General features: G+C 44.2%; 2 protein-coding genes and 1 non-coding gene across 3 annotated transcripts; 2 read left to right on the top strand and 1 right to left on the bottom strand.

Annotated features, from left to right (window-relative positions):
• Positions 1-56878: 56878 nt before the first annotated feature.
• On the top strand, positions 56879-66912 carry RPL30 (ribosomal protein L30). The gene is made up of 5 exons (XM_073632019.1): positions 56879-56984; positions 57109-57153; positions 60444-60589; positions 62444-62574; positions 66822-66912. The coding sequence occupies exons 2-5, from the start codon at positions 57133-57135 to the stop codon at positions 66872-66874; spliced, it is 351 nt and encodes a 116-aa protein (XP_073488120.1). The 5' UTR covers positions 56879-56984; positions 57109-57132; the 3' UTR covers positions 66875-66912.
• Positions 62627-62759, top strand: LOC141146528 (small nucleolar RNA SNORA72). The gene has a single exon (XR_012244921.1). It is a non-coding gene; the product is annotated as a small nucleolar RNA SNORA72 (small nucleolar RNA).
• A 13594-nt stretch (positions 66913-80506) lies between the features above and the next one.
• MATN2 (matrilin 2) lies at positions 80507-258908 on the bottom strand. The gene is made up of 18 exons (XM_073632018.1): positions 258780-258908; positions 208261-208377; positions 201585-202154; positions 191645-191767; positions 187631-187753; positions 183909-184031; positions 175080-175202; positions 172060-172182; positions 137344-137466; positions 133049-133171; positions 131389-131511; positions 124701-124823; positions 116720-117133; positions 104772-104924; positions 97249-97290; positions 94137-94220; positions 88161-88247; positions 80507-80878 (listed from the first exon to the last, which is right to left on the bottom strand). Exons 2-18 carry the CDS (start codon positions 208373-208375, stop codon positions 80823-80825), a joined length of 2628 nt encoding a protein of 875 aa, XP_073488119.1. The 5' UTR covers positions 208376-208377; positions 258780-258908; the 3' UTR covers positions 80507-80822.
• Between the last annotated feature and the right edge of the window lie 29450 nt (positions 258909-288358).

Raw genomic sequence — 288358 nt, 5'->3', positions numbered from 1 at the left:
ACTCTTCAAATGCTTGCAATGGTATGTAAGTATTCACTAATATTATGGTGTGAATCTTCAAACACCACACACTAGCTAACAAGCCGTTTACATTTGATAAACTTTATTGTATAGTATATAACACATCAAACACTAGTAAAAGTATTTTGTATGTATACTTGTGCTCAGCCCAATAGGCTAGCAGTTAGCACCTCTACCCTCAAACATTCAGGTATTGAAAGACTCATGGGTTCAAATCCCACAGAAAAATCCTAAAAGATTGCATTGGTGGGAAAAGGAGAATGCCAGTTAGCCAATTAGCCAAAGCAACACAAATATATATATACACTGAGAATAGGTGATTGCCAAATAGCCAATACACTTTAATGTGAATGATTTTATTGTATTAACTCTTTAAATGCATGCAATGGTATGTAAGTATTCAATTATATTATGATGTGACATTCCAAACACCACACACTAGCTAAAGGGCAGTTTACATTTCTGTGTTTGTTTATTTTATTTTCACTTGTGCTCTGAAAAAAATAAACACAGCTGGTGGATGGTAGGTTGGCTGTTGTTTGAACTCATACCATGAGTGGTGTGGAGATATCCAAGCAGACCACTAAGCCATTGTGCTTAGTACAAGACCTGCATAATAGTGTAGTATTATTAAAGAATGAACATAAATAATTACTGCTTTATAGTCAACTAAATTAATAAATAATAAATCAAAAACATGAAAAAAACAACATACAACAAATAGGTAACCTAAATGATTAACCACTTGAGCCCCGGACCATTATGCTGCCTAAGGACCAGAGGTCTTTTTCCAATTTGGCACTGCGTCGCTTTAACTGCTAATTGCGCGGTCATGCAATGCTGTACCTAAACGAAATTTGCGTCCTTTTCTTCCCACAAATAGAGCTTTCTTTTGATGGTATTTGATCACCTCTGCAGTTTTTATTTTTTGCGCTATAAACGGAAAAAGACCGAAAATTTTGAAAAAAAATGATATTTTCTACTTTTTGTTATAAAAAAAATCCAATAAACTAAATTTTAGTCATACATTTAGGCCAAAATGTATTCAGCCACATGTCTTTGGTAAAAAAAATGTCAATAAGCATATATTTATTGGTTTGCGCAAAAGTTATAGCGTCTACAAACTAGGGTACATTTTCTGTAATTTACACAGCCTTTAATTTATGACTGCCTATGTCATTTCTTGAGGTGCTAAAATGGCAGGGCAGTACAAACCCCCCCCCAAATGACCCCATTTTGGAAAGTAGACACCCCAAGGAAATTGCTGAGAGGCATGTTGAACCCATTGAATATTTATTTTTTTTGTCCCAAGTGATTGAATAATGACAAAAAAAAAAAAAAAAAAAAATATTTACAAAAAGTTGTCACTAAATGATATATTGCTCACACAGGCCATGGGCCTATGTGGAATTGCACCCCAAAATACATTCAGCTGCTTCTCCTGAGTATGGGGATACCACATGTGTGGGACTTTTTGGGAGCTTAGCCGCGTACGGGGCCCCGAAAACCAAGCACCGCCTTCAGGATTTCTAAGGGTGTAAATTTTTGATTTCACTCTTCACTGCCTATCACAGTTTTAGAGGCCATGGAATGCCCAGGTGGCACAAACCCCCCCCCCAAATGACCCCATTTTGGAAAGTAGACACCCCAAGCTATTTGCTGAGAGGCATATTGAGTCCATGGAATATTTTATATTTTGACACAAGTTGCGGGAAAGTGACACTTTTTTTTTTTTTTTTTTTTTTTGCACAAAGTTGTCACTAAATGATATATTGCTCACACAGGGCATGGGCATATGTGGAATTGCACCCCAAAATACATTTAGCTGCTTCTCCTGAGTATGGGGATACCACATGTGTGGGACTTTTTGGGAGCCTAGCCGCGTACGGGGCCCCGAAAACCAAGCACCGCCTTCAGGATTTCCAAGGGTGAAAATTTTTGATTTCACTCTTCACTGCCTATCACAGTTTCGGAGGCCATGGAATGCCCAGGTGGCACAAACCCCCCCCCCAAATGACCCCATTTTGGAAAGTAGACACCCCAAGCTATTTGCTGAGAGGCATGGTGAGTATTTTGCAGCTCTCATTTGTTTTTGAAAATGAAGAAAGACAAGAAAAAACTTTTTTTTTTTTCTTTTTTCAATTTTCAAAACTTTGTGACAAAAAGTGAGGTCTGCAAAATACTCACTATACCTCTCAGCAAATAGCTTTGGGTGTCTACTTTCCAAAATTGGGTCATTTGGGGGGGTTTTGTGCCACCTGGGCTTTCCATGGCCTTCGAAACTGTGATAGGCAGTGAAGAGTGAAATCAAAAATTCACGCCCTTAGAAAGCCTGAAGGCGGTGCTTGGTTTTCGGGGTCCCGTACGCGGCTAGGCTCCCAAAAAGTCTCACACATGTGGTATCCCCGTACTCAGGAGAAGCAGCAGAATGTATTTTGGGGTGTAATTTCACATATTCCCATGGCATGTTTGAGCAATATATCATTTAGTGACAACTTTGTGCAAAAAAAAAAAAAAAAAAATTTGTCTCTTTCCCGCAACTTGTGTCGCAATATAAAATATTCCATGGACTCGACATGCCTCTCAGCAAATAGCTTGGGGTGTCTACTTTCCAAAATGGGGTCATTTGGGGGGGTTTTGAACTGTCCTGGCATTTTATGCACAACATTTAGAAGCTTATGTCACACATCACCAACTCTTCTAACCACTTGAAGACAAAGCCCTTTCTGACACTCATTGTTTACATGAAAAAGTTATTTTTTTTTGCAAAAAAATTACTTTGAACCCCCAAACATTATATATTTTTTTAAAGCAAATGCCCTACAGATTAAAATGGTGGGTGTTTCATTTTTTTTTTTCACACAGTATTTGCGCAGCGATTTTTCAAACGCATTTTTTGGGGAAAAAACACACTTTTTTAAATTTTAATGCACTAAAACACACTATATTGCCCAAATGTTTGATGAAATAAAAAAGATGATCTTAGGCCGAGTACATGGATACCAAACATGACATGCTTTAAAATTGCGCACAAACGTGCAGTGGCAACAAAATAAATGCATTTTTAAAAGCCTTTAAAAGCCTTTACAGGTTACCACTTTAGATTTACAGAGGAGGTCTACTGCAAAAATTACTGCCCTCGATCTGACCTTCGCGGCGATACCTCACATGCATGGTGCAATTGCTGTTTACGTTTGACGACAGACCGCCGTTTGCGTTCGCCTTAGCCGGAGAGCAGGGGGCGACAGGGGTGCTTTTTTTTTTTTTTTTTTTTCTTTATTATTTTTTTGCTTTTTTATCTTATTTTTAAACTGTTCCTTTCATTTTTTTTTTTTTTTAATCATTTTTATTGTTATCTCGGGGAATGCAAATATCCCCTATGATAGCAATAGGTAGTGACAGGTACTCTTTTTTGAAAAAATTGGGGTCTATTAGACCCTAGATCTCTCCTCTGCCCTCAAAGCATCTGATGACACCAAGATCGGTGTGATAAAATGCTTCCCCAATTTCCCAATGGCGCTATTTACATCCGGCGAAATCTAAGTCATAAAATGATCGTAGCTTCCGGTTTCTTAGGCCATAGAGATGTTTGGAGCCACTCTGGTCTCTGATCAGCTCTATGGTCAGCTGGCTGAATCACCGGCTGCATTCTCAGGTTCCCTGTTGAGACAGGAGAGCCAGAGAAAAACACGGAAGACGGTGTGGGGGGGGCATTCCCTCCCACGGCTTGTAAAAGCAGTCTAGAGGCTAATTAGCCACTAGGATTGCTTTTACATGAAAGCCGACCGCTGGCTGAAAAGAATGATACCAAGATGATACCTAAACCTGCAGGCATCATTCTGGTATAACCATTCAAAGTCGTGAATGGCGTACCTGAAGACAAAAAAATGGTTAACAATGGTTAACAATAAAGCACAGTAAACAGTAAAGTATAAATAATTACATACCTGAAAAACAAACATGATAAAACATAATAACAATAACAATAACAATAAAACATTGCAGAATAGAATACAGTAAAAAAAGAGCAGAACAATAGAGAGAGAGAATAGAGAGAGAGAACAATAAAACGACAACTATTTTTTTTTATTTTATATATATATATATTTTTTTTACACTTTTTTTGTAACTAACTTTTATAACTGTAACCGGTTCCAGGTTCGGGTCTCTCAAAATGCGATGACATCTTGGGAGACCCTGTGAAAGTGTGCCTAGTCTGTGCAATGCTGTACCCTACGCTAATAACTAGTGCATTCACCAATGCAAAGACCAGGATTGTCAGGACAGGAGGGACAATAATAGAGGGTGTCACGCCTATATCCGCGCTTGCTGCAGACACGACATCTTTTTTGGGGGGGTTCGTTGGGTAGGGGTACTCGGGAGGACATAAAAATGCCTCTCATGCAGCCGACTGCATTTGGTTGGGGATGTGAATGGGGGAAGTACGGGCGCTGCAGAAGCGGTGTGTTCCCAATTAGGATTGGCGAATGCAGCAGGAAGGGCACTATGGGCATGACGGGCCTGTGTTTGTCTTTTTGGTGGCAGCGGGACACTACTTGTGCTTGCCACCTCACCAGCTTGAACTGCACTTATGGGACTCGCCACGTCACCAAGTGTTACTGCAGCGCTGGTTTGACTACGACCGGAGTGTACTAGGCCGCTGGTGCTTGCCAGTTCAATAAAAAGCTTCCAAAAAAACTGTTAGCGATCGCAGGGATCAGGCCTGACTCTGCAAACGCTGCAGTTATGCGTTTAGTGTTTTGTAAGTGACAGTGATCGATCGATACTGCACTTGGGTGGGCTGGGCTGGGCCGGGCGGAGGGGCAAAACGCAGGTGCTAGCAGGTATCTGGGCTGATCCCGCTAACACTGCGTTTTTGGGAACCCTAAACTGCTGGGGACGCTAGTATAGATCTGATCGGATCAGATATTGATCCGTTCAGATACTATACCACTAAAGGAGGCGTATGCTGTGTGCGTGGGTGTTAGCGGTACTGGCGCTAACCTGACACTGCCTGGGGCCGGTGCTTGCTAGTTCACCAAAATGCTACCAAAAAAACTGTTAGCGATCGCAGGGATCAGGCCTGACTCTGCGAACGCTGCAGTTATGCGTTTAGTGCCTTGTAAGTGACAGTGATCGATCGATACTGCACTTGGGTGGACTGGGCTGGGCTGGGCCGGGCGGAGGGGCACAACGCAGGTGCTAGCAGGTATCTGGGCTGATCCCGCTAACACTGCGTTTGTGGGAACCCTAAACTGCTGGGGACGCTAGTATAGATCTGATCGGACCAGATATTGATCTGTTCAGATACTATACCACTAAGGGAGGTGTATGGTACGTGCGTGGGTGTCAGTGGTACTGGCGCTAATCTGGCGCAGCCTGGGGCTGGTGCTTGCCAGCTCACCAAAATGCTACCAAAAAAACTGTTAGCGATCGCAGGGATCAGGCCTGACTCTGCGAACGCTGCAGTTATGCGTTTAGTGTTTTGTAAGTGACAGTGATCGATCGATACTGCACTTGGGTGGGCCGGGCGGAGGGACAAAACGCAGGTGCTAGCAGGTATCTGGGCTGATCCCACTAACACTGCGTTTTTGGGAACCCTAAACTGCTGGGGACGCTAGTATAGATCTGATCAGATCAGATATTGATCCGATCAGATACTATACCACTAAGGGAGGCGTATGCTGCGTGCGTGGGTGTTAGTGGTACTGGCGCTAATCTGACGCTGCCTGGGGCGACGCATATCACCGCCGGGCGACCGGGGGGCTAAACCTTTATTCGGTAATAAACGGCGGGTGCCCTGACACTATAAAAAATAAACAAACTAACCAGCGTCACCCGTAACAGTTATACGGTGATCAGTGGTGAAAGGGTTAACTAGGGGGCAATCAAGGGGTTAAAACATTTATTAGATAGTATATGGGGGTCCCTGTCGCTATAAAACGCTGATGGCGAACCTAAATATTTACCTCACTAACTAGCGTCACCAGCGACACTAATACAGCGATCAGAAAAATGATCGCTTAGTGACACTGGTGACAGGGGGTGATCAAGGGGTTAAAACTTTATTAGGGGGGGTTAGGGGGGTATCCTAGACCTAAAGGGGGGTAACAGTAACTGTCCCAACACTGTAACTGTCACAAACTGACACCAATACAGTAATCAGAAAAAAAAAAAAAAAAAAACAAAAAAAACTGCTGGTGTCAGTTTGTGACGGGGGGGGGGGTGATTGGGGGGGATCGGGGGGGGATCGGGGTGTTTTGTGTGCCTGGCATGTTCTACTGTGTGTGTGTGTGTTGTGCACTCACTCACTTGTCTTCTCTCCTCGGGCCGGAACGGAAATTACCGAGCCGAGGAGAGATGACATCATTTCCTTTGCTGCTGTTTAGCATACAGCAGCAAAGGAATGTTCTCATTGGCCGGCGGCGATCGCGAGGGGGGGGCCACGAACGGATGGCCTCCCCCTCATCTCCGATCGCCATGGGAGAAAAGACGACCGCCTCGGGCACCGGGGGGGGTCCGATCGGACCCCCCACCCGCGGAAGGCAAATCACGTACATGTACGTGATTTTGCCTGTCCGTGCCACCTTGCTGACGTAAATCGGCGTGAGGCGGTCGTCAAGTGGTTAATACATGTAACTTTACAGAATAGCAGACATTACTATGTAATAATCATTCAGAACTGCATTCGTTAGCAAAAGAAGGAAAAAAAACTAGGAATACTAATTGCAATATAAATCAATAGATGCAAGGGAACTAGAGCACATCTCTGATAAAAATGTTTCTTTCACATACATGGATCATGGCTACAGTACAGTGCTATATAACAACTTGATAAGAATTGGCATTTGTATATACGCGGAAGCGCTAATTAGCGGCAACTTAGAATTTGCAAACGGTCAGGGGCGGGCTGGGCCGGGGGGAAGAGATGCAATTGCCCCCTGGGCTGCTCTCATATGCTCTATAAAGGCCGCTGTGTCGCCAGCTCAGAACCGCACATGCGCAGTTTTTGAGCTGGCTGAGTGCAGCATCTCCATCCAGTACTGTGAGCCAGCAATGTCTCAGGGCTGACAGTCTGAGTTACAGAGCACAGAACAGCCCGCCCCAGCCCCTCCCTCCTCCACAAGAATGGCTGGCAGAGGCTGGACCTGCTCTCTCTTTCCCCGCCCACACTCCGGGCAGCCCGTGTGCTGTCTGTAAAGAGGATGTGTGGGCGGGAAAGTTAAATCTGAGCAGTCGGCTCAAATCCAGTGAGTCTCCTAGGAGGCTGGGACCGTCCAAGTAAGTGAACTCCTCCTCCCTCCCCCTCTCTGCAGCTAAAGAGTTTTTTTTTTCCTAGCAGCCACACTACCTTGCCCTCCTAAGTGTTATGATGTGGGCTCACACTGGCATGCTGCGGGTTGTCTGCAGTGCTGTGTACTGGCAGTCTTCCTGCATGTTCCCCCTGGTCCCATAGAGGTTGCACATTTTTACTGCATGTTCTGAAAGTGCACAAAACGTCCTGAATGCTGCATCTTTGGTGCACTTCCAGAAAATGCAGCAAAAATGTGCAAAATAAAAGAAGTCTGAGGGACTGTGGCTATGGAATCCCACCAGTACACCAGTGTGAGCCCAAAGGCTTGTATTCACTTGCAGCAGGCACTGCCACTCCACTGAAAAGTGACAGACAGAGGAGGTGATATCACATTTCCTCCCTGCCTGTTTTAACCCCCTAAATGCCAGTCCCTGCGGGTAATGGCACGGTTCACTTTGAACTCCACCTCATATCCATTACTCTCTGTAGGTATTCGATCTGCTCTCACCTTATTGTTTGCACATCTAATACATAATGAGAGTTATGGAAATAAGGTGGAGTTCAAAGTGAATTTCTACACCTAAGTGGAGCACCCCTTTCAGAAGATTTGAGGATATTATTAAACCCAGAGACTGGTGAACTTAAGCCACCATAGACAGATTTAATTTTCTGCTGAACCAGCAGAATTTGGATCTATCTATGCGCAGACTGGTTGTACAGAATTCAATCTATCAACTGACTTCAGTACAGCCAGCATGTCTTTCTTTTTTTTTTTGGGGATCACTGCTGGCAGCTATAGCTGCCAGCAGTGATCACTGTAGTCTGATGGCTGGGAAACTTTCACCCCCACAGAGAGTGACCGCTTTGCACTGCCCCCACAGAGAGTAACCGCTTCGCACTGCCCCCACAGAGAGTGACCTCTTCGTACTGCCCCCACAGAAAGTGACTCCTTCGCACTGCCCTCACAGAGAGTGACCCCTTCGCACTGCCCACACAGAGAGTGACCCCTTCGCACTGCCCCCCACAGAGAGTGATCCCTTCGCACTGCCCCCACAGAGAGTGACCCCTTCGCACTGCCCCCACAGAGAGTGTCCCCTTCGCACTGCCCCCACAGAGAGGGACCCCTTCGCACTGCCCACAAAGAAAGTGACCCCTTCGCACTGCCCACACAGAGAGTGACCCCTTTGCACTGCCCCCACAGAGAGTGACCCCTTTGCACTGCCCACACAGAGAGTGACCCCTTCACACTGCCCACACAGAGAGTGACCCCTTCGCACTGCCCCCACAGAGAGTGACCCCTTCGCACTGCCCACACAGAGAGTGACCCCTTTGCACTGCTCACACAGAGAGTGACCACTTCACACTGCCCCCACAGAGTGTGACTCCTTCGCACTGCCCCCACAGAGAGTGACCCCTTCGCACTGCCCCCACAGAGAGTGACCCCTTCACACTGCCCCCACAGAGAGTGACCCCTTCGCACTGCCCACACAGAGAGTGACCCCTTTGCACTGCCCACACAGAGAGTGACCCCTTCGCACTGCCCCCACAGAGAGTGACCCCTTCGCACTGCCCACACAGAGAGTGACCCCTTTGCACTGCTCACACAGAGAGTGACCACTTCACACTGCCCCCACAGAGTGTGACTCCTTCGCACTGCCCCCACAGAGAGTGACCCCTTCGCACTGCCCCCACAGAGAGTGACCCCTTCGCACTGCCCACACAGAGAGTGACCCCTTTGCACTGCCCACACAGAGAGTGACCCCTTTGCACTGCCCACACAGAGAGTGACCCCTTCGCACTGCCCCCACAGAGAGTGACCCCTTCGCACTGCCCCCACAGAGAGTGACCCCTTCGCACTGCCCCCACAGAGAGTGACCCCTTCGCACTGCCCCCACAGAGAGTGACCTCTTCGCACTGCCCACAAAGAAAGTGACCCCTTCGCACTGCCCACACAGAGAGTGACCCCTTCGCACTGTGGGCAATGTGAAGCAGTCTCTCTCTCTGTGCAGGCAGTGTTAAGTGCTCTCTCTCTCTCTCTGTGCAGGCAGTGTTAAGTGCTCTCTCTCTCTCTCTCTCTCTCTCTCTGTGCAGGCAGTGTCAAGCGGTCTCTCTCTCTCTGTGCAGGCAGTGTCAAGCGGTCTCTCTCGCTCTGTGCAGGCAGTGTCAAGCGGTCTCTCTCTCTCTCTGTGCAGGCAGTGTCAAGCGGTCTCTCTCTCTCTGTGCAGGCAGTGTCAAGCGGTCTCTCTCTCTGCAGGCAGTGTCAAGCGGTCTCTCTCTGTGCAGGCAGTGTCAAGCGGTCTCTCTCTCTGCAGGCAGTGTCAAGCGGTCTCTCTCTCTGCAGGCAGTGTCAATCGGTCTCTCTCTGTGCAGGCAGTGTCAAGCGGTCTCTCTCTCTCTGTGCAGGCAGTGTCAAGCGGTCTCTCTCTCTGCAGGCAGTGTCAAGCGGTCTCTCTCTCTGCAGGCAGTGTCAAGCGGTCTCTCTCTGTGCAGGCAGTGTCAAGCGGTCTCTCTCTCTCTGTGCAGGCAGTGTCAAGCGGTCTCTCTCTCTGCAGGCAGTGTCAAGCGGTCTCTCTCTCTGCAGGCAGTGTCAAGCGGTCTCTCTCTCTGCAGGCAGTGTCAAGCGGTCTCTCTCTCTGCAGGCAGTGTCAAGCGGTCTCTCTCTGTGCAGGCAGTGTCAAGCGGTCTCTCTCTGTGCAGGCAGTGTCAAGCGGTCTATCTCTCTGTGCAGGCAGTGTCAAGCGGTCTCTCTCTGTGCAGGCAGTGTCAAGCGGTCTCTCTCTCTGTGCAGGCAGTGTCAAGCGGTCTCTCTCTCTGTGCAGGCAGTGTCAAGCGGTCTCTCTCTCTGCAGGCAGTGTCAAGCGGTCTCTCTCTCTCTCTGCAGGCAGTGTCAAGCGGTCTCTCTCTGTTACGTGCAGTGTCAAGCTGTCTCTCTCTCTGCAAGCAGTGTCAAGCGGTCTCTCTCTCTCTCTGCAGGCAGTGTCAAGCGGTCTCTCTCTCTCTGCAGGCAGTGTCAAGCGGTCTCTCTCTGTGCAGGCAGTGTCAAGCGGTCTCTCTCTGTGCAGGCAGTGTCAAGCGGTCTCTCTCTCTGTGCAGGCAGTGTCAAGCGGTCTCTCTCTCTCTGCAGGCAGAGTCAAGCGGTCTCTCTCTCTGCAGGCAGTGTCAAGCAGTCTCTCTCTCTCTGCAGGCAGTGTCAAGCGGTCTCTCTTTCTCTGTGCAGGCAGTGTCAAGTGGTCTCTCTCTCTCTGTGCAGGCAATGTCATATGGTCTCTCTCTCTCTGGGGCAATATGGAGCAGTCTTCCCCTCTCTCTCTCTCTGTGCGGAGAATGTGGTGTAGATGGATTGTGAGCTTATTCGGTGGTTCAATGGGCCACTTGACTGGACTTGCCCCCCAGGCCTAAGGCTGCCAGCCCTCCCCCGCAAACGGTTGTTCCTCACTTATATCGATAATTTTCATGCGCAAATTCGCCGGTTTTCCCCCCATTTGGCTAAAATGGGAGCTATTATTTGCCATAGTGCCCAGTACTTCCTGGAGTTATAGTAAATGACCCCCAAAGTGTCTCTCTTCGTATCTTTCATACAGTATATACTTCTCCCTGCCTATCAGCGATTTTTTTTGAGTGTTATATACCAACGCAGTCAGTCAAGATGCCCAAAGATTCCAACCCTCGAAGAAGACCAGGTAAAAGTGGAAGCGTTGGCGATGGAGGCCAGCGCAGGCAGCAAAGTGCTGCAGAGGATCGCTTTGCTAAGTAAGTGTACCATATGCTGTGCATGACAACACACGCATGGGAATTCCATTTTATGCAAATTTAATCAAAGTTGAAAATATGTCACAGAGGCGCTAATATCATTGAAAAGTGAAATCAGTAAATCTGCATTAAAATAATTTTCACCGCAATCATTTGTCTCATCCCTAACCAGCAGGGATCTAATGCAGTTACATCACATGAGTGGTTACATACAATTCTGGCTGAGCCTGGGAATAGAGGGTTTGCATCCAATGTGTATGTGCCCATAGACCAGAGTTGTGCCCCATCGAGATCCATAAGATATACATATCTGGTCACAGCACCACAAAAGCCGGCATGAATAAAGCTTCAGTCATTATTTTCTTGATAAAGGGGACCCAACCTTTGATTTGTCACACAGGCTCACTGCATTCAGAAAATGCCCCTGACCCCAGAGGAGGGGAAGCAAATTCCTGGAGAAAAGTGAGCTACAGAGGGGACCAGGGCAGAAAAAAGATGGGCTGCTAAAAGAGGGTGAGGTAAGGGGCTGCAAAATAATATCTTCATCATTAACATACTTGTAAGCAGGTGTTAGTACCCCTTATATGGAGATCCCTCTCCTAGAGGTGTAGCTGTGGGTGTAGTTTGCGCACATTTATAATCTTGGGTGGGCAGAAGGGACATGAGAACAGGCCATCCCTGACTTATGCCATGTAGGTTTGTGGTCCGATTGTGGCTCAGTGAGAAAGACCAGAGGTGAGGACCCACAGATGGGGGACTCACGGTGGAGAGAGAAAGGGAGAGATAACTGGACTCTGAGCTTAAAGTTATTTGCACTGAATTGGACTGTACTGATGGCTTGAAGTGTGAACTTGGAGAAGCGACTGTACAGCGTGTTATCCTGTTATTTTACAGTAAAAACACTGAAAGGCTATCCATGTGGACAATCTTGATTCAAGGATGTAGGCTTCATGCCTGGAGTATGTGAGACACAATATGGCAGAGTTTTTTTCCTTGGGTATGTATGTGTGCATCCTATTCCAAGAAGAAGCTTGGCGGTGCACTTAAAGTAGAACTATATGCAAAAGATATTTTTTTCATTTGGATAGAGCAAGGGAGGGTTATAAACCCTGTCAGATTTTTTTTTCGCCATCTGTGTCCCATTGCAGAGATTTTCTCTTCACTTCCTGTCCCATAGCCAAACAGAAAGTGAGAGGAAATCCCTGAAAAGTAAGGGAATTTCTTGGGGACCCCCAGGTCACCAGAACTAGTGTCCCCGTTGGAAGATTTTTCAACTATTACTTTTCTGGGGACAACCCAAAATTTGGGATTTTCTTTTACTTTCACTTTCAATGATAATGGTAAACAGAGCAAATAGAGAGGGAGAATCTCCCTAACAGATTATATGCAAGTTATTGGCCATACATAGGGTATGGGGGCCCTGCTACTGCCCTGGGGGACATGTACCAATGCAAAAAAACTACTTTTAATTTTAAAGGTGATTTTAATGATGACATTTAAATTGATTTTCCCTGCAAGCTTTCTTTATTTGGACAAGCTGGAATTTAGATACTGGGCATGTGGATGGCAAAGAGTGTATTTTTTTTTAGATCCAGCAGCTGGGGCACAGAAATGTGCCTTCTATACTCTATAGCTGATGGTGTGCTGCCTGTAGACATGTTGCAAGGACCTGTAACACCCTTTGCTATACCATCATCCCTGTCAGTGGAGGCTGCTAAGAGGTCATGAGATATAGCAGGGGTAGGTATGAAAGGTGAGGAGTGAGGGGGAGAAGAATTTTATCCCTTGTGTGTGGCTTTCAGGTGCTCTTGTCAACGGGCTGAGTGGTGGCATCCAAATGGCTGGTGTTTTTGCCACGCTTGATCTGCTAGTGGCAGAGATTGCAAATTGCAACAGTGTGATCAGCTGCACATGTGCTAAAAAGGCCCACACAGCTGAGCTGTGGGAAGTGGGTCGAGAGATAACAGCTCCACATTGTGATGGAATAGGGTGGCTGCTCTCTACTCTTCCATGATGGCTGCCTCTGGAGGACATCCTGCCTTGTTAGGGTTGTTTCTCCCCCTCACTTTCCTCCTCTGCTCTATCCTCTGGCACCCAAGTTGCGAGTGACCATCATCATCCCCTCCATCTTCATCATCATTGGAGCCAACTTGGCAATGCGCTGTGGCTTGGGGGAACATGACTGGCAATTTGTTTGTTTATCAGTGTTCTCCCCTCTCTGTAGGCTCATGTTACTCCCTTACTCTACCTCAGAACCGACATAAGAAGCAAGTAATGTCTGTGCATCCTCAAGAAGCAAGTGGCAGACACTGGGGATCACAGTCTCACCCCCTGTGACGAAGTTGGAAGGGACGAAACGTACGTTGGGGTGTAACTGGATGCCAACTGGAATAATCGCATTAACATTGTGAGAGTGATTGGCGTTTCCCTGGATAGGCGTCAGCCAGCTTGTAGGTGGTGAGACTGAAGGGGATTGCTTGATTATGTCATGAGCTATACAATGTTTGATACAAGATGTTTTACATTTGAGTGGACTGGTTCTTATGGCTTACTAGCTCAACCATAGGAGTGGTAGGCAAATAAATTTGGTGAGTTTCCATCTGATGGGAGGGGGTCTGATGCAACACATACAGTGATGGATACCTTACAGTGTTTTTTCTTAATTAGGACATCACTGGGAATTATCATCACATTTTTTTAGTGGTTTAAAGAGGAATGCGATTGGACTCTTGTTATGCTTTTCTTTTTATGACATTTTAATTTTATTATCTTTTATTTTTTTTTGCACTTGGAATATTATATATATTCAATCATTACATTTTTGTATTGAACACTGAATTAGTTAGGTGTTATTGTTGCACTACTGTGAATTTTGCTATATATGCACTTTAGTATATATATTTCATTTTCACTGGTTTTGATTTAAATTTTTTATTATTATTATAGGCTGTTCATTAGAGAGGCTACCTTTAACCACTTCCCGCCCGGCCCATAGCAGATGACGGCCGAGCGGTGGTTCAGTTATCCTGACTGGGCGTCATATGACGTCCAGCAGGATAACATGCCGCCACGCGCCCGCGGGGGCACGCATCGCGGCAATCGGTGGATCGGTGTGTCAGTCTGACACACCGCTACACCGATCTTGGTAAAGAGCCTCTGGCGGAGGCTCTTTACCACGTGATCAGCCGTGTCACGGCTGATCACGCTGTCAATAGGAAGAGCCGTTGATCGGCTCTTCCTCACTCGCGTCTGACAGACGCGAGTAGAGGAGAGCCGATCGGCGGCTCTCCTGGCAGGGGGGGGGGCTGTGCTGATTTTATCAGCGCAGTCCCCCCTCAGATCACCACACTGGACCACCAGGGATCACCACTAGGACCACCAGGGAAGGGGCAATATGTGGATGGCCAGGTATGTATCCCATGGCCATCCACATGTGCCCAGTGTGCCCAATCTGTGCCAATCAGTGCCCACAAATGGGCACTGATTGGCACCATTATGTTGCAGTGATGCCCAGCAATGCCACTCTTAGGGGCATCACTGCAAACAATCAGTGTCCATCGGTGCCACCTGTCAGTGTCCAACCGTGCCCATCAGTGCCCACCTATCAGTGCCCATCCGTGCCCATCTGTGCCAACTATCAGTGCCACCCATAAGTACCCATCAATGCCACCTACAAGTGCCCATCAATGCCACCTATGAGTGCCCATCAGTGCCACCTATGAGTGCCCATCAGTGCCGCATACCAGTGCCACCTATCAGTGCCCATCAGTGCCACCTATCAGTGCCCATCAGTGCCGCCTATCAGTGCCCATCATCAGTGCCGTCAGTGCCACCTCATCGGTGCCCATCAGTGCCGCCGTATCAGTGCCTGTCAGTGCAGCCATATCAGTGCCCGTCATTGAAGAAGAAAACGTACTTATTTACAAAAATTTTTAACAGAAACAAAGAAAAACGTGTTTTTTTTCAAAATTTTCGGTCTTTTTTTATTTGTTGCGCAAAAATTAAAAACCGCAGAGGTGATCAAATACCACCAAAAGAAAGCTCTGTTTGTGAGAACAAAATGATAAAAAATTTGTTTGGGTACAGTGTAGCATGACCGCGCAATAGTCATACAAATTGCGACAGCGCTGAAAGCTGAAAATTGGCCTGGGCGGGAAGGTGTCTAAGTGCCTGGTATTGAAGTGGTTAAGATGCAGCTTAGAGAGCAACAGGGCCTTTTAATAGAATTCTACAGTCACAGTATATACTTCCATTTTATAACATCAGCATTGTAATAGTAATACAAACAATAGTTATATTTGACAATCTAATATAAGCTTACTTGAAAAATCTCCTTTCATGTTGTGTTGCCTGTCTGTTGGTCATCTCTTTCCACAACTTCCTGCATTCCTTGCATGTATTGCAGCTTCTCCTCTGCTATTTTCCATTTCTAAGGACTACATATCCCATGGTACCTTGCTGCCTGCAAGCAGTGATTCCTGTACTTACTCCACTTCCTGAAACTCTTCCTCTCATCACCTCTGTAGTGCAGTCTCTGTGAAATGTGTGACACGGCAGTGCCTGCACACAGGGCATAGTGAATACGTGTCACAGACCTCAAGGAAGCAAATGTGTGGGGAAATTCACAAAGTAAGTTTACAAACTTCAGGATCATTCAGATTCATAGGAGTAACTAAAAATAATTAAATTTCAATGTGGAAATGCTGTGGGCCCTGTAAGTTGTATTAATATATGAAAGATATATGAAACTTCCTTGGGCCAGTTTTAGTTGAGAGTAGGTTTGTATACATCTATCAGTAAAATGCAACAGAAATATAAACTTGAATATGCAAAAACAACCCAGATATTTAGAAAAGAATTAGTAGCAAAGCCAAATATGCATGGATACATACCTTCCATGCAAACATATTTTATTAAAGTGCGGTAAACAAGTCCACAATTTTGCACATGGAATCTAAAATATAAGGATTTATGATTTGTGATGTTAAAAACATTCCAATCATATGCATTCCTAGACAGGAAAATATTTTTTGCACTGATTCAGCAAATTCTAAGCAACGATTTGTGTATAGTTGGAAAATAAATACTGCTTTGTAATAGGTTTGGACTTTTAAGTGCTTTTAAGTTACAGAATAAAGAGGTCAGTCTGTGGCTCTTATTGTCCCCTATGTTTTCTAGTATCATGCAGAGCCATCTAGTGGTTAAATTCTATCCTCTCGCCACTCTATCCAAAAGTAAAAAAAAAAATAGGTTCTGCCCTTTAGTTATGCTTTAAAATGGACATTCACCTTAATTGACCAATTGTGTTGCCCTGCCTCCTCCCCCTCTCCCTTTCTTACAAATGGACTTTATTTTTATTTTTTTGAACAAAGTACTTTATTTCCAGAGAGAGTCCTGCGGCACATCTGCGTATTCACCAGCTTCCTCAACCATCTGTGCATGCACAGGGTTTCCCATTCACGTGCGAAGACTGCTACCAAGGAAGTCCTAAACCTTCCCTGTCTTTGCGCATGCGTGGAAAATCTCCAATGCGCGTGGAGATGTGCAAACAGGCACTGCCAGGCAGGGCCGCTGATAGGCCAATACAACTGGCCCTATTGTACCGGGCCCGGGCAGCAGGGGGGCCCGGGCAACCTGAACAGATAAGTAATTAATGTAAAAAAAAATAAAAAATCCTCCAATCCTCCTAAATACCGCCAACCCCCAGCCCACAACCCCCCCACCCCCGCCGTTTACTTTTACTTACTTTTTACGTTTTTTTTTTTGTTTTTTTTTATACTGATGGCTATGTGGAGAAAAGGTGGCGGCAGGGGAGGGACTATTTTTTCTATTTTGGGCGCGGAAGAATGCTTCTACCGCGCCCGCTCCTCATCTCCTCATGCTGGCTCAGTTAGCTTGTGCCGTCCTCCTGGCGCCGCGGAGTGGTTCCTCTCTCTGCGTGAGAGAAGAAGCAGTGAGGTGGCGACTCAGGCAAGCAGCGGCGGCAGAAGACAAAAAAGAAGCAGCTTACATCGGCATCCCATCTGACTGGAATCGTTTGTGGACACTCCGTTTCAGGCAGCAGTAGGATCAGGGAAGAAGTGACTCCTTGGGCCCAGCTAACAATGACGCAGATGTATGCTTGCTTGGGGGGGAGGGGCTTCAAGATCTACTACTACTGCAGAAGCATCTATACATTACAGCATTGGCGGCATGGGTGGCACTGTCTGCAGGTAGCATATGCGTTATGGGCTGCCTACAGAGACAGTGCCACCCATGCTGCCAATGCCGTAATGTGCTGCAGACAGTGCCACCCATGACATTAATGCATGTGCTGCCTGCAGAGACAGTGCCACCCATGCTGCCAATGCATAGTTGCCAACATTGAAAAAAAAATATGTGGGACACTTTTTTGGCTGTAGGCGGAGCCGTAAAATAATTAGGGGGTGGGGCATTCGTTTGTAAGCGTGGCTTAGCCAAAAAACTCATAAGTGCGGCGCGCGAAGCGCGGCGAAAAGTGGGCGTGGCTTACGTGAAAAGTGGATGTGGCTTACGTGAAAAGTGGGCGTGGTTTGCGTGAAAGTGGGCGTGGCTTAAATGGGCGTGGCTCAAGAGGGTGTGGTTAGAGTCTGAGATGAATGAGGGATGGAGAGGGAAAGGGGGAGAAGGAAAGGGGGAGAGGGAAATGACGGGACAGCAGCCCCAGATCCTACACAATAGAAATATGTGTATTCTAGAAAGTTTAACAATCAGCAGATAAAGATACTCCAAACACCTGGTGTTAACGCTTCAATCATCCCGGCACCATGGTTGTTATGGTGTCAGGATGATTGAAGCGCATTATTTCTATTATTACATTGTAATATAAAATTAAATCATTCAACTCACCATAATGCAGAATCAGTGGTATCCCTGAGCGTGTCACTAGCCACGTCGCCTGCCACCAGCAGAGTCTGTCTTTGCATCAGGTGCCCCCGGCAGAGTCTGTCCTTGCATCAGGTGCCACCTGCAGAGCCTGTCCTTGCATCAGGTGCCACCAGCAGAGTCTGTCCTTGCATCAGATGCCACCAGCAGAGTCTGTCCTTGCATCAGGTGCCCCCGCCAGAGTCTGTCCTTGCATCAGGTGCCACCGCCAGAGTCTGTATAGACCCCCTCAGTGCAGACCCCCTCCATCAGTGCAGACCCCCTCCATCAGTGCAGACCCCCTCCATCAGTGCAGACCCCCCTCTATTAGTGCAGCCCCCCTCAGTGCAGCCCCCCTCTATTAGTGCAGCCCCCCTCAGTTAGTGCAGCCCCCCTCAGTTAGTGCAGCCCCCCTCAGTTAGTGCAGCCCCCCCTCAGTTAGTGCAGCCTCCCCTCAGTTAGTGCAGCCCCCCCTCAGTGCAGCCCCCCCTTAGTTAGTGCACCCCCCCTCAGTTAGTGCAGCCCCCCTCAGTGCAGCCCCCCCCCCTCAGTTAGTGCAGCCCCCCCCTGTTAGTGCAGCCCGGCCCCCGCTCAGTGCAGGAGCGGCCGGTGTTCTGCCAAGAAAGTTCCACTCGGCAATGGAGGACCCCCTGTACTGCGCAGGCGCAGCGCTTGCGCAGTACGGGGCTGGGAGCTTTCAGCAAGACACGGCGACAACGCCGTGTCTTCTGCTCGCTTCAGTGGAGAGGGGAGGGGCCGTGCAGCTAATGAAGGCGCTTCATTGGCTGCACGGATCGAGCCCCCTTCCCCTCTCCACTGAACACTAGAGGAAGATAGAGCGGCGGCGCCGGTCGCCATTTTGCTGGAGCCTGCTGCTCCAAAAAAACAAAAAAAACAACATTCCCGATTTTCCTTATGGAAAATCCCGATTCGGGACACTCTCCAATCGGGACGAGGGTCCCAAAATCGGGATTGTCCTGGGAAAATCGGGACTGTTGGCAACTATGCAGTCACAGTGACCCCTGTGGTGGGATGACTATTGCACAACATAATTGAACCAGAACTTGCAGCAGACTTGCAGAATGTTTGCAAAGAAAGTTGATCTGGAATCATGCAATGCAGACTTGCTGAAATTGTGCAACAAACTTGTGAAGCCTGGCAAGTCTAGCAAGAGCTTAGCAAGTCATTATCAAACTTTGCAGCTCAATTACTTGCTATCTGGGAGGTGGTGACAGGTACTCTTTATGAAGGGATCGGGGGTCTAAAAGACCCCCAATCCTTCCTTTGCAATTCAAAGTATTCAGATCGCCAAAAACGGCGATTCTGAACACTGTATTTTTTTTAAAATCGGCACCATTGGCAGCCGAGTAAACCGGAAGTGACGTTGTTTTTACGTAGGAGATTAGAACAAAGCCGTTTCCAGCTTCGTTCCAGTCTTAGCCTAGCTGGGGGAAGTGGTGGATCATGGATCGGGTCTCTCGGTGGGACGGGAGGCCCGGGAAGAGCGCCGGAAGGTGGCGAGAGAGGGGGTTGTCCCCTCCTGCTCCTTTAGAAAACCAGCTGAGCAGCTTTTAGCCGCATCGGTTGTTATCCCTAAAGAGCCGACCGCCCACTCTGAAAAACGGTACCGGGTGATGCCAGCAGCTGCAGGCATTACCCTGGTTTAACCCCTTCAAGCCAAGGCCGCATATGTGCATACAGCGCTAAGGGGTTAAGATGCCTACTGCACTACATCCGGCAGCAACATTGGCATGCACGTCAGTACCACATGACTCCTTGATAACGTCCCATTGGACGAAAAGCATCGGGGTGAAGATTTTGGTGCTGACGTCATGCCGCTGCACTATTCCGGGTTGGCAGCAACTTTTTATGTGATTTTATCGATTCACCTACTTATATTTGTTACATGTTACTTTTAACATTAAATACTTCACCATTGGAATCTTTCTCCGGCTCGTGGTGAGCTTTATTCATTCATAGTTGGAGGCTTTCTAAAGGAGAAGTCTTCAGGGTCCCGATGCTGCAATGTTCCTTTTTTGATCATCATGTTGTTTTGGGTGTTTATGCTGCTGTGATGGCAGCTACTTGTTTTGGAGAGTTTGCAATTCACTTCTCTCATCGGTGGTGGGAGATAACTGAAGCACTCCTAAGAAGAACTGCCTCATGAGCACTGGTGCTATTGTTTTACATTTTTCACATAATGGACACTATATTGGGATTTCACCCTTATATTGTGGACTTTAATTGTCATTCCTGCCTGTCTTTTCCCCCAAAAAAAGTGCATGCACCTTTTCAAGAATGTGACCGCAGGGAAATCACATGGTCTTTTTCACCATGCAATTTCTCTGCTGTTCCCGCACCCGCTCTGCAATTTTACATGAGTAGGGGGTGCCGTTCTGAATGAATGGCAGCCCACCCCTGTGCGTTTCCGCTGAGCAGTGGGTTTTCGGGTGTTGGGGAATCCCTGCACACAGAAGTGTGAACCTAGGGTATATTTACAGGTACCTAGTCTGCTAGCCTAGTATACTCCAAATTGCTCTTTTCATTTGAAGGGAATAGAACTCTTTGGCATGTATTTCCCTATGGTGGGAGGATTCTTGAAAACAAGATCCCGCACATGAGGGAATGGAGCTATCTATTTAAAAGGGGAATACCAGATGCAGAACAATCTTTGATAGCGAATGGGCAAAGCTGATAGTTTCTGGCGGCCACAAAGAAATACAACCTTTCATCAATGTTCATGATTTTTTGTGTAACTGTCACAAAGCAGCCCTTATACAGTAGTACCGATGGAACCGTTGGCCCTACCTGTGCTACAAATACCGTAGCTGCTGACTTTAAATAAAAGGGCACTTACCTGCCCAGGGATCCAGCGTTGTCTTTACCCGGGTTGGTTCTTCAGTCTTAGGGTCCCCGGCATTGCTATATGCAGTGGGAAGCCGACTGTGAAGCCAGAAGCAGTCACAATCGGCTTCCCACTGCGCATGCATGAGTTACGCTGCGTTGTGTGAATGTTCCCACAGTCTTCTTGGACCTGTGACATGTCCCAAAACACCATGGGCAGGGAGGAGGGAGCTGAACTTCTGCTAGGCAATCCAGGAGGAAATGTGAGCAGGTTACCCGTCAAAAGCAGCTCCCAAAAAAATAAAATATCCAAAAGTTGAAAAGGAGGGCGGTAGGAAGTACAAAAGCGGAACTTCCCCTTTTGGGTGAAGTTCCACTTTAACCAGAAGAATCCCACCTCAAAGTTTATTATACACCGATGGAAATTCAGCCAGTCCCACTTCTGGCAGCCTGTCACAATCTATGAGAGGCTGACAGCTGCTGTGTCTGGATGGGGCTGGACGGTGCACCCAGCAGTATTTACACTAATGCCACGTACACACGGTCGGACTTTTCAGCTACAAAATTCCGACAGCCCGTCCGACAGACTTTTGACTGACTTTCGACAGACTTTTGGTGGATTTTCAACAGACTTTCTAACGACCGGACTTGCCTACACACGATCACACAAAAGTCCGACGGATTCGTACGTGATGACGTACACCGGACTAAAATAAGGAAGTTGATAGCCAGTAGCCAATAGCTGCCCTAGCGTGGGTTTTTGTCCGTCGGACTAGCATACAGACGAGTGGATTTCTGGGTCCGGCGGAGTTACGACGTAAAGATTTGAAGCAAGTTCCAAATCTAAAATCCGTCAGATTTGCGACTGGAAAAGTCCGCTGAAGGTCCGGTGAAGCCCACACACGATCAGATTGTCTGCCGGATTTGGTTCGTTGGCGTCTGTCGGACAAGTCCGGTCGAAAAGTCCAACCGTGTGTACGCGGCATAAGAGCCGCTTCCCACTGCCAGCACCCGGGCATCGGCCGCAAAGCGCCGCTATTTTTAGCGACGCTTTACCGTCATTTTTGCTGAGCTTTTCAGGTGCTAGCGGGGTGAATTTAACCCCTGCTAACGGCCAAATAAAAGGGTTAAAAGCTTCGGCGGCGCTGCCCATTGATTTCAATGGGCAGGGGCGCTTAGGAGCGGTGTATACACCGCTCCTAAAGCGCCTTAAAGAAGCTGCTTGCAGGACTTTTTTTGCCATCCTGCCAGCGCAGCGCCCCAGCGTGGAAGCACTCGGGCTTTTGTACTGGGATTGCAGATGAGGCTTTTTTCAGGCGCTATTTTTAGCGCTAAAGTGCCAGTGTGAAAGTGCCCTAAGGGCAGTATGCGCTCAGGGATGAATGCTCAGAATGCAGACAGTTTGTATTCTGAGCATCCGTCTCTAAGTATCACTGGATGCTCCATCCAGTCCCAGCAGCTGTCAGCATCCCATAGAGTTTGATAGGCAGAGGGGTTGTGCTGCATTAACACGCGCACGTTATGTCGCATAGTAACAACTCCCCCTCTTCCATTCATTTCTATGGGCTGCCAAAGCACCAAAAGAATCCAATAATCGGACATGCCCCAGTGTTTCCAGTGTAGCACACCACTACACCCAGTACTGTACATGGAAAGGTGCATTGTCCTGCCATTGAAAATGAATGCATGTAAGTTGGTAAACACTGGTTTATACTATTTATCCCAAGATACATAACTTATACATTGCCTGTAACTTCACATATCTCCCTCTTATGCAACCCTGGTTTTTGGCACGACTGAAATATTCAATGTTTTATTCTATAATTCAAAATGAAAAAGATTCAATTACAAAAAAATCATTAACCACCTCAATACAGGGCACGTACACCCCCTTCCTGCCCAAGCCATTTTTCAGTTTTCAGCGCTGTCGCACTTTGAATGACAATTGCGCGGTCATGTTACACTGCACCTTAATTAAATTTTTATCATTTTTTTCCCCACAAATAGAGCTTTCTTTTGGTGGTATTTGATCACCTCTGCGGTTTATATTTATTGCGCTATAAACAAAAGAAGGGGGACAATTTTGAAAAAACACAATATTTTTTACTTTTTGCTATAATAAATATCCAATTTTTTTTTTTTTTTTTTTAACAAATTTTTTCCTCAGTTTAGGCCGATACGTATTCTTCTACATATTTTTGGTAAAAAAAAAATTGCGATAAGCGTATATTGATTGGTTTGCGCAAAAGTTATAGCGTCTACAAAATAGGGGATAGATTTATAGCATTTTTATTATTTATTTATTTTTTACTAGTAATGGCGGCGATCTGCAATTTTTATTGTGACTACGATATTGCGGCGGACACATTGGACACTTTTGACACATTTTTGGGACCATTCACATTTATACAGCGATCAATGCTATAAAATTGCATTGATTACTGTGTAAATGTGACTGGCAGGGAAGGGGTTAACACTAGGGGGGCGCTCGAGGGGTTAATGTATGACCTAAGGAGGTGATTCTAACTGTGGGGGGAGGGGACTGACTGGGGGAGGTGACCGATCGCTGTCCCTATGTACAAGGGACACGCCATCGGTCTCCTCTCCTCTCTGACAGGACGTGGATCTGTGTTTACATGCACAGATCCACGCTCCTGCTCTGTTACCCGGCAATCGCGGGTGCCCGGCGGACATCGCGGCTGCCTGGCACGCGCACTGGGTCCCGAGTGACGCAGCGGGCACGCGCGCGCGCCGCCGGCGGCGCGCGCGCCCCCTAGTGGCTCGGGAGGGCGAGGACGTCATATGACGTCCTCCCAGAACAACAGAAGCCTCGTCCAGCTGTCATATGACGGTGGGCGGTGGCTTAGCAGTTAAGGGCCACACTGATGCACTTAAAAAAGCAGTGTGTGTGTTTGCAACATGTTTTTTCATGTGTTTTCTGGATTTATGACTCCCAGCATGCACCCGAAACATGGACATGTGACTCAAAAAACGCAGGTGTGTTTTTGGTGGGTTCCCATTGAAATACAGTGGAAGGTGCCCTATTTGTGGGCTTTTCAAAAGCACACCAAAGATGCTACACACTGATGTGAAGAGTTACTTGGGGTTTAAAAGGGATTACTTTCCATGCGTTTTTGTCAGGCTGGAAGCCAGGGTGTGTTTAAGCCCAGAAGTGTAAAAGGACCCTAAGGGCTTGCGCCTATATCGTTAATGTGTGTTGCTAAGTGAGTTGATAAGCATTTAATGAGCATTAAAAATGCTCCCCCAAACGCCTTATGCATATTTGCAGCGTGGTTGACAAGTGTTTTTGTCATGGTAAAACCGTACCACAAAAGCCTAAAATAGCTGGTTGTTAAGGAGCGGGCCGGAAAGCTGGCCACTGTGTCCTTAACAACCAATGAGTCTTCAGCTGTCAGCAAGGTTCCCCACTGACAGCTGAATGTAAAAAAAAAAAAATTTGCCACCAGCAATAAAAAAATGGGGGGGGGGGGGGTGGAATGGCGTGGGGTTCCCCCCATGCCAAATTTGTTTTTAAATGCCATGGGGGTCCCCCCAAAATCCATACCAGACCCTTATCTGAGGCTCAGGAGAGAGAGGGGATGAGAGAGCACCCCCCCAAACCATACCAGGCCACACGCCCTCAAAATGAGGGTCCTTTGGGGCAGGGGGCCCCACCCCAAAGCACCTTGTCTCCATGTTGATAGGGACAAGGGCCTCTTCCCCACAACCCTGGCTGGTGTTTGTGGGGATCTGCAGGCTTATCGGAATCTGGAAGCCCCCTTTAAAAAGGTGATCCTGGTCCCCCACCCATATGAATGAGTACTCATTCACCAAAAGATATTCACCTTGCATGCAGCCGCTGACGTCAGAGGTGCATGCGCAGTGAAGGTCCGGTGAAGGTCTGCAGACATCTCAAATCTCCCGCGAGTCGCGGGAGTCTCCCGCATTTGGGTGAGGGAGCGCCAGGCGATCTCACGGCTGAGCCTGTTACTCAGCCACAGACAGAGCAGCCCGAGCGGCTGAATGAAGTACGGCTGCTCGGGATGCTCTGTCTGTGGTTGAGTGACAGGAGGACAGAGCCGAGAGGAGGGGTGGGCGGGGTCTTGTCAGGAGGAGGAGGGGGGGTGTTGGGCCCTATACTCATTACATGCTGAAGATCTGGCTGTCACACCACTCCATGCCCGACACTCTGCTACAGCCCGCACGCTGGGCTGAGGTTGTGTCTGTGCCCACTGTGCCACTCCTCTCTGCAGCTATGCCAGTGTCCAGACAAGAGAAGAAGGATCCTTCCCAGGTTGGTTAAAGTGTGTCTGGCTGGATTGAGGCTTGCACGGTCTGAGCAGCAGTAGGGATGGGCGGAGCTGGCAGAGAAAGTTCATCACTCTGCACACAGCAGCACCGATCACTGTCCAGCCCATCAGGAACCAGAACTCTCCCCAGGCCAGCTCAAATGCTCTTGATTCAAGCCATGGCAGCTGCCATTAAAGTGAATTGCTAAAATGTATTTGTAGAACAAGCTGGATTAGTGCCAGCAATACTAGATTTGTGAAACTTCCTGTCTGTGTCAGACTGTCCAGCAACTCTGATGAGAGCGCAGACCACAATGACTTCTCTGGTTTCCAGGATCATTAGAAATTTGTATTGGACATTTACTGAGGGCTAGGTGTTTGCTTGCCTGTGAGGTTAGGGTTTGCTTGAATTCATTTCAAAGCCTTTGATCAGTTGCACTTATTCTTTAAAGTGGATGTAAACCCAATGTCATCCTTTCTAAACTACTGCCATAGGGGTTATCTATAAGGATATACATGCCTTCTGCATGTATCTTTACCTGTCAAATGTCTCCCCTCTGTCTGTTATTAGACCCGAAAAACTGCAGATTCTGTGGGTGGGTCTGTTGTCTGGAGCTCGGTGGGTGGAGTCATGATGTCAGACTCCCCGCCCACCTCTACACTCCCCTTGTCAATATGCATTTTCTCCTGTGTATTTCTAACTTCTGCTATGATCTCTAACATCCAGTGAAAAGACAGGAAAGTAACCACATGACTTCAGCATGCCAAATCATGCTGAGGTGTGGAACAGCCAATCCTTGCAGAGCTGCTGAAGAAAGGAGTGGGGGAGGGAATTAATAAATAATGCATGTCTTAGGCTAGTGCACGAGATATGTAAATCACCTGTCACTCACAGCAAGGGGGAGGATTTGACAAAGTTTTTCTCTGTTTGTCAAGTTTTATCTCACTGAACAATAAAAGAGGATTGCACAGAGCTGGATTAACTCTGTGTGTCAAGACTGGGCTCAAATGATAGGAAATCTTATACTCTACAGTATGACATAAAAAAAAATTTGGGTTTACATCCACTTTAATGTCAATTAGGAATCTCTGCAGTGACTCAGTATAAACATGTTTTTAGATATCTCTTTGTAGCTGCTAATATGTTACAAGAAATCTGTATTTTAGGCTGGCTATGAAACAAACTTTAGCCCCAGAGCGGCCCTCTTCCTCTCATAGTAACCATTCCTCCTTCAAAGCCCCTTATTATTTTTATGTATTACTTATATAGTGCTGTCAATTTACACAGCACTTTACATATACGGCCCCTGTCCTCAAGGAGCTTACAATCTAATGCCCCTAACTCCAATACTAGATAAAGCAAAAAACCCCTGGAGGATGGGACTTTAAGAAGTGACTGAAAACATGAAAATATAATAATACACCCTGCGCTCCCTGAGCAGGGGATCGTTGTTTGCGCATGCTCGGTTATTGCCTTCTACTTCAAGACCTTATCACAACGTTACGATGCCATTGCGCATGCACGTGCGTGATTACGGTCTTTATTCATTCACCCCTTTGGTCGCCGTGACGTCAGCGCTGTGCTTTCACACGTGCGCGAACGCCTTCCTACACACTATATAAAGCCACTTCTGCATCAGCCTATCACAGCTGTTGTGGCTCTGGATCTACAAGGGATATGAACGGCCGGTTCGGCCATCTTTATTGACAGGTAGCTAACATGTTTATTGTGGGATATGCTCCTATTTTATTTCTCCCTTTCTGTTTAATCCTTTTTATCACCCCCAGTATGTGAGACTAATTTGTCTTCATGCCTCTACCTGCTATTTACATAGGCATACTTCTTGGATTAGCGGACCTAATTTGGCCCCCCTCTTCCTAACAGCAGTTTTGTGCACTACACCCCTTGAGTCATCCATATCCCCTCCTACCCCCCCGCTTGGTAGGTGTTTATACGTGTTCCTATTTTCCTTTACTTCATAAGTAGATATCCCTTCATGCACATTTATGCAGATATTCCTCTAACCACACCTTTTTATAAATTTGTATATCTAGACTGTAGAGTCTCCTCTGAGAGTGTGATTCAGTGGGATCCTCGCTGGTGACATCGGTGAGTGGGGCTCAGAGAAATTTCTATTACATCTGCTCAGCTGTACAGCTGTACAATTTTTTTCTCTGTGGTCATGTGAAGTGGCAAGTTGGATTTCTATCATGTAAGATGCTTTATATGTATGCTTTTTCACTGTGGTGATAATTTTTCAAATATAACCTAATATGTATTTACTAAACTATACATTAACCGCTTGCCGCCCGCCGGCTGTCATATCACGGCCAGGCGGCAGGGCTGTCGTTCTGGGAGGGCTTCATATGACGACCTCGCCTTCCTTGCCCACCAGGGGGCGCGCACCGCCGGCGGCAATCACGCCCGCCATGTCACTGGGCACACGATGCGTGTGCCCGGCGGCCGCGATGGCGGCCGCGATGTCCGTGATGGCGGCCGTGATGTCCGCCGGGCACCCGCGATTGCCTGGTAACACGGCAGGACCGTGGATCTGTGTGTGTCAACACACAGATCCACGTCCTGTCAGAGAGGAGAGGAGATGTGTGTGTTCTCAGTACAGAGCAACACCAATCGGTCTCCTCCCCTTGTGAGTCCCCTCCCCCTTCAGTTAGAAACACTCCCTAGCAACATAATTAACCCCTCAATCACCCCCTAGTGTTAACCCCTTCCCTGCCAGTCACATACATATATACAATATATATACAATAATCAGTGCATTTTTATAGCACGGATCGCTGTATAAATGTGAATGGTCCCAAAAATGTGTCAAAAGTGTCCGATTTGTCCGCTAGTAAAAAAAAATAAAAATAAAAAATAAAAATGCTATACATCTATCCCCTATTTTGTAGACGCTATACCTTTTGCGCAAACCAATCAATATAAGGTTATTGAGATTTTTTTTTAACAAAAATATGTAGAAGAATACATATCAGCCTAAACTGAGGAAAACATTTGTTTAAAATATATATATATATATATATATATATATATATATATATATATATATATATTTATTATAGCAACAGGTAAAAAATATTGTGTTTTTTTCAAAATTGTTGCTCTTCTTTTGTTTATAGCGCAAAAAATAAAAACCGCAGAGGTGATCAAATACCACTAAAAGAAAGCTCTATTTGTGGGGAAAAAAATAATTTGGGTACAGTGTTGTATGACTGGACAATTGTCATTCAAAGTGCGACAGCGCTGAAAGCTGAAAAATGGCCTGGGCAGGAAGGGGGTGAAAGTGCACTGTATTGAGATGGTTAATATTTATAACACATGTTTTTTAGATATATGACTCTATATGCTTAAGCCCGGGTTCACACTATAACGGGCTGCGGATCGCACAGGAGCGCTGTTCGTCTCTGTTCCCCGTTTCAGGGACGAATCAGGGCCGATTCTATGCCTGAATTCGGCCCTGAAACGGAGCCAAAGACGCACAGCGTTTTTGTGCAGTGTGATCCGCAGCCGCCCCGGAGATATGTGAACCGGCTCCATAGGGAGCCGGTCACATTCTCCTACTATGGGAATTAGATGTGGGGAAACGCACATCTAATTCGCATAGGTGTGAACCCGGGCTGAATAAACCCCTGAAGAAGGGCATTCAGCCAGAAACGTTGGGTCAAGTTAAGAGTGTACCAACATATATCTACATTCAGTAACTTTTTATGGATTTGTATACCTACATGACCTTTTTAATTCTTTTTCATATTTTTGTTTGCTAATATGTAATAAAGTTCTGTATTTTTATACTTTCATGTTTTCAGTCACTTCTTAAAGTCCCATCCTCCAGGGTTTTTTTTGCTTTATCTACCAGGGATGTGGTGACTGTTAAACTATTTTTCTCTGCTTATGAGGGATTTCTCCTATAACTCCAATACTAGGTCCAATTTAGACAGAAGACAATTAACCTTCCAGCATGTCTTTGGAGTGTGTGCGAGGAACCCGGAGTAACCGGAGGAAACCCATGCAGGTACAGGGAGAACATGCAAACTCCAAGCAGGTAGTGCTAGTTGGGGTTGGGATGTCTGACATGCGTACAGATGTAAAACTCAGAACGCAGTCCATATTTGGGGGTTTTAGGTTTGTATGAATGTGCAGGTTTACACAGTTACCGGTGTACATCCTGCAGCTGTATGCAGCACCTGTGGCTCCCGGGTGGGGAAATACACCCAAACGTTCCATTCTATGGCCCTAGGTGATGGGGTGCTTGAGCCCTCAGTCAACAGAAAGGCAAAACAAACAATTAGAAAAGATCAGTTTGATGTTTGTAATGTCGTCAGAGTTGTGTTAATGCTTTATAAACATTTTTTTTTATTATTTATTTATTTTAAAGGTGGAGTTGGGCTATAAGAAGCAAAGTAGAATGATTGTGAATGGACTGTTTGCTTCCTCTAATGGTTAATCTACAAACAGCTATATTTAAAGTGGTTCTAACAGCAGGAGGTTTTTTTATTACCACTTGCCTACAGGGCACTTTTACCCCCTTCCTGCCCAGGCCAATTTTAGCTTCCAGCGCTGTCACTCTTTGAATGACAATTGCGTGGTCATGCAACACTGTACCCAAATGAAATTTTTATCTTTTTTTTCTCACAAATAGAGCTTTCTTTTGGTGATATTTAATTACTACTGGGTATTTTTTTTTCTGCTAAAAAAAGAAAACGAAAAAAGACAGAAAATTGTGAAAAAAACACCATTTCATAGCTTGTTATAAAATTTTGCAAAAGGGTAATTCTCCTTCATTGATGTGCGCTGATGAGGCTGCATTGATGAGAGGGCGCTGATGGGCACTGATAGGTGGCACTGATGAGCACTGATGAGGTGGCACTGGTGGGCACTGATGGGTGGTACTGATAGGTAGCACTCAAGGGCACTGATAGGTAGCACTGGTGGACACTGATAGGCACTGGTATGTGACACTGATAGGCAGCACTGATAGGTGGCACTGATGATGAGGCACTGATTGGCACTGGTAGGTGACACTGATAGGCAGAACTGATAGGTGGCACTGATGATGAGGCACTGATTGGCAGCGCTGATGGGCATTGATAGGTGGCACTGGTGGGCACTGATAGGCAGCACTTATATGCACTGGTAGGTGGCACTGGTGGGCTCTGTTTTGCAGCAGTGGGTGTCCGTTTTGTGGAACTGATGTTCCTCTGACAGAAGCCGGTAATCAGCTTTTTTTTTCTCCATACACTGTCAGAGTGAGGAAAAAAGAAAGCAATTCTACGACCTTCTGTTTACATCATGTGATCAGCTGTCATTGGCTGACAGCTGATCACATGGTAAGGGGCCAGGATCGGCCCCTTACTCCGATCTGTGATCAGCCGAGTCTCATTGACTCGCTGATCACAGGGCGCGCAGGCAGCTCATGCACAGGAGGATGTCCATGGACACACTTCCGGCAATTTAGGCCCACGCTGTAGCCGTCTTTCGGCTATAGCGCGGGCAGGAAGAGGTTAAAGTGGTTGTAAAGGCTCCAGTTTTTTACCTTCATGCATTATATGCATGAAGGTAAAAAACCTTCTCTGTGCAGCAGCACCCCCCTAATACCTGAGCCCCATTGCGAATCCAATGATGTGCACGAGAGCCTTGGTTGTCTGGGGACTCTCCCTCATTGGCTGAGACAGCAACAGGAGCCATTGGCCAATGAGGAGAGAGAGAGGGGGTGGGGCTGTGCCTCCTTGGGTGCCTCCATTCGAAGCTGCTTGCTCAGGGGGCATTTGGCAGGAGGGAGGGGCCAGGAGTGCTGGCGGGGGACCCTAGAAGAGGAGGATCTAGGCTGCTCTATGTAAAACCATTACACAGAGCAGGTAAGTATAACATGTTTGTTAAGTTTCTTAAAATGTTTCTTAAAATGCCTTTAATATCACTTTAATGCATTCTCATTAAAGTAAAAACCTTCTGTGCGTAGCCTCCCTGCATACCTACCTGAGCCCGATTATGCATGTCCCGTTTAGGATAGCCTATTCATTTCAACGGGCTGCCCTATGCGCAAAAAGGATGTGCATGACCTTTCTTTTTTTTAAAGTGGTTGTAATGACTGAAGGTTTTTTACCTTCATGCATTCTAGGCATGAAGGTAAAAAAAAACTTCAGTGTGCAGTGCCGCCCCCCCCCCCCCCCCCCCAATACTTACCTAACCCCAATCTCGATCCAGTGATATGCACAAGACCCGAGGCTCTGCCGGGTCTCTCCTGCCTAATTGGCTGAGATGCAGCAGCAAGAGCCAATGCACCCACTGCTGTCAATCACAGCCAGTGAGGCGAGAGCGGGGGGCGGGGCTGAGTCGTGCTCTCTGTGTCTTATGGACTCAGAGAGCTGGGAGCGAGCACGCAGAGTTCCCCCACAACAAGCACCTTACTATGGGGGCACTCGTCAGGGGAAGCGCCCAGACAGCCGGTGGGGGGCGCGGAGAAGAGTAGGATCTGGGCTACTCTGTGCAAAAGTATAACATGTTTGTTATTTTTTTAACCTTTTCTATACAGGGCACTTATACCCCCTTTCTGCCCAGACCAATTTTCTGCTTTCAGTGCTCTCACACTCTGAATGCCAATTACTCAGTCATGCAGCACTGTACCCAAACAAAAATGTATTTATTTTTTTCACACTAATAGAGCTGGGTTTTTTATTTGTTGCGATATAAGTGAAAAAAGAGCGAACATTTAAAAAAAAAAACACACTTTTTTTTAGTTTCTATTATAAAACTTTGCAAATAAATAATTTTTGTTCATAAATTTGGGCCAAAATGTATACTGCTACATATCTTTGGTAAAAATAACCCAAATTAGTGGATATTATTTAGTCTGTGTGAAAGTTATAAAGTCTACAAGCTATGGTGCCAGTCATTGAAAATTGATCACACCTGATGCACTGACGGCCTATCTCATTTCTCGAGGCCCTGAAATGTCAGGAAAGTACAAATACCCTTCAAATCACCCCTTTTTGGAAAGTAGACAGTCCAAGGTATTTAGTAAGAGACATGGTGACTTTTTTGAAGTTGTAATTTTTTTTCCACAATTCTTGGGAAGATTAGGAAATTCATTTTCATTCCTTTTACACAAAATTGCCATAATAACAAGTTATTTATCACACACAGCATATGCATACTTCAAATGACACCACAAAATACATTTTGATACTCCTACCGAGTATGGCAATACCTCATGTGTGAGACTTTTTAACAGCCTGGCCACATATAGAGGCCCAACATGCAGGGAGCACCGTCAGGTGTTTTGGGAGCATAAATACACATATAATTTCCTAACGACCTATCACAGTTTTGAAGGCCCTGAAGCACCAGGACAATGAAAACGCCCACAAAATGACCCAATTTTGGAAAGCAAACACCCCGACGTATATTCTATGAGGCATAACGAGTCTTTTGAACGTATTATTTTTTTTCACAAGTTTTTGGAAAATGTGGAAAGAAAATGAAAACTTATTTTTTTTTTACACAAAGTTGTCAATTAATAAGATATTTCTAACACATAGCATGTATATAGCAAAAATTACACCCCAAAATACATTCTGTTACTCATCCCAAGTATGGCGATACCTCATGTGTGTGACTTTTACACATCCTGGCCACATACAGAGGTCCAACATGCAGGGAGTACCATCAGGTGTTCTAGGAGCAGAAATTACATATCTAATTTCCTGACAACCTATCACACTTTTGAAGGTCCTGGAGCACCAGGACAGTGAAATTACCCCATTTTGGAACTCAAACACCCCAACTTATATTCTATGAGGCATGGGCTGTACTTGGTTACTCAGATGGGCTGGTGACAGGTACCCTGATGGGCTGGTGACAGGTCCTCTTTACTACTGGGAGAAATCAGTGTGTATTGGTATGTACTGTAGGCGGTAACTAGCTGTTACCACAACCTCCTCCTCACACATGATCGGTGTGCGAGAAGGAGGACCCGGTAACAGCTAGTTACTGTGGCTTGTTTACATTCTGTGACCGGCTGTGATTGGACACATCTGGTCACATGGTAAAGAGACAATTTCATTGGCTATTTACCCTGATCGGGGATGGGCTGTGTCAGCGTCACACGCCTTATCCCCGATTGCTGCTCTGCATGCCCCTGGGAGCGCACACGAGCGGCGTGCATGAAGACAGTGCATGTGACCGGCTGTGATTGGACACAGCCGGTCATGTGGTAAAGAGCCATTATTACTTGCTCTTTACACTGATCAGGGATGGGCTATGTCCAGAGGGACACGCCTCATCCCCGATCGCCGCACTGCACGGCCCCCGGTGGCGTGCGAGAGCGGGCGAACGTCATATGACGCCTGTCCAGGTGTTCCTGCCGGCGTCATTTTACTATGACCCAGTAAGTAGGTGGTTAAATAAAAAAAGTTTCCTTTAGAATCATTTTGACTTTGTTACCATGCATTGTGGTACATGAAAACCAGGTATGTTAGCAAGGTATGTTAGGGTGTAATTAAGATTTAATGACACTGCCGTGTGCAGATATGTTTTTTGTGCGTTGCAGGAACATGCGTGATTTTGTACACATTCTCACAAATGGGAACCCAGCTTTGGACAACTTCACTGCTTCTATAGAAAACCCTATAGTAAGGATGAGTTGCTCCACATTAGCTGGTAACTACATCGTTCAGTGGGAAGTTATTTACTGCTTGTTAGGAATATTAAAGCTTATCTAAACCCAAAAGCAAACATTTTATATTTTGCAACTTAAAGTGGTTATAAAGGCAGAAGGTTTTATACCTTAATGCATTCTCTGCATTATGGTGAATAACCTTCAGTGTTCAGGGCCCCTCCCCCAATCTCAATCCAGTGCCGTGCACGAGAGCAGCGCCTCTCTCCTTCCTCAGAACATGGAGGCAGCTCCTGCTGCTGACAGTCAAAACCTGGTAGGAGAAAGCAGGGGATGGGTCTGAGCCGCACTGTGTGTGTCAATGGACACACAGAGCCCAGCTCTGGGTCAAGCCTGCATGAGTTCCCCCTATAGCAAGTGGCTTGCTATGAGGACACTTGGAAGGGGGCAAAATAACCAGGCACGTCATGGGGGTCCCCAGAAGTAGAGGATCGGGGCTACTCTGTGCAATACCATTGTACAGAGCAGGTAAGTATGACATGTTTGTTTACAATCACTTTAACAGTTCTTAGATGTGGTGGCTGCACAGGGCCTGTGCAGAGATTTTTGTCTACACCGGTAAAGGAGCATTTTGCATGTTCCATCAGCCACTTCCCTGGACACTAATCTCGGAGAATGACAGCGCCGGTCCAGGAATGACAGCACTGGTGACGTGTCATACATGTCACTTCCTGGTCTGGGCACAGGAGGGGGTCTCAGTGGACGGATGTTTGTTGAGCTTCCGCCGCCCTTGCCAGCGACATCTTCCCGGTGCCTGCAGGTGGAACAGCGGAACACAGCGATGTGCGTCAGTCCGTTCCTCCCCCTCACTTGACGTGGGGGCGGGGTCCGGCCTCCTGCGCCACTGACGTCTACGACGCTCTATTTCCATCTGTGGCTGTGGGCGGGACAGGTGAGAGCACGCTGTATGGCGGCTCCGCCGTGTGCAGTGGGGTTCTCTCTTCCTGCCTCCCTCGTGCTGTATGGCCAATCAGGTATGACGTTGATGGGGCCCCGCCTCGGACGGGGAGTACAAGGTGACCTGGGATGTTTGGTGGTTCATTTGCTTGCTTCATCACATGTACATCACATGACAGCACATGTAGACCTGAGCCGGCTTACACATAACATGTTTAGAACCACAGTGGGACTATTTCTTCTTCCATTTACATTCTACCATGAGTTCTGTTTTTTGGCACATTTTATTTCGGTTTCATCACACATTCACTCTCATGTTATCCCCCTGTGGGAATACATAGAGACATTTTTACACTCTTATACTTCCACACCTTCACTAACCAACACCTTATCATTGATATTCTCCCACTTATTTCTCACAGATCACGATGCATGTTACCTGCACACACACCACATTGGATCATGCTATGACCACCTTGTGGTCCCTTGTCTGCTTTCCCTGGTCCTTGGGGGGTTCCATGTCTCAGCCCCAGGGGAGATATCCCACCCAATATCCCCACTCTCCTGTGCAGACATCGGGTCCAGCCTTGCGGCTGTGCAGTAAGTTATTAACTTATTCTATTGTCCCTATTTCATTGAAATATATATTGCTGAAATCTTCTTTTTCCAGAGGACATCTTTAACTATCAATATCTATGTTTCTTTATAGTATATTACATCATTACACTCCTGATGAATGGCTGAAATGCCAAGAAACGCGTTGAGTGCTACCAGATGTCAAGCGATATTTGGTTATATTATTCATATTAATATTTTTTTCATGTATATTGTTTATACCTGTATGTTATGAGCAGTATTTTTTAGTGTAAAGCATGCCATACACGGTCGAATTTCAAACAAATTTTCCTTTTCGAAATCAGAAAGTTTTTTTGTGATCCGATGATGCCACCATTGATTTTCGAAATTCGGCCGACCAAGCCTTCAATTTCACCTCATGTTGCTACAGAAAAGAATTTTCGTGGCTGGGAATCTTCTTTTCTCTTCATAAATTTTCTTTGCTTATTACATTTCTCGCACGATTCTCCCATCATTGATTAGAAAATCGTTAGTTTTTCTAAAAATTTCCAACATGTCCGATTCCTCAAATTTGATTGCTGCACAAAAATCGGCCGTTGCTGCAGCCCACTAATGGTGCGAAATTCGTACGAAAATTCTTTGATACGATTTTCCAAAGAAAATTCTTTAGAAATTCGAACCGTGTATGGCCGGCATAAGTCATGGCGTGCCTCATATAAAGTCCCAGCTTGCTTTCCTTTCCCACATGACGAGGGAGCGGCAGATTGGCAGTTGTGGAAACGATCGGCGGCTTCAAAGTCGCTTGTATCACTTCCACATTGAAAGCTGACAGTTGGCTTTACAAAAGTACACACACTTCCGGCCAGGAGTGTGTTAAAAAACACATGTCTGCAGCACAGTTAAAAATCTGAATTCCAAGAAAAATGTACTGCCCCCCCTTTCCCTATCATTGTGTCCTGAGGTGGCTGCCTAAGAGGCCCTATGGTGGTGCTGGCCCTGGATGTAGGAGAGCTTACAGGTTCAGGTCTGGTCACTGGCCTGCGCTATTCAATGGGAATAAGATAAACCTGTGGTTAAATCCAAATGGCATATATATAGATAGATAGATAGATAAATAGATAGATAGATAGATAGATAGATAGATAGATAGATAGATAGATAGATAGATCTCAGGTGATAAAGGGGTGTGACCACATGTTAACACTGAAAATTCTGAATGAACACTCTGCACACTGCTATACACCCTTTCTAATACACTTTGCATAAGAACAGGGATTTTTAGTTCACACACACATTGCAATGTATGTTTAAGCTGGCCAACTGCGTCAAAGTAATCCCTCTCTGGCCAGTCCCTACTCTAATCATTCACCACACCTTTTAAACATGTCTTTGGGTGTAGGAAGAAACCGGAGTGCCCGGCGAAAAACCCCCTCAGGCACAGGGAGAACATGCAAACTCCATGCAGGTAATATCCTGGTTGGAATAGGAAACCAAGGACCCAGTGCTGCAAGGCATGAGTGCTAACCACTATGCCACTGTGCTGCCCGTACCAAACACACACACACCGCAAACACACACACACCGCAAACACAACAAGCACACTATCTATGAAATCTGTCCTCAGTTCAGCAGTTGTATCTGTGGGGAGAGAAGAAACATGTATTAAGGAGTTCATAAAAGAAGTATAAATAACCAGCAAAAGAAATGTTCTAAATAATTATACCAGCTAACAAAACAATCACTGTCACCCAACAGTGGTCAAGGAGGCAGTTTTGGGAGAAAAGACACAAATCGGAATTAGCCAAGTAACCCTCTGCCATCACAGTGGACAGGTTCTTGTCTCTTGCATTCATATCCTGATTCAGCCACAGCAGCTAATGAATCATCCAATAAAATATCTTCTTTTTTTGTTTTCCATAGAGCAGAGAAAGCTTAGAACCTCTGTTAGGTTTTATTGCTTCCTGGGAAACGAGCTTCACTCGTACCTCCACCGTACCTCCACCATTTACCAACAATTGAGGTATCAATATTAGTGAATTAGCCCTGTAAGAGCTTTATAGCCTTTGGCAGCTAAGCAGACAATCCAAATCAGTTGGTGGACATGATTCTGAGCAAATACAAAGCTAATGTTCATTTTGTAACTACCCAAACTTCCTTCACAGAGTAGAAGGCTTTATTTATGTGATTCACCAATTTATTGATAGATTCTATCCATCTAATCACTCTGTAACAAGGACCTGCATTATAGCAAACCTCATAGATTACATTCACTATAATGGGATTCGGTGTCATTAGGCTCTATTCACAAAGCTATTACACAAGGATAAGGATCCCTATTTTTCAATAAGTGATCATTTAGTTAGTCGTAAAGAAAACTATTGTAATGGGGGAAATCTATCCTTCTATCAGGCATGGCTTACCTACTGCTGCTGAAATTGTTCCCTTATTCATCTCTGGTGGGTGTATGAATTCGTAAAGTTAGTGCTTCACGATCAAAGTCCATCCTAACTGGTGGCTGTAGAGATGATAATAGTCCAGGGATGATAACCGCCATCCGTCCATAATTTGGTAGATCAAACGTGGACTGTAGGTGAGAGAAGAAAAGTTAGATTTATCAAAGGGCTTCGTAAAGAAAATGCTCTTAATGAACAAAATCATTTCTAAATGTTTTTGCCAGATATTAAAAAACAATCACTTGTACTCAGAAATAGTATAAGTGATAGAAGAGATTAACCGATGTAGGACACTTACCCATATATGATGATTGACCCCGTCCCGGCAGAGTGGACATGTTCTGCTCTGTTCCATCCACCTGGTGATGCAGTCATTGTGGAATTGGTGGGAACAGGGTAGTCTAGAAGATTTGTCTTCCTCTTCTATTTCCAGTAAACAGACGCTGCATTCAGGTAGCTCATCGCTGTGCTGGTTACAAGGAGGTGGAGTCTGGGCACTCCCCGGTTCTGCCTGGTTCTGGTCCACCGTAGAGCCGTTTCTGTCAGTGTTCTGGACGCTTCCGGAACTCTGGAGCTCTTGTTCTTCAGGCCAACGGGCCCATATTAAAGTTTTGGATTCTCTGATATGATGTATGGGAGAATCTTGGCCTGCAAAAACAATTATGTTTAGTAAATTGGAGATGCTTCCCTCCTGTCTAATGCTAAAGACACATTCCAAATCTTATTTCTTTACTTTTAACCTTTTTTTCATTTGTGTAAAGTCACAACGGTGACCTTAGGACATTATCCTCAGTAGCAGGAGAATGTCCAGGCAGAATGTCCTTCTATTATTTTCTGTATGTTATTAAAGCGGGGGTCCACCCACACCGCCAAAAAAAAAAAAATATTAAAAGCCAGCAGCTACAAATACTGCAGCTGCTGACTTTTAATACATGGCCACTTACCTGTCCCAGGGTCCAGCGATGTCGGCAGGCGACGCCGAGAACCCGCTCGGTTCTCGGCAGCTGCCTCCGCCATCCTGGGTGAGGGAATCAGGAAGTGAAGCCTTGCGGCTTCACTTCCCGGTTCCCTACTGCGCATGCTCGAGTCACGCTGCGCGTCCCAAGTGGTCCCCGCTCTCTCCTGGGAGCTGTGTGTTTCCCAGGAGACAGCGCGGTGGGGACGGGAAGAGGCGTAGACTCCCATGGGAGTCTATGCCGGAAGTGGGTGCAAATACCTGTCTTAGACAGGTATCTGCACCCCCCTCCCCCCTGAAAGGTGCCAAATGTGACACCGGAGGGGGGAGGGTTCCGAAAAGCGGAAGTTCCATTTTTGTGTGGAACACCGCTTTAAATATATTTTGTATCCAATATAGAGAATATACCCCCCTCTGTAACTGCTGCTACAGATGTTTAGAGCAAGGAACTCCAGGGCAGGACAAACACAGGACAATTATCTGCAATTCTAACCTAATTTTCATAATAAATATGTTCATCAGCAGATGATATACTCATTTTTATATCTATATAGAGGATGCATTGATCCCCATGTGTGTGGCATTTTATTTCTCCTTGGGGAACCAGTAGTGAGAATTCTACTCACTCCTTTTCACTTAGATATCAATTTTGTGTGGACTAGCCCTTTAACAGCTGCATGTTGTCTGGCAGCTAAGTAGACAATTTGAATAAAGTAGCAGACATGATTCTTATGCCCTGGTACTACAATTTTTTTTTTTCATTCAACCCAGCAGGTTGAGTAAAAAATAAAAAAAAACCTGACAGATTGCCGTACCAACACAAGCGACATTGGTGAGGCGACCTCCCCCGCTGTGCTATTGTATTCTGACATGGGGACTCCACCTCCCCCACCGGCAGAATACACTAATCAGCTGATTGGCTGTGAGGGCTATTGGATGCTGATTTTCCAGAATGTCCCTTCGACAAAAGCCAGTCTAATGATCTGTAGGACAGACTGCTGTACACACTGACCAAATGTCGGCCGGTTCCTGCTGAATGATTACAAAGCTATTCCTCATTTTGTAACCAACCCAAGCTTCCTTCACACAGCAGAAGGCTTTTTTTTCCCGCTAACCCAACAAAAATTGTATTAATATTTTACCTGGCAGTCCTTGTATAGTTGGCTCTCTGTTGTCAAATCCAATGGAAAATGAGGCCCGGCTGGCCCAGAGTGAGCCAGGGATCATCAACTTCAGGGTTCCATAATCCTCTATGACAATTGTACGCTGTATGTGAAAAGAGAGAAATTACATTTATTAAGAGTTTCCCAAAGGTAAAATTCTGAATCAACTAAATAAGTTTATATCATTTTATCCAGCTAATAAAAAAAAATCACCTTTAAAATGTGGGAGAAAAAAAAAACAGATGTAAGACACTTACCGTCATATACCAAGGCAACTTCTCTTGGCAGATGGGACAGGTGGAATCCCTCTCTTGTGCCCATCTGAAGATGCAAAGGGCATGAAACTGGTGGGAACAGGATAGTCTGCGGATCTCTGCTCCCTCTTCCAATTGCTGTTGGCAGATTCTGCAAGTAGGATGCTCCTCCCTCTGCTGATCATGAAGATGGGGGCTCTGGATGCTCCCCGGATCTGGCTGGTTCCGATCGACCTCAGGCGGCGTATATTCCATTGGAACGTCAGGGTCCTGATATCTCTGGCGCAGCTGATCTTCAGTCATGTTCGATGACTGCATTCTGTATCTCTGGATGATGCGATTGTGACATCTCCGGTGAAACCGATTTTCAGTCTCTCTGTCCCGCAGTGGGGATCTTGATCTTCTCCTTTGAGGTATTGGAGAATATTCCCCTGCAATAACAATAAACAAGATAATAACAATTAAAAGACAAATTCCAAATAATGTTCTTTAAACTTCTTTTTTTTCAATCCTGTTGCAAGGTAAAGCAGTGCTAAACAGGAGCAGTAAGATGAATCATGAAAGAGATTTATTACAAGGTTAGAGCCTAAGGCCCCTTTCACACGATTGGACCGTTCAGGTCCGCCTGTCAGTTTTCACAGCGGACCTGAATGGGCGCTCCATGTTAGTCTATGGAGCATCGGATGTCAGCGGAGACATGTCCGCTGACAACCGACCCGGTCCGATCCACTAAAAGCAGACGGATGGCCCTACGTCCAGGTCCTTCGCTGGCGGATCGATTCGGGTGAGAGCTGATGAAAACGGACATGATGTCCGTTTTCATCCGATCCCTCCATAGGCGGCAGCGGCGCCTGACAAGCCCCTCCCCACTCAGTGAGCAGAGAGGGACCTGTCATCCGCCGGCTCAGCGGAGATCAACGGACAGATCTCCCGCTGAGCCGGCGGACCGAGGCGGGCTCTGTAGAAACGGAGTCCGCCTCGTGTGAAAGGGGCCTAAATCCTAAACTCCTTCTTTGGCTGCACTTGCGACTTCAGTAATCCTGACCCTGATCACTTCTTAATTCTGTGTCTGTTTTTAGTGAAAATCTGTCTTATCTTCAGTAATAAATCTATCCGTGAACTTTGCAAACTGTTGCACTTGGCTGCCCAGGAATATAGTCACACAAGTCAGTACATCAGTCACAGAGACTTTGCTGAAAGAGATGTAGCCTGATTTGTGACTAATTGTGTTCCTAATTTATTTGATAAATGTCCCCCAATGTATTTAATATCCAAAACAGAGAATAACCCCCCCCCCTCCCCCCGCCCCAATAAACACCCCTCTGTAACTGCTGCTATAGAAATGTGAAAGGAGGAGCTCCAGTGTAGGGACAATCCTGCAGAATCCCTAATACAGGACACACATGTGCCAATCTTCTATAATTCTAACCAGATTTCCATCATAAATACGATCACCAGTAATATGTATATATATGAATCTCTACCTATATGAGAGGTATGTTAGGAGGATGTGTTTATCTGTATTGTTAGCAGAGGTTCCTTGAGATCTAAATGTTATTTCAAGGCTTCCTCTGGGGCAAAAATGTTGAGAATCGCAGATTTTAAATATGAAATAATTATTTTACCTATGTGATTGCTCTGTAATGAGGATCTGCATATCTTATATGAAAGATTACATCCATAATACGTGGCTCCATTAGCCATAGGCTCCATTCACAAAGCTAACACACCAGGATGTTTTCCAAGGATTGGCAGTTATTTTCTGCTGAGCCATCCAGTGAGATTTGAAAATAAAAACCGTTACTTGTCTAAAAATAGATCGCCTTCTGCTTGTGTTAAAACCGAGTGAAATGAGCCTCTGAAGAAATCCATTCTTCCCACTAGTTTTACAGATATAAACTCCTATTTCCTATAAATTAGATCTGATTGAAAACTCATTACTGACTTTCTCTTTCATGAGAATAACTATTTTCATTTTGGGAATCATCAAATCTAAAAACTACTATTAGAAAATGAATTAAAAGTACATTTTGATAAGTGAAAATGATAATATTAAAATGGATCACATGACTTACCATATGGATATGGGTATCTCTGCCTTTCTAATGGCCTTTCACGGTTGTAGCGTCGTGAATAGCTTCTATTTTCTCTTGACATCTTGGTAATATTAGATGTCGATGCCTATTTGATGTTAATGTATATATATATGTGAATAATTTCACTAAAGACAATAACAATCTGAAAATCGCAGGACAAACACCTCAGCAATGCTTTCAGTGTGGCTCCTACTAGGCATCTGATGAGCACTGCACTGGCTGGCTTTTTTATTCCTGCAGGTGATGACATCACAGAGGACTTTCCAACTGACAGTTTTTTTTTTTTTTTCAATAAACTTTATGAAACTGTAAAAATGAACATTTTTTTCTAGTTTAACAGAGATTTTTCAAATATAAATTTTAAATAGGCTCAGTTCACACAACTAACATTATTATTGCAAAAAAAATCTATTTTTTTTTTTTAATGGCACCAGTTTTTTTTTTTTTATGGCAACAGTTTGCGCAGAGCCTTACAAAATAAAAAGGAGACAGTTACAGTTGCAATACAATTAGGGATAAGAGGGTTACATGAAAGGATTATTATTTTCTAAAAAAATAACCGTTATTTGCATTTTAGATTTGAAAATGGCAGTCTACAAATAGAGAGTCTTATCTTTGTGCTAAAACTGTGTGAATTGAGGCTCATCAATGACCTGTAAAGATATTTTGACCACTAGATGAAGGGCCTGTGTCCATGGGATTTTGTTTGTTTGAGGTGTATTCCTTTACAAGTCTATTAGAATACAAAACATGCCTAACGGCTGTTCACACTTGTGAGAATACAAAATGCAAGAAAAACTCATATGGAAGCACTTGCATTTACCTGCATATTTATGGCCGTTTTTTTAAACTCATATTGCATTTAGCTGCTTTTTTTCCTGTGAATATTCTGACTATTTTGTCATAATTTCCTTTTCCAAAAAGAAATAAAAATTACAATAAAATTGTTACTAGTGGACACAAACACAACATAACTTACAAAATCCCTGCTAAATCTGAAAGATAAAGCCGCTTTGAGTTAAATAAAACTGCGTATGTGAGTGAGGTCATGGGGCTCATTCACATGGGTGCTGTAGCCTAATGGCAGCATTCACAGAATGCCTTTTTTTTTTTTTTTTTTTTAATGAATACAAGGTGATCTCTGATTGGAGGAGGTGGAAAGGAAGGTTGGTTAGAAAAATACAAGACGTTCTGTAAATGTATGCATTAGGCAGTTGCTCAACACAGGACCCAGAAGATTGTGACTATCACTGCAATCGTGCCAGATACTATAAAGATTGTCAGCTTCCACAGCAGTCTGTCAGGTATGAAATATGCATACTTTAATTGGTCCAAGATGGACCTATATAAATATGCAATTAAGATCATACCTGTATTTTAGTTTTAATACATGTATTGCTGCCAAAAACATCAAAATATAAATATCATAAAACTACCAAAATAGTGGCAGAACTAAAGAGAAGAGTTTCTCAATGAAATTGCTTGGTCTCAGTGTGATGTGGTACACACAGGTGTCTATGGGAATCATGACGTTTCTGCAATCATGTGATTGCAGCTGGGAAGCTTGATTGTCTTCCTTTAGCATTTCCTCAGGGTACAGAGCCGTGTGCCCCAACACTCCCACTATACAATTATTCTTTGTGATTGGCGGAGCCATGGAGGACATAGTGCGGTGCTTTTAGCTGAACAGCTTCACTTCCGGTCTCACTGGTCAACTTTTCCCGGTCCCATGGTGGTGGAACACAAGAATTCAGCATCTCTGAGTCAGCTGGCCGGCCATCAGACACTCCTGTACACCTCCCCGCCTGCTGCTATCTAGCCCATAGAACACAGGATTGGTCAGTGGAGTGCCCAGGGCAATCGTTGCCCAGCCTGCATACAGGTAAGTGGCCAACTGGCCATCCACCCAGTGCTCTATCCAGGGCTGCTGATAAGGGGGGACACTTGGGCTGGGGGGGGCATAAAGTTCATCGGGAGAGCCGGGGAGACTATAACTGGAGGGACTATTTTTTCTATTTCGGCTCCTATGCGGATTTACACTGGCTGCATTTGCCAATAGTAAGTTTAAAGTCCCGGCTCTCTCAGTCCCTGTGCTGCTGGCGGAGGAGTGAATCGGCTCACACACTGCCTGCCTCCTTCAGCAAGTAAGTGCTGAGGGAATCGGCAGGAGAAGAAGAACGGTGGCAGGCTCAGATCCGTGCAGCAGTCCATGTCCTCCATCCATCTCCCTGTGACAGACTCGGCAGCCAGCAGTGCACACAGACGGATCCCTGGAAACACACAGAGAAGGTACCGTACATGCAGGGCCAGAACTGGGGGGAGGAAGGGGCACCTGCTATGCTATTGTCACTGTCCTCTAACTTTACTTCCCCCTCTCTCCATGTAATGGAAGTCTGTACACCTTCCCAATCACACCGATCATCCCCTCTCCCCACTCCTTCACTTTCTGCCGTTTGCTCTCCCCTCACATACAGACATCTCAAGTCTCCCGCAATTCGCAGGATACTCCCGCATTTGACGGCAGGCTCACGGACACCCGCGAGTGTGGCACGATCTCCCGGCTAAGCCTGCACTGCCACTCTGCCTGGAGCAGGGCCGGGTACCACAGGATATGGACTATATCAGCTACCTGTCATCATACAGGACTTAGCACCATGTCACAGCTCAGAAAGAAAACTAATATGGACTCAAACAGGCTTCCATCCACCAGAAACCTCCTAGAGATGGTAACCAGGCAGTAGAAAGCGCCGCATTGGTCCAAAGTCAGACCAGAGGACCGGCCTGAACGCTGATTGGGTGAGCGGGAGGCATTGGCTTTGCCCCTGTACCCAGAAATCGCCGTCAGTCGCTGAGCCGCTCTCGGGTTGTTGGTGTGGAGGAGAAAGGTACAGGGGGCGGGACATGTGACATCATGTATTTATACTCATGGCTTGTGTGCGACACACTAATTCACAGGAGCTGTGTCTGTGAATGAATATTTGTACCCACATGTGTGGGCTCTGGGTGTATACATGGATTGATCACTATTATATATAAGACTCATTAAATAATTGTTTTATTATTAGATTAGTAGGAGTGTGCCCAGCCATTGGATGAATTTCTTCAATTGTCCTGGTGGTGTGAATGTGTACACAGTGTACAGGGTCAGCAGTGTGGGGGATATGAGGCGAGTAGTGGTGTGCATGGTACAACACTGTGTGCTACAATACATTGTGTGCAATGAGATTGGTGGTGGGGGCAGTGAGGCTGCATTGATGGCTCAGTGAGGCTGCATTGATGGCACAGTGAGGCTGCAGATGGGCACAGTGTAGGGTGACCACATTTCCAAACAGCCATTCAGGTATACACCGCTCCTAAACCGCTCCTGCCCATTGATCTGAATGGGAACCGCCGGCAAAGTGCCGCTGAGGCACTCAGTCGGGCGGCTACCCAGGCGTGTCCATTGGCTGGTGGCTCCCTGTCCAGAAGACATTTGTCTGTCTAAATTACCATTCCCCTCCACAAAACTAAAATCATGTTACGGTGCACTGTGCAGTGCTCTGACAGGCAAGCAATAATATGTAGAGAGCATTATTCCATAGCAACCAATCAGGAACCATCTTCCCCTCCCCTGACTCTGGTATTGAGTAATCTAGTTGCTATGGGTGACCCCACATCACCATGGTATCAGAACAGGAAGTAATGTTGTCACTGACAGCTACCAGGCAACTTTCATCTCCATGAAAGTGAGGCCATGACACATGTTGCTATGGATACTGTTGACACTCTGTGTCTCAGTTTTTAGAAGTGAACGGTGGTGAGTGTGACACCTACAACGCCAACCTGGTAAGGGCCCCTGCAGCTGACTGCTCCCCCAGAGAGGGTAAAGAGGACCTGTACTGTGATCATGGCAGCCACCTAGCTGGTACTGTACTGGTCTGGCTGGTATATATGGGACCTGTTGGCCATGTTACTAATAGGATAGAGATCTCAAGAGTGGGATTTTTTTGCCTGCAAAGAGACACACAGGGGCCACCATTGGTAAAAATACCAGTTCCCTGGTTGTTTTTGGCTTCAATACTCAGTCACTGCCCTAGAACAAGCATGCAGCAAGTGAAGTCAAAAATAATGTTTGTATGTGTATAAAATATACAAATATAAATATATAAGGGGGCTCACTGTCGCTGGTGTTCCTGTTCACGGCCCGGTAGACGTTACCAGAGCTTCTCTAGCAGGACGTCCGCTTCGGATTGGTCGCCTCTAGCGGACCCTCCAGCCATTGGAATAAGGGGGCCCCGGCGAAGCTGTACAGCACCAGGCAGGTGATCAGGCAGAGGTGAGGGAAGAGGGTCCAGAAGAGGTGGTCACATCTCTGCTGGCAGCGGCTCTTCTGGGACATGATGCAGCGGAGAGGATCAAGAGAGGAATGACAGTTAGGATAAGAGGAGATCATCAGCAGGAACCCCCCCCCCCCTCCGCTGCTCATCCAATCTGCACAGTGTAGCTCCGAGTGGAAACACACCAGCGTTAATGGCTCCATTACTGTCTACTGATCGGGTTGCGGCCCTCGTGGGCGGGAGGAGGCTCAGGAGGAGAGAAGACAGGCTGCTGGCAATGGCAATGCGCTGCAGGCAGCGGGAGTAGTCGGCCCCGGGAATGGCACTGGGCACAGGCTGCTGTGGATTCTGGCTTACCAGCACTGCAGAATGGACTGTCAGGACTCAAGAGGAGGAGATAACAGAAGACGCTCTGGCTGCTCTCTCCCTCTGCTGCTGCGGCCGGAGGCGGAGAAGGAGAGGAGGTGGGTGGACTCCGAGCGCTGCTCAGCGCAGGGCAACTCTGGGTAAGCCTCGCTCAGCCAATGTCACTGGTTGCTAGACGCGAGGCGGGGCGGCCCTAGCAACCAGTTCGGCAATGTTTATCAGGGTGGCGGTGTGGTTTTTTTTTTTCATTTCATACACACTGTATTGTCCCGGAATGAAGGTGCCCGGGACACAAATATAAATGAAGGGATAATCCCGGGCAATCCGGGACACGTGGGCACTCTAGCACAGTGAGGCTGCAGTGTTGGCACTGATGAGGCTGCAAATGGGCACAGTGAGGCTGCATTGTTGTCACTGATGAGGCTGCATTGATGGGCACTGACCAGGCTGCAGATGGGCACAGTGTGACACAACATTATCTTTTAAAGTATTATTTTATTATGGCATTATATTATTAATTATCTTTAAAGTATTATTTTATTATAGTATTTTACTATGAATGGGAGAGGGGGGGGGGGTTGTCAGCACTAAGTGTGACCTTCCTTAGAGCTTCGTTCTAAGGTAAGTATTTCATAATCAGGTAGTATGTGGTGCATTCTAGCTCATTATTGCCTTTGCCTTACAGGGTTTTTTTGGGCATACAACCACTTTAACAACCAGCTAAAATTCACACTGGACATAATGTACTAATGCGCTGCAACCGCTGGCATTATGCCATTGGTGGCATGGGTGGCACTGTCTGCAGCACAATATGGCATTGGCGGCATGGGTGGCAATGTCTGCAGGTAGCACATGCGTTATGGCCCATAACTCATGTGCTGCCTGCAGAGACAGTGCCACCCATGCCGCCAATGCCATAATGTGCTGCAGACAATGCCACCCATGCCGCCAATGCCATAATGTGCTGCAGACAGTGCCACCCATGCTGCCAATGGCATTATGGAGGGGCCAGGGGCGGGGCCAGGGGTGGGGCTGAAGAAGGGACCAGGGGTGGAGCTGAAGGGGGCCCCGTCAGCTAGGCTGCACGGGGCCCCATGATTTCTATCAGCGGCCCTGCTGCCAGGACCCGGAGGCAGAGCAGAGCCCATCAGGTTATCTGTGCATGCGTTATAATGATGCTGCCCAGGGAGAGGTGGAGCCACCTAGGAGGCGCACTGACGTTTCACTTTAAAATTAAACTTCAAGTTTAAAGTGGAACTTCAGTCATTTTTCCATCTTTCCATCTATTAAATCTTCTGCCCTTGTTGTTTTATCTTTGGATAGCAAAACATTTTTTTCTGCCTGTAAATACCTTATACAGCCCACTTCCTCTTTCTTATCTGGAAATAGCCTAGGCGTATGACATCATGCACAGCTCTCTCTAACTCTCGTGAGAGTTTGCCAGGAAGGGGGGGTGAGTCATAAGAGGGCCCATGAGAGCTGCAGAGCTGGAGGTGTGCCTCAGTTTGTCTGTGTAAATCCAGGAAGTGAACAGGCAGCAGCTTCAGCTGCCCACAGTTAAAATGGCTGCAGCCAGACTCAGTGGAGGGAGATTTCTGCAGCATATTTGGCAAGTACAGAATCACAGTATATATATAAAATAATATGCAAAGTGATTGGAGGGAAGCTTCAGAATGGCAAAGATGTTTTTATTACATATTATGTAAGCAGACTGCAGTTCTGCTTTAATTTATTCTTCATGTATGGTCCCCTCCCCCCTTTCCCTCCAGATTATTTTTTTTTTTCCCCCCAAGAGTTACACATACCTCCCAACTTTTTGAGATGGGAATGAGGGACACCTATCAGCAAAAGTATGCAGGCATAGGACACACCCCTTGCCACGCCCCCTTAAAGGAGAATTTTACAAAAAAACAAGATTGATTAAACACACAAAATAAAATTAAACACGCTAAATAAACGAAAAAAGACAGAAAATTTTAAAATAAAAACAAGTTTCTGTTATAAAATGTTGTGCTGATTGGCAGCACTGGTGAGCACTGATTGGCAGCTCTATTGGGCACAGATCGCTGCACGCCTCCGCGGGCGCGCATGCACAGCAAGGGTGGGAGGACTTCATATGATGCCCGTCTGTCGTTTCACTATACGGAAGGTGGGAAGCAGTTAAATTCTAATGAAATCACTTACTAAGCATAATGTTGCACACTTTGCTTTTCTTTCGGAACCAAATATCCTGGTCCTGACATCCTGATTTCGGGTGGCTCCTTCTCCTTGCAGGGTCCTATGGAGCCACCCTTAGGTGTGCGCTTATGGCCTTAAGCTGTGTCACTTTTTCCTGATGAAGGGATCCACAGAGGTTCTGAAACGTTGCACTATGTTTATTATACACTAAAAGATGGAATTTATTTAAGAAGACAAAGGTGTGCTGGTGACATATTTCGCTCTGCATTTCTATAACGCCATCCTCTGGTTGTTTCAGTATGGGCAGATCTCGGCATAATGTGCGATAAGGATAAGGCACAAAGCCTAGGCCTGCAAGCCTTTCCCCTCCTCCTCCTCCCTCCTCCAAGTGAGTGATTGACAGCAGCTGGAACCAACGCTGTCTGTGGACCGGAAGTTCAGGGAAGCGGCACTGTGCAACCTAGAGTCGGTGCTGGTGTATAGTAAATAAAGTTTTTTTTTAAAACCCTATCCGTATCTTGTTTTCTGTGGACCTTTAGCCAGTACGGTGACATCAGAGAATCTCTTTTTTCCCAGTGGGGAAGAGGGGGGCTAGCCTTCATAAACTAATAGTAACAGTAAAGCCCCGTCAGTGAGCCACATTTTTATTGCCCCCCCAAACGCTCTTCCTTTAGCTGTAGGGGCAGTGGGTGGGGTGTACACATGCCGCAGCCACAATGCATCCAGAACTATACCCCCCCATCACGGCAGAGGACCAGCGGCACTGGACTGAGGACTGAGGATGAAACCGAGGACAACCCTGGATTGTAGAGAGGGTATGTAATCATAGCTCTCAACTGTCCCTGATTTAGAGGGACTGTCCCTGATTTGAATCAATGTCCCTCTGTCCCTCATTCGTCCCTCATTTTGGTCTGATCCATATAAATAGATAAAAAGTGCATTTTATATACATCGAAAAGTGTTTTCAACCTGTCATCTGATTTCTAAATTGCTGCACTTGTAAATTTCAAAAGCCAATATAAAGGAATAGCAGTGGTAAAAAAAGCAATTGTGTGTTTAACCAATCTTGTTTTTTTGTAAAATTCTCCTTTAAGGGGGCGTGGCAAGGGGTGTGTCCTATGCCTGCATACATTTGCTGATAGGTGTCCCTCATTTCCATCTCAAAAAAGTGGGAGGTACGTGGTTTGTATTTATGTACAGGCACCCCTCACTTAGGCAGTTATTTTGGTAAAGATGAACTAAACCTTTAAGGTATAATTCTTTTTTTTAGTTGTGGAGAGGGGTAAAAGCCTGACAGGTTTTATTGCTGTATCCTGTTAGGGAGATTCACCCTCTCCTGCTTACTGTTGTCACCAAAAGTGAAAGAACATCCCAAATTCTTGGTTGTCGGTGTCACCAGCACAGGAACATATGGGAAATCTTCCAATAGGGACACTAGTTCTGGTGACAACCAGGGTTTTTCCTCACTTTAGAGGGATTTCCTCTCACTTCCTGTTTTGGCTATGGGACAGGAAGTGAAGGGAAAGCTCCCCAATGGCACACAGATGGCAAAAAATAAAACTGACTGGTGGTCATAACCCTCCTATACTATATCCTAAAAAAGTTTTGCCTTCACTTTTGTAAGTGTAATGTGTGAGCAGTTACATCCCAAAACTGTATTGAGAATGCATTGATTTTCGCTCATACACTCACCGGCCACTTTTTTTTTTTTTTTTTTTCCAAATATAAATTTTTATTGTTTTTCAAGAAAATACAAAGAATGAGAGCCAAGAGAACAAAACAAAACAAAAAAATAAATAAACAAAAGGGGGGAAACGACAGATAGTACAGTACAGTGCCAGCCTTAACAACTGGTGTTCACAGGTAGTGACATGCAACAATGATAACCACAATATCGGTACCAGCCATATTCGCGGTGGTACAGTCATCTTCCATACTTTCCATCTACAAAATAAAACGGTGTACTGGTCAGTGAATCTCACCACGTCTTCGTAGTAAATCTGGTTCTACTGCCCATTCCTTGAGTGAAAAATACATAAAACCCGTAGAGGAGAGAGAGATTAAGTGAGAGACAAGGCGAACTGAAGCATGGTGACTAAAAAGAAAAGAACGTAAAGGTTCCAGTGAGGTAGGAGAAAAAGGGGAGAAAGGGGGGGGGGGGGGGGTTGGAGAGAGGGGAAGGAGTAGGGAGAGAGGGGGGGGAAATTTTTGGCCCGGGCGACAGGGCACACTATCTTCAGATCTGTGGGGTTTTATTATTCATGTGGCAAGCAGCGCCATCCCCTCAACAGAGAATATAAAACATCGTCCAGAGCCTCCATGCCTTGGAATGTTGTTCTTGTTTGTTATGTGCCGTCAGGACTAAGTCCTCCAACTTCCTGATCTCCTCCACTCTGTGTAGCCATAACCCAACAGTCGGTGGTGAGCATTTCTTCCACATAAGTGGGATGCAATATTTAGCCGCATTCAGTAAGTGTCTTATTATTGACTTTTTGTAGCTCCGTGCGGGTATTGTGGTGGCGTGGAGCAGGATGAAAGCTGGGTCATCGCTTATCATGTGATCCGTAAATTTTTGAATGATCGTCCAGGCTGTTGTCCAGAAATGCTGAAGCAGAGGGCAAGACCAGAAAATGTGGAGGACATCTCCAACATCTGTCTGTAGTATTAGGGAAGTATGTGTGTAGCCTTTGAGGTGTGTAGTACCATCTGGTCAGGATCTTATAGTTGAGTTCTTGTATCTTTGTACAGATAGATGTTTTTAGGGAGAATCTGATAATCGTTTGAATTTGGGTGTTAGTAAACTTGCATTGTAAATCTGTTTCCCATTGCTGTATGAATGTCAGGTCAGGTTGTTCAATAGGGGAATTAAGTAATTCATATGTTTTAGATAGTACCCGTGGCAATGTTCCCTCGTCTGCACAATAATCTTCAAAAGTCTTCAAGTCGCAGTTAAACTGTGCTGGGTTAGGGATCGAGTGTAGGAAGTGGTGTATTCAAATTGCTTTCCAGAATGGCAGTTGGAATTGTCCCTCAACATCGGTCAGGTCTGAGATTGAGAGCCATTGGTTTTCAACCAAGAAATGTGATGCCCGGTCCCTGCCGGATGATGTAAGTGTCTTGTACCCTGATTGTTCTAAACCAGGGGGAAAAGAAGGATTTCCCTATATCGGGTAAAGAGGGGAGTCTCTAGAGGAGAGGGAGGTAGTGAATAGAGTAGATGCGCCTATTCTAAGGGTCGTGCCTATTACCGGGTGTAACTTTAATGCTGACGGTAGCTGGCCAAAGCACCACACCACTCCCTTCAGGGGGACCGCGGACTGAGCCTGTTCCAGTTGTATACAGAGCTTGTTTTGGCCATGTCTGTTCCAGTCTATTGTTCTACCCAGGTGAACTGCCCGGTAGTAGTTCCGTAGGTTTGGAAGAGCTAGTCCTCCAAATTGCTTGGGTAATGTCAAATAGCGCCTGCGCAGCCTAGGTTTCGAATTCGCCTAGACAAATTTAACAAAAAGGGAATGCACTTGCTTAAGGTATTGGGGTGGAATCCTGAGTGGCAGTGCCTGAAATAAATATAAAAATTTCGGGAGTATAGACATTTTTAGAAGGTTACACTTGCCGAACCAGGAGTGCAGACCCTTGTTCCACTCCTCCAGAAGTAAGCGGGTCTTAGTTAGTAATCGTGGGAAGTTAAGTCCGAAGGCGTGCTTTAGGTCATTAGGGATCTGGGTTCCTAGGTATTTGAGGGAAGCATCACCGGCCACTTTTTTAGGTACATCTTGCTAGTACCGAGTTGGACCCCTTTTGCCTTCAGAACGGTCTTAATTCTTGGTTGCATAGATTCAACAGGGTGGAAACATTTCTCAGAGATTTTGGTCCATATTGACACGATATCATCACGCAGTTTCTGCAGATTTGTCACCTGCACATCCATAATGCAAATCTCCTGTTCCACCACATCCCAAAGGTGTTCTATTGGATGAGATCTGGTGACTGTGGAGGCCATTGGAGTACAGTGACCTCATTGTCATGTTCAAGAAACCAGTGGTGAGATGATTTGATCTTTGTGACATGGTGCATTATCCTGCTGGAAGGAGCCATCAAAAGATGGGTACACCGTAGTCATAAAGAGATGGACATGGTCAGCAACAATACTGGGGTAGGACGTGGTGTTTAAATGATGCTCAATTGGTACTAAATATCCCCCCACCATTACACCACCAGCCTGAACCGTTGATACAAGACAGGATGGATCCATGCTTTCATGTTGTTTATGTCAAATTCTGATCCTACCATCTGAATGTTGCAGCTGAAATCAAGACTTATCAGACCAGGCAACGTTTTTCCAATTTTCTATTGTACAGTTTTGGTAAACCTATGCGAATTGTAGTCTCAGTTTCCTGTTCTTAGCTGACAAGAGTGGCACCCGGTGTGGTCTTCTGCTGCTGTAGCCCATATGCTTCAAGGTTCGATGTGTTGTGTGTTCAGAGATGGTATTCTGCATACCTTGGTTGTAACTAGTGGTTGAGTTACTGTTGTCTTTGTATCATCTTGAACCAGTCTGCCCATTCTCCTCTGACATCAACAAGGCATTTCCTCCACACAACTGCCACTCACTGGATATTTTCTCTTTTTCGGACCATTCTCTGTAAACCCTAGAGATGGTTGTGTGTGAAAATCCCAGTAGATCAGCAGTTTTTAAAATACTCAGACCAGCCCGTCTGGCACCAACAACCATGTCACGTAGAGCCTAGGTTCACATGGGTCCGATTTGGCATGCGATTTGACATGTCAACTCGCCGGCAATGGCACCGTCCAAATCAGTGCGGTGCTGACTTTGCGGCGCCGCACTGATTCCCAAAATGAGTTCCTGTACTACTTTTGGCGACTTTGGGAGGTGATTTGTATAGACATCTGTGCAGGAAGGCAGGAAAATGGAAACAGGACGGCCGCACTCTAAAGTAATGCCTGTATTGAATGAAGTTTGGTCCATACATCAATCGGAGACACAGGTCCAGATGATAGCTGATGCGTTTCGCACCGTTAATGGTGTTTAATCATAGCGCCTTTAACGGCGTGAAACGCATCAGCTATCATCTGGACCTGTGTCTCTGATTGATGTATGGATCAAGCTTTATTCAATAAAGGCATTATTTTAGAGTGCGGACGTCCTTTTTCCATTTTTTCTGCCATTTGACTTTGCTGAGCCGGCACTCTTCATCTCCTATATACTCGGACGGTGTGAACACAAGCGATACCACCTAGAGTGGTAATTACCTTGATCTGTGCAGGAACCCGCACAGATGTCTGTCAAATCACCCCCAAAGTCGGACTGCATTGCCGGGTTGAAATTGTGCGAGTTCAGCTGAACTCGCACCATTTCTAATCCACAGCAATGTGAACCTAGGCTCAAAATCACTTAAATCCCCTTTCTTCCCCATTCTAATGCTCAGTTTGAACTTCAACAAGTTGTCTTCACCACGTCTAGATGCCTAAATGCATTGAGTTAACTAACCACTAACTAAGTTAACTAACCACTAACCAATCCGTGACTGCTGCTCCTCTCTGCCAATCCCATCACTGGCTTCCCCTACCCCACCGTATAAAATTCAAAATGCTAACCACAACATACAAGGCCTTTACAACATCGCCCCCCCCCCCCCCCCCAGCTACATCACCAACCTCATCTGCAGATATCGCCCCCTCCGCTCCTCCCAGGACCTCCTGCTCTCTAGCTCCCTTGTTACCTCCTCTCATGCTCACCTTCAGGACTTCTCCAAAGCCTCTCCCATCCTCTGGAACTCCTTATATCCGATCAGCCCCTAACCTCTCCGCCTTTAGGAGGTCCATGAAAACTCACTTATTTAGGGAAGCCTATCCCACACCCACCTAACAACTGTGCCCGAGCCACCCCCCATCAAATCATTCCCCTCATCTATTACCTTTTATACCACCACACCCTACCTTTATAATGTAAGCTCTACGAGCAGGGCCCTCCTGTCCCTTCTGTATTGAACTGTACTGTAATGCCCCGTACACACGGTCGGATTTTCCGATGGAAAATGTCCGATCGGAGCGTGTTGTCGGAAATTCCAACCGTGTGTGGGCTCCATCGGACATTTTCCATTGGATTTTCCGACACACATAGTTTGAGAGCAGGCTATAAAATTTTCCGACAACAAAATCCGTTGTCGGAAATTCCGATCATGTGTATACAAATCCGACGCACAAAGTGCCACGCATGCTCAGAATAAATAAGGAGATGAAAGCTATTGGCTACTGCCCCGTTTATAGTCCCGACGTACGTGTTTTACGTCACCGCGTTCAGAATGATCGGATTTTCCGACAACTTTGTGTGACCGTGTGTATGCAAGACAAGTTTGAGCCAACATCCGTCGGAAAAAATCCTAGGATTTTGTTGTCGGAATGTCCGATCAATGTCCGACCGTGTGTACGGGGCATAATTGTGCTGTCCCCCCTCTACATTGTGTAAACTGTTGGCGCTAAATAAATTATGTATAGTAATAATAATAATAATAATAATAATTGAGTTGCTGCCATGTGATTAGCTGATTAGCCATTTCATACCTCCCAACTTTCTGAGATTGGAATGAGGGACACCTTTTAGCAAAAGTATGTAGGCATAGGACACACCCCCTGCCACACCTCCCTTAAAGGAGAATTGTACAAAAAAAAGATTGGTTAAACCCACAAGTGCTTTTTTACCCCTTCTATTCCTTTAGACCCCTTTCACACTGGGGCACTTTGCAGGCGCTACAGCGCTAAAAATAGCGCCTGCTAAGGCGCCTTGAAAGAGCCGCTCCTGTGTCTCCAATGTGAAAGCTCTGGGGGCTTTCACACTGGAGCGGTGCGCTGGCAGGACAGAAAAAAGTCCTGCAAGCAGCATCTTTGGAGCGGTGAAGGAGCGGAGTATACACCGCTCCTCCACCACTCCTGCCCATTGAAATCAATGGCAGCGCGGCTATACCGCCGGCAAAGCACTGCTGCAGCAGCGCTTTGCGGTGGTTTGAACTCTTTCTCGTCCGCTAGCAGGGGGGTAAAACCGCGCCCGCTAGCGGCGAATACCGCCACTAAAACGATGGTAAAGCAGTGCTATTCACCGTTTTACCCCCGACGCCGCCCCCGCCCCAGTGTGAAGGGAGCCTTATACTGGCCTTTGGAATTTACAAATGCAGCAATTTAGAAATTGGATGGAAGGTTGAGCACTGGGAAACACTTTTTGAAAGATAAGTAGTGCATTTTATAAACAACTATATAGTTAAGACCAAAATGAGGGACAAATGAGGAGGAAACAGGGACAGAGGGACATTGTTCCGAATGAGGGGCAGCCCCTTGAAATCAGGGACCGTTGGGAGCTATGACATTTACCAATCAATTGAACAGGTGTACCTAATAAAGCGGCCAGTGAGTATATATATATATATATATATATATATATATACACACGCAATGCTATAACAAGAAAGCAGTACAGGTAGAGGCAATAAGAGCACACCAGTTGTTATGGAACTACAAGTCCCATGAGGCATTGCACTATGCTGCTATTCAGGGGAATGATGGGGTTTGTAGTTTTAGCATAGCTGGAGGGGGCTCAAGTGGTCTTCTCCTGTAGTAGTGCATTTTTTTATTTTTATGTGGAGAAAGAACAACCAGACAGAGAATTCTCAGGGCAACTACATCACCCTGACAACCATCCATCCGTCCTCCAGGGTAGCAGACTGCTAGTTTAGCCATGTCCTGAACTCCGCCCACTAACGCTGCGTTCCGTCTCAGCGTGCGCTTCACCCATCCGTAGCTGCGCCCAGTAACGCTGCGTTTCATCTCAGCGTGCGTTCAAGCAGGTCCCGCCCCCGGCCCTTAGAGCATGCGGCGTGTGGCAGAAGAGCGGTGCATTGTGGGAGCTTCTTCCTTTCTCGGTCCCCGGCCATCTTAAGCTGCACCTCTGGTGAGTGGGGCTCCGGCTGTCGGGTGGTTTATCCAGGCGGGCAGCCCCAGGGAGGGTCTCGGTGTTCTCGGGGAGGTAGAGCAGAGTGAGCTCCGTGTGACGGTGTGTTGTTGTGTCTCCTCAGGTCCGGCATATCCGCGCTGCGAACATGGTGGCCGCCAAGAAGACGGTGAGTGAGGCCTGCGCTCTCACGTGGAGTTGAGCGGAGGGTGTGCGGGGTGTACGGGGCTCATCGGACCGGATTATTGTCTGTCAGGGGACAGGACTAGGAGGACCTGGGCCGGCTAGAGCTGTCACTGAGGACCCCCTGTGATAAGAACGTCCCCTCCCCCGTCCCCCCCTCTGATCACATTCATCTATCAGACATCTTCCCCCCACCCTGACCTATTCATATCTCCTCCCCCATGGGGGCTCATTCACATTTAGGGTGGCCCTCGCTTCCCCCTTGGAAAAGTCACCAGCAGTGGATTGATCTTCAGAGGACAATTGACAGAAAGCGGAGTGCTGATCTCCCCACCACCTGTGTTACCGGGAGGTGCCACACCGCCATGCCGCGACCCGGACATTACAGCCTGGCCATATTGGCTTTAATGGGGGCCACTTCTGCTGGCCGGAGGCACCTGGCAGTGTATAGTATTTGCAACAACAAGTGTGAGAGAGATGAGTCCCGGACCACTTAGGGCTCTCATACACTTGCTTCGGCTTCAACACACATTAAAGTGCAGTTCCACCCAAAAGTGGAACTTCTGCTCATTTGTCTCCTCTCCCCCTCCGGTGCCACAATTGGCACCTTCCGGGGGAAGGGGGGACAGGATATTTGTCTTTGCCAGGTATCCTGTTCCCACTTCCAGGAGTCTGGGCTGCGGCCTGTGACACCACCGCGGGGCTCCTTCCTTCTCCCTCCTCCTCCCTGTCACCAAGCCAGGAGGAGAGAGGAGCAGGGCCTTGCGCATGCGCAGTAGGGTTCCCGGCGTGAAGCCGTAAGGCTACTCTGCCGGGTTCCCTTACCCGTAATGGCAGCGGCAGCACCCGACAGCTGATGGAAACATCAACTGCGGTGCCGACATCGCTGGACTCCAGGACAGGTAAGTGTCCTATTAAAAGCCAGCAGCTGCAGTATGTGTACCTACTGGCTTTTAATTTTTTTTTTTGGCTGGAACACCGCTTTAACGTCTAGTTTAGACTCCCTGCAAAACAAGACTTCAGACACGCTTTGTTAAAGCTCCTGTCACTAAATAAAATGGTTAGCTTACAGTCCTGTTTACACCTTGCTTTTGCTTCAGTTCAAAAAGTATACCCTGTGTAGGTGGTGCTTCAAAGCCTCTATAGAGATCTGGCAAAGCTCCCACGAAGCCTCACCAAAGCCTCATCGAAGCACCAAGCAAAAGCAAGGTGTAAGCAGGACTGTAAGCTGACCGTTTTAGTGACAGGAGCTTTCACTGGCATTCAGAGAGCTTTAACAAAGCCTGTCCGAAGCCATGTTTTGCAGCAAGTGTAAACTAGTCCTTACCTACCAAGTACCATCGCCCCTTTCCTGCCTAGGACAAACTTCATCTTCCAGTGTTCTCACACTTTGATAATTGCGTGGTCATGTTACATTGTACCCAAACTAGATTTTTAGCTTTTTTTTTTTTTTTTTTTTTTTTTTTTTTTTTTTGAGATAAGCTTTCTTTTGGTGGTATTTAATCGCCACTGTGTTTAATTTTTTTGCTATATAAACAAACAACTTTTTTTTTTTTTTTCTCCACTGATGTGTGCTGATTGTCAGCACTGGTGGACATTTTTTGGTTCCCCCGATTTACCAGTGTGGATTTGCCGGTTATTGACTCTCCTCACTCGCTGTCAGCATGAGGAGAGGAGTGCTGTTAACTGGAAAATCCTGTTTACACTCTGATCAGACACAGCTGATCATGTGGAAAAGAGCTTCTGTGATTGGCTCTTTATCCCGAATCTGAGATTATCTGGGACCAAAGGACACAGCAATCACAGATCTCTGCCAATGCATTTTGCAGGCGAGTGGCACAATCACGGGAGGACATCCATAGACACCCTCCTGGCAATGTGAGCCCGCTCTGTAGCTGTCCATCAGCTATAGCGTGATCGTGAAGAGGTTAAAGTGGAGCTTTGCTCAAAAAGTAAATTCATACCTGCATGTTTGGGGAATGCAGTGGCATTAATTACACAAAAATACAGCTGGGAAATGTCTTGTTGCATAATGATGCATGTTTAAAAAAAATAAAATACGCATAAGCCAGAATGTGGCTGAATACTCCATTAGGTACTTTGGTAAGGAAGTCTCCTAAAGTGGTTGTAAAGGGAGAAGGTTTTTTAATTTTTTTTCTTAATGCTTTTATGCATTAGGATTTAAAAGCTTTCTGTGTGCAGCAGCCCCCATAATACTTACCTGAGGCCCACCTAGATCCAGTGATGTTGCACAAGAGACTTGCCTGCCTGGGGCTCTCCCTCCTCATTGGTTGAGACAGCAGCGAAACGCCATTGGCTCCCTCTGCTGTCAGTCAATGAGGAGAGAGAGAGAGAGGTGGCAGGCCGTGGCTCTGCCTGGTCACAGGGAACCTCGGTTTGGTTGCCCCCATAGCAAGCTGCTGTGAGGGCACTCAACAGGAGAGAGGGGACAGGAAGCATGGCCCAAAGCCCTTTTTTTTTTTTTTTTCCCCTTCTGGATGGTGTACACCTCTTCTGTGTGTAAAGATCGTGAGATGAAAGCTTTCTCACATATTGGTAATAAAGCCTTGTACAAACTAATAGTGTGTTTTTCATTCAACCCAGCGGGCTGAATGGAAAAAAAAACTTGACGGCTCCGGTCAGAGCCGCTGTACTAACTTAACTATCCAATGTTAGTACAGCGATCTCCCACCACTGAGCTGTTTTGTTCTGACGGGGACAGCCCACCCACCAGAACCTCTGGCAATTGGTTGAGAGCTTTGATTGTGAGCTGATTGGCAGACCTTTTTCAGTTGTGCTTCTTCAACAGAGGGTGGCCTGACTCCAGTACACACGGGCTGAATATTGGATGGTTTCTTTTGATATCGCCGATGCCAACCGACATTTGGCCTGTGTGTACTAGGCTTAACTGTTGGCCAGTAATTACCAAGACAGTTGTCCCTATTAAAATATTTCCCCTCACTTTCTGTTCAGGTGACAACAATCTTCTGTCCCTCCAATCTTTTGATCTCTCACAGCCATCACTTTGTGCCCCCTCTGACAGTGGTCTCCAGGACAGATAGGTGAATCTTTCAACAGCAGACAGTTAGCAATAAAAAAATACGTGTCTGGTTGGTGGTTCTAACCTCCAAGTTTTTTCATTTGACTTACTGATTATATGTGAATTGGTGGTAACAGCTGCCACTCTCTGAAGGTGTAGTTTCTCAGGCTTCTTTGAAATGATCAGAAATCCAATATTTTTGTTTTAGAATTAATTTTTTTTTTTCTGCATTATAGAAAAAGTCCCTGGAGTCTATTAACTCAAGGCTTCAGCTTGTAATGAAAAGTGGCAAATATGTCCTGGGTTACAAGCAGACTTTGAAAAGAATCCGCGAGGGCAAGGCCAAGCTCGTCATTCTCGCTAACAACTGCCCAGCTCTGAGGTGAGTGGACTCTCTTCTTTCTCTGTATATGGATAGGCTTATAATAGAGCATGGTGGCAGTTGGCGGTTCTCTCCCTATTAAACAGCATGGCTGGAGTGTGCAGGGGAAGAGAGGAAGCCGCACGCTTGAAGGGGCTGAACTTGTGCGTTCCAAGCTGGCCCACAGGGAGTACCCGGCAGGGTCACTTCTGGGGTGTGTGATATCAGCAGGCATTGGAGACGCTAGTTCCTCTCTCTAAAACTGCGCAAACAGAGAGCCTGGTGTTTATAAAGCAGCCTTTTTTTTGTTTTTGCAGTGTGCTTTGAGCCTTAACTTCAGCTTGTTAAGCTTTGACAAAAAACCTGGAAGCTGATTGGAAAATCTGGTGCAGATTTGCATGGTAGCCACACTCCAGTTTTAGTACATCAACCCCAGTGACTTCCTAAGACTGAAGTAGTATTAAACAGGAGGAGAGGACGGGGGAGGGGGGAATGCCTGTATTTTATTGTATTATAACTGTATTGTCTTCCTTTTTATATTGTCAAGCGCTGCGTAAACTGTTGGCGCTATATAAATCCTGTATAATAATGCCAAATCACATAAGTAAAGCATAAAACAAGTATCTGCATACAGCAACAGACATGATGCACATGAGGGATGGAACAGGATGTCTCTAGAAACCTATTTAGTAATTTGGGGGCGAATATCTACAGAATGTGCTTCTCATTGGTTATGTGAATTATGTTGTCTGTCTGTAATCCATATGGCGTTGTAGGAACCAGGAGGCCAGTGAACTTCCCTTCTGATGCAATGGATTGGTCAGCCTGGCTTTGAATGCAGCAAATTGTCCTTTTTTGAATTTTGCTGTCTTATAGGAAAAAAAATAATGAAGAAAATTTGTAATTTTAGCCAAGTTGACTTGTACAGTACCCCCCCCCCCCCCCCCCCCGAAAAGTTCATTCAGCATACGTAATGTCCGCTATTACGATTATTGGCAAAAAGCCTTCCATATGACCATAAAGGGATCTGATGTTCGCTTGGCATCACTGGGCATTATTTTCATTGGGCATTGAAGTGCTGAAAGGGTTTAGTCATGGGAGGTGGGGAGTCTGGCTCCATGTGGAAGGGCTTTTCTGACAAAAGGTGATGTCTGGAGTTTACAAGAACTTCTACTTGAGGGTCAATATACACTAAAGTATCCAATGCAGTGTGATAATTTGTGTTAAGGTGGCTCATTTGTTATACGTAGGCTGCCAACACACTACAATTTTCAAAACCTAACACACCACACTGTGCAGTATGCACTCTTTACATTAAACTTGACAGTGAACACTAATCTTGAAATGGAAGAATCAGGTTTTGATGCTTTTCTATTTTTTTGCACAATGCCTGTAGTAAGTACTTCTAACTTCAGAAATGTTGGCTATAAGGAATGTTCCATCCTATAGTACAGGGTGCTTTACAGTAGGTTGTCGTGGCCCTGCTTTGTGTTACAGGTGGTGGTCTTTTTCATACGTCTTGGTGCTCCCAAGGCAGTTTGGTGTGTGGGATCCTAGTCACTGATCAGTTGGGGAAGTCTACTGCTATTTCTAAATTTGAGGGATGGTCCTTTTATAAAGAAATCCTGCCTGCTGCATCTTCTGGTGCAGTTTCCAGCAAAACCTACTCCATAGGGATGAAAGGCAGTGTGTGTAATGCATGTCTAAAGAGTACTGAAGTGTAACTGCACTGAATGCAACATAATACAGAATAAATCTTTTTTCCTTATTGCATATAAAGTGTGTGTGTGTGTGTGTGTGTGTGTGTGTTTTTTTTTGTTTTGTTTTTTTTTTCCCAAATGAAAGATTTTAATGTACAGTGTTCCTCCTCCACAGGAAATCAGAGATTGAATACTATGCAATGTTGGCAAAGACCGGAGTCCACCACTACAGCGGCAACAACATTGAACTGGGTACAGCCTGCGGTAAATACTACAGAGTGTGCACACTGGCTATAATTGATCCAGGTATGTACTGGTCACTTAACTCCCTGGCCTCTGCATGTAGGCTGCTTCCTGTATGCGAATATATTCTCGCTGGATTGATCTGCCGGTGATCATTTCAGGCTAGACGTTCGCTAGAATAAAACTAGTCTTGTGTCCTCAGCACTGGTTATCCCTACAGTTCTGATGCTTAAAAGCTAGTTACATGTGAGACCTTAGTTCATACTAGCTGAAAAATAGAGCACAAAAACCCTTAGACCCCTTTCACACTGGGGTGTTTTTCGAGCGCTTTTTTTAATGCTAAAGCGCCAGGAAGAAGCCTCATCTGCAATCCCAATGTGAAAGCCCGAGCCCTTTCACACTGCCAGCACCCAAAAAAACGCTGGTAAAGCGCCGCTTGAGACCCTTTTACACTGGGGCGTATTTCGGGCGCTGGCAGTGTGAAAGGGCTCGGGCCATCGGCACACCCAGCCCGGTGGCAAAAACACGAAAGCGCTAGAAGCTGCTTGCAGGACTTTTTTTGATGCCCTGCGAGCATAGCGCCCCAGTGTGAAAGCACTCGGGCTTTCACATTGGGATTGCAGATGAGGCTTCTTTCAGGCGCTTTACATGCGCTTTTTTTAACGCTAAAACGCCTGAAAAACGCCCCAGTGTGAAAGGGGTCTCAGTGTGAAAGCACTCGGGCTTTTACATTGGGATTGCAGATCAGGCTTCTTTCAGGCACTTTACAGGTGCTTTTTTTTTTAACACTAAAGCACCTGAAAAACGCCCCAGTGTGAAAGGGGTTTTAGCCTAGATTCAGACTGGATGCAGTGTGATAGTGGTGTGGTGTTTTTGTTCTTTCAATGCAGTTTGGAGTGCGAATTTGTACTTGACCACTGCAATTGTAATGTGATTTTACTAGTCCATAGAGCTTAAAATGGCACCGCACTAAATACATACTGGACCCTTTTCTTTAACGGCATCAGAATTGCACTGCATAGATGTGAAATGGTCTTCATAGAAAACAATGTTCTTTCACTTGACATGCAAATTTATGTGTTTTGGAACGCATCTGAACCACATCAGATTCGCATCAATGTGAACCAGGGCTTAAACAGGGCATATTCACACCTATGTGTGAACTTTGTTTTGTCACTTTAGTTGATGCTGTAATTGACATGCCTCATTGGTGATTTGCATGCAGTTTTTTGCTGTTTTGTCAGCAGAGGGGATTGACAGACAGCAGGGCTGCGGATGACGGAATCGCCTAAACAGACCAGTGTCAGAGCTCAGCAGCCATGATAAACTGGTCAGTTTGCAGAGAGGAGGGTATAGCCAGGCAGGATCAGCCAGGTTTTTTTTTTTTTTTAGGTGTTACAGGGGGCCACATTACACAGCACAAGCGCTGTGCTGTATAACATGCTTTAACCACTTTAGCACCGGAAGGATTTGCCCCCTTAATGACCAGGCCATTTTTTGTGATACGGCACTGCGTCGCTTTGACAATTGCGCGGTCGTGCGATACTGTACCCAAACAAAATTGATCCCCCCCCCCCCACAAATAGAGCTTTCTTTTGGTGGTATTTGACGACAGTTTTGTAGAAAGACTATATTTTACTTTTTTTGCTATAATAAATATCCTCAAATTAAAAAAAAAAAAAAAAAAAAATCAGCTTAGGCCAATATGTATTCTACATTTTTTTTTTTTTTTTTTGGTAAAAAAGAAATCGCAACAGGCGTATATTGACTGGTTTTGCGCAAAAGTTATTGCGTCTATAAAATAGGGGATAGATTTATGTATGGGTTTTTTATTTATTTTTATTTTTTTTACTAGTAATGGCGGCAATCTGCGATTTCTAGCGGGACTGCGACATTGTGGTGGACAGATCGGACACTTCTGACATTTTGGGACCAGTGACAAATTTTACAGCGATCAGTGCTATAAAAATGATTACTGTCTAAATCACTGGCAGGGAAGGGGTTAATTGTGTTCCCTCGCGTGTGTTTCTAACTGTGGGGGCAGTGTACTGATTGAGGAGAGAGATCGCTGTTCCCAATTACTAGGAATAGCAGATCTCTCTCCTGTCAGAACGGGGATTTGTGTGTTTACACACACAAATCCCCATTTTGGCTCTCATGGTAACGGGTGCCAAGCGCATCGGGTCCCCCCGCTGTGCAGCGTATGGGCGTGTGCCTGCTATGGCTCTTAAAGGAGCCGACGTACAGATGCGGCGATTCGCACAGGGGAGCCAACCTTCCACCGTAAATGGACGTGAGCTGGTTGGAAAGTGGTTAAGGAAATAGGATCTGGGATTTTTTAAAAAAAATAAAAAAGCTTTAATGGATAGGCTTACAATGTAGCCGCACACAGAGCTGTTAGTTGCGGTTAGACAGATGTCTGAGCCTGGTACAGCTGCAACTGCTGTCAGCCCGCCATTGTTTAAATGGGCTGAGTGGCTGCTTCTGATCACATGACCCAGGCATTCCAGCAGCATTAATCCGCCAGTTCTTGCCACAGCAAGGAGGTCTTAATGGTTTTTGTTTTTCCTGAAATGTTTTGCGTTGCGCCTATGATCAGTGGATCATGGGTGCAATGCCAGCCTCTTGCACACTTTCTCCAGCTCTATGTTCGTATCTCTGTAGAAAGTGTCAATGGGACAAGTGTTCTGATTACTGCATTCGTTCATGACAAAAGAAAGGGTTTCACCATGTCAGGTCCAAGAAGTGTAGTTGCCACATCCCTAATATATGATTAAGAAAACGAGAGATCCCCCTTCATTGGGACTTTTAAGGCAACATACACTTGGGTGATGCAAAAAAATCAAATTTATTAAATGTACATAAAAGTATTCGATCATAGAAATGATCAATGGTTAAACATCAACGTTTGTACAGAAAATACATATAAGAAAAACAAAAACCAACAATTTACATGAACAGTATGGCAACAAGGTAATACAATCCGGTGTATATAGTAATCCCCGGTACCCGACGTGTTTCTGGTTAAACACCTTCGTCAGGGGTATAGGATAGGAGTAAGTATAGTCACAATTTGTTTTTACATGCTTCACCCTCTTCCTTTTTTGGAATTATTTTGCAACTATGCATGAGGGGGCGTGGATGGGCGCCAACCAAAGAGCAGTGAGGTCATAGAACACAATAGGTTCCGGGTTTAATATTTGCCTGATGGGTAGCAAAGAATGGGTTCTAGTGACTTGACAAGACGGAGTCCGTTATCAAATAAAGATGGCTGGTCAGAGCTTTAAATAAAGCTCCTAGTCAATCGGTGACACCAGAAGGTCCTTAGTCTTATAGGTATGTGCCTTCCTATAAGAGTCTGTACAGGTCCCAGAAAAATTGGCGTCTCCCTGCACTGCATGTACCGGGGATTACTATATACCGGAGAGTATTATCTTGTCATACTGTTCATGTAAATTGTTTTTTGTTTTTATTATGTATTTTCTGTGCAAACTTTGTTTTTTTTTAACCATCGATCATTTCTATGATCGAATACGTTTTATGTACATGCAATAAATTCGTTTTTTTTTTTTTTTTTTTTTGCATTACCCAAGTGTATGTTGCCTTTAAGTCCCAATGAAGGGGGATCTCTTGTTTTATTAAGCATTCGCCCGTGAAAACTAGAAGTCTGCTGCAATGGCAGACAGGACTTGTAGTTCATTCATTCATTGAACGATGAGCTTGTTAAAAAAAACTGGAAAAAATGAAAACCCCATTTGTTCATAACCAGATTGCCATTTCTTAAAGCATAACTAAAGGCAAAACTTTTTTCTCTGATTGTTTTGCACAGCGTGGAGAGGGATTAGAAAATCTGTTCAAAATTTAATTTATACCTGTGCCAATGTTAAGGACATTTGTCCTGTTTTACCATTTGAAGGTTGTCCCCAGAAACTTTAGAAGGGAAATCTTCCAATGGAGACATTAGTTCTGGTGATCTGGGGGTCCCCAAGAAATTCCCTTTGCAGGGGTTTCCTCTCACTTCCTGTTTGGCTATGGGACAGGTAATAAAGGGAAATCTCTGCAGTGGGAAGCAGATGGCCAAAAAAATCTGACTGGTTATAACCCTCTTACTCTAGGCAAATCTTTTTTCCATTTTGAATATAGATCTACTTTAAGCTGAACTATGACTGGACAAGCAGTTGATGGGTGTAATAGCAAGGCTTTCAGTTGTGCAGTATATGCAATTATCGTATTTTAATGGATCGGTTTGGCATGCAATGTATGAGAATTGCCGTCTGAATTCTGTACTTAAACATCTTTTTGTCTTGCAGGTGATTCCGATATCATTAGAAGCATGCCAGAACAGCAGCCCATTGAGAAGTAAATTTTCTGCATCAAATTGTTAATAAATGGTTTCTCAGATGTGTCTTGTGGTGTTTTTTGTTTTTTTTTTTTGTTTTTTTATTTTCTTCCTGTGTAGGTGTATGAATACTTGCAGTGTGAAACTTCTGTAATATGAATTGACTATTCTGTCATTTGTGTGGGCTGGATACAACTTTTAAAACCTCATGATAAAAAGATAACTTGTGATGTAATTATAATTGCATGTTGTGGGAAATGACGTATGCATTTAATTACAGCAGGGCATGGCAACTAGAAATTGCGTCCTGGAGCCTGGGCTTTTGTCAGCCCATTCCCAGTTGTGAGCAATTCCTATTGCCTGACGCCCTGGACACAGGCAGTTCCAAGGGCCTGGTGGCTGGTTGCCGACCACATGGTCAGCTAGTTCTAAGAGCGCGTCTATTGATGTCCTCCCACATCCCTGCCCCTGGGGTGCATATCAGGTGCTCCTATGTAATATCTGTGTCCTTCGGACACAGCTGATCCCATATCGAGGTAAAGGGCCAATCATAGTGGCTCTTTACCCTGTAATTGTACACAGCTAAACAGACTTGCCGGTTATGGGCAGTACTTTCCTCGCATGTTTTCACAGCGTGAGGAAAGGTGAGCCAATAACTGACAATTCTGACAGGCACATTTACACTGATGATCAGTACTTCCTCATCAGTGGAGAAGAAAAATGACTGATTCATAATTTTCTAACAAATTACAAACAAAAATGTGTTACTTTTTTTTTTTATTTAGCAAAACATAAAAAGCCCAGTGCTGGTTAAATACTACCAAAAGAAAGCTTTACATTTGGGGGAAAAAAAATGTCTTGTGGTTAGTGTTGCATGACCGCTCAATTGGTATTCAAAGTGTGAGTGCTAAAAGCTAAAAATTGGCTTGGGCAAGGAAGGTGGTAAAAGTGGCCTGTAGGCAAGTGGTTAACACTAGGGTTGTCCCGATACCACTTTTTTAGGACCGAGTACAAGTACTGATACTTTTTTTTTTTTTTTTTTTTTTATAGAGAGAGATATAGAGAACGGTGTCTGTGGTTTTTTTTTTTTTTTTTTTTTTTTTACACAATATTTTTATTTATTGCAATATGGTTTTGTTTTTTTTTTGTTTGTGTATTTAATCAGCTCTGTTGGGGGGGCTTTGAGATATTAGGGGTCTTAACAGACCCCTGATATCTCCTCCTTGAGACAGAGAAAGAGACCGAGGATAGAGATTCCCCAGTCCCTTTCTCTGCAGCCTCAGCTACACTGAGAATGAATGGAGAGAAGACAGCGGCTCCTCTCCATTCATAAACTGAGACATCGTAATTACAGGAGATTACAATGTTTCAGTTATGTGAATGGACAGTCAGCTGACTCTGTCCATTCACAACGGAGGACATGAAGGGAGGGGGACAGCGGAACGGAGGGGGCATGGAGGATGCGGTGACAGTCAGCGGTGATCGCGTGTGGGGGAGTTACAAGCACTGACCACCGCTGTATGTCACTAAGCAGCTGAAAGCCGCCGGGGGAGCTTGTAACTCCCCCACGCGCCGATCACCGCTGACTGTCCAGTTATCGGCGGAAGCATTTGCCCGAGTACAAGTACTTGGGCAAATGCTCGGTATCGGTGCCAATACTGATACTAGTATGGGGACAACACTAGTTAACACTGCTAATGGTATGGGGGTGTATTAATGTGTATGAAATGGGCATCTTGCACATGTGGAAAGGCCCCATCAGTGTTGAAAGCAGTGTATTCTCTTATCCGAATGCCTTTTTCAGGGAAGGCTTGCATATTTCAGCAGGACAACAATAAAACCACATACTTGCTGCACCTATAACAGCATGGCTTTGTTGTAGAAGAGTATGGGTGCCTGCCTCGAGTCCAGACCTTTGACCAATTAAAAATATTTGGCACATCTTGAAGGGGGGGGGGGGGGGGAATGACAAGGGGCTGGATGGGGATGAAAGTAGGCAAGTGGTTAACATGTAAAAAAAAAAAAAAAAACTTATCGTACATCACGGACACAGAGCCATAGTTGTTACTTTGTGGGTTATAGGCCACCTTCAGGTGATGGACGCTGGCACACCCCAAGACAAAAAGTGCACTCCCTATATAAGCCCTCCCACTACTGGGAGTACCTCTGTTTTTCGCCAGTGTCTAAGGTGTTGGTCACGAGTAAAGATGTGCTGTGCTGAAGCTCCACTGGAGAAATCCTTGCTGGGGCTAGCGATGCAGCCGGATCCTTCAAAGTGTCTTTTAGGCTGAATTGAATGGTACCCGGGCCTCGTGTCTGAAGAAATGAGGTTTTGCCTGTAAACGCTTCAGAGCTGGACCCCGGGATCCAGTACTTTTGGTATTAAGGCCATAAACTTTTACTGGCGAGATGCTATTACAGGTCCAGGATTGTGGGTTCCCGGCTCCTGAAGGTTTGTTAATGGAACCCACCATTAAGGGTGAAGATTAGGTTTGTTGGTTTTTACCACAGAAAACCCTGTGGGGTGGTAAAGGTAAGTGGAGTTTTCTAAGAAACTTTTGAATTTTCTTATGAAATGTCTCCTTTGTTTAGTAAATGTTGTCATGCCTATGTGGAGCACATACCTTCTCATGCTTCCTCAAGAGATCACGCTGTGTCCAGAGCAGCAGGCTTCTTTTTTTTTTTTTTTCTCCAGCCAGCAGCAGACCTCCGGTAAGTCGGGGGGGGGGGGGTTTCACCAGACACCCCCACCTGTGCTGTATTCTCCCCCTCTTCACGAGAAAGAGCATCAGGAGAAAACAAACAAAAAAAAAAGATCAGCATGCCGCCCTACTCGGTGGCTTCCAGGCTCTCTCCTCGCCATTTTTTCCCCTCACAGAACGATCCCATAAAATCGGAGGCTGCACTCGTGCGAGAAAGCTCTTTTACAAAATGGAGGGGGCCCAAAGGAGATGGAGGAGGGCGGGGCTTAGCGTATCGTTGGCGTCCTCCAACGTCCAGCGCGGGAATGTGTTTTTTAAAAGCACATTTATGGCTGCTGCAAACTGAAAGAGGGGCATAAAAGAGGTTTGGGGAAACGGGCATTCCTTTTGACACATTTACCACTGCATCAGGCTGAGCAACAATAGCAGCGGCAGGGCTGGGCTATTGCTCAAGCAGTGGATGCGTTCCTTCTGGTAGTACCTCTGCTTTGTGCATCGGGCTATAGTTGGAAGAGGGGGTAAAAACCTCAAAAAAGGGCTATAGAAAGACTTCTGCAGCCGCAAGGAAACCTAGAACTATCTAAAAAAAGATGGCATCCTTCCCTGAGAGTGATATGGCTGGTCAGAGTGAGCCATCGGGGACATTGGGTGTTACAGCTACTCTTAACACTGCAGCCCCTGTATATATTACTGAAGAGGTTTTTTCCTCAACCATTTAAGGCTTGGAACAAAAGATTGATACCTTAAACGCAACCCAGAGTGGGACTAAGCGTAACAGGTCCCCGTCCATTACCCAGGACCCTCAAAGTGAGGAACGGGGCGAGAGATGACGAATTTCTCTCAGGGGACCAGGAAGAGGCTGAGGACTCCTCTTCTGAAGAATCTACTATGGAAGGATCAGGTTCACAAGAAAGGTTGTTGGTATAATCTCTCACTGAATTGGTCCGCTACACATTTTTGCTGCAAGTAGCGTAGTCAGTCGATGAGCCCACTTCTTGTGTGGGTTCGCTAAAGTCTCCCCAAGCTATTCATGCTTTTCTTATCCATTCATTACTAAAAAAGCTTATGTATTCTGAGTGGGAGCACCCAGATAAACAGTTTTTTACCTCCAAAAAAGTTTTCAACACTTTTTCTTATGGAGGAAGAGTTTAATAAGAAATGGGGGATTCCAGCAATTGGCGCTGCTATATCCTCTGTGAATAAGAACTTGACTTGTCCGGTAGACAATGCTCAAATGCTGAAGGATCCAACAGATAAGTTGGAATTCCTATTTAAAAACAATATTTCTCTGGCAAGTTCAGTGGTTCAGCCTGCGCTGGCAGCGATCTGAGTATGTCAGTCCTTAAAAGACCAGTTTTAAAGAGGTACTCAAGATTGTTTCTGATCAGCAGGCCCAAGATTTGGCCGAGATATCAGAGGCGTTATGTTTTAGAGTAGACGCTAAAAGAGAGATTCTATTCTCCAGGCCTCACAGCTTATGCTCGGGCTGGTGCACGTGTGTAGAATTCTGTGGTTGAAAAATTGGTCAGCCGAAGCGCCATGCAAAAAGCTCTTGGCTAGTTTTCCATTTCACAGTGAACGGTTGTTTGGGGACCATCTGGATAAATACATCCAAAGAATTTCTAATGGAAAAAGTTCCCTTTTTACCAGTTAAGAAGTTTAAGCATTTTTCTTTTAAACAAGCTTCTTCTCCAGTGCCAGGAGCATCAGCCTCCAGGCAGTCACGACAGCCTCCACTGTCAAGTTCAAGAGGGAAACCTCAGGGTCAAAAAAGGCCCTGGGGGAGGAAACCCACAAAACAAAATACTAAAATCTCCTTATGAAGGGGCCCCCCTGCTCGCTCGAGTTGGGAGAACACTTCTGCAGTTCTCAAGGGTCTGGCAGGAAGAGTGTCGAGACAGATGGGTGGCTTCCTCAATATCTCTAGGTTAAAAAAACAGAGTTCCGAGAGTTCCTGTCTCTTCGTTTTCTCAAATCAAACGTTCCCAGAGATCCAGAAAAAAAGAAGTCTCTCTTTCTGGCTTTGGATCATCTCTTGTCTCAAAAGGTGATATCGGTGGTCCACATGGAAGAGCGAGGGTTAGGGTTTTATTCAAACCTTTTCACGGTACCAAAACCAAACTGGGATGTCAGACCAATTTTAGATCTCAAAGATCTAAACCGTTTTTTGAATATCCGCTCTTTTTGCATGGAGTCAATCCGATCAGTGGTCTCCATTCTACAAGGTGGAGAACTGCTAGCGTCAATCGACATCAAGGATGCTTATCTCCATGTACCTATTTTTCCCTCTCACCAGAAATATCTACGCTTTGAGACAGAAAATCTTCATTTTCAGTTTGTAGCTCTGCCTTTCAGTCTAGCTACTGCACCTCGAGTGTTTTACAAAGGTTCTGGCTCCCCCTTTAGCCAGATTAAGGGCTCAGGGTGTAACTATTCTAGCTTACTTAGACGATCTACTCTTGATAGATCAGTCGGTAGCCCGCTTAAACCAAAGTTTGGTCACCACAGTCGGCTACCTGGAATAAATAGGTTGGATTCTCAACCTAGAGAAATCCTCCTTAAAACTATCAAGGAGATTGCAGTACTTGGGTCTGATCATAGATACAGCTCAGAAGAGGGTGTTCTTGCCCCAGGCAAAGAATCATTTCCATAAGGGAACTGATTCAGGTGGTCAAAGCAAAGAAGAATCCTTCTATTTGACTTTGCGTTTATCCCCCAAAGTGCGTCAAAGCCTCAGCTGGTGGTTGATATGCAAGCATCTCCAAAAAGGAAAATCCTTCCTACCAGTTACCTGGAAGGTGGTAACAGATGCGAGCCTTCTGGGCTGGGGAGCAGTCCCTGGAAGAAGCGTCTGTCCAAGGAAAATGGTCCAAATCAGAAATGACCTTGCCCATCAATATTCTAGAGATTCGGGCAGCACGCCTGGCCGCTCAGATTACGGAATTGTCCTGTCAGGACCCAATCCGACAATGCCACAACAGTGGCCTATATCAATCACCAAGGGGGCACGAGAAGTCGTGCGGCCCAAAGAGAGGTGAATCATATCCTATCTTGGGCAGAAGACACCATTCCTTGCCTTGGACATGGATCTGTTTGCGTCCAGGTTCAACAAAAAGTGCGACAACTTTGTGTCAAGGACAAAGGATGCGCTGGCATGTGGAACAGATGCCTTTTTTTTTCATTGGGATCAGTTTTCACTGATCTATGCGTTCCCTCCTGTTCTGCTTCCATGCCTTCTTCGCAAGATCAAGCAGGAAGGGAAGGAGGTGATTCTTGTGGCCCAGAAGAGCTTGGTATGCAGAGATCGTAAAGATGGCTATTGAGACCCACATCTGAAAGACTGTGGGCTGTCAGGTTCAGTAGTTTCTACTTTGGTTAATGCTAGGAAGCCGGCCTCCAGAGTCATATATTATAGAGTCTGGAAGGCATATGTCTCCTGATGTGAATCCAGGGGTTGGCACCCCAGGAAATATGTCATAGGTAGGATCCTTGGATTTCTACAGATGGTATTAGAAATGAAGCTAGCCTTGAGTACTATCAAAGGCCAGGTATCGGCCTTATCCATATTTTTTCAACGACCACTTGCTTCACACTCTCTGGTTCGTAGCTTTATTCAGGGGGTAACGCGGATTAATCCTCCAGTTAGGTCACCCCTGAACCCTTGGGACTTGAATTTAGTCCTGTTGGCATTACAGAAACAGCCTTTTGAGCCGATACAAGATATTCCCTTGGTCCTTTTGACAAGGAAATTAGTTTTTCTGGTTGCCATATCTTCTGCAAGAAGAGTATCAGAGTTGGCTGCTCTTTCCTGTAAAGAGCCATATTTGATTATTCATAAGGATTATGTTGTATTACGTCCTCATCCTAATTTCCTACCGAAGGTAGTGTCGGGTTTTCATTTAAACCAGGATATTGTTCTGCCTTTTTTTTTCCAGAACCTTGTTCTGCGGAAGAAAGGTCACTACAGTCTCTTGATGTGGTGAGAGCAGTCAAGGTCTATTTGAAGGTGACTTCTCAGATTCGTAAAACAGATGTTTTGTTTGTGTTGCCAGAAGGTCCTAAGAGAGGACAGGCAGAGTCAAAATCTACTATTTCTAAATGGATTCATCAAGTGATTGTTCAAGCTTATGGTTTAAAGAGGAAAATTCCACCTTTTCATATTAAAGTGCACTCCACCAGGGCTGTTAGTACTTCCTGGACAGTGCATCACCAAGCCTCCATCGCTCAAATCTGCAAGGCCGCAACTTGATCTTCAGTATATACATTTACCAGATTCTAAGTAGATGTAAAAGGTCATGAGGATATTGCCTTTGGGCGCAGTGTACTGTAGGCAGCAGTATAACTCCTCTAGTCTCTTAGTGCCCTACTTTTGTTGTGTCTCCCTCCCTTCAGTTGGCATTGCTATGGGACATCCCACATAGTAACTACTATGGCTCTGTGTCCCGTTATGTACGATAAGTAAATAGGATTTTTAAAACAAATTACCTGTAAAATCCTTTTCTTTGAAGTACATCATGGGACACAGAGGTCCCTCCCTTCATTTTGGTATACACGTGTATTGCTTTGCTATAAAACTGAGGTACTCCCAGTAATGGGAGGGGTTATATAGGGAGTGGACTTCCTGTCTTAGACCCCTTTCACACGAGGCGGACTCTGTTTCTACAGAGCCCGCCTTGGTCTGCCGGCTCAGCGGGAGATCTGTCCGTTGATCTCCGCTGAGCCGGCGGATGACAGGTCCCTCTCTGCTCACTGAGCGGGGAGGGGCTTGTCAGGCGCTGCTGCCGCCTATGGAGGGATCGGATGAAAACGGACAGCATGTCCTTTTTCATCAGATCTCATCCGATCCACCAGCGACGGACCTGGACGTAGGGCCATCCGTTTGCTTTTAGCGGATCGGACGGGGTCGGATGTCAGCGGACATGTCTCCGCTGACATCCGACACTCCATAGACTAACATGGAGCGCCCGTTCAGGTCCGCCGTCAAAACTGACAGGCGGACCTGAACGGTCCGATCGTGTGAAAGGGGCCTTAGGGTGTGTCAGTGTCCAAGTAAATGACAAGTGTTGGTATAGGAGTCTTACATATTATTAAGCCCTCATTCACATTGAATGCAGCTTTAAAATTGTGCATCTTCATCTGAAATCACACAATTTCAAAGCTGCATCTTGGCACAACTTCAGGTGTGACTTTGAAGACATCTGTGTATGAAGCCGCACAGATGTCTATTCAAGTCGCACTTGAAATCGCCAAAAGTAGTGCATGTACTACTTTTTTAAATCAACGCGGCACTGCAAAGTCAGTGTTGCATCACTTTGAACAGTGCTATCGCTGACAATAGGATGCGACTTGTCATGCAAGGTGACCTGTAAAATCACATGACAAGTCGCTCCAATGTGAACGAGGGCTTACTGTACAATGTTTATTTAATTGTGGTAAACTGAAAAGTACTGAGGGTGTAAATACTACTTTAAGGATATATAATATATATTTTGCTTGATACATCAGATTATGCGGTGCATATGTTATTTTCTATTCTGATTTTAGCTACTTTACTGTAAGTCATATCAAAAACACTGTACTCTTAACAATAGGCAGAGAGAACCTTTCATAGGTCTGAATCCAGCTGTGGCCTCTTTTAGACAAAGCATTTTGTTCACAGTCAAGCCAAGATGTTTTCAACTTGCTAATAGATGTACACTCATAAACAGCATGGATGGAAGAATCTTCCCTGCTAGCTATGGGATTCAGACAGCTGCATTGACACTACTGAGCATGTCCATGCCCAACTTAAAGGGGTTGTAAAGGTTTGTGTTTTTTCACCTTAATGCATCCTATGCATTAAGGTGAAAAAACATCCAACAATACTGCCCCCCCCCCCCAGCCCCCCCTGTTTTACTTACCTAAGCCCGTTCACCTGTTGCGCTCGCCCCCGATGTCCTCTTCGCCGCTCAGCCTGGCTGTTTATTGGCTAGAGTGGATGGATTGAAAGCAGCGCAGCCATTGGCTCACGCTGCTGTCAATCGCACCCAATGACGCGCAGGGCCAAGTGATACAGTGAGCGGCTATAGCCACCGGCTGTATCACGAGAGCACGCCCACAAGAACTAACCACCATGTGAGAGAGCTCGCATGAAGGTGTTTAGTTCTGCCGGGGAGGAGCTGAGACAGCTGCCGAGGGACCCCAGAAGACCAGGTTCCAAACGAGCTGCACAGTGGAGGTATTACATGTTTGTTATTTTTATTTTAAATTGCCTTTACAATCCCTTTAAGCCATTTTTTTTAATAGAATAGGGAAAGTGTTATAACATCTGCCAGTTTTAATGCTGTTTCTGCTATGGGGATGTTCCCTTCATGTCTCCATGGTAATGCAGTAATGCAGACACCCAGGGTATCAACAGGACTGGATGTAAACCCCAAGTTCCAAAAATATCAGCACGCTGTGTAAAATTACATAAAAACCGAATGCAATGATTTGCAAATCTCATAAACCCATATTTTATTCACACTAGAAATGAGAAAACATATCAAATGTACAATTCTTGCCTGATATAGGATTCTAACTGCTCAACAGTCCTGGGTTTTCTTTTTCATATTTTTTTTCCTTTCAAGATGTGCCAAATATTTTCAATTGGTGAAAGGTCTGGACTGCAGACAGACCCCCAGACTCTTCTACTACAAAGCCATGCTGTTGTCATAGGATAAGACATCATCAGGATAGAAGAATACGCTGCTCTAAAACCTGGATATATCTTTTATCATTGATGGGGCCTTTTCCAGATGTGCAAGGTGCCCATTCCATATGCACTAATGCCCCCTTATACCATCAGCACTGTTAGCTACTGGCCACTTTTACCCCCTTCCTCCCCAGGACAATCTTCAGCTTTCAGCGCTGTTGCACTTTGAATGACAATTGTGTGGTCTTGTCTACACTACCCATATCGCATTTTTATCATTTTTTAACACAAATAGATCTTTCTTTTGGTGGTATGTAATCACCACTGGGTTTTTTTTCTTTTTTGCTAAAAAAAGGAAAATTTTGCAAACAGGTAAATTGTTCTCCTTCGCTGATGTGCGCTGAAGAGGCGGTACTGGTGGGCACTGATTGGCAGCACTGGTAATCAGTGCCCTGATTATCAGTGTAGATGTCTTTTTCACACAAGCCGTTTACCAGCTCTCCGAATGCCGATAACCGGTTTGTGTTTACATTGTGATCAGCTGTGATTGGACACAGCTGATCATTTGCTAAATGGCCGCTGTGATTGGCCCTTTACCCCAATCTGTGATCAGCTTTGTCTGAAGGACACATCGATCACAGCTCGCTGTGGCAGCCACAATCAGGGGAGGACATCAAATGACGCCCTCCCAGAATTGGCCGATTGTGCTGTAGCCGTTATACGGCTATAGTGCGGTCGGGAAGTGGTTCATTTTGATGTCATATTTTGATTCAGTTTTAGTCATAGTCTTTTGACTAAAATGCTGTTTTAGTCATCTGGATTGTTATAGCTTTATTTATATTTTAGTCTACTAAAATCTCCAGTTCATTTTAGTCGAGTAAAATCGAATGGGTTTAGTTAAATTGCAATGCATTATTTAATCATTTCTCTAGTACTTGTTAAACTCCTTATATACTCCTGTAATACAAATAAATCTAAAAACATGTTATATATGGTATTAAGGTTTGTACAAATTACAGAGACACAGATTTGGCCATTTTATAACATCTTTATAAGTAATATGTCTCTCCCTCACACTTTAGTTTTGTTTTAATTCGTTGACGAAAATTGGAATTGATTTTTGTCATAGTCTTCATCAATTGACAAAAATTCTGAGTAATTTTCGTTTCGTCTGGAAAAATGCTGCTGACGAAAGTTATGAAAAAATATTTTCGTTGACTAAATTATCAGAGATGCAGGATTTTGAACTGAGCGCTGATAACCATCTGAAAGGGCCCTTTACTCTTTAGCCTGGATGATGTGGCGCCCGTGGTTGCCAAAAACAACGTCAAATTTCAATTCGTCTGACCACAGAACATTTTTTCCCTTTGTAACAGACCATTTTAAATGAGCTTTGTCCCAGAGAAGATGGCAGTGTTTCTGGGTCAGTTTCAGATCTGGTTTCTTTGCATGATGACAGAGCCTTACATTGCTTTTTTGGATGGCATGGTGAACTGTGTTCACAGACATTGTTTTTTGGAAGTATTCCTGAGCCCATCCAATGTCCATCATAGAATCATGACTGTTTTTAATACAGTGCCGTCTGAGGTCCCAAAGATCATGGGCATCATATTGCATTTTGGCCTTGTCCCTTGCACACAGAGATTTATTTTGATGATATTATATATCTCATATATGTAGATCAAGGGTCCCCAACCCCCGGGCCACGAAGGCTTCACTGTCTGACTTGCAGCGGCGAGCAAGCAGAGATATGACATCATCTCTCACCGCCCGCGTCATCGCCCCCACAGCGGGGCTGCAATACCGCTGGAGGTGAGGCGGGGGAGCAGAGAGATGAGATCATCTCTCACCACCCGCCTGCTCCATCACTGCTCTTCCACCCACACAGCGGGGCCACTACACTGCTGGAGGTGAGGCAAGGGAGCAGAGAGATGAGATCATCTGTCACCACCCGCCCCCCATCACCGCTGTTCTTCCTCACTTGCAACCCACCACTCCAGGTCTGCCTCTGAACTAATGCGCATGCCTGTGCTGCCACCACTGCAGTGACAATCTGCATCTAGTGGTAGGTGACAATCCACATCTGGTTGCAGGCGATGTGGCAAGTGATAATCCGCATCTGTGGCAGACAATGTGGCAAGTGACAATCCACATCTCGTGGCAGGAAACGTGGTAATTCACAGATTGGTGAACCTCAATCTTTACTTCTGAGACACTGGAACTCTCTAAGATGGTCTTTTTATACCCAATCATGTTACTGACCTGTTGGCATTTAACCTAATTGGTTGCAAATGTTCTTCCAGCTCTTCCTTGTTTAGACATGTCCAAAACGAAAAAAATTGTTTTGTTACAATGTTTACATAAATTTGTTTAGTTAAATTAGTTTACTTCATTTTCAGAATTTGTTAAGTTTATTCGAATTTTTACTTGAATCCCATTCAAAATCAAATTTATTCTATTCAAAATTCAAATTTTGGAAGATGGTTATATTCTTTCTATTCCATTCTATTGTTATTTTCTATTCTATTCTTTTCCTTTCTATTCAAATTTGAATTTATTCTATTCGAATTTCGGAAAACGGTTATACGGTTATATTTTTTATATTCTTTGTTCTATTCTTTTCTATTGTTCTATTCTATTCAAATTTTATTCTATTCAAAAATTTCAGAAGCTGGTTATATTCTATTCTATTTTATTCCTTTATTTTCTATTCTATTTTATTCTGTTCTTTAATTTTCTATTCTATTTTGTTCTGATTTACTCTACTCCTTTTATTTTCTACTTTTTTTTAATTCTTTTTTTTGTATTTTGTTCTGTTTTACTCTACTCTTATTTTCTATTTTTCACTTTTTTTTAAATTTATTTTATTTATTTATTTTTTTTTGTATTTTGTTCTGTTTTACTCTATTATATTCTATTTTTTTCTATTCTATTTTGTCTATTTTATTCCTTTATTTTCTGTTCTGTTTTATTCTCTTCGGATACTCTATTATATTCTATTTTTTTCTATTCTATTTTGTCTATTTTATTCCTTTATTTTCTGTTCTGTTTTATTCTCTTCGGAAATCCGATTTGAAAACTTTGACTGCCGTCAATTTTAACCTAAACCACTTCAGCCCCAGAAGGATTTACCCCCTTAATGACCAGGTCATTTTTTGCGATTCGGCACTGCGGCAATTTAACTGACAATTGCGCGGTCGTGCAACGTTGTACCCAAACAAAATTGATGTCCTTTTTTTCCTCCACAAATAGAGCTTTCTTTTGGTGGTATTTGATCACCTCTGCAGTTTTCATTTTTTGTGCTATAAACAAAAAAAGACCTGACAATTTTGAAAAAAAAAACAATATTTACTTTCTGCCATAATACATATCCCAAAAAATATATAAAAAAACTAATTTATTCATCAGTTTAGGCCAATATGTGTTCTGCTACATATTTTTTGGGAAAAAACATCCCAATAAGTGTATATTGATTGATTTGCGCAAAAGTAATAGCGTCTATAAAATAGGGGACAGGTTTACGGACTTTTATTTTTTTTAATGTTTTTACTGGTAATGGATTTTTAGTGACACTTTTTGGGGACCAGTGACATTACATTGATCAGTGCTAAAAAAAAAATGCACTGATCAATGTATAAATGACACTGGCAGGGAAGGGGTTAACACCAGGGGGCGATCAAGGGGTTAACTGTGTTCCCTGGGTGTGTTCTAACTGTGTGGGGGATGGGCTCACTGGGGCAACACAGAGATCGCTGTTACTGATCACTCGGAACAGCAGATCTCCGTTTTGTTGTCCCCTGTCAGAACGGTGATCCGCCTTGTTTACATAGGCAGATCCCACCATTCTGCCTCTCTATTCAGCGATCGCAGGTGGCCTGCGGATTTCGAGACCGCCGAACCCGCGCGGGCCCACAGTATCTATTGCATGAAACGACGTACAGGTATGTTGTTTCGCGCAATAGAGCCGCCCTGCTGCAGTATATTTGCGGTCTTAAAGTGGTTACAATTGTACTTTTTCTCAGTTTAAACATTTGATATGTTTTTTTTTTTAATTTTCTGTTGTGAATAAAATATGGGTTTATGAGATTTGCAAATAATTGCATTCTGTTTTTATGTATTTTTTCCAACTGTTTTAGAATTGGGGTTGTAAGAGGAAATCCCCCCAATCTGGATACAGGCAGTGACAATAAATGTGACCCTTTAGCCACTAGCAAAAAAGTTTTGGGTTTTAATATCTCAGCTTACAACAAGCATAGTTAAATGATTTATACACAGACACAGTTTAACAAACATTACACAATTTAATATTTATATTTTATAAAAGGAGGTGACGAGCTTGAAAATTTTAAATGACAAAACTAGACTTGGTCCATAAAAATGTTTTGTGTGTGTCCCTCTTGTGTCCCATAGAAATTCACATAGAAAATTCTCATTTATAGAATTGGCACAAAATACTTTTTCTGTATATTCTTTGTAGACTGAAACAAAAAAAAAATATAAATAAAATAAATTTTTGATTGTTCAGAGCGTGGCATTTCTTCTTTATGAAGATTCCTTGTGCTACGTTTTCAGTGAGCTCAGGGGAAATCCAAGTCTGTTATCTTTCCCCCACGCGGTTCTCCAAAATCTCCATTCGCCTTGTCATCTGCTCTAGTAAGTTTATGTCAAGGGAGCAAATAATACATACAGGAATAAATCTACATTTGTGTGGGTTAAAGGGCCAGTCCACCTAAAATTGACAATTCAGTTTTTGGTGGATGCTGTAGAATTACACCAACTCACAATGTCTTTCTTATGTGGACTCTACTGGTTAGATCTCTGCACCTTAGTTCCTGGGTTTGTGCACCTGCTGTGCCATTATGAGAGGTTCCCAATCTCCATAACGAATGTGATAGGTTGAATGGAAAATTCAACAGAAAATCTCCTTAACCCTTTCATGACTAAGCCTATTTTTGATTTGGTGTTTACCAAGTTAAAATCCGTATTTTTTGCTAGAAAATTTACTTAGAACCCCCAAACATTATATATATATATATATATATATATTTATATATAATTTTAGCGGAGAATCTAGAGAATAAAATGGCGATTGTTGCAATATTTTATGTCACACGGTATTTATGCAGCGGTGTTTTAAACGCAACTTTTTGGGAAAAAGGACACTTTCATGGATTTAAAAAAAAAAAAACAGTAAAGTTAGCCCAATTTTTTTTGTATAATGTGAAAGATGATGTTACGCCGAGTAAATAGATACCAAACATGTCACGCTTTATAATTGCACGCACTCATGGAATGGCGACAAACTACGGTACCTTAAAATCTCCATAGGCGACGCTTTAAATTTTTTTATGGTTACCAGGTAAGAGTTACAGAGGAGGTCTAGTGCTAGAATTATTGCTCTCACTCTGACGATCGCGGCGATATCTCACATGTGTGATTTAAACACTGTTTACATATGCGGGCGCGACTTCTGTATACGTTTTCTTTGCTGCGCGAGCTCGCGGGGACAGGGGCACTTTACCCACTTGCCGACCGCCTCACGCCGATATACATCAGTAGAATGGCATGGGCAGGCAGAATCACGTACCTGCACGTGATCTGTCTCCAGCGGGCGGGGGGTCCCCCCCCCGGTGCCCGAGGCGGTCGGCTTCTGTCCAGGAGCGATGAGAGGTGAGGGGGAGGCCATCCATTCGTGGCCCCCCCCCTCGCGATCGCTCTCCCGGCCAATCAGATTCTTCCTCTGCCTCTGCATAGTAAATAGAGGCAGAGGAAATGATGTCATCTCTCCTCGGCTCTGTATTTTCTGTTCCGGCGCCGAGGAGAGAAGACTTCAATGTGAGTGCACAACACTACACATCACAGTAGAACATGCCAGGCACACAAAACACCCCCCATCACCCCCCCCCTGATCACCCCCTAATCACCCCCCCGTCACACTGACATCAAGCAGTTTTTTTTTTTTCTGATTACTGCATTGGTGTCAGTTTGTGACAGTTAGTGTGGTAGGGCAGTTAGTATTAGCCCCCTTTAGGTCTAGGGTACCCCCCTAACCCCCCCTAATAAAGTTTTAACCCCTTGATCACCCCCCGTCGCCAGTGTCGCTAAGCGATAATTTTTCTGATCACTGTGTTAGTGTCACTGGTGACGATAGTTAGGGAGGTAAATATTTAGGTTCGCCGTCAGCGTTTTATAGCCACAGGGACCCCCATATACTACCTAATAAAGGTTTTAACCCCTTGATTGCCCCTTGTTAACCCTTTCACCACTGATCACCATATAACTTTTACGGGTGACGCTGGTTAGTTAATTTTTTATAGTGTCAGGGCACCCGCCGTTTATTACCGAATAAAGATTTAGTACCCTGATCGCCCGGCGGTGATATGCGTCGCCCCAGGCAGCGTCAGGTTAGCGCCAGTACCGCTAACACCCACGCACGCAGCATACGCCTCCCTTAGTGGTATAGTATCTGAACGGATCAATATCTGAACAAAACACTAAACGCATAACTGCAGCGTTCGCAGAGTCAGTCCTGATCCCTGCGATCGCTAACAGTTTTTTTTTGTAGCGTTTTGGTGAACTGGCAAGCACCAGCCCCAAGCAGCGTCAGGTTAGTGCCAGTAGCGCTAACACCCACGCACGCACCGTACACCTCCCTTAGTGGTATAGTTTCTGAACAGATCAATATCTGATCCGATCAGATCTATACTAGCATCCCCAGCAGTTTAGGGTTCCCAAAAACGCAGTGTTAGCGGGATCAGCCCAGATACCTGCTAGCACCTGCGTTTTGCCCCTCTGCCCAGCCCAGCCCTCCCAAGTGCAGTATCGATCGATCACTGTCACTTACAAAACACTAAACGCATAACTGCAGCGTTCGCAGAGTCAGGCCTGATCCCTGCGATCGCTAACAGTTTTTTTGGTAGCGTTTTGGTGAAGTGGCAAGCACCAGCGGCCTAGTACACCCCGGTCGTAGTCAAACCAGCACTGCAGTAACACTTGGTGACGTGGCGAGTCCCATAAGTGCAGTTCAAGCTGGTGAGGTGGCAAGCACAAGTAGTGTCCTGCTGCCACCAAGAAAAAGACAAACACAGGCCCGTCGTGCCCATAGTGCCCTTCCTGCTGCATTCCCCAATCCTAATAATTGGGAACCCACCACTTCTGCAGCGCCCGTACTTCCCCATTCACATCCCCAACCAAATGCAGTCAGCTGCATGAGAGGCATTTTCTTTATGTCCTCCCGAGTACCCCTACCCAACGAACCCCCCCAAAAAAGATGTCGTGTCTGCAGCAAGCGCGAATATAGGCATGACACCCTCTATTATTGTCCCTCCTGTCCTGACAATCCTGGTCTTTGCATTGGTGAACGTTTTGAACGCTACCATTCATTAGTTGAGTATTAGCGTAGGGTACAGCATTGCACAGACTAGGCGCACTTTCACAGGGTCTCCCAAGATGCCATCGCATTTTGAGAGACCCGAACCTGGAACCGGTTACAGTTATAAAAGTTACAGTTACAAAAAAAAGTGTAAAAAAAAAAACAAAAAAACAAAAAAAAAATAGTTGTCGTTTTATTGTTCTCTCTCTCTCTATTGTTCTGCTCTTTTTTACTGTATTCTATTCTGCAATGTTTTATTGTTATTATGTTTTATCATGTTTGCTTTTCAGGTATGCAATTTTTTATACTTTACCGTTAAGGCCCCTTTCACACATGCGGACAGTATGTCCGTATTTCATCCATCCGTTTTCGGATGAAATACGGACATACATGCATCCCTATGGGATAGCGGGTGTCAGCGGATGTGTATCCGCTAACACCCGATGTCGTCCGCCTCCGCTCTCGTCCGATTCTGCGGACGGAAGAAAATCCTATTTTTCTATCCGTCTGCAGAGCGGATCGGAGGAACACGGACAGACGGTCCGTGTTCCTCCGATCCCCCATAGGGGAGAGCGGAGATCTGACAGGGCGGTCCCTGCACAGTGTGCGGGTCCCGTCCTGTCATCTGCCTGCTCAGCTGGGGAAAGCGGAGCGATCCCCGCTGAGCAGCGGATAAACACGGGGCGGATCAAAACGGATCCGTCCCGTGTGTGTTTTATTGTTAACCATTTTTTTGTCTTCAGGTATGCAATTCACGACTTTGAGTGGTTATTCCAGAATGATGCCTGCAGGTTTAGGTATCATTCTTTTCAGCCAGCGGTCGGCTTTCATGTAAAAGCAATCCTAGCGGCTAATTAGCCTTTAGACTGCTTTTACAAACAGTGGGAGGGAATGCCCCCCCCCCCACCGTCTTCCGTGTTTTTCTCTGGCTCTCCTGTCTCAACAGGGAACCTGAGAATGCAGCCGGTGATTCAGCCAGCTGACCATAGAGCTGATCAGAGACCAGAGTGGCTCCAAACATCTCTATGGCCTAAGAAACCGGAAGCTACGAGCATTTTATGACTTAGATTTCGCCGGATGTAAACAGCGCCATTGGGAAATTGGGAAAGCATTTTATCACACCGATCTTGGTGTGGTCAGAAGCTTTGAGGGCAGAGGAGAGATCTAGGGTCTAATAGACCCCAATTTTTTCAAAAAAGAGTACCTGTCACTACCTATTGCTATCATAGGGGATATTTACATTCCCTGAGATAACAATAAAAATGATTAAAAAAAAAAATGAAAGGAACAGTTTAAAAATAAGACAAAAAAGCAAAAAAATAATAAAGAAAAAAAAAAAAAAAAGAAAAAGCACCCCTGTCCCCCCCTGCTCTCGTGCTAAGGCGAACGCAAGCGTTGGTCTGGCGTCAAATGTAAACAGCAATTGCACCATGCATGTGAGGTATCACCGCGAAGGTCAGATCGAGGGTAGTAATTTTAGCAGTAGACCTCCTCTGTAAATCTAAAGTGGTAACCTGTAAAGGCTTTTAAAGGCTTTTAAAAATGTATTTAGTTTGTCGCCACTGCACGTTTGTGCGCAATTTTAAAGCATGTCATGTTTGGTGTCCATGTACTCGGCCTAAGATCATCTTTTTTATTTCATCAAACATTTGGGCAATATAGTGTGTTTTAGTGCATTAAAATTTAAAAAAAGTGTGTTTTTTCCCAAAAAAATGCGTTTGAAAAATCGCTGCGCAAATAATGTGTGAAAAAAAAAATGAAACACCCACCATTTTAATCTGTAGGGCATTTGCTTTAAAAAATATATAATGTTTGGGGGTTCAAAGTAATTTTCTTGCAAAAAAAAATTATTTTTTCATGTAAACAAAAAGTGTCAGAAAGGGCTTTGTCTTCAAGTGGTTAGAAGAGTGAGTGATGTGTGACATAAGCTTCTAAATGTTGTGCATAAAATGCCAGGACAGTTCAAACCCCCCCCAATGACCCCATTTTGGAAAGTAGACACCCCAAGCTATTTGCTGAGAGGCATGTCGAGTCCATGGAATATTTTATATTGTGACACAAGTTGTGGGAAAAAGACAAATTTTTTTTTTTCTTTGCACAAAGTTGTCACTAAATGATATATTGCTCAAACATGCCACGGGAATATGTGAAATTACACCCCAAAATACATTCTGTTGCTTCTCCTGAGTACGGGGATACCACGTGTGAGACTTTTTGGGAGCCTAGCCACGTACGGGACCCCGAAAACCAAGCACCGCCTTCAGGATTTCTAAGGGCGTAAATTTTTGATTTCACTCTTCACTGCCTATCACAGTTTCGGAGGCCATGGAATGCCCAGGTGGCACAAACCCCCCCCAAATGACCCTATTGTGGAAAGTAGACACCCCAAGCTATTTGCTGAGAGGTATAGTGAGTATTTTTCCCTTGTGACAGTAATAGGTGGTGACAGGTACTCTTTATGGAGGGATCGGGGGTCTAAAAGACCCCCGATCCCTCCTTTGCACTTCAAAGTATTCAGATCGCCGTTTTCGGCGATTGTGAATACTGTATATTTTTTAAAACCGGCGCCATTGGCAGCCGAGTAAACGGGAAGTGACGTCATGCCGTTGCTTCTGTGTTTACATTCAGGAGTCTGTGGCTAGCCGCCGGAGGCGGCGGATTGTTGATCGGGTCTCCCGGTGGATGGGGAGGCCCGTTGAGAGCGGCGGGAGGGGGGAACGTCCCCTCCTGCTCCTCCGGTATAACAGCCGAGCGGCTTTGAGAAAGCTGATCGGCGGCTCTAAAAAACAGTACCGGGATGAGGCCTGAGGCCGCACATCTGCGTACGGTCGGCGGGAATGGGTTAACCACTTCAGCCCCGGAAAATTTGGCTGCTCAAAGACCAGAGCATTTTTTGCGACACGCTCTGCGTCGATTTAACTGACAATTGTACAGTCGTGCGACATTGCACCCAAACAAAATTGACGTCCTTTTTTCCCACAAATAGAGCTTCCTTTTGTTGGTATTTGATCACCTCTGCGTTTTTTTATTTTTTGTGCTATAAACAAAAAAAGAGCGACAATTTTGAAAAAAACAATATATTTTACTTCTTGCTATAATAAATATCCCAAAAATTTTTAAAAAAAAACTTATTTCTTCATTAGTTTAGGCCAATATGTATTCTTCTACACGTTTTTGGTAAAAAAAAAAAAAATCGCAATAAGCGTATATTGATTGGTTTGCACAAACGTTTTTTTGCTATAAAAATGCACTGATTACTGTGTAAATGTCACTGGCAGGGAAGGGTTTAACGCTAGGGGGGCGATCAAGGGGTTAAATGTGTTCCCTCGTGTGTTTCTAACTGTAGGGGGGATGTGACTGACTGGAGGAGGAGGCAGATCGCTGTTCCTAATTACTAGGAACAGCAGATCTGTCTCTTCTCCCGTCAGAACGGGGATTTGTATGTGTGGCTTTCGTGCCCGTGAACGCGAGTGGCCGGCGGACATCACAGCCACCGACCTTGCGCATCGGGTCCCCCGCCGTGCAGCTGGCGCATGCGCGCCTGCTATGGCTCCTAAAGCCGACGTACAGATGCGGTGATTCATGGGAACTAGCCTTCCTGCCACCGTATAATGAAGACTGCTGGTCAGCAAGTGGTTAAGCTGCATACAGCCAGATGGGGTTGTACACATGCCGTGGCAAAAATGATACCTCCTGTTGCAATCAGCGGGCAGGACCGCCGCCAAACATGACCCACTCAAATTAATGGGGTTGGCACACTGTTGTGGAGGGGTGCTGCTGGCTTTACAGGGTTAAAACAGTTGGTGTGAAGGCAATACCATTGCAGGTCTTCTGAAGGCAAGGTCTGCCTAAACTGTAAACTTAGTCTTAAAGTGTTTGTTGCCCCAACACTTCCTGATATGCGCATTCTGTACCAGGTACTTGTATGAGAAAGTATCCTGCTCTTTTTGTATTGCTTTCTTTATGGGAAATCCTTGGTGTTCCTGTCAGTCCCTCTGCTTTTCTATTAAAAACTGACCACACTAAGCAGAAAAGTACACCCTGGTCAGTTTCTCTAGCTATGCTGAGAACTCAGCCTGCTGTCCTCCAATGATCAGACTTGTCCTGACACGCCCCCGCTGCACAGCCATTCACTGGGAAGATCAGTGTGTTGCTGCTTCTCCTCCTCCTTCAGCTCTTATGCAGCAGAGAACAGAGAGAATGTGATCACTTATAAAAAAGGGGAAAAAAAAAGGTATTTATAATGTTTTTTATATCTATACAAAAAATGTTTTGGCTTTTATTTCTATTTTAAACTGAATGGGTTTTATTTTACAAGGTGATCGTTTACAATCACCTTAGGCAAACGTGCTCGTGGGGCAGGGCAACAGGCATGTGTTTTTGCACTGTAATGCACTCCTGTGCTTTGTGGTGCAGTGTACCAGAAGAAAAGCTACGCGTACATTTTGTGGTCCACTCCTGTGCACAGAATGAATGGGCTGCTCGGAGGCAATGTACATTAGTGCGTATTAACACAATACATGGGAACAAACAAGTGCGAATGGGCCCTTTGTGAAAGGATATATTGATGACTTAGCCGCTTGAGTTCTTCGTTTGCGTTGTTTTGAAATTCCATTATATTCTTACACTGGCACTGCTCCTCAGATATATCTAGGACAATAAAAGGTAAAAGACAACATATATAAAATTGAATTCATCAACATAAAATCTGCAAAATGTACAGTAGGGTGCTGTGCCAGAACAATTAATTGGCCCCTATTCAATCACATGCCCGCTCATTTACAATAGATAAAGTCAGTATAGAAAACAATCACCCCCTTTAACCACTTCAGCCCCGGACCATTTGGCTGCCCAAAGACCATAGTGTTTTTTGCGATTCGGCACTGCGTCACTTTAACTGACAATAACGCGGTCGTGCGGCGTTGTACCCAAACAAAATCCATGTCCTTTTTTCCCACAAATAGACCTTTCTTTTGGTGGTATTTGATCACCTCTGCAGTTTTTATGTTTTGCGCTATAAACAAAAAAAAAAAAGAGCGTCAGTATTTTTTACTTTTTGCTATAATAAATATCCCCAAAAATAAATATAAAAAAAAATTTTTTTTCCTCAGTTTAGGCCGATATGTATTCTTCTACATATCTTTGGTAAAAAAAAAAATCGCAAACAGCGTATATTGATTGGTTTGCGCAAAATTTATAGCGTCTACAAAATAGGGGATAGTTTTATGGCATTTTTATTTTTAATTTGTTTTTTATTAGTAATGGCGGTGATCTGCGATTTTTATCGGGACTGCGACATTATGGCGGACACATCGGAAATTTTTGACACATTTTTGGGACCATTGTCATTTATACAGCGATCAATGTGATTAAAAATGCATTGATTACTGTGTAAATGACACTGGCAGTGAAGGGGTTCAGTGTGTCCTAGGGAGTGATTCTAACTGTGGGGGGGAGGGGCTTCAACACACAGGACAGTGATCACTGCTCTCGATCACAGAGAGCAGTAGATCACTGTCCTGTCACTAGGCAGAACGGGGAATGCTTTGTTTACATAATCATCTCCCCGTTCTTCCTCTCACGAAGACCGCGGCGGAAGCACGTGCTCGCGACACCTCTTCTTAAAGGGGATGTACCCGTTCGCTCTTTTGCCTGCCAGTGCCATTTTGCAGGCGTACATCAGCGTGCACTGGTCAGCAAGCGGTTAAAATAGTCACATTTTGTTGCTTTGCAGCCTGAAATGAAAACAGCCACGGTTTTTTTTTTTTATCCAGCAGTATTTACTCAGAGCAAATTATAACATCCAAGTGAAAGCTATATAACACAAACATGTCAGAAAAAAAAAATCAAAAACAGAATCACTGAATTGGAAAAAGGATCACCCCCCCTCCTAAAAATGACTTACCGTATATACTCGAGTATAAGTCGTTCCGAGTATAAGTCGAGGCCCTAATTTACCACAAAAAAATGGGAAAAACTTAGTGACCCGAGTATAAGACGAGGGTGAGAAATGCACAGCTACTGTAAGTGGAAAAGAGGGTCAACAATGCCCATTTGCAGCCTCACTGTGCCCATTTGCATGCCTCACTGTGCCCATTTGCAGCCATAGGTCCCCCGAACTTCAAACTCGGTAGTTAAGGGTTCCTTGATGCCCCCTAGCTGCAGCCAAAATTTGGGGTCTCTGAACCCAAATGGTCCCGAAATGACATTGCTGCAGATGGACACAGTTGACCGACTTTGGGGCCCCGTATCTCGGGGCCACTTAGTGCTAGGAACCCCAAATTTGGTGTGCAAACTCAGTGGAACTAGCACCATAAAATAAAGCTGGGGTTTCTAGCACCGAGTGTCCCCGAGATATAGGGCCCCAAAAATCGGTTCAGAAAATGTCAAGCACTTTTCTGCAGCAGAGAATGACATTTTCCGAACTGGCTTTGGGGCCCCGTATTTCGGGGCCACTTGGTCCTAGGAACCTCAGCTTTGGATATGTTATGGTACCAGTTCCACTGGGTTTGCACACCAAATTTGGGGTTCCTAGCACCTAGTGGCCCCAAAGTCGGTTCAGAAAATGTCAAGCACTTTTCTGCAGCAGAGAATGACATTTTCCGAACCGAGATACGGGGCCCCAAAGTCGGTTCGGAAAATGAAATTTTTTGCTGCAGAAAAGTGCTTGTCTAGGGGGGCACTTTAAGCACAAAAAAATATATATACTCGAGTATATACGGTATAAACTCTATCAGGTGTAACTAATCACCTTCTAAATGGCGTACAAAGCCATTTGACTTTCAACTGTGATCAGCTTTGATTAGCTCAGCATGAAAAGAGCTTTCCTGGAGCCTTTTAGTCCCTGGTAGTGCAACTGAAGCAAACAATCAACTATGGGTGGTAAGGCACTGTCAAAAGATCTCTGGGATGAAGTTGTGGACAGGCACAAATCAGGAGGCAGATACAAAAACGTTTTAAAGGCTTTATCAATGCCTAGAAGCACACTGAGGTCTATTATTTGGAAGTGGAAGGTATTTGGTACAACCCAGACCCTCCCTGGATCAGGACTTTGCTCCAAACTGGATGAAAGAGCAAGAAGGAAACTGGTCAGAGAGGCTACCAAGAAGCCTACAGCAACTCCTGAAGCAGTTGCAGGAATTTATGGCAAAGAGTGGTCATTGTGTGCTTGTATGGGAAGGTTGTATGAAACAAGCCACTCAAGAAAGGCCACATGCAGTCATCAGTGAACTTTGCCAAAACGCACCTTGAAGACTCTGAGGTCACATGGAAAAAGGTGTTATGGTCAGATGAGACTAAAATTGAATTATTTGGCCTTAAGCCCAAACATCCCACTGGGAGACCCAATCGACCAACCGACACGTCCGACGGCTGGCCCGGAGACTGGAACAAAGCCAAAATCAGCTTTGATTAGGGGTGCAACGGATCGTCATCGATCCGTGACCCGTACGGATCAACCTCCGCGGATCGGGACACCCGTGATCCACGGAGCGCTCTGTGGCCTCGGCCATAGGAAAGGCCGCAGCTTCGGCCTAGCTCCGGAGCGGCGGCCATCTTGGTACACCCGGCGGCCGTTTAGCACGTGATCGCTCCGTCAAATGACGGAGCGATCACTTGTAACAAACCGGCGTCATGTCATGACGCCGGTTCCTCTCTCCCCTCTGTGTACTGATCTGTACAGTGGAGGGGAGAGATCGGATGGCAGCAATGCCCTGCCAATACTCTGCAATGCCCTGCCAATACTCTACAATGCCCAGCTGCAATACTCTGCAATGCCCTGTTGCAATACTCTGCAATGCCCTGCTGCAATACTCTGCAATGCCCTGCTGCAATACTCTGCAATAGTCTGCCATACCATGCCAATACTCTGCCAATACCCTGCCAATACTCTGCCAATACTCTGCCAATACCCTGCCAATACTCTGCCAATACCCTGCCAATATACCCGCCAATACCCTGCCAATATACCCCGCCAATATACCCTGCCAATATACCTGCCAATACTCTGCCACACTCTGCCAATAGGGAGATTGTGTATATTACAGTGGGGGAGATTTTTTCTTTTTGTTGATCCCAAAAAGATCCGAACCGTGACTCCTGATCCGAGGAACGATCCGAACCGTGAGTTTTTTGATCTGTTGCACCCCTAGCTTTGATCGGGTCTCAGATGTCACAACGTCACTTTCAGTTTACTCAGGAGCTGACGGCGCCAGTTTTCAAAAATCGAAAGTATTCAAAAACACAGATCTTGGCGTTTGGAATACCTTCAGGAGAGGAGACTGCCTATTACTGTCACAAGGGATGTTTATATTCCTTGTGACAGCAATAAAAGTGATCAAAAAAAAAAATGTAAAGGGACAATGTAAAATAAATACAAATAATAATAATAAAAAAATTATTTTTAAGTACCGTAGTTTGGCGTCATTCCACGGGTGTGCGCAATTTAAAGCATGACATGTTAGGTATCTATTTACTCGGCGTAACATCATCTTTCACATTGTACAAAAAAATTTGTTCTAACTGTAACGCAGGGGTTTACCAGCATCCTTGTACTGGATGGTATGTATTCCTCAAATTATTCCTTAAGGGGATGGCTTCCTCTAGTGGCCGCAACTACTATGTATTATACTGTGAAGCCTAGAGGAAGTGACTCATCTGTTTAACTAGGCTGGAAGCTACTTACCCACGATGCCCTGTTCACCTACCCATAATGCCAGGGACAGAACAGCCTGCTGGGTAGGCCTACAAAAGGGATAGCACGGCCATGCTTCGCTCTCTTCTTCCCGGGACGTGAGACCTGCCTGCAGGGATCTGCGCGAGTGTGATCGGAAGAGCTGCGGCCTGCTTGCTGCGGAGCGGAGTTGAAGCCCGAGATTTATATATTACTTTGCCACTTTGCAGACCAGTCCGGAGGACTTGTAGTTCTACAGAGTGATCTCACTGTTATAGACTGTGTCCTACCAGGCCTCAAAGTTTATTATTCACATAATATAGTGTGTTCGGTTGCACTTTTCATAGAAGAAGAAGTTTGCACGTGTTTCACACAACCAAGTTCATAGTTCACTTACCACCCTTATCTTCTTTTAACATTTGGTTATTCACTGGATTAGAAATACTGCAGTATAATAAGGCTAGCTGAAGAAAGAAGATCAAAGACTTTACCATTCGCTATAAAGCGCTTATTACTTCTCTTACACACGCTTGAGGACTGCAGTGCAATCTAGGGGGTGCCCTTGAGTATATGTACTGTATTGTCCCGTTATCTAGTACAGTGGAAACTCGATTTGCGAGTAACGCGGTTAACGAGTGTTGTCTCGCAAAACGAGCAGAATTCAGGCCAAAACCGGTGTGCAGTACCGCTTTTGGCCTGAGATTGGGGGCGCCGGAGCCAAGCAGAGCCGCTCGGCGCCGTTTGAAAATGCACGGAAAGGCCCAAGGACAGTTCGGCTGACCTCGGCAAACCTCGGAAAGGCCCGTGAACGGAGCCTTTCCGAGGATTGCCGAGGTCCGCCGAAGTGTCCCTTGGGCCTTTTCGGCCGTTTCCGAGGCTCTCTGGCGCCCCCCGCCTCTGGCCGCATGCGGTATTGCATCCCATTGAAGTCAATGCGGAACAAATTATTTTTGTTTCCATTGACTACAATGGGAAAAACTCGCTTTGATATGCGAGTACATTGGATTACGAGCATACTCCTGGAACAGATTATGCTCGTAATCTGAGGTTCCACTGTACTGGATAGTGTACTGCAGGTTAGGAGTGTGTTTGTGTGGCTGCATTGGGAAGTGGGAAAGCGCCCAGTGTCAAGGTTTTACCACCCTGAGCATCAGTCCCACTTTGAGAGACACCCGCATGCGTTATTCAGGTGATCTTTGAGTCTGAACATTTACATGCACCTTGATTATTATTGTTTTAACTTCGTGTATCAGAATCAATATTGTATTTTATATCTTAAACCAGTTTACAGTAAAATTACTGTGTGTTAAAATACAAATGGTGTGAGACATCTATTTATATATAGCAGGCGGAGTGACGGATAACCAGGTAACGGTAAAGGTACAATATATATTACTATTGCTGGGTTGTTCTGCTGTTTTTGTGTATCACACTACATAACTATACAGTTATGCCTAAGGGGTCAAGGCAAATTTCCTGGGGTTGAGAGGCAGAGTGCAGGCCCAATTACCGGTAATTACCACCAGCCCCTTAGGGGGTCAGTGCTACATAACTTTACTCTTTTTTTTTTTTTTTTAATTCATTAAAGTGTATTTTTTCGTTTGAAAGACCACTGTGCAAATACAGTGTGACATAAAATATTGCAAGGACCGCCATTTTATTCTGGGGTCTTTGCTAAATATATATATATATATATATATAATGTTTGGGGGTTCCAAGTAATTTTCTAGCAAAAAATACAGATTTTATCTTGTAAGCAACAAATGTCAGAAAAGGGCCCGGTCTTCAAGTGGTTAAGCTGCATCCACCATACTGATAAATAAAATACGGACTACAATAAAATAAAATACAAGTACATGGAATCTTACCTTCTGCTTGTGTAGTGAATTTTAAGGCAGACATGGAGCAGGAGACTGTGATTTCACCATTCTCTTTGAACTCAGAAGTTAATTCTGAAAGATAAAAGGTAAGTGTGTACCTCTGCGCTGTGATAATATAATGCTCCAAATAAATGAATCCTCGTGAAAATAAAAAATAGGTATCAAATAAAACCACAATAAACATAAAACATAGTATAAGCGAGTTTCTGCAACCTCTTATGCCCCGTACACACGGTCGGACTTTGTTCGGACATTCCAACAACAAAATCCTAGGATTTTTTCCGACGGATGTTGGCTCAAACTTGTCTTGCATACACACGGTCACACAAAGTTGTCGGAAAATCCGATTGTTCTAAACGCGGTGACGTAAAACACGTACGTCGGGACTATAAACGGGGCAGTGGCCAATAGCTTTCATCTCTTTATTTATTCTGAGCATGCGTGGCACTTTGTCCGTCGGATTTGTGTACACACGATCGGAATTTCCGACAACGGATTTTGTTGTCGGAAAATTTTATATCCTGCTCTCAAACTTTGTGTGTCCGAAAATCCGATGAAAAATGTGTGATGGAGCCTACACACGGTCGGAATTTCCGACAACAAGGTCCTATCACACATTTTCCGTCGGAAAATCCGATCGTGTGTAAGGGGCATAACTGTGTTCCCACCAGTATAGACAATGTTGTAGTAAAGAATGAAGTAGCGCAAACTCTGTATTGTGTGTATCATAAAATCATATACAATTCATACACTGTGCTGTAAACATTTAAAGTGCATATAGTGCAGTCCATCTAAAAGGTGCAAATGAATAGCTTTCAAAATATGTGACAGTTTATAATCCAGCGGTGATGTGTCTGAGTAATCACTTATTCCCAAATACAGAGCTTGTTAAGTGAACAAACAAGTGCCTTGAAAAAGTATTCATACCCTTTGACATTTTCCACATTTTGTCATGTTACAACCAAAAACATAAATGTATTGTATTGGGATTTTATCTGATAGACTCACACAAAGTGGCACATAATTGTGAAGTCGAAGGAAAATGATAAATGGTTTTCAATTTTCTTTACAAATAAATATGTGAAAAGTGTGGCGTGCATTTGTATTCAGCCCCCTTTACTCTGATACCCCTAACTAAAATCAAGTGGAACCAATTGCCTTTAGAAGTCACCTAATTAGTAAAGAGTCCACCTGTTCTGTGAAGCTCTCAGAGGTTTGTTAGAGAACCTTAGTGAACAAACAGCATCATGAAGGCCAAGGAACACACCAGACAGGTCAGGGATAAAGGTGTGGAGAAGTTTAAAGCAAGGTTAGGTTATAAAAAAAATACCCCAAGCTTTGAACATCTCATGAAGCACTGTTCAATCCATCATCTGGAAATGGAAAGAGTATGGCACAACTACAAACCTACCAAGACATGGCCGTCCACCAAGCAGCCAAGAGGCCCATGGTAACTCTGGAGGAGCTGCAGAGATCCACAACTCAGGTGTTAGAATCTGTCCACAGGACAATTATTAGTCGTGTACTCCACAAATCTGGCCTTTATGAAAGAGTGGCAAGAAGAAAGCTATTGTTGAAAGAAAGCCATAACAAGTCTTGTTTGTAGTTTGCGAGAATCCATGTGGGAGACACAGCAAACATGTGGAAGAAGGTGCTCTGGTCAGATGAGACCAAAATTTAACTTTTTGGCCTAAAAGCAAAACGCTATGTGTGGTGGAATACCAACACTGCACATCACCCTGAACACACCATCCCCACCGTGAAACATGGTGGTGGCAGCATCATGTTGTGGGGATACTTTTTTTCAGCAGGGACAGGGAAGCTGGTCAGAGTTGATGGAAAGATGAAAAGAGCCAAATACAGGGCAATCTTAGAAGAATCTGCAAAAGGCTTGAGACTGGGGCGAAAGTTCACCTTCCAGCAGAACAACGCCCCTAAACATACAGCCAGAGCTACAATGGAATGGTTTAGATCAAAGCATATTCATGTGTTGGCCCAGCCAAAGTCCAGACCTGAATCCAATTGAGAATCTGTGGAAAGACTTTAAAATTGCTGTTCACAGATGCTCTCCATCCAATCTGACAGAGCTTGAGCTATTTTGCAAAGAAGAATGGGCACAAATTTCACTCTGTAGATGTGAAAATCTGGTAGAGACATCCCCAAAAAGACTTGCAGCTGTAATTGCAGAGAAACGTGGTTCTACGAAGTATTGACCTAGGGGGGCTGAATACAAATGTACGCCACACTTTTCACATATTTGTAAAAAAAATTAAAACCATTTATCATTTTCCTTCCATTTTACAATGATGTGCCACTTTGTATTGGTCTATCACATAAAATACATTTAAGTTTTTGGTTGTAACATGACAAAATGTGGAAAATCTCAAGGGGTATGAATATTTTTTCAAGGCACTGTAGATAAACTTAGTGGCAGTAGCTTGAACTATGTCTCCTTTAAGGATATGTGGACAGCAAGGACAACCATTCTGTCCGCATCCAAACATACCCTTAAACTGTAACCAATGTTTACAAGGACGTTTACTACTGTATAAACTTGGTGATAGAGTACCTCCCACTGTCGGACACAGTCTTCACCCCATTAGCAAGGATCTTGGCATAAATTGGATCATTAAATAACACCAGTAAATGTTTAGCAACAATGTTCTTAATTTTGTAAAATTCCGTACTGAACGGAGTGGAAAAAATTGGTATAGAAGAAAATGAATGAATGTTGGGTGTATCAACACCCCTGTTAGTCTTCTTCCTATCAGGGTTTTCTTGTAGCAGCTTTTCTCTTGGGGTTTTATTAGCAATGTTAACCGCTCTATTAGGCATGGATTTGGGATAACCTCTTTCTTTGATGTGACATAACATTATCTTTGACTCCCCTATGAATTCTTTACTGTCACTACAAATGCGTTTAAGACGCAAAAATTGACCTGTGCAAGTGGGTTGTGTCTAAAGAATAAACTTTTTATTGAACTTTTGGATATAGTGAGGAAGGCTTAGAACCTCTGCCAAGATTGTATTGCTGGCTGAGTCTGTGTGGCAGTGTGGTCTTGAAAGATTTGGCCTTACATACACATACCATAGCACTCACCTTCATTAGATATTTCCGTATTGGCCTTCCAGTTGGTCCACCCTGAAAAAAAAATACATGTGTGTCTCACTTATTATTTGTCCAATTGTTTTCAGATTTTCTGATATCTGAACAATTCAAATTGGCCCCTGGATGGCTCGCCAATAACGGGAAGTTCTGTCTGATATCAATGTCAGTCATTGTATGACATCTTCTGATCCACAGGGAACCTATAAGGTTAGGCAGATGATTGCTGTCTTTTGTAGTTTTTAAAGCCCACCTCCAGGCACACCTTTTGTAATACAGTAGGTAGAGTAAGTGTTAGATCCTCTTTTAGGTTTTTATTGTGGTCTGTGTCAGGGAGATTTCCCTTCACTTCCTGTCCCAGTGTCAGGGAGTCTGAAGAACAGGAAGTGATGGGAAATCTCTGAATGATGATAAAAGCGTCAACATCTTTTCGTCACGTGATTTACGTGGCTTAGTTACAGGTCAGTCATTCACAGGCACATGAAGCCCAGAAGCATGCACTTTCATGGCACCTTATTTCTACCCTGGAGGTTAAACACCTCTATAATTGATGAGAAAAAAGAAAACATTGTACTTCATAGATTTGGAAATTATTAATAAATTAGTGAATTACTTTGACTAATAAGAACCTCTCTGACCAAAGCATTGGTCATGTCAGGTCAATAATAGAAACTCTGCATTTAAAAGAGAAATATGGGCAAAGTGTTGTTGGCTGTGCTTCTCTCATGGGTCACAGGAGTATGTTTACTTTTGCTCTCTTGTGACCCACAGTCAGCTGATATAGGAATTTTGCCCACTACCAGCTAATGTCACAAAGCCGCTCCAGGCTTAGGAAGGATCTGGATAATGTTGTCGGGATACACCCTGGTGCCTGATTGACAGCTAGCTCCGCCTTTCAGTGCACAGGTGAGAGCCTGGGGCAACCGATCCCACACCCTGCCCAACCTGGCACTCAAGTGAACGCTTGAGGGGCAGAGCAGAGAGCTGGTACTGACAGTCACTGCTTAAAGCAGACTGAGGGCTGAGCAATTAGTGGTCGTGTGATCAATCAGTTCTTGGTTTTAGAGCCAACATGGGACCAGCTGCATCTCGATATGAATGATGGAACATGGAAGGGAGTATGAAGTTTTGTTTTTTACATATCCCATACTTACCCTTTAAAGTGGTTGTAAACTCAGAAAAAAAAAAAAAACAACCTACAAGACAAAGACATAATGAGCCTAGTATGCATTGCTTACTAGGCTCATTATGAAATACTTACCTTAGAATGAAGCTGTTGCAGCGGTCCCTATACACCGCTGTGGCCGGTGACATGTCTCCCGGAGTTATTTCCAGGTTCGTGGGCTCCAGCGCTGTGATTGGCTGAAGCCGTGATGACATATGCATGCGGCACAGCTACTGAAGAGATAGCACGAGCGAGCCGTTTCTTTAGTGCACATGTGCCGATGACGAATACATTGACTCTCCTAAATGGTGCAAGTTTAGGAAATATTCACGGTACCTACAGGTAAGCCTTATCTTACCTGTAGGTAAAAGTGGTAGTACAGGGTGTACAACCACATAAAGCCCTGCTATTCTTGGGAGCTTTCCTTCCACAGTCATGACAGGCTGATGACAGTTTCTCCCAGCATGCCTGGATCTCATTTTTTACAGATTTATTGATGCTGTTCCACACTGTATTCTACAGCACACCTAATCCAAATAACTTAAATGTAATATATTGCAGAATACCAGCACTTAGATGGGGTGGCTGCATTTATTTTCTTTTTCTGGCTTTTGTTTCTTTATTTCCACCAGGTGATCCTATTCACACTTCCTGTCCTAGTATGAAAACACTTGCAGTACTGTTTCTATGGAGGAGCAGCATTGTCATCCTAGGACAAAAAATATGTTGGGACTACAGAACAGCTCTCCCTCTTCTCTATAACATAGTGTGTGTGTGTGTGTGTGTGTGTGTGTGTGTGTGTGTGTGTGTGTGGTGGTGGTGGGGGGGGGTGGGGGTGGGTGGGTGTTCTGTAGTTCTAATACACTTCCTGATTAACAATGCATTGTTGAGAAAGAAATCCTCTCTTGGTGTTTGTCATTGCATAAATTTTAACTTTTCTGCAGAATCCTACCTTTTTTCTGTTTGTTTCACTATGTCAGGCCAGAAAGTGATGACAAATCTCTTCAAGGGGGGCACAGATAAAAAACAAAATAGAGCGCAGAAGGGGTTAGAATAAAATGTTTGATTGCTGTGCTGTGTCTTGTTGTGCCCCTCTCTATCCATGGTGTCACGGGGACAGGATATAAAAAAACATCTGTCCAATGGGGTCACAGACAGAAATAAAAACCTGACATACTTTGACTCGTCCCCTCTCTATCCAAAAAAACAAAACAAAATAAAAACTAAAAAAAAAACTACCGTAATTAAAACTCACCAAGCATGTTACAACCTGACCCTACAATCTCCTTTGTATCTAACAACTATTTAGTACAAGAGCATGCCTTACTGGATACAAATTGATTGGCTAATTAAGGTCAGTCCCCATATTACACAGTTTTGTTAAATCTACAGGAGATTGTATAGAGATTGTGACATGTTTGGTTAGCTTTTGACTCAGTTAGGTTCAAGTGCAAAGGCTGATATCAGATGGGTGATTGCAGCCAATGGCCAGCAGCAGGATCGCTGATGGAAGGGTCACCTGTCTGAAGTCAGCCTAATTGCGATGATAGGTCCACTTTAACATTTGCAAACTTGGGATTGTGGTTGGTGGATAAGTCCACTCAAAACCGATTATTTGGTTGAAGCTGAATTCCAGAATTGAATATTTTTGCATTGATACATAGGTCCAGCATGTTCCATAACTGGACCAGTTCTAAAATCACCAGGACCAGATGGCTTACACCTGAGAGTCCTTAAGGAACTCAGTCAGGTGATAGCCAGACCATTGTTCCTTATTTTTGGACAGTTTACTGACTGGAATGGTACCAGCTGATTGGAGGAAAGCCAACGTGGTACCCAACGTGGTACCAAGATTAAAAAAGGGGCAGAGATATATCCCTGGAACTATAGACCAGTCTGTCTAACATCAATAGTTTGTAAGCTAATGGAGGGGATGATAATGGATTAAATCCAAGAATTTGCTGATGAAAACAGTATCATTAGTAGTAATCAGCATGGATTCATGAAGGATCATTCTTGCCAGACCAATCTATAATTGTTCTAAGATGAAGTGAGCTGCTATTTAGATAAAGGAAGGCCCGTAGATGTGGTATATCTGGATTTTGCAAAGGCTTTCTATACAGATCCCCACAAACATTTACTTTACAGAGTGAGGTCTGTCAGCATGGACCAAAGGATGACTACAGGGGCGTTTCCAAAGGGTGGTGATAAATAGTGAGTACCCGGAATGGTGTGATGTGGAAAGTCCCCCAAGGATCTGTCCTGGGACCAATTCTGTTCAATTTATTCTTAAAGATGTAGAGGCTGGGATAAACAGCTCAATCTCAATATTTGCAGCTGATACAATGCTAAGCAGGGCAATAAATTCACAGCAAGATGTGGAAACCTTACAAGAAGACCTAAATAAAATAATAGGGTGGGCAAATACATGGCAAAAGAGGTTTTTTGTTGAAAAATGTAAAGTAATGCATTTGGGTGCTAAAAATATGAATGCAATTTACTTGCTAGGGGGAGAACCTCTGGACGACTCTAGGATGAAAAACCTGGGGGTTCTAGTGGATGACAGGCTCAGTAATGACATGGAATGCCAAGCTGCTGCAAGCAAAGCCAACAGAATATTAGCATGCATCAAAAAGGAGATTCACTCCAGAGATAAAACAATAATTCTCCCACTCTACAAGACTCTTGAGGCATCTGGAGTATTCTGTCTAGTTCTGGCCACCAGTCCTCAGAAAGGAACTGGAAAGAGTTCAGAGAAGGGCAAGAAAGCTAATAAAGGGAATGGAGGACCTCAGTTATGGGGAGAGACTTCAAGCATTAAAGTGATTGTAAAGTCTTCTTTTTTTAAGTTAAAAATAACAAACATGTTATACTTACCTGCTCTGTGCAGTTGGTTTTGCACAGAGCAGCCCGGATCCTCCTCTTCTGGGGTCCCTCTTTGGTGCTCCTGGCCCCTCCCTCCTGTTAAGTGTCCCCACAGCAAGCAGCTTGCTATGGGGGCACCCGAGCCGAGTCACAGCTCCCTGTGTTCATTCAGACACGGAGCCGTGGCCTGGCCCGCCCTTTTTCTCTCCCCATTGGCTGACTGAGTGACTTTGATTGACAACAGCGGGAGCCAATGGTTCCACGCTGCTGTCTCAGCCAATGAGGAGCTGAAACAATCCTACAACATCGCTGGATCTAGATGGGGCTCTGGTAAGTATTAGGGGGGCTGCTTCACACAGAAGGCTTTTTATCTAAATGTATAGAATGCATTTAAGATAAAAAAACCATCTGACTTTACAATCACTTTAACCCCTTCCCGCCGACCGAACGCATATATGCGTCCTCGGCTTTCCGGGGTTATACCGGGATGATGCCCGCAGCTGCAGGCATCATCCCGGTACCGTTGTTTTCAGCGGGCGATCGGCTACCCGAATATAACAACCGATGCGGCTAAAAGCCGCTCGGTTGTTATACCGGAGGAGCGGGAGGGGACATCCCCCCCCTCCCGCCGCCTCCCGCCGCTGTTACCGGGCCTCCCGTGCGATCGGGAGGCCCGGTGTCCGGTCCGCTGCCTTCGGCGGCTGGGGGCAGACTGGAACGAAGCTGCGAGCGGCTTCGTTCCAGCCTTCTTCTTGTAAATGCGGAAGCGACGTCATGACGTCACTTCCCGTTTACTCGGCTGCCAATGGCGCCGAATTTAAAAAAGTACACAGTATTCAGAATCGCCGTTTTCGGCGATCTGAATACTTTGAAGTGTAAAGGAGGGATGGGGGGTCTTTTAGACCCCCCATCCCTCCATAAAGAGTACCTGTCACCACCTATTACTGTCACAAGGGATGTTTACATTGCTTGTGACAGCAATAAAAGTAAAAAAAAAAAAAAAAAAATTTAAACACAATTTATAAAGTACAAAAATAAATAAATTAAATAAAAAAAAAAAAAAAAAATTTTTTTAAAGTGCCCCTGTCCCCGCGAGCTCGCGCAGCGAAGAAAACGCATACGGAAGTCGCGCCCGCATATGTAAACGGTGTTCAAACCACACATGTGAGGTATCGCCGCGATCGTCAGAGCGAGAGCAATAATTCTAGCCCTAGACCTCCTCTGTAGCTCAAACCTGGTAACCGTAAAATTTTTTTAAAGCGTCGCCTATGGAAATTCAAAGGTACCGTAGTTCGTCGCCATTCCACGAGTGCGTGCAATTATAAAGGGTGACATGTTTGGTATCTATTTACTCGGCGTAACATCATCTTTCACATTATACAAAAAAATTGGGGTAACTTTACTGTTTGGATTTTTTAAAATTCATGAAAGTGTCACTTTTCCAAAAATTTGCGTTTAAAACACCGCTGCACAAATACCGTGTGATAAAAAATATTGCAACAATCGTCATTTTATTCTCTAGATTCTTTGCTAAAAAAATATATATAATGTTTGGGGGTTCTAAGTAATTTTCTAGCAAAAAATATGGATTTTAACTTGTAAACACCAAATTTCAAAAATAGGCTTAGTCATGAAAGGGTTAAACGTATTCTCTCTGGAGAAGAGACGCTTGAGAGGAGATATGATATCGATGTACAAATACCTTACTGGTGACCCTAGCATAGGTAAAAAACTTTTCAGTGGGAGAGAGTTTAAAAAGACATGGTCATTCACTGAAATTGGAAGAGAAGCGGTTTAACCCTAAACTGCATAGGGGGTTATTTACTGTCAGAGCGGTAGGGATGTGGAATTCTTTCCACAAGCAGTGATATCAGCAGGCAGTATTGATAGTTTAAGATGGTGTCTTATGAGACGAAACACGTCGGGATGCTCTGCTGAAGTCACTGCTTTCCATTTTAAGTGCATTTTTATCTACTAAAATGTGAGTGTATTTCCTCTTTCTTAAAAAAATAAATATTTTTCGATTTCAAAACGGAATTACACTATGTGCCTACCTTCTTTTCTTCTCTGCTAATGTATTACATTGGAGAAACCATCTATCTGGTTTCTGTCTAATACCCACCCCATTGAGGTTCATTGTTGGAGTTGGTCTTCTGGTTGGAGATCATGTCTGCCGAGACAGTTTCTCCTGGGTGTGTTGCCCCATAAGCCTGATTGACCCACCAGGTGTACACCTATTTGGGTTCAATCTCTCCGGTAAGCCTTTTGACTCTCTGGTGGTGGACCACATATCAGCAAGTTTGAGCACATTTTTCATATTGATGTTCAGTTTACTCTTCAATCACTTCAAATCACGTTTTAGATATTTTTATCTCTATATTGTTTGGCTCACCTTCACTGTTTGTTTCAAGCATTAGTGATTTGTTTCCTTTGGACATTATTTTTGGACACTACTTATATTTCTGCACATTTTTTATTATCATAATTGGTTTATCATTTTCCTTTTAAAGGTATATCATATATGTGCACTGTGATTTATACATATATGCATTGATAGTTATATATGTACACTGTGAATTATATTTTTATTTTTTCTCAGTTCGTTCTGAGATTATTAGCGCTGCACTTACTTCCCACAAGCATCAATAGTTTAAAAAAAACGATTAGATGGGCACCTTAATGATCACATCATACAGGGATGTACTATTGACATAAATACATACACCTACACACACCACAGGTTGAACTGGATGGACGGGTGTTTTTATTCAACCTTTCCAACTATGTAACTATGTAACTGGGGGTTACCCCTGGAAGCTGGAAATCATTGTAGTAGGCACTGCTATCTAGCTGCTTAGTGAACACAGAAGGTCGCTCCCTTGGCGTGGGTGCAATTTAAAGAACACATTTTCTCGATGAATGCAAAGTGTCTTCTGATTGGATGAGGTGGAGACTGTAACCTCACTATCTGCCTCTTCACCTCATCCATGCAGAGGATGCTTTGCATTCACTGAGAAAATATGTTCTCTGAGTGGTGCCTGTGCTAATCGAGTGACCTGGATACTGGCAGCGATCACTGTAGTAGCAGTGCCTAGTAGCATGTGTAGCAGTGTCTTAGCTTCCTCTGGGACCCCACAGGTATAATATGTACATACTTACATTGAGCCACCTGGTCCAATGCAACTATACAAAAATATCCATACCTGCAATTTTCGCTTTAAGAATGGACATAAAAAAAAAAAACGAATGATTTTAAGGCTTGTTTTAAGTCCTGCCTGCCCTAAACAGCCCTGACTCCTGATGACGGTGTCACATCCCCTACTGTCATTATATAACACAGCGGTGTCCCACACAACATAAAGCACCTCTACAACAAGGAGCTGCTGGAATCCATCAAACTCTCATCAATGTCATCCCTTTGACAGGTTCACATTGGTGCGTTGTAAACTACAAAGCAATGTGGAACATCCATAATGTATGACAGTACCTTCGCAGATGCTGGATTTCAATTTTTCAGTGATATATCCCATGGAGCTGAAGTCATCAGCATGAATCACATGTTTGTCATGGGGAGCTGAAGCAATTTCCCGTAACTCCTCATCAATGGCCTTGCCCACACCGACAGCATAGATGGTTATGCCTGAGAAGGAGACAAAAAAAAAGAATACTGCATAATGACATCATGGACATTAAATCTACAACAACCTCCGAGTGACCTGAGCCGACCACAGCTGTCAATGTACGACAACAGAACGATTCCACCATGATCAGCGCAGCTATGAGGAACAAGATGTCATCTCAGAGTTGGGGCAGCTCATACAGGTGAGGGAAGGTGGTCCACATTATTAGACACGGGACCCTTAATGGATCACAGCGGGGTTTTATCTTCTGAGATGTGTCATGCACAGACAACTTTTCTCTCTTGTAGTCTGTCCCAAAATGTATTACAGATATTAATGTAGCAACAATAATTTAAACAGTGCTTTACATATTGTACATTCAAATCAGTCCCCGCTCTCAAGGTGCTTACAATCTAAGGTCACTATCTCCCATACTGGGGCTAATTTGGATAGGAGTCATTTAAACTACCAGCATGTTAGCATGGAGTGTGAGAGAAAAGCAGAGTACCTGGAGCAAACCTACACAAGTCCAGGGAGACATGCAAACTCCATGCAGGTAGTGTCCTTGCTGCAATTCAAATTAAAGTGGTTCTAAAGGTAAAAGGAGCATTCTCTGCATTAAAGTGGAGCTTTACCAAAAATGGGAAGTTCTGCTTTAAGGCCAACTCCGCCACTCTTTAACAAATGGTACTTTGTTTGAGGGGGAGGAAGCGGGGAGGGTTGGAGCAGGATACTTGGTTTTGACAGGTACCTGCTCCCACTTCTGCCAGATAGCCTGTAAATGTTCTCCTCTTCCCCGCTGTCTTCTGGGACACGTCGCAGGTCCCAGAGGACTGAGGGACCATTCACAAAGCGCAACGCAGTTTAGGCATGTGCAGTGGGCGGCAAGCTGTCACAGCGGGGGGCCCCCCACTTAAGATGCCGCCACTGTGGATTGGAGACAGGTGTAAAAAAACAACTCGGGTGAGCACAGCGCTGGATCGTGGGACAGGTGAGTGTCTGTTTATTAAAAGTCATCAGCTACAGTTTTTATAGCTGCTGACTTGAAATTTTTAGAAATATGACTGGAGCTCCACTTTGAGGTAAAAAAAATTCTCTGTGCAGCTTCCCCCCCAGTCCCCCCTTATACTTACCTGAGCCCGATCTCGATCCAGTGATGTGCATGAGAGCAGCGGCTCTCTCTCTCCTCACTGGACAGAGAGGCAGCAACGGGAGCCAATCACAGCCAGTAAGGAGAAAGCGTGTGTGTTTGGGGGGGGGGGCAAGCAGTGCTCCATGTGTCAATAGACACACAGAATGTGGCTTAGGAGAGAGCATGCACGAGTGCCCCTATAGCAAGCCACTTGCTGTGGGGGCACTCAGCAGGGGGGGGGGCGACCAGGAGCACTGGCAGGGGACCTGGGAAGAGGAGCGTAAGGGCTGCTCTGTCCAAAACCACATGTTAAACTAATGTTTAACATGTTTGAAAAAATACTTTAAGAACCCCAGTGCTGGAATGCAGAAGTGCTTTCCCCACTATTTCAATGCAGCTTCTGGGGCGAAACATGTTGGGAGCAGCATAGGCAAGTGAATCCTCTACTTATATTAAATCTAGTTTTACATCCGTGATGACATTAGTGTGCATTTTGTTCATTCCTACTCTCCGTGCAGATTTGAACCAGGAACCCCAGTGCTGCAATGCAGAAGTGCTAACCACTAAGCCACTGTACTGCCTCACTCACAGGCACAGCTGCCATTGAATATTTTATAGTACATCTGCTGACATCCGCCTGTTTATTATTATAACAGAGCGAATGTGCACATGAAGAACGTGACAGCCAATAAACAGTTGGCGAATGTCGCATTTACAGTAGGTTGTAAAAATAGCTTTTTGTGTGTGGTGTCTGGAACCCTCCATAACGCTGAGGCTGTGTTTTTACAGCTTCAGAACTGAGAAGGTTCATTTTATTTATTTTTAGTTAAAACTGATAGTCATTGGGTTCCTCTCACATAGCCCAAGTGCCAGTAAGCCTCCATCTACACCTGAGCATGTTCCTTGCTTGTTGTCCTGCGCCTGACTACACCTAACTACACACAACCCCAATATTTCTACTAGTCCCTGTTCTTACCTGTACACTCAGTCACTGTATGCTCTTTGCCCTACGTTTGGGAAAAAGTACATGAGCTTTATTTTGAGCATAGTCAGGCGTTTTTGGAGATGGCTGTAAAAGCACGATATGGGTGTTTTTACTCCTGAAACTTAATACACGTGAAGCGCATATAATAGGCCTAAAAAAATGCTTTAATATCAACAGAAATCTGCTCTGCTCAAGTGTGAATGCAGGATAAAGAAGGGCTTGTGGGCTACCCATCTCCAAGGGGTTGTAAAGTCTCCAGGATTTTCACCTTAATGCATTCTGTGCATTAAGGTGAAAAACCTTCTGTGCTGCAGCCCCCCCCCAGACCCCCCCCCTTTTTCTTACCTGAGCCCATCCGTTCCAGTGACGAGCACGAGCCCAGCAACTCCAGCCACTGTCTCCGTCCTCATTGGATAGATTGATAGCAGCAGGAGCCATTGGCTGTTGTCAATCAAATCCAGTGACACGGGGGGGGGCAGGGCCAAGTCCTGCTGTCTGTGTCAATGGACGCAGCAGCAGGACTTGTGAGTACGCCCACACATGTGCCCCCATGGAAAGCATCTCTCTGTGGGGGCACCCGATGAAGAGGAGGAGCCAGGAGCACCGCAGAGGCAACCCGGAAGAGGAGGATCATGGCTGCTCTGTGTAAAACCCTTGCACAGAGCAGGTAAGTATAACATGTTTTTTAACCACTTAAGGACCAGAAGGATTTGCCCCCTTAATGACCAGGGCATTTTTTGCGTCGCTTTAACTGACAATTGCGTGGTCGTGCGACGCTGTACAAAACAAAACTGACGTCCTTTTTTCCCCACAAATAGAGCTTTCTTTTATTTGATCACCTCTGCGGTTTTTATTTTTTGCGCTGTAAATAAACAGAGCGACAATTTTGAAAAAAAAACATGTATTCATCAGTTTAGGCCGATATATATTCTTCTACATATTTTTGTTAAAAAAAAATCGCAATAGGCGTATATTGATTGGTTTGCGCAAAAGTTATCGCGTCTCCATACTATGGGATAGATTTAGGGACTTTTATTTATTTTTATTGTTTGTACTGGTAATGAATGAATGAGTGACTTGTATAGCGCTACCTATGCGAACTGAATCGCCTCAGGGCACGTTTTGCCACTGGTGTCCATCTGCGGTATAGCGCGGTCCTTTACTCCATGGGGTTCCAATGCGCTTACAAACACATACACATACAACATACACATATTTGCCCAATTTTTCGACAGGATCTAATTAACCTACCAGCATGTCTTTGGCATGGTAATGGCAGCAATCTGCAATTTGTAGAGGGACTGAGACATTGTGGCGGACAAATCTGACCCCAAATTACACTTTTTGGGGACCAGTGACATTATTACATTGATAAGTGCTATAAAAAAGCACTGATCAATGTAAAAATGACACTGACAGGGAAGGGGTTAACACTAGGGGGTGATCAAGGGGTTAACTGTATTCCCTAGGTGTGTTCTAACTATAGGGGGGTGGGCTGCCGGGACATGACAGAGATCACTGTTCCCAATGACTGGGAGCATGTTATCTGTCAGAATGGGGATCCACCTTCTTTACAAAGGCAGATCCCCATTACAATCACTTTAAAGGGTTAGTTCACCTTTGCTGATTTTTTCAAAAAACATCAAGCATTGCAGTGTCCTCAGTACATTACTATGCAATGCTCTTTTGTTTAAAAGAATGATTACTCTTCCAGGTACTAATTGCTCTCCCCGTGAAGCTTCAGATGCGCGGCCCCAGAAACTCAAGAAGGCTGAGCTACGAGAGAGAGAGCAGACTGCACATGTGTAGGTAGGGAATGAAACCGAGTGATCTTCTGTGAGTTTCTGGTGCTCTGCATCCAACGATCTGTACGACCATCTGCAGGATGGGGAGGACTATGTAGTAATGCTTGGGGATGTTTTTGGGAAAAGTCAGTAAAGGTGAACTAATCCTTTAACCAGTTTATCAGAAAAAAACACAAAACAGTTAAAAAATACAAAAACATAATTAAAGCCCATCTCCACTTTTATAAATGTCCCATAATAGGTTAGAATAATCCAGTTGATATTAGTCCTAATATTGGTAGGGATATGGCATTTCAGGGCATCCTGTGAGTCTCTGAATCCAGGGTGAATGCACTACTATACTAATACATCATTTACATGCGGTAGTATAAATACACTATATTGTCAAAAGTATTGGGACACCTGCCTTTACACACATAAACTTTAATGGCATCCCAGTCTTGGTCTGTAAGGTTGAATATGGAGTTGGCCCACCCTTTGCAGCAATAACAGCTTCAACTCTTCTGGGAAGGCTGTCCACAAGGTTTAGGAGTGTGTCTATGGGAATGTTTGTCCATTCTTCTAGAAGCGCATTTGTGAGGTCAGGCACTGATGTTGGATGTGAAAGCATGGTTCACAGTCTCCGCTCTAATTCATCGCAAAGGTGTTCTATTGGGTTGAGGTCAGGACTCTGTGGAGGTCAGTTAAGTTCCTCCACCCCAAATTCGTTCATCCATGTCTTTATGGACCTTGCTTTGTTCACTGGTGCACAGTCATGTTGGAACAGGAAGGGGCCATCCCCAAACTGTTCCCACAAAGTTGGGAGCTTGAAATTGTTCAAAATGTCTTGGTATGCTGACACCTTAAGAGTTCCCTTCACTGGAACTAAGGGGCCAAGCCCAACCCCTGAAAAATAACCCCACACCATAATTCCCCCTCCACCAAATGATTTTGACCAGTGCACAAAGCAAGGTCCATAAAGACATGGATGAACGAGTTTGGGGTGGAGAAACTTGACTGGCCTGCACAGAGTCCTGACTTTAACCCGATAGAACACCTCACAAATGCGCTTCTGGAAGAATGGTCAAACATTCCTATAGACACACTCCTAAACCTTGTGGACAGCCTCCCCTGGGATGCCATTAAAGTTCATGTGCATGTAAAGGCAGGCATCCCAATACTTTTGTCAATATAGTGTAGAAACCGTGGCTGCTAATTAGTTTGTTGACTGGCAGCAAAATTCTAAAGGAAGCGCCTGCACTTGTCAAGCACCCCAGGAGTTCTGAGAACTGAGGAATCTATAAGCAAATGCTGATTTTTCCAGCTTTCCTATCAGCAACTCATGCCTTCCTAGTTACTACAAGGATTGAGTAAAAGGCACCGCAAGCTTGAAATTTGACTGAATTATGTCATCCAAAAGGATGTGGTAAATAATGAGAATATGAATATTGGGCTGGCAGCTTCTGCACACTGAATGATTCCCACAACTTCCTTGGGTTGTGGATGAGACTGGTAAATCTAGAACAAAAACATCATAATATTCCAGTCCAAAAAGATAGCTTTACTCCAAACTGTATATAAAAGCCAACAAATTTCGGGCCATACTTTGCAAGAACCCGTTGCTGACTGTTGCTGGGCCAATCCACTCACTGTAAAAATAATCCTCACCATTCTTTGACTCCACATATTCTTTTTCTTTCTTTTTTCTTTTTTTAAGTCCTGATGAAGGGGTGGAATATAACCCCCAAAACACATGGGCTTTTATAAATGCTGACATCTTCGCCTGGTATTCTTCCTGCAGGTTCTGGATCTTTGGCAATCTTGATTGGCTGGCCTGAGGTGATGCAACTCCCATTTTAATTTATCCTGGCACCCAGCACATGCCCGGGTGGTACACTAAGATGCGCATGCTGGCAGGTAGGTAAGACATTGCTTTTGGAAAATTGGGGTTGATTTACTAAAACTGGAGAGTGCAAAATCTGGTGCAGCTCTGAATAGAAACCAATCTGCTTCCAGGTTCTATTGCCAAAGCTTAATTGAACAAGCTGAAGTTAGATGCTGATTGGCTATCATGCACAGCTCTAAGTGCTCCAGTTTTAGTAAATCTCCCCAACAGAGTCTCTTCGCCAAATGAACTTTTGCCTGCCAGCACTGGTTTATAAATTTGAGTTTAGTTCCACTTTAAATGCATGTTTTGGATCTATAACTTGAAAAGTATCAGAGAAATAAAAAGCCAGGCAGCCAGCATTTTCAGGAGCAGATCAGCAGTGGCCGAGTGCATACTTTGCTCAATACAGGTCTCCTTTTAAGCAGCCGAAATACCTCTAAAAATAAATGGAACTGCAATTCAAACACACTGGAAGAAATGCACAGGCATGGCTATGACTGGCTGGAAAACGCCCAGGACTATGTCCTAGTAGATGATTGTGCCTGGGTTACCGTCTAGTATATCTGAATGACAGTTCTGTTCATCTACAGAGATAAACGGAAGCTGTCACATCTACTTACCAACAGAGTGAAGGTAGGACACTGAGTATTGTGTACAATCACCAGCTCAATGAAGCCTAAAGGTCCTACATGGAACCTCTGCTGATCTGATTCTAGATGGCCTCATCCTTCCTTCGCTACCCGATGAATCACTGACATGGCCCACACGTGTCTATTAGCTGTTATCACACACATGTTCCAGGGCAGTGACACTAAGTATAGAGAAGCAAAGATTAGGATGACATTTCTATAGTATCCTTGACATATGGATAACCAGCAAAGGGTGACTTTGCACTGACTCTATGGTACCTGAAAACAATTACAATATGGAAGAGCATACAGGTGAAATGTGGGAGTCACATCAAAACGTACATTTAGACAATTACTACAATTACAAATGTAGTTTCTGAAAACACACTAAAGTTTCCCTTAAACAGATATCCTTTTTGTACTTTCTACCACCCGTCACAAAAATGTTTTTTGCTTTACAAGTTCACTTTCACAGAGCAGCCAAGTGAGATGATGAACACGATCATTTTCCATCCCAGGTGGCAGGCAGTGAGGCGAGACTACTGTATGTCATCATTAATCTACTGTTGCCCTTGTGGGGAAAAAATCCTTATTTAAATAGCTTGGCTGTCATCTTACAGGATCCTCATGAGTTTTGTGCTTTGAGTAGGCTTGAAGTAGGAGTGGAGGTCAGATTTTTCAGAGGTCATAGGCTGCATCCTTGTTCTAGGTCAGTAACTCACTAGGTAGTGAGGATCAAGCATGGCAGCCCTGGAGCTTGCACCCTTTAAAAACAAGTTAGCAATGATGGCTCCCACTTGTCTATATTCAGTATTTTTGTGATCACCAGTTGTAAAAGGATTATGTGGCGCTCTGGTGCCTAACCTGCGACCTGGGGGGCCAAATGTGTCCCTTTGACACTTATTGTGCGGCCCTCTGCACCACTGTATAACATATTTATTGATTTTATTAGCTAGTAAGTCCTTAGAAAGCCACCGCTCCAAGTCTTCACTGCTGCAAATCTGTTGGGTGCTGGTCTTGGAAACCACCCACATTTCATGAGAATGTACTGACAATGAAAGGGAGGCTGCATACTGATGACATCACTCAGCTCAATAAGGTTATTGGGCCATACCAACAATGAAAAGTCCCTCTCTGATATGTTTTATAGAGATGATGATTACATAGTAAGTGAGGTTGAAAAAATACAAGTCCATCAAGTCCAACCTATGTGTGTGATTATATGTCACTATTACATTGTATATCCCTGTATGTTGTGGTCATTCAGGTGCTTATCTAATAGTTTTTTGAAACTATCGATGCTCCCCGCTGAGACCACCGCCTGTGGAAAGGAATTCCACATCCTTGCTGCTCTTACAGTAAAGAACCCTCTATGTATTTTAAGGTTAAACCTCTTTTCTTCTAATTTTAATGAGTGGCCACGTGTCTTGTTAAACTCTCTTCTGCGAAAAAGTTTTATCCCTATTGTGGGGTCACCAGTACGGTATTTATAGATTGAAATCATATCTCCTCTCAAGTGTCTCTTCTCCAGAGAGAATAAGTTCAGTGCGCAAAACCTTTCCTCATAACTAATATCCTCCAGACCCTTTATTATCTAATTTGCCCTTCTTTGTACTCGCTCCATTTCCAGTTCATCCTTCCTGAGGACTGGTGCCCAGAACTGGACAGCATACTCCAGGTGCGGCCGGACCAGAGTCTTGTAGAGCGGGAGAATTATCTTTTTATCTCTGGAGTTGATCCCTTTTTTAATGCATGCCAATATTCTATTTGCTTTGTAAGCAGCAGCTTGGCATTGCATGCCATTGCAGAGCCTATCATCTACTATGACCCCCAGGTCCTTTTCCATCCTAGATTCCCCCAGAGCCCCCCCCCCCCTCCCCCAGTGTATAGAATGCATTCATATTTATGCCACCCGAATACATTATTTGAAATTTTTCTACATTAAACCTAATTTGCCATGTAGTTGGCCACCCCATTAATTTGTTCAGATCTTTTTTGCAAGGTTTCCACATCCTGCGCAGAAGTTATCGCCCTGCTTAGCTTAGTATCGTCCGCAAATACAGAGATTGAACTGTTTACCCCATCATCCTCCAGGTCGTTTATGAACAAAATAAATAGGATTGGTCCCAGCACAGAACCATGGGGGACCCCACTACCCACCCCTGACCATTCCGAGTACTCCCCATTTATCACAACCCTCTGAACTCGCCCTTGTAGCCAGTTTTCAATCCATGTACTCACCCTATGGTTCATGCCAACGGACCCTATTTTGTACAGTAAACGTTTATGGGGAACTGTGTCAAATGCTTTTGCAAAATCCAGATACACCACGTCTACGGGCATTCCTTTATCTAGATGGCAACTCACCTCCTCATAGAAGGTTAATAGATTGGTTTGGCAAGAACGATCCTTCATGAATCCATGCTGATTACTGCTAATGTGATACCGTTCTCGTTACTAAAATCTTGTATATAGTCCCTTATCATCCCCTCCAAGAGTTTACATACTATTGATGTTAGGCTAACTGGTCTGTAATTCCCAGGGAGGTATTTTGGGCCCTTTTTAAATATTGGTGCTACATTGGCTTTTCTCCAATCACCTGGTACCATTCCAGTCAGTAGATTGTCAGTAAAAATTAGGAACAATGGTCTGGCAATTACTTGACTGAGTTCCCTAAGTACCCTCGGGTGCAAGCCATCTGGTCCCGGTGATTTATTAATGTTAAGTTTCCCAAGTCTAATTTTAATTCTGTCCTCTGTTAACCATGGAGGTGCTTCCTGTGATGTGTCATGAGGATAAACACTGCAGTTTTGGTTACTGAAGCCCCCCGATTCCCTTGTGAAGACTGAGGAGAAGAATAAATTCAATACCCCCATACGAGTGAAACATGTCGGAGAGGGATGGTCCCCAGGCAGGGACTAGTTGTATTGTGGGTATGACCAAATATACCTTATTGAGCTGAGTGACATCATTGGTGTGTGGATTCTCTTTCTTTATCTTTTTCCCTATGTTCTTACTCAGGCCAGTAAAGGAAAGATATTCTTTTTTTATATCTTTGTATACGTCTTTGACACCATGTTACTTTTTTCTGTACTCTCTAACGTTTCCTTTTTTTTTCCTCTGATCCCTTTTACTGGTCCTTGCTAAGAGAAATAATAAACATGACACAAGTAATTTTTAAATTAATTGTAAAGTCAAATCTTTTTATTTTCCTAAAATAAAAATGAAGTTATACTTACCTTCTCTGTGACAAGGGTATTGTACAGAGCAGCCCCTAAACCCCTCTACTGGGGGGTCCCCCACCAGGGCTCTGCTCTGCCTCTTCTCTGTGTGCCCCCATAGAAAGCTGCTTCCAAAGGTGGCACATGTGAAGGCTCGCTCCCTAGTCAGTGTGGCTTGGCCCCACCCCAAGCTCCCTCCTCACAGGATTTGACTGAGAGTGGCTGGAGCCTATGGCTTCTGCTGCTCCCAGACAAGCCTGAGAGACAGGGGAGAGACGAGCAGCAGACAAGCACAGCGCTGGATCAATACAGGAGTTGTTGGGAACACACATGTGGAAGCATTGATTTGTAAAGGGGCTGCGATCTCTAGCAGTCTCATGTAATGTGTCTCCAGAAGCATGTCCTCAACCACCAACAACTCCAATAACATGTCCGTAGTCTCTGATCATCTCTTGTGGCTTGCTTTGCCATCTTATGTAGTATGTCTGTATATGTGCGATTCTTCAGTGATGTCATGGACTGCCCCCATATCAAGAAAGTTGACCACCACCACTGATGTAGAGACCATGCTGTTCTTGGCACACTAGAGAAAACATGCCATGCCTTTGTTGAAACAATGTTACGTTAATGTTGTCACCAAAATAAAATCACAGTATGATGTATGAAGAACCAGCATGCTGTCTGCTTTTTAGGTAAAGATACCATTGGAATTTGGAATCCACCAATCAGATAAGCAACTATCTGCTCCTTAGAGAGAGCTATGTAGCCCCACATTCTTAAGTTCTGACTCTACTAATAACCAAAAGAAGGCAAAATTAAAAATATATGTAATATATAGTATTTCACAAAAGTGAGTACACTTTTTAGACATTAATGTGTTGAGTTATTTTGAGGGAACAGCAAATTTACACTGTTATTCAAGCTGTACACTCACTACTTTACATTGTATGCAAAGTGTCATTTCTTCAGTGTTGTCACATGAAAAGATATAATAAAATATTTACAAAAATACGAGGGGTGTACTCACTTTTGTGAGATATTATAAATGACAAATATTGCAATTTGGATCCTGTTCCCCCTCCTACTCTGTTGACCTGGACGCTTGCCCATTGGTGCCTCATAACCACTTTGGAAGATTTACCCTCACTTCATAACCAGGCCATTTTTTGCTATACGGTACTGCGTTACTTTAGCTGACAATTGCACGGTCATGCAATGCTGTACACAAATCAAATTTATATAATTTTTTTCCCCATAAATTGAGCTTTGTTTTGGTGTTATTTGGTCACTGCGCTATAAATGAAAAAAAGACAGAAAATGTGGAAAAAAAAAATTTTTTACTTTCTGCTATAAACATATCCAATAAAAAATAAATAAAAAAATGTCTTCATAAATTTAGGCCAATATGTATTCTGCTTCATATTTTTGGTAAAAAAATCCCAATAAGATTGATTGGTTTACGCAAACGTTATAGTGCTTACAAAAACTATGGTATATATACTGGAACTTATATTTATTTATTTTTATACTAGTAGTGGTGGCGATCAGCGACTTGTAGCAGGAATGTAATAGTAAAGCGGGCAGTCTGACACTAATTGACACTTTGTGGGAACCAGTGACACTAATTCGGTGATCAATGCTAAAAATGAGCACTGTCACTGTACTAATGACACTGGCTGGAAAGGGGTTAAGCATCTAGGGTGATCAAAGGGTTGAATGTGCTTAGTGTGTTTACAGTGAGGTGCTTTTACTAAGGGATGTGCTGGTTTTTATTACCTGCTTTGCAGGGAAACAAAAACCAGCACATCCCCATTGACAAGACAGAGCTCTGTATTGTGTACCTCGACAGAGCTCTGTCCTGTCTTCCTGCTCACCGATCACCAGTGTGCCGGTGGTCATCCATTGGTCGACACCTGCTGATCGGCTTGTGCTGTGTCTAATCACAGCACAGCGGGCACGCTGGCGGGGAGCTCCCCCTACCCAGAAGTGCTGGATTATGTACTAGGTACGTGATCCGGCACAGGAGAGCTACTCTGCCTCAGTAGTGATACGTGAGGCGGTCAGCAAGCATGTACAGCCCTGACTGTAGCTACATCAGCAAAATGTGGAAAAATAAATAAAAATATTAAATCATACAAAAAAAACATATGCATTGATGAAAGAAAAGCTATATTACCACTCTGTTTTGCTCTGTTTGCCCAGTCGGCTACTTCATCCTGTGCTCGCCCATCGGTAAACACAATGGCCACTCTGGGCACACCCAAGGAGCGTCGCCTGGCACCTTGAACCTCTGTGAAGCTTTTCTCGTACATTAGTTTCAGGGCCAGTCCCGTCATGGAGCCTCTGCCCATATATTTCATCTGGGAGATGGCTTTCTTCATCTCTTTGGCTGAGCTATACTGAGCCATGGTGAACTCTGTGCGGACATGGGTGGAATATTGTACTAAACCCACACGGGCAGCTTTCTGTGAGATCTCTAGTGCGTCTATTATCCCATTTACAAACTGTTTTACAATTTCAAAATTGTCTTCACCAAGGCTCTTCGATCCGTCAATGACAAATACTAAGTCCACAGGTCCTTCTCCACATCCTGGAAAAATCAGAAGACAAATTATTGGTCTATTTTTGATTTGTACATTTGAAGCCTTCTAAATACATGCTTGTTCACAGTATTTGCTTTAACTTTTTTTAACGATGTTTGCTACTATATGTGGTTATTGTTTAATGAGTAAGTGCAATATCATAACCTCCCCCTAGAGTGTGCTGCTGAGACACGTATCAAGCCAGAGATCCTTTATTGTGCATCTAAACTCAAAGATCTGAGCACATTTTTTGTATTCTGATAAATGCGTGTGGTTAACATACATTAGTAATATAATTTTTTTTTTTCATTTCACAAGCCATTATTTATGTTTTTCACATTTACACACAGACCAAGCTGTCCAGCAAAGGTGACAATGAGAGGGGTTTGGACAAACCAACACTACCAGAGGTGATTTATTACACACACACACACACACACACACACACACACACGTATATCAAAGTGAATTTCCCCAATGGAAACTCAAATGATTCATTCCACAACCATTTATTCATAGGTCCTTCAGTTTATAGTCCATATAAAAAGATATTAGTCCATAAAAAAATATATTAATAAAAATCCCGGTATATATCCCACAGTTTGTAGACGCTATAACTTTTGCCCAAACCAAACAATATACGCCTATTGAGATTTTTCTACCAATAATATGTAGCAGAATACATATTGGTCTAAATTTTTGAAGACATTTGATTTTTTACATTTTGTTTATGGGTATGTTTTATAGCAGAAAGTAAAAAATATTGTTTTTTTTCCATTATTGTCGGTCTTTTTTTGTTTATAGTGCAAAAAATCCAATGCTGATCAAATACCACCAAAATAAAGCTCTATTTGTGGGAAAATAATGACATCAATTTTATTTGGGTACAGTGTTGCACGACTACACAATTGTCAGGTAAAGTAACGCAGTGCTGTATCCCAAAAATGGCCTGGTCATGAAGGGGGGTAAATATTCCGGAGGTCAAGTGATTACAGCTGATCTCCAGGCAGATAAAACATACACACATTAGGGCAACTCTCTTTATTCATTAATACAGTAAAACCTTGCATTGCGAGCATAATTTGTTCCAGAAGTATGCTTGTAATCCAAAGCACTTGTATATCAAAGTGTATTTCCCCATAAGAAATAATGGAAACTCAAATGATCCACAACCATTTATTCATAAGTCCTTCAGTTTATAGTCCATATAAAAAAAGATTATAGCAAAGTGATAGGTTGTGTAACCATAAAATGTCCATCCACAAATGGAAGCCTCCGCAAGGGGGTTAGAAGCAAAATTCAGCAGGAGCTCCAGAGTATAAAAGAGAAGAGAGGCACCTCTAAGACCCCTTTCACACTGAGGAATTTTTCAGGCGCTAAAGGGTTAAAAATAGCGCCTGTAAAGTGCCTGAAAAATGCCTCCCCTGCAGCCCCAGTGTGAAAGCCCGAGTGCCTTCACACTGGAGCCGAGCGCTTGCAGGACGTTAGAAAAAGTCCTGCAAGCAGCATCTTTGGAGTGGTTTAGGAGTGGTCTATACACCACTTCTCCCCCGCCCCTGACCATTGAATTTAATGGGCAGTGCTGCCAAAGCGCTTCGGCATGGGCGCTTTTAACCCCTTCTAGGAATAGCAGCGCCAAAGTGCCGCTATAACAGCAGTAAAGCGCTGCCGCTAAAACTAGCGGCGTTTACCGCTACCGCCAACTCCGCCCCAGTGTGAAAGGTCTCTAAGTATAGCAATATGGTTACATTTAATGAAGGTAAAACATTTGGCAACTCACATGGTTGATGATTAAAAGAGGCACATCTAAGTATGCAGGCATCCGGGGTAAAGCGGGCTGCAATTGTGACCGGGAAGACTACTCCTGCAGTAGAGCGATCCAAAAGGGAGGCTTGAACCGCTCGTGGAGCGCAGTGTGGAAGGGACGACATCAATGGTGCGGTGCGGAGGACGGTCTATGTGGACAGCTTTACCCCGGATGCCTCCATACTTAGATGTGCCTGTTTTAATCATCAGCCATGTGAGTTGCTAAATGTTGTACCTTCATTAAATGTAACCATATTGTTACACTTAGAGGCGCCTCTCTTCTCTTTTATACTCAGTTGTGACATGACGCTACTCTTATATCAAGACATCGCTTGTATATCAAGTCAAAATTTATTAAAAAATGTTGCTTGTCTTGCAAAACGCTCTCAAATCAAGTTACTCTCAAAGCAAGGTTTTATTGTACATCATTAAATATATTTGTTCTTAAATGCATGCAGTGCAATATCTGGATTCAGTCTCTTGTAGTCTCTGTACAGCGAAGCTCAGACAGGGAGAGGGAAAAGCAGTACAGGGAGCCAATCAGTGGTGTCGCGGTGCTTATATGCTAACAAGGAGCATGCTAATAGGAATGGAGAGCAGAGTGATAGAGAGGTCAGCTCATCAGTCTGCTGCTTTTCCTTTATGTCCAATCACAAGGTGGGGAGGGACAAGACTTGTATTAGTTAACTAATACAGGGAAAATCCGGAGTTCCCCAGCCAGGCAAGGCTGATTGGTGTTTCCGAGCCATGGACAGAAATCCAATCCTTTGGCAGGTAACACAGCTCCCTTGTGTGCTTTTTATTTGTATATTCAGCTGGTTTCCTGACAGCCTTGCTGGGATGGATAAAGAGTAACAGAAGGGCTGATATACTGTGCACCAGAAGATGCTGCTCCAGGCGTTCTCTCTCTCTGTACAGGACCACTCCTCAATTTCTCTGCACTGTAAAGCACTCATTTTCTCCTCTCTCTGCATAATTGTTTTTTTTTCCTACTCACTGCACTTGTAAATACAGAAGACTGAATGCAGATAAAGCCTGAGTGGTCCATCTAAAATAATAGTTATTGTCAAGTTAACCGATGCACACTGAGGCTCCTAAGTTTGATGTGGACATCTAGGTTTCAATAACCTCTGGTCATGAAAGGGTTAAGGGAAAAACCAACCTGCTCATGTGCTTGTGTTTGTAGATCTATTATATCACTATGTGTGAAACATTTGTTAAAAAATAGACGTGCCGCTTGGCAATGTAACAGATGGTGCACCTAACATCATCACCCTAAATGAGACGGCCTCATCCGCCGAAGAATTCCAAGTTATGTCCCCAGCTGTGAGAGTGACAAATCCAGCAGACGCCTTCTTTCTCAACGGAGTGAACTGTACTGAGTGTCACCGCTCATCCCCCTCTCTGGGCCAGACTCATAATGAACGATCCCTCCCGGCCCCAATGTAATCACCGCCAATGCTTGCCAAGCTTTATTCAATCATATAGATTCCTTGGTTCGCCAGAGCATTAAGCTGGACACAGAAAACGGATTATGCCTCTGAAATTTCTCACCAACTGTTCCGGCCTGATTTGTATTCTTTGTGTCGGCTGATTTGCTAGCGCAGACAAATCCTATTGTGCAATTTGTGGTTAATCATTTCCTGGGCTTTAACTCCTTCTGTTCTTCAAGTAAAGGTCATGTTCATGAATACTGATGGAAGTGCGGAATCTGGGAACCCCAGAAATTGGAGCACGTGGAGAAGTCCCCTGTTCCCCAAAGCTGGATGATCAGACATTACATCTTCTTGCTCATCCAACCTTGGGGAACAGAGAAAAATTCAAATACAATCCCCTGTGATATATTGACAGCACGTTCCTATGAAGACCATTTCTAGAACCTAGAGTAGTCATCACTACATGGTGGACCACAGTCCAGCTGAATAATTTCAGTGACGAAAACTAAACGAAAATAAAATCAGAATTAAAGCGGAATTCCACCCAAAAATGGAACTTCCGCTTTAAGGGAAGGTGACCCCCTGACATGCCACATTTGGCATGTCATTTTTTTTTGGGGGGGGGGGGGGGGGAGTGGATACCCTCTTTTAAGAGGTTTCCAGCTCCCACCGGAAGGGAGATCACCATTCATCCGACTTTAAAGCCCGTCCCGCCTGGAAGTGATGTAAACAGTTTCCCCAGTGTCTCTGAGTTCTCCAAGTTCTCCAGGAAGCGCTGGGAGCCACCAGCACCACCGGACCCCTGGACACGGATACAACAGCGGCTTTACACCCCGGGAGCAAGGCAGATGAGCACCATATTCCTTAATGCTGGATATTGCTTTTAACATTGTGAGCGGTATTCCACTTTTTTCACATTAAAATATGATCATACTGCACTTAGATGGCGCTGCTCTTTTTGTTCTTTTGTCTCCAGAGTCCCCCCTTTCTAGCTCTCATCTGAGCTGGCAGCCATTGAACGTGTTCGTTTTTTATCCATCTAAAGACTTTCTCATCACGGACTTATGGACTGTATTGGTGGTTACATCACATCTTATTTTAGTCATCTGAATTGTTTTAGTTCTAGACGTATATTAGTCGACTAAAATCTCCAGTACGTTTTAGTCTACTAAAATCGAATGGGTTTAATTAAATTGTAATGCATTATTTAAGTATTTCTCTAGAATTATCAAACTCATTATATACTCCTGGAGTAAAAATCTAACAACATGTTGTTATTTCTGGTTTTAAGGTTTGAACATGCACTACAGGCACAGATATAGCCGTTGTGATATATAATGTCTTGCTAAATAAAACCAAGTTTCATAAACAAATAAAAATATTGCTTTTTGACAAAGAGACGTGCAACTTTAAAATATATAAAAAAAAAAAAAAACCCGTTTGCACATATTATCTGAATATATTACCAACATTAAATAATAAGAAAAAATAATAAGAAAAGCCCTTTTCTTAATTTTTTTTCTTTCAGCAGCTAAGTAGATGTCCCCTACTTATTCTAATGCCGGGTGTGCTGTGTGTCACTACTTATATTAGCATGGGGCAGGGTCACTGGAGGCCCGCCCCTTATGATGTCACTGCCTCATCATGTCCTGGGCGGTAACATCATAGGGGCGGGCTTCGGATGACGTCAACTGGTGACCCAACCCCATGCCAATATAAGTAGTGGCACACCACGCACCCGGCATTAGAGCGGGAGAGAGCGTCAAGTCAACATTGGAAGAAGAACAGAGGGAGAAGACAGCGGAGAAGACCGGGCAAAAGAGCGAGCAAAAGAGCGAGAATATAGCAGAGGAGACCCAGCAGAAGACAGCGGACAGAGGGAGAAGAACTGGAGAGGGGAGAAGAACCAACAGAGGCAGAAGACGTCAGTGGAGAACACAGAAGAGCCAGAGAGGGTAGAACAGATCGGAAGAGACGCCGGAGCTGCCTAATAAATTACTTTAAAAACATGTGTAATGTGTTTTATTTTTGACACTTTTTTTTTTTTTAGGTGAATGGGTAGGGGTATGTACCCCATACTCATTTACATAGGGTGGGGAGCCGGGATCTGGGGGCTTCCAGATTCCGATAAGCCACCCCGCCCGCAGACCCCGACAACCAACGGCCAGGGTTTTTGGGAGGAGGCCCTTGTCCTCATCAACATGGGGACAAGGTGCTTTGGGGCCCCCCTGCCCCAAAGCACCCACCCCCCATGTTGAGGGCATGTGGCCTGGTATGGTTCAGGAGGGGGGGGCCCGCTAGCTTGTCCCCGCCCCTTTCCTGACCTGCCAGGTTGTGTGCTCGGATAAGGGTCTGTTATGGATTTTGGGGGAGAAGGGGAACTCCACGCTGAATTTAAAAAAAACGGCATGGGTTCCCCCTCCAAGAGCATACCAGGCCCTTCAGTCTGGTATGGATTTTAAGGGGAACCCCCACGCCGAAATAAAATGGCGTGGGGGTTCCCCTTACAATCCATACCAGACTGAAGGGCCTGGTATGCTCTTGGAGGGGGAACCCATGCCGTTTTTTTAAAATTCAGCGTGGAGTTCCCCTTCAAGATCATCAGAGCGCAAGTCGCATGCCAAAGTCAGATCAGTCAAGACAGCGATCCAACTACAGTGATATTCAAAGGGCTGAAGTAGGATCAAAGTCAGACCAAAGTAGTGCGAGGAGCATTTTCAAAGTTGGACCGACTTGTGTTGGACCAATTAAGATGGCTCCCATAGGGAAACATTGATTTTCACACGGCATGCGACATGAGCTCCCAATGTCGGAGCTTTTGTCGTACCAGTGTGAACCCAGCCTAAAACTAAAATGACATTTTAGTCAAAAGACTATGGGGTAGACTTAATAAAACTGGTGCACTCAGTATCTGGTGCAGCTGTGTATGGTGGTTAATCAGCTTCTATTTTTTAGCTTGCACAATTAAGCTTTGGCAGAAAAACCTGGAAGCTGATTGGTTTCTATGCAGAGTTGCACCGGATTTTTCACTTTCCAGGTTTAGTAAATTACCCCATGACTAAAACTAAATCAAAATTTGACATCAAAATTAACACTGGTCTGGAGCCGAACTGAGTGAAAGACTTATCTGGACCTCCTGCCAACCAGTCCCCAGTGCAGGTTCTTCCCCCCCACTCTCTCTGTTTTTCAAGTAAAGGGCATAATAATGCATACTGATGGAGGTGCTGAATCTGGGAACCCCAGAAATTAGAACACATGGAAAGGAAAGAAGCTGTCCCCTACTCTCCAAAGCTTATTGGGGATTACTTCCTGATCATCCAACTTTGAGGAATAGAGGACCATGTAAGTACAACTAACTTACAACGTCCCAATCCTCCATTACATATTGGTTGAAAGTTCCTATAAGAACCATTTCTAGAACTTACAGTAGCCACCACTAATTAGTGGACCACAGTCCGGACCCAAACTAACTGCCAGTCCTATCCAGACCACTAGCCAGCCAGTCCCCAGTGCAGATTCCCACCACTCTTCCAAAGTCATTGGTTGTTAGGACCACCGTCACTCTATTAACTAGTGATATCATGTGCGTGCCCCACCCACAGCATCACACAAAGGCGGAAGTGGAACTTACTTCGTCTAGACCTGCAACCTGCTCCACCTCTTGACTCCCTCCCTCTGCCTGACTGGTACTAATGGGGCATTGTGATGAGGCACAATTTATGTAAGGGGGCACTGATGAGGGTCTATTTCTTGGTAGACATACAATGACTTATATCTTATCTGAGTCATAACACAAACATGAGATTTGGACCTCTGCTGGAAGAACATTCTACTGATCAAAACTCTTTGAATTTCAGTTCAGTACCTTGACTTTTAGCAATGGACAGCAACTCTTCAGCTGTTGCAGAAATACACATAGTTCTACAGGGTATTAAAGAACAAAGGAAAAGCTATCTGTGGGTCATGGACTTGCACAGCCATAGATCTGAAGGAAGGCCACACAGGCTGCGTACTTAGTCTGTATCTGTTTATTACTATATTTTATCTCATTTATCACTGGCAAAAGCATTCACCGTTTTGTTTTATCGCTTTGGCATTGTCTCAGTGCCATCTGATATCATCAACATGAAAAAGAAGTGTAAGAGCAATGTAGCTTTTATTGTCAAGGACCATGCACATGGAAGTTTTTAGGCAGTCATAAAAGGGAGGAATAAAGATGGAGAGATAATGACCATTTTTAATTCTTCTTTAGTCCACAACCCAACGTTCCTCAATATTGCTTTAGGAGTAATACATACATCAAAACCAAACCTCCAGCATTTTCTGTACTCACGTCTACATCGCTTTCCATCTTCCACTAAATTGTATCCTTCAAAGCATTTGCAGACATAGGAATTCTCATTATTGACACACAGATGCTCACAGCCATGCTCAGAGGTTTTGCAGGGGTCTTTACCTATGGGATAGAGTGTATGATCCATATTAAAATATTGGATGACCAACAAAGACATACAATATGTAATGGACTTCCTATTTGTAGAAGTTATCAGGACTCAAATACATGGGCTGCGCCAGTGGCGTAGCATGGGTTTTCAGCACCCGGGGCAAGGCAAGAAATTTGCGCCCTCTAACCCGTGGACTTTTAGCACTCCCTGAGTCCCTTCCACTAGTACAGGAGTACTTACTAGCCTGATTCCTACACTAACCTACCTGATTCCTACACTGACCTACATGACCCCTATACTAACCTACCTGATCGCTACACTGACCTACCTGATTCCTATACTGACCACTACACTGACCTACCTGATTCCTATACTGACCACTACACTAACCTGAAAAATATAATGATATGCAACGCTATAAATGTAGTATTACAAATAAAAAGTTCATAGTGTTTGAAATAAAATCCTTGTTCAGGAGAAAACGCTGGAATCACCCACAGTGTAGACAGAAATACAAATTAGGTGAATACGGACTTATTCTCCACTGAACATCAACACACCAGGCCTCTTACCAAATAGAATGGACCACATAATCACAGGTGGTCAAACAGGCATGATAAATCCACAGAGCCACAAAACCATTAATGGAGATCACAGATGGCTGTGTCTTGTAGTTCCACCAAATAATCAGAGGTGCATGCATAAAATATAAAAGAAGGAACTCCTCATGGTGTAGTATTATAAACCAGAGTCATATTTATTCAAAGAAATCCAGGGTACTCACATTTCATCAGATAAAAACGAGCATGTAAAAAACAGAAGTCTGTATAAGCAGCATTTGTTTCCAACCACAAAGATGGCCACAGTCGACACGTTGCAGTGTCGTGACGTCAGAACTCCTCCCAACGCGGCGTTTCGTCCAATTGAACATCGTCAGGGGCGTGACCTACCTGACCACTACACCGACCCACCTGATTCCTATACTGACCACTACACTGACCTATCTGCCCACTACACCAACCTACATGACTTCTACACTGACCTACCTGATTTCTACACTGTCCACTACACTGACCTACCTGACCACTACACTGACCAACCTGATTCCTATACTGACCACTATACTACCTGATTCCTACACTGTCCACTACACACATTATTATTGCTCACTGATTGGTTGCTAGAGGTTACTGTACATAATTACCACTTACCCATTGGTTGCTAGAGGTTACTGCAAATTATTATTGCTCACGGACTGCTTGCTAGAGATTATAGCAGATCATTACTGTTCACTGATTAATTTCCTGAAGTTTACTGCACATCATTACCACTCACTGGTTGCTAGAGGTTACTGCACATTATTAATGACCCCCTAATTGGTTGCTAAAGGTTACAGCACATCATCACAGCTCACCGATTGGTTGCTAGAGGTTATGGCACATCATTACATCTCACCGATTGGTTGCTAGAGGTTACAGCACATCATTATAACACACTTATTGGTTGCCTAAGGTTACAGCACATCATGTCACTGCCTGCACACCACACTGCGGAGGTGATGGGACCAACCAATGGACACAAAATTCTAGAACTAATTATTAGCAATGAGGGTTGAGGGGTGCTCTGTGTATGGCGTGCAGGGTTGAGGGGTGCGCTGTGTACGGAGTGCAGTTTTTACAGTATTTGGAAGACCACCCAGTCTGAGGAGGGCTGCACTGATGAACCCATTGCCCACCAAAATTCTCTTTTGGGGAATTCTTTGGATTGAGCGCTGGATGTTTTTTTATCGGTTTGTTTTGACACATCCTAGCAACCAGTGACGTAATTGCACTGCCCCCAGCATTTACAGGAAGAGCGGACTATCTCTGTCCAGACCTGCTCTGCCTCCGGATGTAAGGGGGCTATAATGGGAACTCTTAGAATTAAGGGGGGACTCTGCTGTGCACTTCTATATCTAAGAGGGACTCTGCTATGCACACCTAGATGTAAGGAGGGACTGCTGGGTCTCTGTGGATGTACTCTGTGGATGTAAAAGTGACTCAACTGGGCGCTCCTAGATGTAAGGGGGACCATACCATAGTAATGATGGAGAAGAATAACGGGAAGACAATTATCACCCCATAACAGGAGGGTCCTTATTAATGACCTTAATGTCAGGATCATCGGGCATTCTATTATTATTAAGCTGAAGATTTTAAAAGACTGAAAACTACTTAAAAAAAATGTTAAAGTTTATAGAAGATTTTAGTCATTGGGTTTAGATCTTTTTTTTTCTTAATCAAGAAGTAATTTTTTATTAAAAATGTTTTCTCTTTTGTACACACAAAACACAAACCACATTTTGCCATACCAGGTGTCTATTTGATGTACCACCCTATTAACCATCACATTTTGCAATTTCTCACAATTTTCCATAAATAAAAATCATTCATTCTATTTATTATTACAATACAATAAATTAACATATAATTTGTATTTCCTTTCTTCACACCAGTGTATATTTCAATCTACATATTCTACCTTCAATGATAACCTGACTTAGATCTACTTTAAACTTGCACTCCAGCCTTATCTTTGGCTTGCACAGTTGTACAGGCTCCTCTCTTACACTAAGAATGACTTACACCGATTTCACTGCACGCCATGAACTTCTCACTGCATGCATTAGAAGTTGCAGCAAGTCAGATAGAGCTCACCTCATTTCCTGGTTGGAGGATGTTCAGCATTATCTAGGCCTTTCCTCCCTATCATTACTGTCCTTGATCCACCCCCTTCATTCATTGGACTCCAGTTCTTTCATTCATGGAGGCTCAGCAGCACATGTGGCTTTACTTAAAGCAGAGCTCCACCCAAAAGGAGAAGCTCTGCTTGTATGCACCCTCCCCCCCTCCACTGCTACATTTGGCACTTTTTTTTTGGGGGGGGGGGGGGCAGTTACCTGATTTTGACAGGTACCTGCTCCCACTTCTGGGTAAGATCGCCGCAATCTCTGAGCATTTCCAGTCCCTCCTTCTCCCGCACCCCCCCCTCCCCGCTGCCTTCTTGGATAAACACAGGTCCCAGAGGAGGACGGGACCATTCAGAAAGAGCAGCGCAGTAGGAAACCGGCAATGAAGGCTTCACTGCCTTAGTGAAGATGCCGATGCCTACACCTAAAGACGATTGACAAATCGGCTAAGGGTGCCAACATCGCTGGATCCCTGGACAGGTGAGTGTCCTTATATTTAAAAAGTCAGAAGCTACAGCATTTGTAGCTGCTGGCTTTGGATTTTTTTCCCCCAGACTGGATCTCCTCTTTAAGGTAACCTGCTGTTTTCAGGAAGCTATGTACAGCTCCTCCCATCAGCTATGATCTGCCTGCACTGCATAGCGAATCACAGAGGCCCACTGGGTTTGACACAAGTGGGTTTGATGTAATCAAAATAGAACGGTTTCATTTACAAATGTCAATAGCATGTGAATTGGGGGGGGGGAACCAAGGAAGGCAAAATATAAGCAGATTAAATTTCAGCTTCAAGTCCAAATTATCCGCCAACCAGATCAGACTAAATATCTATTTTTGTGCAGTTTCTTGTGCCGTCATGAGAATTTTACATCCACATATTCTAGATCTTTTTATTTCTAATATAGAAAAAATGAAGTAAACAAAGAGGAATGTGCAGCCCAGAGCTACTATTTCCAGCACAGCAGAGGGTAATAACATGTCCCTGCTATTTCCAAGTGCAGAATAAGTCAGTATTGGGTAAAAACCAAAACCTCATTGAACTGGCACTAGACCTTTATAGAGGACCACGCATGGCTGTAAAGGGCACACTTATCTTTAAAGCCAGACCATATAATTATGGAAAGTATGCTGTCATTTGCCCAATGGGGTCCATAAGACAGGGTTATATTCACACAATACTGCTATATAGGGATTACAACAGAGCCATGGGGAAATGTGAAACTTCCCTTTAGTATAGACTTTCTTCTCTCTAAATGACATAATGATCTGTAATTCTTCTTTATATTTAATTACAATTATCCTTTGCACACTAGCTAAAATTTCAGATTATACTGACATAGGCAGAGTTCGCATTTTCCGCTAATTGGGAAAGAAGGGTGACGGTGTTGTGACAAATGACCAGCCTGGCAGAATGTGCAACCCGCGTCACTTCCTGTGACGTGGAATCAGCTGGAGCTCCAAACCGCGCGCTCTGCGCAGGCGCAGCGCGTCACACTTCCCTTCAGTAGCTGACATCAGTGCACCGAGGAATTTGCCTGACAAAATGCTCGACCCACTACTGCGCATGCACATGGCAAAAATCAACTAACACTTAAGAAATATACGTTCTTAAGGCCATCTTGGTACACCTTACATTCAATCTCATCACACCTACAGTAAGCAGGCGGAGCAGCGGACATCTTGCTACACCAAACCCTGTTTTGAATTTGCAAACTAATTTCAGAAATCGAGTGAGCTTATCTACATAGATATATATATTAGTTGATTTCCACCGTGTGCATGCGCAGTAGTCGGTGGAGCATTTTGTCAGGCAAATTTCTTCGTGCACTGACGTCAGCCACTGAAGGGATTCATGACGCGTTGCGCCTGCGCAGTTTGGAGCTCCAGCTAATTCCACGTCACAGGAAGTGACACAGGTTGCACATTCTGCCAGGTTGCTCATTTTGTCAGAACAAGTGTAGCATGTGCTGGAGAAGGATGGGCCCACACACATAACAGATCAGGCCGTGTTCAGACATGTGCCAGGAGGCAGAATTAAAACGTTGGAAAAGTTGTTTCAGTCGGCAGGGTAAAGTAGACTTATCACATTGACAAAACCATGCTGCACAAAAAAAAGCCTCTACTGACAGGCAATGGTAATAATAACTTAAAAAAAATATGTTTCATGCACTGTTGTCTGTCATGGGATAAATATCTGCAGTGCTGAACCAAGGGTAGGGTGGTTAGAGCAATCCACCCTGGCTACAAGAAGTCATTGACCTATGTAGCTGAGCTCCCAGTGTCCACTAATATAAAGGGGACACTTTATCACCGAAAACCTATGTAGGGGGAATTTTTTCACTGACCACCAATGTAAGGGGGCAGTTCTTTACCAGCTGCCAATTTAGGTGGACATTTCTCCATTGACCAAAAATGTAAAGGAGCACTTTTCTCCTGCACTCCGATCCAGTCTTCCATAACTACTAATGTAAGGGAGCACTTATACACTGACCACTAATGTAAGGAAGCACTTCTCCACTATGCACCAATGTAATTTGGAACTTCCCCACTACCAATATAAGGGAGCACTTCTCTACTGACCACCAATATAAGGGTATATTTCTCTAGTAACCACTAATATAAGGGTACATTTCTCTACTGACCATCAATGTAATGGATCATTTCTTCACTATGCACCAATGTAATTAGGAACTTTTCCACTACCAATATAAGGGAGCACTTCTCTACTGACCACCAATATCAGGATACACTTCTCTAGTAACCATAAATATAAGGGTATAATTCTCTAATAACCACCAATATAAGGGCATACTTCTCTACTAACCATCATTATAAGGGTACACTTCTCTACTAACCATCATTATAAGGGTACACTTCTCTACTAACCACCAATATAAGGGTACACTTCTCTACTAACCATCATTATAAGGGTACACTTCTCCATTGACCTCCAATGTAAGGGGGCACTTCTCCACTATGCACCAATGTAATTGGAAACTTCTCCACTACCAATATAAGGGAGCGCGTCTCTTCTGACCACCAAGGGTACACTTTTCTACTGACCACCAATATAAGGGTACACTTCTCTACTGACCACCAATAAAAGGGTACACTTCTCTACTGACCACCAATTTAAGGGAGCACTTCTCCACTATGCACCAATGCAATTGGGAACTTCTCCACTACCAATATAAGGAAGCACTTCTCTACTGACCACCAGTATAAGAGTACAATTTTCTACTGACCATCAATGTAAAGGAGAACTTCTCCACTATGCACCAATGTAATTGGGAACTTCTTCACTACCAATATAAGGGAGCACTTCTCTACTGACCTCCAATATAAGTGTACACTTCTCTACTGACCACCAATATAAGGGTACACTTCTCTACTGACCACCAATATAAGGGTACACTTCTCTACTGACCACCAATATAAGGGTACACTTCTCTACTGACCACCAATACAAGGGTACACTTCTCTACTGACCACCAATGTAAGGGAGCACTTCTCCACTATGCACCAATGTAATTGGGAATTTCTCCACTACCAATATAAGGAAGCACTTCTCTACTGACCACCAATATAAGGGTACACTTCTCTACTGATCAACAATAAAAGGTTTCACTTCTCTACTGACCACCAATATAAGGGTACACGTATCTACTGACCTCCAACTAGAAGGGTACACTAATATGCACATAGGTGTAAATCAGCAGAAATAAGAGGAATAAAGACGGAAAGAAAATGCAGATTTCCATTTTTTTATTCTAAAAAAATGTTCCTTGAAATCTAAGTAGTCAAAAACCTCTTTATTAGTAAATCAGAAAATCTGCATTTCTCATACTTACTTCTACAGCTTTTTCCATCTTCAGCTAAACTGTATCCTTCAAAGCATTTGCACATATATGAATTCTCATTATTGACACACAGATGCTCACAGCCATGCTCAGAGGTTTTACAGGGGTCTTTACCTGTGAGATAGAATGCATGTACCATATAAGCCATAATAAAATATCAGTTTAGAAACAAGGACATACTTAATTAGCTTCATATTTGTGGTACTAGGAACTTGTCATGAGATAAACACATAAGCTGTCCTTACTGATTTTATGAGAATGGTAATTAGTTACACGGATCACCAAAGTAAGTGGCAACTTTTTACTGACCACTAATTTAAGGGAGCACTACACTGGCCACCAATATATGGTGACATCTCTTCACTGAGCACAAATGTATGGGGGCACTTTACTGAACAATGTACGTAGGTATGTTAGCATAGACCTCCAATGAAGAGCTCTATACCTAAGGCCACCATTGTAATATAAGGGGGGAACTAAACTGACCACCAATGTATGGTGACAACTCTTCACTGAACATAAATGTATGAGAGCACTATACTGGCCATTGTAAGGGGACATATAATCATAGACCACCACAGAGAATTATACCAAAGGCCACCAATATAATATAAGGGGGCATTCTTTTGACCACCAATGTAAAAGCGACACTATACTGACCAGCAAGATAAAGGGGGCACTACACTGACCATCAATACAAGGGGGCTCTACAATGACTACCAATGTAAAGAGGGCACTACAATGACCACCAATGTAAGAGAGCACTACACTGGCCACCAATATAAGGGGGCACTATTCTGACAATCAATGTCAGAATAGTGACCTTACTCACCAAAATGTAATGGGAGCACTACACTGACCACCAATGTAACAGGGTACTAGGATGACGACCAATGTGATGGGGGCTCTATACTGACAAACAATGTAAAGGGGAGCTACCAGTGTAAAAGGGGGGCACCTCACTGACTACCTATGTAAGAGCACTACACTGATGACTCTGCATAGTGCACATCCTAAATAAACTCAGGAATGCTGTACTCTATAAGCCATGTTGTGCAGTACTTTCTCCTGACCACTGCACCAACTGTGTTAATTTTCTGGTCATTATTATATTATTACACAAATTATCTTGTCTTATAAAGGGGGGGGGAGAGTTAAAAATTACCTTCTGCAGATGATATATATATATATATATATATATATATATATATATATATATATATATATATATATATACAATCAATTACCTGTGCTGCCATTCCCTGCTTGGATCATCTGTTGCCTCTGCTTACTGTAATGTTGGACTCTACCAGCTGCATACTTGTTAAAGGTCCCTCATCAACTTATTTTATGCTACATGTCCTGATTTTTAAAAATGTGGACAACCTGGTATAGAAGTGAGATAGACTCATAGTACTAAATGAGATTTGTACATGAAAGTCATTTTAAAGGGGAACGTGGAAAGACGTTTATTTTAGACTCTACCTGCCCGAAGCTGGAAACGATGGTTGAGAAAATAACTGTCAAACTGTCGTTATCACTGTGAAAAGCATATGCTGGCACAATTGTTGACATATCTGTTTGGACATCACACATCCTATCACAGTCTGCAATGATCTCCCAATGTATATAAAGCATAAAAGTCACTCACTTTGACATGTCTTCTTATCATCACGAAGAAAATATCCCTCGGAGCATTGGCATTTAAAGGATCCATCAGCATTCACACACAAGTGCTCGCAGCCATGTTCATTCAGGGCGCAGTGATCAACCGCTAAAATACAAAGTCATTTTTAAAAAAAGTACACTAAATGAAGCTTGGATCTGAAGCTCTGATGGTTTGGGTCAGCCAAAAGGGCTGCCGGACTCACACAAGGCAAATCATCCTATAAACAAAGAAACCTACATTTTTTGTTCCAACCAACTAAACTATATTACTGTATTAAAATATATTACTATGGAATATAAAAAGAAAAGTGATTTAGCGCAGAACACTAAAGACAATACCACTTCACAGTAATTTAATAAAAAATAAACGGATCTGAATCCGAATTCATGCTAGCCGGTAGTCATTACCCTTTGACCCGGTAGTTTTTATCGCGGACTGGAAGTTTCATACTAGATGACGGTGGTACACCGTCTTGTACTGTGCTATGCTCCATGCAATGCTCTGTACAGTACATTTTATTCAATAAATTTGGATTTTTATACTACACCATTGGAGGCCCTTCTCTTTCCCCTTTCCCTATTTATATGGATATTCGGATCGTGATGCAAGACTGACGCGGCCCCACAACGGACATCCATCCACCTGAGGCTATCCATGGACCCCACTGCCATCCAGCATCATCTACTACTGCCATCCCCACTGCCATCCAGCATTATCTACTACTAAGGCCTTTATCTAAGTCCTTTGAGGTAAGGGCATTGTGAGCACATTTGTACACAGATACCATCCACTTCTGCCCACATCACCTACTTCACCTATTGAGAAAACTCATGAACAATGTTCACCATGGGTGCGGACCGATTGATGCATTAATTGATTTATCCCATCACCTTTCTTTAAATGAACTTTTTTTGTCATTTGCACGTTTGTGTTTACTGCACATGTCATCATTATTTTTATTATCTTTGATATTGACACAGTCTTTTATCATTATCACTCCCTTGGGATCACTTGGATCCTTCACGGAGAACTTCACATTAGCAACTTAGTTAATGTTTGCACATGTTGTTTATTTTTGATTATATTACTGTGAAGTGGTATTGTCTTTAGTGTTCTGCGCAAAATCACTTTGCTATTTACTTTGTGGCTGAATTGTGTACACCAATAGATTTTGCAGCATTACACATACCGTATTTACACCTTTTAGTAGCGCAGAGGTCTTCACACTTTTTTGTTACTATGGAATATATATAAAATTCATGGCAATTTCACCCACAGAGTAGTTTAGTCGACAGTCTGCTTTCTGGATCCCTAAAAAATCCAATGTTGCCATTCCCTACAGTAGTTTGTTTAGGCTTAGGAACAAGGGAGAAAGAAAACAGAGAAGGGAAACAGGAAGAGGGGTGGAAGTAAAATAGATCAGGGGCACAGGAAGAGGGGTGAAGGAAAACAGAGCAGGGGCACAGGAAGAGGGGGGAAGGAAAACAGAGCAGGGGCACAGGAAGAGGGGGGAAGGAAAACAGAGCAGGGGCACAGGAAGAGGGGGGAAGGAAAACAGAACAGGGGCACAGGAAGAGGGGGGAAGGAAAACAGAGCAGGGGCAAAGGAAGAAGGGGAAGGAAAAAAGCAGGGACACAGGAAGAAGGGGAAGGAAAACAGAGCAGGGGCACAGGAAGACGGGGGAAGAAAAACAGAGCAGGGGCACAGGAAGAGGTGGGGGTGGGGGGGATTGAAACAGAGCAAGGGCAGAGGAAGGAGGGGGGCGGAAAACAGAGCAAGGGCACAGGAAGAGGGGGAAGAAAAACAGAGCAGGGGCACAGGAAGAGGGGGGGGGAATGAAAACAGAGCAGCAGCACAGGAAGAGGGGGAAAGGAAAACAGAGCAGGGGCACAGGAAGAGGGGGGAAGGAAAACAGAGCAGGGGCACAGGAAGAGGGGGGAAGGAAAACAGAGCAGGAGCACATGAAGACGTGGGGGGGGTGAAACAGGGCAGAGGAAGTGGGGAGAAGGAAAACAGAGCAGGGGCACAGGAAGAGGGGGAGGAAAACAGAGCAGGGTCACAGGAAGGGGCGGGGGTGGAAAACAGAGCAGGGGCCCAAGAAAGGGGGGGGGGACAGAGCAGGGTCACAGGGAGAGGGGGGAAGGGAAAACAGAGCAGGGGTACAGGAAGAGAGGAGAAGGAAAACAGAGAAGGGGCACAGTAGGAGGGTGGAAGGGAAAATAGAGCAAGCACATAGGAAGAGAGAAGGAAAACAGAGCAGGGGCATAGGAAGAGGGGAGAAGAAAAAACAAAGCAGTGGCAGAGGAAGAGGGTAGAAGGGAAAACAGAGCAGGGGCACATGAAGAGGGTGCAAGGGAAACAGAGCAGGGACACAGGAAGAGGGTGCAAGGGAAACAGAGCAGGGGCAGAGGGTGAAAGGGAAAACAGAGCAGGGGCAAGGAAAACAGAGTAGGGGCAGAGGAAGAGGGGAGAAGGAAAACAGAGCAGGGGAACAGGAACAGGGTGGAAGGGAAAACACAGCAGGGGCACAGGAAAAGGGGAGAAGAACAGAACAGTTACACAGAAAGATGGGAGGGGGGCAAACCGAACACGGACAGGAAGAGGAAAGAGAGAACAGAGAAGGTGCACAGGAAAAAGGGGGGGGGGAACAGAGCAGGTGCACAGGAAGAGGGGGGAGAAAACAAAGCAAGGGCACAGAAAGAGGAGAGAGAGAGAGAAAACAGAGAAGCAGCACAGGAAGAGGGGAGAGTGAAATCAGAGCAGGTGCACAGGGAGAAGTGAGAGAGAAAACAGAGCAGATGCATAGGAAAAAGGAAGGGAAAAAAAACGCAAAAGAAAGGGAAAAGAGAAAACATAACAGGTGCACAGGATTAGAGGAGAAAAATTAGCACAGGTGCGCAGGAAGAGGTGAGACAAAAAAGTGCTGAGACCTTTAGCAATTCCTGCTTGTATTGTAAAATTTGAGGATGAAATGCTACACAATGGCTGTACCTACAGAGGTTAGTGAGAGCTTATTTTAAAGTGTATTTGTTACTTGTAAAAAACATAGTATGTAAATATTTTGTTGTTCACAACCTGGCCATAGTTTTACTATAAATTAAGGCAAGGCAGCGCTTTCATTTTGAATAAACACTAAATGGACCTGTGACTTGATTCAGCACAGCGTGTCACATCCCACAGATGGATCAAATGTGTGTGTTGTGGTGCACTAAAACCCAGGGCTTTATGACATGTTAGGGATGTGCATTGGGAGCCATTCAAAATGAATGATACTTTACCATAGTTCCAGCATTACCGCAGGTTTTGGTTACACATGGTAAACCATGTGTGTTACTGAACCTTACTACAAAATAGATATGAATCCATTTGAACTAATAGAACAAATGACTCTCTATAGTGTAAGCTACACAGTAGCAGTGAATTGCAGATAATCGCAACATGCTGCAACTGCATGTGGTTGTATATAGGATTCGCTTGGTTCCATCAGATAATGTTTGCTGCTCTTCTACGCATAACTTAACAAATTAAAATCACCAATCAGATCAGTGGATCACAGTATGATATCTAATGATACCTTAGATTGTAAGCTCCTTGAGGGTAGGGACCGATGTGAATGTACAATGTATATGTAAAGCGCTATATAAGTACCTTAAATAATAATAATAATAATAATAATAATAATAATAATAATAATAATAATGATCACGTCGTCTAAACCTGTTTATACCTAATCATTGGTAATTTTTGAATTGTGCATTTTTTTGCTTTCTAAAATTTTACCGAAATGATAAAATAGTGGCGAACATATATGACTGAGCATTCCTATCTTTTCCAGCCTCTTATAAATGGAATGGCAATATTTTCAGGACTGCACAGAATTATGACTCCAGTACTTTCATATGTGAAGGACTCTGAATGCGCATTCAGTGTGGTGTCACAGGACACCTCTGAGGCACCCAAATATCAGCTCAGCTACCTCAGTTTTATCACTGTCTTTATTTTCTAGTGAATGGACAGAATATTTTGGGTCCGCGTGCTGAAATGTTTAATCCACAGCAACCAATCAGGTGTCCATGATTAAAAGTGTGAACCAAAATCTAGCTAAATAATATAATAAATATAGTAAATTTTGCAAATTTTTCTTATTTTATTACGAAGTTGGTCAAATTTTCCAATGCTAGCCCACAAAATGGCCTCCAAAAGCATATGTAGGAGGTAAGTGCTCTTGGAGGACATATTTTTCATATTACTCTATTGTTATGACATCAGGCACTTACGACTGCAGGTCTTCTTATCTCTGTTTAGCTTAAACCCTTCATAGCACTGGCACTCATACGATTCTTCTGTGTTCGTACAGATTTGCTGACATCCGTGACTGCTCTCAGCACAGTGGTCCACTTCTGTAACAAACACATCAAAAAAAAATATAACATAAGAACCACTCTTAGATATAACTACTTACACTACAACAATGTTTTTTTTAAAAATAGGTAGAATTGCAGCTAAAATGTTTTTGTTTTGTTTTTGTAGCCAGTAGAGCTGAATTGATTACTTTGATCTATTCTGGGCTCTGCAGCTGCAGGCTTGCCTGTCTCCCCCTGTCTTTCCAGAAAGCTCTGGAACATAGTGGGTGGAGAGGGTAGAGACTGGGCTCACCTTGTATGCAGCCTCAGCCAATCCCTGGTCAGAAGAGTGAGCAGCAGGAGGATGACAGGTGAATATAAGGTAATGAGCAGAGAATAGCAGGGTCCTTTGCCTGCTGGCGAGTGACCCAGCTTGGAAGTACTGTTAAACCTTCCAAGGCTTTAGGAACCTGAAAGGGGTTCTGGATGACTCTGGCTCACCAAAGAGCTGAAGGATCATCCCCAAGTCGCAGGAACAACCAGGCAACGTCCAAGAAGGATCTTATCAGGAGACTGTTGGTGCAGTGTCAGCTGAAACTGGAAGTAGGCATCCAGATAGTCAGTGACGCAGTGAGTAGGCCCTAGAGAAAACCTGGGAAAGAGACGGTTGCCATTGTGCCCCTTTGCTAGGGGGACTGTTCCTGACCTATGGGCCAGGGTTGTTTCCATGGTGGGAGACCCCTGTGCTGAATTGTTTGCTATTTCCTTCATAGAAGACTCTTCTTTTTCAGGTAACCGTTTGCTAGATAGTGTCCTCCATCCAGTTGTTAGTTCTGGGTAATCCAAGGCTTTTCCCAACCCCTATCCCAGTTCTATAAAATAAAATAAAAACCACAGAAAGACACTATCTGCCACTATGTGCCTGTGTGAAGGACTGAGTGAAACAATACCTTTAAACTGGCTGTTTGCACCAAATTGGGATCAGAACCTAGGTTGAACAGTAGGACCAGTAAAGACTGCGCTACAAACAAATGACCTTGCGCGTTTACCTGTTAAAACTTTATTGCTTAAGAACAGCTGATGGCGAGGCACTGGACACACATTTTCACAGGTTCTTAGAGGGTGGACAAAGTCATTACTTGAGCCCAATGGCAGCTTGTCACAAAACAGAGACACCTTAGGGGAGGAGTTTCAACTGAATTGAGAAATCCAAGGGTAGTAGGTCAAATAAAAAATGCCTTGCCATTTTGCTGTGAACACTGATTGTCCTCCCTAATATCCTCTGCCTGCAGACAATCTGTAAAGGAACACTTTCAAGTTTATATAATATTCTGTTGTTCCACCCAACCCTGATAAAGGGTTTTGTGGTCCCCGAAAAGCATTGGTTGTCCTTTCCTTTACTTTTTACCGGTTGAGCAATTAAAGATTTTGGATTCTCAAGATTTTCCTTTGGGGCTTTAATTGACGTACTGCCCTAAAATGTAAAATTCCATACGTGAAATTTTCTAACTCTCTTAGTTTAGCTAGGTAGTATTAAACAAATACATGTGGCCCAGTGGCGGACGTTCCCCGTATCGCCCCCGTAATCCATGCACCCGTCCCCTAATTTACATGCAGGATGCTGGACGCATAGATTTTAATGTTTTTTCTTTTTTTTTTTTAAGCAAGTGATTAGAGCCTGAGGCTCTAATTGGCTTCAAAAAAAGGTGCGCCCTGAGCCCACCCAGTTGTGCGACAATAGCAAATTAATATTTGTTTTTCTGCTTCTCCTCCTGGCCAATCAGGAAGTGGATCTTAAGACCTGATAGGCCGAGAGGAGAAGCGACCATATTGGCCATTGGCCGGGAGCAGGGGGGGGGGAAGAAAAGACGCAGAGGAGGAGACGCAGGGAAGACACCGAAGCCTGGATGGGGTAAGTGTGGGGCTCATGGACGGACGATCGATCGACGATGGGGGTTTGAGCAAATGACCAATCAAATCATCGAAAAAGAAGAGAGCACCAGCCGCCACTGATGTGGCCCATAGGGATTGTTTACACATACCTTTTAATATACATGTTAATGCATGTGTAAGTGTGAGCAAGGTGCAGCATGGTGTGACGGGCAGTAAACATACAGAGTCCAAGTTAGGCAATAGCAATATATTGTTGAAAAGTCCAACACAATACAACTAGGCCTAGCGGTCCAGAGCCACCTTACAAAAAACAGCACTCTGTAGAATTGAAAGATACTGACAGTGTCTGAGCAGAATGCGGCCTGGCTGGTCCACATTCAAAGGGGTGGCTTTCTGAGGAGAGGTAGATGTGGCTCTTGCATGGTCCCTACTCCTCTGAAACCTTTCTCTACCTCTAAGCACTGTCCCTGCCAGACGAGGAAACTGTCCCCATACTAGCCACTCACATAAAGCGTGCCAAACCCAGGAGCTAGAGTCCTAAATAGACTCTGCCTGACCCAAGACGGCAATTGAAGTTACATGGAGCACCAACATCCAATTGGACAGCTCCCTGCTTGTGACCACAGGAAGTCACAGAGAAACCAAGTTCCTCACAACTTCCTTCCTCTTCTGTATTGCAGCTTCGGTTGGGTGGCACCTGCAGTGAGGAGTACAGACTGCACCACCTACACACAGGTTAGCCATGATGCTAGTTCTTATCTGGACATTGAGCATTAGTCAAAAGCATGTTTTTGGATGTGTTGGTGCACATTAAAAGGCTCATTGACAACCACAGTGGTACATGATAATGCACTGAAAATTTGCCACCTTTTGTGGGGGGGATCGGGTACCTGGTTTTGAAAGATGCCAGGTCCCACTTACGACTAAGTTGGCCACAGTGAACTGAGCCAAATGTTTGGCCCCCCTCCTTCCCTTGCAGCCTTCAGGGAGTCTTCACAGGTCCCAGAAGACTGCGGCCCACTCACAAAGCGCAGCGCACTTCGAGTATGCGCATTTGAAAACCTGCCGGTTTCCCTTTGTCAAGATAGTGGCGCCAGCACCCGATAGCCGTTTGAAGAATTGGTTTGGGTGAGGACACCACTGAATGCCTGAACAGGTAAGTGCCAACATATTAAAAGTCAGCAGCAACAGTATTTGTAGCTGCTGACTTTAATTTTTTTTTGGGGGGGGGGAGGGGGGGAGCTCTGCTTTAACTATTTTTAATCCTTGTGCAACTAGCCTAAGAAGGTCTATTATATTTATTTGTTTTAAACTTTTTTTTTTTTTTTTTACATTTCTTTAGTTGCTTTCTGGCTTCTGGCCTAGGCCAAACGGATGTCATACATGGGCATTTTTGTTTCTTTCATCTGGAAGAGGGGAGGAGGGTCTTTCTCGGCTAAACACACCTTCCTGCCTTGATGTCTTAGCTAAGGGCAGATGGATTCCAGGAAGAAAATGCTACATGAATCATCTTCCATTACTCAATATGGCCATGGCTAGAAATGCTAGGGTTTTTTTTTTCAAAGTGATTTTCTAACTAAATGAAGCATGAATGAATTTGCTTTGAATATTAAAATGAATTAAAGAGCATTTTTAGTTTGTGGTGCTCAGATACAGTTTATACCTCTTTAAACACATTGACAACGCACACAAAAAATTCATGAACATCAGCCTCATAACAAAATCTGAGCTGTCATGTATGTCAGGGTTTCTTCTTTGGCTGGTCTGGCTTAATTTCCTATTACAGGCCAAAATATTTGAAGAAGATGACCTTCCTTCCAAACAAAGTAATTTGCAGTAAATGACTCAGGTAAATACCTGGCCTCATTACATATTTATTAGCCAATCGTGACTTTTGCCTAGAGTGCTCGTTTCTAGCATTTGTCCGGGTCACACTTCTGAAATAAATAGCTGCTGAGAGTCAAAGACAAAGTGCTTCTCTTTATTCTGACTAAATGATACTTTAATAATTCATGCATGAGATCATCCTGCGTATAAATTACAAAAATCTCCTGATTCTACTAATGAATAGTCATTTTCAAATGCTGAATAAAGTAATGCCATTAATTCCGGAAATGTTTGGGCTCTCTAAATGATTAGGTCCCAAGACCAGTCCATCCGAATGAGAAGGATCAAGAAGCAGCTTCGGAAAGCATGCCTGGGGCATCCTGGATATATATTCCCACCTTTCAGATGCCAGAGGGAGCAATGGAACTGAAGGCGATGGCACAGTCAGGCATGGCCCATGCACCATAGGCAGCGCTCTGGAGAGTGTGGTATACCGCAAAACAAAGCAAAGCTAAAAAAACTATTTTTTCATTTTAATCAAAAGCTCAACTCCGGGCAAAAAAAAAAGTTGTGCCGCACTGCAAGGGTTAACTGCTCATTTTTGTCTAGGGGATTGAAGAACAAAGATATACTTACCTAATCCTTCGATCCTCCCTGCTGAAGACCAGTCCCTGCAGATCCTGCACCCCCCCACGGTCTAGCAGTCTTGTGCAGAGGGTTGTTCCTGACATCATCAAGCCCACAGAACTGCTCTGGACATGAGGATGTCAGGAACAGTCCACCACTGGATCGTGGGGGTGCATCATTTCCCGCTGGAGCAGAGGATTGTGTGAGTATATAGTTTCAGGTCGCCCCTGGACACAGAGGCAGCTCTAGTCTTTGTGAGGCCTTAGGCAAATCTGAGATATGAGGCCCCACTCACGCCCATAATGGGAAAAAGAATTCAAGCAATAAAAATAACTGTATAAATTGCATATATTAAGTGTTTTAAATTCTATGAACTATGAATTCACCGTTTAAAGTAGAATTGGTTAGAGCAAATTCTACAATCAAATATATATATTACATATATATTATATATTACACACATATTTCGCCATTTACATGAAGGTCAGGTTAATATAACCCAGCCAGCACAGAGTACCCCCATATATCAGAGTCTGCAGGATTCCCCCTTACAGTGCAAGGGGAATTCTATTGTAAAAGGGAATGCTGCAGATCATGATCTAAGGGAAAATTTGCAGATTTTAGAGGGGGACTCTAATGTAAAGGGGGGAGGGGCTCTGATGACCAGAGATTACCTTATATCAGAGTCCACTGCATTCCCCTTTACATCAGAGTTCCACTTTACATCACTGTCCACAGAGTTCCAACTTGCATTTAAAATGGGAACTCTAATGTGGAGGGGGCTCTGGAGCACCTTCTGCAGAGTGAGAGAGTTGCAGACATGATACAGAAGATGGTCAGAGACTGCAGACATGATACAAGAGATGATCAGAGACTGCAGACATGATACAAGAGATGATCAGTGACTGCAGACATGATACAAGAGATGATCAGAGACTGCAGAAATGATACAGAAGATGGTCAGAGACTGCAGACATGATACAATAGATGGTCAAAGACTTCAGACATGATACAAGAGATGGTCAGAGACTGCAGACATGATACAAGAGATAGTCAGAGACTGCAGACATGATACAGGAGATTGTCAGAGACTGCGGACATGATACAAGAGATGGTCAGAGACTGCGGACATGATACAAGAGATGGTTAGAGACTGCTGACATGAATGGGCTGAAATTGCACTGCACCTGGGTCACATGTGAATTGCATAGAATGCACAGTGCGTTCCTGTGCGATTCATGGTGTGAACCTGCCCTGTGACTTGGAACCCACACTTTGCTCCACTTACCACTAACTTGCCTGGAAGGGGGATACTAGTTTGGGCAATGGGAGAATTTATCCGCATCTCTTGTGGGGTGCCTAGAGCCCCCCCCCCCCTTTGTGGCAGACAGCATATGTTTGATTGGGGGGGGGGATATGTGGTAGGGGGCACTTTGGGAGAGAAGAAGACGTGCTGGGGGGATTGATTTCATATCCAAGCCCCCTTAGGGCACAAGTTCTAAAGTGCCCCCTTAGCACATATCCTCTCCCCCAAATCACTCCAAATGAATTCTTGCAAGACTCAGTTTTAGATTACACAGACCTCAGACTAGCACGCTCCCGGTACAGTGGTGAGCCTCCGCCCCTCCTCGTTCTCTGCGCACAGGAAAATATCACAACAGGCGGAGGAGGGGCAGGTTCAGTTCGCTCAGCTCCGCAGTGCACTGTGTGTGTCAAGCAGCTGGGGAGAGATGCCGGCTGCTATACACAGTGGAGCTTGCGACGGGCAGGAATGGAGACACCCCGCACAAGCCGCGGGCATTGCGGGACTCTGATTGACGGTCACGGTGAATCATTGAGGTTGTGGTATGGGCAAATTAGGCGACCGCGTGGCCCCTGGGAGCGCGAGGCCTAAGGCGACAGCCTAATTAGAGAGCCGCCTCTGCCTGGACAAAATAAGCAGTTAAAGCGGAGTTCCACCCACTTTTTAATCTTCTCATCATTAGCCTCTAAACTGACTGTAATAACTGCATTGAGGATTTTTTATTTTTGTTTTCCTCTTTGTTTACCTTGTTTCCAAGGCTCTCTCTCTTCCTGTTTCTCCCCTCTGTGGTGATGTACAAAGTTTCCTGTGGCGCACTGGCTCCTGGGAGATGTGTGTCATGATTCCCGGAGGTCAGTGGGCATCGTCGCCTCTCAGCATCGCGAGATTTAAATGTGATTGTGATGACAACCAGAGATGTATCCTGCGCTGTAACCTGTGTTTAATGCGCATGAACGAGATCGGGAGGTGCATACTGGGTATCCAGAAGCACCATATCCCAGAATAGTATCCTAGTGGGCTTCACATGCCCACAAGCAAGATGGAAGCACGCAACACAGCCAAAACAAAGGTTAGTTTTAATTCTTTTTTTTTTTTAATTCTTTATTTGCAAAGAGGCAGGAAAACCGCAATATACAAACATCGATAGGACAGGCATAACAATTTTCCACATTTTATAGACATTTCTACTGATTAATCCTTACTAGACTAGCAATACCGCCTGATAGCGTGTATATTCCTATACAGTCTTATCCTAGTTAGCCGGTCTACAATTTAAGGAGGCCTGCTGTGCCATGCTTAGTATTATGTATTACCTCTTAATGTATTTTCTTTGCTTAATTTTCTGTGTTCCTCCTCCTTTTCCCTTATCTGTGCACCGTAACATGTGAACAGAAAAACACCAAAAACGGAAAAGAAGGAGAGAATTAAGGTATAGAAAGCGAGGGGGAGAGAAATAAGAAGGAAAGAAGAGAGAGAGAGAGAGAGAGAGAAAAAAAAAAAAAAAAGGGGGGGGGGGGGGAGGGAGGGGGGAAGTGGAAAAACCACCCCTCTCTGGCCACACCTACAGTGTCTCCATTTTCCTATTATCTAGGCCACCAGCTCTGCGTACTCTTCTGGGTAGAAAAATTGGAGCCAATAATACCACTTTTTAGAGAACTGTTCTCCACGCCCCTGGTCCATGGCCACGAGGTCTTCCATTTTGTGAATGTCAACTATTTTTTTCAACCATACTGCGATACCCGGGGGCTCTGTCCTCTTCCAGCTCAGGGGGATGCAGCTTTTCGCTGCTGTAACCAATGAGGGCAGGATTGATTTCCTGTATGCCTTGCTTGGTATTTCATGATGGTGTAGTAAAAAGAACTCAGGGGTCTTGGGCAGCTCCCTATCTGTAAACTTCTGTGTGATCCGGTGTACCTCTGACCAGAAAGGTGCTAGAAGCCTACAAGACCAGAATATGTGAAGGAGAGTGCCCTCTTCCTCTCCACACCTCCAGCAAACATTCGTGCTCTGAGGAAACATCCGATGTAATCTGTCTGGCGTGTAATACCAATGTGATAGGATCTTAAACCCTGCCTCCTGTTGGGCCGCACAGATCGAGGTCTTGTAGGTAAAGAGAAATATTCTTTCTGCCTGTCTCTCGCTTAACTTTATTCCCAGGATTCGTTCCCACTTGGCTAGATAAGGAGGTCTGAATCCCTTGGGGGGTGAGATAAGGAGCTGGTAGGTTAATGAAATGGCATGGCGCAACGGCTCCTGCTCCGAACAAATAAGTTCAAATGCTGTTAGTTCTCGCAAGAAAGGTGCCGGCGGGGGCTGAGCTCTAAGAAAATGCGCTAATTGGACTTTTTGCCAAAAAGAAAGGCTCGCCAGATGGGGATCATCCATGATTTCCTCCCTGGTCATCCATTTCCCATTCCCAATGAAATGACGGAGCTGAGACCTATTACTCCCCTTAAGAGCTTGGAATCTGGGTTCGTTTACTCCTGGGCTAAAGGCAGGGTTACCAATTATTGAGGTTAATGGCGAAGGAGCGGGCACAATCGAATGATCTCTAAATATTTTTTGGGCCATTCGCCACGTCTCACCCACTGTAGGATGATTCGTTATGCGGGTTGGCAAATTCTGCTGACACCATGGCAAACCCTCTAATTCCACACCCGTCAAACACCTTTCAATTTTAATCCATTGTTTTAGTGTCCCATGGCGACACCAGTCAATTATTCTTGTCAAATGACAAGCTGAATGATAGAGGGCCACATCTGGAAGGGCCATTCCACCAAGCATTTTTGGTAACCGTAGGATTGATTGGGCGAGCCTCGGGGGCTTCCTAGCCCAAATGAACAGGGTCAATTCCCAGTTTGCTGCTCTTAGAAATGCCTTGGGGATCCTGACGGGTAGGGTTTGGAGATAGTATAGAATCATGACATTCATTTTTACTATACTACATCTTCCAAACCAGGAAAACAAGCCTGTTTGCCACTTCTGCAGGTCTTTTTTAATGTCTCTCAGCATGGGAGGGAAATTAAAAGTGAATACGTCTTCCACCTTCTTTGGTAGACGGATGCCCAAGTATTTAATACAGGAATCCGCCCACTTAAAGGGGAAATCCGCTTGCAGCAGTTTAGCCAATGAATTCGGCATAGATATATTTAGGGCTTCCGATTTTTGGAAGTTAACCTTAAAATTGGATAATTTACCGTATTCCCTGAGCTCTGACATCAAGTTAGGTGTGGAGACTAGGGGATTAGATATAAAGAAGAGCAGGTCGTCCGCGAAGGCTGCTATTTTGGGAGTCAAGGAGTCCTTTAGGTGTATCCCCGATATGTTAGGGTTATCTCTCACAATACGGAGAAAGGGCTCCAGTGCTAAAATAAATATTAAAGGGGATAAGGGACACCCCTGTCTTGTCCCGTTGGCAATAGCAAAGGGGGAGGATAGTAGGCCATTTACTTTCACCTGAGCCGATGGCTCAGAATATATAGCAAGCATCCAGTTCATCATCCTCTGTCCTAATCCTATGTGAGATAAGGTCTCGATCAAGAAGGGCCAGTTCACCCTATCGAACGCCTTTTCGGCGTCGGTAGAGAGAAGTAGCATCGGAATTCCCTTCATGTGAGCTGCGTGGATAAGGTTGATTGCTTTCGTGGTGTTATCCCTCGCCTCTCTGGAGGGCACAAAACCAACCTGATCTGAGTGGATAATGGACGGGATCCAATCCGATAGTCTCAAGGACAGAATCTTGGTGAAGCTCTTCAGATCCACATTAAGGAGGGATATGGGCCTATAGTTCTGACAATACAACGGGTCTTTCTCCTCCTTTGGTATCACAGTAATGAACGCCCGTAGTGAGTCTTGAGGGAGACTCGCCCCCTCTCCTGTGCCATTAAAAGCAGCAAGAAAGTGTGATGTTAGGATACCCCCAAATGTCTTATAGTATGTCAGCGAGTACCCGTCTGGGCCCGGGGCTTTACCTTTTTGCATGCTGGCGATGGCCCGGGCTACCTCCTCCCTCGTTAGTGGTTCCTCCATAGTCGCTAATGCCTCATCAGGCAGCTGGGGGAGACCCGATTTCTGAATATACTCTCGTATGGCCTCCCTTTCTCTTAATTTATCACTAGCCGATGAATGTCGAGGAAGGTTATATAGAGAGGTATAATACTTGCGGAACTGTTCCGCAATGTCCTCCGTATTATGTACTTTGTGGCCCTGTTCTCCCATGAGCTCAGGGATGAACGTTTGTGCTCTCTGGGCTCTCAAGGCCTTCGCTAGCAATTTACCACATTTGTTGCTGTGCTCATAGAAAGTGCGTTTGCATTTCGTGATCACCGCCTTAGCTCTGAACATCGCCAGGGATCTCAATTGATTTCTCAGAGTTGTGAGCTCCAAAAGTGTTTGGGGTGCAAGGGATTGTTTATGTATGGATTCCAGTACCCTAATTTTATCTAAGAGGTCAAGGATTTGCTGAGCCCTTGCCTTCTTGAGGCGAGTACCTATTTTTATTAGCATTCCTCTGATAGTGCACTTGTGTGCCTCCCAGATCATCTGGGTGTACTATCCGGGCCCGCATTGTCCGAAAATAAGTTTCTAAGTTCCCTAGCCACTTCCTCCACTACTTCAGGATCTTGAAGTAGTGAGTCATTAAGCTTCCATTGCCATTGTTTAGGCACATGTGGTAAAAGGTCTATGTCAACAAAGACTGGCGCATGGTCTGAGAAAGTAATGGACCCTATGGAGGCTGATCGCACCCTAGACAGCATGGATTGGGGTAGCATAAAAAGATCGATTCTCGTATAAGAATCATGAGGATGAGAGTAGAAGGTGTAGTCCCTCTGTGTAGGGTTCAGCACCCTCCATACGTCCACCAGGTGGAAGGCATGAAAGTTCCTTTTTAGACGCTTGAGTGCTGCATAGGAAATTTGGGAAGTTTGCCTAGACGCGTCTAGGTGTGGGTCCATAGTAAAATTGAGGTCTCCCCCCAGAATCACCGCCCCCTCAGCAAAATCTTGTAATTTCGTCAGAACAGACTCAAGGAATCTAATCTGACCAGTGTTGGGGAGGTACAAGTTCACTAGAGTTACCAAGGAGCTGCCCAAGGTTCCCTTTATTAACAGTGCCCGTCCCTCATTATCATTCCACTGGTCCTTCAGTGTTCATGGCGTTGCGGCACGTCTTAAAATGCTAACCCCCTTTGACTTGGATTCGGACGAGCACCCATGATATGCAGTTGGGAAAAAGCGATCTCGAAGTCTTGGCATTACATCTGCTCGAAAATGAGTTTCTTGTAAAAAGCATGTATGGGCCTTTGCTTGTTTCAAATTAGCTAAGACAATAGATCTTTTCTCAGGGGTATTAAGTCCCTTGACGTTGATAGACATTAATCTGATAGTATCCCTGGAGTCCATGGTGTAGGCTAGGCTCAGGAAAGGGGTACAAAAAAAACAAAACAAAAAAAAAAAAGGGAAAACTAAGACGCTTATAGCGTTTGGGAGACTTAGTCTCAAAACACCCTTGGGACTACTAAACCAAATCCCAGCGGGATGTTATCCTATTTGGGGTAGTGGCTGAACACAACCGAGGTCGGGAGCTCCCCAACCAGACCCATAACCATTATACAATCAAAGGAAACTTAAGCAGGATACCGAATGGCTCTGCGGAAAAATACAAATTGAGATGCATGACCCATTTGGAGGCCCTACGTCGCCCGACACACACCACTTCCTGTATCCGGATCCCAGTATGCTAATAGCCTACCTATAGGATGCCGTCATGTCTGTCTAGTATCCCGGGTGTGGATCGGGCGAGGATCTGAACCTTTGGAGCAATAATGAGGCACAACCCTTTAGCATAATAATAACAGTGTCAACTACATGCTTGTCCATGCTATACATACCGTAGCATTATGTCAGCAATAACCCCACATCTTCACAGGTATTGATCCCGCCACTAACTCCGCCAGGAACCCAGGCCACCCCCCCCCCAGTTCCCGAAAACATTCTGGAGCCCCCTACACCTCCCCCCAGGTTCTTCCCCCATCAGAACATAACTGCTGCAGTTCTATCACTAGAGTACTTATTGATGAACGATGTCATGTGGGATCAGAGAACTCCAGATTAAGATGTTAAAATAGAGTACATTCCAGGGTGTCACAGATCCATCTAGTTGTTCCTTGCTGTGGTTACCCCAACTCTGCAGGCTTTAACTTTCCATTGGGTGGTGTGGGTCAGGTGGGGTCATCTGTATCATGTCCTGGGACAGGGGGAAAGCAGGTATCCTTATATGGCCCTTCTGCGGCCTCCTGGAGAGGAAGGGGTGCTCCACCTGGCTATTCTCGTAGCCTTTGGGCCTTTAAGAACTGCTCATACTGTGATACGGGTGGGGGGGACATCTCTGGAGACCCAGCAGAACCATGTGGGGTACCAAACATAAAAACAACAGAAACAAAAATAGGAGCGAAAAGAGAAGTCGGCGGGGTATCAGTACCGCCATCACAGAGCCAGTCAGTTATGCTGTAAATATGGTATGATCCCCAGAACACCCATCTCATGTTGCATGTCACTTACATTAAAGGTGAGCTCGGGTCTTACGGTTCCGGTTCTCCTCTACCTATTGGCGTGGGTTCCCAGTGTCTGCGCCTAGTTGATCGGCGAGGAAGGCCCACCTGAGTGCTCTGCGGAGCCGGACGTAATTCTCTGCTTGGTAGGGGACCTAACCAGTCTCTCAGTGCCACCGGTTCCATCCCTAGGAAGGAGAATGGTTCTGGGAGCTCAGCATGTCTGCATAGTGTGAACGATTCGCTGCCCTTACGGATTGTCAACTGGAGAGGGAATCCCCATCCGTATGTTAGCTCTGCATGGTATAATCGCTCCAGCAGCGGCTTCAGCATAGCCCTCCTCATGAGGGTTGCACGGGACACGTCCGGATAGACAGAGATATGCGCCCTATCAAAGTTCACTGGGCCCTTGATGCGTGCTGCACGCATGATCTGCTCCTTATGGCTGTATCTGTGCACGCGGCATAGTACATCCCGGGGCCATTCAGCGTCATTGTGTTTAGGGCCAAGAGCCCTGTGTACTCTATCAAATTCTAGTGTGGCTGGAATGTCCCCATCCAAGATTGTACGTATCAGCTCCCGTACTGTCGCCAACAGATCCTCCGGGATGGTAGCTTCTGGTATGCCTCTGAACCGAATGTTCTGACGGCGGCTACGGTTCTCTAAGTCCTCGGCATGTAGCTGCACCTCAGCAAGCTGTTCTTGGTAACGCTGCTGTGTTCTCTCCAGCTGTGCTACTCGGATTTCCATTGCACCCATCGAGGCTTCCTCTCTGGTCAACCGCTCGTCAATCTCCCGGACCTCCGTACGGACCTCCTGCAGGTCTCGGCGGTGCTGTTCCTCCACTCTGAGGACAAGTGCCTCCATGTCTGCCTTAGTAGGGAGGGCCTCCAGATCTGCTTTAGTAGGTAGGGCCCGAAGCAGTTCTCTGATGTCGGAATCATCTCTGGTATGGTGCACAGATAGACTTGCTACTGACTGGCTGCTCCCCAGGGGGTTTAGTAAGTTCGGGATCCCTGTCAAAGATTGTGATCCCGAGTACTGTGAATTCGCCATGCCGTCAGAAGACGAAGAGGGTACACAGGCCGCGCCACGTGTAGATTCAGTACGGGCCTCCGGACTAGTTCTGTGCTTTTCCTTCAGATATCGGTTGATTTGGGCTGCCGGATTCGGCTTGGGAGTACCCTTGTACTTGCCTCTCTTGCGATAGCTCATGACCGGGTGAAAAAATGCTGATTTAGCGGCATAACAGCCTTGATTGCTGGGTCTGGATGCGGGAGCTCAAGCACCAAGCGACTTCACCCCGCCATGTCCAGGCCACGCCCCCTGGTTAGTTTTATTTTAAAAATTTGGAAATACAGCGGCAGTTTTACTAAAAATAGCGATTACAACCTGAGATTAAATAAAAACAGTTACCTTTGAAAAAAATAAAAAATATGTAAGTGGAACTCCACTTTAGCTTATGCAGTGTGGGCACAGCTCAATTGCATGGGAAAACTTTTTTTTTTTGCAGGGAGCTGAGCTTGACGTTTTATCTGCCTATATTTTGCCTTCCCTTATTCTTCCTCATCTACATGCTAATTACTACTTGAAATAAAACCTTTCAGTTTTCATTACATACCTTATTTTAGACCCAGTGATGTTATTACTAGGCCGTTGTGCTTCTCTATGCAATGCAGGCAGATCATGGTTTGTGAATGGCGCAAGCAGAATGCTCACCCCTGATACAAGCAGTAGGCTGGCTCGTGGGAGGCGTTGTGCAAATATCAAAATGCCCTTATGGATGAATGTTAGTCTGGAGGAGTGGGTGTTCTAAGGCAGACTGCAAGCAGATCACCCTAGGTAATGTAAAGCCTCCATGATTGAAAGAACTGAAAGCTGATGAATGATAGGGACGGGCAGGGGCAGTTTGTCTGGAAAGGAAAGGGCTAAATGATGCTGGAAGTCGTCCAGCCAGGAAATGAGGCAGGCTCTATCTAACTTTCTGCAGCTTCTAATGCACACTGTGAGAAGCTCACAGAAATTTCAGTACAAGAGAGGATCCCGTAGAACTGTGCAAGACTGAAGGCAAGGCTAGAGTTCAGCTTTAAATTATTTTGCTCAACAAACTTTTTGAGGCCTTGAATTTAGGAAGGTACAGAATTCTCTGCTTTAACACATGTGAATACATAGCCTTAGGAGGGTGATTATCAAAATGAATTTTCCAGGTTGTGTGCATAACTATAGCCACAGCACACCATGCATGGGACCTGGGGGCATAGTTGGCCTGACACCGCTCCACTCCTTCCTGGGACCTTTTCTCTGCACTGGTGTCTTCAATTTCCAAATTATAGACCTCTCCGTAATCTACACACCACCTCTAACCTTAAAAGTGGAAGTAAATCCATCCATAAAACAGTTTAATTTCCGGCACGTGCCAGAAATGTAACTTTCACATTGGTTGTGCTCTCAACCAAACTGCCAAACCATCCAATGGCTGGTGTCATAACTGATCACATGTGCAGCATCATGGCAGTTGCAGATTAAACAGAGGCAAAGATGGCAGCTTCCTTGGCTGAAAACGATAGGGGGGTTTACTTACACTTTAGTGACCCCAGGCAGTTCAGAAGGCAGGCAGCTCTGCACTTTGCCCAGTTAGGTTCACACCCGACGGCACTTGAGCTGGTGGTTGCAAGTGCGGGAATCACAGCCAAATCACACTGTTCAGTGGGGACGCTTGGGGCTGCCATTCATTCTTAATGGCCCCCCCACGCATCTCAACTTGCAGCGCGTTTGCGGATGTAGGAATTGCAGGGAAATTGCATTGTTTAAAAGCACCATGAGATTTCCCTGCAGTCGTGTTTTTAAAAAGGCCCAAGCACCTTTTTTTTGCAAGAAACGCAGGCAGGGCAACCCGTTCAAATGAATAGGCTGCCGTGCCTGTGCAAACCCGTACAGGTGTGAACCAAGAACATACCGTATTTAACTTACTGTTATGTTGTTTGACTTGCATTCTGTATACACTGTCTAGTTTTACCCCTTTCTCTCCTTTATCCCCCTCTGAACACCTCCCCCCTTCCCAAATATCTTGACAAGGGCTTATCTGCACATTTAGAGTATAATGTACAAAAAGAAAAAATAGCCTAGCTGTTTGTCCATTGAAACTACATGTAAATTTGTTCTGTGCGAATGGCGAAAATGGAATGTTCTTAGGCTTTATTCTTTGCAGATTGAAAATGTAAACTGAGAAAATACCGCATTAAGGCCACTAGATGGAACTGTGGAGTATATTTACTTCCTATATTAGCCACCACTATCTAGTGGCCATAATGTGGAAATTACCCCCTCAACTTTTCTTATTTCTTTTCCTTACCTCCGACCCCTTCCCTTTGTTTCCCAGTTTTCCTGAGACCTGTGGGCCTGCCCTAGAGTGCTCCCTACAACCTTCAAATGACTCTAACTGGCTCTTTATAAATGTTCCTCGGTCTAAACTTTCCCCAATAACAAGTCAACATCTTTCACTATTTGCAGAAGCTTGGAATATATAGCCAGCTTGCAGGAAAAACATACTTTGGCGACCATTGTTCCCACATATTACAAGCCAATGCTACTACAAAATAAAAATTAATAGCGTTTCATAAAGATCCCTCTTTTTGGGTAAAAATCAAATAACTAACCCAGAGGCTAGATACATGCTTCTTCAAGGCACTCAGATGCATGTATGCTCACCCTTGGCACACCCTCAAGTCGGGACCCTCCTACTCCTGAGATTAGAGGAATTTAGGCACCATCTTTTTATATATTCTACCTCCCCATCTCGACATCGATATCTCTGATTTCCTGCAAGGGCTTTCACTTTCTAACCTCACCCTCACCCAGAGATATTCAATAGATGCAGACATTTCAGAAACAAAAGTATTATCTACTATCAAACACCTCAAACCCAGCAAATGGCCTGGACCAGATAGATCCCTCACCCTCTTTTGTAAGAAAATCCAATGAAAAGGAAGATGTGAGTAGCTGAACTGATTTTTTTCCCCCCGTTAAACAAAGGGTAGTGGAGCAATAGAAAAACCTCAGAAGCCCAACAGGGCAGGGGGATTCCCAAAAAGCTCATTGTCCAAGCCCTGAAGAAGGAGGATATTTTGGTCCCTGAAACATGTTGGCTATGAGTTATCATCCTACTACTCACTGTTATCAGCAATAAAGGATTATGGACTCTTAAGATGAAAGTTTGTCCATTGGTCTTCTGATTCCATGTGGATGTTAAAAAAAAGTCTGATGTAATTTCTCCATGCTTAACTCAACTATTTAACTGAATTAAACAAGGGGAATCCTTTTCATTCATCATGCTTACAACAATTATCACTATGGTCCCCAAACCAAACAAGGGACCTCACAATTGGTGGAATTATCAACCAAAATCGTTGCTGAATGTTGACACAAAGATGCTCAAGAAAATCTTAACCTTTAGACTTAACAAGAAGAACCAGGTTGGATTCATTCCTAGGTGACAAAAGGGAGCCAGCATTTGAAGAGTACTGTACTTCATCGTAATCACTTGGCCTGCTCTCGTTTGCAAGAACTTTTATTGCTAATCTTAGATATCTCCAAAGTTTTCGATATTTTGCCATGACCTTATCCAACATCTGTATTACAACATCTAGGTTTTGGCTCACACTTCAAGGAACTGCAGTCTGCTCACATAATTTGTAATAAAAACATCTTTGCCATTCTGAAGCTTCCCTCCAACCACTTTGCATATTATTTTATATATACTGTGATTCTGTACTTGCCAAATATGCTGCAGAAATCTACTTCCACCGAGTCTGGTTGAAACTATTTTAACTGTGGGCAGCTAAAGTTGCTGCCTGTTCACTTCCTAGATTTACACAGACACACAGAGGCACACCTCCAGCTCTGCAGCTCTCATTGGCCCTTTTATGACTCATCCCCCCTCCCTTCCTGGCAAACTCTCACGAGAGTTAGAGAGAGTTGTGCATGATGTCATAAGCCTAAGCTTTTTACTAGACAAGAAAGAGGAAGTGGGCTGTATAAAATATTTACTGGCAGAAAAAATATGTTTTACTATCCAAAGTTAAAACAACAAGGGCAGAAGATTTAATAGATGGAAAGTTGAAAAAAATGACTGAAGGTCCGCTTTAATGTCCTGGATAGCAGCTTTCTATAGTTCCCTACAGGCTAAACTTAAGTGCTATGGATTGAATTTGACCCCTTTTCGGAAAAATACCAGACAAGGCTTTCCACTTTTACCCATTTTGCTAAAAAGTTTAAGTTTTAGCAGAAGCTATAAGAATGATGGTCCACACTAAGGGAGTTAAAATGGCTGGTGCTGACTGTAAACTTACACTGTTTACAGAATACATCTCTATTCCTAACCCCCTAACCATCTTGGGTAAGTTTGCCACTCTCTTGGGTCTTCATGTAAACCAATCTAAATTGAAAACTATGTCTGGTTCCCTTCTGCTCCAGACGATTGCATCCCTTCAATCTTCATACTACTTTCAATGAATGGGTTCACTTCCCAAGTAGACATTACCTTAAAGTTCCACTTACAGATGGCTTTATGAGCTAATTCCCCTTATTAGACTCCTAAACTCCCTTCTTATCTCCTGGCAATACTTCCCTATTTTCAGGTTTGGTAGTAAAAATGGCATATTGGTAATATGGAAATAGTGAGGCTCAGAGTGTAGAAATGAGGTATGGCATCTCAAATAAAAGAAAGTTCGCTGCTACAGCCTCCGAAGAATGATAACCCCAAGTGGTTGCAGCACAGTCCTATTGACATAACTGGGTGAGTTTGACATCCAGTACTATCTTGTATGGAGGGAGAAACACAGGAGAAATTACCTGCCAATAGTCTGTAGAGTTCTGCAGACTCACAGCTCCCCAGTGTCTTTTGTCTAGACTAGAGCTTATACTGCACAAAGACTAGTCAGTTGTAATGGTCTATGTGTCAACCCAATAGTGAACTCATGTACTGGTAGCCATTCATATGCGTCTATGTGCCCATTAGGAAGAAGGCAGGTAAAGCCAAAATGCTGCCGGTCTGCCAGCTGCTAGAATTAAATATAAGATGTGAGGTCTGCAGTTCTTTGAGGGGAGGCGAGAAGACCTTGGAAGGTCCACTTTAACACGTTTATGAACCCTCAGGATCTGTGAGCCTGTGGGCATATATAAGAGCATATTTATTATAACAATCACTGATTTCTGTTATGCTCGTCTCTAATCATGATCCTTTTTTTGCTTTGCATCATTACCATAACTTCTGAGATGAGAACCAACATTTATTTGATAGATCTTGCTATTTATAAAGCACCAAAGTGTTCTTTACTTGTTCTTCAGCACTGCGGCAGCATCTGCAGCATGATATATTTGAAGGCATTGGGGATTAATGTAGTAATGTCTTGCAGCTTAAGTGTTCTGTTAAAATGAATATAAAATTAATTTGCCATCACTTATATAAACTGTCCGCAGCTCCCTTTGGTCCCAGCTCCATCTGTCAAGGCTTCCGCTCCTGCTCACCCATTAATTAGATAAGCTCTCCATTAGCATCGCAGTAGATAAAAATTAGACTAGTGCTGGATTTTCCAAGAAACACACCTGAAAATGACATTAATCTCTGCTATTCATTCCTTGGGCTTATGTTGATGACATCCATTCAAGACACTTCTGAGATCATTCAGAATTCGTTGACAGATGCATTTGACCACCGTCTGACTTGCTTCAAGCAGGAATTGCATTCTAATAGACTAGTAAGGGAATGCAAAACCTGTTTAAAAATGACAAAGCCATGTGCCACAGGACCTATAAAGTGGTTTAAATACCAAAACTTCAGTTTAGCTTGTAGGAGCTTCATAAATACCCTGTGGTTTTACAAGCCAAGGTCTACAGAATGCAATCAAATGTGGCAGTGGTTCTGTTTATCCATAACAATACATATCTTTGCAGGAAAATTTAAATCTGAACTCCAGACAAACATCTAAATACACCATTAAAATACATTTATGGGAGCTGCCAAATGATTTGTATGTACAGTATGCCCACCCAGCCCTGAGATTTCCACAGCTCTACCACTCAGCACAGCCACGTTGTTGACCTGATTTTTGTTAAGGAAAACAACTAGATCACCTCCCCACCCCTAGTATGTTATTGGACAATAAAGGTAATCAAGTGACTGATGAAGTTATCCCTCTGCTCTTTCATCCTGTTACCATGTTCCTTGTTTGTACATGGAAATGCAAAACACCTGGTTGACTACTAATGCACCCCATCCCTCTCCCAATGCCACTGGCCATTGTACAGGGGGTTACAAGATGCTAAAATTAAGTCAAATTCTGGGATTCATACTGATTGCATTTTAAATGCATTAAATTATGTTTTATTCAATTGATGCCAGCATAAACACATATATGTGGCAGCAAGGAGGTGGGCCTTCTTCTGAGGCATCGCATATACAGTATCTCACAAATGTGAGTACACCCCTCACATTTTTGTAAATATTTCATTATATCTTTCATGTGACAACACTGAAGAAATTACACTTTTCTACAATGTGAAGTAGTGAGTGTACAGCTAATATAACAATGTAAATTTGCAGTCCCCTCACAATAACTCAACACACAGCCATTAATGTCTAAACTGCTGGCAACAAAAGTGAGTACACCCCTATGTGAAAATGTCCAAATTGGGCCCAATTAGCCATTTTCCCTCCCCGGGGTCATGTGACTTGTTAGTGTTACAAGGTGTGAATGGGGAGCAGGTGTGTTAAATTTGGTGTTATCGCTCTCACTCTCTCATACTGGTCACTGAAAGTTCAACATGGCACTTCGTGGCAAAGAACTCTCTGAGAATCAGAAAAAAATAACTGTTGCTCTACATAAAGATGGCCTAGCCTATAAGAAGATTGCCAAGACTCTGAAACTGAGCTGCAGTATGGTGGCCACGACCATACAGCGGTTTAACAGGACAGCTTCCACTCAAAACAGGCCTCGCCATGGTCGACCAAAGAAGTTAAGTGCACGTGCTCAGCATCATTTCCAGAGGTTGTCTTTGGGAAATAGACATATGAGTGCTGCCAGCATTGCTACAGAGGTTGAAGGGGTGGGGGCCAGCCTGTCAGTGCTCAGACCATCCGCCCCACACTGCATCAAATTGGTCTACATGGCTGTCATCCCAGAAGGAAGCCTCTTCTAAAGATGATGCATAAGAAAGCCTGCAAACAGCTTGCTGAAGACAAACAGACTAAGGATATGGATTACTGGAACCATGTCCTGTGGTCTGATGAGACCAAGATAAACGTATTTGGTTCAGATGGTGTCAAGTGTGTGTGGCGGCAACCAGGTGAGGAGTACAAAGACAAGTGTATCTTGCCTACAGTCAAGCATGGTGGTGGGAGTGTCATGGTTTGGGGCTGCATAAGTGCTGCCGACACTGGGGAGCTAAAGTTCATTGAGGGAACCATGAATGCCAACATGTACTGTGACATACTGAGGCAGAGCATGATCATCTCCCTTCAGAGACTGGGCCGCAGGGCAGTATTCCAACATGATAACGACCCCAAACACACCTCAAAGATGACCACTGCCTTTCTAAAGAAGTTGACGGTAAGGGTGATGGACTGGCCAAGCATGTCTCCAGACCTAAACCCTATTGAGCATCTGTGGGGCATCCTCAAACAGAAGGTGGAGGAGCGCAAGGTCTCCAACATCCACCAGCTCTGTGATGTCGTCATGGAGGAGTGGAAGAGGACTCCAGTGGAAACCTGTGAAGTTCTGGTGAACTCCATGCCCAGGAGGGTTAAGGCAGTGCTGGAAAATAATGGCGGCCACATAAAATATTGACACTTTGGGCCCAATTTGGCCTTTTTTTACTTAGGGATGTACTCACTTTTGTTGCCAACGGTTTAGACATTAATGGCTGTGTGTTGAGTTATTTTGAGGGGACAACAAATTTACACTGTCATACAAGCTGTACACTCACTACTTTACATTGTAGCAAAGTGTCATTTCTTCAGTGTTGTCACATGAAAAGATATAATAAAATATTTACAAAAATGTGGAGGGTGTACCCACTTTTGTGAGATAATGTATGTGCCCTGGTGTCTGTGTTGACACCATCTTCCCAGAACAGAGGCCAAGCTGTATGTTTAAAATAAGGTCTGTGTAAAAAATAAATATAAAATAAGTAGATTGGCGCTTGAGCTAGGATAGTGTCAGAGTCAAGGTCAGTGCGTTTTAGGTTTGGTTAAAAATAGTTTTGCCTTTTTTATTGTCAGTGTGTTTAGATAAAAAAACAAAAAACAAAATGTGCACTATAGTTTCAAATTGGTCCTACAATGGGTACTACAAACCACAAATAATGTACACATGGTGTATGTAGTATTGCTGCAAATGTCAGGGACAGGAGAATGACAAAAAAGTATACAGCTAAAAAAAAAAGAATTAAAAAAATGTATTTTTTTGCCAGTTTTTTTATTTATTATAATAAAAAAAAAATCAGGAGCTATCTATTGACATTTACCACCAAATGAAATCCCAATTTATTCTAAAAAAAAAAGTTATGATTCACCTGGAGACCCAGGTAGCTGATGATATGTACAAATTTACTACTAACACATATCAAAGTTGCAAAACTGCGTTGAGGCATTCAATTTTGTTTATCCTTCATGCAATAAAGAGTTAATAAATACATAACTGAATTAATTTGTTGGTGTTTTTTTTTTTTTAATATCTGCCTGGAGTTCAACTTTAATCCAAGTCACTTACATTCCTTTGTAGAATAAAACATCACAATCATTAACTAAACTAACAGGAGCTTTTCAGCTCTACAAATATTCTTGCTTATTCTCTTGTGTTTAATCTTTGTCCTTAGGCACAAACTAGAACAACAGTAAAAATAATTAGCCTAAACACATGTAAATATCTATTTAATATAGTTATTTTCTAAAAAATAAAATTAAGAGATTTTATATATCTGTATAACTATATCTATATATTTTTGTAAATATTTTATTATATCTTTTCATGTGACAACAATGAAGAAATGACACTTTGCTACAATATAAAGTAGTGAGTGTACATCTTCTATAAGAGTGTAAATTTGCTGTCCCTTCAAAATAACTCAACACATTAATGCCTAAACCGCTGGCAACAAAAGTGAGTACACCACTAAGGCTCCACCTACACTGGAGCGGGAGCGCGTTGACGGTAAAACTGCGCTATTTTTAGCAGCGCTTTACCGTTGTTTTTGTAGAGATTTCCACCCGCTAGCAATTTTAACCCCCGCTAGTCAGCTACTCAGAAAGCACTGAAGCCTCTGAAATAACGGCCAGGGAATGCATTTTTTTAGATAGGGAGGGTTGCGATGACAGCCTCCATACTTCCTCATTGCAGGTTTCCTTTTCTCCTTTAATCAAAGCACTTTAACATGCACTAGAATTCTTTTGCCAAACAGATTTCCTTTCAAGGAATTCCAGCAGAACAATGGAACTACTTGCTTGATTTCTACGTACATAGTACCAGGCCTGAACTCTCTGAGGGACATGAGAGATTATTTGTGGGACAGGGAACTTGCTATGTGAAGTAAACTATGAATTAAGGTTGTCACTGCGCTCTGCACTTCATACACCGCTATGGAGGAGTAGAGGGGCCCTGTAATACACTAGAGCCCAGTATGACAGCTCTCTATGGGGGGAGTACAGCAGGCCACTAATTACAGCATACAATCACTCTACAGGTTAACAGCTGGGATGGATGATTTCCAGATTCCACTGCATCAACAAGCCTTTAAACTGAACATGAAAAACCCAAAGTGACAACCTTTTCTTGGTTCTTTTTATTTAAAGTAGGAACTAAATTGTATCTGAGCACCACAAACTGAAAATGCTATTAAATTTATTTTTAATATTCACAGATATCTCCCCCATCCATCCAGGTCTCCATGCTTTATTTTGTTGAGAAATCACTTTGAAAAACACCCCCTATCATTTCTAGCCATGGCCATCTTGAGTTAGGCCAGATGATTCATGTAGCATCTACTTACTGGAATCCATCTGGCCTTAGCTTAGACATATAGGTGTTTTGTCAGATTAGGCGCCCGGTCAGATTTTGTAATGGAAGTGATGTTCCGTCGCCGCCATCTTGCTACACCCAGCACTCGTCCACAGTAAAGATACAGTGAGAAGGCGGCAAGCAAACATCTTGTTACACCCACCGGAGTCATGCACTTCACACTTACTTTTAACAGTAAACTCAGCTTATATAGTGAAGTACAGCATTTCCCGTCTGATTGTTTAGATGTTGATTTTTCAAAGCAGCGGTGTTCTGTCATATTAACAAACCTGTCAGATTAGCAGGCTTGCCACTGCTTTTAAAATTCAAACATCTAAACAGTCAGACGGATTTCTAAATACTGTATTTCACTATATAAGCTGAGTTTACTGTTAAAAATAAGGGTGTAACAAGATGTCCGCTTGCCACCTTCTCACTGTATCCTTACTGTGGACGAGTGTGGGGTGTAGCAAGATGGCAGCGACAGAACGTCACTTCCGTTTTAGATTCTGACAGGTTGCCTAATCGGATGAAACACCAGCAGGAAGGTGAGCTTAGCTGAGAAACCCCCTCCCGTCCTCCTCCTGATGACAGAAAAAAATAGCCATGAAGACTCCTGGGATGTCTGACTTCATTATGGCCTAGGCCAGAAACCAGGAAGCAACTGAATAAACGTAAAAAAAAAGTTAAAACAAGTACATATAATATACTTTCCTATCTATTTACTATTGCTAGCAGCATAAGGATTAAAAAAAAGTTCATCTTGACTGAAAGAGTTTGCTTCCACTTTAAAGGTTCAGCCAGTCCATCCAAAGTTGATATTTTAGTTTTGAAGAGAACTGAAAACCTCTTCAAATTGGCACTATGGCAGAGTTTCAAGTTTCCTTTGCAGCAGGTAATATCTGCAAAGTGTATCTGAACTCCAAAATAAAGATCTCCTGTCATAGAAATGATAATTGTGCTCAAAGTGTTACAAAACCCACAACAGTAAAATCAGCCTGTATATGTAGTAAAGCATGCTTGTTAGGCCTCTTTCACACGGGGCAGATCAGTCATGATCCGCCCCGTGAACATCCGCTTGCTCAGCGGGGATAGCTCCGCCGATCCCCGCTGAGCAGGAAGATGACAGGTGCATCGCTGCACACTGTGCAGCGACGGACCTGTCAGAGCGCCGCTCTCCCCTATGGGGGGATCGGATGATGACGGTCCGTAGTGTCCGTCGTCATCCGATCCGATCCGAAAACGGAGGAAAAAGTAGGTTTTTCCTCCGTTACACTTTTCGGATCGGAGCGGGTCGGATGTCAGCGGACATGTCACCGCTGACATCCGACGCTCCATAGGGATGACTGTATGTCCGTTTTTCATCCGAAAACGGATGGATGAAAAACGGACATACGGATCATCCGTGTGAAAGAGGCCTTATACTCACTGTGGAACCTAAGGGGTTAATCCTCTGCATTGTGTATAAAGGCTGTTTGAGCCTGTCTCTCTGATCCTCCTCTTCTTTCACTGTCTCCAAAAAATAACCTGATATTTACAGAGCCAGGGGACGGGCTGCACATGCTCAGTTTGGTGTGTATTGCTAGAGAGTTTTTCTTTTTTTCTTGGGAGGGTGCATGTGATCAGCACAGGGCCAATCAGCACTGTTTAGTCATGTCCAAACAGAGGATCAGGGGAGAATGGAAACTCTGACTACAAGCTTTACTAGGAACTGATAGAAGTCACAAGACTGCTACATTTGTGCTCATAAGTTTACATACCCTGGCAGAATTTATGATTTCTTGGCCATTTTTCAGAGATTATGAATGATAACACAAAAACTTTTCTTTCACTCATGATTAGTGTTTGGCTGAAACCATTTATTATCAATCAACTGTGTTTACTCTTTTTAAATCATAATGACAACAGAAACTACCCAAATGACCCTGATCAAAAGTTTACATACCCTGGTGATTTTGGCCTGATAACATGCACACAAGTTGACACAAAGGGGTTTGCATGGCTATTAAAGGTAACCATCCTCACCTGTGATCTGTTTCCTTGTAATTAGTGTGTGTATAAAAATTCAACAAGTTTCTGGACTCCTGACAGACCCTTGCATCTTTCATCCAGGGCTGCACTGACGTTTCTGGATTCTAAGTCATGGGGAAAGCAAAAGAATTGTCAAAGGATCTGCGGGAAAAGGTAGTTGAACTGTATAAACAGGAAAGGGATATAAAAAGATATCCAAGGAATTGAGAATGCCAGTCAGCAGTGTTCAAACTCTAATTAAGAATTTGAAATTGAGGGGTTCTTTTGAAACCAAACCACTAAACTAAAATTTCAGCCACAACTGCCAGGAAAATTGTTCGGGGTGCAAAGAAAAACCCACAAATAACTTCAGGTGAAATACAAGACTCTCTGAAAACATGTGCTCCTCTCCCCGTCCTCTCCACGGCGTCGGCATTCTAACTGTGGGTGCCTGGCTGTGGCCTCACAGCTGGGCGCGCACTGTGCATGCACAAGCCGCGCTGCACGCTGTGAATGGCCGGGCAAACTTCTAGGACCTGTGACGTGTCCCAGAAGATTGCAGGGAGGGAGGGGGGAGAGGTGATCTTCCTTTTGGCGCCGTGGCACCAGGGAAGCAAATGGGAGCTGGGTGCCTCTAAAAACAGGGTACCCGCTCCCCCCCCCCCAAAAAAAATTACATGCCAAATGTGGCATTTCAGGGGGTAACCAGCACTTAAGTTCCATTTTTGGGCTTTAAGAACTGGTTTATGTAAACTTTTGATCAGGGTCATTTGGGTGGTTTCTGTGCTCATTATGATTTAAAAAGAGTAAACACAGTTCATTGATAATAAATGGCTTCAGCCAAACACTACTGATGAGAAAAGATATGTGTCAGTTTATATTTACTAAAATAATTGTATTTCCATGTTCTGTGCAGTACCCTAAGCCCGGGTTCACACCACAACGGGCTGCGGATCGCACAGGAGCGCTGTGCGTCCCTGTTCACCGTTTCAGGGACGAATCAGGGACGATTCTATGCCTGAATTCGGCCCTGAAACGCAGCCAAAGACGCACAGCGTTTTTGTGCAGTGCGCACCGCAGCCGCCCCGGAGATATGTGAACTGGCTCCATAGGGAGCCAGTCACATTCTCCTGCTATGCGAATTAGAGGTGCGGAAACGCACCTCTAATTCGCATAGGTGTGAACCCGGGCTTAAAGATTTACTTTTTTTTTTTACACTAAACTCCTGCTGAAAAAACAGAAGTGCGCTTCCTGGTATGTGAGTGTGCCTAGGCACTCCTGTACCTACAGCCTCAGAGCTATACATCTGCAGTTTGGCATCTAAGACACTGCTGACTCTAACTGCACATTTCAGAAGATTTAAAGTATGTTTTGGTGAAGTCAGTACTGTGCTGCTCACTGATCTCTTTGCTGGAAGCTCTGACATTTGGAAGGAAAGCCCTGGCTTTATCAGAAAGGCCACAACCATCAGCGGACACAAGAAGAGGCAGAACAAGGCATGGTAAATCAGTGATGGGGAAAGGGTACGGCAGGGAGATCACAGCCAATACTAATGACTAGTCCTTTGTCCTCTGCCTCCAAAGTACAGTTCCTCTTTAAAGGCCTCTTCACACTTTGTTTTGTGTGTGTTATATTGTCCTCAAGCAAAAAATATACCCTTGCAGTGGTGCCCCTCTGCACATTGCAAGGGTTAAATGCTTGTTAAAGCGGAGTTCCGCCAAAAAAAAAAGAATTAAAAGTCAGCAGCTACAAATACTGCAGCTGCTGACTTTTAAAATAAGGACACTTACCTCTCCAGGGCGCCCGCGATTTCCTCACCCAAAGCTGACTCGTCCCTCAGCTCCTGGGTGGAGGCATCGGCATCTTCAGTAAGGGAATCAGGAAGTGAAACCTTGCGGCTACACAGCCTGGTTCCCTACTGCGCATGCGCGAGTCGCGTTGCTCATCCTGACTGATCCCTGTGTGATAGCCAGGGCCTGGAAAAAAAGTCTGTTTCGTTGGTGGAGGTGAAGAGCATCCTGAGGACTCTCATGATCAATGCGAAGATGAGTGGTATCCTCCACAACTCTCACACTAAATTTCTCAAGGTGTGGGCCCCGTGGTGGACTTACACTCTCCCTACTCTGCACCCGACCGGCCTGGGCCTGTTTAATTGACCCCACTCATCTCCCAGCCTGGGGGAGCTTTCTTCTCCTGTCTCTCTCTCTCTCCTCTCCTTCGATCATCTTCCTCTTCTTCCCCTGGACCCCCCCCCCTCCCCTCCCCTCTCTTTCTTGTTTATTATTATTATTATTTTTTTATCTCCCTTTCTTCACTAAATGGCTTTGTTTCTATATAATTATGTGGATTGTTCCACACTCCAGCCCCTGTACCCTAAGGTTCAGGCAGCCTGTGTTGACCCCCGGCCTAGGCCGATGGGTTCCTGTTGATCAGCAGTTTATTCTTTAAAAATATATTCCATATGTGTACTTAGTCACGCTGTTTTGTCTTGAGCCTACTCGAGTTCCCCTGCGTGGGAATGTGCATTTATATCCTTTTCACAGTTCAATAAAAATATTGTACCAGAAAAACAGAGGGTTTTGTTTGCGCATATTTGCAAATATATGCATAAGCCGCAGTGCCCACGCCAAGGGACCTCTGTATATACTGAGGTCCTAACTATAAATTTCCAGTCTCCATAATAGGAGTACTTACTGTATACTGATGGATAGATTATCTATCCCTAATCTATCCATGCTTATATGTGATCCTACTATGGAGACTCTGGAAAGTAAGAGTTAGGACCGCAGTGGTCCTTGGTGTGGGCACTGCAGCTTATGCATATATTTGCAATTATGCGCAAACAAAACCCTCTGTTTTTAGCATATAGTGTTAGGTTGTTTTGCAGGCTGGCTGGTAAGTGTGCTGGGAAATCTTTTGTTTGTGATGTGCATTGCCCTTCCATGCGCACCTTGCTGCAAAAGCCAGTTATAGGTTGACGTGGTTGCCACTTTTTTGTACAATTTTTGTCCTCTCTAAATGGTGCTCCCAGCCATGGTTGCATGCTTTCCTCCTCTATATACAGTATATGATAATGCAGAGGAACCGCTCACAGCCCATGAAAGTCGGGGAGAAGAGGAGAGTTTCAGAGCAAGAGGTAAGATAAGTAGAATTGCTTCCTCTTCTATATCCACCCAGACAATTAAGCTTTGCAGCATCGGAGGCCCTCCTGCAAGTGTATTTTTTTTCATCCCGGAATTATGCTTTATTTCACATGTAGCACTGTCCCCGTAGGGCTTGCTGAATGTTGACCTCATAAGGCCTCTCTCTGGTTAGCAGCTGGTTGCTAATAGTTCCCACTTAGTTGCTAAGGGTTCCCACTTTGTTGCTAGGGGTTCCCGTTTGGTTGCTAGGGGTTCCCGCTTGGTTGCTAGGGGTTCCCGCTTGTCCCACCCTTACTCCCTTTTGCTCGTTACTCAATAACCAGTCCATTATATTTTTGTATTTTATTTTGGAACTTGGATGGTAGAAGGGATGAGTGGGATACTCCAACTGGAACTATTCACAAAGGATAAGGACAACTCTCACTTGACCTCACCAGATTGGTAGTAGAAGCAGTCTCACTGACCATACAGCCACATGTATGAAAGGGTTAGGTCTTCTTGCTCTCAATAGCAGCAGACTTAATACTAAATTATCTTTAGAACACTCTCTAGCATACCCTTTACTGACACCCGTCCACTGTTACACTTCTAGCTAAAGGGAGCTCGACAGGCTCCAAAGACACAGATCTGTACTCACAGTAGGCAGAATCAGATCCTTCCTGGTTTCTCCCTTCCAGTCAGCTCTGCAGGACCCCTAGGTTCAGCTTCTCTCTCTCTTCAGGCCCCTGGGTCGACCACCCAGGGCCGCATGGCCTCCTCTTCCCTCCTGGACTCTGTTTCCCAGCTCAGCTAACTCTGAGCACATGTACTCTGGCTTTATATACAGTATCCCAACATGCAGTGCAGCACTCTTCCTCTGCCAATTGCGAGGGCTGTAACAAAGCCTGTGCACTCACTTGTCAGGTCCCCTCCCACTGTCCAATATGCCTCCCTATTGGACCAGCGAGGGACAGTCAGAACAAGCTGAGCTGCACCTGACTACAATGAGCAGACCTATCCAATAGATCCTGCTCCCTGGTAGGTAGAGAGCACTCATCTTCCTGGTAATCAGAAAGATCAAAAACTATACTCTCTTCTAGCACCTACCTAGGAGGGTGCTACACACAATACAACAAAATGTTGTGTATGTGTGCTGTCAATTATTTTCAATAGCACCCCATTGCGCAGACAAGGCTAAGACCAGTGAACCTGCCTCCCATTCTCTGCCTTTTCTACACTGGAAAATAATTCTGTAGGATAAATTTTGGGCCCATTGGTGCATTTTAGAAACCTTTTTCAAAAGGAATAGGGAAAGCGTCAATATACTCACTCAAAAGCAAATCTAAGTGTAAAGGGACCATATAGGAAACCTGTATGGTGAGAAATAGTTGCTGCCTTTGCTAATCCCCTTCTGAAAATTATAGTTACATTGCGGCTGATCCACCAATTTTTACAAGGCAATGATCCAGAGCAAGCATGCAGATTAGGACAATTAGGCCTAGTTCACACCATACATGCAAAAAAACTGATGGAAATGACATGCAGATTTCGCTTGCAGAGACACCAGTTTACATCTGTTTTCATGCGCGTTTCAATGTTTTTTTATACACATTGCAGATTCCTGCGCAGAGAAAAATCTGCACATGATACCAGTGTTGTGGTGTGAACAGGGCACATAGAGAACAATTGTTTTCTATGCGCCCTTGCAGAACGCATGCAAAAAAACTCTGCACGTGGTGTGAACAAGGCCTTATGCCACGTACAGACGATCGTAATTTCCGACAACAAATGTTTGATGTGAGCTTGTTGTCGGAAATTCCGACCGTGTGTATGCTCCATTGGACATTTGCTGTTGAACAACTATTTGAGAGCAGGTTCTCAAATTTTAGGAACAAGAAGTCTTCTTGTCGGAAATTCCGAGCGTGTGTACACAATTCCGACAGATAAAAGTCCACGCATGCTCGGAATCAAGCAGAAGAGCCGCACTGGCTATTAAACTTCATTTTTCTTGGCTCGTTGTACGTGTTGTACGTCACCGCGTTCTTGATGTTCGGAATTTACCACAACATTTGTGTGACCGTGTGTATGCAAGACAAGTTTGAGCCAACATCCAAGGAAAAAAAAAACACGTTTTTTTATGTTGGAATGTCCGAGCGTCTGTACGCGGTATTAGAGTGTACAGTGAAGGAAAAATGTATTTGATACCCTGCTGATTTTGAACGTTTGCCGACTAACAAAGAAATAATCAGTCTATAATTTTAATGGTAGGTTTATTTTAACAGTGAAAGACAGAATAACAAAAATATCCAGAAAAACGCATTTCAAAAAAGTTATAAATTGATTTGCATTTTAATGAATGAAATAAGTATTTGATTCCCTATCAATCAGCAAGATTTCTGGATCCCAGGTGTCTTCTATACAGGTAACTAGCTGAGATTAGGAACACTCTCTTAAAGGGAGTACTCCTAATCTCAGCTTGTTACCTGTATAAAAGACACCTCTCCACAGAAGCAATCAATAAATCAGATTCCAATCTCTCCACAATGGTCAAGACCAAAGAGCTGTCCAAGGATGTCAGGGACAAGATTGTAGACCTACGCAGAGCTGGAATGGGCTACAAGACCATGGCCAAGCAGCTTGGTGAGAAACGGAAGAAACACAAAATAACTGTCAATCTCCCTCGGTCTGGGGCTCCATGCAAGTTCTCACCTCATGGAGTTTCAATGATCATGAGAACGGTGAGGAATCAGCCCAGAACTACACGAGAGACTCTTGTCAATGATCTCAAGGCAGCTGGGACCATAGTCACCAAGAAAACAAATGGTAACACACTACGCTGTAAAGGACTGAAATCCTGAAGCACCCGCAAGGCCCCCCTGCTCAAGAAAGCACATGTACAGGCCTGTCTGAAGTTTGCTAATGAACATCTGAATGGTTCAGAGGAGAACTGGGTGAAAGTGTTGTGGTCAGATGAGACCAAAATCGTGCTCATTGGCATCAACTCAACTCGCCGTGTTTGGAGGAGGAGGGATGCTGCCTGTGACCCCAAGAACACCATCCCCACCGTCAAACATGGAGGTGGAAACATTATGCTTTGGGGGTGTTTTTCCGCTAAGGGGACAGGACAACTTCACTGCATCAAAAGGACGATGGACAGGGCCATGTACCGTCAAATCTTGGGTGAGAACCTCCTTCCCTCAGCCAGGGCATTTAAAATGGGTCGTGGATGGGTATTCCAGCATGACAATGACCCAAAACACGCGGTCAAGGCAACAAAGGAGTGGCTCAGGAAGAAGCACATTAAGGTCCTGGAGTGGTCTAGCCAGTTTCCAGACCTTAATCCCATAGAAAATATGTGGAGGGAGCTGAAAATTCGAGTTACCAAACGTCGGCCTCGAAACCTTAATGACTTGAAGAGGATCTGCAAAGAGGAGTGGGACAAAATCCCCCTGAGATGTGTGCAAACCTGGTGGCCAACTGCAAGAAACGTCTGACCTCTGATTGCCAACAAGGGTTTTTCCACCAAGTACTAAGTCATGTTTTGGATCAAAGGGATCAAATACTTATTTCACTCATTAAAATGCAAACCAATCTATAACTTTTTTGAAATGCGTTTTTTTGGATATATTTGTTCTTATTTTGTCTCTCACTGTTAAAAAACCTACCATTAAAATTATAGACTGATCATTTCTTTATCAGTGGGCAAACATACAAAATCAGCAGGGGATCAAATACTTTTTCCCTCACTGTAATAACTCCTTAACAGCATAGTTACCTTGAGTGAGTGCTAAAGCCCCTGGATCACCATGTTAGCCAGGCAACTAGCATTTTCAGAATACACAGTTAACAATTGGCATTTCCATGTCCTCTAAATAATAAAAAACCCTTAACCAGACTGACATGAGACTTGTTAACGTAGCCAGCTGCTAGCAGTTAAAGTTTGTTTTGTACAAAATGTGCACTGGCTGCCTGACAACGTTCTTAGCACATGTTTATCTGTATTCTGTATCAGGCTGAGCTGTGCATGAGCACTTTACAATAACCCAATCATGCATTGTTAAACATTAAGCGGCAGCAGGTACGGGTTCATACTGTGTTCCCTTGGAAACATTTGTTAATAGTAAAATCTGGGCTCAACAACTGTTTTCTGAAAACTGTTCGGCATCTGTTTATCCCACAATCACCCTTTGCAGTTCTGGCTTACAGTTCTGTTTGGTCCCATGAAATTGACTGCAGATTAAAGAACCACTCAGTGTTATGACACCATATTGATCGCAGTAAATTCACTGGAGACACAATATTAAAGTGAGCCAGCTGCAATAAATTTGCATTTCTAATGTAAAAATCCCAAAACACTAGACTCAGTATAAACACACAGTACAGCTACTTCATCCTATTAGGGCCTCATTTACACAGGATTTCAATGCCAGCCAGGAAAAGAATCCAGCGCATTTCTGTGGCTGAATGTGCAGCTGGATGTGGACAAATCAATAACAGGCCGATGAGGGCACAGCTGTCCCCCTGTGTTTGGAGATAATTCACATGGATCAATTACCTGTGATTAGGGGCAAGTGATCATCCCTGGGCACAAACAGCTTGCTTCAAGGGGAGATCATCTCTCCCAAATCACAGGTAATTGCTTCATGTGCGATTACAGGCAAATACCTACAGGCATCTGGATTGGCACGGAATTCCACCTGACAGTAAAACTGCCTCCTTAGATGTGTGACATGAACATCCCACGAGGTAGTGAGGGGGCTACGTCATTCTTGTCTAGGCAGGAAAGCAGGAAGTGCTGGGCTACAGCACTAACAAATATTAAGACCCATCCTAAAAATGGGCTTATCCAATTGTGGAGGAGGGAGGTGGGAGGCACCAGAAGCAAAATATGTTGTAATGGGTGAGGGTTAAAAAAATATCAAGTGGATTTTTAAAGTGCATGTATAGCAAAAATATTTTATTTAATAAGTAGGGAAGGGTTAAAGATCCTGCCAGGTTATTTTTAGCTATCTAGGTGTCATTGGGGAAATTTCCCTTCACTTCCTATCACAGAGATGTAATATGAAGTTAGAAGAAATATCTTAACGTGAGGGGAATTTCCCTAAGGGCTTGTTCAAATGAGCAGTCAGAGGGTGGTAAAATCAGGTAGTTTAGCCATGTATCTATCCATTCCCCCACCAACTGCCTCCCCTTCTCCCAAAACAAGGACATGCAGTCACTCAAGGCTGTGGCTACAACACCAAATAGTAAACAGCATGATGCTTTCCCACCATTGAACATGACCCGTTCAAGAGAATGGACCTTGCGGCAACGACCCTGCACGAAAAAAAAATCTATGTATGTATGGCCAGCATTAGTATCTGATATCAGTATTCTGTAATCTCCTCCATAGCAGGGAGGGCCAGCACTGGGAGCCAATGAGGCTCTGCTCCAATACACATGTGCTGCCCACAGAGAATATGCTGACAGGAGGAAAATAAACAGAGAAATGACTCATCATTTCACTGCTGCTCCTTAATTGTCCAATCAGCAGGCTGGATGATTTGTACTTGAGTTGCTGCAACAGAGGAGGTGCAGAAGGAGTGACTGAATCACTTGGCAGATAAAACAATTCCTATATAAGTATTTCAAATGTGTATATAGCAGTCTGCCAAGGGATCATCTTTAAATAGGCGGAATGCTTTGGCACTAGACATGGCCCTCGGCAGTTGTAAGATATACAGGAACTGGGCCCAATGATGTCACTGGTATTACTTTCCATATATGCTGCCACAGCGTTAGGCAACAAAGATTTATATTTGCCAAAAAGATTAAGCCTACGCTGCTCATGTCAGTGGTCATGTAGCCATAAATGCCACGCTAAATTAGAACATAGCCAAATTATTTTCTTGTGCTATAATCTGCGAGCATTTACTAACATCAGCTTGGGATTCTTTTTCCTGTTAAATGTCGTACTTATTCCCATAGGCAATGGTAAATTAATTCTAATGACATGGATAAAGAACAAGGTTAAAATGTTAGAACATAAGAGAAAAAAGTGCTGTACTTCTGGGAGTATGGGCGGCTCACAGCACTCCATTATATGCGCCTCACCCATCATCTAATGTACTACAGAAAGGCAGCTGCAACATATCAGCAGCAGAATGTTTATATACTGTATACATCGGAGCTCAACTGTTGTGACTACACTTGTAGAACTGCAATAATCACTTTTCTTGGCCCTGTACCTCACCCTTCAAGTGATATGACTTTCTTCTAGTAACTTACTTCTGCACGTTTTTCCATTGCGGTTCAGAGCATAGCCTTTCCGACATTTACATATGAAGGAGCTGTCCGTAGTCACACATTCGTGTTCACATCCGTGGTTGCCCCGTGCACAGTAGTCAATCTCTGGAATAAGAACACATAAAGAAGATGTAAACCCCAACTGGATTACATTTAGTTTCCTAAACATCTATGCATCACAATCAATTCCTGAATGCCATTGTTTAATTTTTTTTTATATTGGTTTTCATTTTTTACCACCCTTTGTTGCATCTCCAGCAACCACTACAAAGCCCTTTCTTGCCTACATACATGCAATGGCATTTCTCAGGGTGGGTTTCCTGATGGTGGCAACACTTGGTGGGCCTGCCTGATGTGCATTGAAAATGGCCACTTGTGGTCTTCAAGGTAACAACATAGGAGTACAACTGGGAGACAGAGACAACAGAGTATTGTTACCCTAGAACAGTGATGGTGAACCTTGGCACCCCAGATGTTTTGGAACTACATTTCCCATGATGCTCAACTACACTGCAGAGTGCATAAGCATCATGGGAAATGTATTTCCAAAACATCTGGGTGCCAAGGTTCGCCATCACTGCCCTAGAACAAGAAGTGTATGATGTCCTTCTCATCAGTCCTCTTAATGAGCCACAGCTCCACAGCATTGGTAAACAGGCTTTAAAGATTAAATACCCATATGAGAATACAGTGAAACTGTGGCTGAGGATTAATGAGAAAGGGTTGGCCATTCCCTCTGCCAAAGTGTATATGACCTACTTGATCTGGAAGGTCAATTGCTGGGTGAGTATGGCTGTTAAGGGAGAGAAGTGAAATGAGCAGTTTTGCAGTTTTTTTCACAATCATAAGTTATTCTGTATTCTATTTGAAAGTGGGGGGTGATCGCCGCCGCCACTGCCTGTGTCCCGTGGGGGGGGGGGAGTGATCGCCACCATTTTATTCTCCCGCGGGGGTGGTAGATGATCCACCATCCGTCATAAGTTCATAAGTTATTCTGTATTCTATTTGAAAGTGGGGGGTGATCGCCGCCGCCACTGCCTGTGTCCCGTGAGGGGGGGTGAGTGATCGCCACCGTTTTATTCTCCCGCGGGGGGGGGGTAGATGATCCACCATCCGTCTCCCACGGGGCTGATGGATGACCCGACATCCATCTCCTGCGTGGGGGGAGGTGATCGCCGTCGTCTGTGTCTCCCGTGGGGGATGGGGTGTTGGTTCTGCAGCCCCCCCCAAAATAGTCTGCACCAGCCACCACTGGTGCCATCGCTGTGTTCTGCATGCCCAGAGAGCCAGAGGACTGAGCCACTGGAAGGTTTTTTCCTGTGCTGGGACCAGAGATGGGGGGACTTGTTACTGTTTGTGCCTCCAGCCAGAGAGAAACCATTAGAGTCTTCATGCTGGCGATTGAGCCTTGTAAGGACCCAATTGTGAGGATCGATCTACCGGGGACCAAATATTTGAGGACAGCATGCTGCCAAACGCTCTGGATGAGATGTGCTGTATTCCAGGATTAAATAGTGATATAAAGAATGCAGCACAACCCTCCAGTAACATCCTAACAGGTGCAAGTGAACAAGTGAAAGGAAGCCTGGTAGTTCCGCTTGTCAAGTGTAAATGTGTAAGTATATCACATAATGAATAGTGGTGAAAACTTCCTCAACTTCTCAATGGTAGCAAAAACCTCCTCAACTCACAATCTTATCCCATACCTAAAATGTTATATATTATGCATAAATACAAACTCAAACAACAGTGTATGAGTGAATATCATTAAGTGAATAGGTGAGTGGTGGTAGAACCCCCTCACTCACCCACTAACTTGTACTGATTTGCAAAAAAAACAAAAAAGATATATATTTAGTGGATAGTGGTGGTGGTCGCTTGGTGTGGGAATACATGTCAATGCTGGCAGCAACCAATAATTTTTTTTACAAACTGTTGGTCTTGTTTTTTCACTGTCAGGGCTGGGCTCAGCCCTTCCTTCTCTGAGTTGGCCGCTCACCTGTCGGATAATTGCCAGCTCCTATCTCTCCACAGTTACTCAGCTGTTGATGATATCCTGCTCGTCAGTCCTGCCTACTTAAGCCGTCCAGCCCAGAGAATCTCTGCCTTCGCCTTAGTCACATCACAGAGCACTCTCCTGCATTCTTGTTAAAAGACTTGCTTGGCCAACATCCCTTCTGGCTCCAGATCCTGCTTGCTGTTTTACCACGCTCATCTACGGCTCCCTGACATTTGGCTTGTCTGACTATTTGTTCCGGTTCCTGAACTCTGGCTATGTTTGACTACATTTGTCCTATTTAATTTATTATTAAACAAGTGTGATTTAACTGTACTTCTGTCTAGGTCTGATTAATGGTTTCTGACATTCACATTGGTAGCGCTGTGTTTTTAATATTTAATTTTGTACTCCAGGAATGGTGAGTGAAATTGATTGTGCTTATCCCAACACGGTTAACAGTTATTGCTCATAGAGGCTACCCATTACTTAGCAGCCCAACAGTCATACATTGCTGGCAGTCTTAAAGAGACAGCAACAGGTAGACAAAGCGGTTTGCAGCGGTTGTGGCAGAACAGAGAACCCATGACACCAAGCGCTACGGTGGCACACCTGCAGGCTCGATCCTGAGACGGGCTGTGTGCGTCTAGTTACACACACAGAGTGGCTCAGCCCTGCTCCCAGCATTTGATTGACAGCAGCAGGAGCCAATGGCTCCCACTGCTGCCTCTGTGTCCTGTGAGGAGAGGAACAGAGATCAGCACCGCTGCAGACAGGCACAATGCTGGATCGAGATAAGACTCAGGTAAATATACAGGGGGGTGAGGGGGTATTGCAGACACTGGGACTGGGAATGCAGGGAATACATTAAGGTAAAAATGTCCAGGCTTTAGAACCACTTTAAGCACAGAGCATTTTCAACAGATAATAATTTGAACATAAGATATTTATCTTTTTTTGGTTTTCACACTAAAAATAAAACCATTATATGAAGAACAGAGCTTACTTGTACACTTTTTTTTGTCTGGATTCAGGGTAAACCCTTGCCGACATCTGCAGTAATATGAATCGTCTGTATTAACACATTCGTGTTGACATCCATGATTAGCCAAGGCGCAATAATCTGGTCCTGGGAAAAATGGACATGTATATATCAGGGATATACTGGGCGTAGAGCATAAGTAGATATATTTGGTACTAGTCATACTCAACAAGAATCAATAGGACATGTGCCAGCATTACCAAATCACATTACACGTTTCAGTAAGAAAATACATACTTGCTTTCTCATAAAATTGCTACTTTGTGCTCCGTCACAGCACCTACAGCCTAGACAAAGATAACACAGACTCAGGCTACCATGTACATTGCGGATAAATAGTTGCCCCCCCAGACCTGTATCAGTCAGATCAGTATGCGGATAGACTGGTGCAAGACAAACAGGATCGGCTTGTCAGGCTCTAGTAGGCTTCAACAAAATGGTGGCCGTCCCCACATAGACACCGACTCCCTGTTGCATGAATGTGAATAAGGTGAGTAAAAGATGGCTTCAGCTCCTACTCTCCACCTGTAGAGAACTCCTTAGACGCGTTTTGCCCTTTTTGGGTCCTAATCATATAGGCCTCTACTATTAAGCCCCAAAAAAGGTCAAAACGCATCTGAGTTTCACCCTTTTTTCCCACTGAATGTTTTTACTGTGACTGCTGTCGCAGTTTTTGCAACAAAACGCTGCTTTTTTACAAACTCTGTGCTTGTCTGGTAGGTGGTGTCTATCTCACAAACTGTTAAACTGTGGCGGCCTGTAAGGAAAGTGCTGCCTACCAAGGTAGGCTCACAGTTTGTAAACAGTACAACGCTACAGAGACGGTGATAGTAGTAGCTATCATGCTGGAGCTCGGCAAGAGGAAGTCAACGATCAGTGTCAGCACATAGGGCCTAAGGGAATTGTTAGGCAGGAGGTGTGGTGTTTATATGTGGATGGGGTGCTGCTTTATTTATGCCCTGCATTTGATACTTAGTGGAGCCATACTTCACTGCTACATTGATTGCAGCCTCCCCTCCTCACAATTCTCTGGCCAGAACTCTCTCCTTGATGAGGGTGTTGCTTCCACCCCCAAGCCCACCTCTATGTGTTTTCTCTTGACAGGAAGCAGCTAACTATAAAGTGCTATGCCTTCTCTGGTAAGTACAAAGTGAGCAGTTCTCTCCATCCTCCCAGTGCAGTCTTTACTAAAACTAAACCATAACCTGCCTTAGGGTATGGTGGCACACTGTCCACCAGTGTTAGTGGACATACTTTCCATTAGTGTAAGGGGTCACACTGAATGCCAGGATAAGGGGGCACATTGACCACCAGTGTAGAGGGGAACACTGACCACCAGTGTAAGGAAGCAGAATCTCACCACCAGAGTAAGAGGACATACTCTCCACCAGTGTAAAGGGGTACATTGACCAACAGTGTAAGGTGGCACACTGACCACCAGTGTAAGGGGGAACACTGTTCAGCAGTGCTCACTAACCACTAGTGTAAGGGGACACACCATCTACCACTATATGGAGCACACCATCCACCACTATATGGAGCACACTTTCCCCCACTGCTCACTAACCAACAGTGTAAGGGAGCACACGGTCCACCCATTGAAAAAGGCAAACTGACCACCAATATAAGGGGGCACACTGACCACCAGTGCAATAGGATAAACTGTCAGATTTGTATTTCTGTTGGTATCCCTGTTGCACATTTTCCCTTAATTGTCTATTTTGTGATGCTGTTGCCAGCAGGACAAGAAGTGAGATAAATCTCTCCAACGCAGCACTGGATAGCAGTAAAATCCCAACGAGAGTTAAAAACCTAACCCGCTGTATTCAAAGATAGAAAAAGGCGTTTGGCTTAAAAAAAACTTTAATACACATAGGTAACACAATTTGAAATAAAATAAATAAATAGTTAGTAAAAAGGCAACATACAGTAAGTTCATAAAACACTTCACTGCCCGAAGCCAGTGACGTTTGAAATTGCAGGAGTAAATATATGAAACCGAGGACTAGTCCTGGAAACAGAAGTGAGAAGATAACTAGAGGTTTCTATATGTGCCTGGGGTTCTTGAACCACTTATTATCTATCCCACATGGAGAGATCCCTATCTCTTGTAGAAGTCATGTTGGCTTCTCTAGAAGTCAGTCCATCAGATACTTATGCCGCGTACAGACAATCGGATTTTCCGACAACAAAAGCCGTGAATTTTTTTCCGACGGATGTTGGCTCAAACTTGTTTTGCGTACACACGGTCACACAAATAGCCAGTGCGGCTCTGCTTGATTCCGAGCATGTGTGGAATTTTGTGCGTCGGAATTGTCTACACACGCTCGGAACTTACAGGTTTTGTTGTCGGAAAATTTGAGATCCGGCTCTCAAACATCTGTTGTCGGAAATTCCGACAGCAAATGTCCGATGGAGCCTACACACGGTCGGAATTTCCGACAACAAGCTCACATCCAACATTTGTTGTCGGAAATTCCGATCGTGTGTACGCGGCATAAGAGTGCAAGCTACTAATAGAGTGAGACCATGCAGGGACAGACTCCTATCTACAACTTTGTATCCAACTAGGGGTTAAAATAAAATGTAAAATAAATAAATAATTACAAAGCTTAGACTGATAATAAAAAATAAATAAATAATTTGATAGCTGCTGCAGACCATAAAATTATACCCCTATGAATCATATAAATAATTAAGGATACTCTGAATAAAAGCCGGCTATGGTCACTGTAGATATAGAATTTGATGTTTTCAAAAAGAGGAAACAAAGTATGTGACTAGAATCTTTCAGTAGGTCCTAGTTAGGGACACAATCAAACCAACTTTAACTACTTTAATTACCGCCATGTTTTATTTAGCTGTTAAATATAGTATTTATTTGTACATCAATATATTTACAGTAAAATATATAAAAATTGTTTATACACTGCCAGCCCCTTTAAGGGGGATAACCCAGACCAGTGCCACCCCCAACCATATAAAAACAGTAGTGTTGCGCATACTATAAGATGTTGATGACTGTGTATGATTTTACATGCTATCAATATTACAGCGGAGACAGAAAGTATTCAGACCCCCTTAAATTTTTCACTCTTTGTTATATTGCAGCCATTTGCTAAAATCATTTGAGTTCATTTTTTTCCTCATTAATGTACACACAACACCCCATATTGACAGAAAAACACAGAATTGTTAACATTTTTGCAGATTTATTAAAAAGTAAAAACTGAAATATCACATGGTCCTATGTATTCAGACCCTTAGCTGTGACACTCATATATTTAACTCAGGTGCTGTCCATTTCTTCTGATCATCATTGAGATGGTTCTACACCTTCATTTGAGTCCAGCTGTGTTTTATTATACTGATTGGACTTGATTAGGAAAGCCACACACCTGTCTATATAAGACCTTACAGCTCACAGTGCATGTCAGAGCAAATGAGAATCATGAGGTCAAAAGGAACTGCCTGAAGAGCTCAGAGACAGAATTGTGGCAAGGCACAGATCTGGCCAGGGTTACAAAAAAAATTCTGCTGCACTTAATGTTCCTAAGAGCACAGTGGCCTCCATAATCCTTAAATGGAAGACGTTTGGGACGACCAGAACCATTCCTAGAGCTGGTCGTCTGGCCAAACTGAGCTATCAGAGGAGAAGAGCCTTGGTGAGAGAGGTAAAGAAGAACCCAAAGATCACTGTGGCTGAGCTCCAGACATGCAGTCGGGAGATGGGAGAAAGTTGTAGAAAGTCAACCATCACTGCAGCCCTCCACCAGTCGGGGCTTTATGGCAGAGTGGCCCGACGGAAGCCTCTCCTCAGTGCAAGACACATGAAAGCCTGCATGGAGTTTGCTAAAAAACACCTGAAGGACTCCAAGATGGTAAGAAATAACATTCTTTGGTCCGATGAGACCAAGATAGAACTTTTTGGCCTTAATTCTAAGCGGTATGTGTGGAGAAAACCAGGCACTGCTCATCACCTGTCCAATACAGTCCCAACAGTGAAGCATGGTGGTGGCAGCATCATGCTGTGGGGGTGTTTTTCAACTGCAGGGACAGGACGACTGGTTGCGATCGAGGGAAAGATGAATGCGGCCAAGTACAGGGATATCCTGGATGAAAATCTTCTCCAGAGTGCTCAGGACCTCAGACTGGACCGAAGGTTTACCTTCCAACAAGACAATGACCCTAAACACACAGCTAAAATAACGAAGGAGTGGCTTCACAACAACTCTGTGACTGTTCTTGAATGGCCCAGCCAGAGCCCTGACTTAAACCCAATTGAGCATCTCTGGAGAGACCTAAAAATGGCTGTCCACCAACGTTTACCATCCAACCTGGCAGAACTGTAGTGGATCTGCAAGGAAGAATGGCAGAGGATCCCCAAATCCAGGTGTGAAAAACTTGTTGCATCTTTCCCAAAAAGACTCATGGCTGTATTAGATCAAAAGGGTGCTTCTACTAAATACTGAGCAAAGGGTCTGAATACTTAGGACCATGTGATATTTCAGTTTTTCTTTTTTAATAAATCTGCAAAAATGTCAACAATTCTGTGTTTTTCTGTCAATATGGGGTGCTGTGTGTACATTAATGAGGAACAAAATGAACTTAAATGATTTTAGCAAATGGCTGCAATATAACAAAGAGTGACAAATTTAAGGGGGTCTGAATACTTTCCGTCCCCACTGTATATATCAATGGGTTAATGATTAGTGGGACAAGTGATGTGGTACTAGGTTATAACCTTAAAGAGGCAAGCATTGTAGAAACATAAACATTTTTAAGGATTTTAAATATATTTTAGTACAAATTAAAAAAAAAATGTTAATGGCTAAATTAATCATTATGGTAATTATATGTGGACTTTGATACCAATAAAGTCCTGGTCTAGTTCTAATAGTTAAGGACCCATGCAAAACATAGTTACATAGTAGGTGAGGTTGAAAAAAGACCATCAAGTCCAACCTATGTGTGTGATTTTATGTCAGTATTACATTTTATATCCCTGTATGTGGTCATTCAGGTGCTTATCTAATCGTTTTTTGAAACTATCGATGCTCCCCGCTGAGACCACCGCCTGTCAAGGGAATTCCACATCCTTGCCGCTCTTACAGTAAAGAACCCTCTATGTAGTTTAAGGTGAAACCTCTTTTCTTCTAATTTTAATGAGTGGCCACGTGTCTTATTAAACTCCCTTCCACGGAAAAGTTTTATCCCTATTGTGGGGTCACCAGTATGGTATTTGTAAATTGAAATCATATCCCCTCTCAAGCGTCTCTTCTCCAGTGAGAATAAGTTCAGTGCTCACAACCTTTCTTCATAACTAAGATCCTCCAGACCCTTTATTAGCATTGTTGCCCTTCTTTGTACTCGCTCCATTTCCAGTACATCCTTCCTGAGGACTGGTGCCCAGATCTGGACAGCATACTCCAGGTGCGGCCGGACCAGAGTCTTGTATAGCGGGAGAATTATCGTTTTATCTCTGGAGTTGATCCCCTTTATAATGCATGCCAATATTCTGTTTGCTTTGTTCGCAGCAACTTGGCATTGCATGCCATTGCTGAGCCTATCATCTACTAGGACCCCCAGGTCCTTTTCCATCCTAGATTCCCCCAGAGGTTCACCCCCCCAGGGAGTAGATTGCATTCATATTTTTGCCACCCAAATGCATTATTTTACATTTGGGTGGCAAAACAGTTGCAACCAAAGTAACTGCGAGGCTGCTGACACCCCAGCTTGTTACCTGTCAGTCACTGTGTTATTCCTTCCAAGAATATCACTCTCTCCTGGAAACTGCTGATCTGCTGGGTAGTTTTTAGAATGCCTTTGTCATGTCATGTATCTGGTAATGTCTGTAATGGAGATAGGGAGGATCCTTGTTCAGGGACGTCACGCATTCATGGCCAGGGAGGTAGCAGTGTGCCAAAGAAGCCAGGCAAGCAATTTTTCCAGGATAGAGCTTCCCAGTTGTCACTCAACACATTTTGGGGAAAAGGCGCTCCCCCTTCCTCAAAATCAAACATGCAGGGATCTCTTTATTTAGTAGATCCACCATAGTAGATCTGCTTGTGTACCTAACTAGCGTTTAAAGCTTTGTTCATACCATGCAGATATTGTGAAACTCACATGCATTTCTGTACGTTTCTGCAGAACACGTATACGCAGCCCATTTATTTCAATGGGCTGCCCTTTGCGCGAGAAAAACACAAAAGAAGTCCCTGGGCCTTTTGCTAAGTCACGCTACAACGAACTGCATGGTGTTGCGGCACCATGCATTTTGGTGCGTACAAAAACGCGCCTGTTAGCAGATGCATGCAAGTAATGTCGCCCGTCTGCTAAAGTGCAGCACGTTTCTGTGCTATTCAGAAAAGCATGTGATTTTCCATGTGCCCAAAGTGTGAACCTACGATACTATTTAGATTTTTTTTTTTCCACTTTTTGAAAACATGGAGTTCTATAACTATGGTGAGCACAGCAGTCTTTGTTTCCAACTAGGTGAAAGATGTGCGATTTTTCAGGCTGTCAAGGTCCGATGAGTTGGATGCTGCTGGTTAGTGAGAGTGCAGTCTGAGGAAAGGTCCGTCCAGACCAAAAGCATACTGCAAAAATATGCAAAATAAGAGCGCAGCGCCTCATAAGCATACAAAACAAGAAAACCATCAACAAATAATGCATTAAAGTCCATGCAATAAAACTGAGATCCCAGTATAAAGTCCAATAAAGTGACAAATGTAATGACACCAGTGTTGATAAAGTAATTCTTCTTAGGAGTGCTTCACTGATCTCTCACCACCAACAAGTGAAATGCAAACTCACCCAAGCGAGTAGCTGTCATCACAGCAGCATAAACGATCAAGCAAGGAACATTGCAGCATAGGGACTCCAAGGACTTATCCTTTAGAAAGCCTCCAACTTTGAATGAATAAAGCTCGCCAAGAGCCAGAAAAAGATTCCAATAGTGTAGTATTTTAATGTTAAAAACATGTATACAGCAGATAAAGAACAGTGAATTGATAAATCGATTATCTCCCCGGGACGGAGATTTTGGCGCTGACGTCACGCTGCTGTTCGATTCCTGGGTTGACAGCGGATTTTAGATGTGAGTTCATCAATTCAATGCCCTTTATCTGCTGTATACATGTTTTTAACATTAAAATACTACACTATTGGAATCTTTTTCTGGCTCTTGGCGAGCTTTATTCATTCGTAGTTGGAGGCTTTCTAAAGGAGAAGTCATTGGAGTCCCTATGCTGCAATGTTCCTTGCTTGATCAACATGCTGTTTTGGGCGTTTATGCTGCTGTAATGGTAGCTACTCACTTTGGTGAATTTGCAATTCACTTTTTGGTGGTGGGAGATCACTGAAGCACTTCTAAGAAGATTTGCTGCATCAACACTGGTGTCATTGCTTTACATTTGTCACTTTATTGGACTTTATACTGGGATCTCAGTTTTATTGCCTGGACTTTAATGCATCATTTATTGATTTATTTTTGTTTTGTATGCTTATGAGGCACTGCACTCTTAATTTGCACATTTCCACGAAAGCACAGATATGCTGCTTTTTGGTGTAAGCAGCAATATTAAAAATTATTATTATTAATATTGTTTCACAGCGCAGATATCACTTTTTATAATACTTCAAAAATAGCGTAAGATAGCCTGGCCACCGCACACCTCACCTGGCCCGAGTGGTTAGCAGGTAAGAGCAGCCTCAGCTCGATTTATCCAGACCACAACTCCAACATGTTTCGCCCCGCCCCCAGGGCTTAGTCATGGAGATAGGGATCAGGGACACTGACTGGTGACAGTATGTAAAAAACAATGTAATCATTTCTTACACTTTTTTTCTCTGTTTACAAATTTTTTTTTTTTACATACTGTGGCCAAAGCAACACAGCGGGGGATATTTACTAAAGGCAAATCCACTTTGCACTACAAGTGCACTGAAAGTGCACTTGAAAGTGCACTTGGAAGTGCAGTCGCTGTAGATCCAAGGGGGACATGCAAGGAAAATAAAAAGCAGCCTTTTTAGCTTGCACGTGATTGACTGATAAAATCAGCAGCGCTTCCCCTCATTTCAGATTTACCCCTCAGATTTACAGTGACTGCACATCCAAGTGCAATAGCAGTGCACTTGTAGTGCAAAGTGGAATTGCCTTTCATAAATAACCCCCAGTGTCACCATAGTGACACTGTACTACTCTGGGAAGGTAATCAGGATTTCTTTTTCACACTCTTATTGCTTATTACAGTGATGATCACTGTAATAATCAATCGAACACTGTTCAAAGGTTTCATTCATGAAAGTCTGCTTACTACTGTGATGATGTGATTGGCCACAGCTATCACATGGTACAGCTGTGCTGTGATTGGCCCCTGTACAATGTGATCACTGTGACCAATCACATAGATCACAATAGTATATGCAATGGCTATGAATGAAAGCCAATGTTGACCACTGACATGTGATCACTCTGATTGGTCAAACAGCGGCCTGGTACAATAATCTGTATTCCACCAGACATAGTGGGTCATAGATCGTGCCGCTGGGTGCCCCCTAGGGCACGCACTAACCGTGTAAATAGGAGGATGTCATATGACCTCCTCCCGAGATAACAGTATTCCCGCCAGGAATAGGCCAGGCGGGAAGTGGATGAAAAACAAATTAAGCAATAACAATATAATGTCAGGACTGTTACAAATTTTAGGCTGACATTAAATATCTGACAGAAGAAGGAGAAAGAGTAGAAAAGAGTGCAGTATAAACAGAGGAAGGTGAGATTATGCTTACTGCTACAAGTTTTCTTATCTGGATTCAAGATAAACCCAGGACGACACTGACAGACGTACGAGTCGTTAGCGTTCACACACTCATGCTGACAGCCATGAGTACCCAAGGCACAATAGTTCACAACTACAAAGAGAAATAAAAGTAACATTTCAGAAACATTAAATTCATGTGAAAGAATTGTAAAATAAAACAGCTAAATAGACAATTAAAATACTTAAATGCGAACTTTTATTTTTCCAAATCTTAGTTCTTTTATGTGAAAGTTGAACTTGGCATGTTCTGATTCTCCCTATGGCTCCAGAATGCTGCTAATTACATTGAAGGAGATGGGCCAAAGCAAGACCTGCAAGTAACTTTAGATGCTGGTACCGCTGAATCTACTAATCATTCTGAAGGTAACCTCAGCTTAAGAACAAATATTTGAATTGCCCAATTCTTATGCCGCGTACAATTTCCGTCGGAAAAATTTTGGATGGTTTTTCCAACAGAATTCCGCTCAAGCTTGCCTTGCACACACACGGTCACACAAAAGTTCGCTGAACTTTCGACCATCAAGAACGCGGTGACGTACAACACTACGACGAGCCGAGAAAATTAAGTTCAATGCTTACGAGCATGCATCGAATTGTTTCTGAGCATGCGTAGGAATTTTGCGCGTTGAAATTGCTACAGATGATCGGAATTTCCGACCGGAACTTTTTTCCGACCGAAAAATAGAGAACCTGCTCCCAATCTTTTGCTGGCTGTAATTCAGCCAGCAAAAGTCCTGTGGAGCATACACACGGTCGCATTTTCCGACCAAAAGCTCTCATCGGTCCTTTGCTGGCCAAATTTCCGATCATGTGTACGCGGCATTAGAGTTTATTCCGAGATAAGCAAAAATTGTCTAAATACAAGAGTCATGTGTATTCTGACTGGAACCTTGGTGTGCTTTGTGTACTTCTTACAGATCTGTGCAGCAATCCAATATGAAATTTTGCCTCTGGGCAGGAGCTTCCTGTAATAAAGACTGGTCACTGCTGCTCTCTTGCATTGTGCAGGGTGACTGGTCTTGTCTCCGCCCCCTTCTGTATTTTCTGCAGGCAATCTGTAGTGGTTGGGCCTATCTAGTCCCTCCCACAGCTCTGCTCTCTGTACAGGCTATGTGGAGCCCAGTAATGATGTAACTGCTACTTTTACAAAGTAATATTTGGCATTATAAAGGCATTTGTTGCACACAAAGTCAATTTGTTTCCTTTGTGGTTATTGAAGAATATATTAAAGTTTTTGTGCCCAAAGTTCAGCTTTAAGATGCGTGATGCAACATGAAGTCTTTGAAGAAAAAAAAGCTCTTACTAGCATAGCCTACAGCCCCTGATTGGCAAAAGTTTTTCAACATGTCCCTTCCTTTGAAAGAAGTTAATGATATGATCAACTTCTATTGAGCAGGGATGGCCAGACACTGATCAAAATCATTCCCTGCAGAAGTGGCCAAATTTCGATTGGTGTATGGCCAACTTTAGGGAGGGTGATAGCACCTGTCAGGGTTTGATCTCTTTGTCCAATCATGGTAAATCCTCTATACTCTAACAGCATAAAATGGTTGCAGCTGCCCCACTTTCTGTCACCTTCTCCAAAGTAGATAAAACTCTTTTTTAAACAGCCGTGCCTTAGCAACCAGGATTCCTTAAAGTAGATGGATTAGAACCCCTGTCAGTTTTTTTTATCACAGCATGTGTCCCCCGTTAGAGAGATCCACCCTCTCTGTTTGTAATGTTTACAATTATCATTGAAAGTGAAAGCAAAAGAAAATCCCAAATTTTGGGTTGTCCCCCAGAAAAGTAATAGAGGGGAAACCTTCCAGTGGGTACATTAGCTCTGGTGACCTGGGGGTCCGCAAGGAATTCCCTTAATTTGCAGGGATTTCATCTCGCTTCCTGTTTTGGCTAGAGAATCCTTTCTAATGGGACAAAGAGGGCAAAAATAAACCTTACCTTACTCTATCCAAAATGAAAAAAAGGTTTTGCCTATAGTTTTACTTTAACATATCATTGGGATGGCACTCACAAGTCCTCACCAGCTGCACACTGCCGTTCATCTAGATTCTCCTCATCCCTGGCTACCTGGAGTCCTTTACTTTACAGTGGAACCTCGGATTACGAGCATAATCCATTCCAGGAGAATGCTCGTAATCCAAATTACTCGCATATCAAAGCGAGTTTCCCCATAGAAGTCAATGGAAATGAAAATAATTTGTTCCGCATTGACTTCAATGGCATGTAATACCGCATGTGGCCTGAGGTGGGGGGGCGCCGGAGAGCCTCAGAAATGGCCGGAAAAGCCCGAGGACACCACCCTCGGCAAACATTGGAAAGACTCCATTCCCGAGGTTTGCCAAGGTCTGCCGAGCTGTCCTCGGGCCTTTTCGCGCATTTACGAACGGCGCTGATCGGCTGCGATCGGCTCTGCCCCCCCCCCACCTCAGGCCAAACGCAGTACTGCACACGCTTTAGCCTGAATCGTGCTCGTTTTGAGAGACAACACTCGCAAACTGAGTTAAGATTTTTAAATATACAAGTGCTCGTATTGCGAAATGCTCGTTAACCGCATTACTCGCAATCCGAGGTTCCACTGTATATTAAAAGGGGAACATGCAACTCACATCTCCAAATGGAGAAAAAAAATGCTTTATCAGAGACTGTCAGCTGGCTTCAGAATCTCCTTTTTAACCACATTTCCTTAAAAATAGAATTCCAGCATACTGTAAACCTAACTAGTTTTAAAACTGTCCCTTCCCCTCCTCTGAACACCTATACTGTACTGACTAACCTGTATAAAAAAGAGGAGTATACTTACCCTTTTTCAGTCTGCTCCGGTCTGGCCAAGTGATCTGGGCCCCATGTATCAGCCCTTGGAGGATGCAGGGGAGAGGAGAAAGCACCAACAGCAACTGGGACATAGGAGCCTACGGGTGACATCACCACTCTTGAATTTCCCACCCATTGTCGAGTGCTCTAACTTCTTTTCAGCCCATTCTGGTCTGGTATGGTCTTGTGATCCCATGTCAGACAGCAGCATCTGCAGGGGAGAGGAGAGAGCGCTCGACAATGGCTGGGAAATCTGGGAGTGGTGATGTCACCCATAGGCTTCCATGTCCCAGCCGTTGATGGTGATCCCTCCTCTTCTCTGCAGCCGCCGCTGGCTGACATGGGATAACGTGACCATACAGGACTAGAATGGGCAGAAAATAGGTAAGTATATACATCTGTTTTACACAGGCTAGTCAGAATAGGTGTTTGGGGGGGGGGGGGGACATTTTAGGACTAGTCAGGTTTAGGCTGGAATTCTACTTTAACAGTCCATTTCATTATTCCTTACATTGCTTATCTCCTAGCAGCCATATCTGAATTAAGGTGACCATACACTACACAATCTGTAAGGCCCCCGGATGGGCTTGGGTGAGAGAAATATGTCTGCATGGTGATATGGAGCTGATAACTTGTGAACTGGTGCCTGGAAGTTGATCCACAAAACAGTTTTGGACTTACCCCAGGGTGGTCAGGCAGTTCTGGTGAGGGTGTCTTTGCTAATGATCTGTCAAGGAATCCTGGCTGCTATGGAACATTTGTTTAAAAAAGTTTTGACTTTGATCTGTGTTTCCATGTGAAAGATTTCTCCTCACCTCCTGTCCCCCTGGCACCAGAGATGGGCTTCAAGGTGAATGAACACAGAAGACAACTTACTTTTACAAGACTTTTTATCTTTGGCCAGCTCATAGGCCTCGTAGCACTGGCACATGTAGGACCCTGGTGTGTTCACACAGATCTGCTGACAGCCATGGGACTCTGAAGCACACAGGTCCTGAACTACACAAGAGACACAATTAATAAATGCATTCAGATGCCATTCTGTTGCTACTGATCTCTTCCTTCTTGCATTATCCAGGCACATTGCAGAGATAGTTACATAGTACATAGTAGGTGAGGTCGAAAAAAGACACAAGTCCATCAAGTCCAACCTATGTGTGTGATTATGTGTCAGTATTGCATTGTATATCCCTGTATGTTGTGGTCATTCAGGTGCTTATCTAATAGTTTCTTGAAGCTATCAATGCTCCCCGCTGAGACCACCGCCTGTGGAAGGGAATTCCACATCCTTGCCGCTCTTACAGTAAAGAACCCTCTACGTAGTTTAAGGTTAAACCTCTTTTCTTCTAATTTTAATGAGTGGCCACGAGTCTTGTTAATTGATTGATCAATCATGTTTAAAGGTAAAGCATGGTGTATTTCATTGAGTCCATATTTTGAGTTGACATTGCTGTGTTAAAGGGTAAGTTCACCTTTGTACACTTTTTTTTCTAAATTCCTATGCACCAATATAGTATTCATGTACTTTTTTTTGCAAAAATATAAAAGATTTCCATCAAATCTAGAGTCACTTACTTTTCTTGTCTAAATCCACGTTTCCAGACATTTCCATTAGTAATGTCTTCTTCCTGATCATACCGTAAGTCATGACACAGGAAGGTGTTGACCAGCTGACCTCATTAGCACACACCCTGCTTCATCCACTCTCCCATTTCCAGGTGCACGTTTTTTTAAATGAAATGCAATCAATCAGTGATCACCCTTCTCACTAAATACACAATATACAATCAGATTGCATAGTGTATGGCCATGTTTATACACCTAAAATTACTAGTTGCGCTTCCAGTGCCAATATTGTTAACGGCACACCAAACACAGAAGCAAACCCATTTTGCCATGTGAAAAAACGAAAGGGCAAATGCTGTAGAACGAACAGTAAGAAACACACAACCCACAAAACGCAAAACTTTCCCACTGTAACCACATGTAGTGCAGCCAATTTAAATCAACAGGCTGCCCTATGTGTGTCACAGGAAAAAGGAGACACAAAATGTGCGCTCCCACTATGCTAGATGTAAATGGGGCAAGAAAGTGAAATTGGTGTGAAAGCACAAGAACAAGGCTCCATTCACATCTGTGCGTTTCCTTGAATTTCAAAAATGCGCTGCACCAAATATCACAGTAAAAAACACACCAAGCTCCACTCTAAAAATAAGTTCTGAAGCTTCTTTGGGGCGATTGCTGTGTGTAGGGCAGCCCATCAGGTGGATAGTCTGCCCTATGTGTGATGAGTAAAAATGCTCCAAAACGCCCCCCCCCCCTACTTAAAAAAATAAATAAATGCATGTGGGAATGCGAGTTCCCACTATGCAGAGTTGTGATCAGGGCTTGACAGCTGAGTGTTTCTGTCCACTCCCTCCTGTGTACTTGTATAAAGATGGCCATACACTATGCAATCTGATTGTATATTGTGTATTTAGTGAGAAGGGTGAACACTGATTGGTTGCATTTCATTTTAAAAACATGCACCTGGGAATGGGAGGGTGGATGAAGCAGGGTGTGTGCTAATGAGGTCAGCTGGTCAACTCCTTCCTGTGTCATGACCTACAGCCTGTAAGGAAGTAAGACATTACTAATGGAAACGTCTGGAAACGTGGATTTAGACAAGAAAAGTAAGTGTCTCTAGATTTAATGGAAAGCTTTGATATTATTGCAAAAAAAGTGCATGAATGCTATATTGGTGCATAGGGAAGCTGGAATAAAAAAAAAAAGTGTACAAAGGTGAACTTACCCTTTAACTTTAAAGAGAACCTGTGCTCACTCCATTCAAGGCAACAAGTTCACCTAAATTCCTCCCCCCATCCCCATAGCAGCACATGCTCACCTTTCATTTGCTATCCTGCTGCTCCACTCAGGCACCAGAAGGTAGAAAAGAAAGCCCTGTATTAGCTCCATGTCTCTTCAGTTGGAGCTTACACAGAGCTAAGTACTCTGCACACCCACTTGTGACAGCACTAAGCCAATCACCAAGCACCAATGCTGTCACTTCGTGTAGTAGGTGTGACAAACCCAACCGTGACAGGGGCTTTTGGAGGGGACTGTACGCTAGCCTCTTGCATACTGACTATGGGCTCTGGCATTTGAGGGGGCTCTATTCTTGTAGTAGTTTTACTTTCGGTTCAAGTCATTGTCTCCCATGACATAAAACACACAGACCCGGAGGACCCGGATGCAGATTTGGGGCCCTGTGTTTTAACATTGACTGCTTCCACCCTCTCCTAGACCCAGAGACTCAAAACAGATGATTATAATCTGCTCAAAACAACCTGATGCTGGGGTCTCCTGCTGTTATGTATAATCTGTTTATTAAGGTGTTATGTGTTTACTGTTAAGTGTCTTTTCCCCACTGTGTGCCCCTAGGTGTGCATTCCTATTATTATTTGAGTTGAGTCACCTATTGTTTCTGTCTATTTGCTAATGCTACATAATGTGATTCGTCTTGTGGCAATGTGTAATATTTGTATTTCTGTTCAAGAAAGTGATTCTTTTGGTTTTTACCTCAACATCTTGTCTGTGTACTATGCTTGAGGTAAAGGGCTGGTATTAGCTATTGGTCAGCTGGAAGGGTTTGGTGAGCAGGAGGCACTGTTTGGTGGAGACACCTAGGCGGGGTTCCAGGCGGTCCATCACAGTAGATCACATGCTTTTTCATATCTGGAAGCCTTGTATAAGCTCCATGTTGCTCCATCTGGAGCTTACACAAAGCTGAGGACTCTGTCAAACCCCATTTGACAGCGCTGAGCCAATTATCAAGTGCTTAAATATGGAGTGGTCACATGCTTCTTCATGCCCAGGTTAACGGAGTGTCAGGGGAGCAAAGGAAAGTTGAGTGTGTGCTGCTGAGGAGGGCATTAAAGGATAAATGCACTTTTATACTATAGGGTTCATATACTAAAACTGGAGAGAGCAAAATCTGGTGCAGCTGTGCATGGTAGCCAATCAATTTCTAACTTCAGCTTGTTTAATAAAGTTTTAGCAAATAAAACCTGGAAGCTGATTGGTTTCTATGCAGAGCTGCACCAGATTTTGCACTCTCCAGTTTTAGTAGATTAACCCCAATGTCTCCCAGAGGTTCAAATATCTACAAAGATAGACTGCGGGACATGGGATGTCAACATTGCCCCAGCTGTGAGAATATGGTGGGATTGCATCTTGAACAGGGTAGGGTGGACTAATTTAGACCAGAATGGTTAGACAGGATCGAAAAGTACAATTTATGTAAAAATGCACTGCAATAAGGAGGACAGATTGCATGGCATGGGCAAAGGAAAGATTTGCTTTCAAGAGTGAAGAGAAACCCTTAAGGGCTCCTTCACATGGGGCGGATCAGTGATGATCCGCCCCGTGAATATCAGCTTGCTCAGCGGGGATCGCTCCGTCGATCCCCGCTGAGCAGGAAGATGACAGGTCCATCGCTGCACACTGTGCAGCGACGGACCTGTCAGAGCGCCGCTCTCCCCTATGGGGGATCGGGTGATGACGGACCGTAGAGTCTGTCGTCACCCGATCCGAAAACGAATGGAAAGCTAGGTTTTTCCTCCGTTACACTTTTTCGGATCGGAGCGGGTCGGATGTCAGCGGACGTTCATCTGCTGACATCCGCTATTCCATAGGGATACATGTATGTCCGTTTTTCATCCGAAAACGGAAGGATGAAAAACGGACATACGGATCGTCCGTGTGAAAGAGCCCTTAGGATATAGGAGATGGGGTCATCTCAATGGTGTCATGGCCCTCTGGAGACAGCCCCATTTCCTCCTATATTTTTGCTATTACAGAAGTGCAGATTTGTCATTGCAAAATGCAGACATAGAGAAATAGCTGACTTACCTCTGCAGGTCTTCTCATCAGGGTTCAGGATATATCCTTGCTTGCATCTACAAATGTATGAGAATGGAGTATTGATACAGAAGTGATCACAGCCATGTTCAGAAGTAGAGCATAAATGAGGAGCTATAAGGAAATAAGAGAAGACCGAGGTCACAAAAGATCAAAAATTCACCAAAAATGCATCACTAAGCCATCCAGGATTTATCAGCAGAGCAATAATGAGCACTTCCAAAAGTAGGAAACACTTGTTATTTCACAATGCAATGTTCCAATCTTTTGGAAAATCTACACAACAATGATAGTAAAGGAAACAAATCCTCAATGAAAGAATGTTACATCAATTTGTCAGCGTGAAGGAGATTGTGTCTGGTTCTGGCAGTGCATTACTGAGGACCTGCAGGTTCCTCCCCATCCCTCCTGTCAGCACCCCATCAGTCTTCCTTCCCATTCTGGGCTTGCTGTGCAGCCTATTGTTGTGTGTTACCTGCTGTTTAAGACGATGAACACAACACTGGCTGCACAGAAATTCTTTGGATGCTAATAGTTTTTCTGGGACCTTACATTTTTAGGGGAAGTTCCACTTTATGCCCTCCTCCCTTCCCTCTACTAGTTTGGGGAGTGGAGAACAGGTACCTGGTTTTGGCAGGTGCCCACTCCTACTTCCAGTTGAATGAGCGTGGCGCAGAAGGCTGCAGGACCATTCACAATGTGCAGCGCGGCTTGCGCATGTGAAGCTGGCTGTGAAGCTGCCCGCAATAAACATGCCAATGCTGGGGACCCTAAGACCGGTGAAGAACCGGTTCAGGTGAGGACAGCTCTGGACCCCTGCAAAGGTGAGTGTTCTTTTTTTTTTAATTCAGCACCTACAGTATTTGTGGCTGCTGACTTTTTTTATTTTTTCAAACAGGGTGAAGAACAGCGGAGGAGTTTCAGGAGGCGGAGTCAGTACATTGATCACTTTTTCCAGGTAGCAAGGTACCCTGGGATGTGTAGTCCTTAGAAATGGAAAGTAAGCAGCAGAGGAGAAGCTGCAAAGCAAAGCATACAGGGAATCCAGGAAGGTGTGGAAAGAGATGGCCAGCATGTAGGTGGGCCTCTGCCAAAGGACCCAGTCTGGGAGAAAATTACACACAGTCTGATATTACTCTGAATTATACTGTATTATTCCATACAGGTTAACCCTAATGACAGTCTGAAGGCACTGATATAAAGCAATGCAGGAATTGTGTTACCGGAGGACGGCTTCTGCTAGAGGAGTGGAGGTTTGCAATCCATAAATGTGGTGCTGTATTGCTGACTAATCTGACCTCATGTTCCTATTCTGGTCACTGAGTAATACCCACAATGCAGGAGATGTCCCTGTTCTGACCCCTGTGACTGACAGTCACCAGCTCTCTGCTCAAGAAGCTCTGAGAACCAAGCGATCAGCAGTGTTTGATCGCTCTGTTCTCAGCCTTAGAGCCCACGGGGGGGGGGACAGATGCATCCACCTAGTGTAAGTATGATTAAAAAAAAAAACAATTCGCATACTTCTCTTATAAGATCATATGTATTGTACACAGATTAGCAAATAAAAAACACGATGGCTCATTCTCAAAATCAGTAGAAAAAGATATGTTTATTTGTCCAGTATGAATATTAAAGCAGAGTTCCACCCAAAAGGGGAAGTTCCACTTTAAGGCCTCCTCTCCAGCTCCTGTTTGTGAAATGGAGCTTTTGGGGAGGAGGGGCTAGCGGGTACCTGATTTCAACAGGTACCTGCTCCCATTTTGTTCACCTTGGCGTAACTTCTCCTTCCCCTCCTCCCTCCCGAACTCGTCTGCGTATGCACAGTGGGCACCTGGCTGTGAAGCCGCAAGCTGTCACAGCCCATAGAGAAGATGCCGGTGAGGGAGGACACCGGGGGGGAGTGCGATTAGGTGAGCACACCACTGGATTGTGGGACAGGTGAGTGGCTGTTTATTACAAGTCAGCAGCTACAGTTTTTGTAGCACATCAACACTATACAAGATCTCCTGACTATGACAGCTAACTCACGTTAAAGTGCAATAAAAAAGTTGCGTGCAGGATGAGTTCCAACATGTTTTGTGGACGTCTGCTATTTTGGGACCAAGTATTCAGGGTTCTGTATACAGTTACATACCTCCCAACTTTTTGACATGGGAACTAGGGACACCTATTAGTAAAAGTATGTAGGCATAGCACACACCCTCTGTCACGCCCCCTTAAAGGAGAATTATACAAAAAAATGATTAGTTAAACCCACAAGTGCTTTTTTCTAGCATTACTATTCCTTTATACCGGCTTCTGAAATTTACAAATGCAGCAATTTAGAAATTGGACAAAAGGTTTAGGCCTGGGAAATACTTTTTGAAAGATAAATAATGCATTTAATATACAACGATATAGATCAGACCAAAATGAGGGACAAAATGGGGAGGAAAGAGGGACAGAGGGAGTTTGTTCCAAATCAGGGACAGTCGCTCAGAATCAGGGACAGTTGGGAGCTGTGCAGTTACAGTCAGTTGGGTTTATAATAATCTATATAGTCAATTAACATTTACACAGTAAGCATATGTACAATATCGCAATGCATATGTTTATATAGATAAGAAGCACTTCCTATGTTGTAACGCCTTTTATTGCAATGAACTCAAAAATCCCCCCCCCTCCAAAAAATCCATCTCATTGCCCACCCCAGAGTGCGCAGTGCCAGAGTCATGGATTAGGCTGCAAATGAAGCAAAAAGGGGAGTCAGAGGGGTCAGGTAAGTCTCCAAAAAAGTAACGGCCTAGGTCAAAACATATCCCCTCCAACCTGGTGGGCTTTAGAGAAAAGCTTAGCGATGGCCCAAAGTCTTTTCCTCCCTTAATCATGAACTGTGCAGTCATCTTTGCACAAATGGGCGATTTGGGCTGGGTTTGTCCTTACGTTAAATTTTTCAGTCTGGCTGTAGGGGACATGTTTGGGTCTGGGCTGTCCCTTTTTTAGGCATTTTATCTCTGGTGACCCCTTTTTGCTTTTTCTGCAGCCTGATCTACAAATGTGCTAATCTGAGCATCGTGCCAAGGTGGGCTAAGAGACAGAGAAGTTTTGGTCTCATTGCACTATTGTAAAGTAGGCCATAGACAGTGCGAATCTCTTTCCTGCAACGACAGTGCTGACAGGGGAATCCCTCCTGCTGAGACATTGTATACACAGAAGACGGTGATTATTGCTAGTGGCCATAGCAGCCGCTGGTGATAAACCCAAGTAGAATCCGGCAGGCTGGTTGTACCCAAGTTGATCGTTCGATCAACTTGGTACATTCAGCATGTCCATACACGGTTTGAATCTCAGCCGGTTCAGCAGGAATGCTGACCGTCTATGGCTGGCCTTAATAACAGAAGACAATACAACATAAGATGTTCTTCTTATTTGTATACAAATCTGCATTTTGATATTGTACATATGCTCACTATGCAGATGTTTATTAACTATTATGGAATCTATAATAGTCAATAAACAATTACACAGTGAGCATATGTACAATATCAAAATGCAGATTTGTATACAGATAAGAAGAACATCTTATAAGGCATCTTATGATCTATAAGGCAACTTATTGTATGTGTATGGAGACATCTGACTTCTTTGTCCTGAAGAAGAGGACACTGTCCTCGAAACATGTTGACCTCAATCCTACACACAACTTGAACGGTTTACATATGTTTTACTAATGATTTTGTTATTGTTAAAGTTACACCAATATTTATTGTGTCTGATACATATCAACTTAAAGTGGAGTTCTACCCAAAAGTGGAAGTTCCACTTTAAGCGCTCCTCACCACGGTCCATAAGGGGCACAGGGGTGCCGCCCCCCTAATCTTCATGCGGGGCGCTGGACGCATAGAGTTCTACGAGGTTTATATAATTTATTTGAAGCACGTGATAAGAGCTGGAGGCTCTAATTGGCCTCAAAAAGGTTGGGGAGCCCTCCCACTTGTGACACTAGCGAATCAACATTCGCTATTGTCTTCCTATTTCTCCTCCCGGCCAATCAGGACAGAAAGTGGGTCCTCAGGCCGGATTGCCCAGACGGAGAAGCGACCGGATTGGCCGGGAGGTGAAGCTGGGGAAGTTGCTGAAGCCGCCCGCGACCTGGATGGGGTAAGTCCGGGGCTGGCGAGCAGGAATGGCGAGTGGGCAGGGGGGTGGGTTTTGTTTGCCGCCACCCCCAAAAAATGGAGCACCAGCCGCCACTACTCCTCACTCCCTTCTATGCCACATTTGGCATGTCATTTTTTTTGGGGGGGGGGGGAGCAGGTACCTAGTTTTGACAGGTACCCCGCTCCCATTTCCTAGGATAAAATATACAGAAAAAGCATTTTAAAAGGTTTTGAACATGGAAAACTATATTGTTTTGCTCAGCGTGGCTTAGTGGTTAGCACTTATGCCTTTCAGCACTGGGTTTCTTGGTTTGAATCTCATCCAGGGTACTATCTGCATGGAGTTTGCATGTTGTCTCTGTGCTTGGGTGGATTTCCTCCCACACTTCAAAAATATTCTGGTAGGTTAACTGACTCCTGTCTAAATTGATCCTTGTATAGTATGTGTGTACAAATTGGCTATGTATATGTGTTATCACATTCTGCATGTTGGTCCCAAGCCAAGCAAATGGGGAGGAGACCTAAAGAGGGAGTGAGGGGTGGGGGCAGAGCCACACTATGTGTGTCAACAGACACACACAGCTCGGCTCGGGATCAAGCCCGCATGTGTGCCACCATAGGAAGGAGCAGGAGGAACCCAGAGCACCAATGGGCGACCCCATAAGAAGATGATCGGGCCGCTCTGTGCAAAACCATTGCGCAGAGCGGGTAAGTTTAACATGTCTGGTGAGAAAAAATATTTTTTACAATCACTTTAAATAATGCACTTGTTATAGGTGTAGGCCATTTATGTACCTCCTGAAGCCTGGCTGAAAAACTCTCAGAGATGGCATCATCCTATCCTGCCTTGTTGCTAGGACATTGCTAAGAGACCTCCAATCTATTCAAACCCCTATCACAGTAGCTCTGAGCTTAGCGATGTTGTGTCAGAGGAGACAGTGGACTGCATACATGTGGGGGTTTGAGAGCTTGCTCCTGTGAGGGTGGGGATGAGCAGAAACAGCTGGGATTGTCTTAGCAACGTCCTAGCAACAAGGCAGGATGGGATGATACTATCTGTAAGAGTTTTTAGCCAGGATTTGGGAGGTACATAAATGGCCTACACCAGGGTTCTCCAAACTTTCTAAACAAAGGGCCAGTTTACTGTTCTTCAGACTTTAGAGGGGTCAGACTGTGGCCATTGGGAGTACATAGAAAAGGTCCTTACAGCAGTGGGAAAAAATAATGCCCCATCTTTGGTGTCAGGAACTGTGCCCCATAGTTGTTGTCAGTGGGAGGAACTGTGCCCCATCATTGGTGTGAGTGGCAGGAATTGTGTCCCATAATTGAAGTCATTAGGCCTCATTGTTGGTGTCATTGTGAGGAATTGTGCCCCATCATTGGTCTCATTGGAAGAAATTTTGCCCCATCATTGGTGTCATTGGGATGAATTGTGTTCCATCATTGGTGTCATTAGGAGGAATTGTGTCCCATCATTGAAGTCATTGGGCCCCATTGTTGGTGTCATTGGGAGAAATTGTACCCCATGATTGGTGTCATTGGGAGGAATTGTGCCCCATAATTGAAGTCATTAGGCCTCATTGTTGGTGTCATTGTGAGGAATTGTGCCCCATCATTGGTCTCATTGGAAGAAATGTTGCCCCATCATTGGTGTCATTGGGATGAATTGTGTTCCATCATTGGTCTCATTGGAAGAAATTTTGCCCCATCATTGGTGTCATTAGGAGGAATTGTGTCCCATCATTGAAGTCATTGGGCCCCATCATTGGTGTCATTAGGAGAAATTGTGCCCCATCATTGGTATCATTGGGAGGAACCGTGCCCCATCATTGGTGTCATTGGGAGGAATTGTGCCCCATCGTTGGTGTGACTGGGAAGAATCATGCCCCATCGTTGGTGTGATTGGGAGGAATCCTGCCCCATCATTGGTGTCAGTGAGAGGAATCCTGCCCCATCGTTTAATTCATTGGGAGGGTCATTTATGCCCCATTGTTGGTATCAGTGGATGAAATAGTTCCCCAAGGGGCGGATAAAAGCAAGTAAAGGGCTGCATCTTGCCCCTGGGACACAGTTTGGAGACCACTAGCCTACACCTATAGTTATAGCATTATCCAACTATCCAGTCAAAGCTGCAGTTTATTTTTTTCTATATGCCCCCTCATCTGCATAGGCAGTATTTTGGTAAAAGTGAACTAACCCTTTAAGTAGCTAGACAACGCACCTGTGTTCCAATAAATGGCCACAAACGCTGCGTTTTTTTTCGCCTGTGGGCAAGAGACTTTACATTTTTCACTGGTAATTGGATTCTGAAAGCTTGAAACTGATTGATGTCAACAGTGCAGTACTGACAGTTCCACTTAAGACACTTTTCCGAGGCCCTTTGTATGTTACGTTGAGTGATCCTTAGGGAGTTATGATTCAGCAGTATACAGTATTTCCTTCGTAAGATCATCTATCCATCTGTGCACTACAAAAGACTCGGCACATGAACCGCCGCTGAAAATGTCAATAAACAAAGAGTCCCATTGCTAATATTATAGTAATTAATTTTACATGTCTAGAGTACACACAAATCAGTTGGCACAAACTCAAAGTACTGTCTTCTACGTTATAGCCTGTTTATTATTTTATGTTACAGTAGCTGCTTTACTGCATTAGATGTTTATTCTAGTTGAAGTGCATGTCTTGTTGTCAGTGCTTGGAGCGGTGCCACTGGGGGAAGTTAACAGTAAATCAATATGTAACTCCACCACAAGTCCCCTGAGCCCAATTCCCATTTACTTATTTTGCAGCCGTCTTTGCAGCAACACAAAAGGGATTCTTGTGGTTTTGGTGCTGCTGATCTGAATGTCTTTCCAAGGCTGGGCCTCTTGTTCCATTATTGGGCCTGTGGTCTACCCATAACCACGAGATTCTGATAGACCTCACACACTCAGTGAAGGGTTAGTGTATGTCAGAAACCCAAAGCAATCTCATGGCTAGGAAACAATATACAAGTGGAATTAATATCTTTAAATATTAACTGCATTGTTTCTGAGCCAAGAGACTTTTTACCTCCTAAACAATCAACTACCATTAAAACTTTAAATGGTTGAGCAGATGTTTCGAGGAAGAAATTGGACCAAACACAAGCTCACAGTCAAAGTAGTTCTGTAGTTTTTGATTTGTTGTGGTTGTTTGTGTCCCTGTTGGTGAGCTTTTCTCTATTTTCCTGTTTTGGTGATCTTGACACTCAGTCCATTACATGAGCAGGAAGTGTGGGAAACGATCTCAATGGGGACGTGGAGACCAGAAGAAACCTGGAAGAGGTCCTAACTCTCATTTATTCTACTCCAGGGGTCTCCAAACTGTGGCCCATGGGCCAGATGTGGCCCTTTGCTTGCCCTCTTCTAGTCTTTAGGGCACTATTCCCTCCACCGATGCCAAAGATAGGGCACTATTCCTCCCACTGACACCAACAATGGGGTACTATTCCGTCCACTGACACTAGGGTTGGGAAACTAATTATCCCACTGACAGCAATGATGGGGAACTAATTCTCCCAATTTCTCCCTATTTGCTGCGTTTTCATTGCATTTCAAGGTGTGTTTTTGGTGGCTTTTTTTAACTGACCAAAAATGCAGCAAGCAATGGAAGCGCAACGGACCAGTGAGAAAACATGCACAGAATTTAAAGGGATGCATTTTTCTTGAGCTTTTCTTGCGCTAAAGGTGCTGATAATGGCCAACAATAAATTCATATTTATTTAAATTCATGATATTAATTAAAAAGTCAAATATAATACAATTATATATAAAAATATATATATTTTTAAAAAACTGTCATTTTCGGTTTTGGCCAAGTGCATCCCACTGACACCAATGATGGGGCACTATTCCTCCCAATGATGGAACACTGTTCCTTCCACAGACACCAATGATGGGGCACTATTCCTCCTATTGACACCAATGATGGGGTACTATTGCTTCCAATGACACCAAAAATGGGGCACTGTTTCTCCCACTGACACCAATGATGGGGCACTATTCCTCCTACTGACACCAATTATGTCCTTTTTTGTTTTAAACTCCCAATGTGAAAGGATTGAGATACCAACATTATAGGAGCAATCCTGTCATGTTATACCTACCCAGCATATACAATGCCTGGAAATGGTCCTCTACCACCCAAGATGAAGATGCCAAAGAGTGCCCCCTTGCCCATCCACCAGACCCAGACAGATCATGCTTGCGTGTAAAACTTTACAATGGATGGCCTAACTCAGTGTGCAGAAATGATGGCTGCTGTTCATTGGCCCTAGGGTTACTACCTTTTGGTCTTTGGATAGCCAAACAGGATGATGGGGGTTGCATCCTGGTTAAACTAGCGTGATTTACTCATAATGAGTACAGCAAAAGATGATTAGATTTTCATTAAACTTATTGTAACCACAATGTGTTCTTCTATCTGGGAACTATGGTTAGTTCTACAGTAATGCCGTGTACACACGGGCGGACTTTTCGACCGGACTAGTCCGACGGACTTTCTGACGGACTTTCTGACGGACTTTCGACTGACTTTTGAACGAACGGACTTGTCTACACACGATCACACCAAAGTCCGACGGATTCATACGTGATGACGTACACTGGACTAAAATAAGGAAGTTGATAGCCGGTAGCCAATAGCTGCCCTAGCGTGGGTTTTTGTCTGTCGGACTAGCATACAGATGAGCGGATTTTTCAACCGGACTCGAGTCCGTCGGACAAATTTAAAACATGTTCCAAATCTAAATTCAGTCAGATTTTTGACCGAAACAGTCCGCTGCAGGTTTGATGGAGCCTAGAGCTGCACGATTCTGGCTAAAATGAGAATCACGATTTTTTTGCTTAGAAGATAGATCACGATTCTCACGGTGTAACATCATCTTTAAAACAAAAAAAAATGGGCTAACTTTACTGTTTTTTTTTTATTCATTGAAGTGTATTTTTTCCCAAAAAATTGTGTTTGAAAGACCGCTGGGCAAATACAGTGTGACAAAATATTGTAGCAATTGACATTTTATTCCCTAGGGTCTCTGCTAAAATATATATAATGTGTGGGGGTTCCAAGTAATTTTCTAGCAAAAAATATTGATTTTAACTTAAGAAACACGTGTCAGAAAAAGATTTAGACTTTAAGTGGTTAAACTTCCTGCATTTAAACATTGTTAAAAACTTGGCAGACTGCCTGGATTTTTTTTTTCACACAGAAGTTTATCCCTTTGATCTAAGAAGGAAGAGTTAGTTACAATGTTTCATGTTAAAAACTTGGCAGACTGCCTGGATGTTTTCTTTTGACAGCTGAGAGAGCAGATAAGTCTCTCCACTTGTTATATGAAAGAATCGGCAAACTCTGCAATAGAGATCGTCAGGGGGGTTGAATCGAGATCGTCAGGGGGGTTGAATCGAGATCGTCAGGGGGGTTGAATCGAGATCACGATTTTTTTAACGAGTAATTGTGCAGCTCTAATGGAGCCCACACACGGTTGGATTGTCCGCCGGATTTGGTCCATCAGACCAGTCTGGTCGAAAAGTCCGCTCGTGTGTACACGGCTTTACGTATCAAAAGAACAACTTTTATTCTGGAATTTGTCCCTTTCTGATACAAAACATGGTAATGCTATTTATTAATGAAATAAAGGCTTTTTAATTAATAAAAAAAAAATGGAAAAGTTTACAAAAGGAAAAAAAATAACTTAGGGAAGTGGGGAAGAATTTGCTTTGATATCTGAAAAGAAATAAATAAAAGAGTGGCTGAATACATGCACTTACCACAAAGCTTATTCTGGAAGACAGATGTCAATGTTTCAATCTGACTAAAATTGGCTACTAAGAAGACATGTTCCTCATGTGGCTCACTTCCAATGGATTTCAAAGTGTCCATATCTACCCGACCTACCCCAACGGCAAATATTAGGATCCCAGAGTTTCTTGCCTTTGCTGAGATTTCAGCTACAGGATCCTGTGGCCTGCCATCAGTTACTATCATAATAATCCTCGGCACAAATTGATGGGATGGGCGGGCCCCCTCAGATTCAGAAAAGGCAATGTTCATGGCATACTGAATGGCCAGTCCCGTCATGGTTCCGGTGGCAAGGTGCATCATCCTCTTCACTGCTCGTTCAATATCAGATTTCTTTTTGTAAGTCTTCAGGGAAAACTCATTTTTTACGGTGCTGCCATATTGTAACAGACCCACCCTGGTGGTATCTGGGCCAATGTCCAGGAACTTTAGCATAGTGATTAGAAATTCTTTCACCTTTTCAAAATCATACGGGCGTACACTTCGGGAACTGTCGATGACGAAGACAAGATCCAATGGTTTGTTATGACAGGCTTCCTCTGAAAAAGAATACACAGTAGGAAATTAAATACTTTGATAATACATGCAAAACTATAAAAAAAAAAAACTTTTAAGTGGCTACAAAACATAAGCAGAATAACTGATATGACTGGTTTGAACTAAGATTTTTTTTGTGTTTAGGCAAAAATATGCACAAGCTCCACAGTAGTGCAATAGCCCCGCAAAATATATATAAAGGAAAAGAAAAAAGTCCTGGACGGCCGCACACCACTAAAGGCATCTTTATTGCAAAAATTAAAATCCAATGCAGTCACTTCACGTACAAAAGAAACAGGGAAACACAGCTGACCCGTTTTACACCATGTAGTGGTGCTTAATCATAGCTCACATGCCTTTAGTGGTGTGCGGCCGTCCAGGACTTTTTTCTTGTCCTCTGACTTGTGCAGAGCCAGCACCTGCAAGTTCATACTAGGGCGGGTGTTTTTCAAAGGTCTGGAGCTTCTGGAGCAGTTGTTTTCTCTCAAAAGATATTTAAAACTGAAGTTTAAAGTGGTTGTAAACCTCAAACATGAAATATGAACAAAGCATATCCCTCTATATTGTGTCTACTTGTCTCAATTAAGACCACTAAGTGTCATTTCTGTCAACTGCTCTGTTCCTCTGCTATCAGCATGAGTGACTTCTGACAAGTTTCCCTGACACCAAGAGAAAAAAGGTAACAGGGGAGGACCTCCAGCAGATTGACAGCCTCAGCTCTGTTCATGTGTACTGTGTGGAGGTGGGTATGTCCCTTCCCTCCAATCAGCTTTCAGAGTTCTCCTCACTTAGCTCTGCAGAGCGTAACTTCAGCTACCCATCCCCTTTTTTTGACAGCTTCAGACAAGCCTTATAAATTCTGGACTTTGAACAGATGTAGAGAAGAGAAGACTGCAGATAAACAGGTACAACTTATGTAGATGGATTTGTTTCATCTCTGTGTATCACTTAGGGCCAGTCACTTCACTAGGTATCTGTAAGGATTTACCAAGCACTATAATCATCTTTATGTTTAGCCTTCCCTGGTTCCTCCCCAAGTTAATGAAAAACACCAGGAATTTATATATACTATATTCCGGTGTTCACTGGGTCTTCTCTGTGCAATGCAGGCAGATCATGTGTGCTGGGTGGGGCTGGCAGAGAGCTGTATATGGCTTCCTAAAATGCCTTGTTGGGTGGATGTCAGTCTACAGGAGTAAACAGTGCCTCAGGTTTGGTAGTCAGTGAAAGGAAAAAAAATTACATAGCACTGTGGTCAATAGGAGGAGGAATAGTGCCCCCCTCATTGGTATTGAGGGGCGGAATAGTGCCCCATCATTGGTGTCAGTGGGATGAATACTGCCCCATCATTGCTATTGATAGGAGGAATAGTGCTCCATCATTGGTAATAGTGGGTGGAATAGTGCCCCATCATTGGTATTGATAGGAGGAATAGTGCCCCAACATTGGTGTCAGTGGGAGGAAAAGTACCCCATTGCTGGTGTCAGTGGAAGGAATAGTGCCCCATCATTGGTATTAGTGGGAAGAATGGTGCCCCATTGCTGGTGTCAGTGGAAGGAATACTTCCCCATCTTTGGCGTCGGTAGGAGGAATGGAGCTCCATTACTGGTGTTAGAAATAGTGTCCCATCATTGGTGTCAGTAGGAGGAATAGTGTTCCATCATTGGTGTCAGTAGGAGGAATAGTGTTCCATCATTGGTGTCAGTGGGAGGAATAGTACCCCATCATTGGTGTCAGTGAAAGAATAGTGTCCCATCATTGGTTTAGTGTCAGTGGGAGAAATACTGCCCTATCATTGGTGTAAGTGGGAGAAAAAGGCCTCATTTTTTTATGTCAATGGGAGGAATAGTGCCCCGTCATTGATGTCAATAGGAGGAATAGTGCCCCATCATTGTTGTCAGTAGGAGAAATAGTGCCCCATATTTGGTGTCAGTAGGAGAAATAGTGCCCCATCTTTGGAGTCAGTGGGGGAAATAGTGCCACAAGAGAGAGGCAAGCAAAGGGTAACATCCGGTCTGTGGGCCAAGTTCGGAGACCACTGATTTAACTCATCTATTATCTTTGTTGATTCTACACACTCTCAGTTCATTTGAAAAGGGTTTGATTTACAGTGTTTTTAAACAAGGTTTACTGTTGATATATTTTTAGAGCATTAAATGTCTAATAAAATGTTCATTAGCTATTTTTCCTCTTCATAAGCCACTTTTCTGCTTTTTTTTATAAGTCTTTGTGAATGTTGGTTTAAACACATCCCAAGTTCCATAGTATATTATATGTATATTTTTCTTCAGTACTGTTTTAAGTTTGAGGTTACAGTATTAGTTAGTGCCCCGCATTTTTTTCCCCAAATATGGGGAATCTTCTGACGCATGCCATGCTGCTATCAATTCAATGGCTTCTATATGAAGGAGTAGAATGGAGAACCAGCAACTTGTTCTTCCAAATGAATTACTTTATTAAGACAGGTAGAGTGTACAAGTTACAGTAGCCTATGTGTTTCGGCAATAAGCCTTAAATTTTTACATATATAAATGCTGTGTCTTGAGATGTTTTTATGGCTACGATTAAGACTTATTGCTGAAACGCGTAAACTACTGTAACTACTCTGCCCATTTTAATAAAGTCATTCATTCAGGAAAAACGAGTTGCCGGCTCTCCATTCTACCCTTTTAAGTTATGACTCTGACTCATGGCGCTAGGAAGACACCATGAGTCTGAGCACCATTTTGTCTACCTTCAAGGGGACTTCATCTGGGCATTGCTTTCTTTTCTTCCATGGCTTCAATATGAAGTCTTCAGAAAAACAGACCACAGGAAAAAGTCTCATCCCCAACTTAAGGATTAAAAGCTCTCATGAGCAGGGCCCTCGTGTCTTCAGGGCCCTCTTGTCTTGAAATGTGCTGTAACTATATTGTCTACCTTTTATTTTGTAAAGTGCTCTGCAAACTGTTAGTTTCATATAAATCCTGTACAATTATAATTATAATAATAGTAATAACCCCTATGTTCCTTGGGCTTCTTTGCTCTACACAAGATGCCTCCATATCTGCCCCTAGGCATGGAAGCACGGTGAGCAAGGTTTCATGGACAGTCACATTCAGTAAACCAGTCCAAGCAGCGAACCCTAGAGCCCAATCACCTTCCATAGCATACAGCTAAAAACTTACCAAGGATCCGGAGTGAATTAATGTATCTAAATGTATTTTCTATCCCGCCAGTTGAGGCGGAAACCATCTGTGCCACATTATAACTAATTACATTGCATATAATCTCTGGAACATTTTTTGTCCAGATAAAGATCTAAACTCCCAAGATTTGGCTTGTATCACACATAAAAAATCTAAACAGAAATACTCAAATGTTAGAACTCAGTAGTATAGAGATTATTGGGAGTTAGAGGGCTTTATGGGAAATTATTATGCTTTACAGATCAAGCTCTGTGGGAAAAGAAGCATTGATTTTTATGTTGGTCTCCATTTCACAATGGCAGCAGTAAAATATTTAGATCAGTCTTTCTCAAGTATCCTCCAAGGTGTTTATATCCTGAAAAGGGTTTCTATTTGCTATTATTACTCTGAACAATCCCTTATCCTTTTTTATTAACTAAAATATAATTTTAAAAAACTGTAATTTATTGTAAAACAGAAGTTAAAACTGCCGACTCTGACTCTGAACAGTTCCACTTTACAATTATCGATTAAAAAAATTACTTTTTGTTATATCAAACTTTTTAAATGTTATTTATGTGTCTATTTTTTATGATAGCTGTTTTCTGTAGAAAGCAACTATCATAAAAAAATAGACACATACATAACAGTTGAAAAGTTTTCTATAATAAAAGGTATTTTTAAAAAATCGATAATTGTTAATTGTACCTGATCTAATATCTTGACTGGTATAATTCGATCTTAGAGCTGCTACATTTTCTTCTACTATCAATATTTGAATTCATATTTTAATGATCATTTCCTGTTTTATAATATTCTAATTTAAATTTTTAGTCAATCTTACAACTGTTTTGTTGGACTATGTTGAAAATTATTTTACTCTATCTTTTATATATTTTTTTTCCAGCATAGTGAGTGATTTTTTTTTGCATATACTGACCGGTCACATATGTTGACCAGTAATCTCACTTCTAGATTGAATGCCAATCATATCTTCTATGTCTTTTCTTCTGAGCCCTTATAAAGGGGGTCTAGAGCACCATAAACACAATCGAATGTGATTTCTAAGAAAAACTGCTTCTGGACTTTACATTTAGACACCCTGGTCTCCCTGTAACTGGGCAGTCCCGGGATGGTCTCTCTCTGTAACCAAGCAGAATCTTTATATAACAGAACAGAGCAGTTACTCTCTATAACTGAACAGTGTAGACCTGAACATTCTCTCTCTTTAACTAGGCAGTCTCTCTCTCCGTGACTGGGAAATTGGATGGCAATTTCTCTCAATAACTAGGCAGGCTCCTTCTCTATAATTGGGTGCGTGATGGGCAGTCTCTCTCTATAACTGGGAAGTTGCTGGTCAATTTCAATAACTAGGCAGTCTCTCTCCATATCAAGGTAGGTGATGGTCAATCTCTCTTTAACTAGGCAGTCTCTCTCTCTTTGTAACTGGGAAGTTGCTGGTCAATTGCTCTCAATAACTAGTCAGTCTCTCTCTCCATATCTGGGTAGGTGATGGTCAATCTCTCTATAACTAGGCAGTCTCTCGCTCTTTGTAGCTGAGAAGTTGCTGGGCAGTCTCTCTCTCTCCTCAACTTGGTAGGTGATAGGCAGTCTCTTGCTCTCTGTATCTGGGAAGTTGCTGGGCAATTTCTCTCAATAACTAAGCAGTCTCACTTTTCATAACTGGGTCGGTGCTGGGCAGTCTCTCTATAACTAGTCAGTCTCTCTCTCTGTAACTGGAAAGTTGCTGGATAGACTTTCTCCCTCTACAATCTACACCTTTAACTCAGCAGTTGCTGGGCTATTTCTCTCAATGACTAGGCAGCCTCTGTCTCTCTGTAACTGGGCAAGTTGCTGGGCATTCTCCCACTCTTTACATATGCATTCTCTCTCTCTCTCTTTGTAACTGAGCACTCTACACCTGTAACTAGACATTATGCCTTTTTGTAACTAGGCAGTCGCTGAGCAGTCTCTCTCTGTCTCCAACTAGGCAGTCTCTCTCAGTTGGGCAGTCTCTCTCTGTTGTTGGGCAGCCTCTCTTCATAAATGGGCAGATGCTGGGCAGTCTGACTACAGGTATGCAGTCTCTCTTTCATTTTCTCTGTAACTGAGCAATTGCTGGAGAGTCTCTCTCTCTGCTCAGTTACAGTCAACACCTGTAACTGAGCAGTCTCCCTCTCCCTCTAACTAGGCAGTCTCTCTTTCTGTATCTAGGCAGTTGTTGGGCAGTCTAGGTATGTAATGGTGGAGTATCTCTCTCTCTCTCTCTCTCTTTTGTAACTGGGCAGTCTCTCTCTCTCTCTGTAATTGAGCAGACTCTTTCTGTACCTGAGCAGTCTCAGCAACCTTAGTGTCACTGGGCAGTGTAAATCTGTAACCATGCAATCTCTGGAAATTCTGGTTCATCAACCAGGCAGTCTATTTCTGTAATGCAACAGTCTGGACAGTCACTCAAAAACTCTGAAGTTGTGTAAATGACAGCTGTGCCTGTTATATGGCAACTGTCATATGAACCATGTCACGGTAAAAGCAGGTTTCAGGTAGGGCTGTGAGTACAATCTCAACAGGCCCATTCATGCTGTGTGTGCAAGTTCTTCAAAGACCCAGGCTGTAGGTAGGGTGGCGGGTTGATTGAGGGTCTGCAGACCTGGTATTTAAACATATACACCAGTCAGCAAATGTTCGAAAGTATTCTTGACAGCTATATTGTGTCTACAAATCACCACTCCATATTCTTGTATCACATGTGCACTTTTGTTTTGTCCATCTTTATAAATAAAGATTGTCAAAAAGTCCATCCAGATTCTGTGTGAGTTTTTCAAGCACAGGTCTACAAATGAAAGCTCGTTAACATGACAAATCTGTCTATTTCTTGGCTCTGCTGTGTGGCGGTGTCATATATAGTAGGTGTACACATGTTTCAGTTATATGGTCTACTTACTTAATAAATCAGCTTGAATTTCCACCTCAGTTTTTCCACCTGACTGTCGTTTCTCCACCGCCTCCGTAGCCAGGAACAGGAGTGGAAGCACGATGCACGTATTCACAAGAGCCATGCCTGAAAGATGCGAGGAAAGCCACTGCCATTAAAACTGGAAATAAGATGAGTGAAGTTTAAAGCTGAACTTATGGTACAAAAAAAGTTTCATTTAAACCCATTTCTCGATAGCCACCTAGGATATGAATCAACCTTGTGTGCACCACATGCCTTCACAAAACGATGGCCATAGATGAATCTAAATTTTGCTGCTTCCTGCTGAACCGGACGAATATCGGACCACTATGGGCAGCTTAATCACCCCTCTCCAGCAGTACATTACTTAAGCTGCCCTGCTGCCTCATTCAGCTGCTGGAAGACACAAAATATCCAGTACTTCCAAGTGTATAGGAACATGTGACTCCCTTTCCTTTCACTCATGTGACATTCTTGGTGCCCATCCTCAGCCCTGTGAAAGCTTCAACTGAAGAAACTCTGAGTCTACCAGGGCTTCTTTCTCATAGCTAAATGGAGGGTCAGAAGAGGAAAAATGATTATGTGCTATTAGGGATGAGGGCATAAAAGAGAACCTGTTTGCCCTGCATAAGCAAGTTTTCATCCTCATCTGCCCATGACCTCCTGTGACACGTCACATGTCTCAGGAGACTGCAGGACCATTCTCAGAGTGCAGCATTGCTCGTGCAAGGGGTCACAGCCAGCTTCCCACATCTAAGATGGTGGAGCCAGGGACCCCAACACTGGTGAAAAACCTGGCCCGGGTGAGGACAGCGCTAGATCCCTGGACAGGTAAGTGTCCTTTTATTAAAACTCAGCAGCTACAATATTTGTAGCTGCTGTCTTTTAATTTGTTTTTTCAGACTGAAGAAATTTGTGGACCTTAAGGTAAAAATAATACTTTGCAGTATTCTAATCCCCCTCCACTTTTTAAAAAAGCTGATTTTTCTTTAGTTATGTTTTGCTCTACTTTTTTTTCTGCCTAGGCAAGAATGACTTTTCAGTCTCCTTCTGTAGTCTACTGGGATACTGAAGTCACATATCCCTGGTGGTTGCAGTGCTTTACATCATCTGTGTAAACAGACGCAACAACAGTTTTCACACATGCATAGATAGAGATCTAGCGCTGTGTCTGCTTACATGTTGTTCTATGAATGGTGGAATGTAATGTCTCATAGGAGATGTGACATTGATATCCCATAAGGCATTACTTTCCACCATTCATAGAACAATGTAAATGGACGTGGCATCAGATCTTTGCATGTGCAAGGTCTGGCGTCATGTCACTGGAGACCAGCTGCAAGAACCAGAAAGAGACAGTCATCTCCCCATGATGTAAAAAAGGAAGATGATGGTGCAGGACGGGACCTGTAGGAGGAGAGTGGTGCAAACGAGGAGGACAATGCTGGACCCCTGGGCTTATAAGTATAATTTATTACAACATAAAAAGGGCATCAAAAGTTAAGGGGGAAAAAGATCTACACTTTTATTGGGAGGGTAAAGTTTCACATTAACCACTTCAATACCGGGCATTTTCACCCCCTTCCTGCCCACCAATTTTCAGTTTTCAGTGCTGTCGCACTTTGAATGGCAATTGCGCGGTCATGCAACACTGTACCCAAATGAACATTTTTTCCCCCACAAATAGGGCTTTCTTTTGTTGGTATTTGATCACCTCTGCGGTTTTTATTTTTTGCGCTATAAACAAAAGAAGAGCGACAAGTTTGAAAAAAAAAACAATATTTTATACTTTTTGCTATAATAAATATCCCATTTATTTATTTCAGGTACTTATATAGCGCCGTCAATTTACGCAGCGCTTTACATATATATATTATACATTCACATCAGTCCCTATACCCTCAAGGAGCTTACAATCTAAGGTCCCTAACTCACATTCATACATACTAGGGCCAATTTAGACAGGATCCAATTAACCTACCAGCATGTCTTTGGAGTGTGGGAGGAAACCGGAGTACCCGGAGGAAACCCACGCAGGCACAGGGAGAACATGCAAACTCTAGGCAGGTAGTGTCGTGGTCAGGATTCGAACCAGCGACCCTTCTTACTGCTAGATGAGAGTGCTACCCACTGCGCCACTGTGCCGCCCATTTAAAAAAGAAATGTTTTCCTCAGTTTAGGCCGATATGTATTCTTCTACATATTTTTGGTAAAAAAAAATCGCAATAAACATATATTGATTGGTTTGCGCAAAAGTTATAGTGTCTACAATATATGGGATAGTTTTATGGCATTTTTTTTTTTACTACTAATGGTGGCGATCTGCGATTTTTATCATGACTGTGACACTGCAGCGGACATATTGGACACTTTTGACACCATTTTGGGACCACTGACAATTATACAGCGATCAGTGCTATAAAAATGCATTGATTACTATATAAATGTTACTGGCAGGGAAGGGGTTAACACTAGGGGGTGATCAGGGGGTTAAATGTGTTACCTAGGGAGTGATTCTGACTGTGGGGGGGGGACTCAAAAGCGGAGGTGATCGATCGGTGTTCCTCTGTACACGGAACACATGATCGGTCTCCTCTCCCCTGACAGGATGTGGATCTGCGTGTTTACACACACAGATCAACGTTCCAGCTCTGTTACTGGGCAATCGCGGGTGCCTGGTGGACATCGCAGCTGCCGGGCATGCGCATCGGCTCCCGCGCTCCCCCAAGACAGCTGGGAAGCCCAGAACGTCATATGATGCCCGCCCAGGATGGGAGATCCCTCCTGCGGATGTCATTTGACTATGGGCGGGATCTGAAGTGGTTAAAGCTGAATTCCAGTTATGACATTTTTTTACTTTAATTACAAATTAAATACAATTTAAGTATGCATGTTCCATACCTGGCTGATCCCTGTGGAGAAAACACTTAGCATTTTTTCAATAAATGCACAACATTCTCTGATTGGACAAGCTTGAGAGGCAGGGCAGTGACAACACAATCTCTAGCTTGTCCAGAGGACACTTTGCATTCATTGAGAAAATACAAAGTGTTCTCTAAAATGGTGTCAGGGCTGGGCCCAGCCCTTCCTTCTCTGAGCTGGCCGTTCAGCTGTCGGCTAATTGCCAGCTCCTATCTCTCCACAGTTACTCAGCTGTTGATGATATCCTGCCTGTCAGTCCTGCCTACTTAAGCCGTCCAGCCCAGAGGATCTCTGCCTTCGCCATCACAAAGACGCTCTCCTGCATTCCTGTTAAAAAGACTTGCTTGGCTGACATCCCTTCTGGTTCCAGATCCTGCTTGCTGTTTTACTACGCTCATCACCGGCTCCCTGACGTTTGGCTTGTCTAACTATCCATTCCAGTTCCTGAACTCTGGCTATGTTTTGACTACGTTTTGTTCTATTTACTTTTATTATTAAACAAGTGTGATTTAAGTGTACTTCCTGTCTCGGTCTGATTTCATGGTTTCTGACAAATGGCGCCCATGCCGAGCAGGTGACCTCCTGTGCTCAGTTAGCAGCTGCTTTCATACAAGACCCATACAGTCACTGTAGTAGTAATGCCTACTACAATGATTTCCAGCTTCTAAGGGCATCTCATAGGTATGGCACATACATACTTATGCCCCGTACACACGGTTGGACTTTGTTCGGACATTCCGACAGCAAAATCCTAGGATTTTTTCAGACGGATGTTGGCTCAAACTTGTTTTGCGTACACACGGTCGCACAAAGTTGTCGGAATTTCTGATCGCCAACAACGCGGTGACGTCAACCACGTACGATGAGACTAGAAAAGGCCAGTTCAGAACCAAGCGCGGCACCCTTTGGGCTCCTTTTGCTAATCTCGTGTTAGTAAAAGTTTGGTGAGAGACGATTCGCGCTTTTTCAGATCTCGTGGCTTTCAGATCGTTTTCTGCGGTTCAGTTTGTGCTTGTGAGTTTGTATCTGCTCTTCAGTGCATGCAAGCAAGTTCCGCGTGACTTTAAGTAGTCATTGTGTTCTTGTTCATTCGTTACTGTTTTTCAGGTCGCTCTTCACAGGCCTTGCTGTTCTTCAGTGCGTTCTGTTACTTCGTTCTGAGCAGCCGACCGTTTTCTAGCCATGTTTCGTATGCGTACTCCTCGTAGAGTTTGTGCTGTGCGGGGGCTTGGTGTTGGGGTCCTGACCTTGACACAAGTCCAGTCCATGATCAGGGTGGGGAGGAGTTCATGGACCAAGAATTGGTTGCTTCAGCGTGACCAGTTCTCTCATATGCCTTTGCTCCGTGAGATCCGTGAGAATAATCCTGATGATTTCAGGAACTTTCTCAGGATGACGGACCCCGTGTTTCACCGTTTGTTGGCTTCGCTGACCCCTTATATTAGCAGGCAGGATACACGCATGAGGCAAGCCATCACTCCGGAGCAGAGGCTCGTCGCTACCCTGCGGTACTTGGCGACAGGGAGAAGTCTGCAGGACTTGAAGTTCTCGACAGGCATCTCCCCCCCAGGCTCTGGGGATCATTATCCCAGAGACCTGTTCTGCCATCATACAGGTCCTGCAGAAGGAGTATATGAAGGTAAGATTTATCCTTTAATATCACATTTTATTGTATTGAATGTTTGCTAATATCTTGTATTTCTTTCCTCATTCCCTAATTACCATGATTGGAATATGCTGTGAATGTCCCCTTTTTCCTCATGCATGCTGGATTTTTCTGTAATTTATTTTTTAGTCCTTCATACAGATTGGCCTTCAATAACCTCCCCAGCATGCTCTCCTGCCCTATATTCACCTCATGTAGTCACTTAACAATGTATTTTGTCAGCTCCATAGTAGTGCTTTACCCCAAACACCCCCTAAAATGTTTAGAAATGTGATTTGTGCTTTAAATTCAGGCAGAGTGCCAGAGGCTTTTTTTTTGTGGTGTCCCCAAATCATTTTTATTAACCCTCCCTCCCCCCAACTGCTAAGTCAGCTGATCCCAATTCTCTATCTATCCTCAATCATCTATCTGCTGACTTTGCCAAACCCATACACACTATACCCATCTATTTTGTGCTCAGATTTATGGATGAATTACCCAAAGCATGTAGTGCAAGGGCCTGCCTGTATACTTTCAAATGGTACTGTTTAAAGTTTTTGTATCCTATTATTATCTTTACAGGTAATAGCAGAATGTCCAAATGTGCTCAAATGTGTACAGTATGTATTTATATCTTTGTATTATGACTCTTCTTACCTGTCCAGTGGGCTGCCAATAGTGTAACTAAGGAGGGGCTGTTCCAAGTAATACCCTGTATTTAGGCATTCATCTCTCAATGAAGTGGAGAGGGTTACCTGTCCAAGATTTCCCCCCCCCCATAATGTTAGAAATGGCCCATGAGAGGGGGGGGAGGGGGAATATGATAGGTGTACCTTATACGTTGGTGTTGTTAAATTCCCCTTAATAAATGCTATCTGGAGGTTGGCCAAGAATGTTTGTGTCTAATCTGCTTGCCATGTTTATGTGCAAAAATAGTAATTTATTTTTTTTTTCCTCAACAGTTTCCTTCCACGCCACAGGAATGGCAGACTGTGGCCTCCCACTTTGCCCAGCGGTGGGACTTTCCTAACTGCGGAGGGGCAGCTGATGGGAAACATGTCCACATCGTCCCACCACCCAACTCGGGGTCGTACTATTTCAACTATAAGAGGTTCAATAGTATTGTGATGTTGGCGGTGGTGTCGGCTAATTACAACTTCTTGTATGTGGCAGCTTGGACTTGCTCCTCCAGAGGACAATGTGGAAGGACTCCCATTCGTCTTCGTTGCTGATGAAGCGTTTGCGCTGGGGGACCATCTTATGCGGTCATTCCCTATGAGGACCCTCACCCCGGAAGAGAGGGTTTTTAATTACCGGCTGGCCAGAGCCAGAAGAGTGGTGGAGAACACATTTGGAATCCTGGCCAGCCGGTTCTGCCTATTTCTGACACCCATCCATATGGCGGAGTATAAACTTAATCATATAATCCTGGCGTGCTGTATTCTCCATAACTTTTTACGCAAACATTTGGCCAACTATGCTGGCTCAGTTGGGCCTGAGGCCGGAATGATACATGAAACAACACTGACGGCGCTTGAAAGTGGCCGTCCTGGCTTGCCCTCCCTGAGTGCCCTGATGTCCGGTTACGATACCTGGAGTTCTTTGCAGGTAGGGGGGCCATCAATATGCCAGCAAATTTGTGAAGCCTTTATCAAATAAAAAACCAAAAAAAAGAAAATCTTTGTGGACATTTACTGCTTGTGTTTTTCACATTTTCATTTTCACACAAAACACCAATTACATCACCACCAAAGTGTTTTAGCGTGAGACACAATAATCCACACATTCTTGTTTAACAATCTTTTTAATACCTGCACAATCACATGTGCATTTAGAAAAGGTTTTTCAAACAAACCAACATGTTTGTTGTATAACAATTTTTGGGGTAGCATTATAAAAAATATAAATGTCCATTTAAGATAAAACAGGCATGTGTAAAACCAACTAGAAAGACACAAATCTTGAACTTACAAAGTTCACATTTGGTAGAACTTGAAGGCAATATCAGACATGAGTATTTAGGAACTGTGTTTGATATTGCGTTCAGATGGGGTGAAGTCACCCCACACCAAATTTGGAAGATGCACACAAATTTCCCAATGTCAACATGTGCTAGCTGCCATCACGGGGGATCAAGGGACGTGTTTTGGGGGAGAAACCCCTTCCTCTCAGCTACTTTATTATTGAGGAAGGGGTTGCACCCCCAAAACGCGTCCCTTGATCTCCCGTGATGGCAGATAGCACATGTTGGCACACTGTGTGCATCCTCCAAATTAGGCTTTTCTAAAAATCGCTAAAACATTTTGAACATTGTAGCACACAAAAAAACAAAGGGATTGGGAGGGGTTTTAAACTCGCCCCAAAACATCAATGATGTTTTTATTTTTTTGAATAACAGCATTGATGTTTTTCTGGAGGTTTTCCAATTGTAAATTACACCCCATGATCTCCCCGATCAGGATCTGGGCACTTTCTGATGTGAAAGGATCTGGATCCACAACATCACGATCACCTAAAAAGAGAGAAACCCAAAAAAAAAAGGTATCAAAAATATGCCGGCATCCATCTCTTACCTGAGCCTGTGGTCGCAGATACTCACCTGTTGTGGTGACTAGTTCCACCACGTCTTCTTCCTCCTGCTCTTCTTGGGTTGGTGGGATTTCCCCTTCTTCCAGAGGTGGGGGGTCTGTGGTCTCCTCGGATGAGGGGTGTCCTCCGAGTCCTTTCTCCCCTATGTAAAACAAAAATGCTATACTTAGCACACAGAGATTTGATGGCAGAACTATAAATAGGAAACATTGCTTGGAAGTGGGGTACAATTGTCTGTTTTGTCAGAGTTCCAAAATGTAGCATTTTCAGTGTCCTTTGTCAAGCTTCAATACTTTACCTGTTTGGTACAAGCTTCACAGATGTAGCCCCCCCCCCCCCCCCCCCGTGTGGCCCCCTAATAAAAATGGTATTCTTGTGTCCCACACTAGTGCTCCAGTGTCCAGATGTTAAAACTGCTGCTGAGTGTCCTCTCCTTGCACAGAATCTAGTTTGCATTTCATTCTAGTAACAAAGCCATCTACACAACCAAAATAGTTTCAGACAAGTAGGGCGTAAAAATTGTGTCCAAATGCATATGGCCTAAACAATGGTGTTTTATAGGCCGAAAGAAAAATGTTTGATACGAACGAATAATGTACCCATGAACATGAAAGTTGCCATTTAAAAATGTACACTTGTAAGAAAAGCACATGGAGCAGCACGAACGTAAGAAACATAAAACGAATAAGAACACAGGACAACTACTTACTTTTTTGCTGCACTCTCCGGATCTTTCTGTACTGCTCATGTTCTCGTAATTTCAGGTCCGACCACCTTTCCTGAGCTGATCTTTCGATCGAAGTACCCCGAATTTCCGGTGCAGACTCCAGACCACTTTCGCCATGATCTTGGCCTTTCTGACATTGGGGTTGGGGTAAGGTCCATACTTTCCATCATAGTCGGCCTTCTTCAGGATGTCCACCATCTCCAACATCTCCCCAAAGGACATATTTGATGCCTTAAATCTTCTCCTTCTGGATCGTGACGTTTCAGGCTCCGGGCTTTCCTCCCCCTCCTCCTCGTTGCTATAATTAGCACGCACCTGCTGTGTATCCGCCATGTGCTCTTCCCCCACTGCGCAGAACGAAAAGGGGCGGGGAATAGACTAGAAAGAACGTCAGGGGTGGGCGGAGTTACACGCATGTGCAGTGTGTATAAAGCGTAACACGCGTGCGTATTACGTACGATCTGTGAGCGGAGGAAGGAGTATCGAAAGCGCCGATCGTGATAACGAAGGTAAGATCTAAACTTGGGCCTATACTGCTTCGAAATGGAAGCCTATATTGTAACCAGATTAGGGGAGTTTGCCCTGACCTTAGGGTTTGTCTTGTGTTGTGTCTTGCAGAGAAAATGGATGGCTTCAATGACCACAACTTCCTTCCCCTGTTCATAGACAAATACAGGGAGCTGCCCTGTCTGTGGCAGGTGAGACATCCCCATTATAACAATAAACAAAAGAGGCAGGCAGCGCTGGAGAAACTGCTGGAGTTAGTGAAGCCGGTGGTCCCCACAGCAACCATCCCCTATTTAAAAAACAAAATTGGTGGCCTGAGGAGCACTTATCTTAGAGCCCTTTCACACTGGGGTGGGGGTGGCGTCGGGGGGTAAAACGCCGCTATTATTAGCAGCGTTTTACCGTCGGTATGCGGCCGCTAGCGGGGTGGTTTTACCCCCCGCTAGCGGCCGAGAAAGGGTTAAATACCACCGCAAAGCGCCTCTGCAGAGGCGCTTTGCCGGCGGTATAGCCGCGCCGTCCCTTTGATTTCAATGGGCAGGAGCGGTAAAGGAGTGGTATACACTCCGCTCCTTCACCGCTCCGAAGATGCTGCTGGCAGGACTTTTTTTACCGTCCTGCCAGCGCATCGCTCCAGTGTGAAAGCCCTCAGGGATTTCAAACTGGAATGAAAGTAGCGGCACTTTCGGGTCGGTTTGCAGGTGGTATTATTAGCGCAACAGCGCCTGCAAACCGCCCCAGTGTGAAAGGGCTCTTAGGGAGCGCAAGAAGGTCACGGATTCCCAGAGGTCCGGAGCTGCAGCAGATGACGTTTATGTCCCCAGGCTGTGGTACTATGAGAGACTGCGATTTCTGTCAGACCACACTGAAGTCAGGGAATCCCTCTCCACTCTTCCTTCCACTCTTCCTTCCACCCCAGCTGAGGCTTCCGATGTCCAACCTGGGCCTTCCAGCCAGGAAGAAGTGGAGGAGCCCAGCTGGAGTCAGGTATAGCATTCCTCTACAGATTTCTGGTCAATAAATAAATGATGTTTACTAGATGTTATTATTGATCACTAATTGCTGATTGAAAAAAGTGTTTTACATATCAATAGACAGTAGTGGGCACCCAAAATTGGGACAAGAATGAAAAATGCTGGGCTCAGAATGATAGTCTGTTATATTTGTTGACATTCAATTTGCAACAGTCATGAGGTGAAAATTGTGTGTGATTGATGAATAAAAAACTAAAACTATGTCCCTTTTTCATACACAGGAAGACCTCAGCCAGGAGGAGGTGGGGATTAGTGGCAGCCAGGAGGAGGCGGGGCTAAGTGTCAGCCAAGAGAAGCCTGGGACCAGTCGCAGCCTGACTGAATCGCAGGTTCCTCCCCTCCGCCTTCCATATAAAAGAGCGAGGAAGGCGACTCCCATGCAGGATTCAGCGCTCTGGCTAATTCAGGAGGCTTCGGCGTCCCTCCGAGCCTTACCCACTCCTGAAGAGGCCTGTGCCTGCATGGCTGTCACCAGACTGCAGGGCATGCAGGAGGGTCAACGCCTCCTGTGTGAGCAACTTATTTATAAAGTCCTAACTAAGGGGGTGAGTGGGGAACTAACACCCAAGACCGACGTGATTGAGTTGGACCATCCTCCTCCTCCTCCTTCTCCTCCTGCTGCCACAACTACACCACCAGAGCCACCGCGTGGAAGGAAGCGTGGAAGGAAGACCAGAGAGTGATGACCCTGGGTTCAGTCTGATCTGACAAAAGCTGCAGTCTCTCGTATGACCACAGCCTGGGGACACAGATGTCATCTGCTGCTTTCCGGATCTCTGGGACTTCTGGACCAGACTGCCCTCCCTTAGATAAGGACTCCTCAGGCCACCAATTTTGCTTGAAAATAATTGATGTGTGCCCTGGGGGTCCAAGGCTTCGCCAATTTCTGCAGTTTCTCCAGCGTTGCCTCCCTTTTTGTTTAGTTGTGAGCCCTTAATAAAAGTTTTATTTTGGGAAATTATACTCTCCTGTGTGTTTTCATCCAAAAAGGACAGTTTGTTGGTGACGATTCAGGTACATTTCAAACATAAAATGTGAAATTAACAAGGGACAACAACACCAAACAATCTCCTACAGATTAAATAGAACAACATACCAATGGTGTTGTGGTAACTTGACACAAAAAAAACACACAAAAATTTTCTGGAGTACAAATAAAAATCCCCCCCCAAAAAAATACAAACCAAAAAAAAATAATGGGCCTTAAAAACAAACAAAAAAAAAAAAACAACACCAAAATAATGTCAGATGTGACAAATCAAAATATATTGAGGGAATCCTGATAAATAGTAAAGAAATAAGTTTGTGAGAAGTCTGTGTGAATATGAGCAGCAAAACTACTTAATTCTTGTCACATTATAAAGAAGAAGAAAGTGCGCTGTTTTAAACCATTTTTTACATTGCAGCGTGACGAAAGTGCTGTATCCATTGCGAACGCTAATTTTACCAGACCGAGCTGTTCCGTGTCGGAATTACTTCTGAGCATGCATGGCACTTTGTGCGTCGGAACAGGCCACACACGGTCGGAATTGACGCGATCGGATTTTGTTGTCGGAAAATTTTATAGCCTGCTCTCAAACTTTGTGTGTCGGAAAATCCGATGGAAAATGTCCGATGGAGCCCACACACGGTCGGAATGTCCAACAACACGCTCCGATCGGACATTTTCCATCGGAAAATCCGACCGTGTGTACGGGGCATTACAGTACACTGGTCCTGGCTGGACCAACGTAACATTGTGGACTTCAGCTTTAAGGTGCATTTTTATGCCTAGCCTAGTTGACCAGAATCAGAGAAAGCCTTTTCTTATGTCTACAGGCCCAAAGCTTTGCAGAACAGTCTTTTTTTAATTACAAATAGTGCCAAAAAGAAAATGTAGGCAAGGGTAACTTTTTTTTGCACATTATTACTGCAGTTTGTTCTCCTTGAAGGAGATGAAGACAGTTAAGACACAGTTTTCAGTCTGGATGAAAAGAAGTGTAGAATCAGCAGAACACAATGCACCAGCACAGTTCTCCCAAATCCACAGCTGTAATAGCTATCCAGACTTAAAAACCTTTAGCAGACACCTCTGCACACAGACGTTCTAGGAATCTGACAGCCAGACTTATTTGCCCCCAAGTGACACACAAACACTGAAATCTTCCTCCAGTTTACGAGCTTTCATCAGCCACATTTTATACTTACACTTACTTATGGCCATGATTTTCAACCTGTGAAGACTTAAAGGTATGTTTTGTCTTGGAACTAGTTTAAGGAAAAGTAATTTCAGATTACGGTAATATAAAGAGATCAAAATTTGTCTACGGTAATGGTCCTATTAAAACAGGAGTTCCTTGCATGTCGGACAGTTTAACTCAAGTCAACTTTGGCTGAGTTAACCCTCTGGAATTCTTTGGCAAGATCCCTTTTTCCAAAAACATAACTGCACAATTATAAAGTATAAAAAGGCTCAAGTGCTGACGTGGTTAAAAATTACTACTCCGTAAATCAAATGGTTAATATGATCTAGCCAAATAATATAGCTGCAACTAAAATAAGTGATAAGATCAATGTGTAGTAAAATAGTCAGTTGCGCTCATATTATTCTCATATTCCCATTTAAAATTAATGAAAAGTGAAAAAAGGTAAAAACTGCTTCTAAAAATACCTCCAAATATTCCTAAAAAATTCTAATAAGTTCTAAAGTGGAATATAAATCAAACTAATCCCACCATTCTAAACGTGATGTGCTCACACAAAAATTCATTAGTGATACAACATATTCTAATTTGCACGTGCTCTAAGGCCCCTTTCACATGAGGCGGACTCCGTTTCTACGGAGCCCGCCTCGGTCCGCCGGCTCAGCGGGAGATCTGTCCGTTGATCTCCGCTGAGCCGGCGGATGACAGGTCCCTCTCTGCTCACTGAGCAGGGAGGGGCTTGTCAGGTGCCACTGCCGCCTATGGAGGGATCGGACGAAAACGGACAGCGTGTCCGTTTTCGTCAGATCTCCCCCGATCCGATCCGCCAGCGACGGACCTGTCTGTGGCAGGTGAGACATCCCCATTATAACAATAAACAAAAGAGGCAGGCAGCGCTGGAGAAACTGCTGGAGTTAGTGAAGCCGGTGGTCCCCACAGCAACCATCCCCTATTTAAAAAACAAAATTGGTGGCCTGAGGAGCACTTATCTTAGAGCCCTTTCACACTGGGGTGGGGGTGGCGTCGGGGGGTAAAACGCCGCTATTATTAGCGGCGTTTTACCGTCGGTATGCGGCCGCTAGCGGGGTGGTTTTACCCCCCGCTAGCGGCCGAGAAAGGGTTAAATACCACCGCAAAGCGCCTCTGCAGAGGCGCTTTGCCGGCGGTATAGCCGCGCCGTCCCTTTGATTTCAATGGGCAGGAGCGGTAAAGGAGTGGTATACACTCTGCTCCTTCACCGCTCCGAAGATGCTGCTGGCAGGACTTTTTTTACCGTCCTGCCAGCGCATCGCTCCAGTGTGAAAGCCCTCGGGGATTTCAAACTGGAATGAAAGTAGCGGCACTTTCGGGTCGGTTTGCAGGTGGTATTATTAGCGCAACTTCTAAAAATACCTCCAAATATTCCTAAAAAATTCTAATAAGTTCTAAAGTGGAATATAAATCAAACTAATCCCACCATTCTAAACGTGATGTGCTCACACAAAAATTCATTAGTGATACAACATATTCTAATTTGCACGTGCTCTAAGGCCCCTTTCACATGAGGCGGACTCCGTTTCTACGGAGCCCGCCTCGGTCCGCCGGCTCAGCGGGAGATCTGTCCGTTGATCTCCGCTGAGCCGGCGGATGACAGGTCCCTCTCTGCTCACTGAGCAGGGAGGGGCTTGTCAGGTGCCACTGCCGCCTATGGAGGGATCGGACGAAAACGGACAGCGTGTCCGTTTTCGTCAGATCTCCCCCGATCCGATCCGCCAGCGACGGACCTGGACATAGGGCCATCCGTCTGCTCTTCAGCGGATCGGACCGGGTCGGATGTCAGCAGACATGTCTCCGCTGACATCCGACGCTCCATAGACTAACATGGAGCGCCCGTTCAGGTCCGCCGTCAAAACTGACAGGCGGACCTGAACGGTCCGATCGTGTGAAGGGGGCCTAAAACATATCTGCTATAAGAATATGTGAAATAAATATATATATACTGTGCCACTTAACACTTCCAAAAAATAAATAAATAAATATAGATGTGCAAAGATATACAAAATAACTTTCTTTTCCCAAAAAAATCCTTCATATAAGGTGCTCACAGTTCATCAGTTCATCAGGTGTTTGTAACCAAACCAATCAGTTATATTGTGACAATATTGAAACATAAATAGTGTCAAACAAGTTCTTTTACTTCCTTCACTTCTTCTTTAATTCTAATCGCTCCTCCACTCACATCCCGGACATGTAAGGAGAAAATTTATATATCCATTGCGCAGAGATTAAAAACCCTTTGGATACTATATACCAGATTTAAGATGTTTCACTCACATACTCTCCTGAATGGGATTGCTTTTTTTATTGATCAGCTGCAACAAGAGCTCAGCGGCACAGCGCTTCACTCACCACCGCTATCCTACACACTGCAGATGCTGGGGACGTCACAGGCTCCTCCTACATGTTACATCACTGCCACGTGACTTTTTCAAGGTTTGTGTGAGCACATCACGTTTAGAATGGTGGGATTAGTTTGATTTATATTCCACTTTAGAACTTATTAGAATTTTTTAAGAATATTTGGAGGTATTTTTAGAAGCAGTTTTTACCTCTTTTCACTTTTCATTCATTTTAAATGGGAATATGAGAATAATATGAGCGCAACTGACTATTTTACTACACATTGATCTTATAACTGCACAATATATTCACAAGGAGTGGTAACTTACACCACTAAATAGACATTTAAGGTTGCAGTCATTAAAGTGCAAATCCACTTTTTAAAACATTTTTGCCCCGCCTCCCTTTTGCATAGATGAATGAGCCCAAGCTATATTTGACCTGTCTGTGATTCAGTAATGTCTTCACCTTCTTCCTCTATCATGTGCTGCCAGTCCTCTTCGGGCAAAGCACATCACTCTGCAAATTTCCTATTAGCATGGTGGCCTGTCACAGACACAACCTTGGGGGATGTTATTATGCAGGCTGGGCTGGTACTCCATTATTGGGAGGAGCTCATGTCATTACGTGAGCAGCGCTCAGGAAGAGTGTCCACAGCACAGTGGTGTGCACTGAAACAATAGAACACAGGGCAAAATTTATTGTCTACATGTTGGGACTGTGTTGGGCAACTGCATTGGTCAAGTGCAGCCAACCACATCTTAGTGTAGAGTAGGCTGCTGGGGAAATTTAGTTTGGCTTCCCTGTAATCAGAGGAGCAGGTGTTTATTATTTAAGGCTCCTCAGTGTTTCACAGGCTGCTGCTCTGTTACTTCCCCCTGTCTTCTAGAGGATTCTGGAATCACAGTGGGAGGAAGAATGGGGCACGCAGCCTGAATATTTATGGAACTCTGGTGAGGTATGCCCAGTAGGTGGCAAGAGAGCCCATAAATAGTCTAAGGTCTGGGCAGCAGGGTACAGTGTTCCTGGGTCCAGTCCTGCAGGAGGAGACCCCTGGTGCAGGACCTTAGAGGAAACTTTCAGGAATACATTGATGTTCTAGCTAAGCTTACTGTAGCTGGGGGGCCTATTCACAAGTTCAAGTCCAGGGATCAAGTTAGTTCTGGAGAAGCTTACTGGAGAGAGCCAGGAGGAAGTTGATGAGAAAGAGTTCAGCTCTCCTATGGTGGAGTGAGTCTACATCTCCCTTACTAGGAAGAACCTGGTGAATATCAGCAGGAGGCAACTGATAATCCTGTGGCTGTGTGTGTAAATAATCCCAGGGCTGAAGCATAGTGACTGTGTGTAGCTTTTAACTCTGGTAGCATTACAGGTCAGCAAAAGCATAGAGATCATGTAAAACATTCAATTTTGTGCAGAGCAGCCAGAATTGAGGAGTCCTCAAATGGTTCAGTTCTACAGTTTACCAGGGTATCCCATGCTCCCTATCCAAGTTCATTGTTCCCAATAAAAACCCAGAAAGAAATCTCTACACTGATCTCTGAAGCAAGTGGAAGAGTGCAGGAAATGCTGAGTGCCTGGCTGTGTGTGCTCTAAGGGGGGAAAAAGGACAATAATTCACCAACGGCTCTTTAGAGGGTGTGCTGCAGTATAGATGGGCCCTCATTTTTCCCCACTCTAACTAGAAAAAAAAGCTTGGCCTTTACTTACACTTTGACACATTTTTCTTTAGAGAAAATATTCAGGCCTTTTTTAATGCCATGAAACTTTACTTTTGTAATTTTAACAGAAGACTCGCAAAACTTTTTCACTTAATGAATAAAACATGCTTTGGGTGTTATTATTATTTCTTTAGCTTTTTACATGCCAGCAGATGAAAGGCTAGTTATCACACCATCCACAAAAAATAATGATCAATACTAAAGACACGATTTTGTTCAACCTTAATTATAAAAAAAAAAAATGAAGATCCTTCGCTGCACTCTTGATTCCCAACAGTGCAAATGAATTGGTTCATCTAAAAATCATTTTCTTTCAACTGTGCTATCTCTATATCTTTTATCACTAAAATCTTTGTAATTATGAAAGGTTAGATTATGTCAGCTTACTGCTTTTAAATGCGGTAAGGCTCTGATTCCTTATGTATGCCAAGATGCATCACTAGTAGTCTGCACAGGTTCATAACTGTTTATCATGCTGGGAATACAAGGGGAAACAACGCTGGGAAACAATGAGCTCATGTTTACAAAGAAAAATCAAAAAACCCCTAACCCCTCCCCACCATAGCAACCTCACCTATTATAAGCCTTAACACCCCCATCCAAGTGCTTACTCACTTTTTGCTGACTGCAGTAGCCTTCTTCTGTATTTTCTAATCCAGTACTGCCCAGGTCTGCACAGTATCTACCCTTAAGTAAGCCCTACATGGATGAAATGTTGGCCCATTTCTGCTAAATAAGTTGAAATTCTCTCAGCACCCTAAGAACAAAAAACACGGAGGAAAAATGGGAGTGCTTTAAGAGCATACTAAGTAAAGGTATTGGTCAGTAGTGTACATTCCAACGGCAAATACGTTTAAAAGAGCTACAAAATATCCTGGGTTGCTAAACTCCAACGTAAAAATGCATATAAAAGCTAAAGAAAAGGCCTTCAAAAAATACAAGCCTGAGGGGTCATTGTCAGCATTTTAACTTTACAAAGAATGCAATAAGAAATGTAAGGTTGAAATCAGGGCGGCCAAGATAGAACACGAAAGGCACATAGCGGAGGAGAGTAAAAACAAAACCCAAGAAATTCTTTAAGTATATAAACAGTAAGAAAGCGAGACCAGAACATATTGGCCCCATAAAGGATGACAAAGGGAATTTGGCTACAAAGGACAGAGATAAGGCAAAGGTTCTGATGATATTCTTCTCAGTCGTCACAAAGGAAATGGGGGGATACAGTAACCAAGACTTTTCATAACACGTCACAGGAAACACCCTCATGGCTAACAGAGGACATAAAAAGAAATGGGCTTGAAAAACTTAACATAAATAAGTCACTGGGACCAGATGGCTTACACCTGAGGGTCCTTAAGGAGCTCAGCCAGGTGATAGCCAGACCATTGCTCCTAATTTTTTCATGGACAGCTTACTGACTGGAATGGTGTCAGCTGATTGGAGAAAAGCCAGCGTGGCACCAATATTTAAAAAAGGGCAGAGACATATCCCTGGGAACTACAGTCCAGTTAGCCTAACATCAATAGTCTGCAAGCTATTGGAGGGGATGATAAGGGACTATAGACAAGATTTTAGTAATGAAAATGGTATTATTAGCAGTAATCTGCATGAAGAATCATCTTGCCAGACCAATCTATTAATCTTCTATGAAGAAGTGAGCTGCCATCTACATAGAGGAAGGCCTGTGGATGTGGTGTACCTGGATTTTGCAAAGGCATTTCATACAGTTCCCCACAAGTGTTTACTGTACAAACTGAGGCCTGTCGACATGGACCATAGGGTGAGTACCTGTATTGAAAACTGGCTACAGGGGCAAGTCCAAAGGGTGGTGATAAATGGTGAGTACTTGGAATGGTCTGGTGTGGAAAGTGGGGTCCCCCAGGCATCTGTTCTGGGACCAATCCTGTTTAATTTATTCATAAACGATCTAGAGGATGGGATTAACAGCTCAATCTCAGTATTTGCGGATGATACAATGTTAAGCAGGGCAATAACTTCTACGCAGGATGTAAACACCTTGCAAGAAGACCTAAATAAAATAAAGGGTTGGGAAACTATTTGGCAAATGAGGTTTAATGTTGAAAAATGTAAGGTAATGCATTTGGGTGCCAAAAATACGAACGCAAGCTACTGGCTAGGGGGAAACCTCTGGGGAAATCTAGGATAGAAAATGACTGGGGGTCCTAGTAGATGACAGGCTCAGCAATGGCATGCAATGCCAGGCTGTTGCAAGCAAAGCCAACAGAATACTGGCATGCATTAAAAAGAGGATTCACTCTAGAGATAAAACAATAATTCTCCCACTCTACAAGACTCTGGTCCGGCCGCATCTTGAATATGCTGTCCAGTTCTGGTCACCAGTCCTCAGGAAGAATGTGCTGGAACTGGAGAGAGTGCAGAGAAGGGCAACAAAGCTAATTAAGGGAATAGAAGACCTCAGCTATGGGGAAAGACTACAAGCATTGAACTTATTCTCTCTGGAGAGGAAACGCTTGAGAGAGAATATATCAATGTACAAATACTGTACTGGTGACCCTAGCATAGGGAAAAAAATATTTAGTGAAAGGGAATTTAAAAAGACCTATGGCCATTCACTAAAGTCGGAAGAGAAGCAGTTTAAACTGCGTAGAGGGTTCTTTTCTGTCAGAGCGGTAAGGATGTGGAATTCTCTTCCACAAACAGTAGTATCAGCAGGGGGCATCGATAGTTACCAAAAACTATTAGATGGGCACCTAAACGACCACAACACACAGGGGTACACAATGTACTATTGACATAAACACATACTGTACACACACACATCATAGGTTGAACTGGATGGACTGATGTCTTTTTTTCAACCTCATCAACTATGTAACTATGTAACCACCTGACCAGAGGAAGCATAGGGAAAAATTCTCAGCCAAACAGCGCCTGCATCCAGTCTGATGCAGGCCCTGTTGGGTATATAGGAAGACAATAGCCGGGACCACAGATTTGCCCATCCACACTGTTGATCATGGATGGGGGATGGTCAACTTTTCTCTCATGTTCAGCCCTGAGGCTAGCTTAAGACTTGAATGGGGCTGTTATTATACTGTAACAGTGTGGCCCCATTCAATACCATGGGTATAATACCTGTCATAGTAACTGATGTACTCATGAAAACATATTATTTTCTCACATTCATGATTAGTAGGGAAGTGTTCCTTTACATTGGTCGTCAGTGCAAGAAGTGCTAACTTACACTGGTGGTCATTAGGAAAATGCCTCCTTACACTGGTGGTTTGTAAATTGCTCTCATACAATGGTGGTTGGTGGAGAAGGAGCCCCTTGGATTGGTGGTCAGTGGAAGAAGAACCTCCTAACATTATTGGCCATTGTGAAAAGGGCCGCCTTACACTGGGGGTCAGTAGACGAATGGTCCCATTGCACTGACAATAAATGGAAAGAACAGTCCTTACATTGGAGGTGTATTAGTGATAACAATATCCACAGATTGGTGTCAGTGATTACTTATCAGAGAGGTAGAAATTGCACATTGCTCAAGGGAACACTAGGAACCTCTGGAGGAACCCTAGGTGAGAAACCCTGCTCTAGAAGAACCCTAGTTGAGAAAGGCTGCTCTACGCTATGCATTCTCCTTCTCCGAGAACTACAGAGAACAGTGCTCCTTACCTGAGGACATGAGGTCAGCATTTTCAGAGCCTCAAAATCAGGCCATTTAAAACGCCAAAACCAGTAACAGGTCATCAACAAGGACTTGCGTAACAGGGTGGTAAGCACAAGAAAAAAGGCCACAATCACTCAGCAGGCATTTAGTGTATCTTGAAAAATGTTCATGTTTGATTGTACTATACATCTAACATACTATATACGAGTAATGGTTTTACATGAAGTGAAAAGGAAAATTTTATATTTTGGCTGCTGGCACACAGTTTTCAGATCATTAAATAAAAGCCAAGTTTATATAGTAAAACTGGCATGGAAACCCATCTGTCATCTGCTTTCTACATTAGACTCTGGCACCTAGAATTTATGTTTTCCTCTAAAGGTAAAATGAGCTCTAAATATGTTAGTATCTTCATTTATGTCCATTCTCAGATAAATTTAGCACCCTGTGGGCCAGAGGGACCTGCCATACTGCCTGCATAATGTCTGCCTATGTGTCCTTGCTCCATGCTATGAGATGCAGTTTCCTGCTAGATGAAGTGGTGAAGGATCTCATTTGATACTTTGTGGTTGGGTAATAAAGATAGGTGACTCATCTATTTCCTCAAACTCTACGTACTTCTCCCTGGAAGGCTAGCCACTTTTATTTCTGGAATTATTTTCAGCTACATAACAAGAGCTACTGTGTGTGAAACGGGAGTTTCCTGGTGAATAATGGAAACAGTAACCGTAAGAATTTATTAAAGGTGTACTCCAGTCAAGACTGCAGCTGATGCCTTGATAGGCCTGTTGGGAACATGGGCTTCATCCAACAGGCTAATACAAATAACACAGAACTATCAATTTGGAGCATGAATTACATACTCAAACCAAAAAGGAACTTCATCTTCAATTAAATCATATAAAGCCCACAGAAGATACTGCCTCCCCCACCTGACAGCCCAGGTGTCCAGTGAACGTCTATTTGCGGTTCTCCCCTTTAGGATTTAATAGATCCCTGATGTCTCAATTAAGGAAACCTGCCATTGCAGTATCGTATCACAAAGGGGGGTGTTTTGTCCCCGTTGTGATAGTAATAAAGTTAAAGTGTTACTAAAACCACAACAGTAAAATTAGTCTGTATATGCAGCATAGCATGCTTGTTATATTTACTGTGGAACTTAGAGGTTAATCCTCTGCATTGTATAAAAAGGCTGTTTTATCCTGTATACACAGATCCTTCCCCTCCTGCACTGTCTATCTGGGGAAGGCCAGCTAACACACAGGCAGGGTAGCCAACATGCTCAGTTGTGTCTTTTATGCTGGAGAGAACAGTTACTTGTTCTCAGAGATAGCCAGGTCACACGATATTGGCATCACACATGTGGGTGTGTATACAGGCTGCAGTGGAAATCTCCACCTTCCTGAACGCTGATTGTGGTATACAGATCAGCCAAAAAGGTATATAGTGGCAGTATTTTAATGTAAAAAGAAGATTGCAATGCAATGTGGTGTGAGAGCAATAATTCTAGGGCCATCATTCACAGTTAACTCTAAACTGATGATCTTTAAATCCTTTTTTTTTTTTTAACCACTTAACAACTGGCCCATAGCTGAATGACAGCTACAGGGCGTTTTTTTTAACTCTGGGAGGGCGTACAGTGACGTCCTCCCAGAATTCAGCTCTCGCGCGCCCCCTGGGGGGCGCACCCGAGAACATCCGTACCCGGCACATCACGGAGCGATCACATGTAAACAAACCGGCGTCATGTCATAACGTTGGTTCCTCTCTCCCCTCTGTGTACCGGTCGGTACACAGAGGGGGAGGGATCGGATGGCAGCAGCGCTGTGGGCACTACACATCCAGCCCACAGCGCTGCTGCCATCCGATCCCTCCCCCTGGTGGGGGAGGGATCGGTGCAGTCACATCCATGGATCCATCCATCCATGCTCAGCCATCCATCCATGCTCAGCAATACCCTGCACTACTCTGCAATACTCTGCAATTCCCTGTGCAATACTCTGCAATACCTTGCAATACTCTGCAATAGCCTGCAATACTCTGTGCAATACTCTGCAATACCCTGCAATACACTGCAATAGCCTGCAATACCATGTGCAATACTCTGCAATACTGTGCAATATTCTGCAATACCCCGCAATACCCTGCAATACTCTGCAATACCCTGCAATACCTTGCAATACTCTGCAATACCCTGCAATACCCTGCAATACTCTGCAATACCCTGCAATACTCTGCAATACCCCGCAATACCCTGCAATACCCAGTAATACCCAGCAATACCCAGCACTACTCTGCAATACCCTGCAATACCCAGCAATACTCTGCAATGCCCCGCAATACCCCACAATACCCTGCAATACCCCACAATACCCTGCAATGCCCAGCAATACCTTGCAATACTCTGCAATACCCCGCAATACCCAGCAATACCCTGCAATACTCTGCAATACCCCACAATACCCTGCAATACCCTGCAATACTCCACAATACCCAGCAATACCCTGCAATACTCTGTAATATTCTTCAATACTCTGCAATACTCTGCAATACCCTGCAATACCCCGCAATACCCTGCAATACCCTGCAATACCCAGCAATACTCTGCAATACCCAGCAATACTCTGCAATACCCTGCAATACTCTGCAATACTCTGCAATACCCTGCAATACTCTGCAATACCCTGCAATATCCCGCCATACCCAGCCATACTCTGCCATACTCTGCCATACCCAGCCATACCCAGCCATGCTTGGCCATACTCTGCCATGCTCTGCCATGCTCAGCCATGCTCGGCTGTACTCGGCCTCTGTATGTGGCCAGGCTGTGGAAGTCTCACACATGTGGTATCGCCGTACTCAGGAGGAGTAGGAGAATCTATTTTGGGGTATAATTTTTGGTATGTACATGCTATGTGTTAGAAATATTGTATAAATGGACAACTTTGTGTTAAAAAAAAAAATGTGTTTTAACCACTTCCCGCCCGTCGTCATACGACGTTCTTGACTTTGTGCGGGGATATCTGAATGATGGGTGCAGCTACAGGCATCATTCAGATATCAGCTTTTTCACCCGGCGATTCCCTACACCATAAGAATGATCATAGCGGCTGTTCCACTGTTTGATCGTTCTTACGGGAGGCGAGGGGGGACGTCCCCCCCTCCCGCCACCCTCCGTTGCTTCTACCGACTCACCGCTACGATTGAAGCCAGGATCGTTTTTTTTTTTATTACTTCAGGCCTCCCAGCCTAGAGGTGAGATGTGGGGTTTTACTGACCCCATATCTCACTGTAAAGAGCTCCTGTCATGCCATATTCCTATTACAAGGGATGTTTACATTCCTTGTAATAGGAATAAAAGTGATCAAAAAATAATTTTTTGGGAAAAAAGTGTCAAACTAAAATAAATAAAGTAAAATGAACAATAAAAAAAAAAAATTTTAAACCGCTCCTGTCCCCATGTGCTCGCATGCAGAAGCGAATGCATACGTAAGTCCCGCCCACATATAAAAACGGTGTTCAAACCACACATGTGAGGTCTCACTGCGATCGGTAGAGCGAGAGCAATAATTGTGGCTCTAGACCTCCTCTGTAACTCAAAACATGTAACCAGTAAAAAATTTTAAAGCATCGCCTATGGGGATTTTTAAGTAGCGAAGTTTGGCGCCATTCCACGAGCGTGTGCAATTTTGAAGGGTGACATGTTATGTTACTATTTACTAATAACAATACAATAATACATAACTTCATTTTTCACATTATGCAAAAACATTGGGCTAACTTTACTGTTTTTTTTTTTTTTTAAAGCACAAAACAGTTTTCTTTCCAAAAAAAAAGCGTTCGAAAAATTGCTGCACAAATACCGTGCAAGATAAAAAGTTGCAACGACTGCCATTGTATTCTCTAGGGTCTTTGCTAAAAAAAATATATAATGTTTTGGGGTTCTATGTAATTTTCTAGCAAATAAATGATGATTTTTACATGTAGGAGAGAAATGTCATAATTGGCCTGGGTGCTCCAGAACGCCTGTAGGTGCTCCCTGCATGTTGGGTCTCTGTATGTGGCCACGCTGTGTAAAAGTCTCAAACAAGTGGTATCGCCATACTCGGGAGTAAAAGCAGAATGTGTTTTGGGGTGTAATTTGTGGTATGCATATGCGGTGTGTGAGAAATAACCTGCTAATATGACAATTTTGTGAAAAAAAAAAAATCTTGATTTTGCAAAGAATTGTGGGAAAAAATGACAACTTCAAAAAACTCATCATTCATCTTTCTAAATACCTTGGAATGTCTTCTTTCCAAAAAGGGGTCATTTGGTGGGTATTTGTACTTTTCTGGCATGTTAGGGTCTCAAGAAATTAGATAGGCCGTCAGTAATTCAGGTGTGATCAATTTTCAGATATTGGCACCACAGCTTTTGGACTCTATAACTTTCACAAAGACCAAATAATATACACCAATTTGTACTTATTTTTACCAAAGATATATAGCAGTATAAATTTTGGCCAAATTTTATGAAGAAAAATTACTAATTTGCTAAATTTTATAACCGAAACAAAGAAAAATTAATTTTTTTACCGAATTTTCAGTCTCTTTTCTTTTATAGCGCAAAAAATAAAAAACCCAGTGGTGATTAAATACCACCAAAAGAAAGCTCTATTTGTGTGAAAAAAAGGACAAAAATTTCATATAGGTACAGTGTTGCATGACTGAGTAATTGTCATTCAAAATGCGAGAGCACCGAAAGCTGAAAATTGGTCTGGTTATTAATGGGGTTTAAGTGCCCAGTGGTCAGGGTATGCAGAATGAACAATAAGATATGGCATTACATACCGTAATTAATGACATCCAGAAATAGACATTAAAACTATCACAAAAAACAACAAATTTCCCTTAGGCCACTTTCACACTGGGGCGGGAGGTGCGTCGGTGGTAAAGCGCCGCTATTATTAGTGGCGCTTTACCGTCATTTTAGAGGCCGAAAAAGGGTTAAAACCGCCCGCAAATTGACGCTACAGCGGCGCTATGCTGGCGGTATAGCCAGCTCCAAAGATGCTGTTTGCAGGAGTTTTTTTTCCCTCCTGCCAGCGCAGCGCTCCAGTGTGAAAGCCCTCAGGCTTTCACACTGGAGACACAGCAGCGGCAGTTTTAGGTCGGTTTGCAGGCGCTATTTTTAGCACAATAGCACCACTAACCGCCCCATTGTGAAAGGGGCCTTACAGCCATATGGAAAAAATTGTCAACAGTAGGTTTTTACCTCTATAACAAATATTGCCTGTTTTTCAACCAGAACTGTGGTGGGAACCTCAAATTATAAAAGAAAAATAGTTTTAAGGGTCATACAAATACATATAAGAAATAGAAATAGGGTGAAACGAATGTGACCCTAACTAGCAGGTACCCGAGCCATTGTGGGGTAGGGAGCATCACGTATATATATCTTAAACTGTACCAGATATGGCCCTCTTCCCGGTATTATTGAGGTGGCACCTACACATTTTTTTCTGGGTAACATAGAAAAATGGGTGACACCTTAGGTGTCAGGAAGGGGGAGAAAAAGAGGGGAAATGGGATGAAAAGGAAAAAAAAAAGAGAAGAAATTAAGGGGATGGAAGGAGGGGAGTAAGAGGGAAGGGAGGGTAGAGAGCTTCGACTGGGTCAACGGCTCCAGGCTTCCGATTCTCATTAAGGAAATGGCTCAAGTGTATGTCCCATAGTCCGAGAATCCGGAACAAATCCCAGTGTATCCAGCGTGTATTGTGTTCCTCCTCGCTTTCCCCAAATGCTGCCGTCAGGTGTTCCATCTGCTGTATGTCGTTCACCCTGGCAAACCACTGCGAAACCAAAGGCGGAGACTGTTGCTTCCACATGCTGGGGACGCAGGCCCTTGCTGCATTTAAAAGGTGTTTCAGTAAAGATTTGTGATATTGCTTACAGGATATAGGGGTCAAATTCAGGAGTACAGCTGCGGATTGTCATGAAGGGAGATATCAGTAAGCTTGTGGATGATCTTCAGGACCCATTGCCAAAAAGGTGCCATCATCGGACATTCCCAGAAGATGTGAAATAATGTGCCAGTCTGGGTACCACACCTCCAGCGCAAAGAGCTATTTCCTGGGAATACTGACACTAGCACCGATGGGGTCCTGTACCAGAGCGTCAGGGTCTTGAATGTAATCTCCTGATATTTGCTGCACAGCGATGACTTATGCGCAAATAAAAGGATTCTTTTGATCTTTCGTGAATGTAACGTTGAGGTCTCTCCCCCATTTCCTCAGATACAAGAGATCATGTTGAGATGTGGCTGTCAGTAGAATATTATAAGAACAGGATAGAGATTTCCGTACGGGCTCATCTCCTAGGCATAGATCCTCAAACGGCATGGGTTGTCTACGAAAGCAGCCATGATCTGGGAAGAAAGTGTGATAGTTGTGAGATCTTCCACTTGCCAAAAATGGAGGAATTAAGGGTGGGGTATTTTGAGGGGTTAATCCACTCAGAGGACCCAAGAAAGGAAGAAGCTCTAACCAATCTCCTGTCAGGCTGAAGCAAGAAAGCCCTGTCAGAAATACCCCATATAAAGTCTGGGTGGCCGATAATAGGCGTTAATGGAGAGGGAAAACTGTCCGTCTCTGCTATCCTATAGTATCTGCGGAGCTCGTGTAAGGTGGGTTCAATTAATGGGTGTGGAGAGGAAAATCGGGAGTAACTGATCTCACTCTAGGGCAGGCCCGCCAGGGGAGTCGGCACTATTTCCTGCTCCAAGGAGATCCATAATTTATGAGTTAGATGTCTGCACCAATCTACTTCTCTATTCACGTGGACAGCTGTGCAATATAGAGCTGGGTCGGGGAGTCCAACCCCTCCTCTGAGCTTTGGGAGCTCTAAAAGGGATCTCCTGAGCCGAGAAGGTTTGCCCTGCCAGACGTAGTTAATAAAAGTCATTCAGAACTTACGGAAAAAACTCTGAGGAATCCTAATTGGTAATGCTTGTAAGAAGTAAAGCAGCCTCGGCATAATGTTCATCTTTAAAACATTGCATCTGCCAAACCAAGAAATCACCAAGAAATGTTCTTCCATCTGTCTAATGCCCCGTACACACGGTTGGATTTTCCGATGGAAAATGTCCGATCGGAGCATGTTGTCGGAAATTCCGACCGTGTGTGGGCTCCATCGGACATTTTCCATCGGATTTTCCGACACACAAAGTTGGAGAGCAGGAGATAAAATTTTCCGACAACAAAATCCGTTGTCGGAAATTCCGATCGTGTGTACACAAATCCGACGGACAAAGTGCCACGCATGCTCAGAATAAATAAAGAGATGAAAGCTATTGGCCACTGCCCGTTTATAGTCCCGATGTACGTGTTTTACGTCACCGCGTTCAGAACGATCGGATTTTCCGACAACTTTGTGTGACCGTGTGTATGCAAGACAAGTTTGAGCCAACATCCGTCGGAAAAAATCCTAGGATTTTGTTGTCCGACCGTGTGTACAGGGCATAAGTCTGTAGAAAAAATGTTCAGAAGGGGCTGGAAGTTGAGTTGGAAAATGAGGTGAAGGTTGGAGGGGACTAGGTATTGGATAGCTTGAGGAGCCCATCGGAAGGGGAAGTTGCCACTAAGGCGATCGAGGGAGATAGGACTAAGAGAAACGTTAAGCGCTTCCGACTTTTGCAAATTGATTTAAAAACCTGACAGAGCGCTATAATTGTGTATTGCTGATAAGAGGATCGGTAGAGAGATAAGCGTTCTGATATGTAAAACAATAGGTCGTCCGCATAAGCCTTGGTATGTGCTGGTTTCAAGTCCTCTAATGTCAGGGTTGAGCCTAATGTGTTGCAACAGGGGTTCCAAAGAAAGTATGAAGGAGGGGGAGCGGGCACCCTTGTCTCGTGCCTGTACTTATCGCAAAGGCATTGGAAGCTACTCCATTTATCTTGACCTTTGCTGTAGGGGTTGAGTAGATGGTAGAAATTCAAGACAGGATGGTTGTCGGCATCCCAATATGTCGCAAGGTGGCCAAAAGGAAGGTCCAATTCACCCCGTCGAATGCTTTTTCGGCGTATGTAGATAACAGGATGAATGGGGAATTAAGATGTTTTGCTATGACATCAATAATCCTGATCGTATTGTCCTGTGCTTCTCTGTTGCGGATAAATCCAACCTGACCTGATCCAAGGGGATTATACGTTGGAGGATTGACCCCAGGATTTTCGTGAACAGCTTAAGGTCACAATTAAGCAATGAGATGGGCCAATAGCTGGCACAGAGGAGTGGGTCCTTCCCAGGCTTGGGGATTACAGTGATGCTGTAGAAGGTCTGTTGGCATGTTGTGGTTGTCTAGAATTGCATTAGAGGCGGTAACAAAATGGGTTGCTTGTTGTGTTTGGAAGGTTTTGTAATAAGAAATTGAAAAACTGTCAGGGTCAGGCGCTTTGCCCTTGGGGGACCCTGCCAGAGCACTCGTGAGTTCATCCTTGAATATAGGTTGTGAGAGCAACTCTACTTCCTCCGCACTAAAAGAGGGCAGGTTAGTGGCTCCAAGGTAAGCATCTACTGCCTCCAACCTATCTGGGGTTGGTCCATAGGAGTGTTGGAGTGCAGGTTGTAAAGTGCCTCGTAGAAAGCATGGAAGGACTCTGCTATGTCCAGGGACTTTTGGATTTTGGTGCCTGCAGGAGTGGACAATGCTGGAATGTATGACAAGTTACGTTGGGTTCGAATGGCGTTCGCTAATGATCTGCTGCATTTGTCTCCATATTCATATAGGGCTCTGCGTGCCTTCAATAGCTTGTTTTTGGCTTGAAATAAGGAGTGTTCCCTAACTTGTTCTCGTAGTTTGGTTACTACTGCCTCTAGGTCCTTGTCTGGGTGAGTTTTATGTCGCCTTTCGCAGTCGTGGAGTTTGGAGAGCAGTCCGGACAGTGTTTTCGCTCTCTCAACCTTGAGTCTGTGACCATATTTAATAAACATTCCTCTAATATAGCACTTATGTGCAGAACATATAGAGAGAGGGGTGGAGACCGAGTCTTTGTTACTCTCGAAAAAGAGGTCTAACTCTCACAGAGGTGTCCGTTTATGAAGCAGTGAAATCTATTCACTGCTTCATTCTCCGGCATTCACAGTGAAGATTTTTCTCCTCTGTGTGCCAGTTTATGAAGCTTTGTAGATCGCTTCACCTTTGGAGGAGTGAAGAGATCTACAAATGCTTTCAACAGTGGAGAACGGCTCCTGATACTGGAATCTCGTGAGACTTTACGAGATTACAGCACCAGAAATACAGAGATGTCAGTTTATTAAGCAGTGATAAATTATCACCGCTCAATACACGGACAGACGGCATGAATTATAATGTCCCCCTACATTATATACATATGTATACACACACACATATTATATATACATGTATATACACATACATTATATATATATATATACATATACACATTATATGTATATATGTATATATATGTATACACATAAATATGACAGGGGGACATGCTTACAGTGTTGGGGGGTCTGAACGAGGCATAAGGAAGTTAAAAATCTTCCTCCTTCCCCCTCAGATCCCCCCAGATTTCCTCTTCACTCCCCGATTCACCATCTCTGAGCTGGTGAACCTGGGAGTGTGAATTCTGACTCAGATCGCCAGTGAAGCGGTGAGATCACCGCTTCATAAACTGGCCGTTTCTGTGTCATTCAATGAGGATTCTCCGTGTGTAGAGATAATCGGCGGGAGAACAAGTTCAAACATGTTCTCCCCCGATTATCACTGTTTCATAAACTGTTTATGGACTGTGATCAGCGGTGATCCTCGGGATCACCGCTGATCACTGCTTCATAAACGGACACCAGAATGTCTGCTTTAATCTCCGCTTCCTGTAAGAGGGATTCATTCAATCGCCAAGTGGCTGATCTAGGAGTCGGGTATTGTGAGACAATTTCCAGTGAGATCGGAGCGTGGCCAATCTGAGCACTAGAGACAATCGAAATTGTTGCATGGGAGACCAGGAAGAGATTTATCCTAGAGTAAGAACCGTGTACTGCTGAGAAAGAGGTATAGTCTCTCTCCTGCGGGTGTAGGATATGCAAAATATCAACCAGCTGGTGGGAATGAGGCAGTTCTCTAACACAAGTTCGGGTTCTCTGGGATAGGGCAGAGGATCCTGTAGAAGAATCTTGAAGTCTCTGCCGCCATAGTTCAGCAAGACAACAGGATCGCATTTCAGGAGCTTTGAGGCCCTTCACGTTCCAGGACACGTGTTTCAAAGTCATTTTTAGGGAAGCGGAGTCCGGCCGTCGTCTTCTGCCAAAACTTGGAACAATGGGTTTTGTGAGTCAGGGGGGGGGACGTTGGGATAAGGGATGAGAAGGGAAGAGAAGGGGGCGAAGGGTAAGCGGTGAGGAGCGAGGTGTGGACGAAATGGGCAAAAACTGTATGTCTCGAGATGGAGGGCTACTGCCAAAAAGGGCAGCCAAGGCCTAGTAGGGGATGAGGTAGGGCACTTCAGAGGCTGAGCCCCCAGGCCGTGGTAACTCCCCAAACAGCCCTGTGCCAAAAGCGGCTCTAAAAATAGCAGTTCTAATAAAAAAAAATTATATATATATTATCTTCTCTTACGCATAATACATGATAACAATTCCAAGAATACAAGGAGTGGTAACAAGGACGGAATATTCAAAACTTCAATGTAAGGCCTCATGCACACAGGCTGTTAAAATAACGTTATGAAAACGCCAGTATCTTTGCAGTGATTTTTTTATAACTTTTTTTCAGCTTTTTTTAACGTTTTTGCAATAGCGGTTTTTAGCGTTTTTGAGCGTTTTTCCACATTAGCGTTTTTTAGCGTTTTTTTTTTTCAAAATTTTTTTTTTTCAATGGATCAAAAATGTTAAAAAACGTTGGGGAATGACGTTTTTGAGCGTTTTTGAGCGTTTATCAGCGTTAGAGCGTTTTTACAGCTGAAAAACGTCTCTCAGAACCCACTGGTCCTGGGTTTTTTTACAGCTTAAAAACGCCTATGCCATTTGCAGCTCAAAAACGCCTAGGTGGGCATGAAGCCATAGACTAACATAGACAGGCCTTTTTAAGCTGCAAAAAAAGCTCAAAAAAGCAGCTGTAAAAACGTCTGTGTGCATGAGGCTTTAAGCAAAACCAGAAATCGTTAGAGGGATTGACTGTTCGCTGTCCAATAGCCATAGCGCGCCGAGAGCGATCCGTGGCTCTCCTGCTTGGCCCCTCAGGAGCGCTAGCTGTATACGGTTGCATGCATAAGCCTATGCAATTAAGCACTATATATGCCCCACCAGGGGACGTCCCTGGAGAATGATGTCCCCCCTGCAAAATAAACCACAACATTCAGAGGTGAACTAGATCAGGGAGTGCGTGCGTTGCTGCACCAGTCGACTGAGCTCGCTACAGTGGAGTTTTGGGGTGCGGAAAACAAAAAGGGGAGTAAACCCCTGAGACTAACCAAGTGCAGCAGAACACACACCACCAAACGAGCATTCTTACCATTATATTGTGAGGTACATAAAAAAAAAATAAAAAGCATCCAAATACTTATACATATGGGTAGGAGGGGCACTCAGGGATTGGGTGCCAAAGGGACACCTGGAGCACCGCAATATGGCCTAAATATACTAGTAAAGGTACGTGCTCCTCAGAACGCCTTAGGAGCCCCCCTCCAATCCCACAAGCTAGTCATGAACCCTAGTGAGAGAGAGCGTAATGATATGATTGCTCTATTACTCAGCCTCTAGCAGGTCAAGTCTGCATGTCATGCGGGAAACAAGTGGGTAGAGGACCCCCCAGGGAACTCCCTAGGTTCTAACTCCCTAACTCCAACCTCTGTTTATTCTGAAAGGCCCAGCCGGGCTCTCCCACTCCAGGTGAAGACCTCAATGCGGAGCAGACAAGGAAGTCCATACTGTACCCCCTCCCACCAAGTAATTCAACCCCGTACCTAAGGCTCTTAAAAGTCTCCCCAGGGGTTGACTGTAGCTGGGGGACCTAGGGGATATTCCCAAAGAGAGCCTGGAAATGTTTACGAAGATAGTTCCCTGGTCCGTGAGCTCTCACCAAGTGAGGTATCCAGTACCGGTTAAGGTACTGCATGACATTTACATGTTGGGAGTCTCTGGACCTTGGGACAGTGCGTTAAAAAGGATGCAGTTCTTACTTCAGAGAATTAAAGCTCATTATCCTGAGGGGCTGGTGGTCTTCTGCACTTAGACTGGCGATTTTGACAGGGTCGCTGCAGTCAGCCAGCCGAAATCACAGTGGGATTGCTATTGCTTGGTGGTAGGACAAATGCAAGCCAATTGGGGAGAGGTACAGGGGGCTTCTCTAGAATACTGGAAGATCTAAGGGGTGCCGGAGAGTGTACGATCTGCCCCCTTCCGTGCAATCAGATGGAAAGGATGGCCCCACTTGTAAGTGATCCCCAATTCGCCGAACTTCTCAAATAAGGGCTTTATACAACGGTGCATCTGTAGGGTCCTCCAGGACACATCTGGTAGGAGAAGGATCTGTGCACCATCAAAGTTCATGTGCCCCTTGTGCCAAGCCCGTTGAAGTATATATTCTTTAATGGAGTAATTGTGCAGGCAGCAGAGGACATCTCTGGGTCTGTCTTCAGTGGGACCCCTGGGTCCTAAGGTCCTGTGGACCCTATCAATGACAATGGCGGTCTCAGGGGGGCGCACCAAGCAATCGTTGAATATGGCAGTTGCAGTTGCCTTGAGGTCAGCCTTTTGAGTGGCTTCTGGCAGGCCACGAATTCTAATGTTGCGCCTGTGATTGCGATTTTCCAGATCATCTAATAGCAGATGCAGCTGTGCAACTTGGTCTGACACCTCATTATTAAAGCGGAGTTCCACACAAAAATGGAACTTCCGCTTTTCGGAACCCTCCCCCCCTCCGGTGTCACATTTGGCACCTTTCAGGGGGGAGGGGGGTGCAGATACCTGTCTAAGACAGGTATTTGCACCCACTTCCGGCATAGACTCCCATGGGAGTCTATGCCTCTTCCCGTCCCGACCGCGCTGACTGCTGGGAACACACAGCTCCCAGGAAAGAGCGGGGACCACTAGGGACGCGCAGCGCGACTCGCGCATGCGCAGTAGGGAACCGGGAAGTGAAGCCGCAACGCTTCACTTCCTGATTCCCTCACCTAGGATGGCGGCGGCAGCTGCCGAGAACCGAGTGGGTTCTCGGCGTCCCCTGCCGACATCGCTGGACCCTGGGACAGGTAAGTGGCCATGTATTAAAAGTCAGCAGCTGCAGTATTTGTAGCTGCTGGCTTTTAATATTTTTTTTTTTTGGCGGTGTGGGTGAACCCCCGCTTTAAGCTAGAAATTTCTTTTTGTTTTCCACCTGTAGAGATTGGGCGTACATGTGTATAAAAGGACACTAAACGCTTAAAAAATAAAACTAAGACTCTATTCAAGTATGTATTCTTAATTAGAAAAAGTATCTTCTATTGCTTTCAGCCTCTTCCAAATCTCCAAATTCCTTTTTATTGCTGCTGTGATCTGATTTGTTAGAAGGTGGCTACCTTCGCTCTCCATGGTCCCACTGTGTGTAGAAATGTAGCCACCCTTTTCTCTCCACTTCTGAGATGGAAGACAGACATTACGAGAGAGAAAAGCACAGAAAGAACCAATTTCATAAAAAATAGATTATAGGACTATTAAGTAACTGACATGTATGGATTATTTTTGGAGAATAAGGATATCGTCTCACTTTAAGACAAAAGGTAACATGTTTAAGGTACTGCTTAGCCACAACTAAAACTTCAAGGTATTAACATAAAACATTTTCAGTTTTTGAGTTCAGTTCCACTTTTACAGTCCAGTCTAAACCCGAGACCGTCAGATATAAAACTGATTTCTGATAACGATGAATATAATAATATAAATAGATGGATGTAGTCGCTATATTTGGAAGGTAGTGTTGGTCTGATCAGGACACGTGGCATATGAATGATGGTTGTCTTTTAAGTCATCATGTAATAGGGAAGCAGAACATTTTGGCACACTTGCTAACAGTTACGTCGGTATTCTAATGAATATCTGAAGATCTAACAAATAACTGCTACATTTCTCACAAGGGTTCAAAGCACAAACTCAGCTGACTGCACAGCACAGAAAAATAACACAGACCGGCTTTTTAAAGCCCAATTCCAGACAGAAAAGAAAATGTAAATAATGCATTGTAGGTCAATTATCTTACTCCTCAGTCTTGATTCCAAACACCTCTACACATGGGCCAAATATCGGGTGGCATTGAACGGTTCAATACAAACCAGCCAACATGTGTACGGCAGCCGGTCTGCCAGAAGTCGGTCTCTGCCGAGAGAACAGTGATAATTGCTAGCAGCTATAGCATAACTGCATGTAAAAATCTGACATGCTGGTTGTACCTATGTCAATGGATCGACTTGGGTACAATCAGCCTGCCCATAGATGGATCAAATCTTGCCTGGTCCCTGCTGAACTGGCTGAGATTTGTACCATCTATGCCCAGCTTTAGTGATCCTGCAGTGTAATGGATCAAAATCACATTTTCCTCTATGAACCAAGCTAATTTCCTGCCCTGTGGCCGGGGTATTTTTCTCAGCTTGTTATCTTCTTTATCACTGGTCCCCTCGCCACTACGGGAAGTTCTCCTGCCCCTGGAGCCTCCATCTATAGGAGGTGTCCACATCATGCAGGAGTGATGTGAACACCCAAAGAAGGACCCAAAGACATAAAGAGAAGAAGAGAGAACCATGTGACTGTGGCATCAGGTAAGTAAAATGGACATTTGGATAGATTTTTTACAGTATACTAGTGGTTAAAGTAGTTGTATAACCCTTTAGCACATTTTTACCTATAGGTAAACCTATAATAAAGCTTACCTATAGGTAAAATGAATATCTCCTAAACCTGTACAGTTTAGGAGATATTCACCTTGCATGCAGCCGCTGACATCAGCGGCGTATGCGCTCTGAAGGTCCGGATGCTGGCGCAAAATCAGAGCTCCTTGCTGGAAAAAAGACTGCGGCGCGCATGTTCAGGAGTGACGTCATCACGGCTCCAGACGAGAACCTGGATGAATCGCCGAGGCAAAATGTCAGCTCCCTCGGCGGTGACCAGGAGACGGTGCGGGGGCTTCGTTCTAAGGTAATTGTTTCATAATAAGCTAGTATGCAGTGCATACTAGCTCATTATGCCTTTGCTTCATAGGTTTTTTTGTTTTTTTTTTTCTTCTGGGTATGCAACCACTTTAAAGCAAGGTGGGGGAGAGGGTTGTAGAGAGAGGGTTGATAATATCCTGGAGTTTGGCTTAAAAAAAAAAAAAGTTATGTTAGTAATACTACAGAATGATCGTGTTCCATTGTTCCATTGCCTGCCACTGACAAAAGGTGAAATTGGATTTACTCAGTTGTGCTATAACTAAACCCGGCCATACACGGGTTCAATTCTGAAAAAAAATTTTCTTTTGAAAATCGTAACTAACAATTTTTGCTCGAATTTCACACCGTTGGTGGGCTGCAGCAACGGCTAATTTTCATGCACCCATCGAATTTGAGTGATCGGGCATGTTGGAAATGTTTTGGAAAAAAAAAAAAGAATTTATAATCAATGATGGGAGAATCATGCTAGAAATATAATCGAAAAAGAAATGCGCATGAGCGCAAGAAAAGAAAACTCCCAGCCACGAAAATTCTTTATGTAGCAACATGAGGTGAAATTGAAGGCTTGGCTGATCTAATTTCAAAATCAATGGTGGCACAAAAGATCAAAAAATGCTTGAAATTTCAGATTTTTTGAAAGAAAATTAATTTGGAATTTGACCCAGGTATGGCCTGCATTATGGCTTTTCTGAGATTAAACAGGGCAGTTTGTGTATGTTTTTTGTTCCAGTTGGACCCATGTTTATTAAAAGTCAGCAGCTACAAAAAGTGTAGCTGCTGACTTTAAATGAAAAAAAACACACTCACTTGTCCCACGGTCCAGCGAGGCGGCCGCCCAAAGCCTCTGTTTCTCCCCCGCCTGTCCGTGGTGCCGACATTGCAAGTGTGGGCACCCAGCTGTGACAGCTTGAGGCTTCACAGCCGCGTGCGCACTGCGCGAGTCACGCTGCCCATCCTGAATGGCCGGGCAATCTTCTGGAACCTGTGACGTGTCCCAGAAGATTGCAGGGAGGGAGGAGGATAGGAGGATTTGTCTAGGCGGCGCAGGCGTAAGTGGGAGCTGGGTGCCTGTCAAAACTCGGTACCCTCTCCCCCCCCCAAAAAAATGTGGCATGTCAGGGGGTCAGAATACCTTAAAACGAAAGTTCCACTTTTGGGTGGAACTCCGCTTTAAGGCCTCTTGCTCACTGCAGCTTGAAAAAGCGCAGTACAGCTTTCTTTTTTACCAAGCTAAAATACAGCCCATTAATTGTAATGTACCTATGCACACAGGTGCGTAAACAAGTGCTGTGCATTCTTCGGTAGAAAAAAGAAAATAGAAAAATATTTTTTTTTGGTCAGTAATTTACATCTAATGCGTGCAAATGCTTATTTACATATTGTGTAGAAAGAGAACGTGAGAAAAAGCTTGCGTGCATTTTCGAGCAAATGCGCACAAGCTTATTCTCACGTTCTCTTTCTGCACAATATGTGCACAAAAATGCGCAAACGCATATATGCGAAAATGCGTGCAAATACATACCAAAAAAAAAGAGTCTGAAAAAGTAGATGCTCAAACAGGAGTATCATGTGCAAGAGGCCTAAAAAAGCGAAAGAATTGCTTCATACAACCGTAACAATGAAATTGACAGGCAGAGTTCCAAAAAAATAATACAATAAAAAGTGCAAAGGTTAAGAGCACCACGTTCAAAAATGGCTTGCAAATGCTTAAAGTGGAAATGAAGGCAAAATATAAAAAAATGCAAACAGGCAGGCTCTTTATTGCATCAGAAACATGCGATGTGTCTTCTGCAATAAAATACACTTACCTGCCTGTTCACAGCTCAGTTTACATTATAGCACACTACCAGTGTTCCAGGATGACTGCATGCGTGACGCCATCCTGCGACGGACGATCTAAACAACCAAAGACCGGTGTCTTGCCGAATAAGTTCCCTCGGCGGATAAGTTCCCCCCCTGTACTGCGCAGGCGCAGCGCCTGCGCAGTACGAACTACTAACACCCGCCGGAGATAGCCGAAGCTCAAGATCGACAATCAGCTGTACACGGCGCCTGCGCTCTGGGTCCAGGTTCCTTCCCTACCATCCAAGTGGATCTAGAGGGGGAATCTAAAAGAGCCGAGCGAAGCGAGGCCGTGCCCGAAGCGTGGCGAGCGAAGCGAGCCCGCGAGGGGCCCTCTTACAGGCACCGTGTACAGCTGATTTGGACCTATTCCCCTTCGGCTATTTCCGCCGGATCCTACTGCACAGGCGCAGCGCCTGCGCAATAGAGGGGGGTCCTTATCCGCCGAGCGGAACTTTCTCGGCAGAACACCGGCACCTGGACGAACCCGGGGAGAAGATGCTAGTGTCGGTGAGGGACCTTTACAGCCGTTGCACCATAGGTGAGTATTTGTGCCTTTACTTCCTCTTTAAGAAATAAGAGGAGAGTTTTCAAAGAGTTTGGAGGCGCATAACTCCAGGTTAGGTTTAGCTTTAAATAGTTTGTTAGGACCAAGCTCGTCCAAATAAACAATTTCCTTCACTAATACATACATTTGTTGGGAGTGCTGTATAAACTGTATGTATTCTCAGCTACATACCATATACAACACTGTGTTCCATCAATGGGATGGGAACAAAAGCCCGGTCCAAAATTGAGTCGGGCTAAGCTTTGCTCAGCCATTCACAGGAAGCTTTGTATTTTTTTTTAGAGGAAGCCTTGTACAGTATTTATTCAGAAAATACAAAGCTCCCTATGAATGGCTGAGCAGCGCTGAGCCCGACTTAATTCTGTTTCGGGAAGGGGTCAGGAAGTCCCCATACCACTGCTGGAATGCAGAGCTGTACAGTATACGGTATATAGACGAGGCCAGGGCTTGAAAAAATTTACTTTTAATCTAGGAGGCAGCTAAAAAAGTTAGGAGCCTGTTTTTTTTAGCGTGGGGCCCGGGGCAAGGCAAGTAATTTGTGTCCACCAACCTTCCTAACCCTAACTTACATACAGCAGAGCAGCCAGCCAATAACCCCAACATAACGCCGCTACGTCAGGGTTATAATCTGGGCGCAAAGAATGTAAATAAAAACCTGTTATGGGGGAAACTCCGCTCAATTAGGCCCCGTTCACACCTGGGCATTTTGAGATTGCGGCAGAATTGCTGTGAATCTCCCTGCAATCTCAAAATGCACTAAAATCGCAAAACGCAGAATCAGGTGTCATTATTTTCAATGGCACCTAAAACGCGGTGTGGTTTTGCCGCGATTGTTGCGTGGCATCCATTTTTTATTACATTATTGTTGTACATATGATTTGTCTTATGATTTGATATGATTTGTTTTACTCAGAAAGTGAGGTCAGTGGTGTTCTAGATGGGAGGGTATACAAGTCTCGGCCTCCATGGTGCTCATGTTATGTGATGTTATATGGAACCCACCAAGGGAATAATCACTTTCACCAAATGGAAATGTATGTTAAGACTTTCCTCCGCTGATCTACATGGGGTACACCCATTCCATCACTGAGGTCATTAATAAATACACACACACTTAACACTCTATAGCCTGGAAGGGTCTTTATATCACTTTTCTGCCTAGTAAAAGTCTTCATTTTTCCAAGTCCTCTCAGGAGATACTTTAAAGACAAGATATGGTAAATCTGATTATATTAGTTTATAAGAACACAGGATCCTTTGTGTTAAACTGACCCCCACGAAGATAGAAAACACAATTTATTGCAGTTATGTATTCCTTAAAAATCATGCTATGTGTAATGGGGCTAGTGTAATCCCCTGTAATTCTCTTCTCATAATCCCTGTACAGTAAGGCCTCATATACAGGGGAGGCCTAGGGAAGCAGTAAAAATAGAAGGCTGAGCCGCAGTTTTACGAATCCAGACCATCCAGCCGCAAGTTAACGTGCCACCGGCCATGTTAGTACATGTAGTGGCAGTCCTAGAGTGGCAAAAATAGCGTTCTTCAGGCATTATTACCACCATTGAAGTGAATGGGGCTGCACTGCAACCACCCTGCAACAACATGTAATGTACACAGAGATGTCATCAACCCACCTCTCCACCTCAGCCAATCAGAGGAAGCTTTGTATTTATTCATAGTGCTCAGCCCGACTTGATTTAGTTCCAGGAGTGGGATGGGAAGTTCTCGTCCTCCTTCCAGAGCACAGCGCTGTGTATTGTAGGTGGGTGAGACTGAATACAGTTTATACAGAGAACCCAACCACTGCATGTCTTAGTGAAATGATGGAGCCTGTGTTTACTGCCCCCTCATGAGTTCAGTACTTCCTGTTCTCCACAATTAACTGCCCCCAATGTGCTGCCTGCCCCCATTATCAACTGTGTCCTCTGTACTGCCTGTCCCCACCATCAACTGTGTCCTCTGTACTGCCTGCCCCCACCATCAACTGTCTCCTCTGTACTGCCTGTCCCCACCATCAACTGTCTCCTCTGTACTGCCTGTCCCCACCATCAACTGTCTCCTCTGTACTGCCTGCCCCCACCATCAACTGTGTCCTCTGTACTGCCTGTCCCCACCATCAACTGTCTCCTCTGTACTGCCTGTCCCCACCATCAAGTGTCTCCTTTGTACTGCCTGCCCCCACCATCAACTGTCTCCTCTGTACTGCCTGTCCCCACCATCAAGTCTCCTCTGTACTGCCTGCCCCACCATCAACTTTCTCCTCTGTACTGCCAGCCCCCACCATCAACCTTCTCCTCTGTACTGCCTGACCCCACAATCAAATGTCTCCTTTGCACTGCCTGACCCCACCATCAACTGTCCCCTCTGTACTGCCTGACCCCACCATCAACTGTCTCCTCTATACTGCCTGACCCCACCATCAACTTTCTCCTCTGTACTGCCTGCCCCCACCATCAACTGTCTCCTCTATACTACCTGCCCCCACCATCAACTGTCCCCTCTGTACTGCCTGCCCCCACCATCAACTGTCTCCTCTGTACTGCCTGTCCCCACCATCAACTGTCTCCTCTGTACTGCCTGCCCCCACCATCAAGTGCCCCCTCTATACTGCGTGCCCCCACCATCAAGTGCCCCCTCTATACTGCCTGCCCCCACCATCAAGTGCCCCCTCTATACTGCCTGCCCCCACCATCAACTGTCTCCTCTATACTGCCTGACCCCACCATCAACTGTGTCCTCTGTACTGCCTGCCCCCACCATCAACTGTCTCCTCTGTACTGCCTGCCCCCACCATCAAGTGTCTCCTTTGTACTGCCTGCCCCCACCATCAACTGTCTCCTCTGTACTGCCTGTCCCCACCATCAACTGTCTCCTCTGTACTGCCTGTCCCCACCATCAACTGTGTCCTCTGTACTGCCTGCCCCCACCATCAACTGTCTCCTCTATACTGCCTGCCCCCACCATCAACTGTCCCCTCTGTACTGCCCGTCCCCACCATCAAGTGTCTCCTTTGTACTGCCTGTCCCCACCATCAACTGTCTCCTCTGTACTGCCTGTCCCCACCATCAACTGTGTCCTCTGTACTGCCTGCCCCCACCATCAACTGTCTCCTCTATACTGCCTGCCCCCACCATCAACTGTCCCCTCTGTACTGCCCGTCCCCACCATCAAGTGTCTCCTTTGTACTGCCTGCCCCCACCATCAACTGTCTCCTCTGTACTGCCTGTCCCCACCATCAACTGTCTCCTCTGTACTGCCTGTCCCCACCATCAACTGTCTCCTCTGTACTGCCTGCCCCCACCATCAAGTGTCTCCTTTGTACTGCCTGACCCCACCATCAACTGTCTCCTCTGTACTGCCTGCCCCCACCATCAACTGTCTCCTCTATACTGCCTGCCCCCACCATCAACTGTCCCCTCTGTACTGCCCGTCCCCACCATCAAGTGTCTCCTTTGTACTGCCTGTCCCCACCATCAACTGTGTCCTCTGTACTGCCTGCCCCCACCATCAACTGTCTCCTCTATACTGCCTGCCCCCACCATCAACTGTCCCCTCTGTACTGCCCGTCCCCACCATCAAGTGTCTCCTTTGTACTGCCTGTCCCCACCATCAACTGTCTCCTCTGTACTGCCTGTCCCCACCATCAACTGTCTCCTCTGTACTGCCTGCCCCCACCATCAACTGTCTCCTCTATACTGCCTGCCCCCACCATCAACTGTCTCCTCTATACTGCCTGTCCCCACCATCAACTGTCTCCTCTGTACTGCCTGTCCCCACCATCAACTGTCTCCTCTGTACTGCCTGCCCCCACCATCAAGTGTCTCCTTTGTACTGCCTGACCCCACCATCAACTGTCTCCTCTGTACTGCCTGTCCCCACCATCAACTGTCTCCTCTGTACTGCCTGTCCCCACCATCAACTGTCTCCTCTGTACTGCCTGTCCCCACCATCAACTGTCTCCTCTGTACTGCCTGCCCCCACCATCAAGTGTCTCCTTTGTACTGCCTGACCCCACCATCAACTGTCTCCTCTGTACTGCCTGTCCCACCATCAACTTTCTCCTCTGTACTGCCTGCCCCCACCATCAACTGTCTCCTCTGTACTGCCTGTCCCCACCATCAAGTGTCTCCTTTGTACTGCCTGACCCCACCATCAACTGTCTCCTCTGTACTGCCTGTCCCACCATCAACTTTCTCCTCTGTACTGCCTGCCCCCACCATCAAGTGTCCCCTCTGTACTGCCTGTTTTTCACAATTAACTGCCCCTTCTGATTACCATAGTAAACATGAAAATGCCTGGTGAGTTCTTCTCAGTGATGGCTTCTTGGGCTCTTCCTTTTGTGTGCAGCAATGTGAGGATTTGGTGAAGTGGGCACAGGAGAAGATGACAATGACACAGATGGGGTATGCTTAGAGGTAAGGTTAGGGGCCTTATTGTAAGCTCTGTTCACACTTTGGGGTTTTTTCTATTGAAACCAATAGGAAAACATTAAAAAGCATGGTTATGTGCGTCAATGGATAATGTGTCCACAGCACGAATTTTACCCCCCGCCAAGTGAACCGGGCCACACTGTAACTGCCCTGTAACTGCACGCAATGCATGTAGTGCTACATTTAGGCCCCCCGTCACCTCCTTACCCCTTGTCAACCACCTTTGAAAAGTGATCCAAGCTTGGGTTGCTTTTCAGAGAAGCGGTGGTCCTTGCTACTAGTGTAAACAAGCCCTTAGGGATTTAAGGGAACGATATCACATTTGCAAAGTTATCCCATCTGTGCTCTTGGCAGAGTGGGGGAAGATATTCCTTTTTTTTTTCGTGGGCTCCTCTACCAGATACTTTTCAAGAATAAGAGTCTGCTATGTATTTTTGGGGGGGACCACAGGCTCCTTTTTTTGTGTGGGTTCCCCTATTAATGTCTACACCAGACCCTCATCTAGGATAAGAGTCTGGAATAGATGAAGAGAAGCCCCGGCTGTTTGTTTACAAGCAGCGATAAAGCGGCTGAAGCTGCCATTAGAAAACAAATTAAACAACTTGCTGACCAGCAGTTCAACTATTACTGCTTGCCAGTGGCTTTTTTTTATACCCCGGTGATGTACCCATACTTTGCCGGGGAACTTGCTGGTTTACGCGAGCGCACACGTGCGATCCCCTTGCCTCTCTTGCTGTGATTGGACACAGCACAAGTTTGTCAGCAGGCTGGCAGCCAATGATTTTGGCTGTGAACCTGCTAATTGCTGTGGCCAATCACGGCACAGATCGAAACACACAAGCCAGATCTGGCTGCTTTTTCTCCCTGATTTCACTAAACATTCAGGGCTGAAATCAGGAATAAAAAACAGACAGTCTGTGAGTAAAAGCAGCACACATACACTTCTTAGGCACACGGGTAACCCTTTGATTGCCCTGCTGATAACCCCTAACACACAGACAGTGTCATTAGTACAGTGACAGTGCACAGTATTATCACTGTATTAGTGTCATTAACAATGTCAGATTGTGATAGTTAGAGTCAGTTAGCGCCCCTCCCAGTCAGTGTCAGTTAGCGCCAGTCCCTGATTGCCCGCCACACTATCATAGTCACACAATAAGCCACTGATCACCATCATTACTAGTATATTGTCTGTCCGGGTCCATATCCTGGTCACGGTCAGAACTATACGAGTGTCCCCAATAGTACAGTGTCCCCAAAAATGCATTTTTTTTTACCAAATACATGTAGCAGACAGTAGAAGAAATCGGTTATTTTTCAAATTTTTTCATCTATATAAAATAAAAACCTTTGTGATCAAAAAGAAACCTCTATTTGTGTAATAAAAATGATATAGATTTAATTTGGGCACGGTGTTGCATGACCGCGCATTTACCAGTTAAAGTAGCACAGTGCTGAATAGCAAAAAAAAGTCTGGTCATGAAGGGGGTAAAATCTCCCGGAGCGTTATTTTACAGGCAGGTTCAGGGCATCACTCAGGCATGTTAGTTAAAGGGATTAATGTTACTTTTTAGGCACTATTAAAATTACTGCTCCTGGTAAATTGTTTTTTTTTTTTTTTTTTTTGCTTTGGTTCATATCCCCCAGGGCAGTGAAAATCTGTTTTATTTTTTTTATTTTTTTTGCTAGAATATTAGTTATAACCCCCAAACATTATATATTTTTTTAAATCAGAGGCCCTAGAGAATAAATTGGTGGGTTTTGAAATTTTTCATGTCACATGGTACTTTCGCAGTGGTTTTTCAAACGCAGTTTTTGTAAAAAAAAAAATACACGTTTTTAATTTGAATACAAAAAACCACAATACATAATCCAATTTTTTTGTACAATATAAAAGATGATGTCACGCTGAGTAAATAGATACCAAACATGTCACGCTTTAAAATCGCACACAATGGCGACAAACAACGTAAATTTTACTATCCAATCCATACACGACACTTTAAAAACCTTTACAGGTTACCACTTTATATCTACAGAGGAGGTCTAGTGCTACAATTACAGCCCATGATCCGACGTTTGCAGCGATACCTCACTCACTCACAGTTTGCGTGCGTGCAGGACCGATGGACACGTTCACCGTTCCACGCTAGCAAGGGGGGACGGGGGGGACTTTTTTTTTTTTTTGTTTTTTTTAATAATCCATTGTATTTTTTTCTCCCCAATGGGACAAAGATGGCAAAAATAAACATTACAGGGGTTATAACCCCCTTACTCTATCCAAAATGAAAAAAAAAAGTTTTGCCTATAGTTCTACTTTAAACTTCTTATATCAGTGGATAAGGAAATATTAATTGCAGAAAAACTACAATGTCAGTTACCATTTACATAATATAACTGGGAATTTTTTGCTCGCATAGTTCCAAGCAGCGCTCACTGTATCCGAGAGTAATGGAAAGATTCTTATCCTGTAGGCGGATTCAGGTGGACAAAAGCCAAAACCTCTCCCGTTCTTCTCCAAAACTCCCCCATCCACTCAGCCGTAGCCTGGAGTAAAACTCAAACTCTGATAGAAACTTGTAGATACTGGCAAGACCTCAATTGTACTGGCAGGACCTCACCTATACTGGCAGGACCTCACCTATACTGGAAGGACCTCACCTATACAGGCAGGACCTCACTCCTACTGCCAGGACCTCACCTATACAGGCAGGACCACACTCATACTGCCAGGACCTCACCTATAATGACAGGACCTCACCTATACTGGCAGGACCTCACCTATACTGGCAGGACCTCACCTATACAGGCAGGACCACACTCATACTGCCAGGACCTCACCTATAATGACAGGACCTCACCTATACTGGCAGGACCTCACCTATACTGGCAGGACCTCACCTATACAGGCAGGACCTCACTCCTACTGCCAGGACCTCACCTATAATGACAGGACCTCACCTATACTGCCAGGACCACACTCATACTGCCAAGGCCAAACCTATACTGCCAGGACCTCACCTATACTGCCAGGACCTTGCCTATACCGGCAGGACCACAATCATACTGCCATGATCTAACCTATACTGCCAGGACCTCACTCATACAGCCAGGATCTCACTTAAACTGACAGGACCTCTCTCATACTGCCAGGACCTCACCTATACTGGCAGGACCTCACTTATACTGCCAGGACCTCACCTATACTGGCAGGACCACACTCATACTGCCGGGACCTCACCTATACTGGCAGGACCACACTCATACTGCCAGGACCTCACCTATACTGGCAGGACCACTCATACTGCCAGGACCTCATCTATACTGGCAGGACCACACTCATACTGCCAGGACCTCACCTATACTGGCAGGACCACACTCATACTGCCAGGACCTCACCTATACTAGCAGGACCACACTCATACTGCCAGGACCTCACCTATACTGGCAGGACCACACTCATACTGCCAGGACCAGCTTAGTCCTGTCTCAAGCCAAAGGAGCAGACACATGTATGATCACGCCATGAATGCTGTATGCCTTGTGCACTGCCCAACAAGGGTTAATACATTTTTAGAAAATGGTTCAATGTGAACTTGAGAAGAGGTAAGCCGGCCACCAACAGTATGTAACTTAGTGAATCATTCAGGTCACGTGTGCCTCCAGTTCTTATAGATCAGGGGTCTCTAAACAAGCGACTCGCAGCAATCCCGGCTGGTTGCAGTGGATGCGCCGGGCTGTCTATTGTAATACAGAGGCTGGCGCATCCACTGCTGGCCAACAAGCCCTCTTCCCTCTCTCCACCATGGTCTGTTGCTGGGACTGCTGGTATCCTACCAATCAAACCTTTGGTGATGTCAGGGGCCATTCTTGAAGCCCCCCATATTCAAAAGTTGGCCACCGCTGCTTTGGGTCATGTATTCGTGTTGTCAGGTGAGTAAGAGCTGGTCACATTCCAAAGATGGAAATAGAATGCAGTTTTCTTTCTCAAAGTGGAACTCTATCCAAAAATATAACATGAATAGACCATTCAAAGTTTTAAAAAAACAAGATCAGCTTTTTTTACAGTATTCATCTTCAATCCATAGACTTCCCTGCGGTATTTTTCTTCTTCCTCTGGATGTCCTCAGCCTGATGGTCAGCATTCAACCTACTTATTCTGAGCCCAGATTGTCCTAAATATTATGTGGGTCATTAGGAAGATTTCCCCACTTATAGTGCTAATTGGAATGTCCCACCTATAGACAGCTGAGATAATTGGTGTCATGCCACTGGTTCTGCCAAGTGGTGTTGGCCTTGGAACCTGCAGGCCCCATCAAATGGTAGGTCAATCAGTCACAGATCAAGGAACCCTTAACAACTTAGGGAGGAACCCCAGAGTTCCGGTGAACCCCTTCTGAGAATGGCTACTTTAATAGAAGAACTCCACTGTGCACCAACCATATCTTAAATGGCAACAAGCCCCCCACTTTCCAAACTGACCAATGTTCCTTAGGACCTTTTCTCATGTGCAATACATCATTCCATTTTTGACCCAAAATTAGATGGATTAAGAATGGACTGCAATGTATCCATTCGAGTGGAAGGATGTAAGTGAATGTGCACTTGTTTAATTCCAGGTCTGCCGGACCGAATGCAGTATGTGTGTACCAAACATGACCGGATGTGGGCAGATATAGACGGACAACGTCCATTGAAATCCGGTTGCCCATATGGATTATATGTGTCAGTTGTTCCTTATTCACAGAGTGGAAAAAAAAGTGAAACGGACTCGGAGGTCACTTATGTCACTTCCAATTCCATTCTGATCCAGTTCAGGAGCGGACCAGTCCATATATCTTCTGCTGAAGTGACATTTTATTTCAGTTCTGTTATTTTCTTTTTTTCAAAATTTTGAAAAATAAAGAATTTACAAAGAGGATTTCTGATTGATTGATTGATATGGGTAACAGCCCATCTCATATCCTTATAGGTTAGTGGTAACAGGCTCCTTCACACCATGTCCATTGAACTGTGTTGATCTATATTATCTCAATGCAAGGGCACATAGAAAACAATTGTTCCCTATATGTCCTACCGAGGCCATACAAGTGCAGTGATGACCGCTTCATAAATATACAGAGCCCTCCGCTACATAGAGATGAATGAATTGTGATACCCCAATAAAGTTCAAAAGTAAAGTGTGAGGCATCCCCCCCCCACCCCTACACAACGCACACCATGGCACGTGTCACCCCCCCCTACACAACGCACACCATGTCACGTGTCACCCCCCCCCTACACAACGCACACCATGGCACGTGTCACCCCCCCCCTACACAACGCACACCATGGCACGTGTCACCCCCCCCACATACAACGCACACCATGGCACGTGTCACCCCCCCCACACACAACGCACACCATGGCACGTGTCACCCCCCCTACACAACGCACACCATGGCACGTGTCACCCCCCCTACACACAACGCACACCATGGCACGTGTCACCCCCCCCACACACAACGCACACCATGGCACGTGTCACCCCCCCTACACATCGCACACCATGGCACGTGTCACCCCCCCCCACACAACGCACACCATGGCACGTGTCACCCCCCCCTACACAACGCACACCATGGCACGTGTCACCCCCCCCTACACAACGCACACCATGGCACGTGTCACCCCCCCCCACACAACGCACACCATCTACACCCTGCAGAACACTGATCGTCTTTATACTGCAGAACACTGATCGTCTACACCCTGCAGAGCACTCAACCCCTACTTGTTACAGAATACCGATCATCTATTCTATACCCTGCAGAGCAGTGCTAAACTTCACATTGCAGAACACCGATCATCTATAAACTGCAGAGAACTTTCTCTCTCTACTTGTTACAGAACACCGATCATCCATTCTTTACCCTGCAGAGCACTGATCATCTACACCCTGCAGAACACTGATCATCTACACCCTGCAGAGCACTGATCATCTACACCCTGCAGAACATTGATCATCTACACCCTGCAGAACACGGATCATCTACACCCTGCAGAACACGGATCATCTACACCCTGCAGAACACGGATCATCTACACCCTGCAGAACACGGATCATCTACACCCTGCAGAACACGGATCATCTACACCCTGCAGAACACGGATCATCTACACCCTGCAGAACACGGATCATCTACACCCTGCAGAACACGGATCATCTACACCCTGCAGAATACGGATCATCTACACCCTGCAGAACACTGATCATCTACACCCTGCAGAACACGGTTCATCTACACCCTGCAGAACACTGATCATCTACACCCTGCAGAACATGGATCATCTACACCCTGCAGAACACTGATCATCTACACCCTGCAGAACACTGATCATCTACACCTTACAGAACACTGATCATCTACACCCTGCAGAACACCGATCATCTACACCCTGCAGAACACCGATCATCTACACCCTGCAGAACACCGATCATCTACACCCTACAGAACACCGATCATCTACACCCTGCAGAACACCGATCATCTACACCCTACAGAACACTGATCATATACACCCTACAGAACATTGATCATCTACACCCTGCAGAACACTGATCACCTACACCCTGCAGAACACTGATCACCTACACCCTGCAGAGCACTGATCACCTACACCCTGCAGAGCACTGATCATCTACACCCTGCAGAACACTGATCATCTACACCCTGCAGAACACCGATCATCTACACCCTGCAGAACACCGATCATCTACACCCTGCAGAACACCGATCATCTACACCCTGCAGAGCACCGATCATCTACACCCTGCAGAACACTGATCATCTACACCTTACAGAACACTGATCATCTACACCCTGCAGAACACCGATCATCTACACCCTGCAGAGCACCGATCATCTACACCCTGCAGAACACCGATCATCTACACCCTGCAGAGCACCGATCATCTACACCCTGCAGAACACTGATCATCTACACCTTACAGAACACTGATCATCTACACCCTGCAGAACACCGATCATCTACACCCTGCAGAACACCGATCATCTACACCCTACAGAACACTCCACCTCTACTTGTTGCAAAAAAAAAAAACAGTCTACACATTGCAGAGCACCGACCATCAACACCCTGCAGAGCACTGCTAAACTTCACATTGCAGAACACTGATCATCTACACCCTGCAGAACACTGATCATCTAAACATTGCAGAACACCGATCATCTATAAACTGCAGAGAACTTTCTCTCTACTTGTTACAGAGCACCGATCATCCATTCTTTACCCTGCAGAGCACTGATCATCTACACCCTGCAGAACACTGATCATCTACACCCTGCAGAACACCGATCATCTACACCCTGCAGAACACGGATCACCTACACCCTGCAGAACACTGATCATCTACACCCTGCAGAACACCGATCATCTACACCCTGCTGAACACTGATCATCTACACCCTGCAGAACACCGATCATCTACACCCTGCAGAACACTGATCATCTACACCCTGCAGAACACCGATCATCTACACCCTGCAGAGCACCGATCATCTACACCCTGCAGAGCACTGATCATCTACACCCTGCAGAGCACCGATCATCTACACCCTGCAGAGCACCGATCATCTACACCCTGCAGAACACCGATCATCTACACCCTGCAGAACACCGATCATCTACACCCTGCAGAGCACCGATCATCTACACCCTGCAGAGCACCGATCATTACACCCTGCAGAGCAACGATCATCTACACCCTGCAGAACACTGACCATCTACACCCTGCAGAACACTGATCATCTACACCCTGCAGAACACTGATCACCTACACCCTGCAGAAAACTGATCATCTACACCCTGCAGAACACCGATCATCTACACCCTGCAGAACACCGATCATCTACACCCTGCAGAACACCGATCATCTACACCCTGCAGAACACCGATCATCTACACCCTGCAGAGCACCGATCATCTACACCCTGCAGAGCACCGATCATCTACACCCTGCAGAGCACCGATCATCTACACCCTGCAGAACACCGATCATCTACACCCTGCAGAGCACCGATCATCTACACCCTGCAGAGCACCGATCATTACACCCTGCAGAGCAACGATCATCTACACCCTGCAGAACACTGATCATCTATTCTACACCCTGCAGAACACTGATCATCTACACCCTGCAGAACACTGATCATCTACACCCTGCAGAACACTGATCATCTACACCCTGCAGAACACCGATCATCTACACCCTGCAGAACACCGATCATCTACACCCTGCAGAACACCGATCATCTACACCCTGCAGAACACCGATCATCTACACCCTGCAGAACACCGATCATCTACACCCTGCAGAACACCGATCATCTACACCCTGCAGAACACCGATCATCTACACCTTACAGAACACTGATCATCTACACCCTGCAGAACACCGATCATCTACACCCTGCAGAACACCGATCATCTACACCCTGCAGAACACCGATCATCTACACCCTGCAGAACACCGATCATCTACACCCTGCAGAACACCGATCATCTACACCCTGCAGAACACCGATCATCTACACCCTGCAGAACACCGATCATCTACACCCTGCAGAACACCGATCATCTACACCCTGCAGAACACCGATCATCTACACCCTGCAGAACACCGATCATCTACACCCTGCAGAGCACCGATCATCTACACCCTGCAGAACACCAATCATCTACACCCTGCAGAACACCGATCATCTACACCCTGCAGAACACCGATCATCTACACCCTGCAGAACACCGATCATCTACACCCTGCAGAACACGGATCATCTACACCCTGCAGAACACTCCACCTCTACTTGTTGCAAAAAAAAAACAATCTACACATTGCAGAGCACCGACCATCAACACCCTGCAGAGCACTGATGAACTTCACATTGCAGAACACTGATGATCTACTTGTTGCAGAGCACCGATCACACTCCATAAACTTTGTGCAGAGCGGTGTGTACTCGGTGCTCTCCCGAGCAGTTCACTATCCTCTCAGTAGATCGATGACATGTGATCGGTTCCCGGTCGGTCCCCCCCACCACACACACACAGACCCCCCTTACCTGAACACAGGACGGAGACAGCGGAGAGCAGACAGAGCGGAGAGCCCGGTGTCCGGCCACAGTACAGGGAACACCCCCTCCGACAAGCCCCGCCCCTCTTCTTCAGCCCGGCCACTCACCGGCCACCGGGATCCCTTCCCCGGCTCCGCACCCCCCGATCACTGTGCTGTGTCCCCGGCTGGGAGCTGAGATGATCCGGTGTGTGGATGGAGGACGATCCTCTCTCTTGAGGGCACATCAATCGGATATAAGAATACATTGTATCTCTCTATACACAGTATATATATATATCTATGTGGGTGTATGGAGTGTGGATGTGACGTGCATCGCTGACACTTGTAGTCCCTCACCAGTCCGTATGATCTGATCCCGCATTGCTCCAATCCTCTGTCCTCCTCCATATATGATGGTGAATATTTTACACCAATTAATAGGAGAGGACCAGTCATTGTCATTGTCTGCTTCTCCACAAATACCAACTGCCTGGCTGTCATGTTTAATACTTTGAATCACAAACCCAGAACAAGTGTGTAGATGAGGAGTTCCGACTTTTCTCCGACTTTCCTCTAATAACCTGCTTGTTCCAGGATAGAGACTCAGACACTATAAACCCCAAGACTGTAAACAGTGCCTGGACAATATGCCAAACCCCCCCCCCCAAAAAAAATGTATGATTATGTGTCAGCAAAAAATTCCCACCCCCCAAAAAAATAATTGAGCACTAATCTGCACGCTCCCCCCTTCCTCCCGGTACAAATCCACCCCTCCCGCTGAAATCCCCCTCCCCCCAGCTCAAATCCTCTCTCTCTACCCATATCCCCTCCTAGCACAAATCCCCCCCCCAAGAAAAAAACTTCCCCCTCTACCACTCAAATATCCCATCCTAGCACAAATTCCCCCCCCCCCAAGAAAAAAACTTCCCCCTCTACCACTCAAATATCCCCTCCTAGCACAAATCTCCCCCTCCCCCACTATATTACTTTTTCTAGCACAACCCCCCCCAAATCAACCCTCCTAGCACAAATCCTCTTCACCCATCCCCTCTCCCAACACAAATCACCACACACCCCAAATGTCCCCTCTTAGAACAATTCTTTCCCCCTGACACCCCCCTCCAAATTCCCCCTCCCAACACAAACCCCCTACCCCCCCACCTCACATGATAGCACAATGCCCAGGGCAGCCACCCCTCCTGCCCACCCCTTCTCCCGGCCCTGGCTGTCAGTGTAAAGTAATCCATGCCATGGAAACCAAAGGGGTGAAATAGACGCCAGCTACGCCAGCTTTCCTGTGTTTAGCGGAAGTCGCTTTGACAGCTATGAGGCTCCATTCACATGTCTGTGTGCTGGGAAGACACGTAAAGTCACACGCTTTCCCAACACACAGAAACACGCTGCCCTTTATCAGACGCCCGGCACTGCCATCTACGCCTCATTCACACGTTGGTGCAGCAGTGCTCCCGCTCTCGATATTGTTTGAGCAACTTGCACGTGATTTTGCGTGTCACTTATAATGTCTGTCCTGGACACGTTTGTCACCCGAAAAGGAGCTTCCTACAGAATTTAAAGGCGCGATTTGCTGCGTGATCCTGTCGTACGACATTTGTGGCAGAATCGCACCACGTTTGGGACGCCATTAAGGGATAATAATGAGCGGCACGTGTTCTGCAGCAATCACCACAGGCTTTGGAATCGCAGGCAAAATCACGGCGAGTCAGCCCACAATTCCAAAACGTGAAGTGTGAACGGAGCCTGAATCTTAGTGGCGCCCCACACATCAGCTAGCGCACGGCTTTTGCGCCAGAACCTGTGGAAAACGCACAGAAACATGAACGTGTTCCGTCACATCTGCATGGAGTGAACAGAGCCTAAAGACGCTTGATCGATTCTCAATTCATGTAAAAGTCCCAGGGGCCTCCTGGCTGCTCTGTGAGTGAGGACTACAGCAAGGTTACTCATGGTGGAGGGAAGCCTGGTGAGATACAGATCCTTGTCTCCAGTCTTCATGTACTGGACAAAGAAGAGGTCTCCATGAAGAGAACCGGTCACTACCTGTGTACTGTCACATACAGAAGATCTGAGCTCTGTGACATGGTGCATTATCCTGCTGGAAGGAACCATCAGAAGATGGGTACACTGTAGTCATAAAAGGATGGACATGGTCAGCAACAATACTCAGGTAGGCTGTGGCATTTAAACAATGCTCAGTTGGTACTAAGGGGCCCAAAGTGTGCCAAGAAAATACCCCCCACACCATTACACCACCACCACCACCAGCCCGAACCATTGATACAAGGCAGGATGGATCCATGTTTTCATGTTGTTCACACCAAATTCGAACCTACCATCTGAATGTTGCAGCTGAAACCGAGACTCGTCAGACCAGGCAACATTTTTCCAGTCTTCTATTGTCCAATTTTGGTGATCCTGTGCAAGTTGTAGCCTCAGTTTCCTGTTCTTAGCTGACAGGAGTGACACCCGGTGTGGTCTTCTGCTGCTGTCGCCCATCTGCTTCAAGGTTCGATGTGTTGTGTGTTCGGAGATGGTATTCTGCATACCTTGGTTGTAACCAGGGCTTTTTTTTCTCAGAGAATAGGTGCAGGAACTCCCCCTTTCTGAGCCACCCCTTTTCTCCACCCCTACCCACCTCCGAGCACCATCCCTTGGCTCCATCCCCTACCCACCTCCCAATACTGTCCTTTTAGACAATACAGAACCAAGTATCAATTTGTGGTGCTAAGTAATCCATAAGAAATTTGGTAATTATAACAAGAAACTCAGTAAAATATAACCCCTGCAGCCAGCAACAATAGACCACCCCACCACAAAACCCCCCCCCCCCAGCAACAGACTCCCAGCAGCAACAGCAGATCTCCCCACAGCCAGCATCAATAGATTCTCCAGCAGCCAGCAACAATAGACCCCTCCCTCAACAGTAGATCTCTCCCAGCAACAACTGACCCCCCAGCAATATAAGACCCACCCCCAGCAACAGTAGGTCTTTCACCAGCAACAATAGACTTCCTCAGAAACAATAGACCCCCCTGCAAAAATAGATACCCTCCAGCTAGAATAGATCCCCTAGCAGTGAGTATTAATAGACCCTGCAACATACCCGAGCACCACTTGCTGTCAGTGGTGAAGGTGCCGGAACTGCGTTCCCCCGCGTTCCAGCTGAAAAAAAGCCCTGGTTGTAACGCGTTGTTATTTCAGTTACTTTTGTCTTTCTATCATATGGAACCAGTCTGCCCATTCTCCTCTGACCTCAACAAGGCATTTTCCTCCACACAACTGCCGCTCACTGGATATTTTCTCTTTTTCGGAACCTTCTCTGTAAACACCAGCGATGGTTGTGTGTGAAAATCTCAATAGATCAGCAGTTTTTGAAATACTCAGACCAGCCCGTCTGGCACCAACAACCATGTCACGTTTAAAGTCACTTAAATCCCCTTTCTTCCCCATTCTGATGGTCGGTTTGAACTTCAGCAAGTCGTCTTCACCACGTCTAGATGCCTAAATGCATTGATTTGCTGCTATATGATTGGCTAATTAGCAATTTGTGTTACCAAGCAATTGAACAGGTGTACCTAATATAGTGGCCGGTGAGGGTGTACTGTACAGTATATGATTTAAAGTGATATTAAACTCCAAACCAAAATTGTAATATATTGCAGCTTACCAATCATTAGATGAAGTGGCTGTATTCATTTTTATTTCAGGCTTTTTCCCCTCTGTTTTCACCCGGTGATCTGGCCAGTAACACCCCTCCTGTATTGGAGCCCCCCACTCTGGATGAAGACACCTTTGGACACCAGCATTGCCAGTCTGTGGGGAGGGGAGTGTAAGATGTACTAGCAAATTTCAATACACTAAGGCCCCTTTCACACTGGGGCGGGGGCGGCGGTAAAACGGCACTATTTTTAGCGCCGCTTTACCGTCGTTTTAACGGCGGTATTCGGCCGCTAGCGGGGGCGGTTTTACCCCCCTGCTAGCAGCCGAGAAAGGGTTAAAACCACCACAAAGCTACGCCGGGGGTATAGCCGCGCTGCCCCATTGCACCGCTCCTTCACCGCTCCAAAGATGCTGTTTGCAGGACTTTTTTTTTTAGCGTCCTGCCAGCGCACCGCTCCAGTGTGAAATCCCTCGGGGCTTTCACACTGGAGACACAGCAGCAGCTCTTTCAGGGCGCTTTGCAGGCTCTATTTTTAGCGCTGTAGCGCTTGCAAAGCGTCCCGGTGTGAAAGGGATCTTACAAATTGAAGCCACACTCCAGCTAACACTTTTTAAGCAGTTACAGCAAATAGTTTTTTGTTTTCTTTGGGGATAAATGTTTAAAATAAATAAATAAAAGCTGATAATTATAAACATCCAGACTTACTGGCTGGATCACCAGGTGAAAGTAAGACCCTTTTCACACTGGGGCGGTTTTCAGGCAGTATTGCGCTAAAAATACCACCTGAAAACCGCCCCTAAACAGCCGCCGCTGTTTGTTCAGTGTGAAAGCCCGAGAGCTTTCACACTGAAGCGGTGCGGTGGCAGGACGGTGAAAAAAGTCCTGCAAACCGCTTCTTTGGAGCGGGGAAGGAGCGGTGTATTCACCGCTCCTTCACCGCTCCTGCCCATTGAAATCAATGGGACAGCGCGGCTATACCGCGGTAATACCGCGGCTATAGCCGCGCTGCACGAGGTTTTTAACCCTTTTTCGGCCGCCAGCGGGGGGTTAAAACCGCACCGCTAGCGGCCGAATACCGCTGCAAGAACGACGGTACAGCAGCGCTAAAAATAGCGCTGTTGTACCGCCTACGCCCCCACCGCCCCAGTGTGAAAGGGGCCTAAAGGAAAGAAATCCTGAAAAGGTAAACAAATGCAGCCATCATATCTAAGAATTGGAAAGCTGCAATATAATAAATGTCTGCTTTTGGGTTTAGTATCATTTTACTATTGATTCTTAGGTAGATATAAAAGACACACACATTGATTCAGCTCTGTTTTCATTATTACAGCACTTAAAGGACTTTTTAAAGTGATTGTAAAGTCTCGTTTTTTTTTTTTTTTTGTTTTTTTTTAAATAACAAACATGTTATACTTACCTGCTCTGTTGCAGTGGAATTGCACAGAACAGCCCAGATCCTCCTCTTCTCGGGTCCCTCTTTGCTGCTCCTGCCCCCCCCCCTCCTGTCCAGTGCCCCCACAGCAAGCAGCTTGCTATGGGGGCACCTGAGCCATCCCGCCCTCTCTCTCCCCTGATTGGCTCACTGACTTTGATTGACAGCCACGGGAGCCAATGGCGCCGCTGCTGTGTCTCAGCCAATCAGGAGGACAGTCTCGGATTGCCGAGGGACTCGTGGACAAAGATGGGGCTCAGTTATTTATTGGGGGGCTGAGGGAGCCTGCTACACACAAAAGGATTTTTTGTTTCTTAAAAAAAAAAAACATTTTTAATGTTTATCTTAATGTATTCTATATTAAAAACCTTCTGCCTCTACAACTCCTTTAACACAAGCAGTGTAAGTTACTAATTGTGATTTTGTATTAGCCTCTTGCAGTCTCTGTAAAAGCAGAGCTTAGACTGAGAGAGAGAGAAGCAGCACAAGGAGCCAATTGGTTATGCTGCAGTGCTCTTGTGCTAACAAATGATATGCCTATATGAGAAGAAGGCAGAGTAATGAAATTTTCAGCCTGCTGCTTCTATTTATGTTGTCCAATCAGAGGCTGGGGGAGGGACAAGATCTGTAAAGCCTCGTATGCACGGTACGTTTGTTAGTACGCTCCTCTTGACAACTGTTGTCCAACTTTCGGCCAACAAATGTATGACAGGCTAGTGAATTTTCGGCGGACAACTGTTTGACGTCATATTTTCGTATGGTCAGTACACAAATCCGTCACACAAAAATGCACACCAAAACACGAAATTAGCAGAAGGGGCCCAAAGGGTGGCGCTAAAGAGCTGAAATTCCTCGTAGTACATCACTACGTTTGTGTTTGTGGCACGACAATTGTGTATAGTTAGTATGAAAGACAAGATCCTGGCACACGCCCTTTTGACAAAAATCAGACGGTGGTACCCCCTTACCTACAGCCCTGGTCTCGATGGCCAATAGGAATGGTCATGAGGGACTGGGCAGAGTGGGGTCCTGGAAGCTAATGCTAAAGGCAGGAATCTCCAGGTTCTTACTCAGTCGGCATAGTAGCCAGGAAGCTCGTATTTTCAGACATCAGCAATGACAGCCTCTCCATATTTTTTTTATGACAGGTTTACTTTAAGCAATAGAAGTGACAGGTGAATGTGTGGAAGAATAGCTTATCTGGGTGAACCTGATAAATCCTTATAGGCAAATTTAAACAGGAAATAAATAGATTTGCCTACATCAGAACATCAAATGCAAATCAGTGAATCTCATCGGATGTGAGCTGAAGCAGAAGTTTAAGAAATTTACAAGTTGAACAAACAGTGACCCAAAAGAGCTTAATACAGTGCCTTGAAAAAGTATTCAAAATTTTCCACATTTTGTCATGTAACAACCAAAAACCTAAATATATTTTATTGGGATTTTATGTGATATAGATCAACACAAAGTGGCACATAATTGTGAAGTGGAAGGAAAATGATAAATGGTTTTCACATTTTTTTACAAATAAATATCTAACAAATGTGACGTGCATTTGTCAATACTTTGTAGAACCACCTTTCGCTGGAATTACAGCTGCAAGTCTTTTTGGGGATGTCTCTACCAGCTTTGAGTGAAGGCTCTACATCTATAGAGTGAAATTTTTGAAAACAAAACAAATGAAATAACAAGTGAAATAAAACAAAATAGCTCAAGCTCTGTCAGATTGGATGGAGAGCGTCTGTGAACAGCAATTTTCAAGTCTTTCCACAGATTCTCAGTTGGATTTAGGTCTGGACTTTGACTGTGCCATTCTAACACATGAATATGCTTTGATCAAAACCATTCCATTGTAGCTCTGGCTGTATGGTTAGGGTCGTTGTCCTGCTGGAAGGTGAACCTCCACCCCAGTCCCAAGTCTTTTGCAGACTCTAACAGGTTTTCTTCTAAGATTGCTCTTTATTTGGCTCCATCCATCTTTCCATCAACTCTGACCAACTTCCCTGTTCCTGCTGAAGAAAAGCATCCCCACAACATCATGCTGCCGCCACCATGTTTCACAGTGGGGATGGTGTGTTTAGGGTGATGTGCAGTGTTAGTTTTCCGCCACATACAGCATTTTGCTTTTAGGCCAAAAAGTTCAATTTTGGTCTCATCTGACCAGAGCACCTTCTTCCACATGTTTGCTTTGTCCCCCACATGGCTTCTTTCAAACTTCAAATGGGACTTCTGTCTTTCTTTCAACAATGGTTTTCTTTTTGCCACTCTTCCATAAAGGCCAGATTTGTGCAGTGCACAACTAATAGTTGTCCTGTGGACAGATTCTCCCACCTGAGCTGTGGATCTCTGCAGCGCCTCCAGAGTTACCATGGACCTCTTGGCTGCTTCTCTGATGAATGCTTTTCTTGCCTCTCAGTTTAGGTAGACTGCCATGTCTTGGTAGGTTTGCAGTTATGCCATACTCTTTCCATTTTCAGATGATGGATTGAACAGTGCTCTGTGAGACGTTTAACCACTTGCCGACCACCTAACGTAGATATACGTCGGCAGAATGGCACGGGCAGGCAGAATCACGTACCTGTACGTGATCTGCCTCCCGCGGGCGGGGGTCCGATCGGACCCCCCCCCCGGTGCCAGCGGCGGTCGGCATTTGACTGGGAGCGTTGGGAGGCGAGGGGGAGACCATCCGATCGTGGCCCCCCCCCCCCTCGCGATCGTTCCCAGCCAATCGGAATCCTCCCCTGCCTGTGTGTAGTTTCACACAGGCAGAGGATGTGATGTCATCTCTCCTCGGCTTGGCAGTTTCCGTTCCAGCGCCGAGGAGAGAAGACATGTAAGTGCACAACACTACACACAACACAGTAGAACATGCCAGGCATACTTTACACCCCCGATCCCCCCCCGATCGCCCCCCGATCCCCCCCCAATCACCCCCTCCTGTCACAAACTGACACCAAGCAGTATTTTTTTTTTTTTTCTGATTACTGCATGGTGTCAGTTTGTGACAGTTACAGTGTTAGGGCAGTGAGTGGTAGCGCCCTTTAGGTCTAGGGTACCCCCCTAACCCCCCCAATAAAGTTTTAACCCCTTGATCACCCCCTTTCACCAGTGTCACTAAGCGATCATTTTTCTGATCGCTGTATTAGTGTCGCTGGTGACGCTAGTTAGGGAGGTAAATATTTAGGTTCGCCGTCAGCGTTTTATAGCGTCAGGGACCCCCATATACTATCTAATAAATGTTTTAACCCCTTGATTGCCCCCTAGTTAACCCTTTCACCACTGATCACCCTATAAGTGTTACGGGTGACGCTGGTTAGTTCGTTTATTTTTTATAGTGTCAGGGCACCCGCCGTTTATTACCGAATAAAGGTTTAGCCCCCTGATCGCCCGGCGGTGATATGCGTCGCCCCAGGCAGCGTCAGATTAGCGCCAGTACCGCTAACACCCACGCACGCAGCATACACCTCCCTTAGTGGTATAGTATCTGTACGGATCAATATCTGATCCGATCAGATCTATACTAGCGTCCCCAGCAGTTTAGGGTTCCCAAAAACGCAGTGTTAGCGGGATCAGCCCAGATATCCGCTAGCACCTGCGTTTTGCCCCTCCGCCCGGCCCAGCCCAGCCCACCCAAGTGCAGTATCGATCGATCACTGTCACTTACAAAACACTAAACAAATAACTGCAGCGTTCGCAGAGTCAGGCCTGATCCCTGCGATCGCTAACAGTTTTCTTGGTAGCGTTTTGGTGAACTGGCAAGCACCAGCCCCAGGCAGCGTCAGGTTAGCGCCAGTACCGCTAACACCCAAGCACGCACCGTACACCTCCCTTAGTGGTATAGTATCTGAACAGATCAATATCTGGTCCGATCAGATCTATACTAGCGTCCCCAGCAGTTTAGGGTTCCCACAAACGCAGTGTTAGCGGGATCAGCCCAGATACCTGCTAGCACCTGCGTTTTTCCCCTCCGCCCGGCCCAGCCCAGCCCACCCAAGTGCAGTATCGATCGATCACTGTCACTTACAAAACACTAAACAAATAACTGCAGCGTTCGCAGAGTCAGGCCTGATCCCTGCGATCGCTAACAGTTTTCTTGGTAGCGTTTTGGTGAACTGGCAAGCACCAGCCCCAGGCAGCGTCAGGTTAGCGCCAGTACCGCTAACACCCACGCACGCACCGTACACCTCCCTTAGTGGTATAGTATCTGAACGGATCAATATCTGATCCGATCAGATCTATACTAGCGTCCCCAGCAGTTTAGGGTTCCCACAAACGCAGTGTTAGCGGGATCAGCCCAGATACCTGCTAGCACCTGCGTTTTGCCCCTCCACCCGGCCCAGCCCAGCCCACCCAAGTGCAGTATCGATCGATCACTGACACTTACAAAACACTAAACGCATAACTGCAGCGTTCGCAGAGTCAGGCCTGATGCCTGCGATCGCTAACAGTTTTTTTTGTAGCGTTTTGGTGAACTGGCAAGCACCAGCGGCCTAGTACACCCCGGTCGTAGTCAAACCCGCACTGCAGTAACACTTGGTGACGTGGCGAGTCCCATAAGTGCAGTTCAAGCTGGTGAGGTGGCAAGCACAAGTAGTGTCCTGCTGCCACCAAAAAGACAAACACAGGCCCGTCGTGCCCATAATGCCCTTCCTGCTGCATTCGCCAATCCTAATTGGGAACCCACCACTTCTGCAGCGCCCGTACTTCCCCCATTCACATCCCCAACCAAATGCAGTCGGCTGCATGAGAGGCATTTTTATGTCCTCCCGAGTACCCCTACCCAACGAACCCCCCCAAAAAAGATGTCGTGTCTGCTGCAAGCGCGGATATAGGCGTGACACCCGCTATTATTGTCTCTCCTGTCCTGACAATCCTGGTCTTTGCATTGGTGAATGTTTTGAACGCTACCATTCACTAGTTGAGTATTAGCGTAGGGTACAGCATTGCACAGACTAGGACACACTTTCACAGGGTCTCCCAAGATGCCATCGCATTTTGAGAGACCCGAACCTGGAACCGGTTACAGTTATAAAAGTTAGTTACAAAAAAAAGTGTAAAAAAAAAAAAAAACACAAACAAAAATATAAAATAAAAAATAATAGTTGTCGTTTTATTGTTCTTTCTCTCTCTATTCTCTCTCTATTGTTCTGCTCTTTTTTTACTGTATTCTATTCTGCAATGTTTTATTGTTATTATGTTTTATCATGTTTGCTTTTCAGGTATGCAATTTTTTATACTTTACCGTTTACTGTGCTTTATTGTTAACCATTTTTTTGTCTTCAGGTACGCCATTCACGACTTTGAATGGTTATACCAGAATGATACCTGCAGGTTTAGGTATCATCTTGGTATCATTCTTTTCAGCCAGCGGTCGGCTTTCATGTAAAAGCAATCCTAGCGGCTAATTAGCCTCTAGACTGCTTTTACAAGCAGTGGGAGGGAATCCCCCCCCCCCCAACATCTTCCGTGTTTTTCTCTGGCTCTCCTGTCTCAACAGGGAACCTGAGAATGCAGCCGGTGATTCAGCCAGCTGACCATAGAGCTGATCAGAGACCAGAGTGGCTCCAATCATCTCTATGGCCTAAGAAACCGGAAGCTACGAGCATTTTATGACTTAGATTTCGCCGGATGTAAACAGCGCCATTGGGAAATTGGGAAAGCATTTTATCACACCGATCTTGGTGTGGTCAGATGCTTTGAGGGCAGAGGAGAAATCTAGGGTCTAATAGACCCCAATTTTTTCAAAAAAGAGTACCTGTCACTACCTATTGCTATGATAGGGGATATTTACATTCCCTGAGATAACAATAAAAATGATTTAAAAAAAAAAAAAATGAAAGGAACAGTTTTAAAATAAGATAAAAAAAATAATAATAATAAAGAAAAAAAAAAAAAAAGCACCCCTGTCCCCCCTGCTCTCGCGCTAAGGCGAACGCAAGCGTCGGTCTGGCATCAAATGTAAACAGCAATTGCACCATGCATGTGAGGTATCACCGCGAACGTCAGATCGAGGGCAGTAATTTTAGCAGTAGACCTCCTCTGTAAATCTAAAGTGGTAACCTGTAAAGGCTATAAAGGCTTTTAAAAATGTATTTAGTTTGTCGCCACTGCACGTTTGTGCGCAATTTTAAAGCATGTCATGTTTGGTATCCATGTACTCGGCCTAAGATCATCTTTTTTATTTCATCAAACATTTGGGCAATATAGTGTGTTTTAGTGCATTAAAATTTAAAAAAGTGTGTTTTTTCCCCAAAAAATGCGTTTGAAAAATCGCTGCGCAAATACTGTGTGAAAAAAAAAATGAAACACCCACCATTTTAATCTGTAGGGCATTTGCTTTAAAAAATATATAATGTTTGGGGGTTCAAAGTAATTTTCTTGCAAAAAAAAATTATTTTTTTATGTAATCAAAAAGTGTCAGAAAGGGCTTTGTCTTCAAGTGGTTAGAAGAGTGGGTGATGTGTGACATAAGCTTCTAAATGTTGTGCATAAAATGCCAGGACAGTTCAAAACCCCCCCAAATGACCCCATTTTGGAAAGTAGACACCCCAAGCTATTTGCTGAGAGGCATGTCGAGTCCATGGAATATTTTATATTGTGACACAAGTTGCGGGAAAGAGACAATTTTTTATTTTTTTTATTTTTTTTTGTGTAAAGTTGTCACTAAATGATATATTGCTCAAACATGCCATGAGAATATGTGAAATTACACCCCAAAATGCATTCTGTTGCTTCTCCTGAGTACGGGGATACCACATGTGTGAGACTTTTTGGGAGCCTAGCCGCGTACGGGACCCCAAAAACCAAGCACCGCCTTCAGGCTTTCTAAGGCCGTAAATTTTTTATTTCACTCTTCACTGCCTATCACAGTTTCGGAGGCCATGGAATGCCCAGGTGGCAAAAAACCCCCCCAAATGACCCCATTTTGGAAAGTAGACACCCCAAGCTATTTGATGAGAGGTATAGTGAGTATTTTGCAGACCTCACTTTTTGTCACAAAGTTTTGAAAATTGAAAAAAGAAAAAAAAATGTTTTTTCTCGTCTTTCTTTATTTTCAAAAACAAATGAGAGCTGCAAAATACTCACCATGCCTCTCAGCAAATAGCTTGGGGTGTCTACTTTCCAAAATGGGGTCATTTGGGGGGGGGTTTGTGCCACCTGGGCATTCCATGGCCTCCGAAACTGTGATAGGCAGTGAAGAGTAAAATCAAAAATTTACACCCTTAGAAATCCTGAAGGCGGTGATTGGTTTTCGGGGCCCCGTACGCGGCTAGGCTCCTAAAAAGTCCCACACATGTGGTATCACCGTACTCAGGAGAAGTAGCTAAATGTATTTTGGGGTGCAATTCCACATATGCCCATGGCCTGTGTGAGCAATATATCATTTAGTGACAACTTTGTGCAAAAAAAAAAAATGTGTCACTTTCCAGCAACTTGTGTCAAAATATAAAACATTCCATGGACTCAACATGCCTCAAAGCAAATAGCTTGGGGTGTCTACATTCCAAAATGGGGTCATTTGGGGGGGTTTTATGCCATCTGGGCATTTTATGGCCTTCAAAACTGTGATAGGTAGTGAGGAGTAAAATCAAAAATGTACGCCCTTAGAAATCCTGAAGGCAGTGATTGGTTTTCGGGGCCCCGTACGCGGCTAGGCTCCCAAAAAGTCCCACACATGTGGTATCCCCATACTCAGGAGAAGCAGCTAAATGTATTTTGGGGTGCAATTCCACATAGGCCCATGGCCTGTGTGAGCAATATATCATTTAGTGACAACTTTTTGTAATTTTTTTTTTGTCATTATTCAATCACTTGGGACAAAAAAAATGAATATTCAATGGGCTCAACATGCCTCTCACATGCCTCTCAGCAATTTCCTTGGGGTGTCTACTTTCCAAAATGGGGTCATTTGGGGGGGGGGTTTGTACTGCCCTGCCATTTTAGCACCTCAAGAAACGACATAGGCAGTCATAAATTAAAGGCTGTGTAAATTCCAGAAAATGTACCCTAGTTTGTAGGCGCTATAACTTTTGCGCAAACCAATAAATATACACTTATTGACATTTTTTTTACCAAAGACATGTGGCCGAATACATTTTGGCCTAAATGTATGACTAAAATAGAGTTTATTGGATTTTTTTTAGAACAAAAAGTAGAAAATATCATTTTTTTTCAAAATTTTCGGTCTTTTTCCGTGTATAGCGCAAAAAATAAAAATGGCAGAGGTGATCAAATACCATCAAAAGAAAGCTCTATTTGTGGGAAGAAAAGGACGCAAATTTCGTTTGGGTACAGCATTGCATGACCGCGCAATTAGCAGTTAAAGCGACGCAGTGCCGAATTGTAAAAAGTGCTCTGGTCAGAAAGGGGGTAAAACCTTCCGGGGCTGAAGTGGTTAAAGCTTGGGATATTTTTTTATAACCTAACCCTACTTTAAAACTTCTCCACAACTTTATCCCTGACCTGTGTGGTGTGTTCCTTGGCTTTCATGATGCTGTTTGTTCACTAAGGTTCTCTAACAAACCTCTGAGGGCTTCACAGAACAGCTGTATTTATACTGAGATTAAATTACACACAGGCGGACTCCATTTAATAATTTAATAATCTAAAGGCAATTGGTTCCACTAGATTTTAGTATCAAAGTAAAGGGGGCTGAATACAAATGCACACCACTCTTTTTTTACATATTTATTTTTAAAAACATTGAAAACCATTTATCATTTTCCTTCCACTTCACAATTATGTGCCACTTTGTGTTGGTCTATTACATAAAATCCCAATTAGATACATTTAGGTTATTGTTTGTAACATGACAAAATGTGGAAAATGTCAAGGGGTATGAATACTTTTTAAAGGCACAGTAGGTGGCTGAAAAGGGGTCAGCAATGACCTTTGTCCTTAAAATAAGACTACACATTTATATGTACAGTCTATACCAATGCACTGTGAGGTTTATTTAAAAGGTATCTCCATACATTTTAATACTAGAAGGGCGAGATGGTTGTAAACTAGGCGATGGGGGGGGTCCAGAGGTAGAAATAGCGCGGAAGATATTCCAGAGGTTAGTATTGGGGGCATTAGTGGTAGGTTGACCAAAGCACAAAAACACAAGGTAAGTATAGTAGCAAGTCCTAGTTGCAATTTCGATAAACCCAAATACGAGGACAATATGCGACCGGTCTAAACTATGTGGCATGTTCACCAATGCCAGGAGCATGGCAGACAAGATGGGTGAACTAGAGATACTGTTCTACGAGGAGGATTTGGATTTTGTGGGAATTTCAGAGACCTGGTTCAACAGCTCTCATGATTGGCTGGCAAACATTCAAGGGTTTACCCTTTACCGCAAGGATAGAGAGGGTAAAAAAGGGTGAGGGGTATGCCTATATATCAAGAATAATGTACAAGTGAATGTGAGAGATGACATCACTGAGGGAGCTAGGGAGGAGGTGGAATCCTTATGGGTAGAGCTCCAAAGGGATGAAGCTAAGAGGAAAATAATACTGGGAGTATGCTATAGGCCCCCTAACCTGAGGGAGGAAGTGGAGACAGATCTCCTATCACAATTTGGATTAGCAGCAAGGATGGGAAGTGTTATCATGATGGATGATTTTAATTATCCAGACATAGACTAGGCGGAGGGAACCGCGCATTCATTTAAGGCTCGCCAGCTCCTTAATGTCCTGTAGGACAATTTTATGGGTCAGATGGTAGACGCACCCAACTAGAAATAAAGCATTACTGGATCTACTGATTACCAACAATACAGACCTGATCACGGATGTGGAAATATGGGGCAATTTGGGTAACATGTATCATAGGTCAATTAGTTTCAGTATAAATCACACAAATAGGAAACATAAAGGGAATACAAAGACACTGAATTTCAAAAGAGCCAACTTCCCTAAACTACAAACCTTGCTAAAAGGCATAAATTGGGATAAAATATTAGGAACAAAGAACACGGAGGAGAGATGGGTTTGCTTTAAGAGCATATTAAATAAGGGCATTAGCCAATGCATCCCATTGGGTAATAAATTTAAAAGAGCGAATAAAAGTCCTGGATGGCTTAACTCCAATGTAAAAATGCATATAAAAGCAAAGGAGAAGGCCTTCAAAAAATACAAGGTTGAGGGATCATAATCAGCATTCAGACTTTATAAAGAATGCAACAAGAAATGTAAGAGTGCAATTAGGATGGCTAAGATAGAACATGAAAGACACATATCGGAGGAGAACAAAAAAAATCCCAAGAAATTCTTTAAGTATGTAAACAGTAAAAAAGGGAGGACAGACCATATTGGTCCCATAAAGAATGAGGAAGGACATCTGGTTACAAAGCATGGGGAGATTGCAAAGGTATTGAATGTATTCTTCTCCTCAGTCTTCACGAGTGAATCGGGGGGCTTCAGTAACCAAAATTGCAGTGTTTATCCTCATGACACAACACAGGAAGCACCTCCGTGATTAACAGAGGACAGAATTAAAATTAGACTTGAGAAACTTAACATTAATAAATCACCGGGACCAGATGGCTTGCATCCGAAGGTACTTAGGGAACTCAGTCAAGTGATTGCCAGACCGTTGTTCCTAATTTTTACAGTCTAACTGGAATGGTACCAGCTGATTGCAGAAAAGCCAAAGTAGCACAAATATTTAAAAAGGGCCCAAAATACATCCCTGGGAAATACAGACCAGTTAGCCTAACATCAATAGTATGTAAGCTCTTGGAGGGGATGATAAGGGACTATATACAAGATTTTAGTAATGAGAACGGTATGATTAGCAGTAATCAGCATGGATTCATGAAGAATCGTTCTTGCCAAACCAATCTACTAACCTTCTATGAGGAGGCGAGTTGCTAGCTAGATAAAGGAAGGTCCGTAGACGTGGTGTATTTGGATTATGCAAAAGCATTTGACACAGTTCCCCATAAACATTTACTGTACAAAATAAGGTCCGTTGGCATGGACCATAGGGTGAGTACATGGATTGAAAACTGGCTACAAGGGCGAGTTCAGAGGGTGCTGATAAATGGAGAGTACTCGGAATGGTCAGGGGTGGGTAGTGGGGTCCCCCCGGGTTCTGTGCTGGGACCAATCCTATTTAATTTGTTCATAAACGACCTGGAGGATGGGATAAACAGCTCAATCTCTGTATTTGCAGACGATACTAAGCTAAGCATTGCAATAACTTCTCCGCAGGATGTGGAAACCTTGCAAAAAGATCTGAACAAATAAATGGGGTGGACAACTACATGGCAAATGAGGTTCAATGTAGAAAAATGTAAAATAATGCATTTGGGTGGCAAAAATCTGAATGCAATCTATACACTGGGGGGAGAACCTCTGGGGAAATCTAGGATGGAAAAGGACCTGGGGGTCCTAGTAGATGATAGGCTCAGCAATGGCATGCAATGCCAAGCTGCTGCTAACAAAGCAAACAGAATATTGGCATGCATTAAAAAGGGGATCAACTCCAGAGATAAAATGATAATTCTCCCACTCTACAAGACTCTGGTCCGTCCGCACCTAGAGTATGCTGTCCAGTTCTGGGCACCAGTCCTCAGGAAAGATGTACTGGAAATGGAGTGAGTACAAAGAAGGGCAACAAAGCTAATAAAGGGTCTGGAGGATCTCAGTTATGAGGAAAGGTTGCATGCACTGAACTTATTCTCTCTGGAGAAGAGACGCTTGAGAGGGGATATGATTTCAATTTACAAATACCGTACTGGTGACCCCACAATAGAAATAAAACTTTTTCGCAGAAGAGAGCTTAACAAGACTCGTGGCCAGTCATTAAAATTAGAAGAAAAGAGGTTTAACCTTAAACTATGTAGAGGGTTCTTTACTGTAAGAGCGGCAAGGATGTGGAATTCCCTTCCACAGGCGGTGGTCTCAGCGGGGAGCATCGATAGCTTCAAGAAACGATTAGATAAGCACCTGCATGACCGCAACATACAGGGATATACAATGTAATACTGACACATAATCACACACATAGGTTGGACTTGATTGACTTGTGTCTTTTTTCAACCTCACCTACTATGTAACTATGTAACTATGTTAGACGCAAAATTGCTCATAAAACGCATGTTATGAGCATTCTTCAAATACTCCCATTGAAGTCTATTGAGGCCAAAAACTCATGATCATGTCCCAAAGAAGCTCCTGTACTTTTTCTGAGCTTCAAGCTTACCAGTCTTTTTCAGCATCTCAGATCTCAGGGCCTTTGGAAAAATTTGAAGCCATCACAGCAAGCAAGTACCGAACAAAAGAAGAGTTGTAATAGCAACAACTGTTAACTCTACCGCACACTGCATTCATACCTATTTTCAGACATTTTTGTTTGCACGCATATACAAGTGTATTTCAAATGTTTTACATGTCTATTCAAGCGTTTTTGTTTAGCCAGTGGAAAGATTTAGGGGAAGGAGACCGGTACTTACAGGCTAAAAAACATCTGAAATACACTTCAAAAAACACTTGAAAACTCTTGATTAGAGCGTTTACATGAGTTTCTTTTGAAGTCTATGGTGCCAAAAGTGCCCAAATCTGCCTCAAAAGTAGCTCATGTAGCTTTTGGAGTGTCAGGCATGAAACTATACATGCTATTATGTGCAAATGGTCGAAAGTAGTTTAATTCATAACATATGAATAAGTCAAGTAAAGGAATAATTTCATATATATACATTGGCCTGCACAAGGAAATGAGTGTGATGAATGCATAGGTACATACAAATAAACACATAAAAACATAGCGAATGCATAGTAATTGATGCAAATACATATAATAGTATGGTCAAAAATGTCAACAGCAGCATGCCCGATATTTGTATCTGTGTACCCATAATGGATAGGGATATACTGAGTTGTATATTGGTGACATCGTCAAACGTAATGGGTAGTAGGTAGATAACAATCAATATATTTTGTAACTGTAGCATCAAACAAAGCTCGATGCGTTTTGTGGATATGTCCACTCATCAGGAGCAGATGCGAACGGATTCCTGTGGAATATATCAATGTAATGAACCACACTCTATGTAGAGAGGGAAGATAGATAATACTTCTATATAGATAGATGGTTAACCAACCACACTTACCAACAAAGGCAGTGAATGCAGCATATGGTCACTGGCACAGGGTGAGCCAAAGGCGCATACCTCATCACGGGAGCTGAGGTGGCAATATATAACGATGCAGCATCGGACAGTGTAAGGAGATGCATTAATGTAAGGCTAGTCTCCATATGGCACACAGAAAAAGAAATTAAGGTCTGGTGTGACCCTTCTGACACCTCCGTTCCTATTAATGCACAAAAAGACAAGAGAAGTAGCCCTTTAGATGAGTCGGTTGGGTGGTTGTTGCATTTGTGCACCCCCTCTGACGGCGGACGTCTCACTGACGCCCATGCGTCACCGCCCGTACATGACGCTGGGGGCGTAGCCTTCGGGCCCTTTTGGATATATCTGAACGTTCAGCACAGCTGGGACTTTGATACACAATTTGACGGTTGGATAGAGCGGTCATATCTCTAAGAAGAAACCGACAACCATTGGATATTTTTCACTCCATGGAGGTACAATTTTGTTACTTTCTTGACACCTATTGGGTTTGTTACATTGTCCTTATACACATGTAATACATGTAATATATTATTTCTATATTGCCCCATAGTCTCCCTGCCCATACCAGTTTTATAACCATGTTGGTCTGCATTCATGTATTTACCATATTCCATATCTCAGATAGTCCTTCATACCAACATGCTCTAGTAAGTTTAATTCATTTATTTACATCTTTATATATAAATTAAATTTTACCTATTAGAACCTTATACCTTATGCTCACTTTGCAATTATGATGCCCTCTGACATATGTCCATCTTTGCAGATATTTCCTAGACATGATTTTAAGGGGCCAGTTGGAGACCGTAGTGCGAAATGCCCCAATCCAGACCATGCTGATCCTCTGAATATTCCCCTGTTGTGGCTTTTGCTTGCTTCGCCTCCTCAGCTCCCGAGCTGGATGCACTACACGGCCACCATCTTGATATCCAGGGTTTGGCGATTTATCTCAGCCCATAGGTAAGTGTGAGGTCCCCACTTCAGACCTCTCTTGCCAATCATTCCGCCTGCCCCCCATTTATCAACAACATACATCTATTGATCTTATCACTTACATTGCAGATACAACATTCATGCATCCGCCCCTGAAGAAGCAAGCAGGGTCTCGCGAAACGCATAGGGCTTTATTGATGCTTGTTTTATGTCGGTACATGCTAGGTATTATTGATGTCTGCATTATGCTTACATACTTCCCTGTCCATATATATGTATATGTATGTATGCATGTATGTATATTTTCTTTTCTTATTCTGTATGTGTAATTACTGGCCTAGCAACTTGTTGCCACTTCGTTACATAACATTTTGAAACAAATAAACTGATTTTGTCTCATTGTTCGCTGCGAACATTGGCTAAACCTCTTTCACCTCATCTAAAGTCCCAGGGCTACTTCTCTTGTCTTTTTGTCCATATGGCACACAGTGATATATGGCTCTTCAAACAAGGGTATCTGCGAACAAGATGTTGAATATATATGTAATTATAGCAGTAATGAGTTTCAAGTAATTAGTAAATAGTGAACCCAGTGTAGCTCCATGAAGAGTAATGACAGGGGTGAAAATGTGCCAGTACTAATTGATAAGTCTGTGTCTAAGAGATAAATGACAGATATAAGTGTTGTGCGTGCACTAAAAATCATGAAAAATAAAACTCCAAGTGAAGGGAAAGGAAGAAAAAGGGAGGAGTCTTAAACCAAGGGAAATTACCCAGATGCTGCATCGATGTAACACCAGTATGTAGATTACAGCTAATGTACAAGAGCCCCAAGATGAAACCAGCCATGTGAACCGCTCGCTCCAACTGGGGAATATATATATATATATATATATATATATATATATATATATATATATATATATATATATACCACCAAAACACCACGTCCGTGGACCAATAGAGGGGAGGCGTTCACACCTGAGCTGATGGATCGCTCAGTGAAATTACATGGGATTTAGTTTGTTGAGAGTTTTGGAGCTTTGAGCTTCAAGGTACAAAATCCTCAGTTGTGAATGGGGCCTAATACAAGGTTTTTTAAATCTCTTTTTGCAGAGCTACAAACCTCTGCTGTCTTATCAGTTTTTAGCTGAGGAGACAGTTTGGGTTTTTTTTATGGGTATAGTTAGACCATTGAGGAAGTACTAGAACCAATGTGAGTGTCAGGACCAGGATCACCTGCTGGTGGCACTGTGGTTCCCTGGGTGGAGGGTTGTAAGTCCAGTGTCCATCAGCAGGTGTCTCTTAGTAGCCAGCAGACCCCAGTAACCAGTTTCTACATGATGCTGGCTGCTGGGAGGCTATTTAGGTCCTCTCCTACTAAGTGCTTCTCGCTTCATTGTTTTGACCATACACATTATAATGGGGGTACAAAAAAGATCAAACAAAATCCAAATTTCATCACAGGAACATAGGTCAAACAATTACCATGAGTAGACCAAGCTCTGCGAGAGTTAACTAAACGGAGAGATATTATTTGCAAGCCCGCGGACAAAGGGGGTTTGGTGGTTATTATGGACCCTCAGGCATATGAAAATGAGATCAAGCGCCAACTGGATGATGACACAGTATATAAACTCTTACATTCTGACCCCACATGGGGTATTAAAAAAACTCTAGAAAGTATTGTCAAGCCAGCATTTAAGGAAGGACTCATTTCACATGACCTTCAAGAGTTTTTGTTGCCATCACATACCCGTGTCCCGGTGCTATACATACTTCCCAAGATCCATAAGGATAAAAAGTCCCCACCAGGACGCCCGATTGTATCTGGGAATGATTCGATTTTTGTACCCGCAGCTAAGCTATTGGATAGAGTGCTATCACCGTTGGTGAAAAATACTCCATCCTTTATTAAAGACTCTGGTGACTTTCTCTCCAAAATTAAGAGTTTACCACCGATTAATGAGGATTTTATTCTTGTTACTTGGGATGTAACTAGTTTGTACACGTCTATTCCACACGAAGCTGGTATTAAAGCAGCGATTAATCTGATTAGAGAATGTCGGGAATACTCAGAGGCACATATCCTCTTTTTTGAAAAATTGTTTAATGTAATTTTGCATAACAACTATTTTCTTTTTAGGGACCAGTTCTATGTACAACTCACGGGGGTTGCTATGGGCTCCAATGTTGCCCCGCCATATGCATGTTCTTTTATGCATGATTTTGAACAGAGAAATATTTTTACTAATGAAAGTTTTCGGGAACATTGCGCCACCTGGTGGCGGTACATAGATGATGTTTTTGCTATATGGCGGGGCAACATTGAATCTCTTGAAGCCTTTAATGAAACCATTAATAGTTTTTCATCTAATATCCAGTTTCAGATACATATCGGTGGGGACTCCGTCCCCTTTCTAGATACACGGGTATATGTTAAGCAAGGATTGATTGAAACGGATATATACACTAAGCCCACGGATAGGAATCAGTTACTAAGGTATGATAGCTACCATCCCCCTCATGTATTTGGGTCCATTGTCAGAAGCCAACTGCTTAGAGTTGCACGTATCGTGAGTGACACTACAATAAGAGATCAGAGATTGGATGAGATGTGCTGTAAGTTTAAAGAGCGGGGTTATCCGGAGGACCTGATCAGACGGGAACTAAAAAGAATTTTACAACCATTTGATAATTGTCAACATAATAAAAAATATCACTCTGACAGACCCAGGATCCCATTTGTCTTCCAATTTAATAGTTATAGTGACAAAATATTTAATGTATTAAGAAAGCATTGGTCGATTTTAAGACGATCATACCCACAGATAGAAGAATTCCAACAGATTCCCATAAAGGCTTATCGGCGTAATAAAACCCTACATGACTTTTTGGTGCGATCTGAATTCGTACCGGAAAGTCAGGAGGAGAGAAGGGTTACCTTTCTCGGTAGGAAAAAGAAGGGTTGTTATCCTTGTCTTGGTTGCGTTCAATGCAATCTGATGCTCAAAGGCAATCACTTTGATCATCCTGTAACGAAGACTAGGATAACAATAAATGGCTTCTATACATGCCAATCATCTTATGTCATTTACATTCTGATATGCCCCTGTAATTTGATTTACGTAGGCGAGACGACCCAGAAGATAAAAGATCGGATTGCGCAGCATCGCAGTACGATCCGACATCCCCAGTCGGGTCTCCCCGTGTCGCGCCATTTTGTGGAGATGGGACACAAAGACACTGACTTAAGATTTATGATATTGGAAGATATTCCCCGTGACAAAAGAGGGGGGGACAGGATTTTAAAACTCAGGAGACGTGAGGTCTGGTGGATTAATAAATTACAGTCCTTGCATCCCGATGGTATGAACAAGGACTATGATTTATACTTATTTGTATAGGATATTACAACTGACATATGGAGATCTCAGTCATGTTTTATATGTATTATACTCCCGTAGATCGCTTGGAAGGAATTCCTGTTGGGAATGAAAAATAAAAAAATACTAGCTGAATCCTTGATGAGATATGAGTTACGACCAAGAATGTCATTACTAATATGATAATATATTGTATGAGATGCATAATTAACAGAGTATATTGCCACGTAATATTCATGCTGATAGAAGATGCTTTAAAAAGAAAATAATATATATATATATCAGTAGGACAAATGTAGATAGTAGAATGTATATTGAAGGTTAAGTCTTTTTTCACTTTTTTTTCATTTTATTTTATTTTTTTGTAACAATAAGGGTTAATTATCTTAATAGGTGGCTGTCTATCTGTTTTTTAGTAATTAAGTTGATACACATGTGTGCGGCAGACTGGGTGTGGATAAGAGAAAATCTGTGTTTTGGCTTTTCACACACAGCCAGATTAGCCTGACGAAGAGCGATGAGCGCTCGGAACTGTACAGTGGCTTGCATGTATTAATTGAAATATTTCAGTAAAAGACACTATTGGCATCAAGCATCGGTCCACGTCTTTTTTCTATCCATTTATGGTGGAAGGTTGGGAGTCCACCTTGACGGTGTCTTGATCGGACAGGATTTAAGAAAAGAAGGTAACCCACCTGAAGTTTATTAGACCAAGTTGATCAATCAAGAAAAAGTGTCACGGAAATAGCTGTCGGACTGGCCTTCACGGTGCGTGGCAACGGGTGCATGCAGGTGCAATACGGCGGGTGCACGCAGATGCACTATGGCAGGTGACAGTAGTTGGCGCCTTCTGGTCTATTTAAGTCTGCTACAGATGCAGGCAGGTTGCTGGATTATCGTCAGTTCCCCGTGTCCCTTGTACCTGCTGCCTGTGTCTGATTATCTGATTCCTGTTGACTACTCGGCTTGCTTGACTCTTCCTGCTCTTCGCCTGCACCGACCCCTGGCTTGGACCCGACTACACTCTCGTCTGCACTCCTGTACCTCCGCTTGTCTGCACGGTGTTGACCCCTGGCCTGGCTACCGACTCTGTTCCTGATTTATCCTGTTGCACCTCCTCCCGGACTGATCCTGTTGTGTATGACCCCTGGCCTGGCTTGATCCTGTTCCTGGTTGCTCCACTGGGATCCTTTCACGCACGGTTGCCCAATTTGCTATACCAACGCACCCCAGCTGTATACACCCCTCCTGCACCGCCCCAAAGATGCTGCTTGCAGGACTTTTTTTCCGTTCCTGTAAGTGCACCACCCCAGTGTGAAAGCACTCGGGCTTTTACACTGGGGAGGTATGAGAGGCGCTCTACAGGCGCCAAAATGCCTGAAAATCGCATTCAGTGTGAAAGGTCTTATAAACTTTAGCGTTTTTGAAAACTTGTAGTAAAAAGAACGCCGGGTCATTGGGAACCTTGTAATCAGTACATTTCACTTATATTTTTATGTTTGCTGTGTGCTGGTATTTAGAAGAATTTTGTTTTACTGTAAATAAATCTCACTTAAAGCATATTTAGTCCGGTCCCAGTTTTCTGAGTGTGGCCACACAGATCTGGTCATCTCTGCTGCTGATTTCTGACAGTAAGGCTTTTATTGCTGTATTTGTCTTCATTAGGGAGAATTTCCCCCAACTCCAGTTCTGGTGACAATGTCATCAGGACAGAAGGTGAGTTGAAATCTTTCCAATGAGGACATATCAGCAATGAAACCACTAGAATCATCTTTTATTTTGTTGTCTGTGTCCCCGTTGGAGATCCTCTCGTTTCATTAACATCAATGTCACTTGGGCTCTGTTGCTAAACTTCTGCTTCCTGAGGAATCTTCTGCATCTGACACTTTAGGACAGCCTTTCTGAATTGGTTTAACATGGGGGAACCCTTGAAATAGCTTTCTGGGCTCAGGGAACCCCTGCTTATAATTACTATAAGTACAGCTCATAGTACATTGCTGTGACGGTCACTGGGAAGAATGCTCCTCTCATTTGTGGTCAGTAAGAAGAACCCCACCTTACAGATCGATAAAAAGATTAATAGTGTCAATGGTTATGTGAGGGACAGAAATTGCCAAAGGAACCCTAACAACCTCTGGAGGAACCTCAGAGTTCCACAGAACCCTTGTCGAGAAAGGCTGCTTTATGGCCCATACACACGATTCAAAAATCGGACCACAGATTGTCCGTTTTTCTTTGCATGCTAATCGCATATCAAAAATGAGGAGTTTACTAAAGTTACAAAAATTCTCGTACGACAGAATAAAAATTCGGAAGTGATGTAGTGTATTTGTATTGTATTTTCGAATAACAACTGTACTGATTAAAGTGGTTATACCCTGCATAAAAACACTGCATACTAGCCCATTATGAAATACTTACCTTAGAATGAACCCCCCGCAGCCACGCCCGGTCACCGCTGAGGGGGCTGACATCTTCTCCCGGCGTTACGTCCGGGTTCAGGGGCTCCGGCGCTGTGAGTGGCCGGAGCCGCGATGACTTACCTGTAGGTAAAAATCATAAAGCAGGGCTTACAATCGATTTAAAGTGGATGTAAACCCTCTCCTATACCCAGTGAAGTGAACAGCCTCAGATGATACACAGAGATGAAACAAATCTCCCTACATAAGTTTTACATGTATATCTGCTGTCTTCAGCTTGCTATATTCTTTAGAAAGTGCACATCGTGTTATAAATTTTCTCTTTCTGTTCAGCACTGGGAGTGAAGTCTTGGCCTACACTGTGTGACAGCTGATTGGAGGAAAGGCACACCCCACTCCACATAGGCTGGAAAAGCAAGGAATGTGCGGAGCTCTCTGCTAATCTATTTATAGCACCCACACAAAACAAATTTCAGGCTGGTTTTATCTCGGTTGTCAGAACTTGTCAGAAGTTATCATGCTGATAACAGAAAATTGGAACAGCAGAAAAACACGGGACTTAGGGCTTTGGAGAGAGATAAGAAAACACTGCAGATATACATAGGTGCCTAGGTCAGATTTCATGAATCAGGTTTTTCATCACTTTAACTGAAAATCGTACGATCTGGGATTGTACAAGAAAAATTTTCGTGCTTGTCTGATTGGATAATATTGGATAAACTGTCGTGATCGGCTCTCGAAAGCTGTGTACCAACCATCAGATTATCGTACAATCGCTTCGAAAGCGGTATTTTTCACCTGATTTTCGTATTGTGTGTACGGGACATTAGGGAGTGCTGGATGACAGGTCCTCTTTTATACTTTGTAAGTTTGTAGGGCTTTCCATCCACCCCTAGGTGACTACATGGGCCACTGTGGCCAGACACCCTATAAATATTATATGGTTTGTCCCAACTGCTGTAACCAAAAATTTTGAGAGGGCAACTTTGATGGTAAAGGAAGTGGGAAAATAGCAAATCTACCAACAAGAAAAAAAGGTTCATTTAAAATGTTAAAGGGGGACAAACAAAAAATGCTGTAATAATGCCAGTGACAGACTGAATCATATATGTCATTTCTATATTTCGACCATAATTCTATTTTCATAAAAAGGAAATATGAGCATTAGCTTTACCTATGACTACAAATTAAATATGTCTTCCTTTTCTTTTAAATTCATGTTCAGTAACTGAAACATGGAAGTTGAAGTTTGGTTGCTCTAAGCTATAAGCTCCAGCTCCAGTGTTTATCCAGTTTTTATAGCACAGCCTATATTATTATTATTATTATACAGGATTTATATAGCATCAACAGTTTGCGCAGCTCTTTACAACATGGGGCAGACAGTACACTTACAATACAAATCAATACAGGAGGGATCAGAGGGCCCTGCTCGTTAGAGCTTACAATCTAGAAGGGAGGGTCAAGTAGAGACAAAAGGTAATCATTATCACTACAGTACCTCTACGTGGTACAAGATGTATAGAATACCCTGCATGGAACAGCTGGAAATAACAGTTTTTGAGTTTCAAGCTTTAGAACTGCATTCAGCTATTCCTTTTATACCATGTGATTTGCATTCTATTTTAGAGCATTCTAAAAGAACACAGGAATGATGAAGTGGAAAAATACAATGTGGAGCCATGAACTGAGACTGCTGGGCAGTTTTCTTGGACTGTCACATCAGAATCTGTTATTTTAGTGCTTGTTATGGTTTAATTTCTTCCATTGTCTCAGTTAACTAAAAGGGGAACTTCAAGCGGATCAAGTGTTATGGTGCCCATTGACATCATATAAGAGGCTACAAATCTCGGTGACAGAGATGACTTGATGTCTATGGAGAAGAGAATTTTTGGGGGACCAAGAGATTTGACTTTGCCCAATCAGGTGTCCCCAAGATATGCTGGTATTGGGACTGTCTCCATGTGATTTCCTTCACCCTCCTCCATTGCACTAAACTGGAATGATCATATGACCAAGGGTTTCCATTTTAGGGCTGAGGTTGTGCCTAAAACCATTGTAAGATGGCTGGATTGTACAAGCATGTCTGACCTCTCAGTAGTTTACATGGTCAGCATAAAGAACAAATGTATTTTTTTTTTTAAACATTTTATACTTTGTTTCATGTAGCAGATGAGCCAGAGTTATTTTTTTAGAGTTAGCTTGGCAGAGCTCCAAGGGCTGAGTCTCTGTCACCTCCCCCTGGCTTCTAGAAGCTCCTGGAGAGTTCTAGAACTTAGAGGGCGGAGGGCAGAGATAAGGTCTGAATATTTATGGAGTTTCCCCCAATCCCTGGGTGAGGACAGCCCAGAAGGTGGAGAGATAGCCCATATATATTTTGGAGCCTGGCCATGTGGGAGCAGAGTCTAGGGTCCAGTGGCCTGGGAGGGGACCCCTGGGCTGAGTTCTCACACCCCTTCAGCCTCAGCTAGGCTTAGCTGAGTCCCCTGAGCCATTGGGACCTGTCCAGCAGAAGGCCTGTTCAGCAGTCACCACATGAGTCACTGGATCTTTACAAGGGACTGAGTGAGCAGCTTCAATTCTACACCCCAGAGCCTATAAGAGGAGAAGCAGCCAGGTGCAATACTCAGCTAGCTATCTACAAGGGACTGAGTGAGCAGCTTCAATTCTACACCCCAGAGCCTATAAGAGGAGAAGCAGCCAGGTGCAATACTCAGCTAGCTATCTACAAGGGACTGAGTGAGTGGCTTCAATTGTAAACCCCAGAGCCTATAAGAGGAGAAGCAGCCAGGTGCAATACCCAGCTATCCATCTACAATGGACTGAGTGAGTAGCTTAAATTCTACACCCCAGAGCCTATAAGAGGAGAAGCAGCCAGGGGCAATACCCATCTTATAGACATGTGCAGGATGAAAAAATTTGTTTAGTTTAGTTTCGTTTCAATTCGTTATTTAACTAAATTTGTTTAGTTAAATTTGTTGCATTCATTACATTCATTTTCGGGATTCGTTTAGTTTCGTATTCGAATTCTAAAAAATTTGCCCGCATTCTAAAAAATTTGACCGCATTCGGAAAAAACTATCAAATCAAACAATAGCACAGAACAGAAAAAAATATTATATATATATATATATATATATATATATATATATATATATATATATATAAAAAACATCTTCTGAAATTTGAATTTTCGTATAGAATGAAATCGAACTCCAATAGAAAAGATTAGATGTTTTTTTCTATTCTAGTCTTTTCTATTAGAATTCTATTTCATTCTATTTCTTCTATTTTTATATAACCATTTTCCGAAATTCGAATTTCGAATAGCATGAATTCGCATTCAAATTAGAATTAGATTAGAATAAAATAGAAAATAATAGAAAAGAATAGCATAGAAAAACAATAGAACAGAATTAAAAAAACATTATATATATATATATATATATATATATATATATATATATATATATATATATATATATATATATATATATATATTCTATTGCTTTATTATTTTATATTCTATTTTATTGTATTTTTTTGAAAATCAATTTCTATTTCTTTTAAATTCGATACGAATTTGTTTTCAAATTCGTTCGCTTTTTCGGATTCGTATAGATTCGTTACTTTTGTAATTCGGAAAATTCGGATGTATCCGAATTTCCGAATAATGAAAAATTCATCTGGATTTAGATTCGGAACGAAATGCAATGCACATGTCTAACCCATCTAGCTATCTGCATGAAACAGCTTAGAGCCATCAAAGCCCATACAGCTACTCTGCACCTTTTGCTTGGGAATCCTAAAGAGAAGCCATTAGCATTATTCTACAGAAATAGAGTACCTGCAGTCAGAAGTTGTAATTGTCTTTTACCAATTGGGCTGTTCAGTTTAAGAAGAAGTGATGGACCATAGGGTGAGTGCATGGATTGAAAACTGGCTACGAGGGCGAGTTCAGAGTGTAGTGATAAATGGGGAGTACTTGGAATGGTCAGGGGTAGAAAGTGGGGTCCCCCCGGGTTCTGTGCTGGGACCAATCCTATTTAATTTGTTCATAAACGACCTGGATGATGTGGTGAACAGCTCAATCTCTGTATTTGCGGACGATACTAAGCTAAGCAGGGCAATAACTTCTCCGCAGGAAGTGGTGACCTTGCAAGTAGATCTGAACAAATTAATGGGGTGGGCAACTACATGGCAAATGAGGTTTAATGTGGAAAAATGTAAAGTAATGCATTTGGGTGGCAAAAATATGAATGCAATCTACTCACTAGGGGGAGAACCTCTAAGGGAATCAAGGATGGAAAAGTACCTGGGGGTCCTAGTAGATGATAGGCTCAGCAATGGCATGCAATGCCAAGCTGCTGCTAACAAAGCAAACAGAATATTGGCATGCATTAAAAAGGGGATTAATTCCAGAGATAAAACGATAATTCTCCCGCTCTACAAGACTCTGGTCCGGCCGCACCTGGAGTATGCTGTCCAGTTCTGGGCACCAGTCCTCAGGAAGGATGTACTGGAAATGGAGCGAGTACAGAGAAGGACAACAAAGCTAATAAAGGGTCTGGAGGATATTAGTTATGAAGAAAGGTTGCAAGCAC

Source organism: Aquarana catesbeiana, linkage group LG05 (genome assembly GCF_042186555.1).
Source record: "Aquarana catesbeiana isolate 2022-GZ linkage group LG05, ASM4218655v1, whole genome shotgun sequence".
NCBI lineage: Eukaryota > Metazoa > Chordata > Amphibia > Anura > Ranidae > Aquarana > Aquarana catesbeiana.
The sequence above is the reverse complement of the archived record's forward strand: the minus strand, read 5'-3'. Positions and strand labels throughout refer to the sequence as shown.

What these genes read in the sequence shown, in the direction of transcription:
- RPL30 (XM_073632019.1), top strand. Translation starts at nt 57,133, where the DNA reads ATGGTGGCCGCCAAGAAGACG. An exon ending in TGGTGGCCGCCAAGAAGACG is followed by an intron (nt 57,154 to 60,443) that starts GTGAGTGAGGCC and finishes TCTGCATTATAG; the next exon opens with AAAAAGTCCCTGGAGTCTAT. An exon ending in AACAACTGCCCAGCTCTGAG is followed by an intron (nt 60,590 to 62,443) that starts GTGAGTGGACTC and finishes CCTCCTCCACAG; the next exon opens with GAAATCAGAGATTGAATACT.
- MATN2 (XM_073632018.1), bottom strand. Translation starts at nt 208,375, where the DNA reads ATGGCTCTTGTGAATACGTGCATCGTGCTTCCACTCCTGTTCCTGGCT. An exon ending in AGATAAGAAAACTTGTAGCA is followed by an intron (nt 175,203 to 183,908) that starts GTAAGCATAATC and finishes CATTTTTCCCAG; the next exon opens with GACCAGATTATTGCGCCTTG. An exon ending in GAAATCCAGCATCTGCGAAG is followed by an intron (nt 97,291 to 104,771) that starts GTACTGTCATAC and finishes TTTTTTTTTCAG; the next exon opens with GGTGGACCAACTGGAAGGCC.